The 287,595-nt window shown below is 45.8% G+C and overlaps 7 protein-coding genes across 9 annotated transcripts; 4 read left to right on the plus strand and 3 right to left on the minus strand.

The window, feature by feature from the left end:
* Positions 1–764: 764 nt before the first annotated feature.
* Positions 765–16,640, minus strand: TTC22 (tetratricopeptide repeat domain 22). 2 transcript variants are annotated; one of them, XM_019479187.2, is made up of 9 exons: positions 16,422–16,640; positions 15,128–15,228; positions 9,581–11,193; positions 7,350–7,405; positions 6,700–6,815; positions 5,839–5,957; positions 5,168–5,329; positions 2,068–2,220; positions 765–1,419 (listed from the first exon to the last, which is right to left on the minus strand). In XM_019479187.2, exons 3-9 carry the CDS (start codon positions 10,184–10,186, stop codon positions 889–891), a joined length of 1,743 nt encoding a protein of 580 aa, XP_019334732.2. In that variant the 5' UTR covers positions 10,187–11,193; positions 15,128–15,228; positions 16,422–16,640; the 3' UTR covers positions 765–888. The 2 variants fall into 2 exon arrangements, with proteins under 2 accessions (XP_019334732.2, XP_019334733.2); XM_019479188.2 differs by having other exon boundaries at positions 14,994–15,228.
* On the plus strand, positions 11,407–27,375 carry CIMAP2 (ciliary microtubule associated protein 2). Its single transcript, XM_006258602.4, has 10 exons — positions 11,407–11,532; positions 12,612–12,699; positions 13,302–13,406; positions 13,585–13,701; positions 14,439–14,576; positions 15,922–16,065; positions 16,594–16,758; positions 18,691–18,819; positions 20,966–21,093; positions 23,277–27,375. The coding sequence occupies exons 1-10, from the start codon at positions 11,483–11,485 to the stop codon at positions 23,425–23,427; spliced, it is 1,215 nt and encodes a 404-aa protein (XP_006258664.2). The 5' UTR covers positions 11,407–11,482; the 3' UTR covers positions 23,428–27,375.
* A 3-nt stretch (positions 27,376–27,378) lies between these two features.
* On the minus strand, positions 27,379–43,929 carry DHCR24 (24-dehydrocholesterol reductase). Of its 2 annotated transcripts, none has more exons than XM_006258589.4 (9): positions 43,643–43,929; positions 38,994–39,149; positions 36,835–36,940; positions 36,452–36,570; positions 36,098–36,361; positions 34,692–34,835; positions 34,029–34,226; positions 33,278–33,456; positions 27,379–29,734 (listed from the first exon to the last, which is right to left on the minus strand). In XM_006258589.4, the coding sequence occupies exons 1-9, from the start codon at positions 43,871–43,873 to the stop codon at positions 29,581–29,583; spliced, it is 1,551 nt and encodes a 516-aa protein (XP_006258651.1). In that variant the 5' UTR covers positions 43,874–43,929; the 3' UTR covers positions 27,379–29,580. The 2 variants fall into 2 exon arrangements, with proteins under 2 accessions (XP_006258651.1, XP_019334833.1); XM_019479288.2 differs by lacking the exon at positions 43,643–43,929 and adding an exon at positions 42,995–43,535.
* Positions 43,930–61,454: 17,525 nt separating this feature from the next.
* On the plus strand, positions 61,455–77,404 carry TMEM61 (transmembrane protein 61). The gene is made up of 3 exons (XM_006258601.4): positions 61,455–61,811; positions 67,605–67,972; positions 74,338–77,404. The coding sequence occupies exons 2-3, from the start codon at positions 67,620–67,622 to the stop codon at positions 74,621–74,623; spliced, it is 639 nt and encodes a 212-aa protein (XP_006258663.1). The 5' UTR covers positions 61,455–61,811; positions 67,605–67,619; the 3' UTR covers positions 74,624–77,404.
* Positions 77,405–91,018: 13,614 nt separating this feature from the next.
* On the plus strand, positions 91,019–101,346 carry BSND (barttin CLCNK type accessory subunit beta). Its single transcript, XM_006258600.4, has 4 exons — positions 91,019–91,345; positions 94,362–94,453; positions 95,671–95,937; positions 100,703–101,346. Exons 1-4 carry the CDS (start codon positions 91,169–91,171, stop codon positions 101,145–101,147), a joined length of 981 nt encoding a protein of 326 aa, XP_006258662.2. The 5' UTR covers positions 91,019–91,168; the 3' UTR covers positions 101,148–101,346.
* Positions 101,347–118,910: 17,564 nt separating this feature from the next.
* Positions 118,911–138,835, plus strand: PCSK9 (proprotein convertase subtilisin/kexin type 9). Its single transcript, XM_014598626.3, has 12 exons — positions 118,911–119,424; positions 121,519–121,710; positions 124,811–124,934; positions 125,750–125,883; positions 128,239–128,380; positions 130,862–131,058; positions 131,642–131,825; positions 133,121–133,291; positions 133,690–133,838; positions 134,410–134,590; positions 135,724–135,905; positions 136,411–138,835. The coding sequence occupies exons 1-12, from the start codon at positions 119,056–119,058 to the stop codon at positions 136,606–136,608; spliced, it is 2,223 nt and encodes a 740-aa protein (XP_014454112.3). The 5' UTR covers positions 118,911–119,055; the 3' UTR covers positions 136,609–138,835.
* A 3,789-nt stretch (positions 138,836–142,624) lies between these two features.
* Positions 142,625–235,466, minus strand: USP24 (ubiquitin specific peptidase 24). Its single transcript, XM_014598679.3, has 67 exons — positions 235,038–235,466; positions 218,607–218,772; positions 217,451–217,518; positions 214,343–214,486; positions 213,441–213,563; positions 212,527–212,562; positions 211,846–211,911; positions 209,914–209,979; positions 208,671–208,745; positions 207,749–207,907; positions 206,014–206,128; positions 205,362–205,465; positions 194,328–194,435; positions 193,761–193,856; positions 193,502–193,663; positions 191,469–191,576; positions 190,651–190,800; positions 189,963–190,094; positions 189,217–189,328; positions 188,993–189,069; positions 188,166–188,306; positions 187,978–188,031; positions 187,387–187,502; positions 185,338–185,404; positions 185,061–185,171; positions 184,323–184,421; positions 184,078–184,248; positions 182,931–183,016; positions 182,676–182,769; positions 182,234–182,389; positions 180,432–180,529; positions 179,707–179,802; positions 179,315–179,543; positions 177,976–178,135; positions 177,590–177,745; positions 176,144–176,214; positions 174,561–174,721; positions 173,382–173,443; positions 171,411–171,602; positions 170,780–170,897; positions 169,401–169,545; positions 168,819–168,938; positions 164,894–165,019; positions 164,582–164,680; positions 163,930–164,012; positions 163,002–163,143; positions 162,463–162,582; positions 161,876–162,096; positions 161,280–161,404; positions 160,271–160,412; positions 159,552–159,702; positions 158,443–158,538; positions 157,613–157,716; positions 156,692–156,805; positions 154,778–154,874; positions 153,263–153,379; positions 152,163–152,255; positions 151,703–151,805; positions 150,303–150,424; positions 149,887–150,000; positions 149,586–149,651; positions 149,039–149,105; positions 147,603–147,681; positions 146,829–146,904; positions 145,798–145,884; positions 145,410–145,520; positions 142,625–145,134 (listed from the first exon to the last, which is right to left on the minus strand). Exons 1-67 carry the CDS (start codon positions 235,365–235,367, stop codon positions 145,072–145,074), a joined length of 7,818 nt encoding a protein of 2,605 aa, XP_014454165.1. The 5' UTR covers positions 235,368–235,466; the 3' UTR covers positions 142,625–145,071.
* Positions 235,467–287,595: the final 52,129 nt, after the last annotated feature.

The raw sequence follows: 287,595 nt of genomic DNA on the forward strand, positions 1-287,595 counted from the left end.
GTTTATCTGGGTAGCCTGTTCCAATATCTGACCATTCGCAGAGTCAGAAAGTTGCTTCTAATTTCCAACCTAGGTTTCCTATACTTCCATTTGAAGCCATTACTCCTAGTCTGGTCCCTTATGACCACAGAGAATAGCCCATCTCCATCCTCTCTATCATCACTCTTTTGGTATTTTGAAGGCTGTTACCAAATGCCCCCTCCGCCCCAGACATCTCTTCTCTTTGCCAGAGCAAATAATGCAAGCTCTCTGAACTGTCTATCATAAATCATGCTTTCCAGGTCTCTAATCATTTTTGCCGCTCTCTGCTGGACTCCTTCTAATCTATCCCTTTCCTTCTTAAATTGCAGGGCCAAAACTGGACACAGAACTCCAAGTAAGGCCTCAAAAAAGGCTGAATAGAGCAAAAGAATCACTTCTTTTGATTGGCAAATGACACTCCTGTTAATATAACCCAGTACGCTGCTGGCCTTTTTTGCAATAAAAGCACACTGTTGGCTTATGTTCGGCTTCAGTTAGGTTGTATATCATGAAGACCTTTTGAAATATGAGGAGTGCCCAAGCTGAGGTATCTGGGACCAGATTTCTAGAGGTATTGAGGGCTCCCTACTCCAACTGCCCTCACTAAATGGAGGCAACCATGGCCAAAGGCCACTTCTCCATAGTTTTGCCTGGACCTCAGTTTCACTGTTTGTCAGACAGAGGTAGGAATGCTTGACCACCTCCGCATATTGCTTGGAGACCCATGAGTGAAGGACACTGCATCCAAGTTAAGTATTTAATGTTTGCCGACTCCTTCTTTTACAAGGCCCTGGGGAACGGAAAATGTCTGAATGGGCACTAAGAGGTGGCCGTTGTGCTGCAGGGTCCAATGTCAACAGCAGCCATTCAAAAGGAGTTTGACCGCTCATTCAATTTGGCCTTGTAAGAGTCCGTCTTTATTGTCTCTAACAGCAGCTTCACCAGTTCCGTTTTCCCCCTGGCGACCATCACTTTGGCGAGTTCAATCACCTCTGCCATGTGGTTTCGCCAGACCAGCCTCAGCTCCTGTTGGACACAGCGCTTCAGGTACTTCTCCTCAGCCTTCTTTACCCACAGCTCCACCTCCTGCATCAGCATCTCAGCATTCACCTGCTTTTGACCAAACAGCATGAGGAGCGTCTCTATCAGGCACCGGAAGCTCTCTGTGTTAGTTGAGCCCACATTGTCCAGTTCTATTGCTCGCTTGAAGCACTTAATGGCATTTGACTCTTCATTTTTAAGCCTCAAACACTTCCCTCGGAGCAGCTGTATTCCGGGTAACACATCCCCCAGGTCAAACTCCATGGCTTTAGCGAGGAATACCAGTGCATTGTTCAGTGCGTTTTCATCCACTGGGAACAGCTCCTGTATGGCATCCACACCCATGTAATAATAGACCTGAGGACAAAAGGCAAAATAGTAGTACTCTCACAACCACCATTACAAGGCAAACTCCAGAGACTTTTACAGTTACAGCCTGATCCCAAAAGATCAAAAGTCCAGCTGGGCCTAGCAGCCCACTGGGCTGGTGTGATTCAGGCAGGACAACTGCACAGCCGAGTTATATGGCCAGCATCACACCTGGCTGCCTTTGACTACAAGCCCAAATGACAATCTACAGCTGGAGGCAGCCTTCAATGTGTACCCAGTGGGTGGGTTGGTAGCAAGTTGGTGGGGCTGTAGCAAGACACCTTAAAAGTGCTCTGAAACCGCACCTTAGGCCACCTGGTATCATCAGTGATCACACTAAAATTTATGGCATCATTTGTGGGATCTGCCACATGGTCAGCCAGAGACTGAGTACAGCAGAGTCAGGGACCAGGGCCATTATATTGACACTACACCCGTTGACACAACAGTTTTAACTTCCTCCATTTCCAGCCCTTCCACTATTGACTCAAACAGTTGTAACAGAGCTGTCAGTGTTTGTACCTTCTCTGTTGCTCTTGTTTCTTTAAGTACCAAATGTAAATAAGAAGACAAAGGTGCTGAAAGCAGGAGGTGTTGCCCTCGTTGGAAGAGGAGAGCACATGGGCATTTACTCACCTGGCCAATGTCAAGGTATAGCTTCAGGCACGGGCACACCTGTACCACACTTTCCAGATCCTCTTTAGCACTGGTGAGATGTTTCCTGTCTGGCATTCCTCCCAAACCCAACTTTGCACGTTCCAGGTCTTGCAGATAGAGCTTAAGGTGGATCTAGCAACAGGAGGAAGCACAGTAGCTCAGTTTGGGACATCTGTGTTTTCAGCTTTCTGCCACCTGACACCATATTTGGAGTTCCTATAGTTTTGGTAGGCTGATTTAAATTGCAATTATGTTAGGACAAAGACTTTGCATGTGTCAGGCCAGACCTGCCATTAGGGCAAGGGTGGGCAAAATGTGGCCCGTGGGCCAGATGCAACCCACCAGGCCATTCTGTCTGGCCCGCAAGGCCCCTAAAAAATGTAGAAAATTAAAGGTTATCTGCCCCTGGCTGCCTGTCATGCGGCCCTCGATGGCTTGCCAGAACTCAGTAAGTGGCCCTCCGCCTGAAATAATTGCCCACCCCTGCATTAGGGTAAAGCAATGCAAATCCCCGTTACTTACACCAGCTGAGGAAATAGCTATTCTGCCACAAAGGTATCCAAGTGTCTAAAACAAGATACTCCTAAAACCTGCCAGAGACATGTTTGAAATTTTCCTTTGTAGTAATCAATGCCTATTAATCTGTGTATTTTAACTACTGAATAGGAACTGAAGGTGGCCTGCCCCTCAGTTATATGTTATCTGCCTTTATTTGTACTGCTTCATGTCTTTGACTATGCAAAGAGTTTTGCCTCAGTAAGAGCTGCAGAAATGATCACTTGAGAGATTTCAGATTGAAGTCTAAGATACAAACTGGCTTTCAGGAACCTTTCTAATGCTACATTTTTCAGTTTCACTCCCACTGCTGAAGTTTGAGAGAAGCTCTTTTGAAGGACAGGTTTAACCACATATTAAAGATAGCCAAGATAGGCTGAGAATTCGCTTCTGTTGCAATTGATTTCTTAAGGCATCTTTACGTAAAAATAATAAAGTGACATTTCACTTTATGTTTATTTAAGGTTATCTTTGCAACTGATATTATTGGAAATATGCAGTACACAACAGTTCTGTTTGCATGAGGCTAGAAAGTGTCATCAATGCCATTTTACAAATGGGAGAAACTGAGCCCTGGAGTGATGAAATGTGAAAGTTTTAAATGATCCTAAATGACTTAGGAGCCTAAAACTCGTTACAAGTCAGTAGGAGTTAGGTACCTAAGTAGTGAAGTCACTTCCATCAATGGGACGTCACCCCCATAAACCCCTTAGGACTCAAGTGGCTTGTCCATTGCTAAGTTGTTGGTGCCAAAGCTAGGATTTCAACCCACATCTCCCAACACCTTAACTCAGGTGAAGGCACTTAGTGCCTTGGCTATAGTTCCCACAAGTCAGTGGAACATTGGTTCCATAGCTCTCCCCCAGGGCAGCTTAAAATGCAAAGGAGCGTTTAATTCATTTCTCACATTACACCCCACACTGCTTAACTTTAAGCATACGTGTAATTAATTGCACCTGGTTCAACAAAGCACTTCAGCACATGCTTAACTTTAAGCATATGAATGACTCCATGATATGTACCTAGTGCAGCTGTGTCTGGGCAGAACAAGGGAGGCAAGGAAATGCACAACCCTTCCCCCACTGCTAAACCTCTTTAGCCAGTCAGCAGCCTTTGAGTCAGTGCTGTTTTGTGTCCGAGTCAAACAGGGAGCGCAACTTGGAAAAATCAGCTGCTTGCAAGCGTGCAGCAGCTTCCATGAGTGTGCCTTGGGCTGGCCTAGTGCTCCAGCATGCCTGGCCTTGGCCAAACCACACCTAAACTTGTAACGCTTGCTCTAGAGCAGCGGTTCTGAACCAGGGGTACATGTACCCCCAGGGGGTACACGAGATATATTTCATATATTGTCTAACACAGGTCGAAGGGCCTAAAAAAAGTCTTGACAATTTGAAACTACTGTAAAATGCGCATGTGTGTGGGATTACACGTAGTTTGACATAAAAATTAATTTCCCATTGAAAGAGGGTACGTGAAGTCTCACTCTGACACCAAGGGGTACATCAACTGAAAAAGGTTTAGAACCGCTGCTCTAGAGGCAGCATGGGAATGCAAAGCCGGGTAGCTGTTCATGCATCCTGGAGATGCCGTGGCTGTTCCTGATCGGCACAGAGGCTCTCTCCCGTTCTCTCTGCAGTTAGCTATTGATGCTCTCAGCTAGGTGGGGAGCATGCAGCACTGTTCAGATAGGGCTTCTACTGTATAGACAGCAGTGGGGCAGGTCCCCAGGGTTCTTCAACAGTGGCAAATGTGGCCTTTGCTTAACAGTCTTGTCTGAATAGCAGAGAGCAATTCCTGAAGCAGGCAGTGTTTGTGTGCTGGCCCCTCAAGTGCACCTCCCCGCTTTGTCTAGGAGGCAGCTCCAGCTCATTGCCTACTGCTCTGTGGTAGTGAGGCAATAGCTGTATGTGGTATTTCTGAAACAGCTCCACTTGAATCCTTGGGACAACTCACATGCTTAACCACATGCCCAAGTGCTTTGCTGTACTGGGGCCTTGCGTTCTAGTAGGAACTTTCTGACTCTGAGGGTGATCAGACATTGGGACAGGCTACCCAGAGACATGCTGGAGTCTCCATTTTTGGAAGTTTTCAAGAGCAGGTTGGACAGACACTTGGCTAGGATGGTTTAGTCAGGGGCAGTCCTGCCTTGACCAGGGGGCTAAACTCGATGACCTTGTGAGGTCCCTTCTAGGCCTACTTTTCTGTGACCCTAACCTGTAGGACAAGGTTGGATATTCCACTGGGCTTTCCAGGATCAGCTACGAAGTCTGAGCCAGATGCCAGAAGACAGAGGGCTGCATTGTTTTAGTGACTCCAGAAACCAAGTGGACATGGCCACCAAAGCCACAGTGACTGCAGTGCAAGTTCCTGAAACTCTGGAAAGTTTAGTGTCACCTCAAATTTTATGCAGATGATGCAGTGGCTAAAAACATTGCCCTGGCCCAGACCATGGCAGAGGGTGGAGCTGCTCTGTTCAAATTGCACCGTTTGCATTTGGACACATTGATTTCAGCGGTGAGTGACCTACCTTGGCCCGTGTGCAGTATGCCTGCCAGTTGAGCTCTGGATCCTGAACAACATTTAGTGCCATGTTGCAGATCCCCATGGCCATTTCTTGCTTGCCTCTGAAGTGGAAGATCTTTGCCAGGCGGTTTAGTGTGGCTGGATTGTCTTTTGCTATGTCTATCGCCTTCGAAAAGCAGAGAAACCAAAACACATTGCCATGAGTGACTTACCATCTTGTGCACTGAGCCACGAACACTTTTCATTGCACTGGACAATCTGTCTTATGCACCAGCACAGCTGCTTGTTGAAGCAGACAAAAGTATAAGGGGTCCAAGAAATGCCTGGGCTAAGCCTTTTCCCATCCCAGCAACTGTAGCCCTTGAACAAACCAACCTACGTCCATCTGAGGTTACTGGGCAGCACTAGGTAGCAGCTCCATTGCCTTCACTGACGCTAAGCTGGTCACACCAGCTGGAAGCTGTCCTGCATTTTGACAGCAATCCTGCTTGTATAGGTAGTACTGAGATCTTTAAGCTGTGCTGGCCTTCCCTGTATTGTGAGCTGCCTCTAAGTAGGGGGAATGGAGGGATGCAGGCATGGAAGGGGAGTGAAGGGAAAGGCAGGATAGAGGTGAGTGGGAAGGTCAGGGCAGCTGGGGCTTCCCACACTTGATGTTTGCATGGTGGCACTGACCTTGCCAAAGCAGTCGAGAGGATCGGCCCCAGAGTAGCCACAGTCATGGATCCCCATGGGAGTGGTTGAAAAGGTTTCTTTCTTCTCCAGCAGCATCCCCAGGTAGCACCAGGCCAGAGCTAGGGGAGCAGCATTCAGAGCAGGTTAGCGGTGGAGCCACTTCATGCTCAAACCTCCCCACCCTGAGCAGCCAAGCTGAAGAGGAGGTTCCAGTTTGGAAACAGGTCTTGGCTAAGGAGCCTTGGCAGAGAGACGCGTTTCCCTATGGAGCTATTTCCAGCGAGCTCAGCATTTATGGGACATGTTTGACTGGGAAGGTGGCAGCCCACAGTGCTGTGTTAATCCACACGTAGCGTGACTCTGGCTTCCCCCACTCTGCCCTACCCTTCAGCTCCCAGCCTGCCCTGGATCCTGACAGAGGAGGAGGGGAAGTGATTGCTCTCACAGCTGATCCACTTCTGGGATCCTTTGGAATTAGCAACTGATCCATTGGGTTTTTTTAAAAGAAAATATTTCCATGGCTCCTGCAGAGCAGGAAGCAGAGCAAGGCCATCAATTCAGTTCCCATGGGCTTTCCTGATATCCATGACATTGGCCCTAAATTGGTAAGGGACCAAGGATATGACTAAGTACATAACCGAGCCCTAATCCCTTCAGTGAGATTAGCCACATGCTTGACTGTAGCACCCTGCCGATCCAGGCCCCGAGCAGAGACCAGGGATGGGACTCAGAGAGGCTCAGCACTCCTGAAAAGAAGTCCCCATTGAGGTTGCTGGCAGGCAGGCTTGAAAGCCAGGAGGTCTGGGAGGCATTTCTCATGAGGAGCTCTGGAGTTTGCCTACAACAAGCAGGTTCCCCTACCTCGGTAGTGAGAACTGGGGGACTTGATGACTTGTCGAAGCAGGCCCACGGTCCTGTTGTAGGCAGGCAGCCTCTTCTGCTCGTCATTCTCCTGGTTCATCAGGATCCCATCTCGCCTGTCACAAGAGTGCCAGAGGTGGGCTCAGTTGCTCTTCTAGATGCCCAGCCCCCTGTACCCAACATGACTGCTTCCCTTACCAGCTAGTGGCTGGGTGGCTCAGTGTTGAGCTATGCTTTGGTGGCCTGTGCTTCAGCAGGCTGTTGCCTAGTAGCTTGCATGCATTAATTAGGCTTTGCAGTTACACTGGAAATAGTGGAGTGTAACTGCACTAAGGCTGGCAAAGATGGGTACTGTTGTCATAATTTTTCCTACGTTGCAGTTTCACGTCCCTCCTCCTAACTTGCCTGGATCACTGTATCCCCCTGAGCCAGACTTGGCTTTTTGAACACCCTTTCTACAGCTCCAGAAGAAGCAACCCCCCCCAAACACCACAAAAAAAAAATCACAAAACAAGCATCTGACCCCAGCAGTCTTTCCTGCCCAAGTGCAGGGGGGCTGAACCTGATGATCTTGTGAGGTCCCTTCCAACCCCTAACATCTATGTTCTGTGAGGTTATTGCAGCTCAGGGCCAGGTACTCTGTACCTTACCTGATGTACAGGGTGGCCATGCTGAAGTACCAGCTTCTTTTCTCCTCTAAAGGGATCTGAAATGGGGAAAGGTTGGGAGGAAATAGTGTTAACAGCTGAACATCATCTGAAGGAGTCAAGTGGCCTATGAGAAGAAAAGATGGCCATGGGGAAGAAGGACACGCACTCTGCCTGGGCAAGTAATTTTCCAAATACTTTGTATTCAGTACTGTGAGGCCCTGGGCCAGATCCTCAGCTTCTTGTAGCTCCACTGAAGCTCCCTGAGCTTTTTAACCAAGGCGAAACTTGACACAAAGGCTCCCTCCTAACCAGACATGACCCCTTGCACAGCCTTTTCTCTGATTGTGCTGTGCAAACATCTTCCCTTTCACACTGCTCTGCAGGTCCCCCAGTGCATGCTTTCGTCTACCAGTCCCATAGCGTGTCACAGACACGAATGGACTAACCCTGGGCACCCTTGGAGGTCTTGCCAGCAGGTGACTACTTCAGAGTCTAGTGGCTTGAGCTGTGACTCGAAGTCAGATTTGACTTCTGACCCAGCCAATGCCTTGCTGGCTGGGTTAGGGCACAGCTCTCTCTCACATTAATGCTGGTGCAGCTTTGAGCCCTATAAAACAGAGGGAAATTGCTGCATAAACCTAATGCACTAATCAGTCCTTTTTAAAGAAGGAGAAGCTGACAGTAGTTTTGTCACTCGTCCAAGCTAGTGGCAGACTTGGGAATAGAATCCAGGAGTTTCTGGTTGCATCCCATCCAGGCCTCTGTGCTACTCCCCCCGCAAGCAACTTTCCTCCTTGACACAAATTGGCTTCTCATTTTTCTTTATTCTGAGGCTAGGCTAAACCACTCCAGCCACAGGCTGCATGATTTGCTACCACTGACTTTTCCATGCAGGTAGGGTCCGTATCAAAATAAGTCTGTCCTATCTTGTTCTTGGGTTCACTACCACGTTTAAAACAAGGTAAGTAGCTTCCTCACGCTCTGGCAGCCACAGGGAGATCAGGTTTGGCAGGTGCTTTGCGGTGGATCCCTTTCACTCTCCCTAGAGCAATGTTTCTCAACCTGTGGGTCATGTCCCAAAAGTGGGTTGCAAGAATATATGAAAGGGTTGTGACCAAACTTTAAAATTGGATCAAACTTTAAAAATAGATTCTTTAAAGAAGAAAACCATGGGAAACCATAGCTTTTCCCTTGCAGGCTGGCTCAGTTCCAGCCTGCAAGAGGCTGCTTAGGGCCCCCCATACCTTATACACCCCCCATGCCCCACACACTGGGGAGCTGAGACCTGGGGGTGGGGGGCAACGGGTCAAGAGTGAGGGGCACCAGCAGGGCCAGGGAGCTAAACTATTTACTGGGTCAGGACTGGCCATTGGTGTGTACAAATGGGTCCTGGTACAAAAAAAGGTTGAGAACCACTGCCCTAGAGGATGCATTCAGTTGGGAGCTGCATAGGACAGAGCACTGGGTGAGTCTGGGGAAAGGGCCTCTCCCAAGAGATTGATTTCTTTTGGGTTTTCCCCCATGAGACACCTTCAGTGGGATGATTTGCCTGAAGCATGGGCTTGGCTAGCAGAACTCAGTCCTGTTAGTGTCCTGAAAGAAAATCAACAGACCTTTTTGCTGACCTGATGCTCCTGGTTCTGCTGCTGCCTTAGGAGACATCCGCCCTGCCTTTTACACTCTCACAATAAATAAAACTGCCTCTCAACCCAAATGCTTCACCTGAGCAAACTGACTTCCATACCAGTCACCTGCTTTTTATGAGCCCCTGTAGAGCCACCATGCTCAGAGTATGCAGGACACACCTTTGTTTGAACAGCTAGAAAAGGTATGGGTGGAATCATAAACCACCCTCAGTCCTGATTACCTGGAAAGGATGTTTCAGTTTTCCATGTGCTGCAGAATTGTGCTGCCTTTTCAGCAGAACCTGGTCACCTCTGCATTGTCTTACCGGCTTGCAGGGTTCATCTCACTGAGATTCCCCATTTGAAATGACCCAACACTGGGGAGAGTGGAAAGCCGATAGAGAAGTGATTCCCAGAGCTTCTCCCTGGTGTTAACACTCTCTGAGCATAATGTTTGCCTTCCTGATCATACAAGACATCAGTCAGGAGCTGGTCATTTGGTGCATGCAGCACCAAACACTTTACTGCTCTGCCCAAAGAACCTATGGCGATACCTGGCAAACACAACGAGTGACACTAAACAGCAGGCTGCATGCGATTACTGACCTGCTGCCCGTAAGTCAGAGCCTTGTCATACAGCAGGATGCCAGAGGTCAGCTTCTCTATCCTGTCTTCATCACTGACGAGCCCCACATCAAAGGCATATGCATAGCCCTGCTCTGCCAAGCAGCGGGCTGCTCTCAGCCTGGCATCCCCCTGGGACACGTCTTTGGAGGCCAGGCCCATGAGGTGGGAGAGTTTCTCAGTGCATTCTGCCTCTTCTTCCTCACTGCTTAGCCGGTCGTACACGTAGGCCAGGTTGGCCCAGGCGTTGAGATTGCCAGGGTCCTCCTGCGTGATGCCGAGGAAAATCTCCTTGGCTGACTCTGTCTCCTCCAGGTGGAAAGAGAAGACCCCAAGGAGGTTCCTGATGGCATACTGCAAGGCGCCAGCCTCAAACTCCAGCTCAGATATGAGGCTCTCTTTCTTGAGCTTCATTTCTCTTTCTCTCAAATTCACAGGGGAGCTGGGCTCAAAGTTCAGGTTCATCTCTAGGTGGAAGTGACCAGGAAGATACTCCAGGTCATTGAGGAGCATGTCTATATCCACCTCCGATTCCTCCGTGCTCTCCATGGCGAGTGCCGTTGGGTCTATCCCGAAGCGCGCTCCCATCCCTCCCAACCTTTTCTTCTTCTCAGAGCCAATTTGCCTGTCTGTTGACCTGCTCTTCTGGTTTAGCTGATTCACAGGCAGCTTGGGAGGAGTCCTGTCTGGGAGAGGCAGTGCAGGACGCTTGCTGTTCCCTGTGTGTCTGCTTGTTCAGGGCTGTCCTGGAGCCCAGCAAATCACAGGATGCCAAGACGGAAAAGTCTCGCTGGGTCTGTAGTAGCTCCCCCTGTGCACGGCGTGAGGATCAGACGGCCAAAGGTTGCCTTGTATTTCTCTCCCTGTCACAAAATGTCTTTGAAAATAAACAGGTTGAGGCCAAATTTCATTTCAAACACTGTCCGCGCTGATCACCACTAGCCAGGTGCAGTTGAGGGCTGCGAGTTCTGGATGCACGTGGTCTTCAGCAGCCACTGTGAAGAGGGAGTAGAGAAAGGGCTGGTCTGCACTCACATGGTTCCTCCCTGCAGCAGCCTAGAAGAGAGCTAGCCCCCACCTGCAACAGCAGCAGAGCAGCGGCCTAACTCAGCCGCTTGGTGTGGACGAGTGGACCGTGACTTACCACTCAGTGGGGTGCAAGTGGCATCAAGGCTGACTCCTCCATGGGAATGCAAGAGTGGAGGGGATCCTAATACTGTCCCACCCCGTGGTGAGGCCGACTGTAGTCGGAGAAAAAGTGGCACCTCTGTACCCTTGTAGCACGGCTAACGGGTGACCCTCCACACATCTGTTCAGATGGTACCTGAGCCTGCCAACGCAGCTGGACAATTCTTACAAAAAACACGGTCTAAAATGTGCTCAGGAATAAGGGTTTGGTCCCAATCCAGACTCTGGATTCTGGCTGTCGGCCTGGATCTCTGCTTTGGAGCAACGTGGATCAGAAGGGATTGGACAGGGACAATGTTGGGGTTCAATCTGAGGAACTCCTATTAATGATGCTGCTTTGGCTTTCCCATGTTCAGAGACGGTGTTGCCCAACAAGGTGTATCTTGGCTTTCAGATCCTGGGCACACCTGACAAAAATCAAGGCATCAAGGCAAAGTGAGGGACAGAAGGGGGGATCAAAGCCACCCCATCCCTCCCCTCCTCCCAAGGCAGGGCATGATGTGAGCTTTGACCGACAATACTGCCCTTTGACCCGAGAGCCCACCCCCTGCACCGGGTAAGGTGCTCTGAAGCTCCGCCCCCTTCAGACACAAGGGAACAAAAGGGCACGGAGCGTCTGTCTGTGGTTGTCATGGCAGCAGAGTTCCAGAGCAGCTGGGAGCCTCGGACACCGGTCTGTGGACCAGAGAACGGGGCATGGCATCAAAGGGCTTCACAGGTGCCCCCTTTGGGACTCAGGCAGCCAGGTAAGAGCCACCCATAGGAGGCTGCAAGGGGGAAAGTTTCGGTCCGGCCACCGGCTGGGATTTCTAGAGTCATGGGAGCGCTAGGGAAGGGTGCTGGGCTCAGCTCCGGCCTGATCAGCCACACACATGTTCTAACTTGTGTGGACGGCATGCATACACATTCTTGCATACAAAGGCAACAAGGACTTCTTGCATACTTGAGTCATGCACACAGCCAGCCCTCGGATTCGTGCATGCACTCATCATGCCTATGCTATTCGCATGCTCACATGTCTGTGCAGCTATGTACCAGCGGTGAAGCTGCGACAATCCAAATGGAGGAGAAAATACACCTGCCTAAAAAACACCTGGCAGAATTTGTCCAACGAGATGCTTTAAAAAATGCCTCCCTGGGAACACACAATGATGGTGTGTCCTCTAGAGGGAAGAGATGTTGGCTGGCTTGCACATTGTTGTGCCACCACAACAGTGTCTTGCAGGTACAGTATTGGGTGACTACACTCTGAATGCCTCTGCATCAGCTAGTCCAGGTCCCTCATGTGAGAAATCCCTTGCCTTCAGAACTCAGCCCTGAGTAATCCTGCTACATTTCACAGGGCTCACGACAAGTTTAAAATGAAGCACCTACGTTGTTGAACGATCAGGCCAGAAGTCCAATAACAAAGGCTTGCTATATAATAAACACTGACGTTGGTGAGACTCTTTCCACTGACTTGAATGGGCAATGCATCAAGCCCTATGCACTTGCAAGGGCAGGCTCAGGTTTGTGGTGTTAGTCCTGCTTTGCTTTGCATTGACTCAGAACACACAGGGTGCGTCTACATGTTCATCAATGCACTTTTGCTACTGCGCATTAAATTTAGTATATGAGGTACTACATAAAGGTGCATTAGACTGCCCTACTGCGCAGTAGCAAAAGTGAATGCTTTTTTTAGTGACACTTAACGCACAGTAAACTATTGTGCATAAGTGCATTAGTACAGTTTATGTGCTGCTTTAGTATGCAGTAGAATAATCTACTGCACATTAAAGCACATGTATAGACACACCAACAGTGTACTTACATCATCCTATCCTAGGTTTTGTGGGCCATTGACTTACTCAAAGGATAAGAGACCTAGCACCCATGCACAGAAGTCCAATGGCAAAACGGTGTCTTCAGATGTGGTGAGTCTTTTGCTGTATTATGTACAAAGGACCTTATTATTTAAGGCTGGGATAAAAGACTGTGCAGCAGATCCACTCTAGACAGGTACAGCTGTAGAAACTCTTCTTCCAGAGTTCAGCTGCCAAGAAAAGTCTGTGTGGCCCCATTCTGTTGATATAATAGTCTCCCTGAATCTAACTGACCCTCTCTCCCTGCGATGGGCCCAATCCTGTTTCCACTGAAGCCCCGCAGATCTCCGTGATTGGGCCCTATCTAATATATCAGCCTTTTTGCTTCCTTTTCCTCCAAGTGTATCATGTCAGCTAGATTTGATCTACTGGCAACTCCTTCCAAGCACAAGGAATCCTGAGAAAGACCCACAATTGAGGTAAACTGTCATTGCCCTGTTGACCTCAAGTACATGCTCTCTCTCCTGCCCTGCAAACCCTTCTTGAATGTGAATTTGTAAATGCTGTGATGAGACAATTAAGGGTCTGATCTCTCCATATAAAACTAACATCTGTCAATGGAAAAACACAAAAAGCATTTATTTCAGGGCAGAAACTTAGGAAGAGACTCCTCCAGGATCACCCAAACATGTTTTTTCTGCTCTGCATTTCAGGGGAAGACTTTGAGTTCAGGCTGGACGAAAGCGCAGGAAGCAGCACGGCTTTCCCAAATCCCCCATTTCCACTTTAAGGAGATATGGAAGAAAACCAAATACCTGGTGAGGCTTGGGTTTGACGCTTCCTCACTAGTACTGACCAGACATCTGACCGTATCTGGGGTTCAATCTGTGGATTGTTCACTGTGACAGTATTGATCAAAAAAAAGAGGAGCTGTGCCAGGCCTGGCTTTGGGCTCAAAAACCTGGCTTAATACTCTACAATCCCTTTCTCACTTAGAAAGACAGACTGGGACCAGGAACTTACAACATCAAGGATTTCCTGCAAGAGACCCGGCCTTCAAGTACTAGAGGTATATGCGACACCGGAGAAGAGAGGTTTAAAGACACCATTAGGGTACGGACTGGCTTCAAGCAATAGAGATACTATGGTAACTTAGTAAGACAGGGAGGTAATGTGATGCAGAGGAGACATAGTAGGGGAAGAGAATGGGACGTCCGTCTACTTCACAGTTGCAGCAGCAATGACTGAAAGTACAGTATGGATGTACCTGAGCCAGCTTTAAATGAACTACTTTGGGTACCAGTCTGGCCATGGCAGCATAGGTTAATTTATCCTGTTTGCTGGGTGGATTCTACAATATGTGCTGAGCTCTGTGCCGTTGCAACTATCCTGCCACCAGAGCTCAAGCTAGCTCAGATATGTCTGTATGAGCTGCAGTCCCTGTATGTCCGCAGGTGGAGCTCCCACCAGGCTGAAGCCAGCTCTGCCCTGGAGCAGGGTCTTCCGTGTTCCTTACTGGGAGTAGCTGTAGGTTAGTGGGCCCAGACTGCGCTGCCTTTGTGTAGATGAGCCCCACAAGGAACCTTACCTACCCACTAGGGAGCTATGCACCTCTGCAGTCCCCGGGCTCACAGCACAGCCAGTGTGTCTCCTATACAAGTGCTCATGGTAGCAGCAAGGCTGTACTTTTTATTGTGTGCTGGGCTGTTTGGGCCGTGCGTGATGAAGTCTGACAATGAATCAGTTCTTCTGCTATGCTCCGACGTCCGTCTGGCTCTAGGTCAGAAATGACATTGCTATTTGTTTAATCAAATTTCCTCTCTCTCTCTCTTTGTGTTTTCCCCCTGCAGGATTGCTACCCTGGCCCAGGAACTTACGGCAGGAATGGAAACCCTTATGCCCTGATAGAGGAGAAGGAAACATTTTCTGCAAAATCTCAAGGGATCATGGACAGCAGAACTGCAAAATGCATCTTCCCTTCCGCAGCAGTGAGTTTGGGTTATTCAGTTCCCATTCAGACCCTGGACAGGCTTGTGCGAAGGCTGTTGTCTTTGGTTTGACAACGGGAAACAAAGGGAAGGCGCCATATTCGAGGCAACCCCTCCTGTACTTAGCTGCCATGTTTCTATACAGAAGGCAGCTGTTGTTCATCCCGTGCATCTTTAAAGGGCCAGGATGGGGCCAGAGTTTCTTTCCCTAGAGGGGGTACCAAGTGCTGCATTTTCACTACTATGCTGCCTGAGGTTAGTGTGCTCCCTGCTGCCGGTGGCAGGGCAGCAGGCTTGCACCAGAGGAAGAAAAGTCAAAGGAAAGACAAGGGAAAGAGTTCACCTGACAGTTTCCTGAAGGCTCTGGGGCTTCCCTAGATTTGGGAAGGAGAAAGAGTGCCAGAACCTGGAGCTTACCTGTCAGGACAGCAGCTCCAGTGAGCCCCCTCGTGGCCTGGGTCCTTCAGGAGCTGTGCTGCCATCACTGTGGAGTTCCCTGCAGCTCCATACCCCTGAGGTTGTGAGTTTCAGTGTCACCTGAACTTACCTACCTTTATCCCACAGATCAGTGAAGTATCAGTGGACAAGGCCACAAAGAATGGCTGCTTCTCATCCACTTTCCTGCCCCCAGCTCCCTGCCTTCATGGAGTAGCTACAGGAGGACCAAAGGAAACAGTTCAGAGCCTATCCTGGGCTTTCCCAAGGGTGTTCTAGCTTTAGGACCAAAGCAAAGGCAGCTAAACTAGAGGGCTGGTGCAGGTCACTCCACTTCAAAGCTGCCATGCAAAAGGATTGACACGCCATTTCTTTTAATTTAGGGACTCCTTATTCACTCGACTACTCAAGAGGGAGCAGCAGTCACGATCCAAACCGATAGCTTTCTGCAGGAGGGACTGTTTTACTACACACAGGCTGTAGCTACATGAGACATTGACTGAACAGTTGTTACTGTGCGGCCATACACAAGTACTAAATGACTGTGCAATAACCAGAGTCACTTCACAGTAGTGTCCCTGAACGGTTTTTGGTGATGCTGACTGCACAGTAGCTCATTACTACTGCACAGTAGCATCGCATCATGCTTTGTGCCATGCAAACCTACCGTGCAGTAGTAACAAGTTACTGTGCAATCAGCATCTCATGTAGACGTGGCCACAATGTGTAGCATGGTAGAGGCCTGATTTCCGAGGGAGCTTCTGGGAGCTACAGTCACCTGAACACATAACGTTCTCCTGGTGCACGAGCCAACAAGTAACTCTTGAATTGGCTTCTGCAGATCACAGCCAAGTTCACCAACACCATGATAATATCACCGCTAAGGTCTATTTTTTCTCTACTATTTTAGGGAAGCGGTTTGGGACCAGGCACCTACAATCTCAAAAACAGCATAGATGAGCTGCTGAATCGTGTGGTCAGTAAACGAGGTCCATATGACACTTTCTCTGGAGACAGGTCAAAGCCAGTTATCTCTGGGCATTATGCTGTCGAGGTAAGCACCCCCAGCCCACTAATAGGCAATGGTGTTGTCTGCTCAGTGATACAGTGAAATATCCTCCCAGATTGTTATTAGAAAAAGGTTGCTGCTACGTTAAATACCTTTTTTATTTTAAGAAGTCCTTTCCATTGCACTGAGGGTCTCAGATCATTAACATTCAGTGCCTGACCCTCCATGGGGATACATTAGCTCAGCTCCATTTATGTCAATGCAGCTACATCAAGTTGCCCTAGAGTCTGGCTATGACGTACAACCCATTTAAAGGGTAAAGCTTTAAAGGCTTATGATATAGTTAAGGCTTTATCATATATCAGCTACTTTGTGGTAACTGCCCACATGCATGCTCTTACCCAGTGGTAAGTGGAAGCCAACCTGTCACAGTTTAGCTCCACTTTGGAGTTGGATCAGATCTCCTCACCAGCAGATGTTGTGGTTGACCCCAGGAGCCATGGGGTCTATTCAGACAGCCACATCACACCTTCTCCTCCAGCAATAGACACTTCTTTTCCTTCGTTCCTCTAGAAAAAACTCTATGAGCCGGGTGCCAGCAATCCCAAGAGCTTTGTGGAGGAGCTGGAGACAAAGAACAATAAGAAGAAAGGTGCTTTCAGCACTCTCGCACGAAACCCAGGCTGCCCCACGGAGCGAATCTTCTGGGCTACACTCAGCCAATGTCCACGGGACGCGGTGGGTGATGCCCTGTCCTTTTCCTCTCCTTTCCCTTGAGTAAATGATAGCACCTGGTGCAAATACACCACTGGGCACCAGGGCAACTAGGAAGCCAAAGGGAAAGGCCAGAAAACCATGTCTACCTGACTCTGAACTCTAGCAAGCTGTGCTGCTCAATACAGCTCCCTAGCTCTGTATGGTGCCACAGGTGGGCTCATTAGCCTGGGTCTACAAATAGATTGGTCACCTGGAGGCTGGGGTCAAGTTAGAAAACCATGGGGGGAAGGGGAACAAGCATCAGAGTAGCAGTGGGAAAGTGATTAGGCCTGTACCTGGTAATGTTCTCTTACTCCATTTAGTTGCATAACATGGTACCAGAGTAACCATTCCCTGGATATGTCCATACTGCAGAGGCTAGGAAGTGTAGACATGATGTGGCTATATGGCAGCATGGACCTCACTGGAGTTGTAAAACCCACCTAAGAAGCAGGGTAATGCTGTGATGCCTGTCCTAACTCCCTGCTACCCCATGTGCAGCACTAGCAGGGCTGGAGCTAGCTACTTTAAAAACAGTTGGATTTACCTACACCAGCTGCAGTCACAGCAGTGACTAAGCAGCCAGTGCCAATGCACCCTCTGAGTATAAGTCACTCCTGGGTGCATATTGGCTGGCTACAAATGATTGCAAACAGCTGAATGCATTTGGCAGAATATAACGCTCATACGTGCACCAGCAGGTAACCCTGTGTTGGCTCGCTTACCTGAAAAGCCTCTGGATTAAAATGATTGCCTCCATTTGCTCAGCCAAACATGGTGAACAAATTGCTTCTCACATGGTATCATCAATCACAAATTATTGGAGAATAAAGCCTGCTAATTGGGATTGACATTTTGAAGCCTCTGGATGCTGGTATCTAGCCCTGCTCTCTACTTATTGAAGCATTTGCTTGGAACTGTATGTGTTCAGTGATGTTAAGATGAATCTTGAGTGATCCCATCCCAGCCAGCAAAGCAATGAACAATGCACTGAGTTTCAAGCATAAGTGAAAACCCCCAGAGACTGAAACAAATTCTTAAAGTTACATACACAACATTAAATGCTTTGCAAAATAATTTTGATAATTCTAGTAATCATGGGTCTCACTTGATCTAGTCTCCCTGCGATTTTAGATCAAGTCTACTCAGGTATACTACCCTGTATGGGAAAGGGTAGTATATTTAATACCATCATGACAAACTTATCCTGGGCCCTGACGGTCAAGCAGTTCTTTCCTCTCAAACATCATCCAGGCTCTCTGTAACTGGAGTCTAGCTAATGATTTTGTTGATGCATGAAGAGTATAAACCTTGCCACTGTCTCGCAGCTGTGCAGCCCTGTCTGCAGGGCTAATGGGATTAAAGAAAAGCTAACAATTTACACCAGCCACTAACATCAGCAAATATGACTCTGAATTCATACAGGGAAAAGAATGGCTGAGTAAGGAGGTTTGTATTGGTTTTTTTCCTGTAGTCCCTTTTACAAACCCAACTGCACTGCAAAGCTCCCTTTGGATTTGGTGGGAGCAGGAGTGGGTTTGTACTACGTTGCATGTGACTAGAAGTGGGTATTCATGCTGCGGAGTGGTGGATCATTATGCTGAATTCTAACTGGAAACGTAGGGTCAGCGGCTTCTTGGATCTCCAGTGTTTCTGGGGAGCTTACACCCATGGTTGCAATGAGTTTACTTCCTGTCCTGTATCTCTAGCAAAGAACTGTTTCTCAGCTCTGTGGCTACCAGAAGAATTCAACGCAATCACTGATTCAGCAAGGTAATTAAGTAGATGCCTAAGGCTAAGGATTTGAGTGAGATACTTGCACATGAACCAAGCTGAAATAGAACCTAAATGAATCTCCCTGACTCTGTGCAGCTGTCACTACTTTGCATTGTAACTTGTCGCATTTTGTTGTAGTATGCTGCAGGGCCAGGCTCCTATGATCCAAAACCCATTGAGAGATCAGAGTACGACAATCAACCTCCATTTTTGTCATCTGCAAAAAGATTTGACAGGAGATCGTGCTGTCTCTTTTTTGCAAACTCCGTGAGTAGAAAATGACTGGTAAAAAGAGATGTTGAGGCATGAAAATTCCCAGGCTCTCAGTTCCTTCCATGATAATTTCATGCCTCTTACTGACATCTCAACTTGAGAAAGGGATACTTGGAAACCCAAATGTAATACTGTTCTGCTTGCTTATGGGGTAGCAGAAGCAGCAGTGGAACGCTGCCTCCCTCCGCCTGATCCAAAGACCATTGAGTTCAGTGGAAGGAGTCGCATTGGCATTGATCTCTTTCCCTTTCCCTTGAGTCACGTAGTGGCCATCTATGGTGCCCCTAATGCTACTTGTCTACAGTGGCAGGTTATGACCTACCTGAAAACCTTTCCCTGCAAAAGGGCAGTTTCAACTCTGCCTTATATTCATTAGTTCAAGAGTTATCTGAGTCCTGTTGATTTACTTCAAATGATCCACTCTCTGTTATCCACAATATGACTGGACACAGACCCAGGTGGAATTGTATATGTAGGAGAGCATGTACAAGCAGTTCCATATGCTGCGAGGACACAGGAGGTTCATATTTGGTGTCTTAATGGGATTGTGGGTACTCTGGGATTCTGGTAGGAGTGCTCTCTGCCAAAACATACTGCATTTCCTCTTAAATCTGATTACTCCATGGAGGAGTGAGGATGGGAAAAGACAGTCTTCAGCTGCAGTTACTGGTTCTGTTTTCTGTCAGTTCAAAATGTTGCATCCTGCTCTCCCTATGGGAACATTATGTGGGTGTGAGGTACAAGCTGCTGGCTTCAGAGGTGGGTGCATTTCAGACAGTGTTTAAGACTGGCTGTCTAAAGAGGAAGTTCAAAACTTTCAGTTCCATAGGCTCATTTGCTAGCAAGGATCCTTAACACATACCTTTTGTCAGTGGAGCCCCCACATCCTGCTAGATTTAGAGGCAAAATTTCTAAATTTTCAACACTGTAAAGTCCCAGGGTTAGTGGAAACTAAACAGCAGTAATTTTTTTTTGTTCCTTAGGGTAGTTTCTATTTATTCTGGGATAAAGCAGACACACAAAATAATTATTACAGATCAGCTAGTATCTGGTAGGTCCCCAGTCTTAATTCAGTATTACTGTTCTCTCTTAATTCAGTAATACTGTTCTCTCTGTCAGATCAGCATCCTCTTCTGCCATTGTTGGTGCAGGCATTATGCTACTTTATGTCAGACAAGGGATTTACCGCAGTCTCTTTTAGCAAAAAATCCTTTTCCCTCAGTTCTGCTTTGTAATAGCTGGTTACTGGCCTCCACCAAGTGGTTGCATTTCAGTGGTGGTTTAAATTAAATGATAGAATTGAATTCTTTGGGTGCAAAGCACTATTTCTCTATAATCAATAAAGTCACATTCTGGGCGCATCTACATGTGCCCCTGACTGTGCATTTGGTACCATGCAGTCCCAGCGGCACAGTTATTTTTTAGATGCTATGGCGACATAGTGTCTCATGTAGACACGCCCACTGTTACTGAAAAACCACTATTTCCTCTGGCTGCAGCATAGTGAAGGGGTGGTATAAGGTCTGGGGTCCTTTCCTTACTGCCCTTTCTTAGAGCATCTATATTAATCTTCTCAGATTTCCCATGGCGAGCTAGAACAAAATCTAAAGGGCTCAAAGATGCCACGAAAAGCTTTAATTTGAAATAGCCCACCTTGGGGAGTGACAAGGAACAGACTTCCATGCAGTTTCCCTCCTTTATGCAGCTGAGCAGGGAACAGACAACTTGAAAGAGGTCAAGGATGAAGACTGCTGTATAATTGATGGGAGAACTCTGCAGATTAAATTTCCGTGGCAAAGTTTCTGTAAAGCTGAACTCAACTACAGTTAGCTGTAGGCAGTAGGAAAATCACATTACAGCAAGGGGAATTAATCATCTCAGCTTCCTACAGGGTAACTATCCCTGTAAGATCTGATCGTGATGGTTAATTGTAAGGGCTCCTACCTGAATAGAGGGCCAGGTTCTTAACTTCCTCATTCTCAAGTGTAGTCCTTGTTTTTGTTAACAAAAAAATTGATTTTTTTTTTTAAATGTATGCCCTGATCCTGTTCCCCTGTAAGTCTTTAGCCGACCTCCCATTTGCTCCATCAGTGTATAACTGCCCCATAAGTAAAAGAGGAACACGTCTTTCTCGTTTCAGAATCCTGTCGGTGTTGGCCGCTATGACATCACAAAACAGGAAAAAAGTGCTCATAAGACATACCGTTCGCTTTACCTGTGTGATACGCAACGCTACCTGAATGACCTGGAGCGGGATGCGTGCTTTTTGTAAGTGAAATGTATCTTCACGGGCTGCTTGAAGTTAGTGATGTTTTAACACCGGCACATAGTAAAGCCTCTAATTCTTGCCAGCGGTCAGGAGACCTACTGCAGGTTACTGACTCTTCAAGTGATAGCCTACATTCTGGAAGGATACTCTTGAGTTAGAGCACAGGACTGGGATTCAGGAGATCTGAGTTAATGATTAAAAACATTAAAGATGGTTAGATGCTGAGACACAACAGCAACTGGATCTTTTAATGTGATCATTACAGTTTGTTCTGTTAATAAAATACACATGATTCTGATAAATTAGTGATGAGTTTAGAGAGAAATACAAGGTCAGTCTAGTGCAAACAAAGCAGCACTGGCCAGCAGACAGTTCACTGGAGTAGGAATCAGGACATGCAAGTTCTCTTCCTGGTTTTGTCACAGCATTGCTAGGTAACCCTGGACAAGTCATTTTACCTCCCAGTGCCTCAGTTCCCCATCTCTAAAATGGCCATAGTAGTAGTGTGTAGACGAAACAAGAGGTGTGTGCGCACGACACTTTAAAGCAGGCTAAATGCTTTTACACTGCTTTAATGGTGCCAGTGTTTGCGTGCCTCGGCGGCATATTGCGCATTAATTCCAGCCGCTGTAGGAAATTCGGCAGCTAAATGTGCCTTAAATGATTTGGGGTGCAGCAAACTAAAACTCCTTTGAGGAGTTTTAGTTTGCTGCCCTACAGCCACAGAGTGAAGTTTTTTTTTTGTTTTGTTTTTTTTTTAAAGAAACGTTTCGTGTTCCAAGCCAAGTCAGCAAAATTGAGTCCAAATCCATGAGTGAGTCCAGAATCATAACTGGCCCTACAACCGGCAAACATCCTCCATCCCCACCAGGGGCTTCAGATATTTCCAAAGTCTTTTGGTGGACATCCTATGTGCAGGCTCAAGCCCAGAGGCTTGGGGTTCAGATGGCCTCAAGTTTCACCTGCCCTCAGCCATATGGCCGCAGGAGCAAGCTAGGGAGGAGCCTCCTATTTCTATAAAGTGGGCTTTAACCCCCAACACCTCGGCAGGTACTAAACCATGCCAGGAGAACAGTTATCCCTGGGAGGCTTAAGGAAAACTGCCTTCCTGGACCTAGATACATGGTGTTTCCTCTGCCAGGACCCAGGAGTCTGGGCACCTGTTGCTGCCTGCTTCATGCCTGGCAGCAGCCAGGAAAAACAGTTTTTACCCAGGAAAAGCAGCCAGCCTGCTCTCCCCCTCCCATGCCTGCCTGCCTGCCTGAGCTGTGTGGGGGCCTGGTGCTTCCCTCCATGGCTGCAGTGCCCCCCAGGACCACCCAAGCCAGGTGCCTGTGGGCAGCTGCCACCTGGCAGAGGCCTTTGCTGCCACGGAGAGAAGCACTGGGCACCAGGCCCCCCCCCAGCCCAGGGACCACTCCGCCAGCTGGCAGCTTGACCTCCCCTCCCCGCCAGAGAGGCAGGTAAGTCAGCAGGGTGCGTGCATGACACGGGGGTTTAAATCAGCCCTAAATTGAAGCAGTGTTTGTGTTTTTTTAAACCCGCTGCTTCAAATTAGGGCCTCCGTTTCATCTACATATGCTGAGTGACACTTACTGCCTCTGTAAATCGCTCTGACATCACTGGAAGAAAGGCACTACATAACGTACTGGTATTTACTATAGCTTTCTGCTCATTCACCTTTCCTCAGGACTAAGGATTAGCAAAATTCTATTACAGGTCTGAATGAAGGTCTAGCATAGCTCTGTCAGAATTACTTCTACTTTTCTTTCTTAATCTCTGGATAATTATTAGGCCCTTGTCTTTGCCAGGGTTGCAGAGTCGTAACAGAGGGCAACATTTGGTGGCTGCAGGTGGAACTCAGCTAGGAAATCTTTTTGTTGATATAGTAGCCATAACAGAATGCAGTTTTCATATTATCGCAGCTTTGTGAGCTCTACCATACCAGTACTAATAAAAACAGGCATTTGTGACTGAATACAAATGCATTAGGCAGAACTTCACACTGAAATACTACTTACCCAGAACTCACTTTTCTGGACAGTGTTGCATTTTAAAGTTAACAATCAAGTATTACTGCAGTCAAGCTGGGGGTTGCTTTTTCTTAACACTAATTAGGACTGAACTAAGTAATATAGTCACTAATTTGTGTCATCTTATTTTGTCTTCTCCTCCTTTCCAGAGAGCGAATCAAGCCTGTTAGTAAAAGCTATTGGCACAATTTAGCTTCTGCTTCCAGTGAGCCAGATCGGTCTGCACAAGCTGCTGATTCTTCTGAAAATTATGTCCATGCTGGAAAGCAAATATCCGTGGATAAATTATTAGAGAGATGAGTTAAGACAACTGCATACAGATCAAGAGATTGTAAAATGACCTCCAGTTTTTCTCTGTCCTAAAATCTATTTTGAGCTGCCAGCTACCTTCCATTGCCAATCGGTACTGAGCGGTCTTCACCTTGGTTTGGGACAAAAATGGCACAATTTACAACAGGGGAATTTAGTAGAATGTTACTTAGGCATGCTTCTTTCAAAGGAAAGTTTGCCATGCAAAGCTCACGCAAAATTAATATTCCCTTTTTCATCAGTGATTCAAAGAAGTGCATGTGTGCCTTGTTTGCATCATAGATGGTCTATGTATTGCAGTTGACAGCTTTTGTTCTCCAACTAAACAACAGAAGGGATAAAAGCCAGTCCTACCAGGACCTAATGCTACAAAACTAGAGGTGCATGTTTGAAGACTGAAAATTTTGAACATTGCATTGATTGAAAACAGTGAGCCCTCTGGTGGCCAAAACCTCAGTATTTTGGTGATATTCACCAGAATCTGTTCACCTTTGACTGTCTGCATTGTAATCACAGCTGTGACTGCATCCCGCACTAAATAAGCTTTAGATGCACTGAATAAGCTTTAAATTTTAGCTAAGACAGGAGCTACTGGAATTGTATTTACTCAAGTGTTTTAGGCAGCTTTTTACTGCGTGCATTGAGCTATGTGCTACTTCAGCTCCACTGCTAGCAGTACCTGTGCTTGGGAAGGTCCACACAAGGTGCAGGGACAGCAGCAATTGCTGCAGAGACATACCTTTAAGTGGGTAAATACAGTCACACTGTAGTTCAAAAAGTAATGAGTGAAAATCCTTAATAATCTATTTTATCAGTAATGCAGATTTGCAGTGAGCCTACAGTAATATACAGCAGTACTTTATAGAACACAAGTGAATATACCATTCTTTCACTACGTTTGCTTTTTTCTAGCAATTAAAGTTTCTTATCACCCTTTTAAACACATACCTATTCTATACATGAAATTAGTGCCACAGAGAGACAAGGAGTTACCCCACAGTCACAGAGCATGGCAAGTTCAGGACTAGGAATAGAAACCAAGACAAACCTCACAACTTCTAGTATGTCTCTGCAGTTTTGCGATTGCTGCTCGTGCACCCATGCCAAAAGTGAGCCAGCATGGCTACTGCTGGCAACTCAGCAGGAGAGCTGTGTGGGTCTTCAAACCAGTCCTTAGGCGAGTTCTGCTGCTGTGGCTGAGCCACAGCTGTACCACTACAGTTATCTAAGATAGCTAGGTTAAAAAATCCCTAATTACCAGATCAGGACAGCCACGTTAGAAAAGCATCAACAACCAAATTGCTAGTGCTAGGGTGCAATTTCTCCAGTTCTAGACTTCTGGAGATGGCTTATCAATCACAGTTGTAGGGGAGAAACTAGCATCATCAATGGAAACATTATGAATGTGGTAGAAAGGTAAACCTATAACTGGTGAAATACGTGATATGGAAAGATGTGAAACCCATCCTGTTCTCATCCGCCCACCCCTGTAACCTGTCTAGGTTACAGGGGTGGGCGGATGAGAACAGGATGGGTTTCAACATTGACAAGTGCAAGGTGCTGCATCTGGAGATGAAGAACCAGCAGCAGACCTACAGGCTGGGAAACTCCCTTCTCATCAGCGCAGAGGCAGAAACGGATCTTGGAGTCATTATTGGTGCCAAAATGAACATGGGCCGACAGTGTGGGGACGTGGTCAGGAAGGCCTTTTCACGCATCCACAGATGCATTACGAGCAGGTCCAAGGAGGTGATCCTCCTCCTCTATGTGGCACTGGTCAGGCTGCAGTTGGAGTACTGTGTCCAGTTCTGGGTGTCACACTTCAGGAGGAATGTGGACAAGATGGAGAGGGTCCAGAGGAGGACCACTCGCATGATCAGGGGGCAGCAGGGCAGGCCCTATGAGAGGCTATGGGACCTGAACCTGTTCAGCCTCCACAAGAGAGGGCTGAGAGGGGATCTAGTGGCCTGTTACAAACTAGTCAGGGGGGACCAGCAGGCATTGGGAGAGTCCCTGTTCCCCCGAGCGCTCCCAGGAGTGACAAGAAATAACGGTCACAAGCTGGCAGAGGGTAGATTCAGACTAGACATCAGGAGGCGCTACTTCACTGTCAGGGTGGCTAGGATCTGGAACCAACTTCCAAGAGAAGTGGTGCTGGCTCCTACCCTGGGGGTCTTTAAGAGGAGGCTAGATGAACACTTTGCCAGAGTTGTTTGACCCCAGTGCTTTTTCCTGCCATGGCAGGGGGTCGGACTTGATGATCTGCTCAGGTCCCTTCCAACCCTACCTACTATGTAACGATGATATGGGAAGATACTGGAGAAATGTAGAAAGTATAAGAGACAGCAATAAATATAAATATTCTGGACTAGTTAATCTTTGCAGGCTCTATTAATAATGCTCTTACCTGACTGAGATAATTTTAGTTGTAATTAGATGTTAGATGAGCCTGATTAAATACGTGAATCAGTCTACAATTAGCCTTTGGTGGGATAAGCAACTGAATGCCACTAAAAATATGGTCAGTGAAAGAAATAGATTGTTGTAATACAATGAGTGGGTGGGAAAAAGGGAGGTCCCTGGTGGAGCAAAATGAAGATGTCTGGATTGTTTGGCGGGCATGCATAAGCTAGAGCAATACAGCAGGGGTAACAAAAGGAACCAGTCACATGGAAAAGGATTTGGATCGTTCGTAGGAATTTAGGACTGGAAGGGAATTTCTCAGTCACTGGGCCCAGTCCCCTGCTACTATAAGCAAATTGCGTTTATATAATTGCTTTCATAGACTAGTTAAATTTCAGGTTACTCAGCCAGCAGCTAGCAAATTCAGGTGAGTGTAGAAATATGTAAGACTTGTTCCTCTAGCAGCAAAAATCCTAATCTAGGGAATCAGTGTGACAGCTACATGCCAAAAAGATTTAGGTTAGCAGAAAAAAGCCACGGCAGCCCTCAGCTTAGTTTTAATGCTGAAATAAAATTGTATGGAAGATGTACGTTTAAAACATGACATGTGACAAGGCATCAATCATTTAGAGCAAACTCGCCTCACTATGGTGGCATAGATGAGAGACAAATGGAAAGCGCTATGATCTGACATTACCAGGTTCCACTCCTAGTTGCCATGTCTGCAATAAAACACACAGGTCTTGAACTGGCTTCTTCAGTCATCTCTTGACTCACAAATTACTTCCCTATTTATTTGATGCATGTCGCTCTTGTATTAAGGAACTGCTAATGGTGCACTTAAAATACAATAAAATAAAATACAAAATATAGCACTTGATGTACCCAATTTACAATGATAGTCATAGTAACACAGAAAATTGTTCTAGAATGGGGTGCCCAACCTCTGGTCTGTAGGCCAGATCCAGCCTGTAGCACCATGCCATCTACAGGGCTCCCCATGGGTCAAGAAATTTGGTGACAGGAGTGGTGGTAGAGCTTGAGCCCAGCATGCAGGGCTGGGCTGGGGTAGCACCAGGCTCCAGGGCCCAATATCAGAGTGGGGAGGTGGGAGGGGGTAGTGCTGGACCCCCCAGGACCCAATCCCAGTGGGATGTGACACCAGCCTACTAAGGCCCGATCTGGCCTCTAGACAGGCTCTGGGTCACTTATCTGACTCATGAGGCCAAAATGTTGAGCACCACTGTTCTAGGAGAAAGTGGTTAAAGGGAAAGGATAAGGACAAGGAGAAACAGCTTCACGGTTGAGATTACTAAGAAAAGCAGGAAGCTACTTGAATCAATACTTACCAAGGCAACAAAGAATGAATTAAGCCCTGATCCTACAAGCTGCTCTACATGGCTGGACTCTCTCACCAGGATGAAACCCAACTGACTTCATTGGAACTGAAAACAACTTCTTGCTGGGTGCTACTTTCCGGGCACGCTCTGTGATGCTCTCAGGTTTTAACCATACCAAAATAAAACAGGAAGCCAAAACTGATTCTCTTAGAACATTTTTATTTTATCATCCATAAAAACACCATTGTAACAGTACAACTGGTTATAGTTTCAACAGGTCATACAACCAAGAGTTTCAACACCATCAGCAGCCATGTGCGTGTGTTAAGAGTGCGTGTATGTGATTGAGAGGCTCATAGTAATAGCATTAATACCATGTACCAAAGTTTGCAGATCCATTATGAAGTGAATAATCAAATACAGTGTATAACTGAAGACTATGAATACATAAGTTAGAGAGAGACAGCTTTGATTTTTAAAATTCTTGCATAACATTGGACTTTTAAAAAGCTAGCTATCGATTCATGCCCTGTGCACATTATCTTCTGGGTAGTGATGGGCTAAACCATGGCTTTGCCACAGAAAAAAGGCAGCTCCTACTGTGTTGTCTCTGGAGCAGACTGTAAATCAGATTATGATCCTTCAAATCATGATTTATCTGCCATATCAGCTCCTCCTTGTTTTGAGGCACATACCTGGCACAGCATACCTTTCTCTCACCACTGACACAAGTGGGCTGACCACAACATTCAGGCTGTCACTTTTGCCCCATCCATTCCATATATGGATGTAAAAAGCTATAACTTACATCATTTTACTTCCTTGCTTGGCAGTACCAGCACTATGACAATTTGGCCCAATATTCATCACTTGCCATGAATAACCAAGCTTATTCAGGCAACTGCTTCATCATTGGTTTAATCTTAGTCATAAATGTCCATCTATCAATAAATAAAATCATTGGTTTAGCCTTAAACTAAAAGATACAAAAAACTCCCTCACTGGTAGTTGTTTAGAGGTGTTTTCGCTTTACTTGGAAGGCAAACCCCCCAAAACAAACATTTCTCCATGAGCTTAATAAAGTAAAAATTCAAAGTACTCTTTGGATCAGACGTGGAATCAGTTTAAAACATGGTGCCACATGCAACCTCGCTACTTTTCAATGCTCAGGCAAAATATTGAATGAAGCAGGTCACTGGTGCAAACTGACACAATTACATTTTGCTGTGGAAAGAGGGGTTGGACAGCAAAGTGTCCCAAAAGTTTTCCTTACGAAATTAGTCTCTACTTTGTTGAAAGGGACCTTCTACAAAGCCCATCAAACTAATCCAGCTAAAATGGAAAGCTAATATTCTCATTAGAACCACATCTGGCACATTTCATATTCCACTATAAAACTGAAGCTTAGGTTGTGTGTGACAGTCAGTCTTCAACAACTGTTCAAAAAAACCATGTATAAATAAAGGACATATTTCTTCTCAAGTCAAGAACAAAATGATGTGAAATTACCCATGTCTTCTCTAACCAAGTATTTATAAGGCACTCAAATTAACCTTAAAAAAAATAGACCCCATGACAAGTACAAACTGTTAATACCTGTCTATATGAAATAGCAGCAGTTTTTTCAGTAGTCTAGAAGCCAAAATGTTTTCCCTTCAAAACATATTAAACTTTATACTGATAAGCAATAACAATAACAAACAAATCCTTAAAGTCCATACCCACTTGATCAGAATCAGTACAAATCTGACAGGCACAAGTGAAGAGGATTTTCTCAAACTTTGATATTTAGGTTTCAAACTGAGACAAGTTGTTAGTTACCATTTGTCTGCTCTGTTAACTGCGAGTTTAATTTGAAAATGTATTAACCATATCTGAATTGTGTTAGCTCTTGACTTCCCTTAAATTTAAAGCCCTGCACCAGTTACTGATCTGAAACAAACATTTTTAAACCCATGATTAAATTTGAAGTAAATCCCTCCCCTTTGGCACCTAATTCTGAGACTTCCCTCATTGTCTAATTCAATGACTTTACTATCTGTCTCAGGTATAATACATGTAATCCAGTAAATAACTGATCTATTTAATTATCTTCTTCTTTCCAATTTTTCCTACTTATTGAAAAGCTATTAATTCACATATACATCACTATGTTCTAAGACATAAAGAGATGTCACAGGGTAGGATTGCAATTCCTTAAATAAAATTACTTTGAGTTGGGAAATTTGTTTTAAAACATACTAACAATTATTAAATACAAGTTTATAAAGTAGGAATCTGTACTTTTAAACATCAACAGTAATGAGCTTATTTTGGACAGTAATAAAGCTTTTGTGAGACTGTAATGACTAACTATTGGTAAATCCATTTTTCCCTGATTGCTTGCTTAAGTTATTCAGGCTCAGTGCCTTGCTGCTTTGCAGATTTTATCATATACCTCTGGGAAGGCATCCTTGCAATTCATTTGCTCCCTCAGCTTGTGGTAGAGGGAACCATCAAACATATCCCAGAATTCCTCACGGCTCATATAACAATCTGCATACAACATTTGAAAACTGAAATAAAAAAGGGATAAGTAAATGTTAATGTCATTGTAAAATTTCAAGTAAAACAATGCAGGAATTTAGAAGAAGCAATAAATTATGGCTACAATTCATGATATTTAAATTCCACTTTTTAAAAGAGCAAATAAAATATATTTATTACCATGCATTATGCTGAAATATTCAGCCAGACAGTTTAATGGCAGAATACTCACAACTGCATTTGGAAATAGAGGTCAGAATATAAAATGGACCATGCTACTGATTTTTTCCATGAACTTTTTTGGTGAAGGGGGACAAAAAAATGTTACACTTGAAATAGTGGTTTTAAAAATGAACACATGCTTCAGAGGATTTCTTTCCTAGACAGTGTCTTGCCATCTTATTAGTTTTTGTTATTCCACTAAAAGATACAATCTACACACAGTTTGATTTACTGTTGAATCATAAAGAACTTTTCCAAAAAAGACATTTCCACATCATCCCTGACAGCCGTTCGACCTGTTCTTAAAAATGTTCAACCTTATCTTCCTCACCATCTGGAACATTTGAGTCTTTAAAATGAAAAATTTCAGCTTGTGTGTATGCTTTAAACACTGAGCAGTATACTGAAGAATGTGGCTTTCTGTAATGCGGTTACACAATTTGTCCAAGAGAAAAGCACTGTTTCACATTATGCTGCTTTGAATCAGACATGAGATCGTGCTTGTGAAGATAAAACACTAACTCATGAAGAACCGGCAATACCAAAAATGCCTCTTACAATAAATACATATATAATTTTGAGTTGGGCCCTATGATGAAGGCCAAAATACCATCTAACATTACATCCCTCCTTTCAGGGGAGGTTGAGGGAAGCACCTGATGCAGCAGTGGGGGAAATGTCTATATAGGCATGCAGTGCAGCAGTGGATGGGGGGAAGCATGCGAGTGGCATGCATGATATGGTTTACAGTTTGCAGCCCCTGCTTGTGTAGCCCCTCGGGTATGTAGCCCTTGAAGTAGAAGTTGGACAGTCCTGTATTGGTCTACTGCATGGTTATGAATCTGTAGAATTTTACAAAGTATTTAAGGCTAAGTCTGTTTTCATATGAACAGTACATACAATAAATAAATACTGTGAAGAGTAAGTGCAGCCTGGTTGTTTAAAGGGAGATGACATATGGGAACAGAAAGCCCCAGAAAACAAGGGAGAATAGACAGAGAATATGGTAGGAAAAGAGTGTTTGCTTCATTGAAAGAAAGTGTGAGGATTTGTATGCCACCTGGTTGGCATGCTACAACTATCTAGCACAAGAGGACCATAAAAAAAGAGCATCACAGTTATACTGCAATGTGGAAACAAGCCAACAGAAGACGTATTCCCTGTTCAAAAATGAAAGCCAACAGAAGATGTATTCCTATCCTCCTTCTGAGCAAACCATAACAGGCAGTGACTCGAGGGAGTCATTTATGTAAATTAGCACAGCCTGTACTCCAAAATGCATTTTTGTAATATTGTTCTTTATATGTATGTCTGTCGTATGGTTATGTGGTTGTTAATAAAAAAAAATACAAAAAAAAAAAGGAGCTGACTTATTCTGACAGGTCAAATACTTTGGCTCTACATTGTGTATGTTCTCTGCATCATCTCAAAAACAGACTCAACAGTGTTACATAGTCATGTAGGACTCAAGTTCTTACCACCTGAAGTTATGTAAAAATAGAAATCTGAATACATCTAGATAAGTTTGACTGGCAAATTTAATATTATAATTTAATAGTAGTAGTTAATTTAAAAAATAATATAATTTAATAGTAGTTAATTTAAAAAAAAAGACAAACTTAAAAGACTATTCTACTGTGTCAGATTGTGGGCAAGGCCCTCACTCCTGCTGTTACAACTTTCTCACCAAGTTGCAAAGAGTTTCTAATATTCTCAGCTGCAGCTGAAAAAAAACTCTCCCAGCAAGAACTAAAAAACCCTACTGCAAGTCCTGGTAAAGGACAGGGCAGAGCCATCACAGACCATGTGATGCAGTCTATGATCAGTGCTGCAGTCTGGAGACAGAAGAGAATTTCAGCCACCACACATTATGCATTAAGTAAAGCAAATTTAAGACAGTCATAATGACTATGTACCAAGGGGCGGGCAATTATTTCAGGTGGAGTGTTGCTTAATAATTTGGTGAGATTTAGAAGGCCGCATGGGCAGCCGTGCCCCTTGACAGTTGCCCTGCCCCCCCTGGTTACCATCTTGGAACAAGAAGTCCCACCCCTAACCTTTGCCACCGGAAGTCCCTCCCCTTGCCCACCCCCAAAATACTCCTTTTGGGAGGGAGGGGTTGCCATCTTAGAACCAGAAAAAACCAAATCATACACTACAAGTTAGATACCTACTATAATGTATTTTAATTTTATTACAAAAAATGTTTTTGTTGTGATTTGTTTGTGTACTGTATATAGAGATGATTGCATAATAACTCAAAAATAAATTCTTAGTCTTATATATTGTGTGGGGGGTGTGTATGATGGGGCATGGGGGTGTGTGTGTATGGTGGGGAGGTGTATGGTGGAGTGTGTGGGAGATGTATGGTTGTGTGGGGGGGTTGTGAGGGGATATGGCTGTGTGTGTGGGGGCAATAGGGTAGGTTGGGGGGCTGTGGATATGTGGGGTGGGGGGTTTTGGGGGCAGGGTGTGTAGTGTTTGTGGGAGAGTGCAGGGGTGTGAGGACAGCAGGCAAGGGCACAGGAACCTGCATAGCAGGGGGCAGGGAAGGCAGTTGGCTCCAGTGCATGGGCCTTCCCTCCAGTGCTGCGCAAGTGTAGGAACTGCCTCTGCACAGAGGGAGCGCCAGCAATAGACTGCCCAGTGGGGGCTGTGCTCCACACCATGATGTGCAGTGCAGGCTGGAAGCATGCACTGCCAGGCACAAGTGCTCCAAGTGCCCCTGCCTGCTGCTGCTGCCTGCCAGGGCTACGTACCATGGGCGGAGTGGGCGGGGGGTGTGCCCACACCCCTTCCACCCTCCCTCACACCCACACCCCGCACATCCAAACTCCATGCTGCTGCCACCCACCCTGGGCATGGGCTCCATGCTGCCGCCAGCCCCAGCCCCACATTCCCACCCAGATGCAGCTCCACCCCCGCCACTTCCCTACCTGCTGCTTGGGGCAAGTGGGATGCCAGGAAAGCTAAGCAGGTCCCCGGTGGCTGTAGTGGCAGCAGAAGCCCCACCTGGAAGCTGCTGCTGGCCAGGCCAGGTCTTTCCGTCCACAAGGGTGGGAGCAAGGTGCAATAGGATATGTGGGCAGGGGTGTGTATACGTGGGCATTTCGATCCCACCCTCACGGGCAGAAAGGCTAGGTGGGGTACAATTCATTGGTGGGCACCACAGGCTGGATAAAGTGCCTGGTGGGCCAGATGTGGCCCGTGGACTATATTTTGCCTGCCCCTGCTATATACCGTCAGAATAATTAAAATTTAATATTGCAATAATATAAAGTTAAAAACATGCTGATTAAGCATCAAGATAGTAAGTCATGTGGTACTGTTCTGAAGACTAAGAATCTTACCCATGCACATTTCTTACAAACTTTTCCAGTTGTCTCATTGAGGCTCTAGCTTCAAATTGTTTTGTTTTGGGGCCTCCATAAGCTCCTATATCCACATAGAGTTCCATTTCATCGCCCTTTGGATGGACCATACCAGGGTTATTAGGTAATATGAAAGGACATAACCAGAGGGGATAAACCTGCAGAGATAAGGAAATAAATTTAAGAGCAAAACACCAAGTCCTTTGTTAATGAAGCTGACAAAATTACAACCAAATTACACATTCCAAAAAATTTCAGATAAACTTTTGAACGCAAGACCTGAAGAACTGTCTTTGCATTCAAAAGTTTATCTAACTCCATCCCAACTTATACAGCTGGTTGAATAAAAGATATCAGCCTAAGAAATCTGTGCCTTGCATACTTTCTGGACCATGACAGCTACAACACTCTTATGTTTTTATCAACCATTTCAGATAAAACAAAATCCGATCAAGTTTTACCCAGTATTGTTTCTTTTAAAATAACTGTTTGTTTAAAGATAAAAATTCTAGCTATTTGAATCTTAAGATTTACTCTCCTCCTTCTTTTTGCTAAGTATTTCATTTCATCTGTAGCATAACAGGGTATAATTAACTGTCATCATTTTCTTAAAATTAACATCCTGACATTTTGTGCCAAAGGCACAGCTATAAAACAAGATTAGTGATCACCATTCAAATGTTTACAAGCTTTGTATCATTTGTATCAGATTTTTAAGATGTGCTCTTACATTAAGGTCACTGTGGAAGGTTTTGATAGATTTTTCAAGGCTTTTCATTGGAACCAACATGTCTTGTACAACATGATGCTGCTCATATAGCTTACGAGTAGCTTCTCCTTGTGTCAATTTCAATAGAGAGATTTTTGGAGGAACCATCCAGCCAAAAATGTAACGAAAAATAGGATTATTGCCAAAAGGAATTATATCCTTAAAAGAGAAAAAAGAAAAGTTGGGAGTACATTAAGTGAAACAAAAGTCAGAATTTCAGATTTTTATTTTGATAGCTCCATTAAATCACAACTCTCAAACTAAACTAATGAAAGATACATACTACATTAATATGGCTATAGAGCAAGGGTTGTCAACCGGGTGTATGCGTACCCCCTGGGGGTACGCAGCAGCACAGAGAAGTGGGAGGTACTTGGGAAGTGCCGCTGCTGCGTGCTGCCACCGCGCCACCCCCCATGTCCAGAAGGGGGGACCCTCCAGGAGGGGGACCCACCAGGAGGGGTACCCTCCTTAAAAAAAGGTTGAAAAACCCTGATATAGAGTACGAGGACATTATTATGAATTTGATGCAATACTAAAAATTCTCTTATTTCTATGGTAGGCACATCCATTGGTTCCAATCTAGATCCATTTTAGAGTGCTTTTTGGCAATCAAAATCTTACTTGCAGTTCCCAGAAGATACTACGTGTGTGTCTGTGGTAGTAATGCCTTGCTGGAATGTACTCTGACCCAGTTTGGTTAGCCTTCAGATACTTTTCCGCATGCTTGAAAAACCATGGCTTGTAGTAGTTACCAATTCTATTTATCTAAAAAAATTTTTTGTAAAAATGAGTATGTGCATGTATCTATATGAAACAACAAATACCAATACAGTTATTATTCCTTACTTGAAAATTTGATAAATGTGGTATTAAGTGTACTTGGTAACATAAGACTTTCATTTTGCAGTTACTCTTAGAGGAAAGAACAGCATACATGTCAAGAAAACTTTTAAAATGTGATTTTCATATGTTGGTGTTTTACACCATAGTATAGATGCGTTTTGCTCTCCATGTTTTCCGATTTTTCCTCATTAACATTAACTTACAATAGGGTTTGGCTTCTATAAAGCAAATTAGATCTTTCAAGCAGGGGTGCCAAACTCATTTGGGCCAATGGGCCAGATGAAGGGCACAGGGCCAATCTGTGGGGCAGATTGTATCCACAGACCAGCCCCACGCACTGCAGCATGGAGGGCTAGTCTGGTGAGGTACTACATGCAGCACACACTACAGATCCAGCCCTGCATGTCACATCTAGCACACATCGACTCTAGTTCAGGGTTCACACTGCATGCAGTGCCTGCATCAGACAGACCCAGCACAATGGCTCCTGCACACAGCTCCATGCACCATACAGCACACAGGACTGGAGCCAGTATGTGTGGCTTGTGATATGTGGGGTAGGTCTAAGACCAACCCATGGGCTCCTAGGTTTCTATGGGCTGGATCTGGCCTGTGGGCTGTTTATTTGACAGCCTTGATTTAAAGCAGATGTAGATATTTTAGGAACATTACTCTCTCAAGTCATTATTGGGCAAAAGTCTCCACATGGCAAACAGTTCTATAGCATGTTTTGGCCAACATTTAATAGTAATTTTCTAGCCAAATGATATTATTTTATATTGACATTGTAGTAATTTATATATACAAATCTCCCCTTCCCCCCAGTTTTATTTTCCCATTTTAAATCATAGCATTTTTTCCCCATAAATAGGTAGAGATGCTTTTGTTTTTGTATTCTGAAACGTTGTGGCCATAGACTAAACTATGTACTAGAAAAATAAAACTTGGAGGTTTGAAAAAACCTACCAATATAGGAAATTCAGGTGTAAGCTCATGAATGTATTACTGCCTGCAGAACTGTACTGGTAAATACATTCAACCACTTCAGCCATCCCCAACTATTTTATAGTCCATTAAAAAGTATATGCTTGTATCAATTCTGAAATTTTGTTTTACATCCTCATATAGTGCATTTTTTTCATGAAAGAGAACTGAAATGCTGCTTATTGGTTTCCCTTAGTTACCTTGCCTTGTTCTGCTTCATCAGTCAAGATTCCTGTCATGATGACTGCTTCTTCCAGAGAGTACACCAGTCCTTCCACAAAATTGTTTTCTTTCTTTTTAGATTCTTCAGTAAACTTTTCACAGATCTTCTCCAAACCTCTTACAGGCTCATAATGTAATTTTACGTATTTCTTGACAGGAACCATTTTTATTTCTGCTGCAACCAGGAACCCCAGAGTACCGCAAGACCAAGGCACAGCATAAAACAGGTCTGAATTTTCAGTCTGCAAAAAGTATGTCATACTAAATCATATGTCCATACTTACAACCGTCAATGACATTGTAAATCATTGCAAAATAACATTTTCTCTTACTGGTGAACATCTCACAAGACTTCCATCAGCGAGAACAAGTTCATAAGCCAAGCAGGTATGTTGAAAAAGTCCATAGATATGGGATGAAGACTCAATGCCAGTTCCCATGATCAGACCACCTTATTAAGAGATCAGACAATACAATCATTTGAAACTTACTTCCCTTTAAGAAGAAAATAATTTACATAAGTTTTTTAAAGGGCTCTTACAGTCATTTTAGAACAGGTTTAAAGCTCAGAAAAATATCTATAATATAATGTCCCAGCAGAATATATAGATTAGTGAGAATTTCTTTTAAAATGTTTTTGAGAAGCTGAGACTATCTGTCATTATAGATACAGAAGCTATTTAATTAAAAAAAAAATAAGTCATGCACTTCTCACCTACTGTGAGGTCATCAAGTTCTGGGACCACTGGGAGAGTCCAACCCATAGGGTTCAAGTGAGCTGTCAACTGACCCATTGTGACCAATGGTTCCACACGGACCACCTAAAAATAAAAATATTATTCTACTATTAGTGCTGACAACACAAATCTGGATTGCACTTCTGTGTATTATCAGAATTAAGACACACTGCAAGTCAAGAGTTTAATTAAAAATATTTGTGAAGCTGTTTAGAGATTATACCCTCTATCCCAACATCTTGAAAAACTCTCCTGCTAAATCCCCTAAAGATAATTCAACAGGTGTTTTAGAGTTCAGTTCATTACACAGATTAGTTGCTTACAATTTCTTTCAGATAAAATGCTCCATGCATGGATTTAAAAAAATATTAAATATGGTGGGTTTACTGTTTGTGAAAGGGCACGTCTCCACAAGACACTGACAGTGCAGCAGCCTAATAATATTACGCAGCAGTGCGTCACAGCACGGACCATACTAATTTGCTACAGCACAGTATTATTATTAGGCTACTGTGCAGTAGTGTCACTTAAAAGACATAAGCCAGCTACTGTGCAGTAACTCAGTTACTGTGCATTTTAGTACCTGATTATATAAGTACTAAATAAATGCATACTGGCCACTACTTAGAGTCTCATACAGACAAACACTACCATTTTAAAATGGTGCATGCATAGGCGCATGTACTCTTTGCAAGCTCATTTTATCATATTCATGTCCTAATATTCTTGACGTTTGAAGTGTTCAGTTGTGTTCCTATGTTTGCAAAACTCCAGTTTATATACACACAAGATTTCCACAAATGAGGTCCTTGGCATTATTTAAATTAAGCTATTTTGATGCTCTTAACTGAGACACTGAATCAACTGATTTAAGATAACACTTCAAGAAAAGCAGAAGTGTTACCTTTAATGAGAGAACAGAACTCCAAAAAAGTTTCACAATTCTTATACTCAAAAGACGTATGTAAGGGCAGACAACTTTAACTGAACAGGCACAAGATTTTTTTCAGAAATAACTAGATTTTGTTTACGAAATGCATACATCTCTCAGAAAAAAATATATTTAAAAAGTTTGCCCCATAATATACCACATTCACAAAATTCTGCCAGGGCTTTCAGAGTAAGGCATAGTATTGAATAGTTTGGAAGTAGCCCTTAAGTCATTTTGACCGGCTCTTCAGAGTATGGCGGGGGCAGGGGAGTTGCACAAGAAAGTGGAAACAAAGCCTTTCATGTGTCTTTCAAAGCTGCATTTTCAGTAGACAGACTTGAAAAGACAGCAATGACATGATTCACTTTGGGTGCATTTACATGTGCCCCTGACTGCACAGGACCTGCTGGTACTGCATGGTCTCAGTGGCACACGGGTCGTTTTTTTACCCTACTGTGCAGTAGCATTGAGCTACTGCAGCAGCTGTTGCTACTGCACAGGAGTGGTGGCATCAGGGTTAGTGCTCGCCAGTGCTACATTGCCTCAGCTCATTGCTACAGTGACGTAGCATCTTGTGAAGGCATGCCTAGTAAGATGATTATCTTTGCATCTGTTAGGGCTACAGAATTTTTTAAATCAAAGAATAAATGATCTAGGCACAAATATGTCCTCAAAATAAGAACCCAAATAATGAGCTGGCTCATACCAGACCCTTGAATCTAAAAGCTTTGTTCAAGAGTGTCAGGTTCTACTATGAATCAGTATCTTATGTCCATTTTCTCTTCCAGGAAGAAAATAATTTGCTCTGCAGTTCAAATTTACAGACCGATTCACTCTTTGTTGTGCACAATATTGATGCTGTTCTGCTTTAATGCTAGAAGTGAATTACAACAAAAAAAACTTTTCAGTTTTTTTTACTAAAATATACATGAAGACATCACACTAGAATTTGTGTATTTTTTAAGCCAGATCTTAAATATTTCTAAGAAACCTGGGCACATCAGACCCACAAAATTATGAGAGCAGAACTGCATGCTCAAACGCATTACGCTACCTTCCAAACTAGCAGCCATGTAGTACGTTTGAAGGCACTACTGCCTAGCACAGTAGGTTAATAATGCAAACTTACCACTACTGTCCTTTAGCCAAGAACCATAATAAAATACTGGCAACATTATTGTTCCTAAACTTTTCTACATGTATTACCTGTCTTTCAGTATCTACTTCTAGAATATCCATTAAGTTGATCATTATGTTCTTATGAGTCTTCTTGTACTTCCCAACGCGAAGTGATACAGTTAGCCAACCGGGTCGGCCAGTACACATGTATGTTTTCCTGCCTTCCTTTTTCCATTCCCGCACCTGTAAGAGTTCATGATTAGACTTATACTTTGAAATATAGAAATGCAAGCATGAAAATGGTAAGTGAAAACTGTTTTCCCAATTTGAAAGCATGTGAATTATTTGTCAATAATGCAGCCTGGAAGTTTTAGCATGACTCAGACCTGTGAACTTTTCACAAAATAGCACCAGTAGTTCTAACTGTCTGAGGGTAATAATTATAAAAGATCCATACTTCTGAGCTTTTGGCATGTTATTCAGAAAAACTATTAGTAAATAATATTTAAAAAATCCACAGGAAAAATGAGTCACTCTGCAAATGTTCATTGGCATAAATAGGCTCAACGCCATGTAAGACAGTGAAACTGCACCTATCTGTGACCACAGAAAATTTGGCCCACAATGTGAAAAAAAAAAGGCAAAGATAAAGGTCACAGGGAAACTGCACAGATACATCATGCAGTCCCTATTAGGGCTGTGCAAAGCTTCGGTAGCTGATTCGATTTGGAGGAGATTCGGCCCAATTCGGTGGCCAAATCTCCGAATCTGAATCGGGAGACTCATTCATCTCGCCAAATCAAATCAGAAGCCTCCAAATCGATTCAGACAGATTTGGAGATTCGGCCATAGACTGTACAGGCAGGTACTAGGCAGTGGCGGTGGGAGCAGCTAGGGGTGCAGCTGGAAGGGTCTCAGCTTGAGTTGGCAGTCCCTGGAGAAGCTGCAGCTCATCCGGCTGCTCCCCCTGCTGGGGCAAGGCAGGCAGTGCTGGCAGCCCCAGAAGCAGCTGCTGAGGCTGTGGGGAATGATCAGGAAGCTGGGGGATCAAGCTGGGAACTGGGGAATTGAACCAGGAATTGGGGGGGAAATGATCGGGGGCTTGGGGAACAAACAGGGGCTTCCCCCCAGCTCCCGGTTTGATCCTGCAGCTCCCAGCTTCTCCGGGGGCTGCCAGCACTGCCTGCCTCACCCCAGCAGGGGATGCAGCTGGATGTGTCATGGCTTGAGCCAGCAGCCCTTGGAGAAGCCATGGGGGTTAATGACTGGGTAGCTGGGGGAATAATGGGGAGCTGAGGGATTGAACTGGGAGCTGGGGAGAAGCCCCTGTTCATTCTGCCAGCCTGATCATTCCCCCCAACTCCCAGTTCGATCCCTCAGCTCCCCAATCATTCCTCTCAGCCCCTGTGGCTTCCCTTGGGGCTGCCAGCACCGCCTGCCTCGCTTGCTGGAGGGGAGCAGCTGGGATAGCTGCATCTTCTCCCGGGGCTGCTGGCTCAAGCCAGGGCTTGTCTGGCTGCTCCCCCCGCTGCTCCTGCTGGCACTGCCTGCCTGTATAGTTTATGACCGAATAAGATTTGGCACCGAATATCTTCAGATTTGGATTAATCGAATCAGGACAGTGATTCAAATTACCGAATCGAATCACTGTCCCTCCGAATCACCGAATCCGAAGCGAATACTTTTCGCTTCACACAGGCCTAGGCGCTATGTATCTGCATATCTAGTATGACTAGATTTTAGAGAACTAGAATTTTAGACAGGTGATTTTATTTTACCCTAAATGCATGCATGTAGACAGCCTGCTTCTGACAATTACAAAGCTTAAAGGATAATTCCTTACACACTAATATTAAAGTGTACCTATAATATTCTAATATAATAAAGGGCTTGGTCTATCTGTCTGTCCATAATGCTCTTGGAGCACTCTGACTGGTTACTGAAACAACCTATCAGAGTGTTCCAAGAGCATTAAGAATGGGAGGCGGCGGTGCGGCACCATGACAGCAGGGATGAAGCAGGGGGGTAAGGCCAGCACCACTGGCCTTACCCCCTCCCTCTGGGCCCTGCTCCCTGGAGGCAGCAGCAGCACGGGGTGCTGGCAGAGGGGGACAGAAGGGCAAGCTTCCCCACCCCTGTTCTTGGGAAGTAGTGGCATGGGGAGGGGTGGTTAGGGTTAGCAAGCTTGCCCTCCACCTCTCCCCCATCATTCTTGATGGGCAATTGGTTAGTTTGTAAAGAATGTAAGAGAGGAAAAATGGGTGAGATAAGAATGAGGGATAGACTGTAAAATGTTAAGTAATGGAAAAAAATTCCATGTTTTCTAAAATGATAGTAAAAAAAAAAGTCTCAGCCTTACTCCAATATTCCATTAGCTATTTGAACAATAATAAAATACTGGTTGTCCAGCTATGGGAAAAATGAACATTGATACATAACATTAATTAAGTCATCCAACAGGCTGTAGCAGGTGTACAATGAAGAAAACTGCAGACAACAGTCCCAGTCCTGCCACTACATCAGTGTAGAAAGATGCACACAGGATCCACAAAAAAAGGAAGGGCAATTGTCAAATGTCCAAATCATCCATATTAATGGTGTTCAAACTTTTCCCTGGCTGGCTAGATGGGCAGTACCCTGTCCCTCTGCAGCCTGGATCCCGCTAGTGGTCCCGATCTGGCACAGGGGCCAGCATGGTGGGCACCATTCAGCCATGCAGAGTGGGGCACAGGGCAGCCCAGCCGCAACCTGATCCCACAGGAGAAAGGGGGCATGGCTTGGCCCCAAACTGATCCCACAGGGGAAAGGAGGCATGGCTTGACCCCAAGCTGATCCCACAGGGGAAAGGGAGCATGGCTTGGTCCTGCAGGGGAGGGAAAGGGGGGATAGCTTGGTTTTATTGGGGGGTGGGAGGAAGAGAGTGTGGCTTGGCCCCAACCCAGCCCTGCTGGGGAGGGGGAGAGGGGGCATGGCCCAGCCTCAATCTAGATGCAGGAGAGGGAGAAGTGGCTTACCTGCAACCAGCAGTGTGGGGTTTGGGAATTTGGCAGGGGGAGGGTGACCGCATTAAATGACCACTGCTCTCCTGCCATCAAATTTCCTACCTGTGAGGAGCCCCGCAGGCCAGATAGAATGGCTTCATAGGCTACATTTGGCTCATGAGCAGGAGGTTGAGCGCCCCTGATCTATACCAGTGATTCTCAACCTTTTGGCTCTGAGGGCCAGATGTGCGGGGCCAGCCTGTGGACTAGATCTGCAGTCAGTGCCCAGAACCACAGCCCAGATCTGGCCCTGCACCACCTGAATTTCCAGTGATTTTAAGGTTAAGTAATATATGAATGCTCCATAATATTGTCAAGGTAAGTTTCAGCAAAAGTATGCTTACCACTACTAATAATGCTATAAAGGTTGTTATTCATCCTTATTAGAACTATGGCAGTTATTTTAAACTCATGAAAAATATAACTGGGAAAAGACTCAATTTAACTGTAATACAAATCCAATAATATATTATTTTTATGTTTAATACAGGAGGCAAACAACCCTTTTTTCTCCATAAACTTAAAAAGGGCAAGGTGGTATATCACATGTGGCTTATCAAGATATTAGGACTTGTACTTTCTTAAGTAAGTGTTGCCACGCAAACTACAGAGTAAAATAGCAGAAATGAGATAGAAGAAAAAAAAAGCACAGATATGACTTCATTTTTCTCAATTGTTGCACATGGGCAACAGAGGCTGGATTCAGCTCTGGAAATGCCACCGAAGATTAGAGAGAGAGAGAGATCAGCAGAGAAATGTTACATCAGTGATGCTATGCAATGAGCTGGCAGAAACCTCATTATGGGATTCATAAAAAAGATGCCTATTTATACAGCGTAGGTGCCAATGATGCAACTCAAAACTACACTTGCCGGCAGCAGTACAATGTAAGGCAACCTGCTGCCAGGACGCCGGGCTGGTTACTAACCAACTCTGTCTTTATAACAGTCTCCCCAGCCGCCCCCACATTTCCAAATGCCAGCGAAGAAAGCAAGTTTTGCAACATGAAGGTACGGCTGCTCCGGACCAAGCAGACGAGCCAAGTACCAGGTATAGGAGCCGCACGGAGAGATTGGTTTACGCCAGCGGAGCTGCAGCCTGAGCGTCCTCGTTGACCTAAAGACGGGCAAAAACAGATGCGGCGCGAGAGATGTTCGGATGCATCCGAGTCAGAAACCCGGGAGCATCGTCGCAGCCCTCAGCACGCGCAGCTTGTCCCTGGAACGAACGTCCGTTCCCTCCGACCGGCCACGACCCAAGCAACACCCGGGGCTAAAAAAAACACAAAGCCAGTCTGATTCGCACCTTGTCCCGCACCAAGCGGCAGACCTCCCAGACAGACCCTTGTCCTACATGAAGCACCTAGCAAGCATCCCAGGGGCTCCACGTGATGCACGGACACAACTGAATAGGCCACAAAGTCGTTATCGCACCATCAAAACGACTGGGGAGCTACCCAAAAAGAGCCGACCCATGACAACGTTAACTGGAAACCGTGTCACATCTCTGCAGCTGGTTTCACCCGCACGTGCGGTGACTGATGAGGCGGCGCGGCGCTGTCCTGCCCGTTTTGAAGTGGGCAGGGCTGACCATCCCTGGATTAGAGCCCAGAAACGGGGACAAGGGGGTCCCCCCCCACCCCCACCCCGCCCTGCAGCCCCCAGGCCCAGGGGCTGCGCTGGCCCTGGGTGTCACCTGCGCCTGGATGTTGCGGACGCGCTGGCTGTGCTGCCTCGGGGCGCTGTGCAGCCGCCACACGGCCCAGGCGCGCAGCTGGTAGTAGACGTCGAAGAGGATGGAGAGGGGCAGCAGGAAGAGGCAGACGAAGACCCAGCGATGGTGCAGCAGCAGGTACTCCAGCCCCTTGTGCCGCACCCACAGCAGCAGCAGCAGCAGCCCCGCGCCCAGCGACAGCACCGGGTCCATCGCGCCCGCCCAGCCGTCCCCTCACGGAGCGACCGCTCAACTGCCGCCAACTGCCCCGCCGAGCTGCCAACGGCCGCCCGCCCGGCCCGCTGATTGGCCGAGCCCCCCTCGGCGCGGTGGGGCGAGGGGAGGCCACCGGCCAATGGCGAGTCGCGGAAGACATCGGACCAGGCGCTGCGCCGCGTGATTGGCTGGAGCCAAGAGACTCCCCCCTCCCCCCTCGCAGCGTTGGGGCAGTCCCCTCAGGGCTGGGGCTCGGGCGGGATGTTGCCGGGCCGCGCTCCTGCCCCTCACGCCGAGGCAGCCGGAGCATCAATAACCGTGGGCAGCGCTCCCATTGTGGCTGGCAGCTTGAGGTGCCCGCACTCAGGCCCGCAGTGACTCAGTTAGCACCCCCCGCTGTTTGCCAAATGCAATTCAGTAAAGACAGGTGCAAAGAAAAAAAAAAAATTCCTATTTGTACCAGGAAATAGGTCGGTGAGAAGGGGCTTCCCGAGTGGTACAGAGTCCGACCCGCTGCTCCAGGCAGGATTGCGTCTGTCCAAACCCTCCGCAACAAGTGTCGGCCCAAGCGGCTCTTAAAAACTTACAAAAGAAAAAAACCAACCAGACCTCTTGGTTTCAAAACGATACCTTTTATTAGACTGACTGGGAAACGGCAAGAAAAAATTGTCCTTTTCTGCAAGCTTTTGGGATCCAAGTCCCTTCGTCAGGCTCTGGGAACAGTAGAGATGGTACAAGACGATAACAAGTCCTCATAAGTAGGAAATATGCTTCATTTTTGCTCAGAGGGAGCGGAAGATGGAAGGCTGTCCCTCTGGATCCACGAGAGTGTCTTTGTGAGCTCGGGTAGGATTTGTTCCCCGGAGGTGTCAGATGGCAGGCAGGGAGGTAACAAATCTTTCTTATTCTGCAATGAAGTTTAAAATCTTGAAAAATTGTGAGGATGGAGGTTGCACAGCTGTCCTACCTAAATCTCCCTCCTGGCAATTTAAGACTCCTTGTCCTGTCCCCTGCAGCCACAGACAGTCTGTCCCCTGTCCTCTTTACAACCACCCTTCAGGTGTTTGAAGGCTGGTGTCCAATCCACCTCCACCCCAAGGTCATTGATTCTTCAGGCTATATAAGCCCAGTTCACCTCACAAATCACGTTTCCTACACTTCTAATTGCTTTCTGTTGCTCGCCACTGGACTTCTTTTAATTTGTCCGCATCTTTCTTGAAGCAGTGCCAAAAACTGGACACAGTCCTCCACGGAGCGGTCCTTCAAGTGAGGCTTCCCCAGTCCCCCGATGAGCAGAAGGATCAATTCCCTTAATTTGCAAGTGATGCTTCTATTAATACAATCCAGTACACTATTGGCTTTTTTGCAGCAAGAGCCCACTGTTGCTCATGTTCAGCTTCTAGCCTGCAATATTCCCCAGGTGCTTTACTGCAACATTGCAGCCTAGCCAGTCAATCCCCAGATGGGATGGAGCATTCACATGCAGAAATACCAAGTGTAGGACTTTGCCTGTGTCCTTACTTAATTTACTTGGATTAATTTTGGACCATTTCTCCAGTTTATCAAGGTCATTCTGAATCCTAAGCCTACCCTCCAGGGTGCTGCAAGTCTACTCTGCTCAATGTCTTCTGCAAATTTGCTAAGCGTACGCTCAATCCCATCCTCCAAGTCACAGTTTCTGTCGCAAATCGCCGGTCACAAACCAGGAAACTTTGCTGCTACGCTGAGTGGTGGCCTCTCAAAACGAATATTTTGGAAGGTGTGTTGCATGGCTGTCAGGCAAGTGATATCACATAGCCCTGTGAGGCAGTGACAGAATGCCTTCACAATATAATGGCGTCAGGTAGAAGGATGGATGCAATTAAGGCCTTACAAGAAGCTCCCAGCGAGATGAGGATTATTCTCACATTTTCAGATTCAGAAATTTGGAGCCATGTAGTGAAGTGATCTGGGAGTAGTCACCGACATGTTAAGTGCTGGAACTGGTTATGCTAGCCTGTGATTTAATGTACCAAAATAGCAGGGTGTAGATGTCAGATTCAGACATGGTGCAACAGTGTGAGACCAAACCATGTCAACCTGTTGTATCATGCTATGAGGAGTCACCTGTTGAAATGCCTCCCTATAATGATGCAATCACAGTAACATGTTAAAAAGGATCAGTTTTGAACTCACAACAAATGACACATTGTGGAATTTGATGCAAATATTTCAGCCGCATTTACTAACGACTTCTAAGTGCGATAGCAGATACTTAAGAGCATGGGGCTAGATGGGACCTCCTGGCTCACTGATGGGAACTCCTGGCCCCCTTCTATCACAGGCAGCCACGTCATATAAGCCCTTTCATAAATTGATCCAACTCCCATCTTAAAGCTAGTTATATTTTCCTATTGAAGATGGTTTCAGAACCTCACTCTTCTGTCCCATGTTATTCAGTCATCTATTAATTCATATGTGAAAGCAAAGTATTATGTAAGTGGTAGCAGTTTAGATTTGGACCATATTTTCAAATTAAGACCTGCCATTGTATTCCAACTTAGTAACATTGGGCTAGGTTCTACTCAAAACCTTTAGCTCTTTATGTGCACATACCTCTGACCTGGAAAACTGTGAACTGGTTTCCAATCAGTGACATTCTTGGAATGGTTTAATTGTTACATCTGCACCTTAATGCTATACTTTCATTTACCTCCCATTAAACCTACAGACCATTCTTGTCTGACTCACTCCTGCTGGCAGTCTCAAGGCTCTGGGATGCAATACAATCTACATGATATAACCTTGAAATAAGGATTATACGAAGTATACCACATTCATCTCCATTATTTGATCACACGTGGGGTTCAAGTAGAAGCGCAAAGAGAGAATATGGATATGTAAACACTTGGCACATCTGTGCATTCATTAATGTGCCATAGTTATGGCACATTAATTTTAGTACCTATATAACCAAGTACTAAATCAATGCACAGTAACTGGTGCTACTGCACAGTATCTCTACTGCATAGCTTTTTAGTGATGCTGACTCTGCAGTAGGCTAATATTAGCGTATTAGCATGGGTTTTGCCCTGCACGCTAATGCACAGTAGAATTAAGCTACTGCACAATTAGCGTCTCGTGTAGACATGCTCACTGTTACCAACTGCCAAGGAAGCAGGTGTAGGTCATGAAATAAAAATTTGAAGTTTAGCAAATCATAGAACTTGACAAAGACTTTGGTGGCTTTGCACAGTATGTCAGGAAACAAGGTCAGCTAGTCGTCAAGGTATTCACAGAGCCAAAATAAACCATGCTGCAGAACTTCTTAGAGGTTTTGTGTATTCGCTCTCAAATTTACTAAATCCATTTGTATAACTGCCAATGAAAAGATACACTCTCTGGATATGAGAAAAAAAGGAATAGCTTGTAACAAAAAGTTGGGCTGAAATGGAATTTGATCTTCAGTGCATCATCATTGTGAGGCAGTGACACCAGCAGAAAAGTAAAATGGCTGTAAAAAATTGCTACTTACCCTTTAAACATCTGGTAAGGACTGTGGTATTTCGGGTTAACATATTCTGCTTCTGGTTGGCTGTGCTACACGCTGGTGAGACTGTGGGCACGTGGAGGCAGGGAGTGCTCTGAGGGACAACAGTTGTTTCTGAGGGGAGCAGTGACCAAGAGTTGGTTTCATGGCCTGAGAGTGAGAACTAGCAGCACTCAGAAGGAGACTGACTTCCAAAATTATTCTTGCTTCTGCCAGGAGGTGCCCTGTGACACTTAAGATGAAGATGGGGTAGTGCAAGAAGCTAGCTGTAATAATAAGGTCTGGTTTTATTCATATTCTAAAATATTATGATAGAGGCTAAGAGAGGCTTCATTTCTGAAAGCAGTATTTAATTACTGCATGTCCCCTGTCCAGAAAGCAGCATTTCCCAATCTGTGGGTTGTGGTTTCTAAGTGTGTGTAGAGTTGTCTGGCTTGCAGGGAGAAGAGCTCATAAGGAGCTGGTCTCATTTCTTGCCTCTACTTTTCTTTTTAAAGAAAGCAGCTACTAGTACCAAATTCACGGATGCCAGAAAAAAGCCTCGGTTGTGCGTTTTTTCCATTGCAACAGCATGAAACAAACACAAAGCATTGTGGGGTCATCTGAGGATGGAAGTTTCTAAACATCTTAACGTGAAGCCACAGGAGAAATAACATTGGAAGTTATTATAATAAATGGATGATATGGGCCAAAGTCTTGTTAATCAAAGATGCTACATGTCTTTTATGCACCTTTGTCTTTATCCTAGTCAATACTATACATTAATGTATTAAACTTTCATGTATACTTAAGGATATTTTCCTGTATCTACATTAATTAGTGAATAGGACTCCTAGCATACTTTTAGGTTTGTTAAGGTAGCACCAAAACTATAGTACTATTTGGAAGTAAAAGCAGGCCAGAAAGATTGATGTTGATTTGAGCAAAATGCACTCTATACCAGGCTTTAGGCTTCCCAAGTTTCAGGAACACTGATGAAAGCAAGATAAGTAATTGGCAGAAACTCTTGTTTAAGATACTACTTGGCTCTGCCTGTTGTAATTAAGCAGGCTGCAGACACTAATAATTAGATAGGCGTTTCAGGCTGTAATAGGATAGTGCCCAAGGGCTGCTGTGATGCCCCCTAGTGGCCACCTTGATCCTGCCCAGCTTCTGCACCAGCATCTCTGGGTCTCACTCTCCAGTCCACCCCTATCAGCCATACCTAGTCCTCTGGTATTACTCTACCAGCTATAGGAGGTGGCTGGGGACCTGGGGATCTTCCCAGGTCCCCAGCCACCTCCTACCCTTTGGCAGCTGGGTTGCTAGCAGCTCCTTGGGTACCTGATTGGCTGGGGTCCCCTCTGTTCTCTTTCCAGCCAGCACGAGCTCTGTTCATGGTGGGAACCAGGGCCAGGCTGCCCCTTCTGGCTCAGGAATCAGGCTTTTAATGGGCTGGAGCTCCGTCTCCTTTAGTCAGCCTGCTTTCAGGTGTTACAGTTTGTCTTGAGGCACAGCTGCCATCTTTCCCCTGCAACCCTTTACCCCCTTGTGTCTTTCCCTGGCTGCACATAGCTCTGCAGCTGCCCACTGCCCAGCCACCTACTTAATGGCAGCCTTGCCATGCTGGCTCCCTACCTCAAGTAGTAGGGGTTAGGGGACCCTTCTATACAAGCATTCATCACCTGTTTGCATTTACCAAATGTACATTTGTTGCTACTATCAGTGCTAAATCATTATTTATTCCTTTTAACATATGATCTAGTCATCTTTCCCATTCCACTTATTTACAGTGCTTGAGACAATTATGGGCAAGGTTCCTAGATGATAAACTGGTGAAATCTGATGCCCTGTTCCAGAAAAGCTGGTGTATCTGTCTCAGCTGAAGATTTGTTCCTTCAACTTTATTTACCTATGCAGACAGGAAAGTAAGTAATGTTTAAAAATAGAAGACAATAAACAACCCATCAAAGTTGCTTGGCAACATTTATTTAATAGCTTATTATATCATCCACAAGGCAAGGGTTTAAAAACAGGTAAATGAATAGTTTAATGACTTCAGAAATCCTACAACGCCCAAATAATAAGTAAGCATGCTATTCATATCACATTTTTAAAAAAGCATATTTTCATTACAGCACAATGTTATCCCGAATACAAAATAAATTCCCTTCTTTGTCCAGAAAACTCTAAACATAAGGAAAACTAAAAAACTACTGGAAAAAGAAAAAAAAAGTCATATAGTCTCAGATTAACACTATATATTAACCAGCTTCAAAGGCTGTATGACAAGACCCCAATTTGTTATTTTTCTCTGCTTTACTCTGGAGCACCTGTACAACAGCTGCAGTTGCTGTTTACATTCTGTAGCAATGTCCAAATACAGTTGCTCTCCTGTCTATGAGTGGATGGATAGTTTAGCTAGTAAACACTACCCACCCTACAGATGCACACACTAAAGATCGAGGGGTGTGTATGTGCACTGTCTGATTTGTCCTGTCCTGTGCTACAGAACTGCAGTGGTTCTACTAAAGTGGGCACTATCTATACTAAGGGTAAGTATCCAGACTTGCAGCAATCTCTAATCTTCATGGATCCCTGGGCTACAATATGGAGCAAGTAACACCTTGAGAGCAGCATTTTATTTTGCTCTCCCTGACACCTTCAGCTTTACTTTTTTGTTTGTCTGTGGCTGTTAATTATGTTGAAGGGTCTCGCAGACATGTAGCCACAAAGCAAGGGTTGTGGACCACAGTTTTAAAGAAATACTTAATAAACAAAACATCAATCCCTATAAAGTATAAGGCTTAAACTTTAAACCATTTAAGTTGCCTGTGGGTGAGGCAGGCATCCAGTTAAATTATGCAAACAGCACCAGCTCTTTGCCAAATTCTGTTGATTTTAATATTATTAGTACTACTTGTGCTGGTTTGAGCACAGCACTAACTTATTGAGGTTCCCAAGACAGATTAGCCACCCACATTGCATGTTGGGCAGTTTTCTGATTGTCAAATTGCTCTACTTTACATATCTTTGGATCTACCTTTTCCTACAGTAAACAACAGAAGAACAAATCCTTAGCAGTTACATACATGCAAATACATAACACTATGCTGCCTTAGAGCACTGCCTTTTTCCATAAAGAAGTCTTGCTTCTCAAAGTGTGGAACTAAAGATGCATGACTTGTGATTTTTTCCTAGAAAACCTGCAGTCCATCTTGCCAGTTTATATTAAAACCTGGCACTTCCTCCTAAGAACTTTTTACTAATGTGGTTTCATTTAGGAATAAACCCAGTGAACATAATATTGAGATTGTGGCCCAAAGAAAGCCAAGAAAAATAGACCCTGTCAGTACCAAAGAGCTAAATTCACCATTGGTGTAAACAGTTTACCATTAGCTTAACTGGAGTTGTGCCTACTTACGTAAGCAGTCAAACTGGCCCTGTGATTTTCAACCTAGTTCTGTATACACAATAGTGGCACATTACATCTCAAACATACTTTATACTCCTAATATAGGGTTTTTCAAAATTGTTTCACACAGTCGGAAACCAGCTTAAAAAGAGATACATGGCTAAAAAGTTGAGGATAGGGTTTTGTATGGCTTTCTGTGTCAGAATCATTAAAATCTGGCTTCCTAGAGTCTCATAATCCATAGCATACACTAAACATGGAAATAAATGCTTGTCATATGCAATGCTTCTAACCAGTAGTATAGTGTATACAATGAAAGTTGAGAAATCCATATATCTACAGTATGTCTATGGACTGGAAACTGGCATATCATGGGACATGTAATGAGCCTAGGCCTGAGAGAGTGAGACATGTAAGAAGCCTGGGTACATCTCTTGACCTGTCTGGAAATGTGCCAACCTGTTTGTCTGCTTGCTTCTACCTATATCCCACCTGGCCCTTGCCTAATCTAATTTTCCCCTTGATTCTTGCCTAAATTCCTGCCCGCACCTTACCTACCCTGAACTTATACGCTGTACTCCTGCCTGGATTCTTGCCTAGTACTTGCCTGCCTCTGCTCCTGATACGCGTCTCCCTGTTCCAGTTTTAGATTGCTCTGTTCCTGCCCTGCCTGTCCCTAAGTGAGCTTGTCCCTGGCTTGGACCTCTCAATATGACCAACAGGTTGCCTTGACCATGATTTTGTTGCAACACCTGGCTTGATACGTTGGACTCATATTGATACTGGCTTCACCTCTGCACTGTCTACAGTAACCCCTGATCTAGGATGCTGTCTTTGGACTCACCACCTATGCCTGCATCCACCCTAACAGGACACAACAAAGCCTTAAGGGTTTCATACATTGCATCTTTGTCTCTTTTGGGTGCCAAAAACACAAGATGGAGGCTCTACAGCTGGCTGTTATAAAAATTGGAAATCAAAATTGCATTTAAACTTCTCTTTTGTCTCTCTGTCTGAAAAAATAATTACAGATATTTCCTTAGAGTTCACAGGGATCTGTGAGTACAGTGGAGAAGCTAAGGCTGAGGTTTAAAGGATTGTTCAAAATATCCCTGTCAAAGCAGTTAAAACACTTTTGGCCTATATTTATCCCTAGTGTAATTCTGATGGAGTTCCACCAGTGGCAAATTTGCCCCATTTTGTCTATTATTACCAAGTATTTGCAAATAATTCATTTTTCATGTTTGCATTTGAAACTTAGGATAGACAAAAGTTCTAACTACTTACTGCCATCTGATTCTTCTCAGGTTCTTAAGGACAACTTGACCTTGAAGTTTAGCGAGATGACTGCCATCTTGCAAAACACCTGAGAGGGAACCATGGATGGGCAAACGAGAAAAAAAATGTGCTGACCTAAACAGCATGCTATGGAAGTAGGAGCTGTAGAGACTACAGCCTTTGCGGATTGGTCTCAGAGACTGACCTGTTACACATGCTGACTAGTGACTGATACACAGTATAGCACAACTACTTTTTATGATACCTAGAACAGCAGTCCAAGCGTCTAAACATTGCAGCCTGCAATAACTCTCCCTTATGAATTAAACTAATGTGAAATTCCCCTTGAGCTCAGGGGAATTTTTGCCTGTCTAAAGACTGAGTAGGGACTTCAGACTATAATGCATTTTTTAAAATTAGCAAACTCCTGGATCCTCTGAAGACTGATAGCTTCTGTCATCCCATGCCCACACTGAGGTTCTTAAGGACAAGGACCTGACCCTGAAAAGTGGTGAACATCAATTCCTGCTTTTCAGGAGCCACCCATTTATAACATAGCTGCTTCATTGCAATGCAACCCTGTTGCATGGAGAACAACAGCTACAGGAGCACATCAGAACAATGTCTTCTCACCTGACACTGGAGAGAGTTCAAGGTCATGGGGTTTTTTTAGATCTCCACAGATGAGACTTGCCATTTGTGGCTCTCCCTGTGCAACCAGGGCCTTCCAGAACCACTGTCCACCACTGGATTGGTGCAGCTTTCCCAACCAAAGTGCTAACGCATCTTTAAGACCAGGAATATTTTGAATGGGAGAGTTCTAAAATGTTACCAGGTGGAAACAGCTAGTGCTGGAAGGGATCTTGGGATCTGAAGCCAAGAAAGCAGTAGAGCTGAAGGAAGTTTGGAAAGATGAGCATATTCCTGGTGCTAACCGGACATATTCCTGGTCCCATTTAATTTTTGTGTGATAATTCTAATGAGATTAAATTAAAGTCACTGTAGCTAAAAAAAAAAAAAAAAGCATATCTGGTAAAATGGATTTTGGAAGACACAGCATGCTGGAACTATAGAGCTGCCCTCAAAAACACGACATTTTGGGACAGTTAAAGACAGGGAGAGTTGTGACACTGCTTTCCCAGGGAGATCAGGATAGCCATCTCACTACCTTCAGATCCAAATATAAGACCTTCTCTAAATCCTAATTTTCCCTCTTAATTATACAATAACAACATAATACTAATATAAATATCCCTTCGGTAATATGGCAGGGAAGAGATGACAATGGGAATAAAACAGCTTTCTATGTTGATGCCCCTTCTTCCCATACCAATGTCTCATTTGGATACCAGTGCAAGCCCCTCAGTAGCAGATAGCTAAAGCCTGTCCCATCTGTTTCCTTGCTGGATACCATTGCCTCTGCACAGAATCTTGCAGAAATAAAAATTAATATTGCAGCATGACTTCCTAAGATGAAACATTTACTCATGTATTGAAATAAAGAACTTGGAAGACCATAATAACAACACTTGGTGGCCATAGCAATATCCTCTAAATGTTCTGATTCTGTTCTATGGTGCTGAGCATGATATGGATCTACTTCGTGTGGTGAACACTTGTAGGGCTCTGTGTGGGTACAGAGATTTCATCCACAAAAAAGCAGCATAAACGATTAAGATCTAAAGAACAGTAATGTAACTAGGGCAGGGGGATGAGTGGGGCACCTGTCCCAGGTGCCAACTTAAAGGTGGCTCCAAAATGCCCCCCTCTGGGAGTTTTTTCTACAGCAGGCACAGCCCGGGCATAGAAATTGGGCAGCTCTGTGTCCAGCAGCATATGTGGGGAAGACGGGGGGGGGTGGGGGTGGGGGGGGGGTGGGGTGGTGGTAAATGAAGAAGGCCTCAGGGACAGCACTTGGAGAACAGCGCTGCAGCAGGTGTATTGGGTTCAGCTGCAGCAGCCCTGAAATGTAAGCTCCCTGGGGGCTGCCCTGGTGCCTTGTTTACTCCTTCCTCCATCCTACATAGGCTACTGGGTGAGGAGCTATGCCTCCCTTGGCAAAAAATCCAGGATTAGGCACCATGCTGCTAGACCCCTTGCCTCTATGCATTACTGGGCAAAAGGCTGCCTGTCTTCTATGGCTGAGCTGTGACATAGGAAAGATACCTGGGATGGAGCTGGAGGGATGAGTGGGAGGGTATTCTGGCATTCCCTGATGCATCGGGTGTGTAGCAAGCTTGCTTCTTAGTTGCAACCCTACCACACCCCTCCAGTGATCAGCACTGCCCCAGGGCACTGCTGTGGCTTAGCATGTCTCTGCTAAAGATTAAGCTCAGTGGGCTCATATTGAAAATGGACTTCTCATGGCTTATCCACAGGATTCAGTAGGGGTGACTGAACCCAGAGGAAAAAGACTAATGAACCCAAATTCATTAAGCAATTAAAAATCCCATCCAGTTAAGGAAGAGAGAAATGAACATTCCTCACCAGAATTGTTCCTTGTTAAAGATTTCTATCTGACTATCTGGTGAGGACTTCATCTTCACAACAAAGTCATTTGAGCAAGATTAACTTCTATGAAATGCACTCTGTTGCAAATAATTTTGCTACTGTTATGTTTAGCTGTATTTCATAAATTGGGGAATAAGTAGTAGTATCTAAAAGCTGGGGGCATCTAAAACGCTGGTGCAGAAGTTTGATTGATTTGCCATGTATGGCTCTACGTTCAAAGAGAGGGAGTAATACTTCATTGTTTTAAACCACTTCACTTTTTACTTGACTGCATAAAAATACAATACTGTAAAAATGCATAGAGATCTGTGCACAGAAATTGCCTAAAGGTGATTTAGTAACTGCTGAACAGTGAAACTACAGATAAAAATAAACTTTGTCTACATAGAAGGAATATGTGATGAACAAAAGAACATGTGTCATTGTCCTTTAATGGATGGAAGCAGTGATTCATAAACCTATGATCCTAACAGTTGACAGACTCTGCTACCTTAAATGATCAGGGTCTGTGCTTTTGTAGAAGTATTCCATTTTTTTTACCCTTAACTTATGAATGTAAAATTCCCTGTGGCTGTGTCAAAGTGACAGTCACAATGGTCCTAGATTTGGTAGAATAACTTATCCCAGAGTTCAGGGCCACTCCACTGAGATCCCACAATCCCTCACATATCAGTGTAGGTATTCAGCCACTAGCATTCTGGTTTCCCTTAACTCTGGGGAGAGAGACGTTTCCTTAAATGCCTAGACCTCAGCTATTAAAGGGCTTACAAGAAAAAAACCCACCATTCTGATTTCACTTAAAAACACGTTCACTTTACTTGTATCCAGTGATCTACAGACAAGTATCTCATCCCATCAGCGCCGCATGTGTGAAGGTGGCAATGTACACATTATTTAGAAGCACCAACTTTTGAGCTGACTAAATTTAAACAGAAAAGGGCTTAAACATCTAGAGAAGTGATTCATGAAAGATTTGTGATGATCAGAACACCCTGATTTCAAAGCAATTGGGAATGTGTATAATAGATTTCATAGATTTCTAGGGTTGGAAGAGACCTATTAGATCATCGAGTCTGACCCCCTGCTCTGGGCTGAAAAGAGCGCTGGGTCAAGTAACCCCAGTTAGGTGCTTGTCTAATCTCCTTTTGAACACCTCCAAGGTAGGGGAAAGCACCACCTCCCTTGGAAGCCCATTCTATATTTTGGCAACCCTCAGCATAAAGAATTTCTTCCTGATGTCTAATCTAAATCTACTCTTCTTCAGTTTATAGCTGTTGTTTCTAGTCACCTCAAGGGGCACCCTGGTAAACAGAGTATCCCCTATCCCCTGCTGACTGATCCCCCCCCCCCCGGATGAGTTTGTAGACAGCCACAAGATCACCTCTCAGCCTTCTCTTGCAGAGGCTGCAGAGATTCAGATCCTTCAATCTGTCTTCATAGGATCTTACCTGCAGGCCCTCAACCGTATGCATAGTCCTCCTCTGAACCTTTTTCAGGTTATCCACTTCCCTCTTGAAGCGTGGCGCCCAAAACTGGGTGCAGTACTCCAGCTGCGGCTTCACCAATGCAGCACAGAGGGGAAGTATCACCTTCCTAGACTTGCTCGTGATACACCTACTAATGCAGGAAAGAGTGCGGTTAGCCTTACTTATACCTCATCACATTGGCGACTCACGTTCATTTTTGCATTGACTAAGACTCCGAGATCCCTTTCCAGTGCTGTGCTACTTAGAATGGTACTTCCCAGTCTATAGGTGTATTGGTGGTTCTTTCTCCCCAGATGCAGCACTTTGCACTTATCTTTGTTAAATTGCATCCTATACTGATCCCCTCACTTCCCCAGTCTATCTAAATCCACCTGAATTCGCTCCCTACCCTCTAGCATGCTTACTGTACCCCATAGTTTGGTGTCACCTGCGAATTTGGACAGAGTGCTTTCTACACCCTCATCCAGATCTCTGATGAAGATATTGAACAGCACTGGTCCAAGGACAGAGCCTTCAGAAACACCACTGCCCACATCTCTCCAGGTAGAAACCGACTCATCCACCACCAGTCTCTGGGTGTGTCCCATAAACCAGTTTTCCACCCACCTGACTGCAAAAAAAATCCATGTCAGTAAGTTTGGCTTACTTAGTTTATTTGTAAGAATTGGGTGCGACACTGTATTGAAAGCCTTTTTAAAATCCAGGTAAATAACCTTGAATTACCTCTACTCCTCCATCTAAACACTTGTGACCTGGTCATAAAAAGAGTCCAGGTTAGTCAGGCAGGATCTGCCTGCTATAAACCCATGCTGATTGCCCCTTAACATTGCTGGCCCCCCACAAATGTGATCCTTTATGATTTTTTCTAAGATCTTGCTAAGAATAGAGGTGAGACTAAATGGCCTATAATTACCCAGGTCCTCCTTCCTCCCCTTCTTGAAAATAGGGACCACACTGTCCCTTTTCCAGTCTTCTGGGACCTGTCCTGAGTGCCACAAGAGCTCAAACAGTTGCATCAGTGGTTTTGCTATGACACTGGCCAATTCCTTTAATACCCTTGGGTAAAAATCATTGGGGCCTGCTGACTTAAATACATCCAACCCCTCCAACTGCCCCTTCACTGGATCAGTGCTAACCGCTGGTGGATTGGTATCTCTCTCAGGCTAGACTAAAGTCTCACTGGGAGCTGTGTTTGTATCCGTGTCCAGGATCCCCCATGATCACCTCTTGGCGAAACTGGCCAGTTGTGGCCTTGGGTCCACCACGATCCACTGGCTGGGGAATTGGCTCCGTGGTCGGACCCAGAGGGTGGTAATAGACGTAAGTCAATTGTTGTGGTGCCCTGTGACCAGTGGGGTCCCCCAGGGCTCTGTCCTTGGACCCATATTGTTCAACATCTTCATTAATGATGTGGACATTGGAGTCAGAAGCGGACTGGCCAAGTTCACCGATGACACCAAACTTTGGGGCAAAGCATCCGCACCTGAAGACAGGAGGGTGATCCAGGCTGACCTGGACAGGCTCAGCAAATGGGCGGACGAGAACCTGTTGGTGTTTAACACTGAAAAATGCAAGGCTCTCCACCTTGGGAGGAAAAAGCTGCAGCATGCTTATAGGCTCGGCAGTGCTACACTGGCTAGCACTATGGAAGAAAGAGACTTGGGGGTCATCATTGACCACAAGATGAACATGAGCCTGCAGTGCGATGCTGCGGCTAGTAAAGCAAGCAAAACGCTGACTTGCATCCATAGATACTTCTCAAGCAAATCCCGGGACGTCATTCTCCCCTTGTACTCGGCCTTGGTGAGGCCGCAGCTGGAGTACTGTGTCCAGTTTTGGGCTCCACAATTCAAAAAGGATGTGGAGAAGCTTGAGAGAGTCCAGAGAAGAGCCACATGCATGATCAGAGGTCGGGAAAACAGACCTTACGACGACAGGCTGAGATCTATGGGGCTCTTTAGCCTGGAAACACGCAGGCTCAGGGGTGATCTGATGGCCACCTGTAAGTTTATCAGGAGTGACCATCAGTATCTGGGGGAACGTCTGTTCACCAGAGCGCCCCGAGGGATAATGAGGTTGAACGGTTATAAACTACTGCAAGACCGTTTCAGGCTGGATATAAGGAAGAATTTCTTTACTGTCCGAGCCCCCAAGGTCTGGAATAGCTTGCCACCGGAGGTGGTTCAAGCACCTACATTAAACACCTTCAAGAGTAAATTGGATGCTTATCTTGCTGGGATCCTATGACCCCTGCTGACTTCCTGCCCTTCGGGCCGGGGGCTGGACTCGATGATCTTCCGAGGTCCCTTCCAGCCCTAATGTCTACGAAATCTATGAAACACAGATGCAAAGAAATCGTTTAAGAGCTCAGCTTTGTCCATCCGATCTGTTACGAGTTGCCCTAGTCCATCCTGTAGTGGTCCTATGTTGCACTTTCTTTTTGCTCCCTATGCACTTGAAGAAGGACTTTTTATTACCCTTAGTCTTTGTTGCCAGCCTGAGTTGAGTTTCTGCTTTGGCCTTCCTCACTGCTTCCCTGCAAGCGCAAGCCAAGCCGGTATACTCCTCCTTGGTGGTTGTACCCTGCTTCCACAGCCTGTAGGCCTCTTTTCACCTGTAGGCTCTCCTGGGTTTCCCTGCTCAGCCAAGAGGGTTTCTTGGCTCTTTTGCCTCCCTTTATGTGTACTGGGATGGTACCTCTCTGTGCCTGCAGGATCAGTCCCTGGAGGAACTCCCACCCTTCCTGGACTCCCAGCTCACTGATGTTGTTACCCCTCAGTCCCACTCTTAACTAATCTCCTGAGTTCACTGAAGTTGGCCTTCCAAAAATCTAGCACGCCTGCCCTACTAGTTATCTTTCCCACCTTTCGCCGGATAGTGAATCCTATCAATAGGTGGTCACTGTCTCCTAGGTTACCTTGTACTTGCAGATCCCCCATAACTAGTTTCTGTTTAGGACAACACCTGACACTTAGAGAAACCAATAGATCCAGTTTTAGTAGTGGGCTATAGGGAGGATACTGGTGAGTTGTAGGCTCACTGCTCTCTATATAGTCACTGCTCATGTAGACATAATTGAGCTAACACTGAATGAGATTACTTGGATATAGTTAGTGTACAGCCATGGCAATGCAGAGCTTTGTATTACCCAGTCTCCTGGGTGGGTTTTATAGCCTGTTCTGAGCTCCAGACTGTGATGGCTACACAGATATCAGTGACTTTGGTGTAAACGTACCCAGCAGGAACCGCTTCATTCATCACATCAGCTATGTCTGGGGAGGAACCTGACAGCTCGTTAACAGTGCACAGCAGCTCTGTGCCATGCTGCATGACAAGTTCTAGCCATGTGTGTTAATTTTTACAGAATCTGCCGTTTCATCTGTATGAGACAAAAAAAGCCCATGAATCCAGATGTTAGATGTAAAAACAGAGTTGGACCTGACCCAAAACCTGGGACCAGAGCACAGCCAGACTTTGTGTTCATTTAACATCTATATTCACACTTTGTGGTTTGAGTCACTTCTGATTCAGAATATTCAATCTTGTGTCGGAATCAAGGAACATGATGGCTCTGTCTCAGGCTTAGGCTGAGGAAGGGCGCTTTGTCCAATAGCTCTCCCATCTAGCTGTACAACTGTTTCAGTAAAAGATGTCACAAAAACCCCTTGCTTTTCCTCTATTTCAGATACTTTTCACAGCACCTCTCACCCTTCACTCACAACATCCCCATGAGGTAGGGGAATCCCTCTGATCCCAGAGGGACCCAAAGCACACAGAAGATAACTGACTTGCTCAAGGTGACACGGAAAGCTTAGGGCAAAACACAAACTTAAAGCCCTGTCTCCCAAGTGCTAGGCTAGTGCCCTAAATACTGGACTATGCTTCCTATTTCATCATTTCCTCCTCCTCCTCCAAGTGATCTCACTTGTATTCATGACATTTGTTGCTTTACTGCCTTCATTCCCAGCCAGTGCCTTCATTGTCACTCCACTCCAAACTTTCAGAAATCATGTGAGTCTAAATCGGCTGACATCACAAGCTTGGCTTAAAACCTGGAACTCTTTTAAGACAACCAGTTTGCATTTCTCTTTATTTACCATCAGCCTTGGGAATCATTCGTGTTCATGTTTTCAAATGGCTTTTCCGTAGCAAGCCTAAGCTTGCTCATCATGAAATAAAAACTGAGCTTGTCATGTCATCACATCCCACCCTGAGCTGGCCCTTTATGAAAACCTCATTGTCAGAGCTGGCAATGCTGCTATTGACAGTCTGGAAGTCAGCCAACTTGTGCAATGGGAAAGAGAAGGTGAGCACATAAAACAATGGGAATGTCAGGTAGGATTATTGAATTCTTAGCAACAAGTCTCTGCAGTTGCTTTAAAATAGAAGCGGAGCAGGAATCATTTACAGACATGTCTGACAACAGCACAGCGCGGGTGGATTTCAACCCTCAGGGCCTTGCTTAGGTGGAGGTGGGGAGGAAACAAGTGTGGCTGGCGTGGGTGAATTGATGAGGATTTCTCTAGTCTTGGGCTCACAAGTGAATATGAATGCTCCATGCCCCTGGAGGCTGGCGGGGCACGGTGAGCCCCTGCAGGCAGTGGCAGTGCTGTCGGTGGCAGCGACAAGCGGGGACCTCTTGCAGGCAACTGCGGTGCTGTCGGCGGCACAGGGGGAGTGGTGAGCACCAACCAGTGGTTGGCGACCACCCACAGGCGCTGCCAACAGTGTCGGCCAGTGGCGATTGCAGATTGCCTGCAGATGTTGCCAGCGGTGTAGGTGGCACCTTTTCACAGGCGGTTGCACTGCCATGCTCAGGGGGTGCACGTGCATCCATGTGTACCCCTATGTGTCGCCAATGCAAGTGAATACTGTCAGGTACTCTGGTTGCAGCCGTATTGGTCCAGAGGCAAAAGGAGTCAGGACTTGTGGTAGAGGTGATATTTTTTTTTATTGGACCAACTGGATTTTTGCAACAACAACAAAAATGTGGGGGAGGAGGGGGATGAACTGTTCCAAACAGAAGATTTTACCACATTTTCAACTCTCCTATGAAACACGAACTTTCATTTTTACCCAGGAGAACTTTTACAATCTTTCCTCCTATGCCTGAAGAAGGGTGTTTGTGCTCAAAAGCTTGCAAAGAAAGACCCCCCCCCCAATCTAGTTGCTCTGATAAAAAAGATCACCTCCACCACGAGTCTGATTCCTTTTACCAGCGAAGAGTTGCACTCCTCTGCAAAGGGCAAAACCAGTAGGGGCCATCAAGCTGGATGGATGCTGCCTTGGGCCGGCGATGCGGTGCACAGGGCGGCAGGAGGAGCTCTTTAGCTACTCTCCTCCGAGAGGAAAGTTTCCAGGGAGCATTCATTTCGCAGCAGAGGCCTTCTGTCAATAAACCCTCTTTTGTCTCTCCCTTCCTCGGCTGAGCCATGGGAGGGGCTGGTTAGTTTGCAGGAAGGATGTTGCGCCGCAGGAGCATCAGGACCGCCTGGGACTGGGATGCGATGGGCTTGATCCCGAGCGGTTTCCCTCTTCCCCGCCGGAGGGCGCTGCCGCCGCCCCGGGTCTCCGTGCTGGCTGCGGGGCGGGGAGTGTCTGCCCGGGACCTGCGAGGGCAAGCCCAGCTTTAGCTCGAGGCAGATCGGGCTGGCCACCGGTGTGCTGGTCCCTGGTGCTGCAAGCACAGCAGCTCCCTATGTCCTCCGTCGGATGGGGGATCTCTGAGGCTGTAAGGTAGGCGAGTCCCTATCCCCTGGGACCTTAGGTGGGCAGTCAGGGGGGTGAGAAGTGCTTGGGGGTGATGCTAGCTTTGCACCATTAAAGAAACTCGGAGGGGAATAGATGCCTTCCTTTGTCACGCTCAGAAAGCAGGCAGCCCCAAATATCTTCTCTTTTAAGATCAGATGCTCCCGTGGATTGGGGTTACCTATGCAGCGCTCCCTGCACCGAACCACGTCTTCATAGGTTGCATCATTTTATTCCCAGTTAAATGCTCCACAAAACTATGCCCCACAAGTGGCTGCTGATTTTTTTGTTGCAGCCCTGGAATTTTGGGCAACCAAATCTTACCTCTCCTCTTCCTTCATAACTAGCAAGACCACGAAAATCAGCAGCAGCTTTTGAATATATGGCTGGGAGATTGAAGGTGTGGCTGTAGAGTCCTTTGCACAACGGTTTCTTTGTGGAAATCCACCTTCAGGGCTGCACTTTCTTTGGAGGGGTTAATAGCAGCAGAGTTTCTCAGATACAGTTTTAAAATCTTGACCGGTGTTATTTGCGCTGAAATGCCAGCCACCACCACCACTCAGATCAAGGTGAGATGGATCCTTTCAATTAGAGCTCAGACTTCAGACCCCACTTTGTTTTCTTAATTAATTCTTTTGTACTGTAATATATTTGTAAGCATTGAACATCTTAAGCGAGTGCTAAGGAGAGAGTGGGTGTGGAGGTGGATTTATGCTTTATCTCAGTGTGTGGGAGATTCAAAACTTGTTCTGTCTTTTCTGTTTCTGGAGAACACTGTTTTTCTGACTAACAGAGCTTATGAATCATCATCTGCATAACTTTATATGGGAGCTGCTATTCTAAGTATCTTGCTGGAAACATCTAATCGACAAACAGTTGCATATGTTTGTATGTGCAACATACGTTTCCCCTCTCCAAGGCTTGCTCAGAATCAGATCAAAAGTTTCTTTCTGTGCTTGGTTTCCCACAGGGAGGATTGGGCGAGACAAGCTGTCAGGGTCTTTCCATGAGTGGACAGGAGGATTTGAAGTTGGTAATTAGCAGTTTTGGGACATGTCTCATTCCCTTGGAGATATGGTTGCTAATACCTGACATGCCCCTCAGCTTGGTGGAGACTGATGAGCCGTTGTGACTTTTGGCTTTGGAAATATCTAAGCCAGAGATAAAGTGGTCTCTGGCAGAAATGATTTTAGTAGCATCTGTCAAGAGGGATCCCCTGTACATAAGATGGCTTTCCCCCTGTTCTTTTGTCCTCTCTCCCTATCAACTGGCCCACTGGGGAAAGTATTAGTTAAAATGGTTGGAAAGTTTATTCTGCTCATTGTGCTGGGCAAATAGAAATCAAGGGAGTGGGAGCTTGGAAGGAAGAATAGGTTTGGGATTTCAGGGCAGGGACCATGAGCTGTTGAGGGGCCAGAGGTTGAACTTTAGGAGCACTGGCTGCGTGGGCTGGAGAAGCTTGCAGCATTGCTGCCTGCACTGGGCCTGCTCTTTTGTGAGAGGGCTTTATTCCTAAGAGCTGTCATTCTATCACATTTCACCAACTCTTAAGCCGTACCTCAGCTGTCATCCTCCCCCTCATGCTAATTTTTGAAGGTTGAACTGAGAACTATTCTCTGGGTTTTGCAGAAATAATGATCAGGCACCCACAGACATTAAAACAGGAGCTCATCTGTTCAAGTTACCTTTGCACTTTTCAGATGGAAGCCCTGCCCCTTCGATCAGAATTGCAAGGACAACTGGGCATGGCCCAGGTGCCAGGGCTCACCCTGGACTGCCAGTGCCACAAACTGTACCCCAGAATCGTGAAGCCTTGAAAATCTTGAGCTTGGTAATAAACTTGGGACTGTTTTTAGCTGCTGCCTGGTTTCTGAGCCTTAGGGTGCACTGAGATCATGTTTCTCAAGCTTTTCCTTGTGCGAGAAACACAGAGAATGCTATTCTGGAGCCATTTTAAATTAAAATATTCATAAAGATTCAGAGAAGGGCATGACTGAAAAGACCCCACTCCTGTAAGTTGACACAAGGTGGACTCATACATGCAGGTAGACTTCCACATGCTGATTTAATGGTAGAATCAGGACTAATGTTTAAATCTGGATCGAAACATCATGAAATACGGGGGTCTTTAGATCCAGGACTTAGTTCAAGACCATCTCTCTATATTTAGACAGAAAAATAATTTGGGTTATGACTTCATGCATTGAAGTGCTTTCAGTAGACTTGAACGCTCATAAAAATGCTGGATTGACAACTCTGGGGACTGGAGTCCTCCATACATAAATCCAGTTAAGATGCCATGTTTCAAGGACAGCATGTGGACAAGCTTGTCTATACAGCCTGACGTTTTACTTACCTTGTTCACTTCCCATAATGATAACTCCCTGGCCAGGCAGTCTCCGACTACTGTCTTGCCTGCAGTGACTGGTAAAACTTGTGTCTTAATTTTGATGTGGGACCCTGTCTGCTTACAGAAACAAAGCATAAACTCCTTTTACAGGAGTCACCACATGGCTGTTAGATACTTAATTTGGCTTAATGCCCAACCAGGGTGGATTTGAACTCCTGACCCAGGGATGAATGATGGTTCACATTATCAAACCTCTGAGTCATTCTATCTCCCAGTGACTTGAATTAATCTTGCTTCTCATCATATCTCTTTATTAAATGTGGTTCACATCAGCTTGTATTTCTTTCACCAAAAAATAATTGAGTTTTCCATTGAGTTGGCCCATCTGATAAGTAGCTGCATGAAAGGAACGTCGTCTCACCAGTTATGGTCATACTGAGTTTACCTTGAACTTCTGGACACTTCTTGCTTAACCGCAGCTCTTCAAATACAAATTTGGGCATAAATGGGTGTATTAGGTTACTCAGCTTTAAAGGCCATCTTAAAGTTTAAATTTGAATATGAAAAAAGAGAGTCAGTAAATATTACTGAAGAAAAAATACCCTAAAGGGCAAACAAACACTTATGGGGAAGCTGCTAATTGATCAAGTTTGTATTCTCTGTATTTTTCCCCTTGCTCTGAACTCTGAAGGGATGCATTGCTATTTATTTTATATTACAGGGCTTAGTCTCCAGCTGAGATAATGGCCGTATGTTCTAGGCTTTGTCCACACACATAGTAAGAGGCAACCTCCACCCTAAAGAGATTACAGTCAAATTTTTTAAAAATAATCTCTATTTTCGAAATGAGGAGCTGAAGCAGACAGAGACCAAATCAGATATACTCTTCCAAGTGTTGTTCTCATAATTTCATTAGCCAAGGCTCTGAAAAAATCCCACCTCCTAGCTGACATACCAATGCTGGCAAAACCCCTGGTGCAGAGCCATCTGTACTAAGAGAAGAGGACTTCTGTCAGTTTGCCCAGGTTATTCAGAAAGGTGGTGAAGCTATGCGGGCGGAAACCCCCCTACGTATCTTCACTAAAGGTGGCTCTGCTGACATAGCTGTAAGGACAGAGGTTTCTGACAAGTCCAAAGCGAAGTGTCCAGGGTCACACAGTGTCTAAAGCAGATCCAGGAAGTGCAGATCAGTTCAGTGCCTTTGTCATGAATCCCTGCTCCTCTCTGATTAGCTTTCAACCTATCACCCTATTGCAGGATGACAATTCACGCGCCAGTAGGAAATGCTGAATAGATACTCTTTCTTTAGTAGCTCAGTGGCTAGGACCCTCAGGGTGTGTTCAGCGTGCTGGCTTTTGTAGATCCCATTCATAGGTGCCTTACTCTTGCCTCCTCTAAAGGAGTCTGGGTGCCTAACCTTGGGTCTATAGATCCCACTGAGTGATGAGGTGCTTGAAGGTTGCAGTGCCTTAGTGCTTCCTTGATCCCTGCAGGTAAGGAATATACAGCAGGAGCAGGCAAAACCTGCACAAAGCCAAATGTCTGATGTTGGTATTGGTCCCTGGTATAGTGGAGAAGGTAGCATGGAAGGAGAAGCCAGCTTTGAGCTGAAATACGCCCCATTTTCTCAAGTTTATTGAGGGGTGTTGTTCCTATCTCTTGACCCATCAATGAGGCATTCTACTTAGCAGATATGCAAGTCATCATTGGTCTGCCCTTTGCCTTACGTTTAATTGCACAGAAGAAAAAAAACCCCAAACGATTCTGAAAGAGACCTTTGAAGGCAGCTATAAAAATCCAGGAAGAGATTCATAGTGGAAGCTACACAACTGTGTAGTTAGAAGAGTCTGGTCTGCAAAATGTAACGTTTGAAAGGGTCCTTCAAGAACAGCAGTGATCCTTTAAGATGATTGCAAGTCAGCTGAGGGAACGTGGCTTAAGCCACCTGTTTTTATTCTAAGTTTCATCAACTGCATAGTTTTGTCACCTCCCTTTTTTGATCATTTCACTGGTAACATCACATTTTTCAGAGGCAAACATTCTGCATTTAACAGCTGGAAAGACTTGCTTAAAGCCACAAAACTCCAACTCACCTGGTAAGAGTGTCCTGTGCCCCACAGTGCCACAGCCATGGAAACTTTTCCATGTTAGGGCATGGGGCTTCAGAACCTATTTCTGACCATAATGGCTTTGAAGATTACATTGTTCATACTTTCAAATGAACTAATATGGTGGTGACTCCCTGAGGCTGTTGAAACCATAGACCTGCACAACTTGAACTTTCCTGTTGATCCCAGTGTGTGGTTAACTCTGAACGCTAATAACGACACAGATCTTAACACTGCTATTTACATCATTGCTGATTATTTCAGTAGTGACATCTGGCTCATTTGCTTACCCCATAATTTCAGGATGCTGGCTGCCCTAATGTATCTTCCCCAGCTGTACAGTGCCATAGCACCTCCTGGGTTGCAGTGATGTGCTGTTGGTGGAAAAAAACTACAACTTCAGGAGAGCATAAAGATAACATTTACTATCAAATAAATACCGTGTCTTGTTTAAATGAAACTGCTGCAGAATTTCCAGAATGCTGCAGGGTCTATGAACATTACTGCATAACGAAGGTCAAACCGCTGCGGAGGGCATGGGGTCTTGTGAATAGTTCAGCTGCAGCCAGAATACGTGCATAAATCTTAGCCTGCGTAATTTTTAGAGATTGGGTTAGGCCCTTTTCTTTCAGAGAGCAAGAGGGCCACACTGCCTGCTCTATTTGCAGCTATATTTTAGCAGTCAGCTGTGTCAGGATACATGCCGTCGCTCTGGCCTATTATCTGCATTCACTTTTTAGATGAGACTACATAGACATGAGCCATTTTAACTGATCTGGAAGTGATGACATGATACATTTATGTCCTTTCCCCTAGCCTTTTTCAAAGAGCTTTGCTTTGATCATAAAACAATCTGGCAGTTTTCCAAGAGGGAGGAAGTGGGGAATGAAATCCAAAGACAAGATTTGTGCAAGTCCCTGGAGCTGACTGCTGGGATCCACAATTCTAGGCCTTCATTTAGCCTAGCTGTGAACATCAGGATTTCTTTTAAGCTATAAAGATATTTATAAGGCTACAGGAAAGTTCACATACCCACAGCCGGAGCTATATTTGTTCCTGCCTTTCTTTCCTCAGACATGTGCGTAGTTTCCATTTGTCATGGTAAGAATTCCATTTACGAGGGCAGAGTTTGGCCCCTAGTAAGCAAATTCAGAAAACACGGTGGTGTCAAAGCTACAGAGTGGTCCAAGCTTGACAACTGTCCCATCTGGGAGACTTTCCCTTCTGGAAATCAGGACAGTGTCCCTATTGACCCCCATCCCTTTCCTTTACTCCATGGTATAGGCCCTGTCACTTTTTCCTTTTGAACTGTTTGATACCTAGGCCTCCATCTGTAGAATGGCTGCTGCTTCTTTCCGCTATGGAGTGACCATCCTTGGGGCTGTCCTGCTGGTGACAGGAACACTTTGTTTTGCCTGGTGGAGCGATGGAGAGGTGGAGCCCACATCTAGTAATGACCCTCAGGTTGTGCCTCACGGAGAAGCCGAAGTGGTCCCCAGCTCCAGCTCCTCTAATGCGTTGCTCAGGTCCGTCAGCTTCTTCTGCTGTGGCATCGGCGGGATCCTCCTCCTCTTTGGGCTCCTGTGGTCTGTGAAAGCAAATGCTAGGGTGGTGTCTCAGCGCTATCAATACCACTTTCCTAGAGACCTTCACTACTTCACGGTGGAGCCTCTTGAAAAATGGACGTGCAGGTCAGTGCCATGTCTGCTACTGGGTCATTTAATGGGTTGGTTGAACCTGGCCGGGAATAAATTGTGGTTGGGACTTAGAGCAAGGTTTCAAGCCAGCAGAGCAACGAGGTTCAGAGAGGGCCTTCTAATAGAGGAGTGGTGGCAAAAAAACTAATTACGTTTTTAAAAAAGAACAGTACCAGGTCATGGAAAAGCTTGTATGCTGTCATTGCCTATGCAAATAAGGTCCTCAGTTTGATAAGCTGGGAGGTTCCTTCCAGACTCGTGTTCTTTAAATTATTCTCATTAAGGACCTCTCCATCAAACACATTCGTTTTGAGTTCTAGTCATTGTGGCTGTGCACAGCCTAAAAATAGATATGCAGATTTAAATGATCATAGACTTAGCTTTTATGTGGGATTTAATACTGTCCAGGCCTTGAACAAACACAGCCTTCCTCACCAAGGGGATAGGGTTAGTGAAGTGTGGCCCCACTGTTGCCAATGCTCATAACTGTTCTCATTTCATGTTGCCATATTTGCTAGGTTTTTTTAAGCTCCGGCTCCTAAAATTGAAAAATTTGTATGATTAATGTGAATTTCTAGCTCTTGTGATCAAAGAGAAAAGGTGGAAAACCTGATTCAAGCGAACCTGAAGTTGCAAACCCCCCGCATAAAGCAGTGTCCAGCTGTGGGCTGGAACATCCTTCTTGGGTCTGATGCAGGCTGGTGTTTTGACCTGGCTGCTGCCACCACAACTGCTTCTTCCTGCTTTTGGCTGTGGCACAGGTGCAGCTCCTCACTGCCTAGCCATAGACCCAGCGTGACGATATGCACGGACAAAATCCCTGCCATCAACATGCTGTCAAAGCCTCCTGGCCAGATCTAGTGACTCTGTGGGCTGGATCTGGCCTGTGGGCCGTATGTTGCCGACCCATGCCATAAAGATGCAGTCCTCTTTCTTTAAGCCAAGGTTTTGGCTTTTTCGGACCCTTGTGAGGTTTGAACGGAGGGGGTGTGGGTTGGGATAGTCCCACTAACGTGTGCCACCATGAGATAACTACCTAAGGATGCTGCCTTTCTCTCCCAGTCCCAATCCTTCCCTTGTGGCTGCTGTAGTGTTTGATCATTTTAGAACAGACAAGTATTGCATCAAACACAGAATAAGTTAATCATGAGCAAAACATTTCTACTCTAAGGATAGTTTAGCACCGGAATAGATGAATGAAGGAGGTTCTATCACTGGAAGTTTTCAAGACCTGGTAGATAAATATTGGTCAGGGAGGGCTGAAGTATTGTTGATCCTGCCAAATCCTTTCCAGGTCTCTTCCAGCCCTATTTCCTGTGATTCTGAGATAGGCACTGCTGCCGTGGAAGCTCCTGTTTGGATGTGTTTCCCATTGCCCAGTCTGCAGCAGACTTCCTCTCCGTGCTCGTTGCATCAAGTCCCTGTGGTTCCTTGTAGTGTTTGCTCACTTTGCAGTTTGGCTCTCTCCATATGCATATTTGCTGGAGCAGCATCGTTTGTGGTTGTTTTTAGCCCAAGGGAACAATCATCAGACTGAGTCTCTCTGACAGATTTCAGCAAGCAGAACACCGTGGTGTGACTAGTGGGATTGCTGGGAGAAGGGGGAGCTCCTTTCTATTGAAACGGTCTGGCAGGGCAATCCATCCTTCGTATTTGGCCTGTCTGTTTTACCAAGATGATGGGAACAGCTCTGCAAAATACTGGGAAGTGTCAGGCAGGTCAGCACGGATGTGCAATGGAACAACAATCCTCCTCTCCATTAGGGCTGGGAAAATGAATTAGTGTCTCTCAGCCTCATCCCTCTGCATTGGATGGAAATCTTATTTTAGGAACTTTGCTGTGCATTAGCCTGCAGTGAGGCTGCTCCATCTACGCCCTGTGGAAATCTCTGCCATTTGCCCAATTGCTTATTTGGGGGCTATTTTTCCTGTTGCTCAGATTAAACTCTCCATTCTGTAGGTTCAGGGTGGGCTGGGCACATTGTAACAGAGATTGATTTCCTGGCACATGCCACCACCTGAATATCCATGTTCTTTCAGTAGACCAGGAATTGGCAACACTTTAACTCAGGGGTGTCAAACATATGGATCACGGGCCAGATCCAGCCCATGAAGCCACATGATCTGGCCTGTGGGTCTTTGCATGTGGCACCGTGACTGACCCCCTGTGCTGCCTCTGCAGTGTCGGGTCCAGCCTGCGTGCCACGGGCAGCGCGCCCCCCTGCATGCCACGTGCACAGCCAGGCCCAGGGCTTTGCTGCATGTGGTGCCTGGGCTGGATCCAGTGCTTTGGGTGCTGAGCAGGGGGTCGGTCCTGGTCTGGCTTGCAGACTGGCCCAGTGATCCTTATCCAGCCTGTGGGGCTAGCTGAGTTTGACACCCCTGGTTTAACCAAAGCTTCCAGCCACGTGGCTGTGCTCAACTACACCCAAGCCTCAGACACTATCCTTGTGCCACAGGTGGGGAAGGATACTGTGAAATGTCTGTCTTTGACAGAAGACCTAACTCCCTCAGCAGGCTCCTGCTTCCCCTACTCTTCAAGTCAGACTCTAGTTTTCTTCTCCCTGGAGTATGCACTCCTCAAAGCTCCCCGTTTGTACAATTGACTCCACCTGAAATACAAGCAGAGGGTAATAAATATGAATACTGCACAGCTAGGGGGACATGGGACTGATTTTGAATGGTGGCAGCAGCTGTGACTACAACTCACGGTGCAGAAACTGCTTGTTATGCCCCTGCCTAAAGAGCAAAATCAACACAAACCAAATGCTAAGTGATACAGAAATACAGCTGGACTAAGGATCTGACCCAGTGCCTGTGAAGGCTATGGAAGGACTCGCACTAAACCTCTAAACATGGTCGTCTACACCCATAGCCAGGCGTGAAGCATCCTACAAAGCCTCAGAGACTTATTCCTAGTTCTTACTCAAAGCCATTTTTTCTCATTTGTGCTCATGCTTGATCTCCCTCCTTGAGAAGTTTTAGGTGCGTTTTTTGAAAACAAAATTAACTGCCAAGAGGGAAAGTGCTGTCTTGCTGTACCATGAAAAGGTTTTCTTCATTAAAGCGGGCTGTAGGAAACAAAGGCCTAAAAGGAACAGAGGCACTTACCGCAAATGTCTCTCTTGGGAACACAAACTCCAGCTTCCACTTGCTCCAGTTGCTTTTTGGCAAGCATTTGAAAGTTGGAAGGCCAGATTCTCAGCTGGCTTGAATCAGTTCAGTTCAGGAGAGCTGCATTGATCCACACCAGCTTGAACCTGCTGAAGTGCAAACAGTTATGTCTGCTAGGCTCAGGCTCACTCCAGGTTAGTCTTACCTCTGCTCTTCCCTAAAATCCCAGAGGTTATCTACCCAGCACCACATACACCCAGGGCAGGAAAGAGAGCAGAACTGCTTAGAAAGAGCTCACCGAACACCAGCTGTGCTGGCACTCACATGAGAAAACTTCAGATGAGCTGTGCAAAGACCAGCTATTCCATTTTGCAGACAACTTCAGTATTATGTTTTTCCCTGCTCTAATTCAGGACAACTCCCTTGCCCCCAAATTTGTAAGATCTCTGCAAAAGGGAATGGATCCGTGGGTCTAAGCCTGCCAACGGGTTGCTTCAAAGCTGCAGACCCTGTGGGCCTCGGGATCGTTATAAATACTTTGTCTTTATGATGAATCCCACCTGAAATAGAAGCAAAGTGTACTAAATATGGGTAAAATTAAAGAGAAAAATCATCACCAATCAAATGTTATAGCTGTGAGAAGGGCCACTAAGCTACCATCACAAACCCAACAGCTATGGGGTTGGGCCATGATGGGGAATCAGGTAGTTGAGCTGTTCAGAAACCTGCCTGGGCTCCACTTGGTTAAAATCAGACGATCTCCACAAAACCTCTTGCTTTTGCTGCACCTGCACAGTCTGAAGGGGTAAGATGTTCTGTCTGGATTGTTTTGACCAGCTCTGTTTTTGCCTCACCCAAAATGAAACCTGCTGAGAGCTAGACAGCCTTGTCCTCTTGGGTATTGAAATTAAAAGCTCCAGGCCATTAGCCATGTGCTGTGCACAGCAACAAAAATCAGGCTGTTTCTACGAATCCCAGGAGCAATGTGGAGTGTTATATGAAAGTGCATGACTGTAAGAGGTAGGTACCCTAGGTTTGGATTCCTTTTGCTGGGCATTGGCCAAGTACAGAATGCTTGAATGCCATCTACTGGCACTTTACCCACTATTATTTGTATACAGGACTTTCCATTTTAGAGAGTTCTCCAGTACCGCATGGCTACCCTCAAGAGGCTCAATCCTTCTAGGTCAGGACTGATGCACACTAGGGTGATGTACTGCAAACTCCTCAGTCCCTGCAGTGAACTCCATCCTCACGATAGTCCACTTCTCAACTGTTTTCAAACTGGACGGGGTCACTGTGCCTCAAACCTGTAGCAATTGGGCCCTCGCTACGATGACAAATGCCCTTGTGGACAAGTTCAAACCATGTCCCACGTCGTTGACTCGTGTGCTTTTGCTACCTGTGGCCTTCAGGCTCTTCCCACTGGTGATGATATTGCCTAAGATGATGGAAACAATATGCTGAAACTGCATGTGCTAAATAAAATAAAAGATAGTCTCTTGACATATGCCCTCCCACGACAGTCCATTCCCAGGCCTTGCCTCCCTGTTATTGCATACAGAAGTTTTCACGTTCTGAGTTTCCAAGGCCCTATGAATCGGGGCCCCCTGGTTTGTAAGGGGCCCCTTGGGGTTTCTTTTGTGTGTCTGCCAACTGCAAAGCAGTGTCACAAGGTCTTATTGCTGCCATACAATCATCACATCTCAGCCCATGTCCTTTTATGAGAGGTTTGTGGTTGTGGCCTGACTTGCTTCCCCCCCATTTATAACCATCTTCCCTTCAGGAAAGGGGAAATGAGAAGGTGAAGAGCTGTGTGAATGTTTTACCTGTACACAAGCTGTGTTTACTCAGCAAAAGGAGGTTGAAAGTAACAGCAGTGCGAGACCGGTAGCACAAATATTGTATTTTTCCCAGGTCCTCCCCACTGACGGTTGGTTAAGGATTAACCTGGGCAAACGAACAATAATGTTCAGAATAATGTGGCTGTTATGCATGTGCAGCATGGGAGCACCCCGGGGATCTGAGGCCACAAAGTAAAGGCACTGGAAAGCCCCAGCTCTACTGCAGCGACCTGCATATCCTGACTGCTCTTAGGGCCTTTGCTCCTCTACCCTCCAGCCTTCCATTTTCTCTCCCTTCGTTAGCTATGCCTACCTGTTGCCCCTTGTTATAGGCTGGTTTGGTACCTTGCCTGGCAGCCTGGGTCCTGGCTCTTAGTATAGTTTAGACTCAAAGAACCAGAAATTCAGCTCAGCCCAGCAGAACATGGGCATCACGGGCCTCCAGGCCTCCCAGCTGTGGTGGCTGAAGAGGGATTTGAGGCAAAGGTATTGCTCAAGACTTAAGACTTAGCTTGAATAGCACATTTCATGAGTTAGGAAGACATTTGTGGGAGATGCAAATGGGGCACTGAATTCGGGCACAATCGGTGTAGGATGGCACCGTAAGAAACAAAGGCGAATAAGGGGAGAGAGGGATTTGAAAAGGCACTGGAGGGAGTGTGGTTCATTTGTAGGCATCCAGGTCTCCTAAAGACAAACCCGTATGATTTAAGGCAGATCAACAGCAGCTTGCACATTGCTCTGACCAAATCATGCAGCCCTCTTCCCCTCTCAGGCATTCAGGCTCTCACTTTTCAGCATGCTGCTACATGCGCTACCACAAGATACCTTGTGGCATTGTACCAAGGTATTGTGTACATCAGCCACTTAAGCCAGGGTTCCTCAGAACCTCTTTCAGGACATGGGTAATCCTTTAAGACATCAGCACTCTCTTGAATTGCCTCTCCTTCTGTCTGCAGTGGCCTGCATGGGAAAGCAGTATGAACGAGTGTATCTGCCCTTTCACGTGGCTTCTGGAACCTGCAAAGAAAATGCCACCAGTGCCGGGGTCCAGAGTGTCAGCAGTGCTCAGTGGAAGCTGTTAGGTGCTGAGTGCTTTTTGGAGATCTGGCCATATGCCCAGCACCACCACCACCATGTGCTTTGCACACTTGGCTGGAGGGACCAGCATCTGGCAGAAGAGTTACTATTGTTGTGCAGTGGGTCGTGGTGGGTTTCTCCTCCCCTGCCCTCTTCTACATTTAAGCAGAGTAACATGACAAAAACCTGACCTCTCTGCTGGGAAGCCAGGTGTTTTGGAACCTCTGCAGGTTACTGCCTGTGTTTCATTATAAACTCTCTTTGACAAACTAACAACCCTTGGGTTTCCTCTAATGCAGTTTTGCTTTGCTTTTCCTTTCAGCACCTGGGACGCCAACGCTATCCCCACCTATGAAGAAGCCCTGAACTGCCGGCCGGCTGCGAGCACCCTTGGTTACATACAGCCTCCTGGCAGGAAGGAGGAGGATACACCGCCGATTCACCAAGACGTTGATGAGGATGAGATGTGGCAAGGGAGCTGGAGACGCAGCTCCTCAGACAGCGAGCTGCTCAGGAGCTTACCTGTGCGGCTGGAGATGGAGTTGCAGGATGACCCAAGGGCTACCCCACCGCCCAGCTATGAGAACATCAGCATACGTGGTGTATGATCTGCAGAGCGTGCCAGGTGCTTAGGACTCTGTAGATTTCTACCTAGTCTGTTCGCTTTAGAGCCTGCCCTTCCCATCTGTAATATATTGATGAACTGAACAGGGAGAGGTAAATCCACTGTTACAATCAGAATCTCTTTTCAGGGAATAAATCCAGAATAATCAGAGTAGGGTGACTGATCTCAAGGCTCTTGATTTCTGAATTCTGTGGATAATCCATGTATTTTAAAGTCTTCACATTTTTAATGAAATGGCTGATGATTGCAAATACGTTACATTTTACAGGCAGTAGGACAGAGAACAGTTATTTATTTGGACTGCAAAGGATGACCATTGAAATACATGGGGAACCAGAGAGGTACAGCTAAGGTTTGCATTTCTGTACATATATAAGTGATTTAGGTTTTAAAACCTGTTTTCAGAAGTGATATAGGCACTGAGAAGGTATGTCCTGTTGCCTTTCAGTGACACAGCTATTATTTTCAAAAGTGATTTTAAGAGCCCTTAGGGACTTGATTTTCAAAAAGGATATCTCAGAATTGACACCTGCTGATTTTTAAAATCTTGGCCTTAGCTCCTAGGTACCTGGGAATATGTCTACAATGTAGTTGTAGCAGCGATTGCACAATTGCAGTGTTATATAGACATATGCAACCTGTCTTTAAACTGGCTAGTTTGGGTACCAGTAGCAGGCATCCTGGATCTCCATATAGACTAATTTACCCTGGTTTATAGGCTGGTTTAGCAGCCCAGCCTGACTTCTATGCTAAACTGCCACTGGCATTTGAGTCAGTTAGTCTAAGGCTGCCTTGGATATGCCTAAACCACACCAGACTCACTGCAGTGACAGACCCTGCATTACTCACGACAATGAGCCTTTCACTTTTCACCCCTCAAGGTACTTCTGGAAAGTTTTTATCCTAAGTCCATAGGTATTAACATAAAAACAGAGGCTCTCAAGCTATGGTCACCTACTGGCATCTTGCCATGAGCTGGAGAGCTCAGCGAAGCCAGACTTTGTGAGCTGTATTGAAAGCAAAAACACATTGACTTCTGCTGATTGTTTCCCTGCACGGAAAATCAGACTTTGTAAAGGTATCCCAAGCAACACAAAGCACGTGGCAAAGGGGTATCGGGGAATCCTGGATACTAATCAGCTGATGAGCTGATAGCAGTGCTCCACAATTGAAGTAGTTTGTATTCAGCTTGTTTTTCCATTAAATCTGTTGCTTTGCTGCTGTCTCTTGGGAAGCTTGCATGCTGTAGCCCTTCAGTCTTGCCATAAAGGGTTGGATGTTGCATGCTTGCTGGCTGCGGGAGCCCAGGGGCCAGATAGCACTCAGTGTACTTGTTATGGATGGCAGTGCCAAGGAGCCATTGGACTGTGCAACTGGCAGCCTGCACAATAACGTGGATATAGGAAGTGCTGTGTTCTCCCTGTCATGGGAAATCACATCTTGGGACAGCGGGAGATAGATATTCTGTAAAACGGCTAATACAAATCAAAACACTGTCAGGAGAGGAGCAATCTGCAGGTTCAGGATTTATGATGGAGAAATGAACTGCGGCCAGTGTAGGGAGGGGCAAGGTCCCCGGCTGTGAGAAATGGGCAACAGGCCATGACTGCAATGGAACAACCCACTGAGAACCTGCTCTAGAGTTGGTGGGGCAGGCAAAAGGACCAAGCTTAAGCCTTTGCAGTCCACTGTAACTGGGTAAAAGGCTCTACAGGTGCCCAGTAACAATCCAACAGTAGTCCAAGCTACTCTGATTATGAAGCATGGGCTAAATGTGATGGTGAAGAGTCAGGGATTCCCCTTTGGTAGGAGACAGGAGCTACAGAATCTCGCTTTGGACCAACACAGCCTCAGGGGAAGCACTGAGCGTGCGTGCGTATGTAACTCTAAGGACGTGGGGACGTGAAGAAGGTAGCCTGTCACCTTCAGTACTGTGTGTGGTGAGGATATCACGTAGTTCCTTATCTCTTCCTTCTTTATGGGAGTGGAGGGTGGCCTTTTTTTAAAAGGATCTCTGTCTGTTTCCTTTTTGCTTTGCATTTGCAGGCAAACATCCTTGTACGGTCATCCAGCTACAAACAGGTTCAAGCCAAACAAAAGCAGCGTTTGTACGCACGTTTTACCCAACTTCCAAAAATGTCACTAACTACATTGCACTTCCAATGGACCAGTCATTGATAGCTCAGTTGCTTCCTATTTGTTCGCCCTGCAAGTATATATAAATATTAATTCCACAGCCCTGGCTGCCTTTTGTTTTAAAGTGTGTAGTGGGGATATTTTTTTGGTTTAGATTTCATTTTTGAGCTAGTGCTCTGCAAAAATACACCCTCAGCTACTCAAGTACTGTATACGGATGCTTGATACAGGGCTGGTTTGGTCAGGGATCAGCCTGCCTTGCGCAGGGGTTTGGAGTGAATAGGACTTCCTGAGGTCTCTGTCTGTCCTGATAGTCTGTGATTCAATGCTACAGTTTTGGTAAACAAAACGTGCATCTCAGACAGTGGTATAGGTGGCTGCTGCTAGGTCTGAGGATTATGGGGGTGCAGACACATGATGTAATTACTAGGGAATAACTTCTGTGGGAGCTTACACACGACCAGTTGTCCTACGCTAGCTGCCTGCAGGAGGTGGCAGTGCAGAGTCTGGTCAGTAGATGATGGGGTTGACGTTGAGCCAGCTGCTACCTCAGATGAAGCTGACCTGGAGAACAGACATTCCCTGTGATACTTTTCCGATGTAATAAAGTTACTACGTGTTTATCAAGGGACAAGTGCATCTTGTATGGACTCCACATTTCCTAGATAGGCAGTGTGTTGTGTGTCCAAACCCATGTAACAGAGTCTGCAAGAATGCTAATATTTTCCTATCTGAGCTAGTGAACAACTTTTAAGATCAACCTTTTCCCCTGTATTCAACAGAGTCAAGACTGATCTGATTCCCCTCCTAGCCAGGCTGCAGCATCGACATTGGTACACATATATCAAAGGCTGGGCTCAGCATCGGGTTGGTGGAAGAGTGTGGAGGGATCTTCCAATCTTTTATGCTCCCTCTGCTGGTGGAGCCCAGTCTGCCCTCCCCTAGCTTCATTCCTCCCTGGTCTTCCACATTCAGGCACTGATTCGTTATTGCAATTTTGCGAGCATCATTTATTTAAAGTATATTTATTTACCAGAAGCCCGGAAGCAGTTGTTTTGGAAACAGAGGCAAGGAGAAGTCTGTTGACTTCACAAACAGATAGGAGATAAACACAAGGTCAGAGGAATTTTTGGGCAGTTACCAGCCTTAACCATGTCCCCAAAGAAACCGGACCCAGCAACACAGAAGTGAAGAGGGAAGACGGTGCTGGATTTATGGGATCTGCTGATTCCTAAGCAGTGCCTGGGTCACTCTCTGTCTTTGTGTCAAGGCCTGGACAGAGATGATGAAATAAATCCAGCATGGGCACATCGGTGGTGAACATTTTGCACATCTATGGCACTTTCTCCATGGCCTTTATGCGCATCGCAGGCTGTGCTCCTGCCAGACAGGGCAGTTTCCACCTCCCCTGTCAGAGGTGGGGGACTGAAGTGCAGAGGTATTGCCAAGAGCCCCTGGGAGTCAGGTGCCACATCAGGGACTGCCTGGGAAGCAGATTGTTTTGGCTGGCTTCTGGGTAGACATACCCCGCTGTGGCTGTGTCCCTGGTGCGAACCCAGCTGTGTTGGCACAGTGCACAGAGCCAAAGCCAGGCTGCCTGGGAGGGGACCAGAGGCTGCTACTTGCCCTCAGACTGCCACACACACTGCAGGAAGGTGTCTTGGGCCCTCTGTAATGCTCTGCTGGGATGCAGAGGTTGTGTCATGATCTGGCCCAAGTAGTTGACTTGCCCCAAACTGCATGCTCCATTGCAGTCACCTGCTGATTCAGTATCAGGAGGTGATACTACTGGGAGGCTCCAGTGCAGTGGAGCTGCTTGTCCATCCCAGCTCCCACAGCAGATCACAGTGCACCAGTCTTCAAGGGCTCCAGCAGTGAGAGCGTTTATGTAGATCACAGTGAGCATTCCCGTGTGAGTGCTCAGAAACTTTTCTTACTCATAATGATGCTCACTGCGACTTAAATAAAGCACATCCTAAGTGTAACGTGTGACAAGGCCCAGGAACATGAGAAGGAGCCCCCACTTCTTCCTCAAAAGGGACATGGCCACTGGTGGAAGGGATATTGGCCTTTCTTTCCCTTTTACTCTTCCATCTTCTTGCAAATTCAGTGCCAGCTTTCACAGTCTCTCTCCAACACTGGGGACTCTCTCCTTAAAGACTAACCAGTGGCAAAGCCAGTTGTTCTGCACTCAGGACAGCCAACAAACACAACCCAGGATGTGTACACCATGCTGTTGAGCAGGGATTTGAACACATGACCCATGGACTCCTAGATGGGCTAGGAATTCAGGGGTGCAGTGAGCAGGGGCAGCGTCTACCACCAACACCAGGGTACAGAGCCCTGTTGGGGATGTGTGTCCGTGTCAGGGAGTGTGTTAACCACCGTGGCTTCTTTTTGCCAGGTTCCCTGTTGCCCCCACTCACCCCATGGCCAGAAGTGGGTCCAGATCTGGGCTGTGGGAGTCACACCAGTTTGACACCCCTGCTTTAGGGTAAAGTGGGGAAGCAGACAGGCCACACACCCCTAACCAGGTTATTAGAAACAGCAGTGAGAAAAGCATGCCATTGCCATTCAAAACCTTCAAACCGGGCATTCCTGTCTGGCTCTCCTCAATGCTGATGCATCATTACCATCCACTTAAATAAATACACGGCTGAGGCCATGTCTTACCGAAAGGAATTCATATAATTGTTCAATTACCCGCCCGTCCGGTGACAAAAACCTGCTGCACTTTCACAGACAGGCGCTCAGGATCTGGCAGGGAAGTGATCTGCACCAGGCCTAAGGTCTAAACGAGGGGCTTGGGCTGGTGCTGCCCGCTCCTAACACCATGGATTTCCTTAAGACGGCACCCAAGGGGCTGAGGGTTGCAGTGCTGCCCTGCCACCAAGGTTGTACTTATGAGTATTTCTCCTTGCCAGCTCTGAGGAGTCCTTTCACAAGAGGGTAATTCTCCAAATACATGGGAAGGGGCTGGGATAAAGCTAAGCTGAGTCATCCTGCTTCCACGGCCATGATTCTGGGGGTGGCAAATGCAGCTAAGGCCCCTCCATGATGCGAATTCTTCTTGGTGCTGGATGACGGGGTAGCAGGAAGAGTGGATGACCTTGGTGGCAGGGCCCCTTTGCAATCCTGCTGCCAAGAATCAAGGATTGTAAGTGCTGTGAAGGTAGCTGTGATTTCCGGGGCACCTCAGACATCCTGATGGGTCCTGAGAGATCTGCAGGCTCAAAGAGCCTGTGCCCTGGCTAACATAGGGCTTGTGGTGCCAGCCAGTCTGGGTCCCACACCAGAACTAGGGAAAGAATCAGCTGGGACCCAAGTCTGCCCACCCCCAGTCCAGAGCTTCGAGTCCGCCCTGTCATTTCAGACATCCCCCTTCCCCAGTGAGGAATAAACCATAAAAAAAATAAAGCTCTTCCTCCCAGCCCGCAGGGCTGTTCCTGCGCAAAGCAGCCCAAGGGCCGGTGCTTTTACAAGCTACCAGCTGCCAGAGCCCATGTCATCCCCACTCATCCCATACAAAAAACTAGAACTCTCGCTTTCAAAATGATACCTTTTATTAGACCAACTGGTAAATCTCGAGAAAACTCCTTTTCTTGCAATTTCCCAGTTAGTCTAATAAAAGGTATCATTTTGGAACCAAGAGGTCTAGTTTTTTTGTATGTCTTCTTGTCTCAGACCAACACGGCTACCGAGTGCACCCCCCACTCATCCCCAGCCACATGCTGCTGCAGTTGGGTGTCGACTCCACATGAGGGCACCCCGACCCCAAGGCTTGCGTTTCCGCTCTTCCTGAAGCTGTTTCTCCAAGGGAGAGTAAGAAATCAAAATGGGGAGCAGCCAGCTTTGCTGGAGGAGGCTCCTTTTGCCTAAGGACTCCCCAGGGTCTGGTAGAAACAACAGCATGTTGGGAGAACCTGGGATATGCCTGCAGTACCGTGTAAAATACTTTCAATTAAAAAAACACCTGCCACCAAAAGCAGAGTTTAGAAGTCACCTGTTCACTGAGCTCCCTGGTCCAGCTGCCCCTCAAATGACGGGCTCAGTGGAAGGGTTGGGGAAGGGGGTGAATAGCTGTGATAGTCTCCACCCAGGCAGGACAGGCTACAAAACTGCCTGCAGTCCTCTTGGGGTGACCTGTCAAGGTGGGCACCCCCCCCTCAGGTGCATCGGTACTGTAATGATTTAGGTCCCACAGTGATTAACAACAACAATGAATGAGGAGGAGAACAGCTTTTTAATGATAGCACAGCACGGGGTTCCTCCAGCACAGACCACGTGGCTGCCTCCATCTGGATTCCTCCTTACTCTCCAGGGATCGTGCTCAAATTCTTCACGTGATAAGACATTCCCATGTATGGGACTGTCTCCAAAGTTAGTCCTTATCACAACATTGTCCATTAAAAAACAAAAAATAATAACCATCACAATATAGCAACAAAAACTCCACAACAACAATGCAAGACAAAACCACCACCGCACCAAACACTCCACAACCTACAGAGGAGCGGTTACCAGCACTTCACTCTGGAGTGACTCTTTACCACTCACTTTCCTATTCTTCAAGTCCTTCTAATTTATTCCCAGACCTCTACGAGCCTTGCTGGCCATTTCACCTGTCTCCTGGATCTCTGGAGTATTGACTCCTCATTCGAGGTTTGGGGGTTCTCTGTTGGATCATTAGTATCTTCACCTGAGGAGGAGGAGGAAGAGAAACTAGGAACCATTAACAGAGGTTGATCCAAGTCCGTATCTCCTGCTGACGTCCGAGAGCTAAGTGGAAGCACAAGTAGGTCTCAGTGATTACCTTGAAGCATGCCTCCTTGATCTGTCTGAACTAGATAGGACCGTGGGTGCACCAGCTGTTTCACCGGACCCCGCCGGTCCCGTGTTCTTGACAAGTAATTCCTCAGACAAACTCTCTCACCTGGCTTTAGCAGTGAAAGCTCACGAGCTTTTGTATCAAAGTAGTATCTCTGTTTTTTCTTCTGATCTTTCATTCCCTTTACGGCTACCGTGTTAGGACTTTCCAATCAGGTGTTAGTAATGGGCAGATTCGACTGTATCCGCTGGCCCATTAACAACTGTGCCTGAGACCAGCCATTGTCTGGAGGTGTGCTACGATAAGCGAGTAGTGCTTTATATAAATCCCCTCCACTGTTCAATGCTTTTTTCATTAGGTTTTTCACCGTCTGAAGGGATCTCTCTGCAAGGCCATTCGATTGGGGATAATTGGGACTTGACGTGGTATGATGAAAATCCCAGCCCATGGCAAATGGCCTAAACTCTGCACTGAAGAACTGTGGCCCATTATCACTGAATACTTCATCCGATATTCCATGCCTTGCAAATATGGCCTTCAAGCAAGCTAGCCGTGAGCGACTGCTGGTACACTGCAGTGTCCAGATTTCCGCATACAAAGAGTAATAATCAGTAACTATTAAATACCCCCTGGAGTTGCACTTGAAGAGATCGGTGCTCCCTGTCTCATAGGCCCTGTGTGGAACAGGCTGAGGCTTTAGTGGTGCTGCCTGCTGGCAGGGTCTGAATTTCAAGCAGGTGGAACAGTTTTCATCTGCATGAGCAATATCTTGATTGATCCTTGGCTAATACTTTACCTCTCTTGCTCGCTTTTTGCTTGTCTCAATGCCTAAGTGTCCCTCATGGATCTTCTGTAGCAGTCCTCTTTGGAGGGTCTGTGGCATTATGACTTTACTGCCCTTGAAAATAACTCCTTCAATGACTGAAAGTTCATGTCGGCAATCCCAGTAGTCCCGCACGTGCAAGTCACAGGTATTCCTGTCCTCTGGCCAACCCGAAATGATCATTTCTTTCAGGATCCCTAATGAGCGGTCCTTCTCCGTTTCTTTTATTTGTTGTAGCCTCCTGTCGGCGATCAGAAGGGAACTAACAATCAAGTCGCCGTAGGCTTGCATCTCTGTCTCAGAGGGCTTTTCTGCTTGTCCGGTAGAGGCTGTTGCCCTGGACAGCACATCTGCTGTAAATAGAAACTCGCCGGGTGTGTAGTTCACAACTACGTCATACTTCTGCAGCTCAATCATCATTCTTTGAATCTTCAAGGCGCAATCGTTCAGAGGCTTGCGAAACAGTGCTATCAAGGGCTTGTGGTCTGTTTCTACATTTGCTTTCTGCCCATAAATATATCAATTGAATCTCTGGCATGCAAACAAAATTCCTAACAACTCTTTCTCAATCTGTGCATACCCGCTTTCTGCCTCCGTTAGTGATTTAGATGCATACGCAGCGGGTTGCCGTCGGCTCTCAAAATTCTGCAGCAGCACAGCACCTAATCCCAACTGCAAAGCATCTGTTGATATCTGCATTGGTTTCCCAGGGGTATTGAATTTTAATACCGGCGCTTGTATTAATTGTTGCTTCAACGCCTTCCATGCTTCCTCCTGTTCTGGATCCCAGCACCGTTCATTTTTACTCTCAAGAAGCAGTCTGAGAGGTGCTGCTGTTGTAGACAGGTTTGGTATGAACCTTCGAAGATAATTTACCATTCCCAAAAAAGCGTCGCAAGTCTCTTTTTGACTGGGGGCATGGCATCATTTCAATAGCCTGAATTTTTTTCTTGTCCGGTTTCACTCCTTTTTTAGAAATAACGTCTCCCACAAATGTCAATTCTGTAGCTCCAAAAACACATTTCTGTCTACTGAGATTCAAATTTGCAGCCCTAGTTGCCTCCAACACCTCTCGGAGCCTAGGATCATGCTCTTCTTTGGTGGAGCCCCAGATGATGATATCATCTGTCTCGACTCCGGTGTCATTCCTGTCCTGGCTCTGGTGTGAGACGTGCGGGTGTAAGCCCGCTGCGCTCCCATGAGCCCAGGGACTCCCAGCGAGACCCCAGGACCCCCGACGAGCCCCAGCCTGCCCCAGGTAAGCAGGGGCCCATGGAGGGAGGGACCTAGACAGCTGGGAGTGGGCTAAGTGGGCCAAGGAGGGTCATGTCCCCCCCGGGCTCCTACTTCGCCCAGCCCCCCAGGGAGCCGCGCGACCAGAGCCTCGCGAACAGGCACGCTCCTAGGTCGGGTGCACAAGTTAGCGCGGGAGTTTGCACAGGAGGGTGCGTGGGAGGGCCCGAGGCCCTGCTTGTGAGCCCCCCAGGGTAGACAGTCCCAGCCGCAGTCAGCCCATCAGCGGCATGACGTGGATGGGCACACACCGCACCCTGAGGGTCCCCTTGGGGTCTGCGGCTCCCCCCGGCACCTCGGAGACAGCCACCCAGACAGAGCCCCTGGTCCCGGGCTCCAAGCAGACGGAGCCCCTGGCCCTTGGCTGCGGGGGCTGCCTGTCACTTTTTCAGGCTCTGGGGTCCGAGAGCATGGCCACCTCCCCTTGTGGGGTCTGCTCCCTACTGGGGTCTCTGGTGTGCCGGCTGGAGGAGCTCCAGGTCACAGTCCAGAGACTGTGTGCTGTCAGGGAGTGCGAGCAGGAGATAGACTCCTACTGCCAGGCCCTTCTTCCCCCGGGAGGCGGAGGGTAGACCACGGTCTCCCTCCAGGACAAGGGAGGACTCGAGGACCTCCCATTCTGTCCAGCCCAGGGTTGGACCAAGGTCAAGGGCCCCAAAGCCTGCCGCACCAATGCCTCTGCCCCGCTGGAGCTTTGCAACAGGTACTCACTTCTTGCAGCCCCAGCAGAGCCTGCTGAGTTGCCAGCTCCTGCAGGCAACACGGGCACTACTGCAGCTACCGCCCCCGCTCTCCCCAGGACAAAACGCAAAGTGTTTGTCGTGGGAGACTTCATCCTGAGGGGGACTGAGGGGGCAATCTGCCGCCCCGACCCCTTAGCCCAGGAAGTTTGCTGCTTCCCGGGAGCCCGCACCCGAGACATTGTGAAATCCTGAACTCCTCCAGCTCACTGACTGCTATCCCATGCTCCTTATTCATGTGGGCACCAAGGACACGGCTCGGAGCGCTCCCAGCCGGGTCACGAGGCACTACAGGGATTTGGGAGCGGGGCTTAAGGGTCTGGGGGTGCAGGTAGTGTTTTCTTGGATCCTCCCAGTCTCGGGCTATGGGCTGAGGAAGGAGAGGAGGATCCAGGTAGTCAACCAAAGACTGCAGCGCTGGTGTCATCAGGAAGGCTTTGGCTTCCATGACCACAGCCTGCTCTTTGGTGAGAGAGGCAGCGAGCTGCTGGGAAGAGATGGCCTCCACCTCTCTCCGCTGGGGAGGAGGCTCTTCTCAGCCAGACTGGCTGACGTGCTCCACTGGGCTTTAAACTAAGCCCGCTGGGGGATAGGGGGACTACTGCCACTGCTGAGCCAGCAGGCCAAGGCACTTAAAGGAGCCCACCCCTGCCCCAGCCCTGGAATGAACTGTAGGCAAGGCTAGGGCCCCCAAGGGGACACTTGCCTGCCTGTACACGAATGCCGGGAGCTTGGGGAATAAACAGGAGGAACGCGTCCTTCTGCTAAACATAACTATGATGTCATAGGGATCACGGAGACCTGGTGGGACTCCACCCATGACTGGACCACGGGTATAGACGGCTATACCCTGTACAGGAGGGTTCGAGTGGACAAAAAGGGCAGAGGTGTAGCTCTCTATGTCAAGGAAAGCTATGCGTCCCTGCAAGCCAACATTGGAACCCACGGTGGATGACTTGAGACCCTCTGGGTTAAAATCCGTGGGGAACACAGCCCAGGGGATACTATGGTGGGAGTCTACTACAGACCCCCTATCCAGGGTCAAGACCTTGACCAGGAGTTTGCCAGGGAGTTGGCTGAGGCCGCACACTCCCCGTGCATGATTGTCATGGGAGTCTTTAACTACCCAGACATCTTGTGGGAGGAGCGTTCAGCCAAATCCGAACGGTCGCAAAGCTTTCTCTCGAGCGTGGATGAGCTCTGTCTGACGCAGAAAGTCTATGGGCTGACGAGAGGTAAAGTGCAGCTCGATCTCATACTGGCAACTGGGGATGACCTAATCAGTGACCTAACAATCGAAGGGAAGCTGGGTGACAGCGATCATGCGCTGATCACCTTCACCATCTGCCGTAAAGCTGGCAAGTCAGTCAGTAATACAGAAGTCCTCGACTTCAGGAAACCTGACTTTGACAAGCTAAGGAGCCTTGTCAGTGAGGCCCTAAAGGGCCACAACCCAAAGGGGAGGGGAGTTCAGGACAAGTGGTTGCTCCTCAAGGGAGCAATTCTGGATGCGCAAGCAAAGTCCATCCCGTCTCAGAGGAAAGGCATCAAAAGGGCACAGCAGCCCCCTTGGCTGTCCGGGGACCTGGCAGACCTCCTGCATCTTAAAAGGAAGACCTACAAAGGATGGAGGACTGGATCCATCTCCAAGGAGGAATACTCTGCACAGGTCCGGACATGCAGAGAGCAAACCAGGAAAGCCAAGGCTGCGACAGAACTCCAGCTAGCTACAAATATCAAGGACAATAAAAAGTCCTTTTTTAGATATGTGGGGAGCCGGAGGAAAAGCAAGGGCAACACTAGACGCCTGATAAACCAGATGGGACAACTGACAACCGATGCCCAGGAAAATGCAAACTTGCTAAATGGGTCCTTTGCATCAGGTTTTCACCCGTCCCATAGGACGCCCCTGCCCGCTGTGGGTCAGGGAGGCCAGGGTGAGGGAGATTCCTTACCCTCCATCGAAGCTGACCTAATGAAGGAACACTTTGAGAGGCTGGATACCTTCAAGTCAGCCGGCCCTGACGGTTTATACCCAAGGGTACTCAAGGAGCTGGCGAACATCAGAGCTCAGCCCCTGGCACGGATCTTCGAGAGCTCCTAGTGCTCTGGTGTAGTGCCTGAAGACTGGAAGAAGGCCAACGTGGTGCCAATCTTCAAGAAAGGGAGGAAAGTAGATCTGGCAAACTATAGGCCCATCAGCCTGACCTCTATCCTGGGGAAGGTCTTGGAAAAGATTATCAAAGAGGCCATTCTTAATAGACTGGCCGATGGCAACATCCTGAGGGATAGCCAGCACGGGTTTGTTGCGGGTAGGTCATGCTTGACCAATCTCATTTCCTTTTATGACCAGGTGACCTATCACCTGGACAAGGGGGAAGAGATTGACTTGTCAGATAGCTTGATTTTAAAAAAGCCTTCAATCTGGTATCCCATGATCACCTCTTGGCAAAACCGGCTAACTGCAGCCTTGACCTCACCACGATCAGAGGGTGGTGGTTGACAGAAGTCACCGTGCACGGTGGTGGTGCATGGTGACCAGTGGGGTCCCTCAAGGCTCTGTCCTATGGCCTATACTATTTAACATCTTTGTCAATAATGTGGACATTGGAGTCAGAAGCGGACTGGCCAAGTTTGCTGACAACACCAGACTCTGGGGTAAAGCATCCACACCTGAGGACAGGAGGGCCATCCAGGCAGATCTTGACAGGCTCATGAAATGGGCGGATGAGAACCTGATGGCATTTAACACCAAAAAATGCAAGGTTCTCCACCTTGGGAGGAAAAACCCACAGCATCCCTATAGGCTCGGCAGCGCTACGCTGGTTAGCATTACAGATGAAAGGGACTTGGGGGTCATCATTGACCACAAGATGAACGTGAGCCTGCAATGTGATGCTGCGGCTAGTAAAGCGAGCAAAACGCTGGCTTGCATCCATAGATGCTTCTCAAACAAATCCCGGGACGTCATTCTCCCCTTTTACTCGGCCTTGGTGAGGCCGCAGCTGGAGTACTGCGTCCAGTTTTGGGCTCCACAATTCAAAAAGGATGTGGAGAAGCTTGAGAGAGTGCAGAGGAGAGCCACGCGCATGATCAGATGTCAGGAAAACAGACCTTATGATGAGAGGCTGAGAGCCATGGGACTCTTCAGCCTAGAAAAGTGCAGGCTCAGGGGTGATCTGGTGGCCACCTATAAGTTTATCAAGGGTGTTCATCAGGGTCTGGGGGAACGTCTCTTCACTAGGGCACCCCAAGGGATGACAAGATCAAAAGGTCACCTACTCCACCGCGACTGATTCAGGCTGGACATAAGGAAGAACTTTACTGTCCGAGCCCCCAGGGTTTGGAATAGCTTGCCACCGGAGGTGGTTCAAGCACCCACTTTGGATGCCTTCAAGACACATTTGGATGCTTATCTTGCTGGGATCCTATGATCCCTGCTGACTTACTGTCCATGGGGCAGGGGCTGGATTCGATGATCCTCCGGGGTCCCTTCCAGCCCAAATGTCTATGAAATCCATAGAGGTGTCTACACGTGGGATATGCTTATAAATCATATGTATAGTTTTTGAGATCCAAGCATATCCGCAACTGTCAATTATTCTTCTCCACTTCTCAGCTATATTGCATGGCAATGAAAGGCAAGAAGGGGCTTGTAACACATCCATGTTTAACTGCGTCTCTGAGCTGGTTACACTTCTGCCTTGCAGAGAGGGGACTGTACTTGCAGAGGCCTTTGTTCCTTGCTGCGTGCAGCTTCCAGGCCCTGAATTACCAGCTTTCTGCTAGGGATAACACTGCAGATCCATCTAATCTTCCCCATTCACCACTGCTGACACCATGTAATGATTTAGGTCCCTCAGTGAATAAGGCAACTATGAATGAGTAAGAGAACAGACTTTTAATGATACAACAGCGCGGGGCTCCTCTAGCATGGACCATGTGGCTGCCTCCATCTGGATTTCTCTGTACTCTCCAAGGATCATGTTCAAATTCCTCACGTGATAAGACATTCCCTTGTAAGGGACTGTCTCCAAAGTGTAACCGTTATCACTACAAGTAGCTCCCCTCTCCACAGGATCTGAGTACCCTAGTGAACTAGCTGGGTTGGGAGGGTTCGCCTACCCCTATGCAGCTGTGTGCACAGCTGTCTGCTTTATCACATAAGCCATTTGCCCCTGGGCCCAAGGAGGACTCCATTTTCAAAACCAGCAAACTTGACCTGATCTCCTTGCTAAAGAGGAGCATGGGCTTTGACAACAGTCACTGTCCACCCAGCCCCTAGCAAAACCTCCTTAGCGGGCAGGAGCTAGGGGTAGGAGCTAGCTAGCTAGTGTCGCTCAGCTCCCACCCCCACTCTGCTCCTTGCTTCCCAGTCCCTGGATTGCATCCCCCTCCACCTCCACTTTGCTCCACTTCTCAGTCTCTTCTAAGGAGGGGGCAAGTCTACCTCGCGTCAAGTCAGGTGTTTGAATCCTCAACCCTGGCGAGCGGGCTGTTCTGCACTCTGAGAACAGCAGCTGCAGCTGCAGGGCAAGCCTTCCTTCCCCGGCCCCACAGCCTAATGCCTAGGCCTTAAAGAAGTGCGGAGAGGCAGCAGCAATTCTGCCTCTTGAAGAGCAGGGAGATGATGTTCACTGGCCACTGGGTTCATGAGCAGCGAGCACCCAGAGCACAGGGAGCAAGAGATAAGCAGCTAGAAAGAGAGAGCAGACTGAGTCCCTTCCCCCCAGGGCTGCATGACCGCTCCCTGCGGGACTGTGAGCATCTCGACAGGACACGTCACCGGAGCGGACTGCAACATATTCCACTGAAAAATAACTTCAGCGAAAAATGGCATTCCCTCCCAACCCCCACGCTGCAGGGAGACTTCATTTTCACTACACCGTCTTGTTTATTCTAAAAAAAATCTGGGAATCTGAATTTTTTTCCAGTGTAATTGCCCAATATAAAACCTCAGTGAACTTTGAAAGCTTTGACCAAAAAGTGACTTTTAAAACCTAAAGGGTTGTTTGAAAAACCACCGTTCTTTCACATTTTTCTTTGCATAGAAAACCCAAACCTTTTTTTTTCAAGGGAGATTTTAACAAGAAGTGAGAAAACAAAATCTTTCTGTGTTTCCCTAAATGGTCTGCAAGGAATCAGGGCAACACGAAACCCCATGAATGCCCCAGGGAGATGCTCCTGGTGACCCCCCCATAGACAGCAGTATAAGTTCCTTTGCTCTGCTCTGCGCTGTGTGTAACCTTTCCGCTTTGTGACAAGGGAACGGGGTTTGCAATTGCCTGTCGCATCCTGCCTGATTGTGAGCTCTCCTTCAGACAAGGACCCGGTTCTTCATTCTTGATCTGTACAGCACCGAGCACAGTGGGGCCTGATCCTTAGAATGGGACCTCTGGGTCTTGCTGTGACACAAAAAATAAATCATCAGCACTTTGTTCTTGGGACAAGACATTTTGCAGAGCTGGTGCTACCAGACATTTCTGGACACAGCAAGCTCTTCTTTTCTACTGGTCCGATGACTGTTACCACAGCGCCCGGTGTCACGTTGATACCTGCAGAGCTCAGTGAAGTGGGACACGGGTCATTCATCTAATGACCCCCTTTCTACATTAGGAAAATCAGTACCTGGTTTTCGGCACGGCTGTCATGACTACTGGTAGTTAGCGTAGACCAGTGGTGCTCCATCTCCAGCCTGCACGCCACATCTGGCTCACAGAGCCATGTCATCCAGCCTGCGGGGCTCTCCACAGCTGCCACACCCCTGCTGCCAAATTTCCTGATCCACGGGGAGCCTTTTAGGCTGGAAAATAAGTCACGCCATGGCCAGATCTAGGTGTGCGGGTTCAGGCCATGTGTGGCCACAGCTGGCGTGTGGGGCTGGGCCAGCACATGGCTACATCTGGTGCATGAGGTTGGGCCACCATGCGGTCACATCTGGTGTGTAGGGTCAGGCTGGCACATGGGATGGCAACTGTGCATTGATCCCATGTGCTGACCATGCAGCCTGTGGGCTGACCTCGCACCACTCCTCTGGGCTATTGGGCTGGAAGGTCGCTGGTGTAGACAGTCCTAGTGTAGACGGGGCTCCCGCAACTCTAGCTTCCTGTTAGGCAGAAGGGCACTCATTTCCCTCAGGTAGACGCATCCTGAGAGACTTGTGCAGAGCAGTGAAAAATGAGATGCATGGTGCCCACCCTGTCTGCCTGGGATTGCCCACTCCTGCCAATACATCCCCTGGCCAAGCGGATATTCGAGCCAGGCACAGGTTAGGCACTGCACATGCTCAAAGTGTCTCCTCACCTCCAGGCTCTGGTGCTCTCCCCTGTGCCCGTGATCTCTCCCTCCCCTGTTCATATTTCCCCAGATAGGTGTTCCCACAGCCAGGGCTGCATGTGCCTCGAGGGAAGGTTATAGTGAGCTGTGCTGGGCAGCTTCACTGGAGTGTGAATTTAGGGATCATATTTGCATTCATTACACTTGCATTAAAAACTGGCTGGCTCAGCCCTGGGCAGGACGGGGCTGAACGTGCAGCTGCTTTGCAGCCTCTGGCAAGCTCTAGAAAAGCCACTCCTTCCTTCACCTGTGGAGTGCTCGCTAGCTCTGAGCCAGGCAAAGGGCTGCCTCGCATCTCTCCTTCCAGCCTCCCTGCTCACGGGTCCCCGCTCATGCTTTGTGCCTGACCCCTGTTGCTCCGTGGCATTTGCAATGGCCGAGGACAAAACTTTCCGCTATGGACTCATAATGCTGGGCTTCTTCCTGGTGATGATTGGGATGTTTATCATGAGCACAGACAAGCCCCAGGTCTACATCACCTTCTGCACCCTGGGGGTCCTGATCATAGCCGTGGGGATCACCTGGAGCATGTGTCAGTGCTACCCCAAGGTAGGGCTGATTTCCTTTTCTTGCCCTCTCCTTATCTGTGTCTGCATCCTATGGTCATATGGACTGGGCTCCAGACATCTCTGGACACCCAGATGCTTCCTTGTCAGCTGAGCAAAAGCAACCTGATTATTTTAATGCATTTTTAAGCAGAAGGGCAAGGGGATGCAATGACTAAGGAACAAGACCAGTAGCTCAGCTACTGTCGCACTGGGCACGTCATTTCGTGGCTCCGTGCCTCATTTTCCCCAAGGGTAAAAAGCACATGTTGCTACTTCCAAAGTGCTTTGAGATCTTTGGGCGAACATCCTAGCCACATGAATTCACTGACGGCTTGTTCTCCTCCTGCGGCACATCACTGTCCTGCGGTGGGGCTCAGGAGGGCACCATAGCAAAGCAGGCCCCCCGGTTCCCTCTGCCAGTCAGGCTGACTTCCAGCTTCACATTGCAGCTGGTTTCCAGCAATACCTGAAGCATTCAGAGTCAAGCAGGAAGGAGAAGACAGTCATTTCTTTCTACATTGCCTTCTCCAAAGGCACCACCCAGGGCAGGGAGACCTAACACATCCTCATTTTCCCTTGAAGGGTATTTACAGGAATTAAAGGATTAAAAGCTTTTAGACCCGGTGTCCATGACTGCTTTGCTAAGAGCACAGCACCTTTGTTTTCTCCTCCCTCTGATTCCTCCCAGATTTGACTTGAATGCTTTAGGATGCCAAGACAGCTCAAGAGAGTGTCTACCTGCCTGCAGTCTCCCCAGAACTAAAGGTGAAGTGAGGGAAGCCAGGAAATAGGTCTTTCTCTTAACTAGTCCATCAGCGAAGCATCCTTAGCCATCAGTAGGAGCAGAAGCAGCTTTACTAGGGAAGTATGATGACACCCTGCTACTAATGAAAGAATCATGTAAAAGAGTCAATCTCCTTATGGCCCAAACCCTTCTCTTCACCGCCCCATGGTAAGCCCAGCTGTTTGTGGAGCTGCTGCTAAACAATCAGCAGAGAGAAAAACAAGACCAAAAGTTTGATTCGGTGTTCAAGGTGACTCTTTGAAAGCTCCCACCCCGAAGATCCCCCTGCCTATTCGAAGGTGTGAGATAGAGAAAGCATCTTTTTTGTTAGCATGCATCTTTATTTCTGGCTTCCCAAAGTGTTCCTCCAGCCTTAAGAGGCAATGTCAAATAGCTTTTTGCGGAGTGGAAACGATTCACCAACATAAGGGGCAGGCTGGCACAGCAGCAGTAACTGTACAACAGCACCTTCTTGAATCGATTCCCGAAGGACATTCACAGATGGGAAGATACGGTCTTTTATTCAAAGAAACGCACAGCTGGGTAAATGAGAGGCCCAGGCGATGGCTGGGAGGAGTAGAGACAAGCACCTAGGGCTTTGTTTGCTCGTTGTTTCTCCACAGCTGATATTATTGATGCTTAGAGTTTATATAAAATGGTGTTAAACTCAGTTTGGACTACAGCAAAAAAATGATGCCCTCCCCCCAGATCCTTTTGAATCCACAGCCAACCCTCAAGCCTCTTTGACTGAGGTGGATCATTAAAAAACCCTTGAGAAAATTTCCTTGTTAAGGAATGTTGGCAGTGCAGTAAAACAATTAAACTCCTGTTCCCTGTAGAAACAAGGCTATCCATAAAATTACATTTTTCCAATGGAAACTCAAGACATTCGTTATAGCATTAGACCCAGTGATGCAGAAAGGCTTGTTAATAGATCTGGAGTCAATGAGAGTACGTGTTGAGACGCAGGGCTGAAGGTTATAGAGCCATAATCTGAATAGGTGACCTATAATAGGGAACCTTCTTCAGAAATTTGCCACTGATTAGGCTGTTCTTACTGGAATGGAGTAAGAGTTTTTAGCTATAAAGTGAGGATCTGGATAAAAAATGCTGGGAGCTTTGCAGATAAAAGCCTATCCTGGAGAGGAAGGCTGGGCATGGCATTCAGATCTGGATTCAGCTTCAGGTCATAGCTGTTTAAAGCTGATGTCTGGACACGGACCCATCCTTTCTGGGATGATATCTCTATTTTGGAACTGTGGGCTCCATGCTTCCGTAAAACATAGACATAGACATGACATTAATTAAATTAATTGAAACATCCCTCCCCAGCTGGAACGAAGGACCCCTCACGTTCCCTGTGGCTCTGGGTGCCAAACATAGCTCCAGGAGGACGAGGCAAAGCCCTGGAGGTCATCTGCACGTTGAAGTCCATGGCAAAACTCTGTCTGATTTGAATGGAACCCATGGGGCTGCCTCTAAGGATCTGCATAGCCCCTCACAAAGCAGAGTCTGTCCAAACTGGCAGCCCTTGCTTGGCTTTTTGTTTCAGATACTGCAAGGCCAGGAATTGGCTTGGGACAGGCATAATCTCAGCTTCCTTTTGAATGAGCTAAAGACCTTTGTCTTTTGGGTCCCAGGACCCCACAGGCCCTGAGAGGCAAGACTCCCATTGTCATGTGTGAGACAGCGGGATTGAGAGTTGTACTGAGGACGTACCTGAGCTCCCATCCTGCTAGGGCAGGGGCGGGCAATTATTTTGGGCAGAGGGCCGCTTACTGAGTTTTGGCAAGCCATCGAGGGCCACATTATGGGCAGCAAGGGGCAGATATATATTAATTTTCTAAATTTTTAGGGGCCACGCGGGCCGGATAGAATGGCCTGGCAGGCCGCATCCGGCCCCCGGGCCGCATTTTGCCCAGCCCTGCACTAGGGGCTTCCAAGCGTGAGGGCAGGGCGCTCACATTTCAGTCTCTGGGTTTTTTACATTTGCACTGAACAAGCGATTTGGCAGCATCTCTCCTAAGAGCGAAATGCAGGTTGGTGCAACCTGAATGATTAGATAAATCCGGACAACTAGCGGTGAAGATGCAAAAACAGCTCAGTTAAAGGGCTGTGTTTACTGGTAGGAAGGACTTAAGGATAGTCGTATGAAAGGGAAATCAGCTCCAATGCCTTAGATTCATTCTATCTATTCAGAAGGGCCATTTCCTCCTCTTTTCTTTTCCCCCAGGTAACCTTTGCTCCCATAGATGCTGAGGCTGAGAAGTTCGTGTCCCACAAGCCTGCTGTTTTGATAGAAAATGAAATTCCAGAGAAGAACTGGTATGTCTGCAAGAGGCAAGGACGCAGCCTGCACTCAACAGTTTGCAATCTGGTTTTTAATTAGTGTGCTGGTTTGTACACAAGATTATCTGCCCGTCCCGGGGGACAGGGTCAGTGTCTGAGAACACTGGCACAAAGCAATGCTACAAAATGTTCATCTGAAAGAAAAGTAGGAAACTGTGGGAAAAAAAATACCCAGTAGCTCATGATCAAAAATGAAGGGCCTGATCCTGGGAAATGCAAAACACCCAGAGATCTTCCAGGCTCCTGGTCCTTACACTTGGACATTTTTTTTAAAGATTGAATAAGGATGTTTGTGGAAGGTGGGCTGACCCTGTAGGACCCTGGCAAGGGGAGTGCTAGGAGGGACTCAGATCAAGGTTCATTTCCTAGCTCTGCCATCCATGGGTTTTCTGTGTGACCCTGGGCAAGTCTAGCGATCCCTGGGTGTCTCACTTCCCCATCTGCCAACTAGGGATAATAGCACTTCCTCTCTTGGATGCTTGAGGGTAAGGGCTGCCTCTATGTTTGTACAGCACTTAGCACAACGGAGCCCAGTACTGCTGAAATATGAACAAAGACCAATAATGAGGGCCTAGGGTTAACCACAGACCAGTGCTGGCAGCAGCTGAACCTCCCTTGAGTTCTCCCTTGGCAAGAGCACCTCTCAGGCTGGGACAGTACCTTGGGCTCCATGTCCAGGCAGCTCTTGATCCCATGGTCTCTTTTTGCTGGCACTGCCAATGGTGGCACCAGCTGTGAGAGCAGTGTCCACCCTGGTCCTCCAGCTGGACGACCCATTGAGTGCAAAATCCACACCTTGAAGTGCCATTTTGATGTCCCTGTGATGGGCCTAGATTAGGGATTGCTGAGCAACGGCTAAACCTGCCATCCTTCCCCAGCCAAGCTCCCCATTGCCTGCCCTACTGATGTCCATCATAGTTTAACTGAAGAAGTTCGTGTCCGGCAGGATTTGGTGGCATGTCATAAGGAGCTCAATTAATATGACCTACAAATGACTCAGTGCCTCTTGGGTGGGGTGAGTCTTGGACACTCTGGGCTGGAGCTGCTCTTCCCCAGAGCTTTGGGGGTTCAGATTAGGAGTTTCTTGCTCGGCAAATGGCACGTTTCCTATTTCACGCTCCAGAGAAAAATAAGAATTAAAAGAAACAGCAGGATTTAATAATACACCTTCCCTTCTGTCTCCCCCACCTCAGCTCCCAAACTCCCTACACCAGCCAGGAGGAAGCCAAAGTCTATGAGAAGAGCCTGCCATCTTATGACCAGATCCAAATGAAAATAGAAGGGTCTGCAGAAGACCAGGAGGTTCAATGTGCCCCAGCCCCGTCTGGGTCCAAGCTCAGGACAGGAGCACGTACCCAGCCCACGGTACAAGCCAAAGCAGAAGTCCACAGAGACTCAGGGAGCGATGGAAAAACCTACAAAGACCCAGCAGCTCAGATGGAAACAGCAATGGCCAGCCGGTAGGTGACCTTGAGGAGTCCAAAGAGTACCGCTTACAGTGATTGACTCAGGACAGACTTAGGACATGAGTGTCAATGCTGCCAGGCCAGAGGGTGGGGATTCATCACACATCAGCTGCTCTGGGGTCACTGTCTGACTCTACAGTAGATCAAAGCTAAACTGGAATAACTCAACCCCAGGTCATTGAGGGCTAAACTATCATACTTTAGCTTTCATTTGCTGCAGGGTAAGAGTATGCACACAGCTACCTCAGAGATGCTGATGTGTAGTCAAGCTCACCCCCCAGGGTAACTAGTGGACATGCTCTCCAATATACATTAGCAACAGGCAGCAGGTACGGTGCTCAGCTCTTTTCAAATGGATTGAAATGGTAGTGTAAGAGGGATGCAGCCATGGTGGTCCAGAAATTATGCAAGAGGCAAGGATTTCTTAGGGTGATATCTTTTATTGGACCAACTCTGTAGTTGGGATGAAGTTAGATGAGCTTTCGAATGTAAGACATTCTTCCTCAGGTCTCTAAATATAGGAAGCCAGACACAGCGAGTTCAGCACAGCACAGGAGAGCGGCTGAGAGAAGTTCTTAGGTGTAGCAGACACAATTAGGTGAAAGAAAAGAAACAGTCCTGGGAGGGCAAGGCCTATCAAAAGGGGAAATGGGAAGGTCAGTCTCTCCTTCCTTGTGTGGAAAGTATTCAGGAATTGGATAAATTATAATAGGCCATAAATCCAGTATCAGGGTTTAGTCCTTGGTTCTTAGGCCTGTGCTACACATGACATATATTACACAATTAATCAGTCAATCATACAATAAACTTAGACCGGTCATATGTGCTAAGTTTTCGTCAGCAAGCTAAGGAAGTCTGGGTTGGATGAATGGACTACAAGGTGGACAGAAAACTGGCTGGATCATTGGGCTCGGAGGGTAGCAGTCAATTACTTGATGTCTAGTTGGCAGCTGGTATCAAGTGGAGTGCCCCAGGGGTTTGTCCTGAGACTGGGTTTGTTCAATGTCTTCATCAATGATCTGGAAAATGGCATAGAGTGCACTCTCAGCAAGTTTGCAGATGACACCAAGCTGGGGGAGCAGTAGATGCACTGGGGGGCAGGGCTAGGATTCAGAGAGACCTCGACAAATTGGAGGATTGGATCAAAAGACATCTCATGAGGTTCAATAAGGACAAGTGCAAATCTTGCACTTAGGACGGAGCAATCCCATGCACCAGGACAGGCTGGAGACCAACTGGCTAAGCAAAAGCTCTGCAAAAAAGGCCCTGGGGGTTATAGTGGACAATAAACTGAATATGAGCCAGCAGCGTGTCCTTGTTGCAAAGAAGGTTAATAGCATCCTGGGCTGCATTGGTAGGAGCGTTGTCAGCAGAATGAAGGAAGTGATTCTTCCCCTCTGCTTGGCACTGGTGAGGCCACATCTGGGCCCTCCTTCCCCCCCACTAGAGAACGGATTTGGACAAATTGGAGAGAGTCCAGTGGAGGGCAATGAAAATGGTTTGAGGGCTGGGGCACATGACTTCTGGGGAGAAACAGAGGGAACTGGGCTTATTTAGTCTGGAGAAGAGAAGACTGAGAGGGGATTTAAGAGCAGCCTTCACCTCCCTGCAGGGAGGTGCAAAGAGGATGGAGCTGAACTGTTCTCAGTGGGGGCAGATACAGAACAAGGAGCAATGGGCTCAAGTTGCAGTGAGGGAAGTTTAGGTTAGATATTAGGAAGTAGTTTCTCACTAGGAGGGTAGTAAAACACTGGAACAGGTTACCCAGAGAGGTTGTGAAATCTCCATCCTTGGAAGTTTTTAAGAGCCGGCTCGACAAAGCCTTGGCTGGGATGATCTAGTTGGGACTGGTCCTGCTTGGAGCAGGCGGTTGGACTAGATGTGACCTCCTGAGGTCCCTTCCAACCCTCGTTTTCTATGAGTCTATGAAAGTAATTATCACCTGTCAAAAATGACTCTCCAGCTTTAAAAAGAGCCAACCAGCTATAAACTCACGTGCTTGAACGTGTGTAACAACTCTATAGCTGATTTCTATCCAGCTTTAATTTGAACACGTAGCAGGGCCCTCAGGGTCCAGCCAGCTTCTGAATTTTGGTTCCCAGGTTTTATTTTTAAAGGTGTTAGGTAGATTCCCCTTGAGCATGAGGATAGTGAGGTCAGAGACGGAGTAGTTGTTTTGTGAGAAATGTGCTCCTAATGGTGAGTGTGTCTCCGTCCTTGATATTTTTTTTGGTGACAGTTCATTCTCTTGTGTAGTTGCTGTTTAGTTTCACCCACATAGCTGCCACGAGGGCACTTGGTGCATTGGATCGGGCATATCACATTTTGGGAAAGGCATATGTAGCAACCATGGATTCTGGTGGTTTCCTTATGGGGGTATTGATAATAGTGGCAGCGGAGATGTGCTGACAGGTTACACATTTCTTGTTCCACTTGATATCTGTCGGGCAGCGAAGAGTTTGCTTCTCATGATGAGCTGGGCAAGGTTGGTGAGCTGTTTGAAAGCCAGGCGTGGAGGGGCTGGGGATATTTGGCTCAAGGCCGGCCTTTGTATGGGCTGGAGTTGTTTGGTGATTCTCTTAATTGGTTCAAGTGTGGAGTGGTAGGTGACCATCAAGGGGGTTTTCTTTTTGAATGGTAGCAGGTTACTTCAGGATATTTGGGTAGCTCTTTCACATGCATGGTATAGTTCTCCACTGGAGTGTCCTTGTAGTACAAAGGCAGATTTCAGGCTGGCCAGGTGGGTGATGCAGGTGTTCTTCTCTGAGCAGATATGATGGTATCTGAAGGCCTGGCTGTAGATAACAGTTTCTTGATGTACTTAGGATAATTGCTGGTCCTGTGGACATGGGGGGGGCTGTGGGTTTTCTATATATAGTAGTTTTAGGGTGCTGTCCTGGATGTGGACCACGGTGTCTAGAGTTGGTGTTAGTATAGGAGCATTGCAAACAAAGTTCAATCGAGAGATGATGGTTGCTAAATCTGTAGTGGAAAGGATTGATGCAGTTGGAGCACACCTGAAGTGCTGTTGGATGCCCCAGGCACATATAAACTGCTTGGGGTGGGAACTCTCTTCTGTCTGTGCCTTCAGGGAGTGACTGCAACTACATAACCACCAGGAAGCACTTGCTGTGATTCAGGGTATTCCCCGTCCATGCTGATTTCCACCTGTGATTTCAAAGGAACATTAACTCTTAAGAGCAGCACATTATGTGAGGCCGACGCTCAGCAGGGAAGGGCTTATGGTGACTGGCTTCATGCTTAGCCTCTATGATTGGGAAACCCAGAAGCCTCGGGGAGGGGGAGGGGGCTACTTGCCACCCAAAGAGCTGTTGAGGTGAACAGAGAGAGTGATCTCATGAACTTGCACGTCAGGTGCTTTTTGTGGAGGTACTCCAAGCCGGAAAAGTACATTCAGGCCATCGAGTCCCTTGTGTTCACAGGCAACCAGAACTAATCTTAGAAATCTTCCCCTCCACCTCTGACACACCAAAATGATTCGCGCTACACAGCAGCCTCTTCCGTCTACCCAGTGTTGGGGCCTTGGACAACAATTGAATAGTATTGCCATGAAGGCATTCACTGAAAGCATTATCATTGTTAATCCCTGTGGAACGGAGTGGATCCCATAATAAAATGGCAGCAGATTTTTAGCTAACATTGAACAACTAAAGTTAATGTTATATTTGGGGTACCTTTGAAGTCTAATAGATGGGCTTTATTGGAGTGGAACCAGACAAATGATTTCAAAGAAGTCTCATTAGGAAAGGGCACCTTTCTTACCTTACGTTCTGCAGATCTTATTTGGCAAGGATTGTTACCTGGGTAAATCCACAGTTTAAGTTCAGGTTTCTGAGAAAGTATAATCCCGACTCTTTTTTTGTTGTTGAAACACACTGCCTTGGGGTAAGATGCCCTGGTGTTGGGCATAGCATAAAAATCTGAATAAAATAGTGTAGGACTGTGATTCATTTAGATCCCAAACATCATTGGGCAGATTTTAATAGCTGACGGCACAAACTATACATATATTACGCAGTAAACAGCATTCGACTGAAATGCAGCCCCCTCTGGGATAGAAGCTGTCTGCTTTCTCAATAGTGCAGCTGCAGCCCTATGCAATCACTGGGGTGAAGACTATGCCAGGCAACTGAAGTTACAGGGAGATGAGACAGGTCATTGCATTGTGCATAAAGCACACTTGATGGGGTTATGCTATGCCAATGTCTGGATGGTCAGGGAGTGGCTCAAAGCAGATGTATATCTCCTGCTTGATAAAAGGGGCTTTGACATCTCCATTTAGCCAGGAGCTTTGGCAGGGATCCACCAGGCTCTGGTTGTGTCTGTGTTAGGGTTTACAGCAAGGAGCCTGTCAGAGGACGTGGCGAATTGTGCACGGCCTCGGTGGGCTACGCAGCAGCGAAGGAGATGGGATAGGACAGGCAGGCACCTTTGAAGGCACTGTCATGAAGATGCTGAATTCCCCATTCATCCAGTGTCAGAGCTGCTCCCAGCTGATGGCAGCTGAGATCCAAACTGGGGAGGGAAGACAAATATCTTTGCACTATTTTAGACACCAAACACGGCAGCTGCTTAAAGGGACAATGCCTACCCTTCAGAGGCTGGTGAAAGCAGAGCATCTGCTCAGCTTGATTTACTGTAAACCTCATAGCCAAGGACAAAACAGGGAAATAAAAGCAGAGGGACCAGGTGCCAAAGGAATCACTGACCTTCACTTTACCTCTCTGCCCTTTTTCAGCCAGCTGGAGAAGCCCCGCGGTGAGGCACCATTGGCTTCCTTCCAGGAAGACACCGAGCTTTCCTCTTCCGAGGGCTCCCCCTCCAGCCACCTGTCTCTGCAGGGACGCGGTAGCTCACAGAGGGATCAGCCCCCATTGAAGTGTCCGACCAAGAAACCCAGTGCTGAGCTGCCTTCCTATGAAGATTTTGCCTCGATTGATTCATCTGTGGGAGAAGGGCAGGAGCCAGGCCAGGAACACCCAGTGGCCCCAGCACAGAGCCACCCATCTTCTATTCCCCCACCAAGAGGTTGTGCAGCGGGTGCAGGTCCTGTCTCAAAGCTGTCAGGGCCAAGAGCGATCCAGAGCAGGGAAGAGGAGGATGATCTGTATTACGGGGTAAAAGAGGGGCTGGACGGTTTACTTATGGCTGATGATGATTCCATCTTTGAGCCTGAGACCTAACCGTGAGGGACCATCAGAGATGGACCCATGTTGCAAAACTCAAGGGCTGGTCCGTATCCCAGTCCAGCTCCATTCACGTCTAGGAATCTGGTTCGGGGAGCTGGGCGGTGAAGGCCAGCTGCAAAGTCTGGAGTGTGTGACTGGGGGGGAAGAGGGCCTGGGTCAGGCTTGACTCCATTAAAATGTTTTCAGTAACCTTCTGGTGTGTTAAGGGAAATCTGTTGTGTTTTGACATTAAAAAAGACCGGGTATGACTCATGCCTGAAAGCAGCCCGCTGTGCCACCATCCGTACCATGGAGCAGCTTGGAGAGAGCTGCAGGCCACAGGTCCTGGTCTCTGCATCCCTGAGCATACTTAGCTCCTCACCCAAAGGCTGCCCTCCTCTGTAAATGCACCGGGTGACTGGGAGCCTCCAGATACCAATGGGAAGTGTGGGGTGAATGGGCCTCCCCCTTGCACTGAAAGTGTCACCTTTCCTAGGACATAGGAAGGGACCCCAGGAGATGATCTACTCCAGCCCCCTGCTCAAGGCAGGATCATCCCTGACCAGACCACTCCAGTCAAGTGTCTGCCCAACCTGCGCTTGACCGTTTTGAGGGATTTCACAACGTCTCTAGGTAGCCTGTTCCAATGCTTGACCACCCTCGTATTTAGAAAGCTCTTCCTAATCTCCAACCTACGTTTCTTCTGCTGCATTTTGAAGCCATTGCTCCTAGTCCCATCACAACCACAGAGGAAAGTCCATTTCCATCCTCTTTATAATTTCTCTGGGCGTATTTGAAGACTATTACCAGATCCCACCTCAACTTTCTCTTCTCCAGACTAAATAACCCCAGTTCTTTCCACCTTTCCTCTTAAGTCTTGCCTCCCAGGCCCCTACTCATTCTTGTTGCTTTGCACTGGACTCTTTCCAAACTGTACACAACTTTTCTGAAATGTGGGGGACCCAAAGCTGGACACAGGACTCCAGGGGAGGCCTCACCAGTGTCTTTGCAGAAGGGCAATGGTAACGTGGGCCACTGGCACTGCACTGATCAGGTCCAGACCCTAATTGGCGCAGGCCCACTGCCCACAACCCGACACAAAGACAGCGACTGACCCTTCCGCTATGTGACTGCAGCCTGGGTGAAAATGTAGGCCCTAAAATCTTAGAAACAAAATGATTTATCTTCTTTATTTGCCTTCCCTCACCCCCCCAAAAATGGATGAACACAGCACTCAGCATAGTGAAGCCAAACAGCCTCTATTATAGGCAAGAAATCCAAATCTCCAAATGCCAAACACTGGGGGTTTGAAAGATGGACTATGGAGCGCTTGTCTCTATGTATCCCCAGGGTTGCTGCAGACGGATGTGGCTGCGGACCCCAAGCCCCAATTCTCTCCCAAAGGAAACAGGCAGCAGCCCTTTTACCTGCATATGTTACCTGTAACATATGCCATTGTATATGTTCACGTGGCAAAGGTAAGCACACACATGAGTCTTTGCAGGAACGGGGCTATATAATGTGCTTGGGAAGGGAAGAGGAGCTTCACTTCTGTGCTGGAGGCAGGATCTGTGCTGAGGCAGGCAAGGGCATAGTCCCCTGGGATGGACTTCACAAGGCGCAGATTTGGCAAAACCTTTTCCGCACAAGGAAAGCCTCGCAGACGGCAGCCTCCCAGGCTAGTGACCGCAAGAGTCGCCGGGTGAAGATGAGACCGTCCATCTTGTTAACCCTGCAGGCACCACAGCAGCGATGCACGAGGCGGGTTGCTCTGGGCAAGCAGCAGCTGGGAAAAATGGATCTGATAGTGTCAGCCCCTTCCTGCCGAGGCCTGGCTTTCTGCTCTGACATTCGCCTGGCGGTTGTTGGGGTCGGTTGAGCTGAAGGCCTGGAGTGACTCACGTCAGCTTCAGACTCGGGCCGGCCGCTGGGCTCCTTTGCTTGTCGGTTCGCCTCTGTTGCAGCGTGGTGAAGCCAAGCAGATGGGGAGCCACAGAGAAAGCAGCAGCTGCGTGAGATCAGCAGCGAGCAGCAAAACAATTGCTGGCGGCATCACGCTGAACCAGGCCATGTGGAAATCAGGCCACTTATTCCAGTGCCTGAGTAGGAGCAGAAAAGGCAAGTGAAGGCCCTGGCAGCTGTAAAGAGCCCCAGGCTTTTGTGGGTGGAGGTGGGATGATGACTCGTGAGAGTGATGCCGTGCGTTTTACCTCGCCAACGTTCGCTTTCATTTGATCATGCCGATACGTTGCGGCGTGGGCTACGAGAAATTTCTACCGGAGCTCAGTGCCTGCGGCACACGGATGAGCCCAGGGCCCTGACACACATTCACCTTCAACGATGGAGATGTATGCTGGAGGACACAGAGGATGCTGGAGAAGGTTACTCATGCTGTAGGCTAATGGCACTCGAGATCTGCACTGGGTTTGACTTGGGGGGATCTGGAAATGGCTTTCAGTCTTGGTACTTGCATTTATGTTTTTCACAGGGTTTTCAATGCCTCAGGGAGCCCTTTGTGAAGTCAAAACAGTGCCGTATTTGTTTTTCTCATGCTCCAGCAGTCCCAGGATGGTGGAAATACCATGAGCAGACCAAATCTCTCTGCTTGTCAGCCCCAGAAATGACTCCCTAGGGTATTCAGTAGATAAATAGACTTTTTCTGTTTTCAAGAGCCTGCTGTTTTCGGCTGCGTGAGGTCTTTGGTAGCGGGCTGCAGCAGACTGGCGCTGAGACCTGGATGCACAGACCCAAGGCCTCCAGGCTTGATTCCCCCTGCCTCACACTTCATCTGTCTGCACAGAAAGAGCAAAAAGTGCTTGTGAACCTGAATTCTCCTCTCCCTCTGGTCATAGCCACCAGCATAAGTGTCAGAGACCACACCAGGTACAACAGGGGGAGAGACCCTGCCCTGGGAATGCATTGAGAGCAGCTCCAGAACAGAGCCATAAATCCAGACTGCCCCTCCCCACCCCAGGAATGCTCCTGATCCTTGGCCGGCTAAACGCAGGCAGAGAACAAGTGGGGAGAAGAGGGTGGAAGCACCAGCATCATTCACAAGGGCTTCCACAGGGACTGATCTGCAGCCACCGCGAGGGAAACGAATGGCTGCCTGGCCCTGCTGGCAGCCCAGCACTGGGGCGCTCAGCACTGGTTCTGATCTGGCCCATGCTGGGAGAAAGTTGTTAACTTATGAGGCTGCTTGTTTGAAATGAATCCATGGACTCAACCCAGTCTGTACTTTACTCCCTGGCATATTTACCGTTGTGGGGAATTGGTGCTGGCCATCTCAGAGCTCTGGTTTACAAGGCTCCCTCGGTCTGCCCTGAATCCCGGGAGCTTGTCTGCTAACCCATATGTGCGGGACTCTCCAGGCTGCTCCTGCAGAGTTGGGGACAGGTCAGAGAATCCTCTTGAGTCAAAGGCATCATGTGGGCCCCCTGGGTATCAGCAGTGTCTAATGTCATGGATCAGAAAGCCTTAAAGCCCTGGGATTCATAGATTCATAGATTCATAGATGTTAGGGTCGGAAGGGACCTCAATAGATCATCGAGTCCGACCCCCTGCATAAGCAGGAAAGAGTGCTGGGTCTAGATGACCCCAGCTAGATACTCGTCTAACCTCCTCTTGAAGACCCCCAGGGTAGGGGAGAGCACCACCTCCCTTGGGAGCCCGTTCCAGACCTTGGCCACTCGAACTGTGAAGAAGTTCTTCCTAATGTCCAGTCTAAATCTGCTCTCTGCTAGCTTGTGGCCATTGTTTCTTGTAACCCCCGGGGGCACCTTGGTGAATAAATCCTCACCAATTCCCTTCTGTGCCCCCGTGATGAACTTAAAGGCAGCCACAAGGTCGCCTCTCAACCTTCTCTTGCGGAGGCTGAAAAGGTCCAGTTTCTCTAGTCTCTCCTCGTAGGGCTTGGTCTGCAGGCCCTTGACCATACAAGTTGCCCTTTGCTGTACCCTCTCCAGGTTATCCGCATCCTTCTTGAAGTGTGGCGCCCAGAATTGAACGCAGTACTCCAACTGCGGTCTGACCAACGCCCTATAGAGGGGAAGTATCACCTCCTTGGACCTATTCCTTGGACCTATGGGAGTCATAGTCTGCCTCGAGGCAGAGCTTTCCGAGCTTCCAGCCTTTCACCTGTGGAGCCTGGAGAGGAGACCCAAGAGCTGGGGCTCCCCGGGTCATCCTCTAGCCTCCACAGCAAGTTTCGGATGGCCCCCCGCCAACGCTGGAGCATAAGCTCATCAAAACCTGCACATTTCCGTGAAACGTTTTGCTTACAACAACTGGTGCTTTCTGATGGAAAATGTGTCCTCAGAAAATGCCCACCCAGTACTGCTCATTACTCCGAGTCAAACCTTTGACCATCTCTGCTCACTTCCCTCCTTGGACCTCCTTTCCTCCACCAGACCATGGTTTGGGCTGAGCTGAACAGGTCGGGTTCCCTCCATCTCCCCCGTGACTCGGCAGCTGCACGTGTGATTTTTCATCCAACAGTTGTGAAAATTCAGGTGCGTTTAGAGTAGTGGTTCTCAACCATTTTCAACTCAAGGCACCTCTTGTTAGACTCAAGGAACGCCCCCCCATAACTTCTGTGACCTGAGCAGCACTCCATTTCAAAACCCAATTATTGCAGTGCTTTCCCCTTGCAGAGGAACTGGGCAGTGAGGGCAGGGGAATGGCCAGGCAGGGAAAGCCTGACCCTGCCCTTATCACCTTATCTCCTTACCCCTCCGGTGGCACTCTCCAAAGGAGCTCAGGGCACCCCAGGGTGCTGTGGCACCCTCGCTGAGAATCACTGGTTTGGAGTGCTTTCAACAGCAGGGTCTCTGCACCCTGCTTTCTATTGCAGCTCCTTCCTGCCACTGTTTTTATGTGCTCTCTGAATAATAAATACTTTTCTCAAGTCATGTTGATGGAGAAAATTGTGGTTTGTCACCAGAGGAGATGCAAACATAATCACCTTTAAAGCCCTGTTTACAATAAATAAGAAAGTCAACCCAATAGGAGCTGTGACCCCTGCCTGTCCTTCACTGCCTGCCAGTCTAAATGGGTCACAGAGGCTTGTGTTATCAGGAACTCTTTGCCTTCTGTTCTGCTCTTGTTTCTCAGTTTGCAATTAAATACTTCCATGCAAGGGAATGGGTGATTTGGGGGTTAGTTGGGTCCTCAAGTTGAGATACCCTACAGGACCCTAACTTCCAGAGGATGGTACTGGGCACTGAGACTTATGCTGCTTGTAGCTGATTCTAGCTGGTCACCCAAAAACAACTGAGACACCCCAAATCATTGGCAAGCTCTGGACAGCTGTTTTTTGAGCAGTTATGCCATGTGTTCAGCCTCTTTGGTGTACATTTAAGTGCGTCTGAGCCTGGAAAATGGTGATCTACAGGAATCCTTTACAGTACAATCCTCTTGATCTGGCTTCTTATGCTGTGAATGAGAAAATGGATTTCCCTTCCAGTCTTGGGCCTTTCCTACACTGGCAAGTTTTGCTAGTATAATGAAACCTGTGCTGTTTTCCACTCCCACTGGACCAACAATTACCAGTAAAGGGAGAGTCTTTTGCTAGCACAGCTTATACCAGTTGCAGTCCCCAAGCAGAATAAAGGATACTTGTAAAAGATCTTTCTTGCTGGTATAACCATGCGTACACTGGGGTTTTGGCTGGTATCACTGTACTGGTGAAAGCGTGTGATTTTTTCATGCTTGTAACCAGCACGGCTCTGCCGGCAAAACTCTGTGGTGTAGAAGAAACCGTATTTAACAGGACACAAGGCCTCTTCATTAGTGCTATTGTGCTACTGCATTGGGATGGCCCTTCCTTTGGGATCCTGCACAGCCTAATCTATGCTCACTTTCCAGGGACTGAGGTAGCGGCAGGACATGGCTGTTTGTGGAGCAATCACATAGCACCCTTGACAGTTAACTGGCACTTCTTTAGTTTAGATACTAGCAGAAACGTCTTGATGATAAGAGTGCTTAACCATAGGAGTAGGTTGCTGGGAGTGACTTTGGTGTCTCCATCACAGGGCCACCCCAACTGCTTTGCTCCTTCTCAAGCTGAGTTGGGGTGAAGCTGTGGGGAACAAATCCTTTTAGACCCCCAGGCAGGATCACCTCCCCAAATTAGTCCATGATGCTACTAGCTTGTCCTTCAGATCTGTCAAGATTCACTCACATCACGACGACTGACTATAACAATTTGATATGGGCCAGCTGGCTAGGCAGTTAAGATCACTGAATATCTCCTGTTTAATTGTGCAGATGGCTCCTTTTCTCCATATCACACCCTTCCTCAATCCTCCATCTGCCATTTGCTTTACACTGTCTCTTACTTCGTAACTGGAATGATTAGCTCTGTGAGTGAGGGGCCATCCCTTCCTAAAGGTCTCAAGAGCATCTAAGATGCTGGTGCTTTGCTAACATTTTGCTCCTTGCTCACATTCCCCATTCCCAGAACACAGATAAAAACGAGGCAGTACACCTGTGTGACCGGGCACGCCTGTCGTTTTTATATTTACAGCTGACACTGCTGTGACGAGGTGGGAGGAAAGAAGGAAATGTTTCCTAAATACACCAGGCAGGGACATATGCTGCTGTCATAGAGGAAACAAATACTCACCTGTTCATACTTGGTTGGCTAGTTCTTGCCAAACTGCCATTTACCTTGCAGGGGAACTGCTGCCCATTGGCCTTCACACTCCTTTTCTCTGCCCCGTCTCCTCCATCGTCCTCTCTCAGAGGTCACTTGTTCAGTTGTGTCACCCCAGTGGTGATATCTCTTGGCATCTCTTCAAACCTTCAAATCTTGTGATCCGTCTCTGAGAGGCATTTCAGGTATATTGTGTCTGATATAACATGTCAGTGAAATGCTAAGAACCCTTGGTTTCAGGGGCCTCTCACCAAGCAGGAATTTCCTCCATACTAGAGAGGGTTGTGGACTAAGTTTATGATATCCCTGAAGGTGTTATCTGCAAGCCATACCCCACCTACACCAGTACAAAAGTCTGGCCTGCATTACGTGTTGATTTTAGCAGGGTTTCAAAAGGTATAGCAGTGGGTAGGATGTGAACTAGTCCAAACTCAGCCTAGGCCAGTAGGCTAGCTCTTCTGTGGCTGTGTCTACATGAGACACGGGCTGCACAGTTGTTACTGTGCAGTCATTTAGTATGTGCGGCACCAAGTACGAAATGACTGTGCAATAGCCGGTGTTACTGCGCAGTAGCACCTCCATCTAACTTCATGGTGATGCTGACTGCGCTGTAGCTTGTTACTACTGTGCAGTAGCATTGTGTCACAGTTCGTGCCCCGTGATGCTACTGTGCAGTAGTAACGAGCTACTGTGCAATAAGTATCTCATGTAGATGTGGCCTGTCTTATGTAAGGTTCTTACACGGGGCTATCACCAGAGTATCTGAGCCAGTCTCTTTCTCTTTATCTTCTAGCAAGTGTCACCATCAGAAAAGAGCACTACCAGCAGCCAGGCCAGGGAACAGAGGCTTGGCTGTCCTTTCCTTCCAAGGAACTTGGGGAAAGCAGCTTTGTAGGAGCATTCAGTTCAAACTTATGCCTCCATTGCATAATGGAGCATAATGGTTGAGCTAGTCCTGAATCGGAGGGAGTATACCTAATTAATGACTGTTGCCATAGTGCTTGCCATATGGGTGCCAGCATATGCAGACATAACTTGGTTACCTTAACACCGCGCGGCCTCCTGCTGGGTATGCAGGCCCCAAGTCCAGCTGTGCAGCATCTTTTGGATATGTGAGACATTATCGAACTGTCCCTAGTGAAGTGATACCCAGGGGACTGCAGCTGCCTTGAGCGGAGTGGGTCAAACCCAGAATATCGGTGGAGGTTAAATATTCATAGATTATAGAGTCAGAAGAGACCCACTGGATCATCGTGTCCGGCCCCCCTGCCCCTGGGGAGAGACATTCCTACATGAAATTAAAAACACTACAAAGCCAAAAGCCCAAACTCCAGCTGGGAAAACTCATGGAAAGGTCTATTAAATAACCTTGACACGGGCTTGGCAGCAGGCAGAGAAGCCAACAAACCCACAAACATTATTTAGTTTTTGTCTCTAAAGAGCAACTCCTATTTCTAATGAGCAACTCATGTGCTCTCCTGGCACTGTAAACGTGCCCTCCAGAGAGGTGATATGCCCTCCGTGGGGTGGGTACTAGACTGACACTGGAGCTATGCTGTCTACCCCTGGCTCTGGCACTGACTGGCCACACGGCCTTGGATAAAAACCCTGTCACCTCCCTGTGCCTCTGTTTTCCCTCTCACCCGTTGTCATTTTGGGTGCTAAGCTCTTTGGCACAGGGACTTCCCGTGAACTGCAGGGGTCTGCAGCTGAAAGGCCCAGTGCGGAGGCATATTCTTGTCCTGAGAAGGGCGATGACTGGAGACGTGGCACCTAAGCTGGGTGCTGCGGAGGAGACCAAGAAGGGGGCAGAGGTGCAGTTACCGCCGGAGCCGTGATGAGTGCTGTGTATGCAGAGTCAGTGCAGAGCTCCCCCAAGCAGGGCCTGTTCTCTGACTGTGCCCCAGGGCCTCTGAGCAATTGGCTCCGTCCGCCAGCTGACAGGCACCCTCCGGCTCTGCCAGAGCGCTGCTGGAGGTGGGCACACGTGTGCGCTGGACAGAGGCCGGCTGCCGCCCCAGCTCAGGGGCTGAGATCATGGTGCAGGGCAGGGAAAGCAGGGAAGTGAGGCTGGTGCTTTCGACACGAGGCTTTGACATCTGTTTTTTTTAGCAGTGGGGAGCATTCACCTAGGTCCCCTTGATTCCCACCCTGGGGTCAGGGCTGGAGCTGCACCCAGAGCGACTTAGATGCCCACATTTGAGAATACTGCCCTTCCTCTTCAATCCCTCCTGAGCTTGAGCCCCTGCCTCAGAGAAGGGCAAGGCTGACCCGCAGTGGCCGATTTGGATATTTCTGGGCATTGTGAGCCTGGATCCCACAGCCTGAGCTAGGCCCTCCCTTCCCTTTGGAGAGCTCAGTCTCTTCCTGTGCTCCTAAACCAGTCTCTCTGTGGTTGGGGAATGCAGGAGTGGGAGGGAAGGCCCTGATAACACGTAAGCCCGGCGGCCACAGGTAGAAGTTGAACGCGGATCAGAGGTGGTCAGTCCAACCCATGGCCATCCCATTGGTCAAGTTCAGAAATTGCAGAGCTCCCTCAGGCTCCCAAGGGCTGTGCAGAGGTTGAGAACAACTTTGCATGCCTCTGCGTGCCAGAGCAACAAGTTCCTACAATGCAAACAGGCCTTCTTGAACCCAAACTGGGTTAGCCATGCCTAGTACCAGAGGTAGAACAAAATAAGAGTAAGGGACTCTTCAATGCAGGCCCTGGACTTACCCCCTTTCATGGGCAGATCTTCACTTGAATTCAGTGTGTAGTATCTTGAGGTGGTAGAGAGATGGAGTTAGCCGTGTGAATTTGAAGTCAGGTAAAAGGTGTCTCTAATTCAGCTAGTCTATAAGGTGCACCTCTGTCCTGCCCTTTGGGATGGCAGGGATGCTAATACACGTCTCACGCCCTCACGTGCTCCGGAATCAGATATCTACAGTGCCCAATCGTCTATGGCGTGCATGCCGACAGGTACTATAGCAATGGTCCTCATAATTGTTAAGTTTGTTATGCTGCAGTGCCCCTGTGTGTCTGTGCTATGGATAATAAAAAAAAAAGCATTTTATGCCACTACAACCACACTGTAATCTCTCCAGCAACTGAGAGATGCTGCAGAGTTCTGGGTTTTTCCCCGCTTTCCTCCACTTATGTTTCCTTTTTCCTTTCCCCTGCTTCCTCATTCCTTCCCCACACAGAGCCTCTAAAAGTTTGTTGTATACTCTTGGGTCATACCACTATACCCCCCCAGGCTGAGAATGCTGTAGGAAAAGGAGGAGCAACCTGTGGCACGGGTACCACAAGTGGCATGCACAGCCTTTCTGTGCGCTGATAGGGCAGGAAACAGAAAGTAGAACAGCAGGTTGGGCAGAGAGTGTACAAACCAAGGAGCAGAAAGCAGAGCAGCAATTCATGAAGGGGAAGGGGATCAGTGTGGCGCTCAGGGAGGGTCCTGGGGTTTAATTGTAGCATGTCTATCAAAAAGACTGGCCCCCACTGCTTTAGATCATGGTTGGGCAAAATGCGGCCCGGGGGCCAGATGCGGCCCGCCAGGCTATTCTATCCAGCCCGCGAGGCCCCTAAAAAATTTAGAAAATTAATATTAATCTGCCCTGGGCTGCCTGTTATGTGGCCCTGGATGGCTTTCCAAAACTCAGTAAGCGGCCCTCTGTCCAAAATAATTGCCCACCCCTGCTCTAGATGAATCTACAAAGGACATAAGCAGAAATGAATACATATACCCATTGTGTTTTGACCTTGTGATGTATTATTATTATTATTATATTATTACTATTATTATTACTACTACTGTTACTGTTACTACTTCTGTAATCTGAGCACGGGACAGGGTTGTGAACTCCCTCATGGAAAAGGAAAGTGTGTCATAGTCACATCAGAAGATGGGCATTTCACTGTTCTAGTCCCTGCGCTTTGACACCGATTCCCTTCGTAGACAAGGACACATCACTTAACCTCTTGCCTGAGCTACAAAGACACAATGACGGGAAACCAATGTATTATATCCTTCATACGATAGAACATGTGGCACTTAATATTTAGAAAGGATCTGGGAACAGCTAAGTATCGTTGACTACCTCACCTGTTTAAATGCACCATTTTTCTGTTATCGAACTTAACATGATAAGAAATAACACAGAGGCATAAGCAGTTTTTGTAACTTGGCGATAAATCTCTCCAGAGAAATACAAAGAGGAAAATTTCTTCTGCCTTTGGTGGTACGTGGCTTTATTACACAACTCGGTTATAGTTATGATCAACATTTCGGGATTTTTAAGTTCCACTTGAAAGCAAGCACTCGGGGCTCCCAAACGTTGGGGTCCAGGGGTCTTGTATTATAGTTTTCTCTCATTGGAAAATAATTACTGACAGGGGCCCAGTCCTCCGGTGGGGCAGTGCTGAGATGAAGACATGGCTGTGATGAGCGGATGCAGGCACACTCCAGCTGGCTTTAAACTGCCCGGTTTGTGTACTGCTAGCTGCAGGGCTGCAAGAGCCTCCTGAAAGGCTGAGTGCTTGCCTTGAGCTGTACTGCCAGCTGTACCCAGAATAAAGCCAGCTCCACGACACACCGCCACAGGCACTGCAGACGTACCCTTAATGCCACTCACCCCTCCTGCTGTCAGGCTAGCCAGGGAGAGGGTTGTGACCAGGCCTGGCTGCAATGCCCTAGTGCAATGCCGTGCTGCCCCTCTCCTGCTGGGCTTCCAGCTGTTACAGGTTGAGATGCCCTTCTCTAGCAAAAGACAGCCTCAGGGCCGGACTGAAGCATTGGAAGGAGTCCTCCCCAGCCAGTACACGGCATCCCTGAGCTCTGGCTCAGCCCAGAGCCAGGAGTTTGCAGCTGGAGCAATAATAACCTCGGTGTGTCCTGCCCTCTGCCGGCAGAGCGTGTGTTGGCATTTCCAGTCCTGTGTAGATAATGCCAGAGGGACATTTTTACCAGCCTTTGACAAATGCTTTGAGCAATCAGGTTTTTTGGAAAGCCACCCAGCCATCTTCACAGCAGCCAAATCTGGTGCACTCCCAAGGGCTGGAGAGCAAGGTATCTTGTGCAATTATCATCGTCCCACCTTTACTGAATAGGAGGCAGGCTCACCCGGCCCAGCTGCTCCAGCATCTTTCCCTGGTTTCCTTCCTTCTGTCACTCTCTCCCTTCTTTCTTGCCCCCCTGCCTTTGTGTGCAGGCCAGAAGGGTCCATTTTCAGAGACACTCGGGCCCCGCATTACCAGGTGAAGTTGGTGGGTGTCAGTCGGCCCAGGTATGGAGTTGGACATCCCCAGGTCAGCAGCCCCTTTCCATCTTTTTGGCTGTAATCCGTTTGTCCCTCAGCTTGGGGCAGGTCTCAGGAGCCCAAGGGGTGAGTTCTGGCTCTGCTACTGTTTTGCTGGGCGACCCTAGCCCAGTCCCTTCCACTTTCTCTGCCTCTGCTTGAAACAGGAACACAGGACTGGACAGATCCTTTGAGACCCTCATGTCCAGCCCCCAGTTTGCGTAAAGGTGACCACAAGAATATCCACTCCGACCCTTCTCGTGTCCCACAGCCACACAGCACCCCGCAGGAAAGTCCTCCAGGTTACCACTGGCAAGGAGCAGGGAAACAAGGGTGCTGTCAACAGAAGTGGCAGGAAATTAAGTTAACGGAGCACTTTGGGAAATACTGATGAAGGGTGCCTTATACACGTGAGCCGTAGCATCCATTTCCTCCTGTCCTGAGATGGGAAAGACGAGCCCCACTCTTGAGAGTGCTGAATGAACCAGTGTTTGCCCCGCAGGGACTAAGTCCGGACGTAAGCACGCCACTTTGGTCCGTGAGCGCACGCTTCGGTCTGTGAGCATGCTGCTTCAGTCTGTGAGCGCGGCACTTTGGAAACAGCACGCTCCCTCATCTCCAGCACATGTGCTCTGGGCTTCATGCCAACCCTTCCTGTTGCTCCCAATCTTCTTTGATCAAATCCAGAATTCCCCAGGGGTGCTGGCCATACAATAGCTGGAAGGTGAGTGTGTGTCTGTTGCAGCACGACTTGACCTCCTCCTCCCCAAACTGGGCTGGGTTTGGTCTTGACACTTGTACACCCTTGCACAAACACTGCGGTCAGGGATTCACAAGGGCTGCCTTGACTTATCGGCTTTGATACGTACGTACGGCACAGGACGATGTTGCCTCTCCGGCATTCGCAGGAGCTGGCTTCAGTCCACCTCTGCTCTGGTGACCCTGGCACCTTGTTTGTTCACTGGAATCACTCCTCAGCGGCGGTGCTGGAAGCTACCAGAAGTTGGCAGCCAGGAGTCAGTCTCAGACCGGCTGTGAGATGACTCAGTCTCACCTGGCACAGGTAGCTGTCCTGCTTCACGACCCTCAAGCACCAGAGGACCGTCTTATGGGCAGCCTCAGCGTCACTAGCCAAGGATGGAGGGAAATGGTGGGCATCTTAGCTGAGTGCAGCCCAGCTTCATTCCCACTGACAGCTACCCTGGGGGCAGAGGGGTGGGGAGACACAACAGCTAGGCTTGGCAAGCGTGGGGGAGCAAAGTCAAGAGAGAACTCTCCACTTGTTCTTGAGATCACGAGTAACTTAAAAAAAACAGTGCAAAGATTATATTGGGAGGCTGGTGAGGATGCTGCCAGCGGTGGGAGCTCTGGCCTGAGAGCGGAGGCGGCACCTGAGCAGTCCTGGGAGCACAGCACTGGCAGGGACCCTCTGGCCCATCGAGTCCAGTTTCTGCCACAAAATGGATGGCTGATCCAAAAGGTCCACGTGGACACCCTTTCTGGCCCCTCCTGCATGATACAGCCTAGCAGCCCCTAATAATCAGGATCTCCAGTCCAAAGAACCTCAGGGCTTCAAAACCTGGGATAAATATGGTCTCATAGGAAAACAGGGCTGGCTGGGAGCTCAGGAGGTCATATCTAAATCAACCCTTGATCAAGGCAGGGTCATCCCTATCTAAATCACCCCTGCCTATCCAAACTGCTCTTAAAAACTTCCAGGGATGGAGGTCCCACAAGCTTTCTGGGCTGTGCCACAAAGCTTCACATGTATGACAGGATCCAGTCCCTCTCTCCACGCAGCTGCCCCCAGGGCCCATGGCTGCTGGTGGTTTAGAAATGCTCACTGGAGCACAGCAGCTTCTGGATTCAGGCTGGGTGCTTAAAGCTAGGCTCTGAAATCCAGACGTAGGCACTTCTACAGAGGAGCGTCATCTGAGCATCCACTCATCAGCCCAGTGTTGCTGGGAGCTGCAGGTTCTCAGTACCTGCCTTTGAAATCAGGGTTGCTTCTATAGTAGGCACCAACCTATGGATTTAGGAGCCAAGCCATGGGCCCTCCTGGCTGCAAATTTTAGCCTTAGTGCTCCTTTTGAAGGGAGGCTCATTCATTTTGTGTCTCACTCTGGTCCGCTCTGGTGAGATGCATCTGCCCTGCTTACTAACTCTCCACGCTCACCCTGGGGGTGGCAGATCTGAGAGGAGGACACTTGTGTGCAGGCAGCAGTGGAGCAGAAGGAGGATTGGGCGCTGTCGGCTCCATCCTTCTGGGGACCTGCTTTCTGCTCCAATGTATGCCCCGCAGCTGCAAGGGTCGGCTGAGCTGCAAATCTGGAGCAACTCATGCCATTTCCAAGATCCTGCCAATTTGCTGGGCTCCTCTGCATGTCAGTTCACTTCTGCTGTGGGAAGATGAAGCCAAGCTGACAGAGAGCCATGAAGCAAAGGCAGCTGTGGGTGACTGACAGCAAGTGGCAGAAAACTGGCACAAACGCGCTCACGACTTCCTTCCATCCCCTCCTCCCCTATAAGAAGTACCGAGCCTGATTTCTGATGCCACATGGACTCAGCCAAGTGTCCCCTTTTGCTTTCCCCTCATTACACTAATGAAGTTATCTCAATAAGGCGTTTGTGCTCAAGCTCAGGCTCAATCAGATGAGCACGAGCAGGACCATTTTTTATGCTGTCTGCTCTTGCCCTTTGCATTGCACTGCAGATTCCTATTAGCTAAAGGTCCAGTTCATTTCGCTGCTGTTTTACCAACATGTGCAAATCCGGGACCTGATGCTGCACCCATTAACAAGCTTTGATTCTCAAAGGATCTGCAGGGGGCTGAAACCCACTGAATTTCAGCAAGATCTGGGTCTGAATTCTCCAACCCCTTTGGAAAATCCCAGCTTCAATTACTATTGATCCCACTGATTTCCAAGAGAGCAGGAATAGGCCCCTAGTGACAGGGGCCTTTTTACTAAAGGAAGGTTGACATCCTTCTCTCCAGCATCAGAGCCAAAATCAGGGCCCTGTTGTGCTAAGCACTGTATAAACCCATTGAAGGGGAGAAGTCCTGCCTCACAAAAGCTTGGGATTCAAATGGACAAAATGCAGAGGGGACACTGATGAACGCAGAGGTCAAGTGATTTGCCTAAGGTCATACAGCAGGTCAGTAGCAGAGCTAAGACTTGACTGCAGGTGTCCTGTGCCCCAGTCAGTTCCCCTGTCCACTGAACATATCTGTGCCCCTGAATGTGCTGTATAGTTTGAATTAAGCAGGGAACATTTTCTAGGCTGTGCAATGTTTTGCCGGGTTTCCTCTGTCAACGAGGCTCTGGTCGAATGCATGTCCCCATGCAGGAATTTTAAACGGTGGGGTCATTTCCTAGCGGTCAGCAGAAAGGACTTGCAAAGGAATCCCAATAGCTGTCTGCAAGCGCAGACCAACGCTGGGGGAAAAGCATTGCAACGTGTGACAATTCTGTAAAAAATGCTTAAACAGGATTAGAGTAGCTTCATGAAAATTCATCTCCCGAGTAAGCCAGGGAAGAGATTTATAAACCTCATCCACCTCTGAAAATAGGTCTTTAGCGCTGGCATTTTTACTTGCCAGCTCTCACATGGATATACAGAAATCCTTGGGTAGATGTTTCCTTATAAAAAGGAAAAGATTTCCTCAGCAGAATACATTAGGTTTAGGTGGGCGGCGGGGAAGGGTTGTCTCTTTCTGCAGTATCCTTACCGCGGAGCCTGGCTAATTCCTGGCATCTCTGTCACCCTACGGGTGACAACACGGCTTTGTGACTGCGATTCCCCCAAGGTGACCCCTGATGCATGCCACAAAAAACAAATTGGTCTGGACTTATGTCTCAGTAAAGACTGAACAGTGCAGAGCTTTACAGGGCAGGGCATAGTAGTAGGACTCCACTAAAAAGAGTAGCATCTAGGGCTACCGGCAGTGTGATTTGTCTCATATAGAGAGGGTCCATTTCAAGGTGTTCGATGGGTTACCAAATGGCCTTCTTTTTCCTTGATCTAAAGCCCTGTAGTATCATGTGGCTCCTAAAAGGTCACCAATCCTGCTCGCCTCCTATGGGCGGTCCCCTGTTAGAGTTTGTCACCGTCACTTCTTGGTCCTACCCTTTCACTGGCAGATGCTTTGCTTGCAGGTTGCCACTGGGAAATCTGCTTGCCGCTCACTTAATAGAAGCGGTTGCCAGCAAAGTGAGGGCTGGGAGTGCCCCTGCAGGGCACATGAGGGTGGATTGGGCGCATCTTGGCTTTTTCTTCGTTTTGCCAGGAAGTTGTTAATATTTCCCTGGGACAGTTTTGCATCCCTCCAAGTACCCTCGAGCAGGGCTTTTTCTTCCAGGTAATTCCCAAGCCTCTGCATCAAATGGGAAGATGCCGGCACAAATGCAGTATCCTTGCTGAAGCCAACGTTATCAACCTCCAGTCGAGGATCCTCAAGCACCAGCTTTGCTGGACCAGACACCATGTGTGGAGACTTGGCTCCTGACTCCCAAAACAAGTGCTCTATTCCCAGTTTAGTATGGGCCTGAGCTCTCAGGGCAGCCAGAGGGAGCGCTACAAAGACGTATCCAAGGCAGACCTCAAGAAAATGCATGCTGATGCCAAGAGCTGGAGGAGCTGCTGGCTGCCAACTCAGCTCCAATGGTGCCGCAACCTCACCCAAGCGCCAACCCATTTTGAAGGAAAGCAGAGAAGAGAGAACGGAGGAAAGACAAGGAGAAAAATCCCGGCCTCTGCCTACTCTCCCTCGCAGAAAAGCCTGCAACTTGTGTGGATGGGTCTGTGGCTCAAGGGCTGGATTATGAAGTCACCTGGAGGCCCCTCAATGAGTGTGGTAGCGCTCACCTCCAACCCAGGGGCTGTGGCTGGCCCTTCCTCTGCTCTGCCTGGCTCTCTGAGGGCCTTGTCTGTGCTCATAGAAAATTCAGGTTGGAAGGGCCTTAGGAGGTCATCCAGCCCAACCCACTGCTCAAAGCAGGTGCATCCCCAATTAGATCATTCCAGCCAGGGCTTTGTAGAGCTGGGCCTTAAAAACCTCCAAGGACAGAGAGTCTGGGGCTGGTTTTGTTTAATATCTTCATTACCAGGCTGGAAGATGGAAAGGGTGCACCCTCAGCAAGTCTGCAGATGGCACCAAGCTGGGGGGAGTAGTAGATACGCTGGAGGGCTGGACTAGGATTCGGAGTGACCCTGACAAATTGGAGGATTGGGCCAAAAGAAGTCTCATGCGGTTCAACAAGGACAAGTGCAAAGTCCTGCACTTAGGATGGAGCAATCCCATGCACCGGGACAGGCTGGGGGTGACGGGCTGGGCAGCAGCTCTGGGGGTGACAGTGGGCAGTAAGATGGCTACGAGCCAGCGGTGTGCCCTTGTTGCCAAGACGGCTAACGGCATCCTGGGCTGCATGGGTAGGAGCTTGCCAGCTGATCAAGGGAAATAATTCTTCCCCTCTCTCTCTCCAGCACTGGTGAGGCCACATCTGGCATCCTGTGTTCAGTTTTGGGCCCCCGCTACAGAAAGGACGTGGACAAGCTGGAGACAAGCCCAGCCGAGAGCAAGGAAAATGGTTCAGGGGCTGCAGCACGACTTAGGCGGAGAGGCTGCGGGAACTGGGCTTACTTAGTAGGCAGAAGAGAAGCCCGAGGTGGGATTTAGCAGCAGCCTTCACCTCCCTGCGGGGGCTGCAAAGAGGATGGAGCTGGGCTGCTCGCAGCGGGGCAGACAGAACAAGGAGCAACGGGCTCGAGTTGCAGCCAGGGAGGTTGCAGTTGCACAGGAGGAAAAACTTCCTCGCTGGGAGGGAGATGAAGTGCGGGACTCAGCCAAGGAGGGGACCCCGTCCCCCCCCAGCCCCCAGCCCCGCCGGGCGCTCCTGCCTGTAACCTGACTCCGGGGAAGCGCAGGGGCGGCGGCCGCCTGGCGCGGGGCAGCGCCCCTCCAGTGAATGTTTAACCAGGCGGCGTGGTCCGATGGCACAACCAGCGTGGCGTGATCCGGCGCTTCCACGCCCCAAGGGGCGCGGGCGGCACGAGGCGGCGCGGGGACGGGGCAGAGCGCGCCCGGGACCTGCCGAGAGCCGCCCGCCACGTGCGAGCTCCGGGCCCCGCACCGGCTCCGCGCGGCTGCCCCGGGCTCCGCGCACCATGAGGTCCGAGCCGAGCGCGGGCTGGCGCGGCTCCGTGCTGCTGCTGCTGCTGGCGCTGGGCAGCGCGCGGGTCCTGGCACAGGAGGCGGAGGATGAGCTGGGCGAGCTGGCGCGGTCCTTCCCTGCCGAGGAGGAAAACCACACGGAGTCGCGGAGGCAGAGCCCCGCCGCCGCCTTCCACCGCGGCAACAAGGTGATGCTGCGGCGCGGGGATCCGCCGCTCCAGGTTGCCAACCCCTGGTGGGCTCTTTGCAAGAGGGGGGCAGTCTGCTGGGCATGGCTGTGGCTTTGGGCAGCCCAGGGACCACTGAGCCCTGGGTCAGGGGACCCGGGTCCTAGCAGTGCACAGTGCATGGAGCACGGGGGTGGGTGGGTGAGCCTGGGCAGGTCCCCGTAGGCTAGTGGAGATGACACTCGTGCTGCTTTCCTTTGCGGGTCTGTAGGAGACAGGCTAGGACGTGGTTTTACACGCTGGGCACCCCTCGGAAAATGCCAGCTCTGACCTTTCCCACCTTTTTTGACCCTGGAAAAATACCAGAGCAATTCTTCTGTTGCAGAGAGCTCAGAAAGTAGAACAGGTTTAACACTGGACCCCTCGCTGACGTCTCTGCGGGTATCTGGTGTTATGCTGGCGCACCCAGCAGTGCTAATGTTGCCTTGGCACCCTGCGGCACCCTTGAGGGGGTTTCGAGGCACCCCGGTTGAGGACCACTCGCTGGTCTAGGTGAACGTGTAGGACGGGGTGGTGGATCCTGACTTGAAAGCCCCCCTGTGAGCTGCTGATGGCACTGAGACGCCTATGGGGGTTTTGGGCAGCCACAGCTGGAAGCTGAGATGGATGCCTGCATGCATCTGCTGTGGTTGCTCTGGGTGTCCCCTCCCAAGTGTCTTGTGATGGCCCCGAGGGAGTCTGCAAGTCCCCAGTTAGGTGCCCCGGGTGTGATCCCACAGCCAGAGAGCTGCCACGAAGCTGGGCATGGGAGGGTGCGCCGGTGAGGTGGGGTGGGGTGGGGCACAGCCGGGCCCGGCCTGGCCTGTGGCCCTGACTGGCTGCAGCTCTGGTAGGGGAGTGCAGACTTTGACTTGTTCCCCACTCAAGCTACATTCCTGGAAGCAGGATTTGCATCCTGGCTGTCCGGCCATCCAGAACCTCAGTGCATGGTAGGAGGTGGCAAGAGTTTTTGGAAGGGGGGTGAGACTCCTTTCTCTGACAGCTCGGGAGGATTCAGCATCTGGCAGGTGGGTCTTGGAGCTGGTGGTCATGAGGACTGCTGGCTTTCCCCGTGATGGGGAGGTTTCTCTGCTTGGCCAGCCGGGACTAGGTGGGTCCCCCCCACTCAAGCCCTCCTCTGCTCAAGCCTCCTGCCTGCGGCCGTCTTGACTCTTCCACTGTGCCTCCCCCAGCAGATCTACCGCTCCCAGTGCCTTCGGGGGGGACTGCCGTAGGTCTGTGCTCCCACATGGGTGTAGCAGGTGCAGGGCAGTCACACCGTTACCAGCTCCGGTGATTCAGCACTGGAAGGGTCTTGAAATCCTGGCTTCTGGAGCCACGTGATCGTGTGAGACTCCCTAGTGTTTTCCAAGTCAACTTCTAGTCCTCGTGCCTGCGATGGAGGGGGAGAGGAGGCACACATAAAAGAGACCCCCCACCGCGCAGGGAAAGCAAATGAAAAGTATTCCAAAGGTTGTTTGAAAAGCTTTTACAATGTTTAAGCTGGTTTCATGACTTCAGTGGCTTGAACTATGCTGTGCGAAGCCTTGAGTGGGCCAGTCAGCTCCTTTCCGATTATGTTCAGTTCGTGCCACAAAGCAAACGCTGCTGAGCTGATTAAAGCAGCAGCTCTGGTCTACAGCTAGCTTCCAGTGGAGGGTTGCAGCTGCACGCCTACGTTATGGAAATGGGGGGCTCCTCCCTAGTTTGCTCCTGCGGCCGTTGGCTGAGGGCAAGGGAGACTCGGGGGTGTGCGAACCCCAAGCCTCCGGGTTTGGGTCTGCTCGTAGGATGCCTGCCAATGGATTTGGAAGTATCTGAAGCCCCAGGCTAAAAGTCTGGGGTGGAGGATACTTGCCGGTTGCAGTGCCACATAGGGTGTTTGAAAGATTGAGCCTTGCTCAGTCACAAGGATTCAGAACTGATCTGGCTAATTTGACCTGGAACATGAAACAGTTTCCAAAATTAAAAAAAAAAAAAGCAGCTGTTGTCCACAGCGCTGCAGCCTGGATTAGAAAGGGAAGCTTTGCTTTTACTTGCCTTTGCACACAACTACTTCTGCTTGTTTAAACCCAGGATGCCTGGAGAATGCCGGGGCACTACATTGTGGTACTGAAGGAGGAAACCCATAAGTCCCAGACAGAGAGAACCGTCCAGAGGCTGCAGGCCAGAGCAGCGAAGCATGGCTATCTCACCAAAATCCTGCACATCTTTCAGGAGCTCTTCCAGGGCTTTGTTGTTAAGATGAGCAGCGACATGCTGGATATGGTAAGGCAATGTTGCACATCCGGCTTTTCCACCTGTGGTGGTTTTGTTTCCTGCTGTTGCTTTCAGAGGCATTGGGTGCAGGGCAGGCAGCATGGAGAAGAGGGCCTTTTTTTCCAGCAGGTACAGGTTGAGGCAGGAAATCCTCAGGCTTCAAGGCGGGCAATTAGGAAGACAGTAACAGGACACAGCCCGGAGAATCCCAGTCTGCTTCTACAGAGACTGAACATGTCTGGAGTTGGGAGAGGAAGGATTAAAATAACAATCTCCCCATCCACTTGTTTGCAAGGTTTATCAACCCTCATGCTTCAGGGCACTAATTAATCCCTGCCAGATGGAGATTAGGCAGAAACTTTCCCCGTGGGTGGGTTATTTCATAACTGGCCACACAAGGGTTTTTGTATCTTCTGCCGAAGCATCTGGTCCTAGCCACCATCAGAAAGAGGCAATGACCTAGGGTGTGATCCAGGCAGCAAATCCTGCCTCCTTTGATTAATTTGCCGGCATTGGTTTTGTGTGCTGGGCTCCGATGCTTTGTGCAGCATCCTGCTGATGTCTGAAGCATGGAGGAGAGGCTGGACCTGTAGAAGGAATAAAGAATTCAGATCAGGACTCCAAAGTGATGCAGATCTCCAGGGAAGGAGTGTGTTTTCTTTGATATCTTTCCACCCACCCACAAGGCTGGATGCAAACTTGTCGCTGCTGGTTGTATGTCTTAAGAGCATGTGGGAGTGACTTGCACTTAAGCTGATGCAATGCACTGCCACTTTCCAAAGGAAGAACTTTGAGAAGAACATACTCTTGCCATGGGAGATACAGGATAGTTGCTGTTCAGCTTTGTGGTTTCCCTTGACTGGCCTGTTTTAGACTCACTGGGCCATGTGAAAGTCCTGTGTCTTTGCAGGATTGGGACAGGCATTTTATGGTTGCAGGCATAGACATCGGCAGGTACTCAGCCTGTTGGCCACTCTCCGTCTCCCCAAAGCCATATGCAGATGCACGGTCAGGGATGTGTCCATAGCACACAGGGAGCCTGCAGCGGGCAGCATGCACCTGCCCCACACACAGATCTGGGGGGCGTGGGTTCCCCCTGCTCCCCGGGAGTGCACGCAGTGGTGGGGAGCCAGTGTGAGCACGGAGCTGGCTGGGGAACAGGTTGGGGAGCTTGTTCCCTGCTCAGCTTGGCAAGCATGGAGCTGGGTGCTGAACAGGCTGGGGAACAAGGTGGGGAGCTTTTTTCCCAATCAGCCCCATGAGCGCAGAGCTGGGTGGGGAACAGGATGGGGAACAAGTTCCCCAGCCTCCACCAGCAGGGAGCTGCCAGCACCAGCTCTGCACCGGGGGCCGGCACTGGGCATCCCTTATCTCCCAGCCTGAGCTCTGCGGTCACAGGGCTTGGACTAGGAGACCCTTATCTCCTAGTGGTAGTCTGTGGCTGTGGGGCCAGTGCTGGGAGATCCTGGCTCTGGGAAATAAGGCGCTCTCAGCCCCCTACTCCCCAATCGTGATGGCAGAACGGGGGGCTTGGAGCTCCTTGCTGCCAAGGCAGGGGGACATAGTCCCCTCCCTAGCTCCAGTGGCAGAGGCTGCCCTGGCAGCTGGCAGGGAGCAGTCTTCCACCCACTAGTGGACGACTGACCGGGAGCAGATTTGCTCCCGATGTCTATAGGAGTGCTACGGCTCCACTACTAATCAAACATAAATTTGCTACTTGCATTTTCAGGTAGCAAACTTACTTGCGATTAGCGAGGTTTGCCGCGTAGTAAGCATATGCACATGTAGACACACAGGCTTACTTTGCAGTCAGCTGCGCTACTGTGCAGTTAAGTGTCTCGTGTAGACATGCCCCCTGTGTCTTAACCACGAGTCTGTCCTCCAAGGAACCCTCTTGCCCTTCAAGAGCAGGTGGCACAGATGAGCCCTGCATGGAGATGCATCCTGCACTGCTTATAGGAAGGGAATCCTGGTTGGTACCTGTTTACTATTCCTGGTCATCATCCTGGTTGGTACCTGTTCTAGGGATGGCTAGAAGAGGGGGGAGCGGGGGAAAGTACAGGATCAATCCCTGGCTTATCCATGTCCACCACAAAGCAGCAGAAGACCCTGATCCCTTCTCACAGATGTTTAAACTGTAGGTGCACACGTGCTTGGAGCTCCTCAGTGGCTGTGGGAAGTATGTCCTGGTGTTGGGGAGGATCAACCAGTCAGGAATGGGCAGACTGTTATGAGCACTGCCAAGCTTTTCCTGGATTATCATTAGGGATATAAAGTAAATAAAAAGGTCTGAGCGAGAGACCACAGGCAGCTTTGTGGCCACTGTGGGGGCCAGGATCAGGTTTTTGCCCCTCTAGCAAGGTTTCTGTAGCTCAGATATAGGATGGATTAAAACAGCCCTGGGATTTGTGGTTAACCAGCACCTCCTCTTGGACTGAGCGCCTTCAGGGATCAGGCTGTGGTCTTCCCTGGCGCAGCTCCTGTGACAGCCATGGACCCACACCAGCTCACACCTACGGAGAACTGGGTCCCTACCAGGCAGCTGTGTCTGGGACTGATTTCACGTTTCACCCCTCCTTGGGCATAACATCTCATCGTTCGGGGCCTCCTTCTCACTGAGCACTCCCAGCTGCATTCATTTTCTCTGGCACAGGATTAGGCCCTAAGGCGCACATCCTGAAAGGCTTTTTAGTAATTCTTGCGGTGGCCAGACACTGACAGCCCTCGTCCCCCTGCATTAACCTGTGGCAGGTTAGACGCTCTGCCTTGTAGTTGTGTGACCATGTCGATAGGGTTAGACAAGAACTTGTGTGGGATGGTCTGCACAGAGATGATCCTGCCTCCAGCATGGGGTTGGACTAGATGTGATCTCTGGAGGTCACTTCCAGCCCTACTTTTCTGTGATTTCAAGTGCTCAACTCCCACCGATCAAAGAGCAGTGGCATCAATGTGCATTAGGTACCTAGCTACCTTTGAGCATCTGGGAATAAATCACCCCTCCGGCAGGCGTGGGCTCTGCTTACCCACAGGGTACACAAAGTGACTGCCATTCTCCCCCCGTCTGGCTCAGACAATGCGCGTGTCTCTCCGTGACGCTTCTTTTGTGCAGGCGCTGAGACTGCCGCACATCGATTACATTGAGGAGGACTCCTACGTCTTTGCTCAGAGCGTCCCCTGGAACCTGGACAGGATCATCCTGGCACAGCACAAGGCTGATGAATACGACCCTCCCAGTAAGGGCTGCTTACATCCCCAGTGTGACTTGGCTATAAAGGGGTGGTATATTCATGGGGTGCCCACTGATTTCTGGGGCAGGGTTGAGTCATCCAAGCGCTCCTGGGGAAGATAGAAAACCTGCCCAGAGGTCGAAGTGCAGAAGGAGGGAGGGAGACTACGGCCCCCACCCTGCCCTGGAGGGACTCACTCTCCCACCTGAGTTTTGCAGGTTTGGCAGGTCTTGAGGGAACGTAGCTGGCCAGGGACAGGCCGGGCAGCTCTCCGTGGCAGCCTCCCTGCTCCTAGGATTAAATTGGCCCTGGGCAGGTCTGGTTGGCATGATCTGGAGTGCAGCTTACGGTCCACCGTGTTTTCTCCAGCAGCTCAGAGGTTTCTTCCTCGCTGCACTGGGAAGGGGGAGCTAAGGAAAGAAGATGTCACAGGCCTGCTTCTCCAAGACCCCTTGCTTAAAGAACTCCTTTGGGAATCACTGGAAACTCAGTGCATAGGGAGTTGGCAGCTTCAGGCCCTGTCTAGACACCAGATGAGTTGAGTGTGCAGCACTGTTTTGTCTGAAAAACTTGAATTTGCCTGAAAGAAATAGTAAACGTTTTTATTGATTTAAATTTAAGCACTTAAGAATTTAAATGAAAAAAAAAAAGGGTCACCGGCCCAAAAGACTGATTTCAGGCAGGTTGATCTGGCCGTCAGCGTTGGTGTAGAAGAGACCAGTGCCTGGAGTATCTGTGACAGCGCTGGGCTGACGCGAGGTCTCCATGCTGTGGTCCTGCTCCCCGGGCACTGGCAGCACCGTGTTACGTGTCTCTGGCAGATAAAGGAGAGCTGGTCGAGGTTTACCTGCTGGATACCGGTATCCAGAGCAATCATCGGGAGATCGAGGGCAGAGCATTCGTGACCGACTTCGAGAACGTCCCGGAGGAGGATGGCACACGCTTTCACAGGCAGGTGAGCGAGATGGCAGCCTGCGCCTGGAGCATCGAGTCCGGACGGCTGCTCGAAAATGCTCCGTCCAACCTGTTTTGGAGTGGATTTTGGTGTGTTTGACCGGGCAGCATTTTTCACAAGGACGATCTGCATTGGGGGGAAGAGCTGCAGCTCAGTTGCTTCATGCCTTTGTCCTCTTCCGAGGGCCACGTTCTCACACTGGCCTTCATCCCCTCCCCACCACCATCATAAGACACCAGCTGCCCTGTCCAAGATGGTGCATCATGAGAGATGTAGTCTAAACGGGGAGCCTACCTGGTGAGGAGAAAGAGAGGGGAGCACCTGCACTAGAGTTTCCATGAAGCGTTGCGGCAGGATTTCCCTATCAAAGCCTTTGGGCTTTCAGGCATATTTTGAATTATGGCTGAATACCTGTTTTCGGCAGTGGACAGGGGTGACCCATTTTCTGCCAGGCCCTAGTCATAGTACCAGGGAGGCTCATGGCGTGACTCTCTCTGTCAGTGTTTCTCAACCTTTTAAGTAGCAAGTACCCCCTCACTTCTGAAAATTTTAATAAACACCCCAACATGCAATTTTCCAGGGGATTTTATATTTACAGACTAATGTGTGCCATACATTGGGAGAACGGCTGTGTAGATAAGGCCGTGATATGACAGATGTCTGATCTGGTGTGGGCAGGGTTGCCACCTTTTGTACCAGGGGTGCACAACTCAAGTGTGTACCTGGGCTAGAGGTGATGTTGGCCAAAGCTAGGAGGGCTGAACACCAAATTATTATTAGGGAATTTAATTTTTTTAATCGCACCAAATTTTTTGCCATAGTTTTGAGAGGAAAAGAGGGCGAGAGAGAGAGTGTTGGGGTACCCGCGTACCCCCTGCCCCCAGGGGTACACGTACCACAGGTTGAGAAGCTATGCTCTACATCCCTGTCTGCACCAGGTCATCCTGCTGTGTTCAGTCCAGGCCCCCGCACGGCTCAGCTCTCCAAGCCTCACCTCCAAGTAGCGCTGGCATGGAGAGAACCTGTCACATTCAACACCTGTGACAGAGCTTGTACAACCCACCTTGATTTACCCTCACACCGGGGCCGTTCAGTTCACTCGGAGCCTGCTGCAGCCCTTGACAAGCTGGGGAGCTGTCCATTATAACCCTCAGTGAGAAGTCTTGTGTGGAAGCAGCTTCCTGGCCTTTGTGATATGCCCCGAAAACTTCTGGAGCATGCTGCGTTGGGCTGCTGGATCACTTGAGTGTTACCATTGACCTCTGCCACTGACTTGCTGTATAGTCTTGGGCAAGTCCTTTAACGTCTCTGTGCCTCAGTTTGCATCTCTGTTACACAGAAATCACGCTTGCTTTACAAGGTGCCTCAAGGCATGCGATGAGTGAGGGAACTAGGGTTTGTCTAGAGATTTGATCCATCACTGCATTACTTCAGTATTATGGCACGAACCCAGTGGTGAATCAAACCAATCAGATGAACAACAGCTGTTCAGCTGCGCTTATCACCCTGGTGCTTGGGATCCTCCCCTTAGAGGGGATCCTTGGGCGGCCTTTTTGAAGGGACAAGATCCCTCGTAGGGAATAAAACAAACCTGCGGTGAGAAGAAGGGCCCGACCGCAGGAGTCCATTCACACCTTGCCCTGTTACCGCCTCTCTTCGGTATGACTGCCCGCGGCCAGGCGTAGCACATCCTTGGGTAACCACGGTGGAGAAGACCTGCATCTCGGCTTCACCAGAGGTGGGGAGAGGGCCGCCCGGCTGGCTGGCTGTTCGGATAACAGGGGCATCCAGAGTTTTAATCGCTAAAGCAGACAAAGAGCTTTGGATGGGATAAAGCCTCATGCTTCGTGGTTTAAGCCTCTAAGACGGATTAGGCTCAGACCCTTGTGGGGCAGCAGCTTATCTTAGCTCTGCTTAGTGGGGTTTTCTTGCACTTCCCGAGAAGCAGCTGGCACTGGCCACTGTTGGAGGCCTGGGCTGTGCGGCTGCTCCAGCGGGCAGCTCATCTGTTAGGTAGCTGATGATTTCCCCCCCTGTGGCAGCTGAGTCGACTTTAGGTCTTCACCGAATTCAGACCCGAGTGGTATATCGCTGCTGCCCCACTGAAACATCACAGCCGAGATGGGGCGTGCTGGAATAAAAATAGCATTTGAATAAACGGAGCCTGAAAATAAGGCTGGATCCTGCTCATGGGATTGCCCCCAAGTAACTGGCTATTGCACTCAGGGGAAGCGTTGCACCAGGGGTGATACCTGTCGGTGAGGGTGTTGCAGGAATGGGCCCCGTGTGTGTCCGAGCATGTGATGGCTTGGGAAGGCCTCTGCTTCCCCGACTGACTTCCTCTCTCTCTGGCAGGCCAATAAGTGCGACAGCCACGGGACGCACATGGCCGGCGTGGTGAGCGGGAGGGACGCCGGCGTGGCCAAGGGGGCCAGTGTTCGCAGCCTGCGGGTGCTGAACTGCCAAGGCAAGGGCACAGTCAGTGGGACCCTCATAGGTGAGTGATGACCCTCACCCCGATTAGTGGGTTGCTGGGCCTGGTTGTGATCTCAGTCAGCACCCCCGAAATTGGTCCCTTTGCACTTAGATGCGATCTGCTCAGTGCCAGGAGCTGGGGCACTGCCTGCTCCCCAGAGAGCACGGGTCTAACCCCAGCTCCTCACAGTGGTGAAGGCTCCCCATGCTGGCAGGGAGAAGCTGGGTTGGGGATACATAGGGTGACCATATGGGGCAAAGCAAAATCCGGGACACTTCCCCCTGCCTCTTAAGTCAGCAGTGCTGCTGCAATCGGGGGGGGTGGGTGGCCTGGTGCAGCTCCAGTATTACTGTTCAGGCAGCTAAGGGAGTCAATGGCCTGTTAATGACTCATTCTTTACTTCTCAGATATTCACAATCATTTCCTCTTTTTAATGGTCATTCCATTAATTCAGCTAACCTACTTTAGGGCAGTTTTGCTGTCTGCCAGGACTTCCTGTTTCACAGCTCGTGCTGCTCTGCCTCCCTGCCCCGTGCCTCGTGTCTAGGATGCTAATTTTAATTTTCACCAGCCAGCTGGGACTGGCCTCCACAATCTGGGACTATCCCAGCCAAAGTGGGTATGGTCAGCTAGGTGGGGATACATAGATGTTAGGGCTGGAAGGGACCTCAGTAGATCATCGAGTCCAACTCCTTGCCCTGGGCAGGAAAGAGCGCTGGGGTCAGACAACCCCCGCTAGGTGCTTGTCCAGTCTCCTCTTGAAGACCCCCAGGGTAGGAAGAGCACCACCTCCCTTGGAAGCCCGTTCCAGATTCTGGCAACCGTTACTATGAAGAAGTTGTTTCTAATGTCCGACCTAAACCTGCTCTCCGTCCATTTGTGGCCATTGTTCCTGGTTACTCCAGGGGGTACCCTAGTAAATAGAGCATCTCCCCTTCCCTGCTGCCCTCCCCTGATGAATTCATAGGTAGCCACAAGATCTCCTCTCAGCCTTCTCTTGTGAAGGCTGAAGAGATCCAGGTCCCTCAGTCTCTCCTCGTAGGGCCTTGCCTGCAAGCCTCTGACCATACGAGTGGCCTCCTCTGAACCCTCTCGAGGTTCTCCGCATCCCTCTTGAAGTGCGGCACCCAAAACTGGATGCAGTACTGCAACCGCAGCCTGACCAGTGCCACACAGAGGGGAAGCATCACCTCCCCGGACCTGTTCGTCATGCATCTGCTAATACATGACAAAGTGCGGGTAGGCTTGTTGCTTACTTCATCACATTGATGACTGTGATCATCTGTGACTCTGAGATCCCTTTCTGCTGCTGTGCTGCTGAGCAGGTCATCCCCCAGCCTGTAAGTGTGTGGGTGGTTCTTTTTGCCCAGGTGCAGCACTTTGCACTCGTCTTTATTGAACTGCATCCTACTTTGTATGGCCCATTTTTCCAACTTGTCCAGATCTGCCTGGTGTGTTAGCTTTGCCCCATAATTTGGTATCGTCTGCGAACTTGGACAGGGTGCTCTCCACGCCCTCATCCAAGTCACTGATGAAGACATTGAATAGCACCGGTCCAAGGACCGAGCCTTGCGGGACTCCACTGCCCACATCTTTCCAGCTCGATATCGACCTGTCTACCACCATGCTCTGGGTGTGACCCCTAAGCCAATTTGCCACCCACCTGACTAATCATCTACATCACAGCCTGTCATTTTATTTAGGAGAACAGAATGAGATACCGTATCAAAGGCCTTCTTAAAGTCTAGGTAGATGACATCTACCTCGATTCCTGCGTCTAAGCATTTTGTGACCTGGTCAAAAAAAGAAACAACGTTAGTCAGGCAGGATCTGCCTGCAGTCAATACCTGCTGATTTCCTTTCAGCATTATTTCCCCTGCTGGGCTCCCACAAATGTGATCCTTAATGATTTTTTCCAGTGTTTTCCCAAGGATAGAGGTACGACTAACTGGCCTATAGTTTCCCGGTTCCTCCCTTCTCCCCTTCTTGAAAATAGGGGCCACACTGGCTCTTTTCCAGTCCTCTGGGACCTGACCAGAGCACCGTGAGTGCTCGAACAGCCGTGCCAGTGGCTCTGCTATGACACCGGGCAATTCCTTCAGCACCCGTGGGTGGAGCTCATCCGGGCCCTCCAAGTGCCCCCTCACTAAGTCTGCGCTAACAGTTGGTGGGCTGGTGTCCCTCCTGTGTCTATCTACGGTCCAGTTGGGAGATTTGTCTTGAACGGTGTCTAGGAATACAGACGCAAAGAACTCATTGAAGAGCTCAGCTTTGTCCCCCCTCTCCATCACCAATTCCCTAGTCCTACGCTACCCTGCACCTTCCTTTTACTCCCTATATACCCGAAGAAGGACTTCATCATTACAGATGTTTGCATGAAAAGGATCCTTGTTGCCCCTCTCCGAAGCGAGGGCAGAGGAGTTGAATCTGGTCCCCAAGAAGCGAGTGAGTCACTGGCGTGATGGTTTTCTGCTCTCACTGTAATTCCTGTTCAATCGCCAGGCCTGGAGTTTATCAAGACCACCCTGGAGGCCCAGCCCTACACGCCGTTGGTTGTGCTGCTCCCCTTCGCCGGAGGCTACAGCCGCGTTTTGAATGCAGCCTGCCGGCTGATGGTGCGCACGGGGGTGGTGATCATTGCTGCGGCCGGTAACTACAAGGAGGATGCCTGCCTGTACTCGCCAGCGTCAGAACCGGAGGTAGGGAGCAGGGGACTGCCTCTCTCGGGCTGAGCGGGATGCCGCGAGTTGGGGCAGAATCCTCATCTCTCGACACCGTTTCGCTGCCTGACCTTGCCCGGTGACATCGCCGCTCTGTGCCTCGGGTCTCCGCGGCTCCAGCTTTTGGGGTGAAAAGTGCCGGGTTGGGGGGGGATTGCAGGCATGCCCTTTTGGCCCTCCTGCCTCAGCCCAGGTCACCGTCAGGCAGACCCACGGTCCTGCTCCGTGTTCATACTGCTCTTTGGCACCTGAATGGGGTGGCAGGAGGTGGGGAAAGAGGGGAGCATTTCTCTCTTTATAGGAGCACCGTATTATTAATCCCAGAGGTATCGTGAATGGGCAGGAGCGGGGAGTCGAAATGAAATCTCATCACTTTCAGAGGTCTCTTCCCAAACCAGGAGGCCCCGCTATGCTGTTGAACTCGAAAGGGTCTCCCCTACACCCACTGCCTCTCGCGCATCCATCATCGCTCATGAGATTACCTGTTCGCACCATTTACCACCTGCCCGCTGCTGACGGTCCAGGTCACAACTGGCTCGCGCCTCTCTGTTGTAACGTACAGGTTATCACCGTTGGAGCGACAGACTACCAGGACCAGCCTGTTTCCATGGGCACCATGGGCACAAACTTTGGCCGCTGCGTGGATGTGTTTGCCCCGGGAGACGATATCATCGGGGCCTCCAGCGACTGCAGCACCTGCTTCACCTCGCAGAGTGGGACGTCCCAGGCAGCTGCGCATGTTGCAGGTGAACGGTTTTAAAGGCTTAAATGCCAAAGGGATAGGTGTAGGACACGATCACAAGGGACTAAGCTGCCAGATGTTACACTATCTGTTGCATATTAGTGAGCAGTGGCTTCAGGGTAGTTTTGGCCCAGAGCCTCCCTCTCCGATGGCAGCGTAGCCCAGATGCTGCAACCGGCACACGGAGAAGTTGTCTCCTAACATCACAACATCACGTTTTTTGTCAGGGATTAACAAGGAGCTTCTTGCAAATACACGATTGCCCTGATTCAGCCACGAGGCATGATGGGGTGTATGTCACGGTCTAATAATGACATGCCTTGTGGGTTCCTGGGCCAGCATGGCTCACTGTAAGCATGTTTCCTCCCTAGATCATACATAATGCACCCTTGGGGGTCCTTGTGTGAGGCCAGGATCCCCAGGGTACGAATGTGCAGGGAAAGAGAAGATGCTGACGGTGACAAAAGTATGCTTTCAGCCAGGCAGCAGGTTACCTTGGAGGAAAATCATCACAGAGGGCAAAACTTTTCAGGCTGTGTCATTAGTATTGTTGATAGGAACCTGTAGGGGAGGGAATCACTTTTAAAACCAAAGCTGAGGAGAGGTGCTTTGGAAAAGCAGCCTCTTCTTTCTGTCTTAATTGGTGTGTGTAATGGAAAGACTGCATTCACCGGCCTGCGTGGCTGGAACGGTGGAGTGATACCTGCCGTGGGATGGGGTCCGGTTCATCACACTTACCCGTGAGCCATGTGATTTCCTGGGATTGTGACCGGCTAAGCAGTGTGAGTAGGTCTCTGATAAGGAGAATGCAAAGTATAACTCATATTGCAGCTGCGTGGGTTGGCACACTCTTGTAGAGGGAAAGGCAATTGGGACTTGTAGTAGGGATGATATCGTTTATTAGACCAACAAGATTTTTGCAAAAAAATCTCTTTAATTGCAAGCTTTCGGGCACAAAAACTTGCAATTCTTCTAGAGGAAGCATCTACAAAACACTGTCTTTTGCTCTCCTGTGCTACCCAGTGGTCTAATGGGACTGAAGCACCTAACCAGCTAGCTACTCTGAGGCTCTGGGCTGTCGTCTTTGGACGAATTATGAAATTTTGAGCTGATCCAAACGCAGTGCAAACAGTGCTGCAGCGAAGACGTGGAAGGTGTGAATGCTGCAGCGGTGGCACACAAATGCAGTTTGCATCGGGGACTTTCACCCTGATCAAAAGCAAGCGGGGTATTACTTCCTTATGTCTGGCTCTGTGGCTTACTATTCTGTTTGTAGCTGAGCATGCATCTCCTTCCTAGGCATCGCAGCCATGATCCTGAACACCGACTCGGCGCTGACGATCTCGGAGCTGAGGCAAAGGTTAATACACTTCTCCACCAAGAAGGCTATCAATGAGGCCTGGTTCCCTGAAGACCAGAGACTGATCACACCCAACAGAGTGGCAGCCCTGCCGGCCAGACTGGGAGCAGGTAAGTCACTTGTGCACTCGAGTGCAGCTACGCATCAAAAGATGTTCCAGGTGGTAATGCTGCCTTCATAATAACACAGAGATGTGCATGATTGAAGTGGCACCCAGCTGGGCAGGGTGTGTGCAACTCTCCTTCCAGTTAGCGACTTGGAAGCTGCGGTGTTGCTGTCTCTATATGGGATTTTGTAGAGAGAGCAGAGGATTTTACTCTCCTTTGCAACTCCTTGGCCAACGTCCATGAGCACTGTTTGGAGAGGAAATCGATAGTCACATTGCCAGGTTACTTTGGCTCAAGAACAAATGTGGCACCTGCAGCGTTAGTCTTGCTTGGGATCGTACAGCCTGGACTCAAGCGCGGGCTTGCTGTGCTGCACTGACGCCCAAAACATCCCTTTTCAGATGAGCTGTTGTACTGCCGCTCCGTGTGGTCTGCCAGGTCGGGGTCAACTCGCTCCGCGACAGCAGTCGCCCGCTGCACTGGGAACGAGGAGATGCTCAGCTGCTCCAGCTTCTCGCAGAACGGCAGGAGGCGAGGAGAGCACGTAGAGGTGATTTGCTGGCAGCCTGTTGTACTGCCTCATTCGTGGAGTTATATCCATTTATGCAGCCAGACTTTCCCTTGGCTCAGCAGACATTTTAGCTCAGCCAGGCCTGTGGGATCCAACCCTTAGAAAAGAGCCTTTGTTGGGAGCAACCCTTGAAAGGCCCTTGAAGCTCCACTGGATGATAGCTAGAATTGATAGCCTGCGCTCCGATTGTCCGCTGCTTCATGTCTCCCACCTCCCAACAGCTGTGGAGGCGATGACATGAGACAGGCTGGGGAAATCCTGTGCGGTGACAGCCCGTGCTATTAAATGGGTAAAGAAGAAGGACTTCTCTTGACAAACCCAATGACTCGAGGCTTTGCCTCAGGCAAGTCGTTGCCTCCCCTACCTGGGCTGGATTGACCATCGGCCTCCTAGTCAATTCACTTTTAAAAGAAAGGTGGTCTCACGAGCCACGTCAGGTCTTAAAGGTCCCTTCAGAGGTTTTTATCCATCTCACACCTGACTCTCGTGTACAGCGTGGTGCATTTCTTGGCTCTGAGTTGTCTTTACACCTGTGTTTTCTGAATCGCAGGACCACGGAGGCAGGCGAGAATGTGTGGCTCACAACGCATTTGGAGGCAGCGGTGTCTACGCCATCGCTCGGTGTTGCATTTGGCCTAAAGCACACTGCCAGACTCATGCCAGCTCCCAAGCCATGGAGGGGGCATTGACCTCAGCTGTGGGCTGCTCCAAGGAGAACCACATTTTGACAGGTACTGTAGAGAGTATCTTGTTGATACTTGAAGGGGCAGGTATTTGATCTCACCTCGTTCCCTGCTGGATGAGGCTGCCCAGGGACACGCCGGGTTTCATGGAGCTCTAGGCAGTCGGAGAATTAAACTCTGAAGGATTAAAGCTAATTTGATACGATTCACCAAATGCCCATTCTGCCTACTGCTTATCTGCCTCTACTATAAGAGTAAGCCTGTCACACTTGGGAGGCTCAATTTGATATTCATTGGGCGCATCTACATGTGCTGATTTAAGGCACTTTAGCCTGATTTAAGGTGCATTATGGGTGTGTGTCTACATGTGCATGCCTTTAATGCACCTTAATAATGACAATTTTAGGTTGTTCGTGCCTAAATTTGATACTTGCCAAATTTAGGCACGAATAGCTAAAGTGCATTAACACGTGCAGACGCATTAATGCTGTGTATGGACTGACTTGGGACTGACTTTACTCCCACATCAGTCTGCGCACATGGCATGAATGCACTTTAACGCGTGCATGTGTAGACATGAGCTTAAACTGCCTTAATGTGCATTAAGCTAATGCGCATTAAATTTAGGCATGCCTAATGCATGTGTAGACATGCCCATTAAGTCCTTGAGGATCCTTAGGTCTTATTTGTACACAGAGCTGGCTGGTTTGATCACTCGTGACCTAAGCGGCCAACTGATGTGTTCCTAATGCTTTCAGCTGTCCAGTCAGGCTGCTAATCTTGCACACAGGCTCCCCACTAGCATGCTAACAGGTTTGGTGACTCAAAAAAGTTATCACTGCAGGTTTGCAAAACGCAGAATCGGTTAGCACCAAATCATCAGCTATCCCATGTGTAGGTGGTGTGTAAAAACAATGGGTGGCTTTTTACACGCCTGAGACATTTGCCTATTCAGCACCACTCCCGCACCGGTTCAACTGACAACTTCTGCTTTGGTGGGACCCCTCTTGGGTCTACATCAGGATTAAGGTGCACTGGCGAAGCTCTTTTGGAGATGCCTCCTCAGCCTCACTTGTGCCCTTCTCCTAGTGTTTTCAAGGACAGCTGATGGCCCTGGCACTTAATTACTCTTGAGAGCAGGCTCTTCTTGTTCATTTAGGAGCATTCTGTATTATTGGCAGGTTGTAGCTCCCATTCTCCATCTGGAGAGTTTCGTGACAATGTCAGACCTATTCTACGGACAGAAAACGGGCACGACCACTGCGTAGGTAGAAGTGACCTGGTCTCGCACGCGTCCTGCTGCCATGCCCCTGGCCTCGAATGCAAGGTGAAGGAATATTCTCCCACGGGCTTCACAGAACAGGTGAGGAGGAGCCAGTCACTGCAGGTATCGGCAGCATCCTTTCTGCTGAGCTTGTATGTTGAAATGGTTATCTAAAGTCTGTGGATCTTCCAGAACAGAGGGTCTTCCAGTGCAGCTGCTTTACACTTCCTCACTCCAGCTGTTTGCCATCAATGGAGTTGCACCTGTTTGCATTTGTGTTGAACTTGGCTTCAGCTCAGTTCCCCATGCAGGTGGGATGTTTTGGCAGGGTGGTTTAAGGCATCTCCCTAAGGTTCAGGTAGGAGAGTCAAAGCCTTGATCTGGGCTCATGTCAAGGGCTCTCTCTAGCTGTAAATAGGTGCATTCTTGGTAATTCGGGGAATGCAGAGAGGCTAGATGTGATGTCAGCCCCATGGCTTGCCTCTTTTACATGCTGTTGGTTGCAGAGACTGGCTTGCTTTTACCCACGTGCCACCTGGGCTCAGGATATCCCTTGGATTTTTGTCGTGCCTTTGAAGAGTGATCTGATCCCTCTCTGTCTCAGGTGATGGTGTCCTGTGATGATGACTGGACTCTGACAGGATGCAACGCTTACTCCCGGGGTCCTGGCACCCTGGGTGCCTATGCTGTCGATGACACTTGCGTAGTGAGGAATGCCCAGGGTGGCAAAGGGGCATCAGCCATCGCTATCTGCTGCAGAAAGAGAGAGCTGGAGGACAAGCACACCGCCAGTAACCAGTGATGACGCCGCGCAGGGGCACGGGGCACCTCCGCTGAGCGGAAACTCACATTACTCTAAAAAAAAAAATGCATTCCAAAAGGGTTGGAGCTGATCTGCCTCTACTCTTATTGTCGAGGCAGCTCTGTTCCCCCACCCCCCAAGTCTGGTCGCTGTTGCGTGACACAGTAATTCGTGCGGGTGGGAGTCCTAACGCATCTACACTCCAAGTGCAGCTGTGCTAGGACATCCCCAGTTCCCAGGGGCTAACTTTCCTTCTACAGGATCTTCTGCTCCACTGCATGTAAAATAAGTGCTAGCTGGGCATCATTTTGGTGTGGGGAGAACTCCTACCATGCAACAGTTGCAAGGTTTATTGTTCCTTTTTCCCCCCTTAAAAATGCCAAGAAATGAGATTATGAAAGAGGTCAGTCAGACGGTTGAAGGGTGACTTGTGTGCATCTGGAAGATGGTGCACTGACTGCACGCATTCTGGGTTAAGGAAGCCAAGAAACTTCTTGCTCATTTTGGAGCCAGTCTCCAAAATTCCCAGCATCCTGCATATTTGTGTCACCATCTCCCACCCCATCATACTCTTCCCTCCCGCTACCACCCTGTACGTGGCTGAGGCACAGAATAAAGGCTTTAAAAGTTTCAGGGCTGGCCAGTTCCTGGTATAGGAACAGATTTGTCTTAGAAGGCTGCCTCTACCTGCCTTTGTTCATAGGACGTGGGGGGTATAGACGCTGCCGCTGAGGCAGGTCTGGCTGGCAGGAGCACCGATGGGCAGCTTGGCAGAGCTATGCTGGCATTAGCTCTGGTATTGCGGTGCCCAGACACAAATTCAAACCACTTCGGCCCACTGCCCCCTTGGACTGCAAGTTCTGTGTGATCCTCCAGGAGGTGCCGCACAAGTGTGCAAATGGCCAAAATACAAGCAGGGGTTTAATTTCTTGTTGGCTCTACTCCAGCTCCTTTCATTCTCAAGTGCCTTATAAATCCAGCATTGCTTTAGGTACTGGAGTGCTAGCCCAGCAGGGCAGAGCCAGGCGTGCCCTCCCCCTCTAAGACTGCTTTTAAGGATGAGAGAGCGGTGCAACCTGTGCACGGTCTGTCAAGGGGGCATTTTTCCTTCTAGTGGACAGTTGCCTGGAGAGTTGCCTTTGCTCTTCCAGGGGGCTCACTTGAGTTTTTGCCATGGCAGGAGTGGTCTGCAGTCTCCTGCTTTCCCATTTCAGTTCCTTACCTCCACAATGGCATCAGGTGCTCTCCAACAGACCAGGCCATTGCCATGTACAGATCACCTGTTGAACGTGGTTCATCTAAGCAGTTCCAGGGATTTGCTTTTGGAGGGGAGGGGTTGGGTTTTTCTTACTGAAATGGCCAAGCTTCATCCCCCCTCTCCCAGCCCCTACTCTGAGGCATTGGCACCCTCCCCACACTGAGACTCACTCCTGGGGGAAAAGGAGAGAGATCCTCCGTGCGTCCTGCCTGACGGACCGAAACCAGGCATTTGCTTTCTGCAGGCCACGTAGGGGGATCAATGCCACAGCAATAAGCGTAGTAGTTCATTCATAGACAGAGCAGTCTCGTGGAGTTAATCCACACTCTGCAGTTCAAACAGCCTACGAGAGAAAAGAGCTGTCCTGATCTGAGCCCCAGAAGAGCCTACCGTCCTCTCTCACAATGCATTGAGATTCCTTACTAAAATTTTACAACTGCTGAGCATTGTGGGGTGCGTTCACGCTGTCACAATGTCCAGGAAGAACATGAATCTTTTCAAGCCGATGCACTGTTGTTGTGGCTTTTCTGTTTACTCATTCGATTCCTGCTGGACCGTTCAGCTAAACCACTAGCCAACTCCAAATTACGATTTTTGCAGCTTTTTTTTTTTTATATTAATCTCTTAGCGTGGCAGGTAGATCCCAGCTTATGCTTTATCAAGCTTGCAAGCTTTAGTTTAATGGCATGCTTACCGTTAGATTCACATATCTGCTGCTATTGGATTAGCATTTATTTTAGAGAAAAGTTGATAGCTTGTTTTGCTTTAGCTGCTTTTTCAGGTGTTTCAGAGGTGCATAGATGTTTGAACTCGCATGATGTGCTGCATTCACTTTTTTTTTAAGGTACAGGAAAAGCTTTGCTAGCACTGTCACATTTTTAGCATTTGTATCTTGAAACTATTTATTTGGAGTTTTATAAACAGCACATTTTCTAATGGTGTCTTTTTAAAAATAAAGTCATACATCAATGTGTGTTGTTTGTATGTAAAGCAGCAGAGTAAAACACTGTCATGTGTACCTGTGAGAAGACCACGACCTAAAGGACTCGCATGGCAGTGGCACCACTGAGGCTGATGGGATCTAAAAATTTGTTAGTCTCTACCAATCCGTCTGCTTGTTCACACGCATGCATCGCATACCGGACGACGAGCCGAACAGTGGCCGAATGCTCGAACAACAGATCTACCTGGTTCTTTGCTCTTTTAAATCATCTTAAAGGTGTTGAATGCAGAAGCTACCTGGTCTTTAAACTATTGCTACAGCTGCTTGTAATGATATTCAAGGGCCAACACTCAACCTATTCTATACACGTGGCAATGAGAAGCAGGAGTGAGAAGTTCTGTTCAATCCAGGAACAAAGTGGGTGGTTCCCCTTCCTCCCCCACCCTCCCAACACAACTAACTGGTAGCTTTTAATCAAAGCAACCCCTTATTAAAGTACTTACAGGCTTTTTGAGTTCTGATACTCTACTTCTGAAATGCATTCATTTCCCTTTGATAATACCCATGAGCCTTGTTTATGCCTTCCTGCAGCTGCATTTATATTTCAGGCACTGCCAGATAAGGACACAGCTACAGTTACTGATTCTGTAGGCTGGTGCTGAGGGCACTCAAAGCAGGCGCGCCTGCAATCCACCTTCAGGTTTCCTAGCTCCTTGGCTGTAGGTCAGTCTTGGTCTGGTTCAGTACTTATATCAAGTGGGGCTCTCCAAGAGAAGGGACTAAGGGAGAGCCTCTTCCAAATAGTCAGTGTGCGGAGGGTAAGATACTTGCATGCCAACATAAGGAATTACTTGAACATGGGTCTCTTCTCTCCCAGTAAAGCTACTGGCTATTCTGGGGCTGCTGCCTTTCTCTTCATCACCCCCCCCCCCTCCTCCCCAAGTGATCATGGTGGTTTTGGTGTCACCCAGTTTCAGTAGCGGTGCATGGACAGGGTAATGAGTGCGCTGCTCAAACTTTTCAAAGGCTATTTGTTAAAATTACTTCTAACCACACTAGGCTGATGACTGGAGGGGGCTGGACAGGGCCCTCTCGTCGTACATCGCTACTAACAAAGGAAAGGGAAAGGAAGTGACAACTGTAATTCAAATTGGTCTGCTGTAGAACCATCATCTGAATTTGGTACAACGAAAACACAGTTGAAGAGCGGACATAACTTACTAACTGGATCCCCATGGTACAGATAATCACGCTGGGCTGTAGTTGCAACTGTTAATAACCCTCAATGGCCCAAGCATTAATCTGGGTGGAAGGTGGTTACGAAGGAAGGCGTCACAGGTTGTGCTTATGCAGCGGCAGTGCACGGGTTTCAGCTTGGGGGTGGAGGTAACTAGCAGCTGTATGAGCTGGGCTCCCATTAGGCACCGGCATTTCTATTTTTGTTTTCTTTTTTTGGTCAAGACTATTTCTGGTCTCCGACTGTGAAAAGAAAAGATTTGATTGCCCACTGACTGCAGGGGTGCAGACAGAAGTGACAATTTTCGCCTGATCTGGCCACAGAAAGCAGTTTATAGCCACGACCAAATAAGTTCATGGCTGCAAACAGCTTCAAAAGTGGCTGATCAGATGAAAATCATTACCCTTCGTTGTATGAGGGGTTAGATGAAGACGGTTCAAAATAGCGTCTTCCGTAACTTCTGTCTGCGCTGATGCCAGCCTTGAGGTGTTTTCAGAATGAGAGGAGGGGAAAGGGAATGGAGGGAGTTCAGTTTGGGGGTTTTCAGCCCCTGCTGAAGGTTGGGGTGAGTGTACTCCAATACACCCGCCCCACCATCCAGACCTGGGTGGGGAACCCTTAGAACAAGTTCCCTCTGTTCCTTTCCCCTCCCTCCCATTTTGAAACAGGGACAGACTGGGAGAGAGGAGGGGCTTTTGCTGGGGAAAACCAGATGCAGGCTGTGGCCAGCAGCTAGACTCCCCTCCCCCTGGAACCAACGTGAACGTCTGTCTGGTCTAAGGGGATTGTCACAACTCAGATCGCTTCCTGCAAAGTGGGAGCTGCACTTCTGTCTGCGCCCCAGAAGCGCTTGGGACCAGGCTGATGTTATTGTGCTTCTTAGCTGAATGGTTTTGCATACAGTTTAGTTTGCTAATACTGAAGTATCTTGAATAACAATTGATCAGCAGGCCAGCACTGAAAGAACACTTAAGTCATACTCTCTACAGGAAGACTTTCTTCTTCCACAGCAAACACTGCACTTGGAAGAGACTTGCAATGAAGACTGTAAAAGGAAGGACCGTTGTGCAGCTAGGCAATGCCATTTGTTCAATTAAACTGAAAAGGATGCCTCTGATGGCTGTTCAAGTCAAGCACATACTCCACTTTCACAACCAGAGGTTTTTCAAGCATTTGTGTTCTCAGGAAAAGTAAACTGATCAATCTAAATTCAAGATTAGCTCCTGCTCACCTTAACATCTCAGATGCCCAGGGTATTAAGAGCAGTAAAAGCTGTTCTTAGACTTCAAGTTATTTTTTAAGCAAGCAGAGCAAGTCTGAGGGATTCTGAACTCAGGACATCGAAGTTTGAGGAATGTTTCCACTTCACCTTAGAAATGACTTAAGAAGGCTGAAGGATATAAAATGTTGCTGGGTCAAATAGGAAAGCAAAATACAGGCTCCTTAGGGTTGGCCACAAACTGATGTAATAAAAGCTCATGAAAGGGTACTAGAAACTGTGTCATTCATCAGTGTTCCTGGTTTAGCAGGAAGGTCAAAACTGGCTTTTCCCAAAACGAGGGAGAGCAACGAACAACTGCTGGTTGGTGAAAATGAGTGGGAATGGGACAATTCTCACTTCGGAGGCATAACTGAAGACAGCAGCATTATCTAGAGAAAGTTAGCATTTTTATAGTACCTTCAGTGCCCTCACATAAATCCTCCCAAATCAGGTGCGTCATGGTTTTTGCCTGGGACATGAGCAAAGCCCATCGATCCACTCGAGGATGGAGTGAGATCCACGACCACAGAGTGTATAAGCCCCTGAAAAAAAATGTACTCCAACGCTCTCAACTGTTAAGCACGGCACTGTATTGACTGCAGGCCTTGGTTTCCTATCAAGGGATTAACACAATAGGTGGTGGCAGCCTTGATCTTGCTTGAAAACAGTTTCTTTGAGAGCATGCTGCTCTGTGGGTCTTTGCCAATTAAGAAGTCTTTATCCACAGGATGAAGTGAGTGGTAACAAGCATCTGCCAGGAAGAGCTTAGTTCTTTTAAGGAAGGTAGGGCTGTAACCAGATCCCTGCTTGATCACAACAGGAGTCAAGAATAATAAAAGGACAAGTAGATTAAGCACCATGTATGCATCCTGCTCCTGGCAGAAGGTTGTTCTTCTTTGAACCAGCACCAGTGGGAGTATTGAAAAAATCCAACTGCCTTCCAAATCACCTGCAAAAATAAATCAGCAATGCTTTGCAACCTGACAGGGACCATTCAGACTTTAACCAGCCTAATCAGCAACTTGAAAAGCAGAAACAACCCAACACACCCCATTCAACTGCAAGAAGCTGGCAGGAATGAGTGCAAAGCTGTTACACTCACTCACTACTGTGCTTGCACACTAGAGACAGCTGGGTCAACAGTAGTACTAGAAAGGACCCACTGATGCTGAAGGAGAAGGCAGCAGCATGGAGGGGGCATCTATGGCAGGGCAACTTTCAGAGCTTGCGACCTGAAGGATTGGCCAGGAAGGGTTTAAGGATCAGATGTTCAACAAAACAGCAGCATAACTGCGCACAATCTAAAGATTACACTAGTTTCTTTGAAAGGAATAACTTTATTCCATTGACCAGGAATCCCAAGGCCATTCACCAGGACTACCTAGGGCTTTTTTTTTTTTCTCCTAGTGGCAAGGTTTATGCATAAATCAGACAAGTCTCTCCGCGAGGGCGCGCACACACGCTATGGCTGCTCCCTTACCGAACATTTTCGAAGAGGTATAAAAACATTTTCATCCAAAAGATCAGCAGTAAAAATTACAACAGAGAAACGTGGCACAATTCACACACAGATTAGATTTTCAACTGCTTCCAAAAAATAAAATAAATCTTGCAATGCCGGCAGCTTGGAAACCAACTCATTTGGCCAGGTATTGTCTTACTGAAAGTGTTAACCATGGACATTGTACAAGCGTGAGCAGAACCAAAGGAGTTTGCAGTGGTTTGGAACGTACAGTGGTGACAAGCAAATGTTGGTGCCAAGACTTGTTGCTTTGAGTTGGAAGAGGGCATCATTTCCATTGGAAATAATGGGAACTTGAAGCGACAAACGGATTGATGGTGGCCCATAAGAACAAATACTGACCATCATCTGCTACATCACCACTGTATGCTGACTGAGAAGATTTATGACCCGTTACAAAGCAATAGGAATGGGGAATGTAGGGGTGTCAGTAAGAAATGATTTATTCAAAATTAATTTAAAACATCACATTTAAAATTTCCCAGCACGGTATCAGAAACATTTATAAAACACGCTCGCTCGGCCACGTTTCAGTGAAGACACTGTTTTGAAAAAAAGTGATATCCACTACAATGCCATCCTTACTCTGCACATGCAATTTATGACAATGGTTCTCTAACCTGCAATAAGTTATAGAGCTGTACAACTGAAATCATATTGGATATTTACTTCAACAGTGAAATGACTGGTTAATTTTAAGATTAGTGCACAACAGTGAAAAGCTGTCTGCCGGCTCTTGTTTCGGCAACAGTACATAAAAGTAAAAAGAAAAAAAAGGCACTTTTTGGCTGGTTGTGCCTTTGACTTGGCAAATTTATCTGTTTTGGAGGTACCCAGGCACTCCATAAGATTTCCCCCTTTTCTGTGCATGTTTTGTGGTTTTTTTTTTTGTTTTTTTTTGTTTTTTTTTTTTTAAAGTAAGGCAGAATCCATAAATAAAGGCAAAAGCAGTGCAGAAAATGCGACAAACTCAAGATGCAAAATGTACAAAATATGAAAAGTCAATTGGCACAGAAGAAACTAGTATCCAGAGCTACTAGAGATCACAGAACTGTGTTCGACATGGAAAAGCAAAATGGTGCTCACGTAGTCCAACTGGTTTCCAGTTATTTATGAGCAAATAAACCCTAACCGCTGTAGTTGAAATGTTGCCTGGTCAAGTGAAAATACAAACGATGCCTGATCATTCTCTCCCCGTGTTAAAATTTTTATAAAATCCACACAATGTCCTCAACTCACTCAAGGAACTATTCATCATACACAACCAATACCAGCTTTCTCAGTAATTTCAAAGCATAAGCCAATGATTGCAGATCACATGATTAAGACTACAGTTTATTCAATATGTCTCCAATTGTTAAAAAAGATGACTGAATGGAGTCAAACTGCAAGAAAGTTCCACTGGTAAAGTGCTTTTTTTCCCCTTGTGAAACTATTCATCAACATTTTTTTCAAATCCCGCAATGTCATTTAATCAACACTTGTGTTTCTGAAGACAACCAAGCTTTTTTTTTTTTATTGCTCTTCCCAATTTTCTTTTTGACATAAGAAGGTCACCAGGAAAAGATCAATTGCAGAGTTCCTTGTACCAAAGCCGTTCCATAAGGAATCACAGTTTTTACTGAGCTCTCACTGAACCCTCTGTAAAGCGCTATACAAATTAGCAGGGAGACATATTAAATACAAAGGTCCTTCTGTAAACTGATTCTTTAACTAATATTTTACAAAGCAAATGTAAGTCATCACACATCTTTACATAATTTTGAATAATCCTATTCAATATTAGCAGAAAGATTAAAAATTTGCCCTCCATACCTAAAGGCAGTCTGATTTTGTTTTCCTGTATAAAAACCAAGAGATTTTTTTTTTTTTGCAGCATCACAGAAAAAGCAACAGTTTTACATTCACTCATTTAAATGTTCACATAAAATTTTCAACCACTAGCTTTTGTGTATTTGATAAAATCCGCTCGACAAACTGCTTCTCTGCATCTGGACTGCCACACTAAATACTGCAGGGGAAGATGTACTTCTTTGTGACATTTACCGTTCACAAGCCTTCGCAGCTGAAAAAGCTTTTAACTCCAAAGAAAAATACATCCTTGAAGGTTACCATCCATTCAAATAAAGCAGTCTCTTCTCCAGACTCCTCCAAAAGGTGTAAAGTGATGGGACTCCAGTTTCAAAAAGGTACCAGGCATTAAACTATTCCGAGTTGAAATCTTGAGTTTTGCAGATATCCTTTAAGGGTCAACATCATCAAGGTCACTTTTAGGCTCACCAATCATCATGGGAGACTCTGAGCCCTTTCAACAACAACAACAAAAAAAAAATTAAGGAAATTATTTTACACTGCTCTTCAAAAACATACACTATGAAATGTCACCTTAAGGTTAACCGCCCTGACTGCATTCAGTGTTTTATTCCTGCTGCCTGAACCATCAGCCATGTTTCACTCAAGAGGCAAAAACAAAAGTATGGAGTATTAGGATTTTTTTTTTTTAATATGAAGCTAACCGCTGCAATCATGCACCATGAATTGTTAACTTGAGACAACGCTTGATGCATTTCTATTGCTTACCTGCTGTAGAGCTCTCTCTCCGTTCTCATTGGCTGGACTGCTTTCTGATCCATTACTGCTTCCTGACTGATCCTTTTCATTCAGCAAGGCTGTGGCATATGCCAGTGTGTCCTGTGGTGGAACAGGAGGTCAGGAGGTTAGGGGTCTGGGGCAGGGGGTACCCCCTTCTACACTATGCAATGATAGTAGACCTATCGCCACTTCCTTGTTTTCAGAACAGAAAAGGGCTCATGCAGAATCTAATAGATTAATTTAAGGGCTGTCTTCAGGAACAAGCTTCAAGAGGATGCACTCAAGTGTGTGAGTACATGGCAAGGCCAAAAGGAGAGCCACTAAGTGAAGAGCAGGAAAGAGGACTGCAAAGCACAAGCTCTCGTGACTGACAGACCTGTGCAGAAATCGTGCGTTGGAAGGTTTTTGCAGTTGAGGTTTCATTGGACACGTTACTCTGTGGAGCCCAGTAGTGTTCAGACATCTAGATAAAAGCCAAAATAAAAACAGTGCATTAACTGCAGTAGAAACTTAACAACACCCAAGGCTTCAGACGCACCTCAGCAAGAGGGGCCAAAACTCTTGAGGATGAGGCTTTTGAAACACTCTTGGCAGCTGACTGGAGACTTGGTGTCAGCCTCACTTAAACGACCATTTTCAAGTCATGAAAAGGCTCCACCCGAGAGGAATAATTCATTAGCACAACAACTGTGGTGCTGTTTTTACAGCAAATTAAGTGGAGAGGCAGCCTGAGATCATGGATCACACAGCAGTGCCGAAGGTCCAAGCCTGACTCAGGTCTGACTGCAACAGCAGGACATGGACCAACTGCTCAGCTTCAAAAAGAGTACTGGGAAGACATTAGATAGTCTACATCAACTCTGAGGGAGCTGGTTCTAGAGATCCCAGCCACAGCAGTGGGAACGGAAGGGGAAAGGACAGGTGTTGCTGTTGAACTGTAATGGGCTGTAGCCACAGCTTCTTGTGGAAGGTGGTTCCCTGCACCGGCACAGAGGCAGGGCAAGACAGTGACACCAGGTTTTCTATGCTAAAAATCCCAACGTCGGTTCTCTGGCACTGAAAAAGTCCATACATGGCTCCCATGAGACAGAGACAACGACTGGTGATTATCACAAATTTAGCACATCCATCATTTGTACTACTACATAAGTGTGTATGTGCAAACACACGTTAGAGAGATGAAAAAGCCAAGCAAAACTTTCAAACGTAACCATGTAGCTATATTACAATAGGTATTACTTAACACACAAAAGGAAAAATTGTATGCAGTCCTAAGAACGATCACAAAAAACAGATGGAAAAAATAAATTGGTTCCTAAAATAAGCCAAGCAAAATCAGATCTTACAGAAGTCTGGCTGCAAACACAACTAGGGAAAAAAAGACAGACTGCTTCTCTATAACATTACCTTCTTCTGCAGCCACTGTACAGCCCAGCTCCAGTGATGTGAATTCTCCTTGAAATAGTCTTTTGCAGTTGGGCACCTTGGAAATTAGAGTGCGTTTATTATCCACAATTAAAGCAATTCAGGCAAATGTGAAATGCAAGGGCAGAAAAGAGAGCCCTTCATACATACTAAAGAAGTCACAGCCTTCTCTGCTGTCCTCGCAAATGTGCAGTCTTAATATATGATAGCCAATTCTTCAAAAAGTAACTGATGCTAATAGTATTTATGCATACATAAAATAAGTGAGAATAAAACTTTATACAAGGCAGTTCGTTACCTGAATTCAACCCATTCAAATGTAAAAATGAACCAGCGGCATCATAAATTAACAAGACAGGATAGGACTTATATACTGTAGGATCTAATATGACTTTCTCTAATTCATTTGCCAGGATCTGTTTGTCCTTTTCCTGCAAGATTTGGCATTTCCTACAGAATACAGTTGGGTTGCTTTGACTTGAAACGCTGGTGTTAAACAGCTGTTTCAGGAGAAAATTGCCCCAGGTAGGTAAAAACTTCACTCCCTCACTAGAGCACCGTGCACCTCATTTTCAAGATATCAAGAAAGCTTCCAGGATGACTTCAGAGGCAGGCCTCTGAACTACAACTGCACCACAGTGACCCAGCCTAAAGAGGACACTGCGAGACATGACAGCAGCCAAGGCAGCAGGGAGGCTTCAGACTGGTTGAAAATGGTGACACTTATTATGGAAATTTTACATTACAGCGACTTACTTCTGAGCAAGAGTAACCAGAAACTTGACACACTGATAGCAGCGACTGCTATCCACGTGATTACTATGGTGCATCAAAGCTGTAGAAGAAATAAGAGTATTGAAAAGATGATTGTTTTGTGCCAACAGGAGCTACAAACTCATTTGAGAGTCACGTTCAAGCAAAAAAAAAAATACAAACAAAAAAACAAAGGCCATGCCATAATTTCATTTTAGATGCAGCTTCCAGAAATGAATTCTGCAGCTGTTAACATGATTATGTACATTTTAAATGTACCACTGTACTCCTTCTGTTCAGGATTTTCTAAATGTTACTACACTTTCTTATCGATTAAAAGACATCAAAAGGAAAAAATACATAATTTATCTGAAATCCATGTACAGTGTATTAAAATGTTGTTGTGCTGTTCTATTCCTCTCATCTATCTTACAAGGGAACCTTTACATGGTTCCATCCTACTAGGGAGCAAACTATGTTCCCAGTTAAAACCAGATATCAGAACCAGATGACAAAACTTTTACTTAGATCAAAACTTACAAAGCAAGAAAGCTATTTCTAACTCCTCAAAATGTAAATGAAAGCAAAATTTATCTCCTTGTAAGCCCCCCTCAGGAGGATGAGGAAAAGTACAAGCTATTACCAACCATCTAAGAAACTCACCATACAAAAATGAAATTACTGCCCCTGAATTTTATGAGAAACCTTATGCTGGACAGATGCAGGGAGAAACAGCTGTTAGATCTGCCTGAAGTAGGGTTGGGACTAAACAAGTATGAACAAATGTACCTTTTAATAGCCTGAAAAAGGGGAGAGGGAGCTCTCTTTGCAAGTGGACATCAACGCCTATAATCTAACTTTCCCTAGTCGTACAAACTACTAAGCAGCCCCAACGCTGACCCTGAATAAAATGGGATTAAAATCGAACCATTTTTGCTACACTTGAATTGCTACACGATCATGCAGATGTAACAGTTACAGCCAAACGCTTACATCGATATCCTCTGATATGGATATAATTGTTGCATCTGTCTATATCCAAAGGCTGTTTTGTTTAGATCACAAAGCAATGAAAACTGGCAAGCCAGCTAAACTTTTCCCAGAGAGCTGTGAACAGCTAGCTCCTGCATTCTTGAAGTTTGAGGGATGTTTAAAGTTACCATACTGACATAGGTGTACATTATGTCCAAGTGCCTTCTGTGGGGCTAATGGGAAGACTCTCGTTCTTTAATTTCCTTTCTTGGAATAAGACCTTCACTAGTGCAAGAGATGTGCCAGGTCTTAGCTGCAGAAATACGGGAGGTAATTTCAGTGCTATTGCAAGGGCTTTTTAGGCAAGATTACAACATTTTATGTTCAATACAAAGAGCTCTCCCAAAGTTGCAAAAAATGTCCAATTTAGTAACGTGTTATAATAGGCTTACAGTTGGCCTACTTGCCTAGCAAACCTTTATCAGTTTCAAATGCAAATTTGATCCGGTCTACTTGTAAGGGGTCTTCAATAACCTGTGAAAGAAAGGAAAAATGGGTAGATTTTAGAGTTCTAAAGCAAATGTAAGGCAGTTTTACAATCTACAGCCATAGTCTCAGATGCTTCAGATTTCTATATAAAATGCACTTACTTAGTTCCAAAATGAGAAACAAAACAAGTGTTTCGCTGATTACTGTTGTAAAAATGAGGCAACTTAAACAGAGTAAAAGCCTTCGCTGAGAGAAGGCAACATTATAACATTAGTGAGCGTAAGAACCACGATAATAATGCCTTCCTTCAGTGAGACAAGGTTCCTTGGGTGAATTTGATATCTTTTATTAGACCAACCCAAATAGTTGGAGAATAGTATTAAGCAAGCTTTCAGGTTCAAAAACCTTTTGTCAGGCTAAGGAAGTCTCAGCAGTTGGTGTGAGCTCTTCCTGGATGGACAAACTTGTATCCAATCCAGCCTACTCACACAACGTTTCATAAAAAAGTTTTTCCTTTCCACCTACCAATATCTCATGAAGTAACTGGAATGTGTTCTTCAGTTCATGAGGTGGAGCAGTTTCCAGCTGGTTCTGTACAGCAGAAAAAGTGCATCAGATGATGAATAAATACACCAATGTTCAAAAATACACTGGATGTTTAGCTTGAAGAAACTTGGAAGAACATTTTATCTTTTTTTAAGAGATAAAAAACTCTTAAGGAATTGTACCCATGCCAAAAAAGTTACAGCATCCATCAGGACACAAGCTTAAGTCCAAAGATAGGACAGATCATCACACTGAAAGCCTACTTTGACTAGCTTCATACCTTGATGAAATGTAGCATGGTGAAGGAAAAGTGCTCATTACAAAAGCAGCAGTATACCGCCATCTCAATGAGAGCTGACAGCGATCCAGTTAGCTCCCGTAAAGCGTGCATCACCTATGAAGAGATACATATAATTGCAGATATAATTATAATCGTTGAGTCTTCGGTAATATTCTGTGTCACTGTTGATCCCTATCTTTGCAAAGCTTGCCTTCAGTGAGAATTTGGCTTGCAAGTACACTACTGAACTGCTGCAGCACCAAAAAAAAAAGACAGATGAGAAGTTTTTAGGATTTGCGTGCTTTTCAGCTGGTTGCTTTTCAACGTTTCCTTTATACCACAAATGTAACAGTATTTCAAACAAATCATCAGGTTTTAAGTACAAAAACCTCTGTGGAATTCAGAGCAACAGCTACCTCCATTAGATAAGGCTTCCCTTCAGGCAAGAATAACAAGGCTTCCACTTCTTCATGGAGGGCCAGAAGCGGACCTGAGGCAGTGATGCTGAGAGGTGGACGTTGTTTAAAGAGACCAGGAGCTAAGACAGAAACAAAAAACACATCCCGGAGATATACACACCATACAGTTCTAAACGAAACTTCAAAAGCTAGCAGTTCATGACAACCTTTTGCTATGGTTGCCTCTGCTGGTAGCAAACAGTTAAGGGCATACATGGCAAATATTGTACCCCATATCACATACCATTGCTTGAGCATAAAAATGAGTCTATTAGTATTAGTATGTTATCAGGCTATAAATTGCTGAAGTACCAAATCAAAGTACTTGTACGCGCTAATTTTTAGGACCTTCTATCCATGTTTTAATTATACTGTTTATCTCAGGCTCAGGGGTTTCAACAGTGCTTGCCACCATCCAAGTGCTTTACAGAGCGCAACCCATCTCAGTTTGGGAAGTTTACAGCACAATACAAAACAGTAGTTATTCTTTAGGATGGAGGCTGGAATGCCTTTCAACTTCCTCCTCAACCCTGAGGATCAAAGCTTCTATTTTAGCTCCTTCCACAACCCATTATTTGGATAGCTATGTCCTTCCAGCTGAAGCATTCAGGCTAGTTATTCTATCATGCCTAATTGCTAAATGTTCTTTAGGGTTTAAAAACTATATGGAAAATACAAGAAGAGTATAATATCCAAGACTGCTCTCAGCAGGCTGCAAGCATAGAGTCTGGTATAGTCGTAACCTGGCCACACGTTTAGGTGATTAATGGCATGATAAAACTGGAAGTCAGCCACAAAGATACTACAGAAAACACATGTAATAACTTTGCAGATGGCTTCCATCACACTTTGAATTTGCAGCGGTGGGGGGTTCCCACTGGCCAACAATCACCTGATCATCTGCAAGATCAGGACTACCGTCCCAATCAGCTGAAGACTGGCGGATCCAGAGCATTCTGGGGTTCAAGATGTGGAGTGCTTCCGATATGTCGATCATCAAGTGTCTGTCAGCTGGCTCTGGGGACCGCACAGGGCTTCAAACTGGCCCTGTGGGTCCCCAGAGCCAGCTGATAATCAGCTGATTGTTGGGCACCTTGTCAGGGCAGGGGCACCAGCTATTATGGCATGATTGGGATATGATCCTCAATCTCAAAACGGTGCCTTCTGCCATTTGTGTGTGGCATGGCAGGAGGTGTGACTGTTGGGATCACAGATCAGATCCCACTGTGCCTTCAAACGAACATCTGTCAGAGGCCACAGTACTGCGTTACATGCCTATTTTTTCCTCACCAATGACAAAATTAGTTCCAACTTTGCAACAGTAACATGCTAGACAGAGGATGAAAGGCAGTTCTTACCCACGCTCCTCTGCAAGGAGACATCAGAGTGCAAAACAAGCAGCGCCACAGTATTGTGAAGGTATCCAAACTCACGAGCTTGTGGTGAGCTCCACCTGCGGTTCTGGGCAGCAAAGAAAGAAGGCCACACTTTATCCACTGATACCTGTCAGTGACATGTCTGAAGAACCCCCCCATCTGAAACATTTTCAACTTTGCAAGCCAGTAAAAACTTCCTTTTATTAAAGGTAGTAATGATGCACTCAAACCAACAAACCTACTATGCACCAATTCCTACAGACACCAGGGGGAGTTTAAGCACAGTTTTAACTAAAGAGAGCAAAGTATCAAAAGGGAATTATTTTTTATTTTTAAACTAACAACAACTACAAAAAATTCTCATACTTAAGTCAGAGGACAAATATGGGAAAAGACAAAATCAACAAACCCAAGCGTGCAATATGTGAAACACAGGCTTTACCTGGTTATTCTGCCGGTTGGGGCCAAGGAGGAAGTTGATCATATGCCTTAAGGCAGAATGTCTGAGAAGAAGATCGCTAGCCCTTATGCCCTGCTGTTAAAAGACAAAACCAAGTTACATCCTTGCATGTGTTGAGAAATACGGGCCAAGAGGGAGGAAATAATCTGCCCAGACTATATGCTAAATTCCCAAGTTCCCAAGTGTTACCTCATCATTACCTCATTTGTATAGCTGTGGCCTTCCAGCTGAAGCATCCAGGCTAGTTATTCTATCATGCCTAATTGCTAAATGTTCTTTAGGATTTAAAAACTATATGGAAAATGCAAGCAGAGTATAGAATCTAAGACTGCTCAGTAGGCTGCAAGCCTGTAGGGTCTGGTAGAGTCTCAGAATGGGTCTGACTTAATTTGACATCAATAGTCTATGACACACAAAGAGCACTTTAAACCACACATTAGATTTAATTCAACATTAGTTGCTCGTAAACTGTGTGTGATATAGACAAATGGGAATTGTAGAAATAGCACTAACCTGTCAGCTATTTAACTTTCAACTAAAACTTTGTCCTCATTTGTTTTTTAATGAATTAAAATGATTACATTGAGACTTTGGCAGAGCTGGACTCCTTGTAAACAGAAGTATACAAATGCAGGATGATTATTTTTCTGTCCTAATGGCTTAAAAACTATTACAGAACTAGGAGCTTCACTCAAGGATTCTGGAAAATCCTCTTTACCATTGTTATCTAAAGCAGTGGCGATCCACCTCTGGCTCATGGGGCTCCCCACAGGCCTGGGCATTTGGCAGCTCTGGCAGCATCTAGAGCTGTAGCAATTACCACAGCCATAGCTCCTCCACCACCAGATTTCTGAACCTGTGGAGGAGCCTCATGGGGTGGATGATATATATGGTCCCGCATGCTGGATTGTGGCAGTACCCAGGGGTGGGCCAGTACACAGGCTAGCACTTGCGGACCAGCCCTGTGCCACTCATCTGGCCCATGGGGCTGGACAGGTTGAGCACCATTGACCTAAAGCATGTTACACAATACTTTTTTTTACCCTTTCAAAACTAACAAATATACCAAGCTATTAGTTTACCTTTTGTACAAAGTTGTTGAACAGTAAGAAGTATTGTGCACAGTTTTTACAGTTCTCGGGAACATCTTTATCCAACAAAGCAAGTAGCACCTCCAGTAACTGATGTAGACTTTTTAGCTGTGAAAAACACAAATTTAGGTTAAACTAGCAAGTCTACAGTAAAAAAAAATTCAAAAGACTCCCAATATCAAATATAAATTGAAACCATAACTGTGGCTTCAAGTAAGATGCACTTATGACGATTATAAAGAATAAAAACAGGATATGTCTATATGAGACACTTTACCCCACAGCAGACTAATCTGCTGCACAGTAAACTGTCATTGTCTATACATGTGCAGCAATTAGTGTGCAGTAGACTAATTTACTGCACTGCTGGATAGTCCTGTCAGATACAAGTGGCATCTGGCAGCACAGTAAATTACTGCACTTAAATGCGCATGTAGATAGCAATGTCAGGATTAGTTTACTCTAGCTCAAACTGCGCTAGAGTATATTCAGTCACATTAGCTGCACGTGTAGATGCACCCAGTTAGACTTTGCTTTACACCCTTCCAATGGAGTAATGTTGGAAGGCTTAAATTGCAAGCAATGAAAATGGGGTGTCACCACCCAGCACAGCATGCTCAAAGTAAGAGGACTTTGTTCCATTTTACTGCAGGCTTTAATTAGATTACTTTTCACACAGTGGCCTAGAGGATAGGTCTGTTTTCTCCTTCCCACTAGACCAAATTTATTCCATTATAAAGAAGCATTTATTGACAAAGTCAATGAGCAAAAGTAGAGAGTTAATTCAGAGGGTAAACAATAATTTAACAGTAAAGATTGATTTTAAAAGCTTGCTAGTAACTCATAAAAATATGCTACTGATGCAGCACGGTGATCACATTTACTCAAATGCTTTTACAAGGGACATTTGCAAGACCAAGAAAACCATGGAAAGGGTAAAAACTTGGAGAAACACACTTACGAAACAAGGAGTTTCTAACTTTTTGGGGCTTTTCCTTGTGGTAAACTGCCTATAAAGAAAAACTGTGCTAAAGCTACCTGCTGAGATTCTCTTAGTCAAAACACCCTCTGGCACGTACCATCACATCGACATTCACTTTAGGTGGTTCAAGTGCTCCTGGCAGAAGCTGTCAGTTTCAAATGGAGAAGATGCAGCCATATTTTCAGCTTTTTAAAAAATAGAAAGCATCTTGTGCTTTTACTGAATCCGATCACTTTAAGTTAAGGTGGTATGTCATTCATCAGCATATTTCACTGTTATTTATACAGCTACAGTGGTGGCTAAGATCTCGTGACTGTGTACTGGACAAGTCACACTAGGACACTTGTACTGTGCTGATGTAGCTAGGAGTGAGCAAGTATGAACAGATACAAGACAAAGAACATGATTTGAAGCTTCTTGCTCTGGTCATTGACAGAAGTGCGTGGTACTTGCTGGAAATAGTGACAATCGTATCATTAAAAAAAAAAAATCAACGTTCTGAATGAACATGAAGCATCACTAACCTTATCCTGATGGAGCAAGGCACTGTCTAGAGTCTTTTCAAGAATGGTAGCTACAGCAACTCTCACCTCTCTCACACTGCACTCCAGCAGGAAAGTCCTAGAAAATACAGAAAGACGCTGAAGGAGGCTTGGGACCAGTTTTTTGTTTACCTAGCTATACCCTTACTTCACCTGTATGTTCAGCATTTATTATTTAGAAGGATAACAGCTGAGTCTTGTGCATCACAACTGATATTTCTAACATTTTCACCTAAGCATCAATCCTGTTCCTCCCCCCACAGCTGAAAACAAAGACCCTTAAATGTGATGTTTTGTTTGAAACACAAAAGGTTACAGAGGGAATGTCAACTTTTAATTTCTAAGCATCTGCCAGTGAATATTATTGCTACTTAACAAGAACTGTACTAAACTGGATAGGTGAATAGAAACAGAATAGCAGATGAAAAGCTAACTCTGGACTATGGGAGAAAGTTTCCCTGGTACAGAAACCACTGAATATACTGCTTAAGGCTATACTCTGGCTCGTCTACAGCTGGAACATATATTACTTTGGCTGTTACTGACAAAAACAGCAGAAAAAGCTTCATCGTACATTTAATATGCTGCTTTGTACTGCTGCATACTTCACCGCAATGCAGTTGCACTTTCTTCCAAGTCACAAGCGCTGTTAGTACAAGAGGCACAATACCAGAAGGTGTGCCTGAATAATAAAGGCTAGACACAAGTCTCTAGATTTAGTGCACAAATTGTAGCACATACTCAGACGGCAAGTCAGAGCTTCATTTATAACCTCTCCAAAACAGAGTCATTTCTCAGGTGAGAGAGTCCTAGGGAGGAGAAAGCCTCTCTAAATAGGCTTTGGTCTTTTCCCCTTACATCTAACAGGCAATCAGCTGTATGTATTCTTGCTGAAAGGAAAGAGGCCTATTAAGTAAAACTACAAACCTAGGAGAAAAATGACTCTTTAAGGAGAAAACCTCATGACTCTCTCAGAGTTTAAATTAAAGCACTTCAAGTGAAAACGTCTTGGATGCAAGATGATGCTGTTTTCTTACCACCTTAAAACAGAAAGTCATTATTAAATGAAAACTTGGAGCTGTCTACTAATTTGTTATAGCTAGCAGCAATGACCTGGATTTTCTATGCCCCAAAGGGCTGCTCTGCAGGTCTCTACTGAGACCTCAGAACAGCGCAAGATAAATCCAATAATCTGCAAGGAGGATTTAATATATACGTTGCTAAGAAATAACCTAGGTTGGGTAAGCTTTTGTAAACAACAGCTTCCTGAAAAGCTGAAAGATGGAAAATAACTTGAATGCTCAATGAGTGTAGTTCTGAAATGAGAACCGCTTGGCATGTTTTGATGGTTTTGTTTCTGGAACATGAATGGCTAACCCCTCTATTAAATGTAATAAATGTGGTTTGTTACCACCCCCCAAAAAAACAAATGTCATGGCTCATGCTATTTAGGAACTTTGCTGCAGAGGAAACCAGCAAGTGCTCAAAACGATCAGGCAATATACTTCAGCTTCCCACTTTCTTCATAAGGAAAGCACTACATTGAGGTTACTTACAGAAGACCTGTGCAGTATTTAAACACTGTTTTCTTCTCCCTTTCTCTTGCAGCACCAACTACTCACCCCCCTCCCGCCCCCCCGTGTTGCACATCAGAGAAACTGTACAAAAGCTGGATTAAAAATTCTGTCAACTCATGTGACTATCACTATTTCATTAAATGTACTGGTTTCTGTCAGAAAAATCAAGCCTATAATACCACAAGCAAAAATTAAAAGTGATGAGATGACTGATGTATGATTAAGAGATATGAACATAATGAAAGGTGATTTTGCTTCTAACAGAAGGTGACAGACTATGTAATCAACCATTAACTGTGTCGACAAGACTGATACTTACTTTACAAGTTCTCGTCCCTCTGACCCAACCAAATACTCAACAAGCCACTGACAAGCATCAAAACTTTTAGAAAGCAAAGCATCAATGGTAGCAATCCATTCTTCTGTATCAGACCTTTAACAAAACAAAGACAGCAGGATCAGTATAGCCTCATCCCAAATATTCAAATCAATGTTTTTTTTTCTTCTCTGGTAAATTCTGATCTGGTCTCTCAAAGTAGTCTCTTTTCTGATCAGTGCCACACATACCAAATAAAGGGGACAGGTCTGGCTTTTTCTTGGGAAACTATCTTTTGAACCTGCTTCCACAAATAAACCTTAGCATTAACTACCTAGAGTAAATGAGATGCTCACTATTTCACCTGTCTACAGAGCCCAAAGAACTCACAGAAATGGAATTTTCCAGGGCAAAATAGCCAGTGAAATTTGGGCATCAAGTTCTACCCTTGGTTGAGGCTAAGCATTTATATACCAAAACACCCATAAGACGGGTTCCTGACAGTTACAGAGGGTGCAATAACCAGAATATAAAGCTCACTGAACAATATAATGTCCTTCTACACATAAAATATCAGAATTTAGCACTCTTCATTCAGAACGTTGAAGCTCTGATCAGCATACTTGTATTTAAATCTCTAGGTTCCTTCCACTTCAAAATGATTTTATACAGATGATAATCCTAGAAAGACAACTGAAGTAAAAAGTTAGCTGGCAGCCTACACACAGCCCTTTTATCAATAACTGATTTGGTGTTATGGAAATTTAACTTGTATTTAGAGCAATAATTTTGGGAACTGTTGCTGTGCTAACGAGTATCCATGGGAGCTGGGGTATCAGGAGTTTTAAATGAAGTACTTCAAAGGGTTACACAATTTACAAATCATATGAGGTCTGGGCATAATGCTCTGAAATAATTTCTTACCTGAGTTTTTTCTTGGTTCGTAGATAGGTTTGGAACAGGAACTGGACGGCTAGCTGTAAGCTCACCTTTGCCATACATGCGTAATATGGGTGTTTTACTTTGGTCTACAACAAGTAACAAAATTATTCCAGGCTGCAATACCATTTTGCAGTTCAGGTTTATATAGCAGATGGCTTCAACACAGAATAATAATGAACTTTAAAAATCTGTGACATTTTGAAGGACACTGGCAGGTTGCAAATTATCATCTCCCGGTCCACTCCTGTCCAGGACATGTTAAACTACCTGGAACTAGGGTCATATCTTTGGTAAAAATTTAAACTAAATTTCTGGAAGAACCACCAAGTCCACTGTCATAATCCATTTATTGCTCTATTACTCTGAGTAGATAGGACTGTACAGACTGGCTACCCCTGACAATGGACCTAAACATTCGTCTCTCAACTTGGACAATGTCCCTTTAGCAAGCACAGATATTTTACAGAAAGTTCCAACTCCTTCAAAAAGAATTATGGAGGTGACTATTTCATCCTTCCACAGAGAGAAGGAAGGAATTCTACCCAGGTAGAGTTCAGAGGCCTGCATCCAATTAAAAAGAGTGCAAGTCATAATTCTGCAAGTTTTACTTCAGGGAAATGCCAATTATTTCCATGGTCAGGAGCAGGAAGATGGCACCAGCTTTTGATGGAATGCTGTCACTTGGAAATGACTATTGACGGCTTATAGTTTGTGGAACCGACCCCCCCAACATGTCACACCCCCTCCCAAACCCCACAGCTGGAACCCAAATATGTTCATAGTACCATAGGATTAATAATCCAGCTACTTACGGCATTCAGCGAGGCTAACGACAGAACAAAACTGAAGTAGTCACTACTGTACACATCTCTATTCTTCATGAATTTCAGATTCTCATCTCTCACCATCTATGGGCAAAATGCTGTTTAGTAATAGAAGGCAAAAGACTTGCACTTGCATATTAATTAGACAATCCTAAATTCTACTCCTAAAATGCTTAACTAATTTGGCTGTGCTCTGAACTCATTGTCCAGATTTTCAGGAAAAATACTACTGAGAAGTTTCCAAAGAAAAACAAAACCAAACCACCAAATTGATAATTTACTGACCTGGCCATTAAAAAAACCCTCTAGTTCTGTTTATATTGAAGAATGTCAAGAAACAACAGGCTAAGAAACTGACAGTTAAGGATTAAAAATATATGCTGAACAATCTGCCGAGATGCAGTTATCACCTTCAACAAATCACCATGATACTGTGCCTGCAGAGTTTGGCCCCATCTAAGTGGGGTTCACAAAACGTGTTGCAGTAAGGCTGAAACGAGTTCTGGTTTCTGTGACTAACTGCTCATGCTTTGTGACAATACCTCTGTCTTTCAAGCTTAACAAGTCTACTTCATTCTTCTTTTCAAAGCCCTACATTTTCTTCTGCTTATAGGCTTCATCTCGTCTCCTACCGGTCCTTCCCACTGCCCTCATTGTGCTGCCCTCTCATAAGGATGCTCTAAAGCAGAACAGCCGAAGGCAACCTCCAGTTATCATCAAACACTCTCTCTGCTTTTCTCCAAACCTGCGCCAAGGAATTCAACATCTCTATTTTCAATAGTCATCTATCCCTCAACTGCATGCGAATTGTTCTTGTGCGTTATGTTTGTCTTTTGCCATAAATTCTTCAGAGCAAAGAACAGATAACTGTTTCTGAGGTACTAAGGTAGAGGGTATAGTGTACAGTTTATAAAAATATATTTATTGGCACTGGATTAACAACTGCATAGGATCTGAAACATTTTCCAGCTTTGTCCTGATTTTGTATTTAAAACAACAAAACTACAATAGGATCATTTTCAAATTAACATATTTCTTCAATTATACTTAAGGATCAACTGACCTGAGCAGCATTCAACTATTTTTTGGTTCTTTACCTGATATATCCGCACAGGCATTTTCTCTACAAAGAGCCCTTTCTTCTCCCCTTTTCTAACTAATTTAGTCAAGATGGAGAGACGGTCACTGCTGGGTCTGTGGGGTCGAGGTGATGACTGAGGTGAAATTTCTGGTGAAGATGGAGCAGATCTAAGGAAAAGAAGTTTAATGCCAATAATTAAATTCCACAGTAATCTTGCAATGCAACTTCCAATACATCAATAGGACAAATGTACACCTGAAGGGCATTGTTCCTTATATTTAAATATATTTGTATAGGCTGTTAAGGTCTGAACTGGCTGCAATAGGGATGAAACACAGAAGTACTTACTCATGGAAACAATAAAATACCCATAAGTAGCTTAAAAAGATAGGGCAGATAATATAATCTTTTGGAGATGGGAGTTATTTTGTTCTTAATTTTATATGTAATGGCGGCCTCTACACGAGCGGCTGACTGTGCAGTAACCAGCATTACTGTGCAGCCCTGTTGCTGCATGATTTATTTTTAGACAAATACTGCACAGTAGCTCGTTACTACTGTGCAGTAGCATCGCCATCACGGTTTGTGCCCAACAAAGCTATGGCACTGTAGCAATGAGCTACAGCGCAGTAGCTCGTTGCTACTGTGCTGTAGTGTCTCATATAGATGAGCTTAGTGTGCAAGTATGACAGCACTGGAAATGACCAACCCAAGGAGACAGGAGGATAAACTTACAGAGAGAGATCCTCAGCTTCTTGACGTACAACACTAACTCGGCTTTTCTTTGGTAAAACAGGAGAGTTTTGATCAGAGACTCTCTGGTAGAAGAGCATGTAGGCATTCCAGTAACGCCGACGCACATCAGGGTAAGGGTTAGCTTTAAGGAAAAATAATACTCTTGTCAGTCTTTGTAGGTTTGATTATCCTTTTTAAATTCCTGCAGTGGATGCAACTCAATGTGCACCAAATGGAAAAGGCGCACATTCTGCATGCCTCAATTTTACATGAGGCATCACATGTAAAGTACTACTCAATTTTAATGAGCTCCACACAGTCAGTCAATATGTGGGGAAAAAAATCATATTTTAATTTTGTTTTACGTAAGACCTTTCACAAAGTTATTTAGATTCACCATACCTTGGTGTAGATTCACCAATTACTTCCCACAATGAGTTGAGTGAATAATTAGAAAGACATGTTAGAAATTATGGTTTAAAATGGTGCAAAGTTCATCAGGCCACATTCTGCCATGTCCTGCTCCTTGGGCAGTTATTTACATCAACGCAAGGTAAGTAGGAGCTTTTGCTTTTCTGACTTGGCAAGCATTCTGTTAACAAATCGGACCTGGTATAAACAAGCAAACAAGGTGCTGGACCACAGTGCATTTGGTTCAATCATTATTATTTGACCACTCCTACAAACAGTCGAGTAGTAAAAGGCAAGACTATTAAGCTTGCTTGGGTGGGTCACTTTGGACTAGAAGCTTTTTCTTGGGCCATTAAGTCCAGTCCCTTTGCATCTGCAAGCAAACATTCACCTAACAAGTCCTAAAAACTGCCCACTCTGTCGTGTCACACACCATGACTGAAGTATCATTGAAAACATTTTAAATCTAATCAGTCACAAAATATCAGTGTTAGGCCAATAATACAACAGAATGCATCTGGATGCAACTGTGCTAATTCTAAGTGAGTTAGTATGGAATATACAAACTGCTGTTAAACTATCCCCTATTTATACTTACATTGATCATAGACTTTAGGTCTATACTCTCCGCCAAAACATTCATATTCTAAGGTTTCATCAGTTAACTCAAATTCTTCAACAACGGTGTCATTAAATTTGTACCATTTTCCTTTTCCACATCCCCTGCGACAGAACAGACAGATGCAAAATGGCAAGCTGAGTCTGATTCCCTTAAAAATAATAATACCCCACCCTCACCCCCTGAAATGGGAATCCTGGATTTCTGTCTGCTTTAATGGTGAATAAGAATAGCTTAGCATTATGGTATTTCTTAAAACTAGTGTAATAAGATTTAAAGAACAAAGACACAAACTATAGCTAATATTCAAATCTCATACAGAAGCTGAACCTGCAAGATGACACTGCATGAAGCCTCTATGATATCAGCTGGACTCACTTTGGTTCAGATGTTTCAGCTTTTTTCCACAACCATGTATTTTTTACTCCTATAACACACAGCGCCTGTGGGTAGCTTTAAAGGGATTGCTACACTTGAAAAAATGTATTGCTCCTTTTAAAGCCAATACCCTTCCTCAGATCCAAATGTTTTGTTTGTCTCGACCCATTGAAAGATGAAGTCTTCCACTTCATTACCTCCTGTCCTTAATAAAGGAATAGTAGTGCCCTGCGTGTGCCTGGCCGCTGTGCACAATCACACCAACGAGCTCGTAGTTTTCTGTAGGGGCAACTTTTTTCCGTGGGGATCCTCCACCTCCCTGATCCGTGTTTCTCCCATTGTCACCAACTTCTAAGGAGGAATCTTGGCGAGCCATTCCTGACACTGTGTAAGGCTCCATGTTCAGCATCCATGGGAACTGTGTGACATCAAGAACATTTCAGATAAAGACAGCAACACCCCATACAGAATCTTAATTTAATGTAATTGTATTAAAAAGACTGAATATGTAAAAATTGTGCTGGAGCTGTGTGCCCTTGTAAGGTAAAAAGTATCCAGCATGTCTGTAAGGAAGTTTTTCTTCTGCCCTCCAGTCCAACAAGGACTGAGGAACTCCCTGGAGATCAGCTCTACAGGGAGCTCGCATTCAGACATTAGCACTGTACAGCAGGTAAATTAACCATTCTTTATGATAAACTGACAAATCTTTTGGGTGCACGGAGTACAGGATGAGAAGGGTTATTTCACCGTCTGGCCAATGGGGCAAACAGAGCAATGTTCTTACCCTTATCTGTTCATCATATTTGATGGATCGTCCACTTTCCCAATCAAATCCAAACCTCATCAGGTGGATCACCAAGACACTGGGGAGAACTTTAATGCAGGTGCGTTTCACTGTTGTTCTCTTAAAGAGAGAAGAAAGTCACCTGCTTAGATGCTTATTATAAAATGATCTATAAACTCCTCTCTAGTGTAATTTCCAAATATCTAAATTGAGTACACTTTGCTTGGTAGAAGTAGGAACACGAGTGAAAACCATTTGTAAAATCTAATGCGTTAGCTAGCTTTGTACTCAGAATCCTTTTCTCCTCTCGAAGTCAAGAGTGTGCAACATTAGAGTTACAAGGGATGGAGGGTGATGCTTGTTTAGGGCTATAGAATGATTAATTACAATGCAAGAAAGATATTGCTCTCATTCTAAATTAATTGTTGCTTCCTACATGCATGCAACACACAAGTGGCATTTGTTAAGACAACTGTTGCTTGTTATGACTACATAACATGTAAATTTAATCATGTTTCAAACAAAAGTAAAAACAGTACCTTTTCTTTACACTTCTCACAGTAGTAAGCATTACTTCCCTCCAGAACTTCTCCTCTAACAAACTGGTCCAATGATATTTCCAGACTCTGGCATGAAGTAACTCCTAGATTGAGAGCCATGAAGGGCTCCTCACGCTCATACCTAGATTCAAGGAGAAAAAAAATAAGATAGTGAAGAATTAATAAAACCTATTTGATTTAGGCTTCATGTCCTACCTCACTTTTAGGCTGTTAGAAGAAAGAGCTGGGAATAAAGTAGACGTGGAATTTATTCCTCATTCTACTACTGCTGTGTTAAGTCACCATGGACTGTATCCCCCTACACATTAGTTTTTATAAAGCTGAACAGCCATCTTTGAAAAGCAAAATCTTTACAATAGAAACAACTCAATTATTTGCTATTTGACTTGTTATAAGTGACCACCTACTAGTGAGTGGTCTCTCTGTCATTTTGCTCTTGTGGTTTAACAGAATCTGGTAATTAGAACAGATGACTAGCAAGGTATTCCATGATTTTAGATAACATGATAGTAGAATTTTTAGTCAAAGATTGTTTGCAAAGCAGCTTTCTGGCTTACTATTAAAAAAACTGGAAACACCAGATAGTATTGTACAAGTAGGAGAGATGCATATAAATCCTGCTTATGGATGCTAAACATATGAGCTATTTTAACCAGATTTATATTCATGTATTGTAAATTCAGGCTGAAGGAAAGTGGTTTTGAATTTTAAGCTATCAGGAGGCAGGTTTAGGAAATTGTGTTGTACAGGGCAAATGATCAATGAATATTAATAAAGGGGTTTGCCATGTTTAGAGTCTAATGAAGCCGAGAGTCAAACACCTCTCTGTTTATGCAACAAACCTGGTAAATGTCTTGACAGCAAAGAACTCTAGCAGACTGACTTACCCACCATATTACTTGCTCACCTGTGAGGACAGTCCTTACAGATCTTCTGGTCAGAGAAGACGCCCTGAAATGTGTTCTTAAATACTTGGTCTCGACCTATTTTCTGTTGAGGTAGAAAGGATTAGTAGTGGTATACAGAGAAAACTATTCTAACGTACTTCAAAAGCAAATACAAAAATGTGAAGTTGTAAAACAAAACCCCCAAGTACACGAGTTCCACTTGCTACGATGTCAATTTATTGACACTGCAAATAGAATTAAAGTGGGGTTGCCAGTTTTCATGCTAAGGATTCAGCATGGCAAGAATTACATTGGCTTAAATGTCTATAAAAACAAAACGTATCCATGCCTGAATTCTGAAAACCATGAGCAAGCTATAGAAATAAACTAGCTTAGATGATTTAAAGAGTTACCCCTAGAAGTTGTAAGCATCTCAGTCTCTCAAAAGATTCATACCATGGGAGACCATCCAAAATATAAGATGTGTTGAATGAAAGATCGATAGAACAAAAATTAGGGTTCATCTTAAGCTTCCAAAGTATCTTATGATCGAGGATGGGATAAAAGCTTTGTTAATTTTAATGAGGTGAGACAAATACCAATTTTTACTGCTTTACTTCCCCCAAAGAGTTAGAGACAAAAAAACCAAACCCACAAAGCTTATGTTTTTACCTTGAGGTATTCATCCATCTGATCTATAAGGCTTGTAAAGAATTCATAGGCATCCTGTTGCTCTCGAACATAAAGTTCTTTATTCCACATCTTGAAAATCTATAAAACACATAGATTACTATTTCATACATTCACCAACGGCAGAAGTGAAGTTTACCTCTAGACACTGTAAGCAAAACCTCCTGTTTTATATGTAAAGCCCAGAGAGACTACAAAGGAGTAAAAATTGTACATTTCAACTGGCATGAATCAGAATCTCTCATGTTAATTAACTAGGAAAATTATATATGATGAATTAAACAGAACTGATACCTTCCAAAAGTTCTCAGGTACGTAATACTGCAACTTGCTTTCCATCAAATGACCGAAGAGAGACTGAACTTGATAGAATACATTGTCATCTGGATTGTCTGTATCATCATCAATGGAAAGCAACGCCTTGGGAGGGAGGGAGGGAGGGGGAAGGGGAAATGAAAAAAACAAAATGCAACATGACTTACTTCCAGAAGTACTGCTTAATGTAAATGAAAGTTTTGTCTAGACTCTAAACATGCTTGAACTGGTCATTAGAAGAAAACAGCGAGTTTGAGAATAAAGACTTCAAAATTTTATAGAATTATATTTTCAATTCCCTTTAAAAAAAATGGAGCTTGAGACTACAGTCTATCGCTTTGTACACAAAAACTACACATCTTGAGCTCTCCATCATATTTTACATACCCCACGCTAGAGGACCCAACCCTTTGTTTTGAACCTTAAATGAATTTACAGTAGAGGTGATTAAATAATATTTGACCAGTTTTTAGGATACTCAGTAGCTGACTGAGAAATATCATTTCTTACATGCAATGCACCCTGGAATATAATATGCATCTTGTTTTTGAAAGGCAGAATGAAGGAAAAATGATTGTTCCTTGCAGTACGTAAAAGAGCAGTACCACTACGAAGGGAACGAAGCCTCCCTGTGGCTTTCTACAGATTTTACTTTTGCTTTTGAACAGAAACTGCCCTTACCACAGGGGTGGGAAAAATAAGGCCCATTGCCCAAGATCGCCAGCGCAGCAGGAGCCAGCTGGGCCCGGCTGGCACCATGTGGTTCCCAGCTGCATGGCTGGGACCGAAGGACGCAGCAGGAGCAAGCCCAAGGCAGCCCAGCCTGGCCTGGCCTCTGCAGTTCCTGGCTGGCTCCTGTTGTGCTGTGCCCTGCAGTCTCAGCCATGCAGCCAAGAACTGTATGGTGCTGCCTGGGCTGGCTCTGGGAAATGAAGCAGCATGGAGCCAGCTGGGAACCACGGGGGCCAGGCCAGGCTGGCTCCTGCTGCATTCTGCAGTCCTGGCCATGCAATTGGGAACTGTGCACTGCTGGAGTGGTGGGTGGGCAGGAAGGGAGCAGTAGCAGCACCGGCAGGAAGGTAGGGAAGCAGCAGAGGAAGGGTGGCAGGCAGGGGAAGTGGTGGTAGCAGTGGCAGCAGGCAGGTGGGGGGAAGTGGCAGCGAGCGGGTGGGCAGGCATGCAGGGCCGGGGCTGGCAGCAGGAGCGCAGAGCCCAGGCTGACAAGGGCTCTATGGAGCTAGGCCAGCTCTGCCTCTTTCCCTACCAGCAGCCCGGCCATGTGCAGTCCTGGGGCCTACTGGGACCATGCACTATCGGGGGTCTCCGCCTGTGGTGGGCCGCGAGTGCCCCGAGGCCTTGCCACCTGCTGTGCTGGTGGCAGGAGCTGTGCACAATGAGGGTGGGGGTGTTCATGGGAGGGACATGTTTGTATGGGGGGGGTCTCACACATACATGTACCCACACCTCCCACTCACACTGCCATAGACACGTACCTATGCCCCCCCACCCCACACGCCTGCACACACTGCAGCCAGCTTCCCCCCTCTACACATGCCACAACCTCCACCAGCTATCCTCCCCTCCACGCACTCAGCTCTCCACAAACCCCATACTCGCCCAAACCCATACATCCCCCAAAACCCACATATCCACACACACCCACACTCCACATACACACCCATAGACCCTACAAACCCCGTGCCCACCCATCCATACCCCCCACACTCCTTCATACGCCCCCAACAATATACAAAAGAGACTTCATTGTAAATTTGTATGCAATAACTTCTATGTACATTATGCAAACACACACAAATCAAGACATAAATCATAGAATCAGGGCTGGAAGGGACCCCGAAGGATCAGCAGGTCCAGCCCCTGCATGAGCAGGAAAGACATCTGGGGTCAGACGACCCCAGCCAGGTGACCGTCCAGTCTTCTCTTGAAGACCTCTAGGGTAGATGACTGCACCACTTCTGGGGGGAGCTTGTTCCGTAGTCTGGACACCCTAGTCATGAAGAAGTTTTTCCTAACGTTCAGCCTGAAACCATCTTCCAGGAGTTTATGGCTGTTGTTTCTAGTTTTCCCCCAGGGTGCCCTGGTGAAGAGTTGTTCACCGAACCCCTGATGTACCCTTCTGATATGGCTGTAAGCCACAATCAGGTCCCTTCTCAGCCTTATTTTCTCTAGGCTGAAGAGTCCAAGATCTCTCAGCCTCTCCTCATATGGCTTGCCATGCAAGTCCCTGGTCATGTGGGTGGCCCTTCTCTGGACCCTCTCGAGCTTTAGCACATCCTTGTTGAAGTGCAGCACCCAGAACTGGATGCAATACTCCAGCTGCGGTTGCACCAACGTTGAGTAAAGTGGGAGAAACACTTCCTCGGTTTTACTGCAGATGCATTGATTGATCCATGCCAGAGTTTTATTGGCCCCAGCGGCCACTGAGTTGCACTGCTGGCTCATATTCAAGCTGGGGTCTATCGTTACCCCGAGATCCCTTTCATTTGTAGAGCTAGCCAGGTTAGCGGTGCCCAGCCTTTAGGTGTGCTGGGGGCACTTCCTTCCCAGATGCGGCACTTTGCATTTCTCTACATTGAACCTCATCTGGTTCCGTTCTGCCCCACATGCCAGCCTGACTAGGTCTGCTTGTATCTGCAGCCTATCTGTGGGTGTGTCCGCACAACCCCATATCTGGCTGTTGTTCACGAACTTGGCCAATGGGCTTTTCATCCCCTCATCCAGGTCGTTGATGAAGATGTTGAACAGCATTGGGCCAAGTACCGACCCCTGGGGTACACCACTGCCCACATCTCACTAGGACAACACCAATCCATTCATTTGGACTCTGTGTCCTACCCCACAACCAGTTTCGTACCCACTTGACAGTCTTGCAGTTGAGCCCGATATTTTTCAGTTTTCTGATCAGTACCTCATGGGATACCAGGTCAAAGGCTTTCTGGAAGTTGAGGTATTGGATGTCAACTGCTTTTCTCTTGTCCAGGTGACAAGTCACCTGATCATAGTAAGAAATGAGGTTGGTCAGACAAGACCTGCCCACTACGAAGCCATGCTGGCTGTCATTCAGGCACCATGCCTTCTGCAAGTTAGTCGCATATAGCCTCTTCGATGAATGTTTCTAGGATCTTCCCTGGAATAGAAGTTAAGCTAATTGTCCTATAGTTTCCTGGGTCTTCACGCTTCCCCTTCTTCAAATTGGGCACAACATTGGCTTTCAGATTTCTCCAGAGGTCCATGATTTTTGAAAGACCTTTGCCAGGGGCTCTGCGATTACTTCGGCCAATTCTTGCAGCATGCCTGGGTGGAGTTCATCCGGTCCTGCTGATTTATAAATGTCTAATTTCTTCAATTGGTCGTACGCCAGTTCTATGGCAATGGTGGGAATGATGTCAATCCCAACCTGCTTGCTCTGTGCCCTACCTGGTGTCTTGTTCCCCTTGGTCTTGTGAAAGACCGAAAATATTTCAAAAAAATATTTTTGAAATCAAATTAATGTATGTTGTAATAGATGTTTGATTTTTAGAATATAATTTGCTTTTTTTTTCCCCAGTTCCAAGATGGCAAATCCCCTTGCCAAAAGGAATATATCTGGTTCCAAGATGGAGACCAGGGGGCAGAGCATGTGTCAAGGGGCAGGGCTTCCCTTGCGGCCCTCAATGGCTCACCAAAACTTGTTAAGTGGCCCTCCACTCAAAATGATTGCCCGCCCCTCCTTATCGTTATTCTTGTATGTAATGTGCACTCTACTTTCCAGCAGCTGGTTTTTGGGGAAAAAGGTGGAGGTGTACGCAACCAAATACAGTACACTCTCTCATCCAGCTCTAATTTACAACAAAGCTAAAATGTGTGCTGGCAGAAAATATTTCTTGGAAATTAAGTTGGTTACCTCAGGGAGACCTGGCTGCATGTAGAGCTGCTGGAAGACTGCATTCATATAACAAGTAGCGCCACCATTCTTCAGTCCTACAAATCCTGAAATGGATCGACTATCCACTGGTGGAAGATACTAGGGGAAAGGTGGAGAAATTTCTCTTTACTAGTAAATTACATAAAAGATAGGATTCCAATAAACTCAGATGATTATAGAGGCTATTATAAATGCTATGTTGTTTTCACATAAATCTGAGTATGTGTGTTAAACTTATGAGAAATATGCATTCAAACACTGTATTTGGCTATATAATTGATATTGAAGCTAAATATCTAAAAAGAACGTGTATGTGCTTTTTAAATAAAGAAGCAAAACAACACAGAAACAGGGATCTTGAGGTTCAAGATTTTCTTGTCAATAAGAGTAAGATTCTATAGGCTGACTTCTCTTGGGAAAGATCAAATAGACCTGTATTAATTCAGGTCTGATTATTGCCAGGTTAAGATGATTGAAAGTCTGTGGCTGGAGAAAATAACTAGCTAAAAGCAGTGTTTCAAACCACACTGACCAATTTAAATGTCAAAGCATCTTGCTTACATCAAACTCCTTCGTAAGAGCAGGGTCAGACTGATGGTGCATAGAAAGCAGCTCTTTTGTGATCAGCTGAAGATTGGTAGGTGAGCTATCAGCCAACATTACTAGGACTTCATAAGCTGCTAATCGACTATCCACTGTACTGCACCTAGGAAAAAAACCATAAGTGGGATGAATTTAGTAGATGACTTGTACTTTCATCATTTTCAATTCTGGCAAGTCATGTTAGTCATAATGAGCAATCAACTCCTAACTGTCAAAGAAAAACAACACCTGGAGAAACTGATTCAAACTTGCTGTAGGTCAGCAAATGCTATTTTTGGAAAAGTTAGGAGTATGTTTACAGCAATAACTGCATGTAGATAGATGGTCCTAGTTCAGGAGGTGCTTTTTGTAGCTACAGGGCAGTTGGGGAAAAAAACCCTGGTTCACTTCTGAGGTTCAGTGTCTACTATAGTAAGCAGGAAGAGTATGTTAAAAAGCTGAGACAAAAATAATCTAAACTACAACAAGGCAAAAAATATTTTGCAAATTAAAGAATTGGTTGTAATCACTATCAACAAGTAGTTTAAAAAAAATGACACCATTACTACTTTAGATACTGAAAAACTAAAATCTGTAACGCTGGAGACACAAATTTCAAGCGCTGGGACTAGATTCTAACCCAACCTACTACACAAAAGATAATGATTACAAACCTAACTGCATAAAATGAAGTGCAAAACTATTTGCCTCTTTCAGTGGGATCACCAAAATACAGTAAAAAAAAAAAATAAAAATCGAACTATTTCTTCCACAGGCCAGGAAAAGAAGGTGAGGGACTGCTCTTATTTCTAAACAGATGTGGGATACGGACATTTATGCCTCTGAATGAGTTGGTCTCTGTGGTGCCACCCCCCTTCCCTGCCTTCATCTGCTACAGTGATGAGAACCAAATAAGTACTAGACAGACAATGAGTATTATCCACAGCACGAACTGAAGGACAGTGTAAAAATACTTCATCAGCTAGCTTTGAACAAGCTAGCTCGTGTATCAGAAGTAGTCTAGAGCATAGCAGCCTGGAGCTGTGTGCTCCTTGACACCACCAATGCTATGCAAAGATATAGCAGCTGTCTGCTGTATGTGAAGTTTTTTGTGGACCTGCTGGCTAAACTGGAATCTTGGGGATCACAGATTAGTGGGTGTTTAAATACACACAAGAACTGAGCAGATGCAGCTCTGATACTCCTAGTTATCAACTGCACCAGTATCTGGCTATTAACTGTTTGAGCGCTCAAGAAAAATAATAACCCACTGTACCACTGCTCCTCCCCAAGGAGCCATCTGGCTAGGCAAGAACTTTATTGTGGTTTTATTGTACAAGATTCAAAATACTACTTACTTTGGGTGAAAGTCCTGCTGAGTGATGGCAGCACTGCCAGCCGCAGAATGGCTATTCAGGATAATCCTGGATGCTCGGAAGAGGAAATCATCCAACAAGGGTTTAATCAAAGATGAACCTGTAACAGAGCAAAGCCACAGCTAGTGTTAGACATCTGAAGTGTTACTTCAAAGAGCCCCAAAACCATCTATTGCCATGAGGGTCAGCTATTTAGAAGGGTGTCATATTAACCTTCCAGCAAACTGCCTTATTTAATTCATTACTGATATTGCAATAAGACATTAGCGACTGTCAAAGAAAAGCATGCTCGGATCTGCTTTTGCTGTAGCCATGAAGGACAAGAGAACAACATGCAGGCACAACAGTGACATCTTCCTGTAAATTTCTCTGTACCCGCAAAAGCAGGAAAAGATTATGCAGTCTATTAAAAGAATTTCAAATTTGCAACAAGGATTGTGGTTACTGACTTAAGCAAGTTCTCTTGTAGCACTATACCCTATCACTTTTCCCTAATGTAAAAAAACAGCCTTGCTCATAGTACCTATCTTCCCAATCGGAACTAGGCATCCTCGAGTTACAGATATCAAATTCAAGTGGATTTCGGTACACTGCCACCCACAGAGATACTCACCAAGCATTTCCTTCTCTGCCCCACACAGTGAAAGGAGAGTCTTAATGAGCCTCAAGTGTCCTGCTAACAAAATGTTGTCAGCTTCACTGGTCTCGCACTCAGCTGTGCGGTTGGGTTCAAAGTTATCCAGCCACGTGATCTCATCTTCTAGCATGGCAGCTGGGCTGATCTTTAACTGCTCCATTTCTGAAGCTACAGGTGGAAAAAAGGAAACCAGGTGTAGGGAAGGGTGTGGGGGGTGCTGGAAATCAATTCTATGGACATGTACAATTTAAAAGGCCAACAAACAATCCTATAAATGTCATGGCTTTCATCATCAACACTGGCTATGGTATATAAACAGCAGATGGTTTAGTTAAGCAGCTCATTAAAGGGCTTGTGAAACTGTAGCTCACTGTGAGCCTACTGATACTCACTGTAAAATGGTTTAAAGGAAAATCTTGGCACGTGGAAAACAAATGAAAGATGCATATAGCTGTCTGACTGGACTGTTTACACAGCCATGCACAGAAGAAAGGTAAGACACGACACTGAAATTGTTACGTTTGATATTTTCGAACAGTGGTGTGAACATCAGACATGTAAATTAACACACAGCATTTAAACAGAAGGCACTGAGACCCACATGTACTAAGTACATCTGAAAAACAGGCTAGAGAAAGAGGGGGCCGAGTCAAGAAACCGAAGCTGTAAAGATGTCTCAGTTGAAGTGGTTCCCAACTGATCCGAGTCAGAACCCAGGACAAAAGAGGAGTGGCAGAGTCCTTAACACACGTACCCTGCACAAGCTGCACTGCTGCTGCTCTGCCAACAGGTTGCCAGGGAGAGCACACAGCAAGACAAGCTTATCCTTGGAATGACTGGCACTTAACTTGAATGAGATGCAATTAACTTAGAGACCTACACAGCACTGTCCCAAGGGAAAAACTACTAGCACATTTCCTTTCACTTACTTCACAGCTACTGAAAAGGGGGCCAATGGACTCCTACTATGATCTCAGAAAAAAAAGCTTTCTTCTGAGAGAAATGTCATGTTAGTTGACGCCCTAAGAGTCACTGAATGACAAAATGGGGCAATAGTGAGGTACAATGCAGCACTAGATAAGGAGAATTTTGCAAGAAAGGGAAAAAATGTCATTTAAATCTATATAAACAATGAACTTGGAACAAAGCTACAGGCACTATAGATTAAAAAAGGAAGAATATAAAAGCTTAAGTTGCCCCCTTTTTCTCTCTCTTGAAAACCTCAATCTGGGCTTATCTACACAGGGAAGTTAGAGCACAGTAGCTAAAGTGTGAATACAAAGCACAATGGTCAACTGCCCTCATATGCCACACAGACAATCTTGGTGCACATTGACAACGTCTGTCTGACGCAGCTTGCTCTTCTTTGAAAACAGAGCAAGTACCTCTCACTTATTTTGCAGTAAGCGCATGTCTGTACCATGTCAGACCGTCCTAGGGAACACTGCTGAGAAAACACCACCTGAGAATCATAAACACTCCCTTGAGTGCTTGCTCCTGCCTCTGTTCACATCATGTGCTGAAAAAAGCATCATGTAGCTTGGGTATGGACCTGCCCAGTGCCACCCTCTACAGCACAGCAAAGACAGAGTGGTACCGGGCACGCATCAGAAACTAGCTATGTGCTATTTCATCGGCAATCAGCATGTGCAGAACAAGAAGGGCAGGCTTTCAGGGAGGCACCATCTCCAGCTCAGCAGGACACAGCTTAGACGCATCCTATGAGCACCTAGATGGAGGGCTAGTGTGAAGTACCTTATGAACTATAAACTGATATCCTACCTTATTATATCTAGTTTCCTGTGTAGAAAAGCCTTATGCCTGCTCTACCCAGGCTGCAGGCTCTCCAGAGCAGGGTCTTGGCTTGTATTTGTGTGTCTAGTATACTTATGGTTGCTACACACAAAACATATAACAATATGCAACTCCAACCTGAAACATACTTACACGTGAGATCGTCCAGCAACTGGCACCGCAGATCAAAATATTCTGTGCACTGAGACAAGAGTCTAAAACAAATATGAATCATTACAAATGGCAACAATTTTTTTACATAACTGTTTTTATTTACCTTTTCAGACCTTAAAGCATTTGCACAGAGATGCACTGTCCACTCACAATTACACACGTACACTATATAGCTATAAATGTGTGTGTAATTATACAGCCTAGATAGATAGATATCATTACACATACACACACACTTATGGCTACACATACAAATACTGTTGCTTCAAAAGAGATTTCTTCCTAGATGCCAATTTTTTAATTTAAAGTGACATCTCTTTTTTGCCCTCTGCTGACAATGGTATATTAAAGACTAAAGTAATATCAACAAAAATAGGATATAAAAATTGCAGTTCAATATTCATAACAAATTTAACTCATTAACTAAACAGCATGCTTTACCCAGTGATTCTCAATCATTTTGGACTCAAGGCACCCCTCCTTAACTCCTGTGAATTGAGTGGCACTCCATTAAAAAAACACCTAACTTATTACAGTATTTCTCTCTCTGCAGAGGGGCTGGGAACTGGGGGTGGGGAAAACAGCCAGTTAGGGCCTCAGCCTGAGCTTGCGCTTATCTTATTCTCCTCAAACTTCATGACACCCTTCAAAGGATCTTAAGACACCCCCCTTGGGTGCCCTGGCACCCTGGTTAAGAATCACAGCTTTATCCATTCAGAAAGGTGAATGAAATAGTCTAATTAAAACATAATGGGAAGGATGTAGGCAGTCAGTCTTGCAGCCAAAAGGGCTAAGCAATGTTCAAACTGGAACCAAACATGGTTTGCTGTCTGCTATGACCATATGCAACAAGACTTGAGGATTACTGATTTAAACCTTTGGCAGCTGTGAGCAGAAATTAGCATCTATATTCTTCATATAGGACTGCTGAAGAGTTGCAGCTACCAAGACAGACAGATCTGAATGGGATTTTGAAGTATTTACTGCCTACTACAAGAGTGGGAGAATAGACTGATGTGCATGTGTAAGGAAATGGGGTGTCCACCCCATGCAGAATTTGGTTCTGTTTCCTGCCAGCTTACGTTTTTTTCAGACTTGCCTGAAAACCATTGAAAACATGAAAATTTACCATCTTGAACAAACATGCATTTAACTTGCCTCTGGTTGATTCCTCTCATGATGCTGGTTGGTGACCATAGAGGCAACTGGGCAGTGAGAATGACGCTCAGAAGAAACTGGTTTGGTTTCTGTACATCTGGATGAGTTGATGTGTCTGTCTGACTAAGGGTGTATAGCTGGTCACAGGCAACCCGACGAATCTGAAATAACAGCATAATCACCACATATACTGTACAGTGCATGTTACTCAAGGACATTTGGTTAATTTGCTTAGAAGTCTGCAATATAAATCAGACACTGGAAAGCTTTAATAGACTTTGGGACCTACAGAACATGGCTTTTTGTCTCCCTCCGTATTCACCTATCCATCTGCAGAGGTTAACGGCCCCCTGAGTTGGCCATTTAGCTTAAGCAGCAGAGTTCTGTCTTAGATTCTCAGGTTTAGTCACCCTGGCTGATCCAGCTAGAGAAGTCGCTACAAAATACACCATGCCACATATACTCCTGTCACATTTCTAGCTAAGCAGCATTGTCTCCAAGTCACTACAGAACTAGGGCTACAGAAGCAAACGCTGGAAATTTGATAGATGGCATTCTTCCCTCCAAGGTCTGGGTGAGCCAGTTCTCCTTCTAAATTCCCACAAGACTGTGTTAGATGCCTTCTTTTGTTGGGAAACAGACAAAAACAAAAGTCCAACCACTTGCAGTCTTGATGTCTTTCATAAGTAGGGTGCTGGCCAAATCCCAACTAGAGTAACTGCTTACTTAAACTCCCCCTCAGAGATAGCTGTTTGTGGTAGGTGACACAATTATATATCAGTGTCCCCCTCCCCCAAGATTAACCTAGGAGATTTAATACTAATAAAGAGAGTTAATACAATATTAAGATTGTAAGATCAGGCATACAAATGACAAGAATTCCCAAAAGCTTAAGGATGACTCTTGAAACATTTACTTGGGCTAGATAATTCTATATTTTTTGGTATGTTAACAAAAAGTAATGTGAATTGCAATCTTAGACATGGAAAAAAGGAAAGCAAGACCCACAAACAACATACACAGCACATGCAACATAAATGAGTATGGCCAGGGCAACCTTGACTTCTGGACTATCCAGACTCGAGTGCTTGATCTCAGAAGAACAAATTAATTTTATGAGATTATTTGCATTTTGTTATGTTTCAGAGGCCTGGATTAGCACCTAAGAGTTTGTGCTTATCCAAGCCCTTCGGAGCTGCAAATTGCAGAAGAACAGCCACTTGTGACATTTGCAGTCCTGACTGGAACAATGAGTGTTAGCTTTCCTACCTTGCATAAGTGGTTTACTTTATTCAAACTTGTCAGCACAGTCCTACTTTCAATTAACATTTGGCATGCAAATGAAGCAAACAAATCAAGATTACTTTTAGTAGTATAATACTTTAACAAAATAATTAAATGGCACGGGCTTAATACAGAAATCAGTGATGTCTAATTGAGTAATATACATAACATGAATTCAGACACAAAAATGGTTAAAAATGTTGATAGCGAATATTTTTGTCCCGAGTCCAGTTACTTAACCAAGATGTATTGCACTGGGACCCCTAACAAGTGAATGCATTTTAATAATAGCCACTTACCTCAGCACTTGGTGATCCAAGGAGAATGTCAATGATGAAATCAGCAACACAAGGCAAGTTGTAGAAAGATCCTGAGATGAAACAATTCTAGTTAGGGTTTTGTTTGTTTCTTTGCCAGGGCTTATTAAAAGGAGTCAATTAATTGTACAATTTATATTTAAGTTCTAATAGGAAAAAAATACCCCACTCTACCAACAACAGAAATGAGAGGTAGACAGGAACCGGCATAGGCCCTGACTTTTCTCCTTCTGGCAAAGACCATGCATTGTAAACATCAAAAGACCAGTTTCCTCATTCTCCCTAAGGTTTCAAATATTTTGCTATGTGAAAACCAAGGTCTTGAGAAATCATTTACTAAACTAAGCTCTATCTAGTTTTTGCTAAACAACTAGTAAAACCAGAAGAATATGTTTCAAAGTGAAGTTGTAATCATTTAAATACTGAGCTCATTAAAGCTCTATCCATCACAACCTTAACATGCCTGCCAGTGCTGCCCCCAGACATACTGCATGCTGTGTCTCAGTATATCCTTTCCCCCACAACTAGAAGCATTTTAGGTGTACCCGTCTCATGGGTTAAATGTGATAGTGATGTCATATCTGTGATGGTCCAGGAATTATTTGAGGGGTAAAGATTTCAGACCTGTAGAATGTCTTGCATTTGAAAGCTTGTCTAACTCTATCCCAACTCTGCAGCTGGCCTAACAAAAGCATTCTAAGAAAGCCTTGCCACTCAATGGGTTAAATGGCACTCAGGAGTGTTAGTTAATCTAGCTGTACCAAACAGAGGCAGTACATTCTTTCAGGATGAAGGTTAGCATAGCCCGAGAAAGCCACTGCCCAGCCTGGTAAGTCCGTGGTCAAGCTGTGGCGTAAAACCTTGGTATCTGTTGAATGAAAGCCTAAGCACATAGGCAGTCCTATAAAATCAATCAGCTTGCTGAATCAGTTAATTTTTTGGACAAGGTTGAGGAAGTGGCAAAAAACCATTCATCTGCCATATATAGTTGCTATGATAGTTTGTGCACTTAACAAGAGCAGCATATCTACACCAGCAGCTGATTCATGGCAGTTTACCAGGAGGGTAGAATTAAATCTCAAATGTTTAGGAGTCATCTGCTGTCATCAAAAGTAACTCTCAGCTATATGCAAGCATGTGATTTATCATCCCAAACACATCAGACCTCAAGTGAAATCACAATTTAAGACTTCTGTTGTATCCTGATTATTCTGATAAATGTATAACATCACCATGCCATCCAATGTTTCATCTTGCACGATAAAGCTCGTGCCTTCCTTTCTAGTTGGTTTATTAAATTATGGCTGCAAATTGAGACGGTTCAACTAGAAGAAAATTCAGTAAGAAGTGAAGTAAAGTGCATGGATTCATACTAAAAAAAAAAAAAAAATCTAATTAAGTACTGCTTAATCAGAGTCTACTCCATACCTAACTGCTGGCTGCGTAGCTGTAAGCACGTAACTAACAGAGACAAGGCCTCTCCAGCAATCAGAGCATCTTTGGTGGATACAGACTGCTGTCTCACACAGATTCCAGCATGAAGGGCTGTTGGCTCTCCTTCGCTTCCTGAACTGCAATTGCTTCCTGCAACAGGTGAGAAACAAATGCTAAAAATCAATTATTTTCAGACTCTGACCAACATTTTGCCTCTTAAAAAAATATTTCAGTATTTAAGTGCATTTTAAACACAGCACAAGATTTAAGTATCAATTTTAAGTTAGCTCAACTTTGAATAACTTAAGTGTCACACTAATGAAGGGGATTGCTTTCTGTTTGCATTGGATGATTCAGTTTGGTAAGGATGATTCCCTTACCTGAGCTGCTGAGCCTGTTTCGAATCCCAGCAGGAAATAAAGTGTTGCTTTCTTTTATTGGTTGACTGCTCCCCACTAGGTCAAGCCGTCCTGCAGCAGCAGCCCAAGAAAGTCTCATGAAACAAGCCACCGTAGATGTGAAATCATTAACCTCCATAGTCTGAAGAAACAGGAAGGAGTGGTTACCTTTGCCTCATAAATAGCATCCATTAATTAGGAGGAAGGGCAATCTTCAGAGCCACAATGAATTCCCAATCATTTCCGTGTCTCTCCCATTAACTGGTCCAATGATGCAATGACTTTTTTTAAGGGGAATTTAGCATGGCTCCCATGAAAGTCATCAGCTTTGTCTCCCTTTCTCGCATCTGGAGCTAAGCAGACTAACCTCAAATCATACCAGCTGGGTAAGGAAGCACCAACGTAAGATCTCTACATTAAACATATGGTACTACTACTAAAACAGTTTATAGTTTCTTTAGATTAGACAGTAGAAAAAGGGGTCAAATTATTTCTTTATACCAGTGTGCTATACCACAGAGCCACTCCCAGACTAGGCCTTAAGAAATGCTGATTCTTAGTGTTTAGGAACACAGGTATGTCAACAGGTATGCCATTAGTTGTTCTCAGGCTGTCTTAAGAGCAGATATGGAGGCTGCCCCTAGACCAGCTTCATCATCACATTTTGGGTTTGATGCAGTACTGGCTGCAGACTGGCAGAACCAGATGGGGTGCACTTGTGAACATCCTTCTCCAGGCACGCTGGATAAATGATGAACCCCCTTCTCTCTACTGGAGTTAGGCACACATTTGTCCCCTTGCCCCCACAACATGCCCACCCAGGCTAATGATGAAGTTTTATTCCTATAAAGTTACAGTTAAAAGCAATATCGGTAATTAGAAACTCTGGGGAGATTTTAATCAAGTTAGCACAGTTTTTAGCTACACTGACAAACAGGAACCTGGTCACCTTCTAAATTCTGGTTTCTGGGTGTATAATTCAATCCAATACTTCACTGTTTCCCCTCTGATTTTACAGACTGTACAGTGTGACAGAAAACAGATCATATGTAAAAGAGAATTAACAGAAACACTATATTATGTCTGGGTGTCTTCCAACAACCCTGACAAAGCAGTGATTAGTCACGCCATTGGTTTACTATTTCAATATATTATGGATCTTTTAGAGAGACTAATTAAAAAAAAGTAGGGTGAGCTTTGGGGTAAAGACCTGGATTTTCTCCAAGACTTTTAAATGCTAATTTCTGCAGTTCTCCATCAAACAAGTTTAACCTTCACCTTTTATTGGAGAGTATTGTACTTTAGCAAAACTTGTGCTTACTTGGATTGCAACTCGGGCAGCAGGTATGATCTCTTCCACCCGAATGGAGGATCTGTCAGATACTGACAGCTGTCGGTAGGATGACTTCTCGGGCGTTCCACAAATGGACATCTGTCTGCTAGCCTGCCGGCTCACGTTACGGAAGGGACGTGAGGACAGAGCTTCTACTCCATCCTTAAGGAAATCATCATCTAGTAAGGTAGGCATTGTTTGGCCAACAAGCAAGAACCTGAACACAAAAGAAGTCAGGCCTATTTTTGAACAACAATTGGTGATCAGCTTCATTGCAGTACTCAAAGGACTGGTTATATTTGGTGACATTAGGCTAATGACTACAAATGTAAATAAAAAGAATAAGTACAATTATAACACAATGAAAAGCAATCCCGTACCTGGCAAGTTGTAGACAGATGGAATAGACTCCCTGTCTTGTTTCATAGTCCACTTCTGAGGGTATGGAGTCTCTCTGCATCACATTTACAACCAAGCTTGAAAAATAAAAACAAAAGGCTTTGTTTAATACAGTATTTTAGCAAGTATTTTTTCTTCTCCCTCTCTCAGTCACCAGATCATCAGTTACTGCCAGACTGTACAGATCCTCAGTTACCAGACTCACACCTCCAGAAATGATAATCCTATGCTGTTTCCAACTGTGCCTCAGCTCCCCACTTCCAGGGGGTAAAATTTAGTTTCAGTGCCTGATTCCAGCCTCTGCTAAAACCGGTAAAAAGGCCAGCTCCTGAGGTAGTTGTGAAATGTCAACATCATTCTAAACTGAAATGAGGCCAATTATTTAGCACCCAAGCACTGGCTACAGCATTAGGAGCCCTGAAAACAGAAAACTAATTCTGCTAAGAATGCATCACTGAATCAGAGTGCAAAGCCATGCACATTGCACTGTAAATAGAAAAGCTGTTCAGTTATTACTGGTGAAAGTAAATCTGCACATAGCTCTTATATAGAAAGACAAAAATGGATTGGATATAGTTGAATAAAATGCTTTGTAAGCATCTTACACTGCATATAATATAATAAAGTCTACTTCAAAATTATACATTAGCACAGACCAGAAAAGGTGTCACAGGGGAAAAAAAGTTAGGTGTTTACAAGGTCTAACCTTAATCCTCCTGCCCTGAGGAAGTTTTCACAGAAAGATTTGGCACAGTTTCTTGCCATTTCATCATCTGCAGTTGGCATCAGCTTGGAGCTCAGAACCTGAAAAATGCAAAAAGTATAAATATTCTATAACCCATGTAGACAAAAATTATGTACCTGGCACTTTAGACACACTAGAGACTCACCTCACAGTCAGTACTGCCTGTTTCCTCTGAGAGAGGAGACTGTGCAGCTATTCAAGTTACATTCTTTCAAAGCTTTTACTAGTAAGAGAGGCATGAAATATTTTAAAATAGTAAAGGAAGCAGAAAAGATATTCTCTGAAAAAGCTTCCCACCCACAGCAAATGGCTGCTATATAGTACAGGGCAAATTCTTCTTATTGTTCATATATATGTTTGTTCTTCTTATTGTTCATATATATGGATCAATTAGATGTTCATCGCACTGTAAAATGGAATCTGAGCATCCAACAGGATGACCTCCTACACTGCACCTTCTGAATTTGGGAATCATGAACAAGTTCCTGGATGGGTCACAATCACCCAACCATTCATCACTGCTAGAAGAGGGTGAAAATGCGACCTGGTTGTAGCATACAGGAATAATACAGGAAAAAAATGGAGAACTACCAAAGGAGGAATATAATAATTAGAAGATTCCTAGAGAAGTTTTCCCAGACACCAGCAATAAGAGCATCAGTCTTTGTTCAAAAAGGGGGAAGGGTGGAGAGGGAGGTGTGTGACAGACGATACTTGTGCCCCTAACTGTACTAAGAATTTCACTTATCATTGACAACGGACCTCCCAACTTGTAATTACTGATCTAGACATCTGTAATGGTGTAAAGAAATGCCCTAACCATACCAGTATGACTCATTGCTGACAACTGTTATCCCATAAAAGCACCTAAAATTACTTAGTTTCCCAGTGCAGGCAGAGAGAGGGAAGACATAGGTCCCTTAGCAATGACCTATTGGCTGAATTCTTTGGCATTCTCTTTTTATTTAATGCACACACATGAAACTCTGGAAAAAAGTGCGCTTGTGGGGTTTGAATCTGTTTAAATCTTTTGGAGTTCTGGGATGTACATGGCTCTCAGGAATACATTTAGAAATCAATAATCTACCACAGGCTTTTAGTCATTGCAAAGTGAATGGAATATTTACAACTAGTTTCCTGCAACTGAGCCTGTGTCCATTATGGCACTAACCCTGGGTGTCTTTAGAACTGCAGTAAAACCCACTGTCTGTCTGTCTCAAAAAAAAAGGTTTCTCTTGGTCCTCCTAGTTGGGTTTGTCAGAATTCTTCTCACAGGGACATTGCCACAATTTTTGCTAGCATTTTTCCTAGCTTCCAAACTGTCAAGGTTCCTCATTTTGGTAAAAATAATCCAATTAAAGTATCAAACTGAACACAGCCTGACTTTCAAAGATGTTAAGAACTATTCACTTTTAAAAAGAGCTGCAAGTATCCAGTACCTCTGAAGATCCAGTGAAAGATTCAAAATAAATGGCTAAAGAACTTCCATTACATGGGCGGAAAAATACTAACAAAAAAGCATGCATTTGTTTTACAACTGCAGTGATAGAGGCCTAGATTTATAAGGAAATCTTACAGCAACTTTAAAGCAAACTTCAAGCTCTACACTTATGGACCTTTTGTCACCATATAGTCTTGCTAGGTTCTTGATTTATATAATGAACTCAGTGTAGGGTAGTTGGTTCTTAGTAACTGAACATATCTTTTTAGGATTCAAATGGTTTAAGTGCTAGAAAACTGAGGCACACCAAGTATTTTCTTACCTCCAAGTTGTAGAGCACTCTAAAGGTGGACATGCCTGGAGCGAAAGATCTGAAGAGACTTTCCAATATTGAGCTAGCACTGGGCTGGTGTTGGTGTTTTGAAGACAAAGAGGGAGATTTTGAAGATTGAGAACTTGATTCTGACAGCAGTGTTTTCTAAAAGAGGAAAGGCACAGAAAAAGCAGCACTTTTAGAACAGTGTATTTCACCAAAAGTAGGCCTTTGAACATCATCTTCTGAAAACCCAGGAACAGCCCCATTTGGAAAACAGCTAGAAATAAATAATTCAATCCTTGAGAACCTTTTACTGCTATCATTGAAGTTTTACATAGCCTGAACCTTTGCATAAGAGTATCCTGACAGAGTATTACAATTTGGATATTTTAAAAAAAATATTCTTTACCCTATATGAACAAGAACTCTGGATGATTTTAATCCATACCTTTCTTCCCAGAGAATCTAGTTGATCAAGTGCTTCCTGAATAGCTGGGTCAGTAGGAATTAACAGCAGAAGCTTTCGTACTCGCAACGTTATCCTGCAAGTTAAGAGCAGTTTATTCCACATAAGATAGGATTCACTGAGCCACAGAGTGGACTGGAGTCTGCATATTTTTGGAATTATTTTTAAAGAGGCAGCTATTTGGACTCTGCAGTAACAGCATTTCTCTAATGTTTAATAATCATTTAGCTTGTTTACCTTGGCTCCTCTAGGTTGGCAAGCTGATATAGCATGTCAAATACATTACACACGAGAGCCATTACTACTCCAGGAAGGGATTTCTCCTGAGGATTAAGCAGAAACACAATTATAAAGATATTCCCCCTACCTCTCTAAGCTAGTTTATGGACTTCCCCATTGAAGCAACTGACCCAAATACAAAATTTGACCCAGGGAAATCTCATCAACTTTCTAGCCCAAGGCATTATTTGAATTCCAATATTTAATCATTTACTGTTCCATACACCTATTTCTGTAGATTTTTACATCTACCTCAGACAAGAGACTTCTCTGGGCCAGCTGCTAACTCTGAGTTGGAGCACAATGAGAGAGGTGTTCTAATCTTCCCCCATTCTCAGATGTTTTCTTTCACATACTTGAGTTTTATTGGCATAGAATTCCAGAAAAACTGCTGAGGTTTTATACTTAATTGCCTGCATGTCATCAAATAATGAAACAAGACTGAGCCTTGCATTTGCTTGAGTCTGAGACTTTGCATTTGCCATAAATACCTAATAAGTAGGTATTTATACACTCAAGTACACAAGTAATGCACTCAATACATGCACATATTTTAAATCTAGTTTGGATTGGATTTAAGTATCTTGTTTTAATTTCAATTTGTAATAAAAGAAACCTTCCTTTAAAAGCATTTACTCAATCCCAGAGGTTTTTGTTTTGTTTTTTTAAATCTTCCCTTCCCTCCCTACTCCTCCTCCCTCCCCCCAGTCCCATTTAAGCAAAGGATCATGTACCCACAAAGCACATGGGCATTGCATAAGATTTTCTTTACAAATCAAGTGGATTACAACACTGACTGACAATGCCTCAGTCATTTTCATCTATGCTTCTGTCAAAATACAGAACATCCTAATCTTTAGCACCCATGCTATTCAAATCCAGGTTGTCTGGACTGGAATCAGTCTGGTAACTCTGGACTGATTTTGTAATATATACAAATGGAAGCCAGAAACACTCCCCTTTTTAATTCTCATACATAGCAGAATTTGAAATCAGTCTTTGGAAGTGAAGGGGGTAAAGCATGAGCTACAACTTCACCACATTTGCAAAGACTAGCTCATGGAAAGTGTCCTGTCACAGCAGGTTTCATCTTATTGTACTGTACCTGTTCCATTACATATGATGAACTGAAGACACCACTGCTATTACTGGAGCTGGCTGAGGAATCTGCAGAGCTCCCTGATGGGGTTCCGCTTCCTGATGTTTTTACTGTTAGCATGTGCTCATCTGAGAAGCCCAGCTGGTGGAGCAGCTTCTGATCTTTATTTACTGTGAGCTGCAACAAAGCGTTTACCACTTAGTTTTGGTAGCAAGAATCAAGTTCATTAGATTACTTGTTAATTAACATACCAGACTATCGTTTGCAAATATCTGGATATTATCCACAGGAGAATTCAGCAGCTTTGCTATCTTCCATCTGACACTTGCCACAGTTTCATTGCTGTGAGCCTGTAAAATACAATGTTAGTGTGGTGGATGCTGATTAAACAGCAGGGCCTGACTTTCTTTAATGTTCTATTAAAAGTTTATTAATTTTTTTTCCTGCTCCCCTACTATGTATAAGAATATTTTCCACAAGGAGGACTGCCTATATAGGGAAACACTGAAAATGAGATAAGATGCTGCTAAGTGAACACAACCTGGAAAATTAATATTCTTTACATGAGTTTCTCTATCATCATCCTCTTTCTAGGTCTAAGTACATTTTTAGAAACAGTGGGCATGTTTACATGATATGTTTACTGCAGAGTAGACCAATTAGCTCTGAAGTAAATGTCTCAGCGTCTATACGTGCAGGGCTATTAGGCTGAAGTAAACTAATAAACTGCAGCACCGCATGTGTAGACGCTGATGTGGCTGGCTGGTGCACAAGGGTGTTTCAGTGCAGAGGCTGCCTCGTGGCCTAGCCAGCGCATCATTAATATGCATGTGTAGACATACCCAGTAAATCCAAGCTAACTGCACTACGTAAAATGTTTATCCAGATCGCAATTCATTCATCCTCAGGATGGGGCACAGATAGAGTACTGACCTTTCACAAATAAAATGATCAATATGATAGGATATAGGTAACCAGTACAGACATACCTCTACAGTGAAGGTATCTTTGGTAGATTCGTATGTAACATTAAGCGTTAAGAGATGTCCATGGAAAGAGGCACCATGAGGTAGAATAGTTCGAGGAACATAGTAAAGATCCTACAGAGACAGACAATTCTTGAAGTAAAAGTATTTTTACAACAGAGAGCTGTAACAAGGATTCTACTGAACTATAGCATAGATCTGAATAATTTACAGCGCTATTAAAATACTGAAAGGTTTCTTATCAAGCCATGAGACAGACATAAATATTCAAGCACCTTACCTCTATGGTTATCACATAGCGTTCCGCCAAAAGTAGCAGCCTCTCAATTATTACAAGTTTAGTTGACCTAGAGGTTGGGTCCAAAATAAAAGCAGGGAGTAAGTGGCTTAGGCAAAGGTCACCATCACAGATTAGTACTCAGCAAAACCAAGGACTAAATTTGGTGGAGACTAAGAAGTCTAGGTCTACTAAACCGAGATGCTTTGGTAGAGCAGGGTGAAAAACTTGCACTGTACGCACTCCGTGTATCATGGCTGAGACACTGCACAGTATGCCTAGAGAGACCATTTTTATACCTGGACACTAAAATTGACAGGTTTAGAAACCATTAGATCCCTGAAGGATGAGAAGCCACCTTCCACCATCTTCTATGCCAGGACTGGCAATCTTTTACAAGCAGTGGGCTGGAACAACCTGGCTCTGGTCTAATGCAGGCCAAGTAGTTTTGGCAGCACATCAGCAGTGGGAGGCTTTCCCCATGCTCAGCTAGGCAGCTGTGACTGTGCCACCATTTTTTTTCCCAGCCTCCCACTCTCCAGCTGCAGCATGGGCACAGATACTAGCTAGTGGGGAGGTACACTGGGACCAGGTGCAAACTGTGTCCATGCTGCTGCTCTTCTCCTTACTCCCTCTCCCTGCTCCTTGCCTCCAGCTACAGCATGGGCAGAGCTGGACACTGCCCAGCCCCAGTGAAACTCCTGACTGGCTGGAAGCCGTATCCACACTGCAGGTGGCAGGTGTGGTGTTCAGGAGGTGGCAGCAGTACAGAAACAGCTTGCAGTGATCCCGGTGCAGCTCCCCATGGGTTGGAAGAAGCACCTGCACCACAGCCAGGGAACAGGGGTTGGGACAAGCATTGGCAGCTCAGGCACAGCTCCCACTTGCCTAGCCCTGGCATAGGTATAGACAAATCCCCCAGTCACTAAAACCACCAGGCCCACGTCAGAACAGAGCAGAGAGAACAGGGAGAAGCAGCAGTCATTTGTAGCTGGAAGCTGCCTGGCCTTAGCACTGCCATGGGCACAGGCACAGCCAAAGTCCTCCAGCTCTGAGGGATGGAGCCAATGGTTTCATGGGCTGGCCATATGCTGCTGACTCCTGTTCTATGCCACGTATGGAATGCATGAAAAGCAGCAATGATCCTAGAGAACTTCAGTGCTTACACTTCCAACCCAATTCCCTATACAGGCTTTTAAAACAAAGCCTTTTCTGAAATCAATTAAATATTAACTGAACTATGTAGCTGAAAAACTACCATTGTAAACAGCCACACACCTGCCCCTAGATAGAAGCATTATGAAAGCAGCTTATCCTGCTAAGAGGAATAGGCAAAGTTGGGTTACTGCTTGCAAATGTTAGTTTATGATATACACTCATTTGTGCTACTTCAAAAAAACCTTTGCTTTAAAGGATGATTGGAGCAAATCCCAATCTCTCATACTAAGAGCAGAGACTTAAAAGGCCCATATCAACAGAAGCACTTAAGTATATTTTAGCTCCTTTGCCAAAGATTGCATACAGAAAACAGCCTTAAAACCACTTCAGAGCCTAAGCTTTTACCAGTGAAGTCCCCTAGGTGCTCAGAATGCTGTTACTTGTCCATGCCCATATCTGCTGTCATCGTGGTTGAGCAAAGCATTTATCTCCTACTTAAGCCTGATGGGATTCACACATGAGGTACTTCTATGCCTCATCTTTTAGAGGGTCCAATTCGGTAATGTGTCCAGAGCACATTTAACATGTTTTATTCAATTAGGAATAGAAGAACTACAGCTTAACCACCTTTCTTGGACGAAGAGATGTAAAGTGCTATAGAGAAAAGCTGAGCAGTTCTGTTTGTTGCAATGACCTGCTTGGTAACCTTGAATCACCCTGAGAATCTGCAAAGAAATCCAATCTTACAGGGTAGACAATAAGGAATACAAAACCTGAGGCTATACTGAGCTGATATATTCGTCACACTAAAATGTATCGCACTTTAAATTTAAACTTGTGTAGGAAGAAGCTCAGACATCTGTTGTATGTTTATCCTCTTAAGTGAAGACATACCTGTAGGGAGACTGTACTGACGTTGCTACAGTAGGCATAGCCGTTGCTGTAAGCATTTTTGTAGCCCTCGTAACAGCATGTGTTAATGTTGGACCACCAAGTGCTGAACTGGCTGCCTAGAAGATAAAAGCAGACATGTGTAGAGCTATACATACCTTGCACTGTGTTTCAGTGATGAAAAGCAAGAACTAAATGAGATTGAAGCCTTTATTGTGTTACCTTAAAGCTTCAACTACATTATGTTACTTTTGTACCATCACTAAGGGGTGGTGGCTCATGAAAGGAAAATCCCCGTTCATTAAAAAAAAAAACTTTAGCATTTTTACCACAATTCATTATTCTAGTGCTCATTTAAGGTACATGTTTGCACTACACACTGAAGTACAAGCAGCTTATTTTAAAATGTAAAGGCCAGTAAATTCTTTATGTATTTTTCAATGAAAGACTTGCAATATTCTGGGAGAAAGGATAGGGTTACACTGTTTAGATCATGAATGACTTTTTGTTACGCAAATAAAGTGCTAAATAAAATGGTGAGTTGTTTAAGTAAAATTACATCAAGGTAAAATGGGATTTCAGTTTGTCACTTACCTCTAATCTCGTATAACAATCAGCAATAAATTTCTTGTGTAGTGACACTGAATCCTTAAGAGATGAAGGACAAGTAAATTAGATTTTTATTTTTAAAAAACTGTGAAATGGCCAAATTAAATGACCAGTTATAGTACGCAGAGTACTAAACCTGTGTCTCAAAACTGATATAAAAAAAATATAGCTACCTTTTTCAGTCTTGGATTTAAATTAATATAGCTATAATTTATGATCAACTGAATGGCTTCATTTGCAATTTCTTCATCAGGAGATTCCATTGCAATTTTCCAAATAAAATCCATTCCTATTAATTCCAGTTTTTCTACACTCTGTTCAAGAAAAAAGAAAACAATGCTAAAATTCAAATTTTGCTAGTTATATATCATAACAATGTATATAATTATAAAAGTTTTATGCCTGTTGGAAAAAGCAATTTTTGGCACACATTAAAAGCTGTTTTGGTGTGTCACTCAGTATGCTATGAAATAAACTTCAAATCTACGTCATTTAAGAAGTCTAAACCACTGCATACATGACATTTAAACAGTGATGCCTGACCCCCCCATCATCTCAGCCAAACCAAATCAAGACTGAAAAACTAGCAACATTTAAGACTTCCATTCTGCTAAGTAATGGAATTTATTCAAAATATCCGATCATATGCTAACATGGCTCATCAAATGGCATGTACTGATCAAATACTTAAGTCAGACTTGAGGACCTGTCAACAAATATGACAAATTAAGAGTCTGTGATGGGTACAGCAAGCTACTTTTGCTAGTAAAAATAAGAGCAGACAAGGTTAATAACGGTAAAAATTTTAAGGATTTCAATATATTGAACTTACTTGTTCAATATATTTGTAACTTACTTGTTCAATATATTTGTAAAAAATTAACTACTAAAAACAACAGGGTTTTTTTGGCTATATGTGAGCAAAAAAGGGTAGAACTTTTCTTTGTTCAGAATACAGTTAAAACAAGGCTTGAGATATAAAATTTTACAAATGACTTACCAATTGAGTTCCCTGCCTCTTTAGTCGATGATCACACAGATTCACATTCTCAAAGAACGTCTTAAATAAACTGAAACCTGCATGTAAAAACGATGCAACTTTTTATTTGGGTTTAGGTCCTATGCTCGTCTTCTACACAAACAACAAGACTGAGAACAAGTAGAGACTGACACAATGAGGTTCATTTTAAAGCTGATCCAGTGCCCAAAACAGATTTTTCGTACCATTCATCGTGATTTCATACGACTCCAGCTTAAGAATTTTCTCTTTGAAGAGCTGCTGTTGCACGTCACTCTCCAGATCGTGCTGACCTTTTGTAAACCACTCAAAGCACATCTGTGAATGGAGTAGAAAAGCATAAGCACGGGTTCCCCACTTAACATCAGAAGTTCAGCACATCTGATATTGCCGGTACTATAATGATTTAAATCTTAGTGATTCTAATAAGAAATACTTAAACAATGACAAGGAAAGTTATGCATCTGGAACTACCTGAAATGAATACTACTGCATATAGCATTATTTTACTAGGTATCCGTATAAATGCAGAGAATATTAGACTTCATCTTGGAGCAAAAAGTTCAAATTCCACACCTCAAATTCCACTTTCTACACTACCCAAGCAAAGCAGCATTAGGGATTCCTGGCACTGAGATTACAGCAATCTTTTCCAGGAAATGTTAAGTGACATTTTGTTGTATATGACTCTATGGGTTGAACATTAATCAAGAAATGAAGAGAACTCTCATACAGAGACAGCCGACCAAAATTCCCTTTCAACCGAATACATTTATGTCCAGTGAAACATGCTAGTTATTGTTAAAATATAAAACCAGTATCATTCTACACGACTTTGGAAAGTATTTAAAGACAAACAGAAAGCGAGAAAAAAAATTAACTGGAAAGCCACTAACGAATGAGCTGTTAACTCCATTCCTCAATCACAGGGAAATCATTTGAAGTTTCTTACCTCACGATCTAACTCACAAACATCCTGACCAGTCACAAGGCATTCCCAGATTTCCCTGGCACGATTCCAACCCAAGTAGAGGGTGGCTTCTTGCAGAAAAAATGCTAAAAATTTTAGATGTGCCTCTAGGTACTGAAGAGGAGAAAACAGAATCAAGTATAAAGTCTTGTCCTTCTGAGAGAGAACTTTTAAATTGAAAATATAGTTTTGGCCTCAGTTGTTAACGTATGATTGTCTGGAGAACTAGAAACTGCATCTGCAATCAAATCCATGTGAACAGGCCTGCCCAGAGATTGCTGCAGGGCCTGCTATTATTTCTATTTTAAGCTAAAGATATAATTTGGGGCATCTTTTCAGAATAAAAATGAGCAAAGTAACCAAAAGCATAAGAACACCAGGTTGGCAAGTTCTCTGCTTCTACTGAACCCACATACTAATATGCAAATGTTTTTCTGGTCTGAAGTAGATGCAACCAATTCAAACTACCAGTCTATTAACACAGAACTGCACCAACATTTAATAGTTAAATAATGAATCAAGCTCAATTTATTTAAATTACAACTGATAAAATGGATTTTTGGAAGGAAGAAGCATAGCATACACAAGCATATATAGCATCATCCAAGTGTTGAACACACATTCTCATACTGTGTGCGTTTTAAACAGCAAAAAGTATGCTGTCTAGTACCTCCCGGTAGGTGTATCGGCCATCCACTAACGTTGTTCCAACAAGTCCTCCAGGACCTGCTACAGATGCAGCCAATCGATGACATGATATTAGGCTTCCTGTCACCAGCTTCACTATCTCAAAATTTTTCTTCAAATCTTGAATGATGCTCTTCACAAAAAAACAGTAAGGAAAAAATATTTGTAAAACACTCAGCACTAGGCAGTTTTGCATTTCTGTAGAAGTACTAAGGACTTTTTCCTGAGAACGGTGGCATTTTTCAGCAAGCACTGCAGCCCTGCAAAACTCCTCACCCGTACCCCTGCCAACCCCATCTTAAAGCCTTCCTTGAAGGCTGCTATCTTTTAGCATTTGGCAATGAAGCACTGCTCTGAAATTCAGGAAAAGCCAACACCTCAACGCAAAACTGGTATAACACAAAATGTGACATGCTGGCAGACTGGGGTGCCGTTTTAATTTTACTCTCCAAGAATCAAATTTGATTTTTTTGGCTCAAAAGGCAATTTACAAGATCATCCTGTTTGATCTAGTCTAAATGACAGCCATCTTAAGCTCTCCAATCAGGTTTGCATGGCAATGGCATGGAAAACTAAGATAAAAGGACCAGTTCTCCTATAAAAGAGATGACTTGCGCATAAACAAACAGCTCGGATCACTAGGGAATTACAATATTAAAAACATGCTATGAAGTTATCACCACTTTATTAGACACTAAAATCAAGCAGAACATAAGTAAGTAATATGTATTCTGTTGGTACAAAGGCAGAAGTCTGATGGGTATGCTGTGCCTTCAAAGATATTTCAGCACGTGCTCTTACCTTGTCTTGCTTTTGGTATGTTTGCTTGATAAACGAGCGTGTGATTTCATGGAGCTGACGTAAAGCTGGCACCACCCACACAAACTGGGGATTGTTGTGTTGGGATGACTAGTAATGAGAGAAGTCGAACAATTACACAAGTGCACATGATGAACAACTGACTTATTTACTGTAAAAGCATGTGGAAGCCTGTTTATTCTCAGATACTCCCACCACTGCAGATAACAGCTATTTTCTTTCATAAAAGTGTGCGCTGTCACTTCTTCCTAATTCCTCTTCATATGTAATGAAAGTATCTTTTAGTTTTCCAAACACACAAGGACTAGTTAGCCATTCCTGTTCTTTAGCCTACGGTCTCCCCTCACCAATAAGAGATTGTGTAGCCAAGGAATTAACAAAATTAGAGAGAGATGAGAAAGCAGGATGAAAAAACAAGCTCTCTGTAGTCAGGAGGGAAAGACAACAGGACAAGCAACCAGGGCACAGATGGCAACAGTAGCCAGGAACAGCTAGAGTGAAAGAGCAAGTTTAAGAAGCAGGAAGGAATCAGGGAAGAAATAATTTAAATGATTCAGCCTGCTGATTTAGGATTAAGCAGCAGTAGGGAGGTAATCAGTGGCTGTCTCAACGTGATGTTGTAGAGCTGCAATGGGTCTATAGATGAAACACCAAATTTATTTTTGAAAAATAATGCTACATAAGATCAAACCACAAGCTAAAAATCCTCATTTGAAAAACTGCTCAGAGCTCTGCTGGGTGAGGCCTTCAGGAACCTCCCCTTTCCATTAAGTTTGACCACAGAAGTTAGCTCACTAAGCTTTTGTCAGTGAAGGTAGTATCTTGTTTCTGGTTTAGACACTAACTACCAATGTCACATCCCCATTTAGAATTCCAAATCGATGGAAAAGCTACCCTGACTTCACACCTTTGGAAGTACTGCTAGGCTTATTTTGTAATTACTCAGATATTATTAAATTTCCTCTCACTCATGAGTAATTGCACATGTGTTTATGATCCACGCTAGCAGAGGCCTGGATTCAGATACTGCAGAAAGCTGTAATATGGTTTAAGGATACATTTAAGAGAAATTGCTAGTGAGAACAGGAAAGGAAGGATTTCAACAAATATTCTCCAGGACAGAGCCTGAGATTTGCACTCAGTGCTAGGGAAAAAAGTCTCTTGCTAGCAAGGAAGTAAGCTGTCTTGGCACCTAGGAATAATGGTGGTGCTAAAAATCTTCTTGGGCTGCTGCTGGGAAAAGAGAAAAGGCAGTTCCAAATTGTTGTAGTTCAGCATACAGGGAAAAAAGGGCCCAAACTAATGAAAAGCCATTTCCCTTTACAATGGCACATTTTAGACAAACCAAGAAGACAGAAGCATTCTTGCAGGCTGAAAGAAAGACCATGTGATACAAAGATAGCATGGTTAAGTGTGGAGGAACAGTTTAAGACCACATGCCATGAGTTCACATGGGCAAAACCCTCCTTTCTCACTCTTTAGAAGCATACTTTTGTGCTGCCCAGGAAACATCTTGGCACATTCAGCTGCAAGAATGGATGGTTTTTGTTAGGCATAGAAAGTGTTTCCTTAAGCCCAGACCATTACTGAAATTTAAAAGCCAATTTGTGTTTTGAAATTTGTCTGATAGATACACTAGAAAACATACTTCACTTTCAAACAAACAAAAAAAGAGGATAGTTTACATTTAAGGAACATACTAAAATACTGACATACCTTAATAGCAGTTCCATCTGCAAATTCTAACCTTGAGTCCATCCTTGCAGTTTTCCCAAAAACTGATCACTCCTTCGGCTAGAAATTTGTTTAAAACAAAGGCAAGAGACTTACTATGAGTCTCATAATAAAACTGGATCAAACAAAGTGTACCCCTCTTGTGGACTCCCCAAGGTAAGAACTTACAGATGGGACAAGGGTCAAATTGTGCCATTTGATAGAAGAGGGGATAGGGCAATATTAAGACTTTATAGAACATGCCACTTTGGGGAAAAAGATAATCCTAAGGACAGACCAACCCTTTTAATATCTTCAATGCACTTGATGATGTAGCTTCTTTTGATTGCCTCTTTCACTGCATAAGCATCACTAAGGATTGTGAGATGTTCCTCCAAGGCCTGCTGAATTAGATTACAGGGTAATGTTGGAAGATGGGCCAGTTCCCAAAGCACCTCCAAGACCTACAAAGACAATATACAAGGTTAGGCTGTGACCAGCAATTACAAGGATATCCAACCGTATCCTTTATCTAGCAATGGAAGAAGGTATTTCTCATGCCTTTCCGGTGGTTGTCTCAACGCGCGCTTCCCGACCAATGCGTCCAATAAGGCTCAGTAGTTTCTGTCGCACTCTATCGCTCTCAATCTCCCAACTCTGCAGGGCAAAGAAATATTATTTTTATGACAGCAGCAAATATGTAACCAACATGCAAAGTTCCAAAGCTCTTAATTGCTTTCATCTGCTCTTTAACAGTGTCATCACCAAAATATTGAAAGGCACACGTTTTAAATGTGCCAACTCCCATTTTCGTTATTGGGAATTACATAACTCATTCACTAAACGCGTTAAAAACACAGTACAAGCAGATGCGATAATGAAATCTTTTCTTGAAAGTACTTTTAGCACGGACAGAGAGAGGTTTTAATTATTTGAGACTTAAGCAAGTTAATTGACAATATAATAGGAATGGACAGCAATTTTAAGAACATATTTTCATCTTTTCTTAAGGTCAGATTCAATGTTTTGATATAAACTGCTATTCAAAAATGGTATTTGTAGACGGGAGACTCAAACATATCGAAATACCTGTTTTAATAAGAAATTTAAATTCAGATGAAAACTTACATTCTGAATAAGAACAAACAGATGATTAAGTTGATCAGAGCTGAACTTCACAGCAGCTGCAGCAATAATAGTATGAATGTTTTCAATCACAGTGGATGATTGTCCTGACTGAGAGGAGGGAGAAAAGGAGACAAAAGCTACTTTTTGCAATAATCAAACGAATAAAATTTTAAGACGGGACTTCTACTATACAAACTTCAGTGTAAATACTTTCCAATATCTAAGGAAAGACAGATGAATGAATGATTCCTCATTTAATTACCAGGCAAATATTGAGAAAAACCTTTGTACAGTAACAGGGGGCAAGTTTTTCAGTCTGACAAGACCGAAAAACAGCCATAACAGTGACCAGCCACAAATGGCTATTTGGTGAAAAGCACTATGTTATCTGCAAATGTTCTGGGGTGGCACTAGATCCTTTGAAGGGTGACCTGAGGTGCAAGGAGATAAGTGTAGCCTTAGGCTTGTCTGTGCTGGGTGATTTCCCCACACCCAGTGCCTGGCCCCTCTACAAGGATATAGCTTTAGAAACTGGGTGCCATTCAATTCACAGAAGATATGGAAGAGCATCTTGAGTTCAGTGAGGAGTGCCTCGAGTCCAAAAAGATTGAGAACCACTGGTGTAAATGCTATAGGCAGGGAGTGACTTTATATTAAACGACTGCTTCACAAAATATTTTGTATTCCCTGTTTAACTTTATTAACCTGTTTAACCTTATTTTTTAAGGGGAGACCAACTATGGACAACAAGAAAGATTTCTATACCTCCCTACCTTTCTGCCACCTGACACCACCAGGCAGGGACTCCTGCCTGATCTGCACATCAATGAGCAACTCAAAGATACTCTCATGGACCCAGAAGGACAGACTTCCACTTCCTCTGTGCAAAAATGAAGTTTAATCCTACCTATGCAGATTTTATACCATCTTTAATTTTCTCTGAGCCTGAGGAAAGAAAGGTGTGTGCCAGAAAGCTTGCAGAAAAAGATATAGATTTCATAGACATTAGGGCTGGAAGTGACCTCGGAAGATCAGAGTCCAGCCCCCTGCCCAAAGGGCAGGAAGTCAGCTGGGTTCATAGGATCCCAGCAAGATGAGCATCCAGTTTGCTCTTGAAGGTGTTCAACGTAGGCGCTTGAACCACCTCCGATGGCAGGCTGTTCCAGACCTTGGGGGCTCAGACAGTAAAGAAATTCTTCCTTATGTCCACCCTGAAACTGTCTTGTAGTAGTTTGTGACCATTCAACCTAGTCATCATCCCTTGGGGCGCTCTGGTGAACAAACGTTACCCCAGATACTGGTGGTCACCCCTGATAAACTTATAGGTGGCCATCAGATCACCCCTGAGCCTGCGCTTTTCTAGGCTGAAGAGTCCCAGGGCTCTCAGCCTGTCATCGTAGGGTCTGCTTCCCTGACCTCTGATCATGCGCGTGGCTCTTCTCTGGACTTTCTCAAGCTTCTCCACATCCTTTTTGAATTGTGGAGCCCAAAACTGGACGCAGTACTCCAGGTGCGGCCTCACTAAGGCCGAGTACAAGGGGAGAACGACGTCCCAGGATTTGCTTGAGAAGCATCTATGGATGCAAGCCAGTGTTTTGGTCGCTTTACTAGCCGCAGCATCGCATTGCAGGCTCACGTTCATCTTGTGGTCAATGATGACCCCCAAGTCTCTTTCTTGCATAGTGCTAGCCAACATAGCACTGCTGAGCCTATAAGGATGCTGAGGGTTTTTCTTCCCAAGGTGGAGAACCTTGCATTTATCGGCGTTGAACACCATCAGATTCTCGTCCGCCCACTTGCTGAGCCTGTCCAGGTCAACCTGGATCACCCGCCTGTCTTCCGGTATGGATGCTTTTCCCCAAAGTTTGGTGTCATCAGAGAACTTGGCCAGTCCGCTTCTGACTCCAGAAGTCAGAAGCTATATTTTTTTAAAATGTCTTAGTTGGTTTAATAAAAGGTATCATCTCTGAAAACAAGAGTCCTGAAGTTCTCCATTTCTTTTTCTCAAACCAATACGACTACTAAATATATCCCCGAAGCATGAAAACATGGGCATTCAAACAGGAAGTTACTGAAGCTCTGTAACTGGCTCAATAACCCTCTCCCCAATCTATTTTCTGATCCATAATAATAATTTTCTGAAGCCATTCACAAAGGCTGTGCACAAAAATGATCCCATCTACTTCCAGTTATAAGCAGGGATACTGGTTTTCTCTGTTTAAAAATCACAGATTCTCTGATAAAAATGGCAAATTCTCCAATTCAAATCCCCAAAGTTTGCATTTTTCTGTGATTAAAATGAAATGCCATTATATATACAAGTATCAGTTGATCACAGTATTTTATTGATATATTTACAATTTTAAAGTAACTTGGAAGCCTACTAGTGCCTCAACCGTTGTAATAAAATAAATTATAAATACCTATAAATGTTGGCATTTGATTTTGGGTTTTTTTAAATCACAGAAAAATGAGTTACCCCTGCCCTCTTTGCTCACCAGGATGTGGGTCCAGGCAACCCCCCTCCTCCCCGCCCCCCCCCCCCCCAACTTTGCGGTGCCAAGCTGTCCTGATATGCCAGTGCCATGCCACTGCCCCTCACTCCTGACCCACAGCCCCCCCTCACTCCCCAAACAGCTTGCTGCCTCCCCAGCCCTGCTAGAGGGGGTACCCAGCTGCCAGGGCTACAGGGTCAAGGACCCAGGTCCTCAGCCCCCTGCCCCCCAGCAGCTGCCCACAGGAGGCAGCAGCTGTTGCAGTGGAGCGAAACCCAGCTGCCCCTTCCCCCATGGGCAGCACAGCTGGAGCAGAGCCGATATGGGGGGGGAAAGGGGCATTAAGTGAGGACTGCCTGCTGCAGGCTCAGGGCTCCCTGCCCTGCTGCCCTCTCCCCAAGGCCTCCACAGCCCAAAAATATTTTTGCGGCAGGGCAGAACTGAGTGGGGAAGCTTGCTGCCGCTGCTGGGAGCCCCACACTGCCATAGCAAGGCACCCACTGCCCACCCGGCAGCAGCAAGGGGCACAACTCCACACTGCTGCCTGGGAGGCAGGGGGCACTTCACCAGGGCAGCGCGGAGTTCCCAGTGGTGGCACTGAGCTTCCCTGCCTTGCTCCACTTGGCCTTGCCATGCTGGGCTGTGGAGGCCCCAAAGGGGAGGGTGGCAGGGTGGGGAGCCCCGAGCCCACACCCACCCTGTGCACAAAATCGGGGGGGGGAGGGATGTGCCCCCTACACTCTCCCCAGGAGCATGTGCAGGGGTGGGGAGCCAGCCCCTTATCTGCCCCCCTGGACGAGCTACCTATGGCCCCGTCCTGCTCCCCGCCCAGGCCCTGCGGTCGCGCATTCCAACTATAGGTCCCAAGTCAGATGTACCGCCTGGCTGGGCAGCAGCCCCAGCCCTAGCTAATTCCCTCCCCCCTTGCTATGGAGGCCTCAATCCCCCAACCAGATTTACCTGTGGGGAGCTGCTCTCCAGGCTGCCTGGCAGCCATGTGTATGTGCACGTGTGCACATGCATACGGCACCCTCTGCTTGCCTGTCCTCCTCTCGCTTCCCCCAGTCCCTTGCAGGCTGGAACTCTGTCCGCCTGCAGGGGAAACAAACCATTTCCCACACTTTTTTCCTTCAAAAGGAGAAAATCTGGGTTTTACTGCATTTTCTGTGGCAAACTGAAAACCTGGATCCCTAGTTATAAGCATTAAGCCCCTGATCCATGCACTTACAAAACACTCACCTGAAATCACTGGGATTCCTCACAATACTATTGATTTTTTTAATTCTTACAGAGCTTTTGAACACTCACCAACAACAGAAAAGTAGCAGCTTCCTTAAAAATATCACTGCTCATCATGGGCAGATGCACAATTTTGTAAAGGGGGGGGGGGGGCATGTAGAAGCAGTGACAAGCATGGCAGGGGTGGCTGCAACCCACTCCCAGCTTCTCCTCCACCTGCTGGAGTGGGCAGACCATGACATGGGAGCGGCAGCTAGCAACTTTTTAAGTCCCTGAATCAGATAAGAAACTGGCAGGTTCCCCCTACCCAAGCCAGTTCCCAAGCTGGCAGGAACACCTGTGGGGTGTTAGAAATTCAGCAGGGAGGAGGGACCTGTTTGATGCTGCTATCCTGGACTGAGCTCAGCTCCCCACACAGTCCAGCAAGAATAAGGAGTGGCGCTGGAGCTCTCCCAGCCCCTGGGGAAGCCAGAGACAGCAAGGACAGCAGCAGCAGCAGGCACGGGAAGGGGGGAGATGCAGAAGTTCTACGGTGCATGGAGGAAAAGGGAGTTCTTACCCAATTTGGGAACTTAGAGGTCCCCAGTTGCTGCTCTCACGGCATGATCTGAAAGGGTGCCATTGCACCCTCTCTGGATTTGCCCTGGCCCCTCACTTCTGTTGTCAACCTACACACACCTGTCCTGCCAGAGCTTGGGAATCTGAAGAGGCTTTGAACAGGAACAAGAACATTAGCAGTCCTGGGAAAGCCTAATTCAATGTGGTGACAGCATAGACCAGTCACGGCTCTTCCCATGTAGGTAGGTGTGGGTGTGTGTGGAAGGGGTGTTCAGCTCCAGCTCTTCCACTCACTGCAGAAGTGGCAGTATCCAGAGCTTTCGTGCTGGAATTCTGCATCACATTACATGGGATAATAGCATTACAAAATGAGCACATGAAGTTTTCTTAAGCTGGGGGAAGGAAAATAAAGTTTGAACTCAAGTGATCTAGGGGCTTCTGCTCCTAGGACAAAAATACTGTTAATATAAAACTTAGTTTGGGATGCCAACTCCATAAATGCAAGTCTGCTGACCCTATACTGCACCTCCTCATCCTGATTTGGGGAAGTCAAGAGTCACGAGAAAAACTACAACTAACACTATGCCTGCTGCTGAAAGTCAGAGTAGTTACTTGACTATCAAATCATCTGGCTGTCTCATGATATGTAAATCCCTTCTCTCTGCAGTTCCCTATACTTGGAAGCCATTCTTTGGCCCCATTCTTAATATAGTTTCCTGGGAGCTCTGACAACCTTATTCACCCTCCAAAAAAAGGTCAAACACATTACAAATAAGTCATGAATTATAGGACCTTGTGATGTAGCTGCTAAGACAGCAGGCAGAAGTCCCTCCCAGTGCTATGCTCATAAAAGGTCTGTGGCAAGTCATGCATGTGCCTCTTAGTGCATCCCACCAATGAGCCTGCTTCCATGTGTTCTCCATTTAGAAAGGTACAGACCCAGGGCAACTTCTGAAAACATCTTAGCCCACGCTTGGACTAATGTGAGCCAAATAACACTTCCTGCCATCAAAAGGAATAGAGTCAGACCCCGAATTATGCAGGATACGTTCCTGAAAAACACTGTATAAGCTGAAACCGTGTAACTTGAGGCATTAAGTCACTGGAAACCAGGGGGGGATAGGGATCTGGGACCAAGATTTGATAACATTATTTCATAATAAAAGGATATTTAAACACAAAATAATGGAATTAATAGCCTTATTAAAACCTTTATTCCTGGCTATGTGCTCATACAGAGACAAAGCTTTAGCCCTAATTGCCACACTGTCAACAGTTGTTCCTTTTGTATTGGTCATTTCATTGATCCAAAGATTAAGGAGTTTCTCAACCTTATCTAAATAAGGAATTCTAGTCACCAACGACACTCTTGAACTCATAGGGATTGTCATTTTCACACAGTCTCTACTTTTTTGCTCACTTTTTCTAATGGTACGCACATTCGATTCACTTAAACTGCATTGGCGAGCAATTGACGCAGCACTATTGTCTTCTCTTAATTTATCAAGGATTTCGATTTTCTGGGCCAGGGTGATAGACTAATGTGCTCTGTTGGGCACAACATAGAAGGCTTTCTTTGACGCCATTTTCACAAATATTCAGGGGTTAACGTATCCAAAAACGATGGACAATCTTGGAGGAGATGACAAGTGATGCTAACACCGTGTAAGCAGACTCCAATCTAACAACCGCTCTACCGCAAACAGTGTAAACATGAAGCAGGGTATTACGTAAGTTGACACATGGTCACGTTATATAAAACGTGCATATGTGAATCAGTGTAACTGGCGGTCTGACTGTATGCTTGCGTGACAGACCATCTCATTGGGAGAGAACTCAGAAGTAAGCAGTGGGTTTGAGGCTGACAATTTATAGAGTCTGAGAAGGATTTGCAATGTGAAATTCTGGCCTTGCATCATTCGTCTTAGGGATATTACAGTGCCTTTATAGTCACCCTTGGGAAATCAAAGCAGAACATACGGGTAGATCAGACAGTGGCAGAGCTGGTAAAACCCAAAACTCCTAACAGGCCATATACTATGTTCTAACCACCGAGTAATGCTCCTTCCCTAAAAATCAGAAATAAAACTAGGAGAAGCAAGATTCAGACTAGACTACAGATGCAACCCTGACAGCACTACCAAGACAACTGTGGTACCCAGTAAAGCCTGCAGCTGAACTTCAAATTGCCTCTGTATTCTAGTGATCAATTTAATCCCAAAAGAATGAAATGGCAAATTGGATAATGCGAAAAATATCCAAACACAATGCCCTACCCAACTGAAACCAAGCAGGAAAAGTTAGCAAGAGTCATAAAACAAAAATCTTCATATGTAAAGGTTTTATGAATTAAAAGACCCATACCATAGCATCTGACAATATACAGATTATTTGACCTGAAGCTGGAAGGAGGGAAAGCCCACATTTAAGTCTCTCATTAAAACCACAGTGAAGAGAACTAGTGGAGTGCCCCCTATGCAGGCCTTAGACTGGGTCCATGAGTGGACTGAACTGTTACTCTTCTAGCTCCTGCCTCTAGGGCAGCAGTTCCCAAACTTTTCCTCAGCATGACCCCTTTTGCTCAGCATGGCCCCTTGCTCCCAACCCAGATCCTTGTTTATCATCACCCCATCTGCTGATGTTGTGACCCCATTTGGGGTTGCAACCCACAGTTGGGGAACCGCTGCTCTAGGGACTGGGGAGACGGTTGGGTGGGGCAGGAAGGAAAGAAAAAAAAATATAATAAAAAAAAGCTGCATCACTCATTGCAGCATCCTTAAAATGCTTCAATGCTACATCCTAGCCAGAGATAAGGTGCTGTGTCAGCAGCAACTAGGTCATTAAGGAACTAGGAAACTTTATACAAATGCCATATATGTAACCTTTATTGCAGGTGGCTTGGGAGAGATGCACCTTACAGACACTGCAGCGCACCTGCACGGGAAGTTACATAAGCTTTCTATACCATATGTTAGGAAATGAATGAACAAGATTTTTGAACTGTTTAGTAAACTGATAATTTCCAACCTCTTGTTCATCTACTTTGTAGTCAGCAGTTATTTCAATATCTTAACAGTAAACTGCCAAGCTCTCCATTCAGAAATTAACAGTCATTCTGAAATCTGAACACATCAAAATCTTTTTAAAAGAAGGCATCAGGAAACAAAATAGTTCTGTTTGGGACACAGAAGGGCAATGGATAGGGAACAGAATATGTTGAGTGTGAAGCCCCCAGGTATAAAGGTGGACTTTTCTCCTTATGCATTCCTATTACCAAACCAAAGCCTAATCAAAAATTGAATTCCTTTGATTTTTATCTACATTAGGGAGGCACAGATAGAGATTTTTTGAGCCTATACTGATGGCCGATTTTTAAGGAGCCATATCAGCTGACACTGATCTGATTCTGATATGCAGCTGGGCAGCATGGAGACCAGCATCAGGGTGGTAAGTCTCGGGGGGGGGGGGGGGGGGGGCAGATCAAGGCCCCCGTGCTGCCCTGCCAGGATGGAGCCACGAGCAGTTTGTTCAGGGGACGCTTGCGAGGGTGGTGGTGGGGTGGCAGCGGCAGCTCCTGCTGATGCATACACCCCGGGAGGGAATGGGGGCGTGTGTCCCCAAATCTCCATGCAGGGAGGGCTGGGCTGCTGCAGCTGCAGGCTGGGGCCAGGTCTGTGCCGGGCTCTTCGCAGAGGGGGCTGGGATGTGCTTGGGGCGTGTGCGTGGTGTGGCTGTGCACATGCATGGGACATTTATTGACACATTATCAGCCACATCAGGCAAAAAAAGCTGATTTCCGATACCGTCAATTTTCCTTACATCCATATCGATCCGATATGGGACTGATGTATCGGTACGCACCTCTAACCCATGTATAAAGTTTTCCTTTGGGAGCATCCCATTCTCATTGTCAATATAAAAAGATTCCATTCAGGACAAGATCTAACACTGCTCTCAGTGTTCAGGTGGACACCACTACCCCACAGGCCAGGGTTAAGACAAAGTATGACAGCTGAGGACATGTTAATGGCAGTTCTAAAAAGCCATCATATTCACACATCATGGGGATTGATGTAGCTCTCTCAAGGCATCCAAAAACTCCAAATAATTAAAAACTAAACACAATATAGGGGACCGAATTGTTTGTACCAACTAAAACACCACCACCACCGAAACCAAACAAACCTTCTCGCACTGGCACGTTACATTTCAGTTCAAACTGTTCCAACTAAAAAGAGACAAGCTTTCAAAGTGCATTTTGCATTAAGCATTTGAATCATCTTTTCTAAGGAGTGATTAATATGAGTGCTCTTAAGCTGAATTTCTTAATATGACAGAATGACTGATCAGTCAGTAATGCACATGCAAGAATAAGTTGAGAGAACATTAATAGAATATGAGCACCTTTTCTTTAAAGGCCAACGATGAGTTGGATTCAGAAAAAATAACATTATAAAGCATGGTCATTAGAACAGCCTCCTTTTCAGGTTGATAGCTTTTTATTCTAAGTGTTTTTGCAAGCCCTTCCCATTTACTCTTAAGAGTAAAACATTTATCAATTAGGCTACAATAATGAACACTCATGTTTCAAGATATAAACTGAATACTTGACTCTGGATGGTGATAAAGGGGTTGAAGAATAAAGTTCTCTTTGCTTTAGATTCTGAGCATATTTTCAAAGTCTCATAATCTCTCCCTTCCCACAAGGTTCACACGCTACCAGCTGAGAAATACTAGGATAGAAAAAAGGAACAGATCCTTGAAGATACAGATGTTAATTAGGAAGCAAGAATAAAACTTGTACAAAATAAGCACCAAGCTAAATCTGTTGGCCCACGGGTGGCAGTTACAATAGTATGTGCCTTTGAAAAAGCATTAAATGGATATTACATGAAAACCTCTACCATCCCCCACTCTGCTGACACATTTGGGTACATACTGGGGGGAGAGCAGCCATGGAGGGGTGATATTTTTGTTTTGTATTGAAAACAGGTCAGGCAGATTAAAGTAACCTGAAACATATAATGGTACTGCCCATCAGCCCCCCCCCCCCCCGCCCAAATGTTCATTTGAAGATGCGATGTGGCCTGATCTGCAATCCCAACAATTGTGCCTCCAGCTGTGCCACATGTGCATGGCAGGAGGCACAACTGCAAGATTAGGGATCAGATCCCAATTGTGCCATGTTGCCGGTCAACTGAACGTTGACTGCCCTTGGGGACCAATGGGGCCAGTTTGAGCTCCCATGTGGTCCCTAGAGCCAGTTGATCAGCTGTTTGTTAGCAAAACTGGTACTACCCCTGGACCTAAGCCCCAGAATGGTCCTGATCAGTTGATTAGGACTACCCCAGGGCTTGCATCCTGGCGCTGTCCTGATTAGGCCAACGATCAGCTGATTGGGACTTTGTTCTGGGGCTGCAGCTTACCATACATTCAATTTAAAGTGTGATGGTAAATAGCCACTAGGGGTGCATCTACATGTGCACTTTACTGCGGAGTTGACCAATTAGCCCCGCAGTAAAGCATCACTGTCTGCACATGCACTGGCATTACGGTGCATTATATTAACGCTGCTAGAGTAAGTTAACTGTTGGGGACAGTACTATCCTACAATGCAGTTATTTACTCTGTCAAAACACACGTGTAGACGGGAACAGGGGTTGACCGGGGCATGAGGGTGCTAGAGTGCGGGGGGCTGCCAGCCATACAGCTCCACACTTTAGCACTCTTGTGTCCCAGTCAGCCCCTCCACCACCTGACACCACTACCTAGGAGCCCAGGGCTGACCCCCCTAAGCCTGCTGTCACCCTGGGTTTGCTCTGCCCCAGCTCAAACTGCTGTGGTCCCAGATGCATCTGCAGATGCTGTTCCCAGAAGCAGTTGACTCCAGCCCAAACTGTGCTTGAGTTTATTTCTTTGCCTTAATTGCTCATGTAGATGCAATAACTTCACAACAGGTTTTCTATGTAATAACTTAATAGCTGGTTTCCTGTTTTACTGAGCCATTAATCCAATGAACACATGGCCAGTTTATACTTTAAGACGTAATTAACTGGTTAATCCTGTTGTGAGTGTAATGTCTGCCTGGGGCCTCAGGGAGAACAGGATGACAAAACTCTGGAGCTGGAGGGTAGACACTGCATTTCAGTATTATCAAGTAAAGGAATCCTTCAGGAATAAGATGTTTCCTCCTACATCCCCAATACATAAAATAGCCTGCAACCTACACAGACATGGGCCAAGTTTAAAGCTAGATGCGTTATGGTTACCGTTTTCCCTTAATATTTTTCTCTCTCTATAGTCAATTTTGTTTTACTGTAAGTATATATGAAATCACTTGGCAGTTTCATGCACAATCTCCCTAGCGGTAAAGCTACCTTAAGATTGTAAGAACTGGCGATAAGATGTCTGCAGCATTTCCCTGCATGTGATTAGTGCTTAACAGAGTACAAGTGAAGAAGCTCTCTTTCTAAAGGTGTTTCAGCATTATCATGTGGGCAAAATGTTAATGGCCATGGCTGAAAATGAAATTGCATTTGTATTTAAATTAATAATTCATACCATGATTCTGTGAGGAAATTAACCAAGTAATATGATGGTCCAGCACATAAATGGACAGCTATAAAAATCTTAGAAGTAGCCTGACTTTGTATTTTCACACTAAAATTCTAAACAGTCACCTTAAGACACTGGCTAATTTTTTAAATGATATATAAAAAATAAAAAGCACCCATAAACGTACCTGTATTCTCCAAATCTTAGTGAGCTCATCTAAAGATAATTTACTGCCTAGCAGTTCAATAATTCCCTTTATGCGGTCACAGTATTGCGCTTGGTCTATATTACCTAAAAGAATAAAAGGAGACGAATTAATTGCATTTTTATAAAGTTATCACAGAACACGAGTCTTTTCTTAAGTCAGCCACAAGAGGCTTTTTATTTCAAGGAAGTGTCAACTAAATCTTATTTCCATCGGAAAATTCTGTATCTGCTATTTATTACAGGCTATTCCTAAGATTACGAAGAAAGAAAAGTCAGAGAATAGAACTGAAGAGCAATGATGGATTATTTTCTGTTCATCTGACAGTACTTTATCAGAGAAATGAAACTGCCTGGAGGCAAAACTGTCATCTCTCTCTGCCAGTGGGTATTAACTAGCAATACCAGATGCTAAGCTGGAAGTGAAACTGAGAAAGCAGTGGCAGGCAGCTACATACATGAAAAGAAGAAGGGGGTTTACTAGTGATATTCTCAGAAACCTTCTTAGCATCAAAATAAATGGTAGTAGGCTAGCAGATTCTTTGCAAAAGAGTTTCCTATTCAGAAAATGGAATAGGATTCCAACTGATTGTCCCATTAATACAAGGCAAGGTACAAACTGCAAGTGTGCTTACCTTCTAGCGCAATTGATAAAACAGAATTTTCTACTAGCCAGTTTAATAATCGGTCAGTATCTATTGCATTCTTCACCGATTTGGATACAGTGCTGTCTTCTATTAATTTGGTTACCTATAAATCACAGAATGTGAAACTTGCATCTATGTCTAATTCTCACACATAGTAAAATCCATTCAAAAAGTTCAGTGGGGTATCACATGCACTATAATTAAAAACAGACAAAAAACAAAACAAAACAAAAACCAGTCTGCTGTCAAAGGCCAGGAGCAAAAAAGAAACAGCTTTGATGTTTGTCTACCTCTAAATTCCCCAGCTTCCTACTCCCATTCCTACTGTCACTGCATACAGAGAACTCCTGTCCTGTAAAAGTAGGTGTGCTAGAAAGTTCTCTCAAAGTACGTGCCTTCCTACACCACTCAAGTTAGTTCTGCATTTTCACTAGAGACAGAATTCTCACATCTCAGTTTCTTCTAGTAACGAGTGACCAAAAAACTTTAAAAATCCCCTAAACATGTGAAATTAAATTAGTTTACTAGGAAAACAACATGCTCATGACCAAGGACCCAAAATTAAAGTAAATACATTAGTAAACTTTGTTTGATTACAAATGTATCAGTTCCCCTTAGAAACAAGAACCAAATTTGAGAGAAGCCCTAAAACACATTTAAGGTGCAGCTACACGAGACATTTACTATGCAATAGATTAATTTGTGCAGTAAATGAATAGGTGTCTACACATGTGCCCCTATTAGGCTGGAGTAAACTAATTTACTCAGCAACAGTGCATGTATAGTACGCTGCCGTGGCTGGCCAGGGCACAAGGATTCTTCAGTGCAGGAACTGCCCGCTGCATGAGGGTGCTCCAGTGCAGCCCCAGCCAGCCCCTCCACAGCATGTTGAGCCGAGGGGGAGCAGCCCTGGGCTGCTCTGCCTCAGCAAAATGTATGTCATCCTGGGCAAAATGTATGCAATCCTGGGCATACATACAAACTGCAATAAACTCTGGGCGTATGTTCAGACGGTGCGCCTGGGAGCAAGAAACTCCAAAGCATTAAACTCCGGAGTTTTACTGCTTCGCATTAACTGCATGTGTAGACATGCTCTTAATGTAGCAAGCTTTCTAAAGAGAAGTTTCTGGGAGAAGCATGTTTTCCTGAGAACTGAAGGAATCAACCTTTCATTTCGTTGTATGCATTCTGCGGGGTAAAGATGCCTCCTAGTTCCACTTGTATGGTGCCTAGCACGAAGAGGGTATTTGCCCATGATGGGCTCCCAGGCACAATGGTAGTCCAAACGCACCCAAATGGTGTGACAGTCTGGTAAGATTCAATTTAGAGTATGTCATGCTTTCATGGAGCTCCATATTTCAAATAAGATATTTGTTTGAAATATCCTAAGCAATGCACAGAGTTGGCAGAACGATCTCTCACTGTAACATCCAAAGAAGAGCAAAGACTGTTGTTTATGAATGTAGCTGAAACTAGTTGTAAGAGAAGGGTGAAAGTACCTGAACTATTTCCAGCTAGGAAACTAGTCCTTGAACCCACTAAGCTTGCAAAAGCTTCTCTTTCTTTCTGTGGTTTTTTTTTGTTAGATTGACTTGCTCTGCCAGCTACTAGGAGTTGAGATTTTCCAAAGGCAACAATGTTTAGAAACACTGAGCCCCTCTGCCTTTTGGGCGTTGCTTGGGTACAGCATGAGTGGCCCAAATACTGACATATTCAAACTTACTTCTTTGAGGGAATTCATTTTTGCACTGAAGTGAGGAGACTTCAACATGCGCAACAGGATGTCCAGTCGTAGGTCATCTACTACAGTTACCAGGTCAGGCTGGAAGCGCATGCATAGGAGCTTGATGCCAGACAAGAGCTCAGGGATACTAACTAGCCTCTGTTGAAGACAAATTATCATTAATGCCTGTATGGCTTCTTCAATGTTTTACTTTAAGCATGTTTCAGACTTTGAAGATGATGAAACAAAGGGTACCACCCATGATTTGGGGCAGGCTGCTTTCTCTCTAATCTGTAGTAGCGTCTTTCTGAGAAGAGCTACAAGAGTGTTACTTTCACTACTGGAATCAGCGGTAAAGAGGTCATTTCCGCTGAAAATTCAATGGGCTAAAGCATGTGTCTAGCGCACATAGTCTAACTAAAAAAAAGAAAGAGACACGTTGATCTCATCAGATGACACATTTAGTAAAACGTAGGGAAACATCACAAGTCATAAAAATTAAAATCAACCATGTGTTGTAAATAACGAATGTGATATTGTCTCTGAAAATAAATTCAACAGCATATTTGATGCAACCAATACAAAGCAAATCAACTAAACTGAGTCCAATGCTGTTGGGTATCAAATATCTCAAAGCCAAGTTAGGACAGAAGGCATTTAGTACTTTGTAAGACTGCGTTTATAATAGTGTGTTTTACAACTATCACGGGAAAAGATTTTAGGAAGGGAGATTTTCTGAAGATTACGTAGGCCTTGGTAAGTGCACACAACACATTACATAGGATTTTATTACATATATTCCCAGTCTAAATTCAGGTCAGGATATACTGGTCAAGAGAAATTAATTCAAAGTGACTACTGTTCAGCATTTCCAACATATACAAACAAGTTCACATTGCATACTTGATGAGCAGAAAGTTACCTTGTCTTTCAGGTCCTTTTCTTCCACATTTTGTACATATTTAATCATTTTATGAATGACTGGATCCAGCATGGGCTAAAGAATTTGAGAAAAATAAGAATCATTTTGTATTTCGTAGAGCCAGTTAAGTTACTTGGAAGATCTGGTTACAGTGAAACTAAATACAGAAGTTTCTTTCTGAAAAGACTTAATGACTAAAGTTCACAATTAATTACTTTGAATACATAAAACAAAACAAATATCACATAAACCATCCAGTGAGTATGAGCGGAGAATGAAGCTAAAGAGTCCAAGATAAAATGGTCGGTTCTGAATGATGTCCTGCCTTGGGTCAGGACAGTATCTGACAGATCTAGGCTTTTCAACATACACCAGTTATCACATGTGCAACAAAGCCACCTTCCCATCTATTTCTTCCTACTTGCTTTCTCTATGAATGAAGAGTTACAAATATATCAGCCATAAATGGGACCAAAAGTGTGTATGAGGTTAGCACTGATAAAGAGTTCTCTCTCCAGCAAAATTTGTCCACCTCCAGCTCAAATACATCAACTGGAGATATCAGTTGCAAAGAACTAGGAGTCCAAAGCAAAAGGTACCCACTGGGTCAGATTATCTTCTCATCTTTGGTTTACATTGGTTTAATCAACTTGATGTTTTCAACCTGCATTGAAAAGCTCATTCTTACCATGTCTAGCTTGAATTAAGAAGTAGCATTTATACTGTGTCTTGCTTATGAAATGATATATCCAATCTCTATGTCCCAGGTGTTTCTCCACCTGCTTCTCTCTCATACAGCTTTGTTCATGGATAAACTCAAAACTTTCTTCACTTTCAATAACTGACATCTGAATTGGTTGGTTGTTAGCAATATCTTCTGAAAGGCACTACTTATAATAGATGCAGAAAGTGAATCTAGAGATTGCTTTTAAGACAACACGTGGCATTCAGCCAACTAACATTTTGCATCTTAATGCCAGACATGTCTCAGTGTTTAAAAAAAAGAAAAAGACAAAACCAAGCAGTCAGCCATTTGATACATCTCAGAAAAACTAAATTCAGCCTTCCGCATGACTTTTCAGATTCCTACGCCAAACTTAACAGGTACCGGCTGTGATGCCTTTCGGATACCATACTTTAGAAATCCACTTAAAACATAAAAAAAAAAAAAAATCAATACAGAACCCAAGAGAACAATATTGCCGAGAGTTTCTGAGAAGAACTCACAACAGCAGCATTTTACCTGCACTACAGAGGAGTTGAGATACTCTGCACACACTCCGAGTGGCTGAACTAATGCAGAGACTGCCTGGAAGAAAGATAGGAGACACTTAGAGACAGATAAAAAAAAGACTCTTTCGGAGGAATACAGTAAAAGCTCTGTTATCCGGCATCCCCCGGGAATGGGGCATGCCAGTTAATCAAATATTCCGGTTAATCAAATGTGCACCGTCTGGTGCACTCCCTGGCGTCAGTGTGCCGGGCAGGGAGGGGGGCCCTGCGCAGGCTGCTTTGCCCTGGGCCGAAGAAGTGGCAAGAACTCTGCTGGCAGTGGTGGCAAAACCTGGAAGTGGTACTTCCAGTTTCACTTTTGCTGCGTCCCTCGGATGCCGGTTAATGGAGTTTTCCGGCTAATAAAGTGCTGGTTAACACAGCTTTTGCTGTAATAACATTCTTTAAAACATAGGTGCAGGCTTACTAGTGTCTGTCTATCCTGTATGCCCAATTTTACTCTCTTGCTTACATCAATGGGAGAAGGATTCTTTAACTACTCATGACAACAGCATCCAGTCCAAACTTAAACCACTATGTTTTAGGACGGCATTGCATCTCTTCCTTGCTGACCAAAAATGCAATGATGGTGGTTTTCATTATCACATGGATCTGTTAGTCGGCCTGCGAGCTCATGGCAACAGCCAATACATGCTTTGAGAGCTTGCTTTACAGCACCGAGAACAAGAAGTAAAAGTTCTGTGGAAAGCCACAAGGCAAAAATTCTTAGGCTTGTTTACTTTTCATTCCATCCAGGAAGAGCACGCAGCAACTGCTGCAGCGTCCTTAGCCTGACGAAGGGTTTTTGAACCCGAAAGCTTGCTTAATAACTATTCTCCAACCATTTGGGTTGGTCTAATAAAAGATATCAAATTCACCCAAAGAACCTTGTCTTCCTTAGGTTCTGAACTTATGTTCTTTATGGAGTTCTGTGACAAATCCTCCTACCTGCAATAGAAAGTAGTTTTCTGCACAGAACTCAAGGAAGAATCTTCCTCATACAGATCAGCCATACAAGGATTTTGGGGGCAAGTTTTTTAATCCACAGATTTTAGAGAAACAGTTACTGGCATAAGAATTTCAACCATTGACACATCAAGATCTATTTCGTCCTCAAACAAGGCAATCTGTCTGCAGCAAGAAATGGGTTGCTATCACCAAGAGACTGTAAATTAAGTGAATACTAAAGTTTCTTAAGCAACAGGTTACTAGTCATTTTAGAAAAGAAAAAAAATCCATAGCAATACATAGCCAGCTCCCTTTTCCTCCCGTCATATTTGATTATGAACTACTTTGCTCTCCTTAAGGGGCAAAATTAGCACACTGACAAAGGAAACAACATTCCCTCCAAACTGCTTTAAAATGAGCTCTCTCCTCCTAATCACCCTTAGTTCTTGGTTCTTAGGCATGGCAATTTAAATTTTAAAGCTGGTATATATTTTAATTTCCTAACTTACATTCAGTACAAAAACAGTTCAGTTGTATGAAGCTAAGATACCACAAGGTTTATATGGTAATTCATTAATCAGGTCTAATTTTTATGCTGTAATTTAAACATTTGGGTTATTTAGAAGGATGGACACTTTAGAGATCTTAAAATTTACATACAGAATAATTTCACTTGCAATTAAAATGTAGCTACTTGTGAGGTAAATAAAGGAACATCTTGAGAACACACAGGACATAAAACTGCAACCTAGTTATACCTCAATAGTGATAAATCCTCTCTGGGAAAGTTTCATACCTCCTCAGATCCTCAAAACACGTTTCAACAGCATAACTATTTTCTGCCATGCTTTTTGGAGTACTGCCTCAGTTCTAGTGGGTTTTATTGAACAGGATAGTAGCAATTTGATACATAGAACACTAACTTAAAAAGGAAAATAGCAAAAGATTAACTTACCCCAAGTTCAATATCTTCGGAGTTCAGTTTAGACTGAATTGCTGAAAATCCACCCAGCTCTGCAAACTAAAAAACAGTAGAATGGCAGTAAATTAGCATACACCATCCTTCCAAAGTTCAATAAAGCAAGTATTCCAAGTTTTTACTTGAAGTATAAAAAGCTTTGTTTTCCAGTGATCAGTGCAATAAGAATTCAAGATGGCAGGCAAAGTATATGCGAACAAGGATCTCTTACCAGGACATTTAACCGAATACTCCTGTTTACTGGAGTTCTCATTATAAAATTATGTTCAAATCCTGAGTTTAATAGTAAGCTTTGGAGTCTCATGCCTGAAGCAAGAGGTGGGCAAGAGAAAGAGGACTGAAAGATGCACCCAGGACGATGGTCTGAGATACAGGCAGCGCCCCCCCACCCATTCCCTTATTCTCCAGCAGCAGCTTTTTGAATGGCATTGCAGCCTCAGAGATGCCCTCTCAATGCCCTCAGCTAAGCGGAACAAGCCATGAGGCCACAGGTAGGTAGGGAGGCAACTCAACCAGGAAAGCACTTTATCTGACAGGTAGAGCAGGGTTAAAATTTTAAAACTTGCTGCCCATCCTACAGGCAAAGGAGCATAAAGAATCAAGGAATGGATGCCAGAATTGGTACTTTGGCTCCCACTTACTGTTGGGTTTACTTACTCTGTTTACCAGATCCACGAGCCACCCGTGTGGTTCCTAGACGATTAAAAAAAAGTTAACAAATTAGTGAGATATTTGCAACAATGCCAAAATTTAAACCAGTATTGTGGCAACTGCATTATATTTAGGGCTCTAGGTTAATTTGCTTCCCATACATGCTATTACCTGGAGCTTTTGGGCATCTTCGTTGGCATAATCCTTTTTTGAATGATACCTGACATCAATAACCATGTGTTATCACAACAGTATGTTCTGTGGCAGGTGCCTCACAAACAGCTTACCAGCAGTGTGGACCACTACTAAAGAAGCTCTCTCAACTTTAAGCTCTGTTTTCACAAGACCCGACTTGCTTTTAGGAAAAGAATGGAATCCTGTTCATCTCCCCATTGTACATGCTACTGTCAAAGTGTAAGCATCAAAATGCTTCCCTGCCCATATACCTCCATTCAGACTTGAAAGAATGCCCCTTTCAGAGAGACGCTTCTTCTGAGACTGCTAACAAGATGGTCAATTAAGATGGTATTTTGTAATGTGGATACTCATATAATTTGGCCTTGTCCTGAACTAGGTCATTTCACACTGTACAAGTAAGGATGGTCTTTTAATTGCAACTGATCTACTAGGTATGGTTGTAGCAATAGTTGGGGGGGGGGGGGGGGAAGGGAGGGAGGGAAATAGGTGAAGGACACCAACTCCAGAGTCAGGTCCCACTGAGGAAAACTTAGCACTGGTAAAACATTTAATGATTTTCTAAACAACAAGCCAGTTTTTCTATTTAAAACCCACCCACTGAGGTTTCTTGAAGATTAACTTCATCTTACTTTGGATTAATATTTATAGTAGAACCTTTGTAATGTTCAGCTTTGAAGGAAGTTTGTTCTGTAAGAGGGATTTAAAAAAGTAAATGCACTCACCTTCTGGAAAGTAGATATGGGTGAGACAGCATGCATATTTCCTTCCCCAAAGACTTCTGCCCAATTCCTCTGGCACACCTTCATTCGATTCTTGAAATGATACTCGTTGTCAGGATTAAATGCCTGGGGGAAAAAAACCAAGCACAATGAATGGTTCTTAAGAATAAACCATTTTAGTAATATTTAACTTAAAGAACTGACCATAGTTCCAGTTGACAGTTAAGTATTTCAAGTGAAAAGGTAAACATTTAGCTAGATCATCCATAACATTGTTAATTAGACTGGACTGGACACAAAGGTATCTCAGAGTGCAATACGGACAATATTAAATATCCTGGTGAGGCAGTTATATTTGTCTCTATTTTAATGGTTGAGGACAGACTCACAGTAATTTGAAAATAGCTGTAATAGTGTCAGAGCTAGGATCACCAGACAGGAAACCCCGCTCCCCAGACCCCTGCTCATTTTTTAACAATGTTGTCTTTTTAGAGCCAATAATACAATGTAAGATTTCAAAAATTAGCTAGTGAGTTAACTGTTGAACTTTAGATTGCGCTCACCATGTAAAATGCAGGTGTCTCAGTTATCTCAAATTAGACACCCACAAACCAAGGCACGCAAAACATCTTACCGCAGTTTATAGATTATTAAACTACAAGTTATATGGTGACAAGTAGCAGTAGTATTAGAAGTCACACATTCCTAAGGACTATATATGTATGTGAGTACACAATGGATTTCTAGAGATTTCCACATTTTAAGGATGCTTGTTTATGAACTAGGGATACATCTAATGAATATTATTTAGTCCTGTATCGCCCATTATTTTTCCAGGCAAGTCAAAAGGTACCATGAATTTATAATACTGTCATTATAAGAAACTAAATCATATAGATAAATACCATCGTAAGCACACCCAGAAGCCCAACAGGAACTGGGTCCTGTTTTACTCTTTCTGCAACCAAATCAACTAGCAGCATCAGCATATTATAGATTCCCTCGTGGATTTCAGTACCCCATTTATGAACAGCACTGGATGTCAGGAGCTACCAAAAAAAAAAAACCAGAAAATTAATTTGTAACTTGACCTCACCATACAAAATAAGAGTAACAAGCAATTCAAACTGTCAGATTATAAATTTTCAGGATAATACTTACTTTTAGATACTATTTAGGAGTAGTTGACCCTTGCACAAATATTAGCTTAGAGTTCATTTTGGCAGAAAAAGCAACATGTTTTTACAACTACCAACTAGAGGTGCACCAATACATTGGTCTGATATCGGATCAGTACTGATATAAAGAAAACAGGCTGTATTGGATATCGGCCCGATGGGGCCAGTAATTTGGCCGACAAATGCCTGTGCTGCGCACAGCCACAACACAGCACTCAGGCAGTGAGGAACAGAGCTGGCAGCGTGGAGAGCTGCCTCCAGCTGGTAAGGCCAGTGTGATGGAAGGGGAGAGGGGAGCAGATCAACACCCCTGCGGTGAAGGAGGGGGTAGGGGCAGGTGCTGGGAGCGCACAGGGGAGAGGGGTGTGTGCCCCCTGGATTTGCATAGGGTGGGGCAGGCCGTAGCTAGGGCTGTGCGGGGCTCTTCTCGGCAGGGGTTGGGCTCGGAGTGGGTGGTGGCGGTGCTGGGAGGATGCTGCATCCACCCCATATTTCACCACTGCTCCACTCCCAGTGCTGCCACCAGCCATCTGGCACAGCCCCAGCTCAACGCCCTGCCTCCACCTATGCACTGGGAAGAGCTGGGGCTGCGCCAGGCAGTTGGCAATGGCAGTGCTGGGAATGGACTGGCAGCGAAATTTGGGGTGGATGCGGCATCCTCCCAGCACTGCCAGCACCCGCTTCGAGCCCAGCCCCCGCTGCAACCCATCCCTCGTAGATCCAGGGGTCACACGCCCCTGCCCCCTCCCCCACTGCAGAGGGGGACACTGCTGATCTCCGCCCCCCACACACACTTACCAGCTGGAGGCAGGTGTATTGGAAATCGGATCAGTCAATATGCCTCCTTAAAAATCGGCTATCAGTATCGGGTCTAAAAATCTCTATTGCTGCATCTCTACTACCAACAGGTTTTAGCAGAGACTAACTTAGATTTCAATACACATACTTTTTCTTTCCTAGTTCACTCATGGTAGGGTTTAAGTGGAAGACGAGCATTCCCCCAGTGATTTTATTCCCAAATGCTTGGCTAACATTAAGACATTGGATGTACCATTCTTCACTTACTCTTGGAATAAGCTAGTCACAAAGTTACATTAATTTGATGGCTATAATCATAAAATCAAATAAAATTAGGGTTAGAAGGAACCTTAAGAGGTCATTCTAGTCCAGTGTTACCCAATCTTTTCCAGCCCATGGCACACTTACATTAGTAAAAATTTTCTGTGGCACATCTGTTAAGGCATTTCCTATCTCCATGCCTGAGCTCCTTTTAGCTCATTGCCATGTCAAAATTCCAGCACACACCTGTTTATTTCTGATGGCACATCATCGTGCCACAGCACACCAACTGGGAAACAGTGATCTAGTCCAGGGGTTGTCAACTGGGGGTACATGTACCCCAGGGGTACTTGGAAAAGTGATGGCAGGTACATGGGGGCAGGCAGGGATGAAGAAGGGCAGGGGGGGAAGGCAGCAGCACCCCTCTGTGGACAGACATGGGGCACAGGGGCTCACAAGTGGCGGCTGCCATTGCCATCCATCACCCTGCACCGCTGCCTCCTAGGAGGAAAGCGGGTGCAATGGCATGGGGTGGTAGGCGGTGGCATGGGGCGGTGGGTGGTGGCAGCCACGTGTGAGGCCCTCTCTCCCCACCGCGTGTGACCTCCCCCGCATCCGCTACCACCAGAAGGTGTACACTTGTTAAGAAAAAGGTTGAAAATCCCAGATTTTAGTCCAACTCCATGCTCAAAGCAGGATAATCCCCAACCAAATCACCCCAGCCAAGGTTTAATACATCACCTCTCTACACAGCTTTCTTTAGCAAGTAAAGAATGTACAGTATTGAGGAGGCAGACCCCCATGTTCAATATGAAGGAACCACTTCCTTTTTTGTGTCCTTGTGACAAGGTATTGAGCAGGATTCAGATTTAGTGGAATCTGACAGGCTGCGGTGTGAGCGCTTCTGCTACGGCCTCAAACTTGTAACCACTGGGCTGTCAATCATGTGGTTTAGTGCCCGCCCCACTCAAGCCCCTGAAGAACCACTGATGTCAGTGAAACGATGCACAGAAAAAAGAAAGTGCGTGCAAGCATAAAATTGTGACAAAGGACTAGATTTATATTTAAATACAGGCAACCCCTGCTTAACGCGGTTTCACTTAACGCTATTTCGCTATAGTGCTCGTTTAAAATTAATACTCGATTTTGCTTAGCGCTGAGCCAGTTTCGTTATAGCGCTCAGCAAAGCAGCAGTGGAGGTGAGAAGCGGCAAGTGGCAGCGAGTGGGCGGGCAGGAATGAGTGCAGGGCCTGCATGGGTGCCGCACGGCCAGGGCTGGCAGGGACCCAGGACGGGTCAGCAGGAGTGGGGGCCCGGGCTGGCACAGTGCTGGAGTGGCTGGTGGACAGAGGGGATGGGGAGAAGCGGCGGCAGTGAGAAGCAGCGAGTGGGGGGGAGGCATGAGTGCGGGGCGTCTGCCAGGGCCGGCGGGGGTCCAGGGTGGAGCTGCAGAAGTGTGGGGCCGGCTCGTGGGGCTGGAGCAGCTGGTGGGAGGCAGAGGGGTGGGAAAAGGCAGCAGTGCTGAGAAGCTGCAGCAAGAAGTGGTGGTAAGTAATTATCTCTATTTACATTAATTCCTATGGGGAAATGGGTTTTGCTTAGCATGGTTCTGCTTAACGCTTGAATTTTCCGGAACTAATTAAGAGCGTTAAGCAAGGGCTGCCTGTATTTGTATGTTCCCTAGTTACAATAACATTGAACAGAATGGAACACCACATATGCTTCACAAATGGACTCCTGACCATGGAAACTGGATTTGTGCACTTTCTCCCTTACCTTTTTAAATGCTTCAGGCATACACCTGTCCATAAATCTCTTGCAATTCTCATCGGAATCAGAAAGGCCTTTTCAAAAAGGAAAAAAAGGTATAAATCTCATGATAACCTCCAGCTGGTTTGGTCTGAGCTGTTTAGAACATTAGCAACAAACTACTGGGCTTTATATATAATCTGTGCTATAATTTTCAAGGAACAGGGGTAAAAACCTGATCTCAGGCCTTTTCCAAAACAGAGGTGTTTTAGTTTCCAACCATTCTGACTTGTACAACTTTATTTTGAATGCAACATCAACAATATGTTGGCACTAAGTTTTCCTGTCAACAGAAACTATGATTTATACAAATAACAGAATATTTTTCTGCCTTCCAGATTCAGCCAAGAACAAACCTGCATACAGACCCATGGTTTTTAATTTTTTTTTGCCTGCTATAACACTTTATATCTCTGCAACCAGCATAACTTCCTTTTAAATCTGATAGAGACTATAATGGAAGACAAGCTTAAGCTTTTTTAACCCAGGAATCAGGCATGTTGCCTCCACAGCACACATTGCCCTGGACACTTGACTGAATAGGGAAGAATCAAGTCCGAGTATATGACAAGCAATAATGTATTTCCATTAGGATACCCAGACAAAATAACCGGTTATACAAGCTGAGTAGTGCATGATCAATAAAGAGCAAGATCAATTTAATGTATTTAAAACAAACAAAAGCAAAAACAAAAAACAGTCAATTCTGGTTGCATTAAGTAATATAAGGATACAAGAGTAATTCCAGAGAAGTTATTTCAGTTTATGAATGCGGTGCCTTACTCGCGGATTTTGCCATTCATGGGGGATACGAGAACGTATCACCCGCGAATGGCGAGGGTCTCCTGTTTATATTCCATTCTTTGACCGACACCCAAGCAAATGAAACTTAAAACCCTCTTTGCAGCACTAATATGATCAGAACACAGAAGAAGTTAGCTACTTTATCAGAAATATACGTGTATGACTCCAGGCAAATAAGTGCTAAATTAACATGAAAACTGAAAATGCCTAAAGTATATTCTCTTCATACGTATCTACTGAGCTTCCTAACAAACATCAGGGCCACATTTTTGGGGGGACGGGGTCGAGGAAGGGGAGAAGAGAGAGAAACCGAACTTACCAAGCCTTGCTAAGCAGGTAGATGCAATTAGGCACTTGCCTAATGATTCTTCACGCTTGTAAGGTATGGACCAGTGATCTGTTAAAACTCTGCTCTCCAGTTCATACAAATTGGTTGTAGGAAACTCAATACCCTCTTCAGGGCAATTCCCATTTTCATCATTTTTCTGTGAATGAAAAGAGGTTCAAATACAGAATCATTTCTAGATGCTCCTAGTGATTAGTCAACTCCTTTAAAGAAGACAGTAGTTTTCTCCTATCATATTAATCATGTACGACACCAATTTTAACTGAGGCTGTCTCTTTTTGAGAGAAGAATTTGAAACTTCTATCAAACACCCAGATACAGGGATTGCACTTTGCTGGATACCTTCTTGCAGTTCACATATTTAAAAAATATATATATTTTTACAAGATTTTTTTTCTAGGATTGCCAGCTATCAATTTTCTCATTGATCCTATGATATCCATTCATTTCCTTAACTGACCAGTTCCTGAAAACTCACCTAAATTGGCAAACCTCTGTACTTGCATTTGCAAAGAGCCTGAAAACAGAAACCCTAGGACTTTGAAAACATCAGAAGGCAAATGAAAACGTTTTTAAACCAGTCTCATGATTCTTGAACTCCAAAGTTAGTTCATCCTGATTTAAATAATATGCAACAATGTGAGCTTCCACAGGTACACCCCAAGACCATCCTTCACACATACAAAATATTTACATTTAGCCTCACAATCTGTGCAAACAGTCCTAACAAAGTGTGAAAACTAACACTGTCATACAAAACATACTGTACCCTTTAACAACAGATTAGGGAACAAAATCACAACAGATTATGTATAAAGGTAACATCATTTTGACATGAAGTACCCTGGATCTATCAAGAATTTTCAAATTTCTTTTCAGTAATTCTCTACTAAATATTCCCTGCAAAACATCTGACTGGGCAAGAAACTATTATTTTGATGCAATTCAGAAGCATGATTTTCTCATCCAACCATTTCATGAAATAAAATCAGTCTTAAGTACAAGCTAATCAATTATTTAATGCACTGATTTATTCAAAGAAAGTTAAGTTTCAAATGGCTGCCCAACAAGAAATAAAGGGGTGCTTTGCAGTCTAAATGAATCAGAAGAAAGTATTGTATTTCCCTATCTCCCTCCTGCCCAGGACAAGAAGCAGCCCGAAGCTTAGCTTTAGCCATGTCCTTGTAAATGCCACTGAATGGCAATTATTCCTCCTGTACAGAGAACACAAAATTAGCCTGACACTCTTTGTTAAATGCCATATGAGGTAACTGTGTAAATGGTGCCAGATGAAATACGAGGCTGGAGAGACAAGTTATCCATTTCTTCTCTTTCATTTCATTTCCAACCTCACACGGGTGCTTGGTCACCCAATGAGTAACAGGGTTTACATGGAGGAAGTCTTTCCCCCTGACATTAAAAGAGCACACAAAACTTCTTTTAAAAGGACAGAATGTTTGGATCACATTTGGCAGCAATTGGTAATAACTGTCAGAGAGAGAGATGAAAACAGAAGTGCAGTGATAGCAACAAGACCTCAGTACGGACAGAAGCCAAGAACACGTAGGGAAGAAGGACAAGCAGGAAGTATATTCAAGTGTAAGAAACACAGTGTCAGGGAAGTGAAAGGAGTAAAAAGAAAAGAATAAATCAAAAGAAAGCAACTGAACCCAGGAGGAAGTGCTAAGCAAAGAATAAAATCCATTAAAGTAAATCAATGAGCTCCCAGTCTTCCCACTGCATTCACTATTTGAAGGGTCTGACCCACTACATTAAAAATAATCATTCTGCATCAATTATAACAGCAATTCAAAAGCAGTTAGTTTAGAAACAGACTCAACTTGTACACAGCTGACCTACAGCGTGCACTGAGCCCCAGTGGTCAAAGCCAAACAGAACAGGATTGATATTAATATTTGGAGTTACAGACTCCAGAGTAAACAACCTCTGTGATTCAGGGAATAAGCCTGTCAACGGTCTGGAAGTAATGCCGCCTCCCCCACTACATCCAACTTTGCTCTGCAGAGCTAACAAAAAATACTGAGGCAATGTTGTGCTTTCTTTGAAGCTTTGGATACTGATAGCTGCTGTACTGTAGCCCGATCTAGCACGGTGAACGTATCCTTATGTAATCTTTGTCTAGCAACTAAAACACACATTTACAATCTCTAGTTCTTGGGTAAGAGGTGTTAGAAAGTCTAAATAAATTTAGTCCTGATGAAAGGCATAAACTGATGACATGCATCCTCCAACATGCACAGCAACATTCAAATTACCAAATCAATTTAATATTTGGCCTCTTCTAAAGCTGCCAATAGGATGCAAAACTGGTGTCAAGTTTAACCAAGGATTTACTTGTTTAGCATGAACACGTATCCACTAGGAAACAGATTAAGAGATTTCATTCCACGTAGACTGGAAAAGCTAATAAAATTAGACTCTCCCCTGTACTATTAAGGGGATGATTATTAGTTCAATAAGAAGCAAAGACTCTGGTCACAGGATGCACACATTTGACGCCAAAGTAACAACTGTATTGAACTGGAGCTGTAATGAATTAAAATGACATTTTAGTAGATGGTTTATGTGGCATGAGCTGGGGTCTCTTCATTTTCTACTGGATAGAGGGCCATTTTACATGCATTAATTCACAACTGGCACCAGTTTGCAGTGTGTTGGCTTGGCTGCACTGCTTTACTACATTTCAGATGTACTGTCTTTTATGCTTCCTTCCCTTAAGAGCAGCAACCTTTTATGGTCACTCCCCATGCCATGTTGCCACTGATCCCCTCCTACCGCTTAGCTGTGTTGAGTGTTACTATTATATATCCCCTCCCATGCAACTTCTGCTTTCTTACTGCATGCCACTGATAAAGTGTGACCCAGCAGAACTGATGGATTCAGCAGCAAGGGAAAAATAAGTAAGCAGCCCTCAGCACAGAGCAGAGGGCTGGATAAGTAGCAGGTATCCTGGGAACACAGAATGAGGCCCCTTTAAAATTGGTCTCCAGGGCTGGTGCACTCATCCCTGTGTCATTGATCCCTCACCTCCCCCATGCTTCAGGCCAAATCCAAGCCTTATGGACAAGGTGATAGGGAGGGTAGGTGGGGTATTAGAAAAGCTGCTTTTATAACCTATTCCATTCTTTTATAAAGAGGGAGTGTATCCTCAGTATATTTCCAATTCAAAAAGGCAAACCATCCTTGAATACATGACTTTTTTCTGCTGCTAAAACCATGCCTTAGAAGATATCATCTTAATTATAACTGTGGATTACAAGGCACAAAAGCATCCTACAATTGATATTAAACTTACTGCAGTCTTCTGTAAGTGCAGACCGCTTAGAAGTCTAACTCCATTTCCATTCCATAATACTGAAACATTTCAGATGCTGCGTTCATGAGAGATTCAAGTGATTGACCTTACAATAGATTTAACCTTGTGTCTTACAACACACCTAAAATGAGTAATTATTTTCTCCTGAAAAGTATTGCTGCTATTCCCATGAGATTTCTACACCAATTTAAGCTGTTCATTGTTCAACTTCTAATAAAATGAATGATAAAAAAATGTTCTAGAAAAGCAAAGGCTTAAAAACAGCAGATGAGAGAGCTAGGTAACCTGTAGAAAGGCACTAGGCAAGCTTTCACATCATTTCAAATGGAATCAGCAACAAATGTGCATTTAGGAGCTCACCCTTGTCATTTGTGCCTGTTAAAACAGTCACAGCTGGGAAGAGTTCACCACAATTTGCAGCATGTAGTGGAGAGGCTCAGAACTGATACTGCCAATTCTAGGGCAGCAGGTCAAGGTTGAGGTGAATAGACTTGTACAGAAACACAGTAATTCACAAGGCAAAATAAACTACACTCCAAAAACACCATGCAGCCGCTCTGAGAGACAGGAACATAACACTGATCCCTTTGCTTCAAACAATGGTCTAATTCTGTTACAATAGGATTAAGAAAATCTTCAACACGCTTTTGGAGACGTGCACAGATCAGGACAAGAACGGTCAGTCACTCTGTTTCCAGTACTGATATTTTGAAATGCTGAGTAAAGCAAAGTGATGAGGCCTCTGTACTTTTGAAGGAATCCCTAATGATCATTGCACTAAGATAACAGCAGTAGGGATTCAAGATTAACTCCCCAATCACACAGGTTATGCAGGCAGTCTTATACTTTCATCTTAGAGACCTTTATAGTAACTTCTGTTTCAAGATTTAGGATTTCAGATCTAAAACAAACCAGAGTTCGATTGTAATACAAGAAAGTTACTGCAACTGTTTTTAACAAGAACATTTTCCTGTTTTAAGGACTGAGACAGTGGAGATAATGAAACACTTAAAGCTGAATTTATTTTAAATACTGGAGCTATGGGTATTGTTACACTAAGCTTTTTCTTAGCAGGTATTTTTATAGGGATTTCCAGTGTAATTTCCATAAAATAGCAACATAATGTGTCTAAGGGTATTCTACAGTCTAGTATGAAAGGTAGCGTAGAGATGCCTGTTCCAGTAGATATCAGAAGCATGGCAGAACCTGCTGTGGGTGAGTTGGCCTGCACTGACCTCTGTGCTTCTGCAGACAGACAGCAACCAGTACCTTTTGGGTACCTCTCCACTGTACTGCAATCTGTAGTATTGATCTCATGAGTCAGGAAGTTTGATACGGATGATTCTCCAATAAAACATTTTATTCACTGGTAAAGGAAGCAAAACTTTTCTAGAGTGATGAGCAAATTCAAACCTGAGCCATACAGCAATGATAAAGTCCTTGCACTTGACATGCTGAAGACCTTGGAGAGAGAAACTCCTAAGCCATGCAAACAAAATTCATACACCTTATGAACTGAGAGTAAGCTAAAGCCACCTCAGCCGTTGAGTTTACAGGTTATTTCAGAATCATCCAGCCATTGACCATTTCTACTCATGCGGCCAAGTGTCCATTAGCAAGGGCTCTGTTCCCAGGATCTCTCCACCCTCTGGCTCTTTGCCTGCCTACACTCTCAGCTCTTACTTACTCTAAGTGCTCACAACACTGTGGGGGCTGACTCACTCATGAATTCAGGCCATGCTAGTATCTTATTTTTCCTTTTTAGCCATTTTATTAACCTTATTTTTGAAGTGTGGAAGTAGATTTGTGTGCACACGCATACATGTGTGCGCGCGCACAGGCATTCAAAATACCACTACTTCCATTAGAAAAGAAATAGTTCTCCAGGTTTAAACAGCTTTTAATGAATCTTTAAGGCACTATGTAAGCATGCTGTGTTTTTGACAATGCTCAGACCTGGAGAAAGTCATTGCTGACTTCTGAAAGCAAGATTTGTTATGCTTCTGCTTTTCAAGAATGTGCTTTTGAAGTCTGTATTATAAAACCTGTTGAGGGAGACAGAAGTGGAGGAAAGGTTAGCCATTACATAAGAATCGAAGCCTAAAAAGGAAGCCCTAATTGGCTCTGAGGTCATGGTTCAGACCTTTGAAAAAGTTGTTTTCAGTACTCGACTCAAAATTACAAGTTACATCAGATTCTGGCATACTATTTTCTAGTTGATTTATTGCAAATCTATAGTTACCTTCTTTAAATTCCTTCATACTTCTAGTATATGCTTCTTTGTTTCATTTCACTGTAAGATTTTTAATAACATTTATAAAAAAGAAACTATACTAACTCACATTTCTTTGAATGAGCAAGGTGAAACGAGAATATTTGAGGGCCTGGGGAGGATACCATGAACTCAACCTACCATGTAGGTTGGGTGTGAGTTTTGCTAAATAAAGGGAATGTTAGGGCAAATAAGCAGACCTTAATTTTGCCATTTCAGAGGACACGGGCACACAAATTGCCACAAGGTAAGAAACGGTGGGTAGTTACAGCCCAACATGCACTGTTCCAGGGAATGAATGCCAGCTCAAGATCATTTCTCCACAAGGAAAGGAGAAGCAGCTACCGTAAACGAGTTTTCCTTTTGCATATGGCAAGAGCAAACACAGGAAAGTTGCCGTAGAGGGGCTAATTTACTATGGACCCCCCCACCCCACCACCTTGGCATGCCCTTAATAAGAAACTATTCCGCTGATGCAAACTGGTGCCAGCACATTCCACACCACAGGGCATGGAGCGACCCAGTTCAAGAACAATGGCTGGACTACATGAAGTACACAGGGATGAACCAAGAACCCAAGCCCTACTTCCAGCTCTTCACAGACATGCTGTGTGACAGTAAGCAAGTCACAGTTTCTTAAATCTTTGGTTTCCTCACATGTAAAATGGCAACAAGATACTTCCCTATTGCAGAATATAGAGTGGAATTCATCAGTGTTTGCAGGATGCCAAGATCTTCACATCAAAGGCCATCTACAAGCAATACATTTAATACCTTTAAAAACTGAGGGAGCATTTCTCTACTGTCTGAGACATTATATTGAATGTGTCACAATGAATCCTGAAATCAAGACCTGACATTTGTTTCCCCCTAGTTACTTGTCAAGAGGAATTCTGATTAAGGCAGAATCTACTGTCTCGCATGCAGGTTTATTCTGCCTTCTGCTTGAAACCTCATTTTAAAAATCCATTTTTAAAAGAAATATCTTCTGTTGGTCCAAATCCATTACTTGTGGTGCTAGGCACTGAACAGCTTTTTATCCATTAAATCTGCAACTCTGCACATACATTGTGCCTTCAAGCAACTCTCTCAAAAATGCTTTGCCTACCAGATAGGGTAAGCTGTAACATTTGTATTTATTTAATTTATAGAAACTGATGAGTATCAGCCTAATCAGATGAAGCCATTTCCTTGAAGTCATGCAAGTGGCAGATCTGGGAATATAACCAAAAGGTGCGTTCAGATCCATGTGTGGTGCCACAAACTACACACGCTGCACATGCAAGTGTTTGCCATGATGCTAATTTGCAGCATGCTGGGTTTATTTTGACACTGGGATACCCCAGTGTTAAAAAAAAAAACCTCTCCCAGAAAAAAGTGGAATGAAGCATGTGGCAAAAGTGCGTGCTGCCCCAAACTGGAGCCTGGCCAGCCAGAGCCATGCTCAGGCTGCTGGCTACGCTCTATGTATCTGGATTGCCGCCACTGAAGCCCCAGGAGAGCTCCAGGACCCAGGTAAGACTGTTGGGGACAGCCCAGGTGCTGGCCCCAGCCTCCCCTACCCCACCCAGGCAACTTGCTGTGCGCCAGAGTACGTGCAGGGGCATTCCCTGGGGACAACTAGCAGCAGCACATTTGCTCAAGTTTCTGCTCTTGGGGATGTGCCCAAAGAGTCTATTCCCCTGACTGCTCCCAGCACTAGACCAAATCATCTTATCCAGGCTTCTCATGTCAAGCTTGACATCTATTTTTAAACTTAACTCCAAAAATTATATCATATGCAATTTACTCTTCATTACAGACCGGATATTCACAGAATATTACACTTTCAGTACCTAATCTACATCATAGGAGAACTTCCTCAGTGCAACTTTGTAACTGGGAGATCCGCTGCAAGCACAAACACATCTCTACAACAAGCGCTGCTTATTTATTTGTCTGAGTACAGGTTAGTTTGTACAGTTGATAACGTTTCATAATATACAAGGTAAGTGTTCAATAGTTTATTTTTAAAATCTTAAGCCTTAGCAAGGCAAGATGACACTAGAGCACACTGATCTTAAATCTCTGGAAAAGGCTGCTTGCAGGCAAAAATTATGGAGTTTACTTGTTAGCAAGGAAAGCTCTATTTTATTGACGTTTTGCTACCAAAATGTCATCAAAAAAGCCCAGATTACATCAGTCTTTGGATGACTGATTTAATTTTCACAGAACATCTATAGTTTGAATTTGTGCTATACACCAATTTACACAAACACAACGTTCAGTATGGATATGAGAAGCAATTAGTCATAGCAGGTTGAGGAAGCAAGGTTGCTATTCAGAGTGTGTGAAAATAAGCCAGCCATGGCTAGCTCCTCCTAGCTGAGGCTAATTTGGATTCTTTATACAGACTAATTTGCCCCCACAAAACTTCTAACTCCCTCTGTGCAAGTGTTTAAAGCAAGGTGTTGGCTATGAGTTTACATTAGACTAACAAGAACAGGTTACCAATAGCATCTCTCTTACGTGTTAAAATACCTTATAATTCTTATCCCCAGGATAGAAAAATAAGAACTATGAGCCTACGTCCATCACTCAAAACTGAAAGCTAAACAAATAAGAACACCAATAACTTGCAAGAGAAAATCCTTTCAGCTTCAAGCTAGTCTATAAATTAACCTTAATTAGGATTTTATTTAAAAAAAAAAATGCTGCTGGAACCAGAATTCCCGGTTTCCAGGGTGATGCCGTGGTGTTACCATTCAGCATTTCCCCCAGCTCACTTGACTAGATGTTCAGAGCCCAGAACAATACTTAGATATTAAATGGGCTATAGCAGCCAACAGGCAGTGGGAACTCAAACCTATCATTTGCCCACGCTTGATTTCATAGGACAAGCTGTGCACCTGGCTTAAGGAAGGGCAATTTTGAATTTTTCATCATTACCTTCACACTCAGTGGCAACTGTAACCTAACAGGAGCTGCAATGATATCAGTTGCCAACAGTTTGGAGCTTTTGTAAAGCTAGGTAGCATGAGGCTGGCATAGGGTGCTGGAAAGCCACTTGTGAGCCATGGGAGAAAAAAGAAAGAATCACAGAATGTACCAGATGAAAATGGTTTAAAAAAAAAAAAAAAAAAGCCTCTGGATATATTTAACAGACAGATTTGTATACTTTTACAAAGCCACAACCCTGCATCCTAATCATCAAGCTGATGCTGAGAACATGTTGGTGTGATCACACACAAAAAACAGTCCCCCTTGCCAGAAAACCAACTATAATTCTATGGTAGCAATTCAACACTGTGCCATACAAAGGACAAACAATGAATGACATGAATGACTGGGCTTCCAGAGTTCAAAGAAAAATCAGTACAAACTAAATACTTTCTTCCAGCCAGGTCACTAGGTATTGACATAAAAGTGCTGCAATGAAACAAGTTTGCCTGAGGACAACAGATCAATAGGGACAGATTTTCAGGATTCTAAATGAGATATTAAATTAGATCGACTACAATAAATTAGCAAAGTAAAACAAAGCTGCCACTGACCTTTTAAAAAGAAATACATCTCAGCATGTATTATGGCATCCATTAGACTATCTCATTTGTGAAAAAAATCAAGTGCTTAGTCCTGATCTTTCTGAAAAAAACAGAAGTAAATCTCCTTACAAGGAGCCTAATTCAAAGTCAGGTCTACTGTTCCTTACTATCACTGTGAAAACAAGTGTAAAGATGTTCAAGGACAAACATTTTCTCCACTTTAAAAGGGGAGGGACAAGTCTCTCGCAGCAGCTCTGTCAGCTGTTACAATCTGTTAAGTCTGCACGATTCTGGAGTCATAAAAGCAAGCTAATCACCCTAATTTTGAGAATCATGAACAGGTAATAGCTGTATTGTATCAAACAATACCGATACAAGCTGTTATTGATGCAATAGGTATGCCTGTCTATATATTGACAGGCCTATATTATACAACAGCGAGTTATGATAGAATATAAATTTAAGCAGGAATCAGTCATTCTTATTTGTCTTAGACCATCATCTTAGCCAATTTTTTCTATCAATGCTCCTTCCCTCTGCCCCAACAGCTTGTTAATTATGGCAGCTAGACTTCTTCAACCTCCAAGGATCAAATTCAGATGCTGGGAAGTATAACCTGCACTTCAATGAAGTGGGTGTAAGGAAGAAGGGAATCTAATTTGGTCTAAATTGAGACCTCTAGAAAGTTATATGCAGACTGCTGAGACATCTCTGAATTTGACTCATGGAGAATGGCAGAAATTTACTTTCTGAAAACTATTGCCAGGGCAGCCTCAATGCACATAAATGTTTTTCAAGATAAAGGTTTACAGAACAAATAACTCCCCTTCCCTCCTTGCCTTCTCTGTACAAAGGGCCACTGTTTCTTACCCAAAAGCATTCCAAGTGATCTGCTGGAATTAACTTCCTAACACTAGTTAATTTGTTTTTATCCCCATTTTCCTTTAGCACTTCACTTCCTTATTAAACAGCTGCCATGAAATAGCACTCTGGGCTGGGAAGATGACCAGAAAATGTCTCTAGAGAATGTTATATCAAAGACACTTCCTGCCCAGCTGAGAAGCTGCCCATCTATGAACAAGTTACCTCCCATTTTTGCTCACTACAAATATCATCCTAATGCAAGTCCTCAGGCAGTCTAATTATTTAAAAACATTTGTCTTCATTTGAAAACTACTTCAATGAACCAATTACATGACAAGTCCTCTGAAATACAGAGCTAGCATTTAGTATTAACACCTGAGTCTCACCAATACTCCAATCTTGCAATTGCCTTCCAGTTACTAGCATCTTTATTCTAGATCCATCAAGCACCACACAAGTACTGACATTTGTCAAGTTCTTTTCTTAATAGTCAAAATCAATTGCTCAAAATGCTTGAAATAGGCAGACTCTCAAAAGAGATCCTGTACCTGAGTCAGTGATATTTGAAAATGCCAGTGCAGGAAACTAGGAGAAGACTAAAACACTGGCACCTGATATTCAGGTGGCACTGAGCCAGGGCCTCAATGACAACATCCACCACAAAGCTTTACTCAACTGCTTGAAATTGTTTTACAAGGCCAATTCTTAGATAAACCACACTGTAAAGTTTCTAGAGAAGCACGCCAGATATACTCAACTTGTGCCTAGCTCAGGCCACTATTTACAAGGCGTGTGATCTACATTAAATTCACAGATTGCTGCAGTAAGTTTACCACATTTATTTAGTCAAGGAGAATGATCTTTCACACATCATAAAGAAAGAAATAGATCAGCTAATATTAGCTGCTTCCAGTCAAGAATCACAAATCACTTCAGTAACTTTAATTAATGCTCTCTGCACTCTAATGTAGTGGGCAAATTTTGTTACCTGCAGGCTGAAGACTGAAGTAAAGACAGATTAAGTAATATGCCCACAAACCACACAGTATATCTGAGATGTTCCAACTCCCAGTACTGAATTTGAAACACTCGCTTTCTTCACATCATTGCATGTAGGAGAGCAAGTGGAAAACTGCTTCCAGCACTATTATTGACCACAGCCACTGGTCTCTCTCTTTTACAAAACCCTTTTCTAGGGAGTAGAAGAGTGGTTCCAAACCGTTTCACACTTGAGATCCCCCCTGATCGAGTTGAGACACCCCTGGAAAAATGACATTTTCACTTTTCTTTTTTCCTAAGAAAAATACTAGAGTAATTCTTCTGTTGCAATGAACTCAGAAAGACCACAAAAAGGGCAGAATGGTTTTAACACTGTAAATTGCTATCTGAAATATCTGGGATAATCCTGTGAATCATGTTTGGACACCTAACAGTGCTAACTTTAGGTGGCACCCTTGAAAGGATCTCAAGGCAACCCAGGGTGCAGTAGGACCCTAGCTGAGAATCACCCGAGTAGAATGAGAATAATGCCGGCAGGATGAGTTCCACTTTGGACCTACCACCACCTCTGAAAGGAACTGTGGAAAAGTCTGCAGTATAACCCTCTCCTTGCAAAATCTGCCAGAAAGTGGATCAGAAACTCATACCTTGCAAATTCAAGAGAGCACATGTTTCAAGCAAGTCAGGGATAGCTTGAAGGCATGCAATCTTAGTCACACCTTAGTAAGGTCATAGCAACTGTGCGGGCCGGGGGCGAGCCGGGCCCGTCTTTGCGCACGTGGGCTGTGGCCAGCAGCCCGGGCACGCGGGGCCGGAGGAGACCGGGGGCGAGCTAGAATTAGTCATGGAGGCGTAATGGTTGATTTAAAGATTATTTACTTACACCCAAGGTGGTCGCGGTGTAGGCTGGACAGTTTCCAGGTGCAGCTCCGCTTAAATCCTCATTGGAGGACTACGACAAATTCGGTTCTCTTGCCCCGGAGTTGTTGAAGCTCCGCGGGTTCGGTTCGGTTCTCTTGCCCCGGAGTTGTTGAAGCTCCGCGGGTTCATATCTTTAATATGCAGGAAGGGATACGTCTAGGAATTTATCGGTGACGGGGAGAGGCCAGAGGCTGTTCAGGCCTCTGTTGCCTTTTTAAGAAATGCGTTGGGTCCGTAAGGATCCGCAGCGCTTAGAGATCTTCACGCTCTCCCTCTCGAACTCCAATTGCTCTCTCTCCAACTCATTTCTCTCCAACTTGGGCGGAAACCACCCAAGCTCTTTATACGGCTAGCAAGCCAATTGCTAGCCGCCACGTGTGCATGTATTAGAATCGGCCAATAATGTGGCACGAATCTTCATACAAATGGCGGGAACTCCTTTGCACCGTGCATTTCCTAGATGCAAAAGAAATGCACCATGCAAAGAAAGCTTAAAATTGGCGGGAAATTCTCCGTTGCACTGGGGTTCTCTTCTGCAGCAGAAAACTCCACTGTGCAAGGAAGCTGCAATTTAGCGGGAAAAATAATTTGGCAGTGCCAAAGCGCACACAAACAAAAAAAATCACAACTTTGGGTTGTGACAGCAACAACTGTCAAAGCCATGAAAAAAAAATTAAGGCTCTTAAGAACTCTACAAGTCATTGTGACCTGCATGCTTGTTACTACATCAGTATCCATCATGCTTTATCCCCACATACAGTATTTGTGGGTTCACTGGTTAGTTTCAGCATTCTCCAGCCTGCCTGAAAAACCCTCCATGTTTTTATCTAGACTCTAAGCAAATCCACCTCTCCAGGCTCTTGACTGCATATTTTGAGCCTTGTCTCCTCTGGGCGAATACCATTATGAAGTCATATTTCAAATTTTAATTTCTGCACAATCATTTCAGTTTGCTATATCAGTAGGAAGTAAATGATGCTGCATGATGTGCTGGTTTAGAAACATTTCCATCACACTCCTTATGCTCAACAAAAGCCAATCATGTTGGAAGAAATACTTTATAGTTGGCTCCTTTAATTGTTATGGGATCTTTCACTGAAATGTTCTCTCGAATTATATCACATTATGCTCAATGCTGTGACATAATGAGAGTAATTCTTCCTACGCAGCTTGGTAAAATTGATCCTTGTGCTCAAATTTAGGAAATATAATCTTTAATAAGCAGATTTCTTCAGCCTTCTTGCTACGTCCTTTGTTTCTTTTCTGCCTTTCCAAGAGAAGCACGTGTCAATTGTATGCTAGAGGCACATACTTTTTTCCTTTCTAATATCAATCTCATCTTCCTAATGCATGTAGACTTAGTGCTAAGTTGACATACATTCTCATCATATTCAACACCCTCTTTCAACATTTAAGGATTTAGTAAAAACTTGTACAGTAACTTAGATTCTACATGCCAGGCTGGATTACTTTGTGAGTCTAGGAATGCCAAGTTAACTTTTCACACCAGAACTTGAGATAATCTCCAAGATTGATAAAATGCCATGCTCCTGAGGGCAGAGATGAGGTTTACTTTGGAATCAATGCCATCTTTTAAACTCACATTTTGCCAGTGTTTGATCCCTGCAGAGGTGTTGTATTGTTTTCAAAACAGAGGAAAAAGGTAACCTGCTTTTGGCCAATGTTTCCCATGAATTAATGAGCAAGGGCTAATCATACTTGTTTACAAGATAACCATTACCTAAAGCATGTGATATGCTATAAATACCTTTTAAACCTTGACGTCTGAATTGCACATAGCCAAAAGAACTCTTGAAAATGTGAAACACTAACCTGGTCTGTATTCTGTACTAGGACTGATACTTCCAACCATGGTTTGCATTACAAAGATTAAACTTAAACAGACAAATCAAAACTGTATCATTCACTAGACTACCCATTTTTTATGGAGAAGAGCCACTTAGATTGCAAGGGCTACTTATTTTCTGAGCTGGAAAATTCCATTTTGCAATATTTTATTTAACTTCTATTACTAATGCTAGCATACTTAATCTGAGTTTCAGGAACATTGTAAATATATTTCTAAGTTGCCTAGACCCTGGGATATAAATTAAAAAAAAATGAATTAAAAAAACCCACTCCCCTAACCCAAGGTATTTCCTGAGCTGTTCTGCTTCAGACTGTGTCCACTAAAGTCACTTAATGCAAGTATATGTAGAAGTGTGCAAGACTACAATAAAAAATAGGACTAGTCCCAAAGGATTTCAATGTGTTCTTTTTAAAGGGTGTAAAAAAACTGACAAATATAAAACAACAACAAGCTAAATACAGGTGACATCTAAGCTCGTTTCCTAAATGTTTCTTGTGTCACTTTTACACTGAAAAAAATAAGGCTTTGATTGTAATATGTGGATAGAGGGACCCCTAAATCTATGTGGATTTTATTACTGAGTTGGAGTCAATTTTGTAACAGGTCTTGCTTACAAATACTCCTAATGCCTCTGCCATTTCTAAGATGATAGCCATATTTTCCTATTTGCAGAAGTGCTTTTGTTTCCTTAGCTTTATTTTGTAAGACCAGGAAAAATGTCTGACTGAGCAAAGGATGCAGTGCGGATGACTACATATAAAGTGTGAAACACACCAACTGAAAAAATAGAAAGAATAGTCTCAGAGTAAGCTTGAGTAATTTTAACTGAGTTGGCTAAGAAATGCAGACGTGAGCAATTTTTCAACTGGCAGTATCTCTTCAAATGTCACACTGAGAGAGCACTGTATCACACACGTAACTCTTTAAACTGTATCTGAACTTTAAGACTAAAAATGCATCTTCCAGAGGTCTTAATTAGCCCACTGAAAGTAGATGGTATTGATACTAGGGTTATAATATTCATTCATAATCTCCAAACCAACAAAGGGAAAGACCAGAAATAAAGATATGGTTTACCCATGTTAACTTTGCTAGTTCAGGCAATCAGAGCCCCTCATCCTGTAGATATTCTGACATAAGTTATAGTGTGCACATCCTCCATTAGTGTAAATTATTACAGTACACCAGCTAAGGATCTAGCCTGTGAACAAGAGGACTAATTCTGTACATACATTTTGAAGGATAAGACCTCAAGACAAGCAATGCAGCCAGACTGTATTGTATGAATGATGCAGGCTGCATTTACCATACAGTCTGTATTGACAAAATGCACATATCCCCATATCTTAAAAACAGGTAGGTATGTGTATAACTGGCTTTGAGCCCTACCTATTCCACAATGCAGACACTATCAGCTGGCTCATTTCTTACAGACATCATGACAGAGGTGCATTTGGAGAAGAGATTTGAGAGGGGAGGGTAGCAACTTTATAGATAAGTTCAAAGAGGACATTGCAAGCAGGAGCAGCAGCAGGGAGGGAAACATGAAAAGGTCTGCACGCCAAGCTAATGAAGGCCTGATGAGGCTGGCAGAGCAAAGAGGCAATGAGAGAAAAAGCTAAAGCAACAACTTGGGAGCAGCACGGTCACGAGGGGTCAAACTCCTTCACTCCCTCTCACAAAGACACCGTTTTGAAAGAGCAGACAAAGTTACGATGTTTGAAGAGAACAACACTAAAGCTTTTATTATTGACAAAACAACAGAAGTCTGTCGTATTTTGTGTTTTCATTTACTCCTTACTTAAAGCGTTTCATCGATTCATACATCGTAAGGCCGGGAGGGGCCTCGGGAGAGCATCGGGTCCAGCCCCCGGTGCCAAGCAGGAAAGATAACCGGGGGTCAAGACCGCGTTAAGACTCATCCCATAATAAAGGCGACTCCAGCTTTGCTTTGCGCAACTTCCCTGGCAGCAATTGGTGCTTATGCGTGTCAGGGGAAATAATAACGATCGTTAAAAAAAACAGAACAAAACAAGAAAACCCACGAGAAGCGATACTGGCTGAGACACGGGGGTGGAAGGCAGGGTCGATCCACCCGGGCTCAGGACCACCCGATCCTTTGAAGGGTGCAGTGTGGGGAGGAAAGCCAGACTCTCAACCAGGGGGTTGCCGCACCCCGGGGTGCCACCCGGTCCTTCGAAGGGCGAGGAGAAAAGCAGACCGGCCCCGGTCTCAACCAGGGAAGAGCACCGACTCGCAGCCGACGGCTCCTGCAGCCTGACTGCAGGCGTCTGCACCCGAAGGCTCGGGGATATCGGATCCACCCAAAGATCCTCGTCAGGCTCGCGTCCGGCGGCGGCGCCCGATCCTTCGAAGGCTGAGGCGCGAGGAGAAGAGCGGGCACGTCAAGCTCAAGGCTCACCCCCACCTCGGGACGCAGCGAGCCAGTCGCCGCGTGTGTCCAAGCACTAATTTCCTAGCGGGTGCTCTTTGGGGGCGAGAGTATTTCAGTAATGGGGGGAAAAGGGGGGGAGGTGGATTTATTGCCCGGGTCACCCGTGTGCTACACACGACTCCACCCGCCTCGTCCGGGATGGGACTAGGGGCCGGCGCTCACCTCGGGCTCCACCACCTCGTGGTAGGCGGGCGGGGGGTCGAAACCACCGCCGCCGCCGCCGCCTCCTCCTCCGCCGCCGCCATCGCCGTCTCCGCGGGAGCCCTGTCCGCCCGCCGGCGATCCGCGGCCGCCCGGCTGCCCCGGCGGGCCCTGGCCGCTGTCCATGGGCTCGTAGCCGCCGTAGTGCAGGCCGGGCCGCTCGTTGGTGAGCAGCGCCACCGCCTCGTTGATGTCGTTCTTGGCCAGGCGCAGCGCGCGGCGGATGGCGGCCGCGTCCGAGAAACCCATGCACAGCAGCGTGGTGGTGTGCTGCTCCTCCTCGCTCTCCATGGCCGCGCCTCCGCCTCGGGCTCGGGGCCGGCACCGGGCTCCCTTAGGCGCTGCCCGCCCTGCGCGCCGCCATGTTGCCGGCCGCTTCCCCTGGGCCGCCGCCGCGGCGCCCGCGCCCACCCGGAAGCGGCCGCTGAAGCCGGGCTGCGAGCGCCGGGGCCGCGTCACGTGACGGGGGAGGTGCCGCGGCGCCAATGGCAACGCCTGGGGGGCGAGGGGCGGGCCGCGCTCGGGGTTGTCGTGGGAACAGGGAGAGGGAGGGAGAGGGGTGGAACGTGAGGGGGCTCCTGGGGGGCGGGGCTTGTGTGTGTGGGGCGTTGGGGGCTCCCGGGGGGCGGGGCTTGGAACGTGGGGGCGGAGGCTGGGGAGGGATCCGGGGGGCGGGGCGTGTGTGTGTGTGTGTGTGTGTGTTTGGGGGGGTGAGGGGGGCTTGTGTGTGTGTGTGTGTGTGTGTGTGTGTAGGCGGGGTCAGGCAGCTGTGTGTGTGTGTGTGTGTGTGTGTGTGTGTGTGTGTGTGTGTGTGTGTGTGGGCGGGGTCAGGCAGCTGTGTGTGTGTGTGTGTGTGTGTGTGTGGGTGGGGGGTGTGCGCATGCATGTGTGCGCGTGGTGGGGGGTGAGGGGGTGTGTGTCTGTAGTGGGGGTGAGGGGGTGTGTGCATCTGTGGTGGGGTGAGAGGGCATGTATGTGTGTGTGTGCGTGCGTGTGGTGGGTGAGGGAGTGTGCATCTGCGTGGTGGGGGATGAGGGGGCGTGTGTATGTGTGCATGTGCGTGGTGGGGGTGAGGGGGCTTGTGTGTGGTGGGGAGTGGGGGGGTGTGTGTCTGTGGTGGGGGTGAAAGGGCATGTGTGTGCATGGTGGGGGGTGAGGGGGTGTGCATCTGCGTGGTGGGGGTGTGTGTGTGTGTGTGTGTGTGTGTGTGTGTGTGTGTGTGTGGAGGGGGGGCAAGCAGGAGGCGATGTCACCCTAAGACAGGGGTGGGCAAAATGTGGGCCAGTTTTGGCCCGCCGGGCCATTCTGTCCGGTCTGCGGTCTAAAAATGTAGAAAATGAGTATACATCTGCCCCCGGCTGCCTGTCATGCGGCCCTTGATGCCTTGCCAAAACTCAGTAAGCTCCAGGGCTGTGCTTTTCACACCTCCACCCTGCACTGGGCTGTTTTTTCACCCCCCTGCCCCCCCCCCCAGCCTCTTGATCCTTCTGGACCAGCCATCCCCTCAACTCCCATCTCGCATACTGCTCCAGGTGCTGCCGCTGCCAGAGCCGAGCAAATAAATCCTGGTGGAGTGAGGGGTGGGAGGAATGGGGCTGTAGGTACTCAGGGGAGGTCAACAGGGCTAAAAATAGTCCTTGGTCCCTTCAAACTCCCCCATGAGCCCCTTGATCCTGCCAGATCCTCCTGGACCCCAGCAACACCCTGAGGGTTGCAACTGCCCCCTATTCCCCATTTGCGGGCAGCCCATTCCACCTCATGCACAGATCTAGGGATACATGGCCTCTTCCCCCCACAGAGTGCATGCACCTGTGAGTTGTGCCTGCCCCCCCCAACCCCACCCACGGGTCACATCTCCTTGCCAACCTCGCTTGCGAGTCACACTTGCCCCCCGCTCACCCGTAGTAGACCCCTGATCCCCCCTGCCCCCCAACCTGCCTGCCCTCCCAACCCTTCTGCTAGCCCCTGCATCCTGATTTACCTGATATTGGGCTGCCACTGAGGAGGTAAATGGCCTTATAACAAGGGCATCGGTGTCTGCTGGCTTGCAGATTTTTCTTTTTATAACTTCTGATATTTATTGATTTATTTATATCTCCCCAAAAGCCTCAGGATGGCTCACAATAGAAGGTGCAATAACTTAGAAAAACAGAATAAAATACAAAATTAAGAAGATATAATGAAAGCAAAAAGTAAATGTGTCATGGGGAAATCTACAATGTAGATTTAGAGGAGAAGAAGCAGAGTAGAGTTTTCTGGAAAAAAAATGTAAAGCAGAAAGAGAAAAAAAGATAAAATTTGTAAACATCCTCAGTCTATGAATCTAATGCCGATGACAACTCTTATAGTCAGTGGATGTGCATGGAGAAATTGCCTTCAGTTTGTCTCTCCATGTTAATAATGACCAGAGATTCTGGTTTTCTCTGATAAAAAAATTGCAAATTCTCTGATTAAAACCCCCAAATCCATGATTAAAATTAAACACCACTATATATATATATATATATATATATATATATATATATATAGGTATCAATTGAACACAGTGTTTTATTGATATATTTACAATTTTAAAACAATTTGAAAGCCTACCAGTGCCTCAATCACTATAATAAAATAAATGATAAATACCTATAAATTATGGTATTTGATTTTGGGTTTATTATCATGGAAAATCAGAGCTCCCCCTACCCCTTGAGCTCACCAGGATGCAGGTCCAGGCCCCTCACTGCCCACCCACAGCCCGTGGGCCCTGCTGATGCCCCTCACTCACCACCCACAGCCCCACACCTTTCCAGGCTTGCCAGAGGGGGGCCCCCAGCTGCCAGGTCTATGGGGCCAGGGACTCAGGCTGCAGCCCCCTGCCCCTCTGCAGGAGTGCCTGAGCCCCAGCTGCCACTCATGGGAGGTGGTGGCTGCTGCGGCCCCAGTTGCGGGCTCCCCACCCTGCTGCCCTCTCTTTGGGGCCTCCGCGGTGCAGCAGCTGGGCCCCGGCATGGTGGGGCAGAGCAGGGCTGGGAAGGGAAACGTTGCTGCCGCTGCAAGCTCTGCGGTACCCTGATGAGGTGCCCACTGCCCACCCAGGGGCAGCAAGAGGCAAAACTCTGTGCTGCCACCCCCGCTGCTGCTGGGCAGGTAGGGGGTGCTTCATTGGGGCGGTGTTGGGCTCGAAGCAGAAATGACCTTCCCCACCCAGCCCTATTCTGTCCTGCTGCACGCCTGGTCCTGTCTGCTGGGCCCTGGAGAAGGACATCAGGGCGGGGAGCCTGAGCCCACAGTGGGCAGCCTGTCCCGCCTCATGCACAGATCTAGGGATACATGCCCTCTTCCCCCCACAGAGTGCATGCAGCAATGGGAAGCCAGGCCCTCTTGCACCCAAGACAAGCTGCCTGCAGCCTCATCCTGCTCCCTGCCTGGGCCTTGCGGCTGCTCATTGCAGCCCCAGACCCCAATTCCCATGCACTGCCCAGCTGGGCAGCATTCTCAGCCCCAGCCCTATGGTGATCTCAATCCCCGCTCTCCCCATGCCAGACTTACCTGTGGGAGCTGCTCTTCAGGCTGCCTGGCAGTTATGTGCTTGTGTGAGCCTGTAAATGCACATGGCACCCTGTGCCTGACTGCCCACCTCCCACGCCCCCCAGCCCCTTGCAGGCTGGAACTTTGCTGGCCCACAGAGACCTTTTTACAAAAGTGGAAAATCCACATTTCTCTGTTAAAATGAAAAATCCACATTTTTCTCAGGTAAAAGGGAAAATCTGAGGGTTTTTTCTGTTTTTCCGTAGGAAACTAGAAACCTGGATCCCTGGTGATGACCTCGCTTATGCTCAGAATAGAGAAACTGGATGGAGCAGAAAGCACAACCATGTAAAGCTCCACAAGGATTATCCCAACTGTATGTAAGCGTGTCTATATTCCACTATGAAAATGGAGATTTTGAGGCAAAAAGTTTGTAGATAAAACAGCTGATACCTTGTCACAGGAAACGTATTGGGGGAGGGAAGCAAGAAGTATGTTTTCAGCCTTTCACAGGTGACGTTTTTGAGAGAACTTTTTTAATGACACAGGCTCAATCCCCGTTGACTTTCACTGGTGGAGCGGGACTTAAAAAAAATCTCCCCGGAGCTGCTTTCTTCTTCTGTGTGGTTCTAGAAAGAGAAGGTTTGACAGAGGAATCTGTTTGGCTGGCACACTTTCCAACTGATTTTATATTAATTTTATGTTATGTTTTATATATTAGTGGCCTCACCACAAGCTGTATGGCATTTGGGTGCTGTGCTGCAATACGAAGGCACTTTCCTTTGTTTGCACTGACCTCCAGTGACGAGAGGAACTAGCGTCCATTGACCAGCTCATGCTCAGACTTGGCAGCTCCAGCAAAATTCCAGCATTTCATGTGGGTCCATTTAATATGTTGTTTGTCGACTTGGCAATTCACTGTTGTGCCAACAGCAGAGCTTATATTTCACTTGCTCATTTTCAAAGTGCTATGCAAACAATTAATTCATCCTTACAATACCCTGTGAGGTAGGTCAATATTATTCTCTCCATTTTGTTAATGAAGAAATGGAAGCACAGAAGGTTAAATTATTTGAGGAAAGCTCTGCAGATAAGTCCCAGGGTTTAGCTCAGACCATACCTGAAATTTTGCACCCAGGTATACTAATGAACGTGTAACCCAGGTACACCCAATGGTGTGCCCTATTCTCAATCGGATGGGACGGGTAGGCAGGAGGGGGTGCTGCGAGAGGGATGCCAGCATTTCGAGCGGATCCCTCTTTCCTCTATAGAGTTAGCCCAAGCCCAAAGTTCTTAACTATATGCGATTTATTGAGTTAACAACATATATATATAAAACTCTTCAAGATAGATATAATTACAGATATAGATACAAATATACATATACAGGTCTGTTAGCTGGAGGAAGTTGGCCCTAGGGAGGGCATTCGGGTAAGTACCCATGCCTGAGGCCCAGAAGAAGGGTGGATCCCAGGACAGTCAATCCAGCAAGTTTATACCACAAGTGGGTTAGCTAATAAAGACATCCTTACAGAGCCCATTATACAGAATTAATACACCCAACTATTTATAACACCAACAATAACAATAGATACCAAATAGGAAACATAACTATACCAGATATTAGATGCACCCTATCTGGGTTCCAACCACTTGGTCCCTCAAATGGGATAGGGTCTTCTCCCCCTAGGCCCACTGCCCCCCGGGTCTCTTGCCTGGGGGCACCTCCCTTGCGGGACCTGGGTTCCCAGTAACTCACGGTCCTTCCTCTGGGGGCTGTCAATCTTGCCCCTGGGTCCCTACACCGTCTCAGGTCTCCTGGAGCCATTGGCCTCAAGTTGAGGGTTCTTCCCTCTGGGCCCTGTGCCCTGTGTTGGGCACCCAGGGAGCTCCTATGGGAGCCGAGCCCTCACTGGCTCTGGTTCCCCAGCCTCACGCCAGGGGTCTTTCCCCTTTCTGGGCCCTACTCTGGACACCGGCGCTCTTTTAGTTTAATGCTGAGCCACACTGTGGGGCTCTGGTTATTTGGCCTAGAGCCGGGGCTAACTTGAGCAGCCTGAAGCTGCTCCCAGGGCCAACTCTCCATGCACCGACCTGCGCACTGTGTGGGGCCTGAGCAGCTTCGAGCTGCTCCCAGGACCGGCTCTCCATGTGCCAATCCATGTACCGCCAAGGCTCAGGCAGGGTCCAGATGATGGTTTTCTCTGGAGCTCCTCTCTCCTCACCGTCCCTCGCTGCATCTGCCCAGTGTGCTAAGCATGCTGGGCTTTTACTTACACCGGAGGCTCCGCCTCTGAAGTCTGCCAGACCTGCAAAGTGCAGTCTTCAATCAGGTCCAGGAGCTCCTCGCATCCCCATCTCCGAGCAGGAATGGGGCAAGCCCCTCCCAGCTGTTGCCTGATTGGTGGAAATGTTCCACCAATTCAAAGTGTCCTTCTCCAAGCCGGGCTTGCCAGGCAAAAGCAGCGAGCCTGCCACAAAAGCTAGCTCCAGAACGAATGGAGTTTGTCTTATTAGCTTCTAGGCAGGAGCAATAAGAGAGAAGAATGCCATAGATTAAATTATAATGATGCATGCTCTAACTGCTTGTAGTCAAGCAGTGCTGAAAGGAGTTAGCTTTGCTTTTATAGAGAGATTGATGGACTTTTAGCTAAGTGTGGAGGCAGCCCAGAGACATAACCGTGCAGTGTCACCTTAGAAACTATACTAGTCCTAACAGCACCGTATACAAGCTTTCCAGATGGGGTTCATTTGGAGACTGCCCTTAGGCAGAGATATTGCATTTCAACTCAGTGGAGAAGCTGGCAGGACATCTAGTAAACTCTAGGAAAGTACGTTAAGGCCTAAGCTGTGTGTTTTTTTATGCAATATCACTGGAAGAAATGCAGCCTCCATGTGGAAGAGGTCAGCTGCTCAAATGGAGATTAGAGGAGAGGTATGGTGGGATGTGGTTCTTATAGAAGCCAAGAGGGTCATAGAGGGTGCAAGGAAGCAGAAGGGAGGTGGGTGATGATGGACAGGGAAATGAGAGTATCAAAATGGGTGCTTTGAAAGTGAGGTATGTGTTCACGTGTTCACTGCTTGATTTAATTTTGTTGCTATTCAATAGAACGTGCATTTACCAGTTATTTAGTTGGATTATTTTACTGTAGTTATCCAAGTCCTACAAAATGCACAGTATGCACATTTTAAAGCATCCCCAGTGATCATACATCCTTGCAAAAGAGCAACATTTGGCAACAGAAACTAATGTTTTGCTAAATGCCAAAAGTAAAGGACATTGTAGCTGGCTTTGGGATGGCAGTGGGAGCTGGCCTGTGTTTGTTAGTGAGTCAGCCTAAAAATAGCATGTGATTGAATCACGTATAATGACTTTTACAGAGATGCTAGGGTAGCATTCTGTATTTTTAACAAGTTGCTTCTTCCTTTCTTCATGGATCCATTTTTAGACAATCCTATGTTTTAGAGGCCCCCTGGTATTGAAACGCCGAATACAGTATTTCACAGGGAGAACAAACAGCTGTATTTTTCTGGTGGACCAGACATGAACAGCAGAGGAAAAAATGAAATCCTGGCCCATTTAGATCACTGGTGAGTTTTCCATTGAATTTGGTGATTTAAGAGTTCCACCCAAAATCTGTGAGCTCACTGGAAATATCCTTTGCGGCCCCGCTTTTATTTTCCTTTTTCTTTGCCCTTATTTAGATAAATGCTCAGTTACAAGGAGCTGAAAGGGACAATATTCAATGTTTGGAGATTTTGGTAGAATGGAAATTCACTTGATTACACATTCGCCAAGCTTTTCATCTATCTAATATATATTCAGGGCAAAGGTTGTACTCCCTGCTCTTTTTATTAGAAGTAGCAGAGTAGGACTGTCAAGAGGAGCTTGCTATGAAATGAAACCTTCCTGTTTATAAATCTTTTATAGCAAAGAATACACACACAAAAAAAAAGGAAATGGAAATAGACATGTATGACCGCACTTAGCAATTAAAACTACAGCATAAGCAAGCACAGCAGGAGTTGTATGAAAACAGGAATTTTATTCTGCATGGTAAGGAAAAAATATGTTTCTATAAGGAATTTTTCTTTTTGGTTGTTGCATGAAAGGAATAAGAAGAGTATGCAGATCTGTACCTTACAAAATGCAGCTGTGTTCCATTTGGGAAGGAAAAACACTCTTCTCACTTATTTCAATGGCTCAGGATAAGCTACTTAATGTAGGCAGATCATATGATGATAAAAAGGCTTCTGTCCCTATGGGCAGTTCAATGCAGAGAATCTCTCTCTATGGGCAGAAGCCTGAGAAATTGGCTAACAGAATTATCAGCAAAGTTGGTGCTATTCGCTTGCAATGGTATAGCCAGGTTCATAAAGGGATACAATAAATTTGTGAAGGACAGATCCATCAGCGGCTGTTAAACATAAGAGTCAGCAATGGTAATGTGTTCACTCTACCTAAGCATTATACTCATGATGATTCAGAAGGCGGGATGGTCGATGGTTATTCTGCCCTCCTTTATACTCTCCTAAAGCTCCCATGACTTGCCAGGGTCAGAGACAGGTCTATTTGTGATGTAGGGAGCAGTGGGCCTAGACCAGGGGCAGGCAATTATTTTGGGTGAAGGGCCACTTACCGAGTTTTGGCAAACTGTTGAGGGCCGCATTCCCCCCTCCGGTGCAGGGAAGCAGGAACAGCCCCATGGTCCCAGGCAGGAAGCCTCTGCTAGGCAGGGGTTTCTGGTTGGGGAGCCAGGGCTGGGCAGACCTTGCTGTTGCGTCCTGCCACTAGCTTCCTCTGGGTCCTACTGCCCCTGGCTCCTGTCATCTTTGACAGGCAACTAGGAGCAAATAAATATTACTTTTCTAAATTTTTTAGGGGCCCTGCGGGCCGGTTAGAATGGCCTGGTGGGCCGGATCTGGCCCCCGGGCCATATTTTGCCCACCCCTGGCCTAGACCCATCCTCTCAGTTAAGGAGGCCACTAGATACACAACAAGTGATCCCTTGAGACAACAAAAATGAAAACAGGGATGGAAGTTAAGTCATAGATTCATAATAAGGGTTCAGAGGGGGGACACAAAGCAGAGCACACTAGCCAGCGTCCACTGCCCCTTAAATGTGTCCAAGGAGCCTGTGGATGCTACTCAGTGACATTCTGCCAGGACATGTGAATGAAGGACTGAAAGGAAGATGACCCCACAGTCACTCAGGTTTTCTCCAATCAGGGCCTCCTTCTTGGCCTGATAAAAGGTGAGTTTGGTCACAGCTAGGAGGAGGTTGACCAGAAGGCCCTAGGACTTGGTGGGGCCACAGATGGGAAGTGCATAAAATATAAGGTGAGGGAAAAAGTGCAGCCAGAATCTCAGGAGTAGCTGCAACCTGGGGCACTCTAAGTAGGGTCTCCCTCTGCTTATAGAAAGGGCAGGTGTCGGGGGAATTGAAGAAGAGAACCAGATACATGCCTACGGAAACAGCTTTGTGCAGGAGCTGCCACCCTAGGCTCCTGATGGCTCATGAGACCAGTGTGGTCCACTAGAGACCCTTGCCTTTGCCGAGGGTGTCCCACCACTTGGTGTCTGGGTGGGATGTGAGAGTAGGATGTACAGATGGAGAGTACAGAGCATGAGTGTGTAGAGCTGGTAATGATAGGGTATACAGAAGTGGACTGGCTTGATATCTCCCATCCTGCTGAGGTGGTATGGTACAGAGGGCTATGGGGTCTGCCAACATGGGGCCTCACAAGAAGCCCTGGAGGACTGGTGGATATGGGTGGGCAGTGTCTGCCTTTGGACTGAACCTCTTCCTTACATGCAAATGCAGCAGGGTGGCCTTGACTTCCTGAGTAAGCGGTAGGATGCATACAGTGTGGGTAGCTCCATGTACCAGGCCAGCACATAAGGATCTGCCCACCCCTGCCTGACTTAGTCCAGAAGGTCCCTGATATGGGAGGCGTTGATCTGGATCATCCTCCAATGCATCCAGGCCATGTCTGTTGCTGGCACCATCACCTGTGTGTTTTTCAGCAAGGGCTCAGCCATGAAGTCTGCAGCCTGGGGTGTCCAAGCCTGGAGGAGGAGACCCAATATCTGGGCCCCGAGGCGGTACTGGTAGCAGCTTGCTAAAGCCTTGCATGGGAAGGCCTATCAGCTAGAAGACCCATTGCTCATATCAGAACCCCCAGTGGCAGTGGAGGAAGGCATGTCTGATGGGGCACCCTGCTTCCTGGCTACTGGCACTGTAAAGGAGCCTCCAGAAGGCCTGAAGGCAGAAAGTATGTACCTGGCTGTGAATGCATGCCAGGCCCAGCCCCCCTCTTGCTGAAAGGGCGGTTCAGGGCATCTGAAGACACCCAGTATTGTCCTGGCCAGGAGAACCCCATATCCTGTCTCGGGAGGCTGGCCAGGAGGTTTGGGCACATGGGCAGGGTGTTGAACCAGTACCAAAGCATGGATAGGGCAAGCTTGTTGATTACCACAGTGCTCTGTTGCAGACAGAGAGGCACTGGAGGAGTCCCATCCATGCTCACAGCTGCTCAGACATCCTAACTTTGAGTTGGTTCCAGTTCTCTGGCAGGGAGGGCTGGCAGGGGGAGAGGTAGGCCCCCCAGAGAGAACAGTGAACCCATGCTGCAGTGGATGTCCTGGAGCATGGCTGGGAGTAAGCCCACCTGCCATGCATCACCCATCATCAGGCCAGAGCTTGGGCAGAACAGGCTGTTGAATAGATAGATTGGCAGACCTCCATCTCTGCCAGGTTGCTTGGAGCACGTCATCAGCATACACTGAGGGGATTGCTCTCATGGCCTGATGTGTGAGCACCAGCCACATCATCTGCTGGCACAGGAGGCAGAAAAAGGGCTCAAGGCTGAAGGTATAGAGATGGCCTAACAGCAGGCAGTCTTGATGAACTCCCCACCTGAAAGGGATGGGCTTTGACAGTGTCCATTTGAGTTTGATCATGCAAAGGTGAACAGCACATGGAAAAACTACACAAAGCAGGAACAAAAGCCAAATGCCTACAGAGTGCCTCTGAGGTACCTGTTATCTATCTTGTCAAACACCTTCTCCTAGTTGATAGACAGGGGGGCAAATGACAGACCATCCCTGAGAGTGAACTCAAGGAGGTCCCAGACCAGGTATAGGTTGTTGAAGATGGTACGCCTTGGCACCACATACATCTGTTCCACCAGCACAGGCTTTAGCCACCGTGATATGGCCTTTGCTACAAGCTCATAGCCTGTGCAGATGAGTGAGAATGGACACCGGTTCCTCATGGCACATGTTCTTCATGCCCTTCCTTTTTTGGTAGCATGAGGGGAAGAGCTTCCAATCCCCTTTGGATTTGGTCCTGACCGTGGCAAAATCTGGGCTGAGGAGACCCCAGAAAGCATGGTAGACCTCCATGGTTAGCCCACTGATGCCCAGAGACTTGTTGGTGGGCACCAGGAAGATGGCTTTTGAGAAGTCAGCCAGAGTGAAAAGACCTTTCAGCTGGTCCCAGTCACCCACACTGACCTGTTGCAGTCCCTTCCACAGGACCTAGCAGCCATTAGTGTTGGCTGGATCTGACAAAAATCCTTATCCTTAAAGCTTGCTGGGATCCATGAGTCGGGGTGCCATCCTTTGCCAAGAGGCAGGTGATCTACTTTTTGGCACGTCTCCTCTTCTCAAGTTCACTGATGACACCAAACTCTGTGGTAAAGCATCCACACCTGAGGACAGGAGGGTGATCCAGGCAGATCTTGACAGGCTCATGAAGTGGGCGGATGAGAACCTGATGGTGTTCAACACTGAAAAATGCAAGGTTCTCCACCTTGGGAGGAAAAACCTGCAGCGTGCTTATAGGCTCAGTAGTACTATGCTGGTTAGCATTACAGATGAAAGGGACTTGGGGGTCATGATTGACCACAAAATGAGCATGAGCCTTCAATGTGATGCTGCGGCTAGTAAAGCGAGCAAAACACTGGCTTGCATGCATAGATGCTTCTCAAGCAAATCCTGGGATGTCATTCTTCCATTGTACTTGGCCTTGGTGAGGCCGCAGCTGGAGTACTGCGTCCAGTTTTGGGCCCCACAATTCAAAAAGAATGTGGAGAAGCTTGAGAGAGTGCAGTGAAGAGCCATGCGCATGATCAGAGGTCAGGAAAACAGACCTTATGATGAGAGACTGAGAGCCATGGGACTCTTCAGCCTGGAAAAGTGCAGGCTCAGGGGTGATCTGGTGGCCACCTATAAGTTTATCAGGGGTGTTCATCAGGATCTGGGGGAACATCTGTTCACCAGAGCATCCCAAGGGATAACAAGATCGAATGGTCACAAACTCCACTGCGACCAATACAGGCTGGACATAAGGAAGAACTTCTTTACTGTCCAAGCCCCCAAGGTTTGGAATAGACTGCTGCCGGAGGTGGTTCAAGCACCTACTTTGAATGCTTTCAAGAGCACATTTAGATGCTTATCTTGCTGGGATCCTATGATCTCTGCTGACTTCCTGCTCCTGGGGCAGGGGGCTGGACTCGATGATCCTCCGGGGTCCCTTCCAGCCCGAATGTCTATGAATCTATGAATCTCTAAGGCATAGAAGAAGTGGGAGCCATGGTCCATCTCCCGGAGGAGCTGGATCTGTGATCAGACAAACATGCCACAGGTGTGGAGGTCATCTACAGTTTGAAGCTCTTTGTTCTTCTCCCTACACTCTCCACAGGGACACAAGTGGTCTGGGTTCATGGCAAGGCACCTCTCCAGGTCCAACACCTCCTTCATGAGCTGCTCTTTAGCTGCCTCCCTCTGCCAGGCATGTCTCTGAGTGTAGCTGAAGCAAAAGAGCTGTACATGTTCCTTCCCCTGTTCCAGGAAAGCAGCTCAGAAGTTCTTATGTAGAATCATAGAAATTTAGGGTTGGAAGGTGTCACAACCAAATTAAGTAGTGCCCATGTCACAAACAATTCAAAACAGTTTTTTTCTGCACTAGGTTAACTAAGGGTTAATAATAATGATAGTAACCGCTTTTTTTTTGCTGCGCATGTCAAAAAAAAATTTATAACTGCGACACTAACAGAGATAGAACTTAGCCTTCTGTGCTGTACATAAATCATTATAACTGGTCAGAAAAAACAGGGAGTAACCCTGTGAGATAACACCCTAGCAAAGACCGCTAAATAATTGGCGATTCTAATTAAATTTATAACGTGGCGAAAAGCAATTGGCTATTACACAAATAAAACCCATCTTCACTTCTGTGAAGAACGGGAGACCTCCGCCCACACACCTGAAAAAACCTCTGAACGTATGCGTGAGAATAACTAACAAATTGATCGCTTGTCAGTCTCCCCCGTCTTGACCTTATCAGACGTAAATCAACGACCTGCCTGCCCAATTTTTTCTCCGTTTATCTGCCCGACCAAAGAACTCTTATGCAGACCGACCTATGACCTACGAACCTTAAGCTGTAACTAACCAAGTATCTCTGACCTCCACTATTCACCACCTTGACGGCGTGAGTAAATAATCTTGCTTTGCAACCGATAAGCATCCGCCTAATTAATTCCACTCCAAGCGTCACAAGTACCTGCCTGACGGCCTTCTAAGGCAACAGACCCTTAACTGCCCGGGTGGGAGTCAGGGACAGCTGCTGGCCGGCTGCCCTGGGTCCCGACAGAAGGGACCTCGGGAAGTCACATCTAGTCCAACCCCCCCATGCTCAAAGCAGGACCATCCTCAGCTAGATCATCCCAGCCAAGGCTTTGCCTAGCTGGGTCTTGAAAACCTTCAAGGATGGAGATTCCACCACCTCTCTGGGGAACCTGTTCTAGTGTTTTACCCTCCTAGTGAGATATTTTTTTCCTAATATCTAACCTAAACTTCACTTGCTGCAACTGGAGACCATTGCTCCTTGTTCTGTCATCTGCCACCATTAAGAACAGTCCAGCTCCATCCCCTTTCGAACCTCCCTTCAGATAGTTGAAGGCTGCTGTTAAATCCCTTCTCATTCTCCTCTTCTCCAAGAATCAAGAATTGTCGCACCAGATTGATTGAGAACAGATGGTAGTTTATATTATTTCAGTTAGGCATATGCCTTGCTAATCCTTATCTTTTCTCCAAATTTAACAAAACCTGACTAAAAGAGTAGGTAAAATAGATGGCCTAATGCAGTGAGGCCAACCTTTTTGGCAGTGCCATAAATTAGCCCCACACCCTCCCAGAGTGCCACTCTGATCCTCTTCTCCTTCCCAATCCATTGCTCTGCTTTCTTCTTCCTGCCCCATCTGCCACCGGTCTGCCTGTCCCTTCTCCAGGCTGCCCATGCCACTTATGGCACACGTGATGTAGGTTGGCCATCCCTGGTGTAATGCATATGCTTTGTTGTGGTAGGTGATTCTTGCTCTTTAATATAGTTTCTTCTCTTTATTACCTGAGGAAAGGAACCCCAAGTTCGGTATCTCAGAACACAGGTTCTGTGGTAATATAGCAAGGAAACCATTTGGCTTCTCCTTGTTTTCTTTATTCATTGGCATCCATTTTCTTCCAGGCTTCCTCCTGATATATTTATAGATTGGTATATAGGCATTACAAGTCAAATGTTCAAAAGCGCTGAAGCAATTTAAGAGCATAAATCCCATTGGATCACTTTGGCACTTTCGATAATCTCACTCTGGATGGATGAATGGATATGGATGAATTATTTTAGTCTTCCTTAGCAGAAGGATAGTACCTATGGGTTTGACTGGGCAAGTGTTAAAGTGAGGAGTCAGAAGAGTCCAGTTAAAAATTATGAATGGTGTCCTAAAATGTAGGATGGTAAGCGAGATTAATAAATGTAGGTCAGATATTATTCTTTGGGTGAATTTGATATTTTTTGTTAGACTAACTTAAATAGCTGGAAAAAATCGGGCTAAATTTTTCCCCCCCCCAACTATTTAAGTTTGTCTAATAAAAGAGATCAGATTCACCCAAAGAACCTTGTCTGCCCATGTCCTTCGACCAACATGGCTACAACCTACACCCCAGTCAGGTATTATGGCATCTCTGCAAATGCAGGGAGACTAGAAAGGAAGATGTTGACAGAAGCAAGAATCGTACATATATTAGTTGACATCATTTGACATGTATAAATATATAAAAAAACCCTCTGAACCTAATGTGAGACTTTTAGGCTTTGTCTACAGGGTGGATTTACCTGCAGTTACAGCTGTTAGTATCCAGCTAGTGTTATAACTGTATTAGGATATGCCACTAGGCAAAGCTGTTATAAGCTGTGATTTGCACCGATGCTGCTGCCATTGGTCTCAAGTAGGGGATTACTCATGTGTGCGAGTGCTTTTAATTACAATATTCAGTTCTTTTATATTTTTTACCCCACATGTCTTACTTTTCAGAGGGAGAGGAGTATCCTTAGTTCTATTTTATTTATTTATTTTACAGCAACTTCTTGGATTGCAAATTGTGGTGGGACCATTGGAGATAAATGAAAGTTTTACAGTAACAGAAATCAGCTCTAGCTGGTGACACTGTGCATCGTCCTGCCAAGGCAGCAGGCCAGTCCTCTTTCCATCCTGCTGGTCAGAGAACAGAGGAATTTAACTCTGGCACTTTTATTTCAGCAGGAGGTAAGGTCCAACTGGTCACTTAAATCCAAAAAACAAAGTTTCATACTATTCCCTTGGAAAGAGAACAGCATGGTGCAGCTGTGGGAAGCATGAAACAGTAGGTTAAGGGAGAAGCAATTAAAAGGAAAGAGCAATTTATGGGGCTGAGCATATCTGCTCTGCAGTGCTAATTCCTGCCTTACCATAAAGTTGTGTTCTCTTCAGCTCAGACCTCCTTGATAGCATTTCCTCACCTCCACAATTTAGGGACATAATGATCAGAAGGATGATGTAATTCAGGGCTGTCCAATTTCTAAGCAGCCAGGGGCTGCACCAATGGGGGTTACAAGCCCCCAGGGCCACATGCTGCATGGGCATCTCCCCTACCCCAATGCAGCAATGACTCTGGGGGGGTTGTCCTCCCACTCCTGCAGCAAGAGCCCACCCACACACTGTGTGGTCCTGGTCCCATCCTGAGCTCCCTATGCCATTACATGCCACGCCATGGCACACCACCCCTAGGGCGGGCACAGAACATGGAAGCCAGAGGAGGTTGGGGGAAATGGCAGTGTGGTAGCAGCACAGGGACTGCAATTTAACCCTCTGTGGGCTGCACGTGGTCTACAGACCACCACTTGGGTAGCCCTGATATAATTCTTCCCCAAGTAAGCCTTGTAAACCCAGGGAATTCAGAGTCAAAATGGAATTGAGGGGGAAAAAAAATTCAGAATGGCAATGCACAGTGAAGGCATCCAGACTCCATTCACTACGCAATTATGATGGAGGCATTTGTGGTTCTAAATTTGATAAAACGAGTTTTTCGAAGACATTTTTCTCAAGGGCGGAGTTAAGATTATCCACTATTGATTTATGACCAGTAGAACCGCAGGGTCCAACTTCGCTGTCTGTAAAGGAAGGGTGATGGTCAGGTTCTTTGACAGCAGTTAAGCATGCCTCAAGCTGCTGACCCACCCTGTTAAAAAAAAAATCAAAGGTTGCTAAGGAAGAATATGGAAGGGCTCAGAATAACACAGACAGGAAACACAGCTGTCACGGAGCCATCGGCTGAGCTGCTCGAGAGGATTTTCCTGGAGGTGGGTGGGAGGGAGGCTGAGTGGCACATCCTGGAGGGAGTGACAAGAGAGGGTGATGGAGGTTCCCAGTGGAGGGAGCCAGAGGTGACCAAAGCGGATTTTCATAGACATTTTCGGAGGGCTGGGTAGTAGCCTGAGCACAGGGGAAGGATTTTGTCAATTTTGTTTTGACCATATTCTTTTGTCAAAGCATTTGATCCCTTTTTCTGTGTAATAAACCCTGTCATTTCCCCCCCCCCTGTTATTTGACTGAAGTTCATTTGGTCAGTTGTGATTTCTGGGCAAATTAATAACCTAGGCATACCCATTCGGGTGAAAGTGGGGGACCAGCAAGCTTACATGAACCCAGGGTGTATTTCTGAGAGGCAGGGTTTGGTCACAAGCATAGTTCACCTGTCTCCTGCAGGTCCCCTCGCAGATGCTCAAACACGCGTTGCTCGCTCCCTTAACAATTTAGTGGAGAAATAAAGAGGTTGCAACATTCAGCTCAGCTTTATCTATGGAGCTATGACAAAAGAAAATACAGTGAAACATAAATATTCACTGCCATTTTAGAAACCAGGCAGTGAAGTAAGCAACTGTTGATCGTTTGGATCCCGGTGTACATATAAGAGGTCTGTTCAGATGCCAGATGAATCGATTTGCAGCTGACAAGCCCAATTCGAGAATGACACAGCTTGTTGCAGTTTTCACAGTTCCATATGATGTCTGAGTTGGAGTCCAAGTTTACAGCACTTTTCTTCCATCCTCTGGATCAAAGCCACTTCGTGCTGAGCTGTGCCCAGTGCCAGATATTCTGTCCAGATTGGATGGGATTTTGTGCACTCCTCCCAGCTTTCTACATGGATGTGGAACGACTTTATATAATTTTTACATACATCATGCTGCCACCATAGAGGGCAACCCCACTTTCTAGAGCTGTCTTCAATCTCGCTCCACAAAATATTCTTGGGGATACAGTCTCCTCCCATTCTCCTGACATGGCCGCTCCATTGCAACCTCTTCTTCTTGACAGTGGTTTCTAAGTCTGTCAGTCCTGCGTACTCTAGTATTTTTGTGTCTGGTATTCTGGTTTCCCCACTTTATTTCCAGGATCTTATGCAGATATCTCATGTGGAAACTGGTTAGTCTCCTGATGTGCCTAGCATATGTAGCCCACATTTCTGAACCATAAAGCAGGGATGCCAGCTCATAATTGTTATAGATTCGCATCTTCACCTTATATGCTAGTTTGTAGTTGTTCTGTGCACCTTTCTGGAATAGCCCGACGATCTTAGCTGCTTTTCTGATTCTGTTAGTTCAGTCTGAAGGTCCAGATTCCTGCTGGTCGTAGAAACCAAGTAGCAAAAATTGTCAACAACACTAAGAGATTTATCCTCCAGAGTGATGTCAGGCATTGGTTCTCCCACCCCTTGGTTTATGATCACAGTCTTCTTGAGACTAATTGCCATCCTGAAGCTCTTCCATGACTCAGAAAATCTGCCCAAGAGATTTTGCAGGGAAGATTCAACGTGGGCTACCAAGGCTGCATCATCCTCAAACAGGAAATCTCTCTGAACCAGTTCTTTCACCTTGGTTTTTGCTCTAAACCTTTGATGTTGAGCAAGCCTCCATCCAGTCTGTTTTGAAGATAAATGCTATCATTGCCATCCTGGAGTGCATGAAGAAGCAGGAACAAGCAACAGATACGAAAAAAAAGCATGGGGGCTAAGACACACCCCTGTTTCACCCTGTTGCTGTCAAAAACATTAGCTTCTTTGTTTTCATGCACAATAGTTGCCTTCATACCTTGATGTAATGAGTGAATGGTGTTTAACAGTTTGGGGGGACAAGCCAGTTTCTTCAGAACAGCAAACAGAAACCAGGCACTAGGTAGAAAACAAACATAAAGGCTGTTTGCAGACGTTAAAAAAACCCCCAAATCCTGGCGCTGTACTTTAAACGTGGAGCGCTCCCACACTGAGCCCAGGACATGCCCAGAAGAGGCAGTGCATTAGTTGGACTTGGCTCACCTGGCATGATGTTATACTCTTAAGCTGATGGGCTGGTGAGGCACAGATGTATTACAGAAGAAAACTTTGGCTGCTTGCAGATGTTAAAAAAAAAAAAAAGCTTTACCAGAAGAAGCAGCGCATTATTTCAACCCGGCTCCACAGCCTCTGTATAGATCGGGCACTTTGGTGGGGCTTTTTTGGTGCTTTTGTTTAATGGCTGATTGACTCAGCTTTAGATAAAAGCGCCAAAAAGCCCCACTGAAGTTCCCGATCTATACGGAAATTGAGGAGCTGGGTCAAAGTAACAAGCTGCTTTGCCTGGTAAAGCACGTTTTTGGGGGTTTTATTAATGTCTGCAAGCAGCCACAGTTTTCTTCCATAACACATCTGTCCCTCTCCAGTCTATCAGCTTAAGATTGTAACATCACAGTAGCTATTCTGAATTCTTCTGTGGCTTGGAGAGTGTGAAAATGGGGTGATTTTATTTCATCATTACATTGTCCCACTGTATTGCTGTGCTACGTCTTCTGTGCCCAGTCTCGTAGGGCATTTTTATATATGCAAGCACTGTAGCACAGGGTGCTTTGAAGAGCGCCCGGCACTGTGATGCTTACAATTGTATAAGCAGTGAAATGCGCGTCAGCGCTGAGAAAATGGCGGTGGTGCATTTTTGAACTAAAACACATGGAAGTTGCTTTAGTTCAAAAGCTCACCACCACCATTTTCTGCGTGCTGATGTGTATTTTGTCGCTTGTACAACTGCACGTGGTGCAGTGCAGTTTGCATCAGCTCGCGTGTGAAGCAGGCTTGATTAATAGAGTCTGCTCCGAAGCGGTGAATCTCCAACAAAAAAGTATGTGTATAAATGCCCTCAGAATAGGCCTTGTTCACAGTGATCCTCTGTCCTGTGATGCAGATGCACAAAAGTTGATGAATGAGTAATGCCAGCCACTCTGATAAAGACAGCTGTACATATAAAGAGTACCGTCTATATCTAAATGTCTGGGCTTATGTCATTTCAATCATTAATTTGCTCTTATGCAATCATAGGTCCTTGAAATGAGAGCATGTGGAAGAAAAATCTATGAAAGTTAGACACTTTGGAGAGAGAGAGACAGAGAGCCAGGTCACTGGCAGGTTTTTAGGCAGCGAGGAACAAGGTTAGATTGTGTTTGACATTGATGGGGTAGGAACTGGTAATGGTGAAATACAATTGTCTTGCCGCATTGCAGCACAATGTACTAAGGAGGAGTCCATTGGTGTGCAGTGCCATAAGGGTTAATGCAGCTTTTTGGTGCGTGTGTGTGTACAATATGCAGGGAACAAAACCCACTGGAGGTTTTCCTGATGTCAGCTGTATTGATTTGCTGCAGTACAGTGCTGCATGCCAAAGCAGCGGGGAACTCCTTACTGGTCTTTTACCCGCTATAGATTTTTTCTCAACTGTGTTTGTGACCTTTAAAAACAGGACCAGTCTCTTCAGTTCCTCATTGTCTAAATTCAGTACTAAAGCCCAGGACACAAGTCTACAGAGTTAAATTTTTTAAAAGAGCATATTAGCAAAGCCTGCAAGCAGCCATAAAAGATCCTGTAGAGGGTTAAGCCTGGCTGAGGGATATTAACTATTGCTTTGAGAAAGAGGAAGGCCAGAAAACAAAAATTAAACTAACTGGGGAAAATGAAATGGGTTTTCAGATCCTAGATTTTTAAAAATTTTTGATTTTAACAAAAAGTTGCTGTTCCCCATTTGCCATGGATTTACCTAGAGCCAGATCCTCCACTGGGTGAAACCCACGTAATAATGCTGGCTTCATTAACTCAGTAGCTGCCCCCTAATTTTCTCCATACATACGAGAAGCTTTGTGAGCATGGGCGACTGGTGCCACCTTAGTCAGGAGGGGCACATGCCCCCCTTGTGACCAGTCTCGCTGGTCACAAGGGGGCATGTGAGGTGAGGTGGGGTGAGGTGGGGGTCCCACGCGGCACATCTGGATGCCTGGAGGGAGTTCCCCCGTGGCCAATCGCTGCAGCTGATCACTGCAGCTGGTTCCAGGAGTGGCTGCAGCCGGTTCTGGGAGCAGCCGCAGCGATCGGCTGGTGCTTGCAGGGGGTGCACCAGAGTGAGCACAGCCAGATAGGGGATGCAGTGGCACTCTCAGCGGGTGCACATCTCCTACGTGTCCCTGTACATCTCCTACGTGTCACCACTGTTTGTGAGGAATTCTGCCCAATTTTTCTTTAGTGGCATGGAAAGACTCTGGTGTTTACTCTGCCCCGGTAGGAGGGCTTTGCTTTGACTAATGTCCAGCAGCTGCTTTGCACCACAGACTCCATGCAGCAAGCTCGCTTGCTATTTTTTTTACTGCTGGTGGGGAGGGGAGGATGGACTGAAACAATTTTCCTCATTGAAACCATACCGATAGTTTAAGCAGAGAGGTTACACACTGATTTACCTGTGGTATGAGAGAGACTGCTTCCCTTTTGGACGTTTTTTTAGGGTTCCATACGGCACCGTCATTCAGACAGATCCCAAAGCACGTTATGAAAGGCAGATACCAGGATTACTCCTGGCTTCCCATCACTGAAACACAGATCCCACTGGGGTGGAAAGCAGCAGCCGTTTCATGCTAGAGTAACCCTCGGACACAGCATTTTGGAAAGGAAGCCAGGAATAATATCTGGAGGTTGAACTCAAGGAGAATTTTAAGCAGGTCATTCATTCCAGTGCGAACACCAAAATTTAACGTTCAAGAAATGGAAAGCCATCTCAAAGGGCCAGTGTAACAATATGTATGGATCTCAGAGGCAAAACCAGCAGCAGCAGAAAGGAGGAGTGTGAAGGAGGAACAGAAAGTGAGGGGGAGGAGAGAGGAAGAGGAAGAGACTTAGAGAGTTACAGTAGGCCCTGTAACAGCTCTGTAAGAAACTGCTATAATAAAGACACTGCTTATATGAAGTAGGGAGCTGTTCCTTGATTACCCATACAGGGTCACATGAAACAGCCAGGAGTGCGCAGGGGCTGGGCTTCCTTTTGCCTTCTGTGAATGAAGTCCCCTCCTGTGGCACAGTATTTCTAAGGGTGCTTGTACATGTGATGATGTGGTCGTGTACACATGATGAAAAGTGACAAAAAAAAATCACCATTTGTCTAGCATAATTACATCACTCATGTACATGTGCACAGTGTTTTTTCATGTCAAAATTTCTTTGAGTGGGGCAACTTAGACCACCTCCTATGTATTTTAGTTTTATCGTGGCAAATTGTTCTATGAAACTTAGTTTTATAATGTCAAATCCATCATGTGTTCATGTTGCAAATCCATCACATGTACATGTTGCATACGTGTACATGTTGTCACTACCACTCAGGAAAAAATGGAACTCCTAAATGACTACTTTGCCTCGGTCTTTCACAAGACCAAGGGGAATAACATGCTAGGTAGGGCACAGAACAAGCAGGGTGGGATTGATATCATTCCCACCATTGCCATAGAACTGGTGTACAACCAATTAAAGAAATTAGACATATATAAATCAGCAGGACCAGATGTACTTCACCCAAGAGTGCTGCAAGAGTTGGCTGAAGTAATTGCAGAGCCGCTGGCACAAGTCTTTCAAAAATCATGGGCCTCTGGAGAAATCCCAGAGGACTGGAAGAGGGCCAATGTTGTACCCATCTTGAAGAAGGGGAAGCGTGAAGACCTGGAAAACTACAGGCCAATTAGCTTAACTTCTACTCCAGGGAGAATCCTAGAAACATTCATCGAAGAGGCTATATGTGACTGTGGCAGGGCACTGTTTGTGCCTGCCACTTTAAGGACCTGAAGCCAGCAGCTGGCAGCTGCCTGATGAGGGCTGGCATTTTGAATTCAGGGCTGCCCATATAAACAGGGCATTTCGCTGCTGGAAGGCCAGGCAACAACATTGCCTGGCTGCAGGGCCGCTGGTATCATCTGGAGGTAAGGGAGGAGCTGTAGGGGATGGTCAGGAGGCTCCTGGTCCTGGGCATGACCTAAAAATGCATCCTGCCGGGAGTGGGTGGCCTGGTGGGGCTCCCAGTGGTGCAGGAGCCCCCAGGAAATGCCAGGCCAGTTACCACCCCGGTGAAAGGCAGGTCGGGGCATCTTAACCACAGCTCCCACAAGCGGGTGGGTTACCCCCTTGTAGGGTCTGGAAGGTGGACCCCAGTGAGAGAGTGGGGTCATAGACTCAAACCTGTCTTGATATCCCCCGACTGGTCCATGTTGGGACCAGGACTGGAAGGGTTGAAGGGACAGGGGCTCACCACAAGGGATGCCCAGAGCTGAGGGCCTGGGGTCCCGACTGGCCTAGAGGTGGGGCCAGAGCCAGTAGAGCGAAAGGTCCTGGGGGGACCACACCCATAAGAAGGAAGCAGCTCAGGGAGCTATGTAGCCTGTAATGAAGGCAGAATATGCCACTTGAATGGAAGGATCCAGATGGGGTTCAAAGAGCAGGATTCTGGGGTCCAGTGTGGGGTCGGTGATATATTGACAACAGCTGGATGCCATCTGCTTGGCTTGGGCTGCGGTGTAGGGGAGGAACAGAGCTGCAGATAGTACCCCCTGGCATCAGGACAAGAAATGAGCAGCCTCCTGCTTAATTAACATCAATTAATTAATTAACAACAAGGCATGGCAGGCAAGAAGGTGGGCGGTTAGCCCAGAAACAGGCAGGTGGGCCACAAGAAAATCGGGCCCAAGAAGGCCCCCTGTTACAGTGACAAACTTGCAGAAGGCATGGTGCCTGAATGACAGCCAGTATGGCTTCGTCATGGGCAGATGTTGTCTGACCACCCTCATTTCTTTCTATGATCAGGTGACTTGTCACCTGGACGAGGGAAAAACATTTGACATCATATACCTCGACTTCCAGAAAGCCTTTAACCTGGTATCCCACGAGGTACTGATCAGAAAACTGGAAAATATCGGGCTCAACTGCAGGACTGTCAAGTGGGTGCGAAACTGGTTGTGGGGTAGGACACAGAGTCCAAATGAATGGATTGGTGTTGTCCTAGTGAGATGTGGGCAGTGGTGTACCCTAGGGGTCGGTACTTGGCCCAATGCTGTTCAATATCTTCATCAACGACCTGGATGAGGGGGTGAAAAGCCCATTTGCCAAGTTCGTGAACGACACCAAGATATGGGGTTGTGCAGACACACCCGCAGATAGGCTGCAGATACAAGCAGACCTAGACAGGCTGGCATGTGGGGCAGAATGGAACCAGATGAGGTTCAATGTAGAGAAATGCAAAGTGCTGCATCTGGGAAGGAAGAGCACCCAGCACACCTACAGGCTGGGCATTGCTAACCTGGCCAGCACTACAAATGAAAGGGGTCTGGGGGTAACAACAGACCCCAGCATAAATATGAGCCATCAACGTGACACAGTAGTCGCTAGGGCCAATAAAACTCTGGCATGGATCAATCAATGCATCTCCAGTAAATCCAAAGAGGTGATTCTCTCACTTTACTCAACGTTGGTGCAACTGCAGCTGGAGTATTGCATCCAGTTCTGGGTGCTGCACTTCAACCCAGGATGTGCTAAAGCTCGAGAGGGTCCAGAGAAGGGCCACCCGCATGATAAGGGACTTGCATGGCAAGCCATATAAAGAGGGGCTGAGAGATCTCGGACTCTTCAGCCTAAAGAAAAGAAAGCTGAGAGGCAACCTAATTGCGGCTTACCACTGTATCAGAGGCGTACATCAGGGGCTCGGTGAACAACAGTTCACCAGGGCACCCTGGGGGAAAACTAGAAACAACGGCCACAAACTCCTGGAAGATGGTTTCAGGCTGAACATTAGGAAAAACTTCTTCACAACTAGGGTGTCTAGACTATGGAACAAACTCCCCCCAGAGGGGGTGCAGTCATCCACCCTAGAGGTCTTCAAGAGAAGACTGGACGGTCACCTGGCTGGGGTCATCTGACCCCAGATGTCTTTCCTGCTCATGCAAGGGGCTGGACCTGATGATCCTTCAGGGTCCCTTCCATCCCTATGATTCTATGATTATATTAGGTCTAATAATGACCCACTGGGAGGCACTCTTATTCTCATCATTAAATTGCTTTAGGACTGAGCTCTGATATACTTATCCCTTCATCACATGGTCAAGTGCTACCTTTACTCCACAGAGCTCCCAGTCTTCATGGCCTGCAGTCCACTTCTCCCACAAGCACATCAATATTTTTGCTTGTGCTGCCTCTTATATTTGGCATTAAAAGTGTTTAATCCTCTTTAATCCTCTTTAAGAGTCATTTCCATCATATTGTTTCTAAAACACTGGTACCCATTCATTGCAAACTGCATTACACGCACAGCTAGGCTATCCAGAAATATGCTGGTATGATGGATACCTTATCATCCCTTTCCTGAACAACTTTGCCTGTCTCATCAACATATTGTCTCTTGCTGTTAACCAATCTATAAACTCTTCAGGTTGGGGACTGTCTGCCTACTATGTCTATATGGCACTTAACACAATGAGCCCTTTACTGGAGCCCAAGGGTGGTGTTATTATTTATACAACAAGTGTGTGCTAATAAGAATGAATTACCAAAAATTGCTTCCTGCAGCTGGGCTTTCTTTAGAAGCCTCCCATCCTTTCACTGGGCAGGTGGGACTTTGTATAATTTGAGAGCTCTAGAAACCTTCACGAAAAAAAAGCCTCAGCCACTGTCAGTAGCTATCTGGGTGATTTAACACAAGGTACTGGTCCTTGGGACATTACTGAGCCATGATTATAGGAGGGATGGTGCAGCTGGAGATGTTGCCCTTCAGACGAGATAAGAAGTCCTATCAATTGTTAGTTTTTAAAGAGCTCATCAAAAGTGATGCAAGAACCACAGGTGAGGGCACTGCCCACAGTTCTGTAGTGTTACAACCCTTGAACATCGAGTTGGCTGAAATTTGGCATTGGGTCCCTGACAGATATTTTGTCATGACATTGGAATTCTTTTTGATTTTAACAGTCTGTTTTAATATTAGGGCCATGGAAAAATTAAGAATGTGACAAATAGAGAATGTGGTGGTATTCCTCTGACTACAACCAAAGATCTTTACTGTCATATGCAGTCTTGTGGAGAGTGCGTGTGGATTATGTATAAGATTACCAATAGATCCCATCTTTGTATCTTAGGGTCAACTTTAAGTGAAGTTCTGAGTGGGCAGGGAGAGTTTGCACAAGGTCACACAGAAGAGCCAGGAATGGCTCCACCTCTTTTGAGCCCCTGCATCCTGTGACCATTCTGAATATCAGCCAAATAGGGCATGTCTTTACTGTTTCTGGACTGAGGTAGGGAGGGATGCAGTAGAGCATGGTCAGGATTGCCAGCTGTCCTTAAATTTATGGACAGACTGCAAAAAATGGGCTAAACTGCCTGTGCTTAAAGTCCATAACTTATTTAGCTTCACATAAAAAACTAAGGCATGGGACTTGATTGAAAATCCCTAATCAATGGCAAGTGTTGAAGAACAGACAGAGCAGAGCAATACCATGTGGTGTCTGAGTAGGGGTGCAACAGAGCTTTGTAGTCTACATGAGTCTCCATAGGTCCCTCCTCTCCAATTCCAGCTTGTAATGCTGCTGCTGCTGCATCCTGTCCCATCCCATCATCTGCCCATAACACTGCTAGGTTGTTGGTAGGCAGACAGCAGTCCTTCTTTGAATGGGGGAGGTATAGGCTGGGGGGCAGCATGGAGTAGGGGACTCCTGAGGAGGGAGCAGTATGGTGTAAAACCCTTGCTGAAGTAAAGTGAGGTTGCAAACTGAAGACAACTTTTTTACTGATGATCTGCAGACTTCTTACTGGCAACCAAACTCTTTTTTTTACTATGGTTAGTGTCAACCTTCTAAATTTGAAACCAGGCCTTGTCCAGGGCCTGGCAGAAGGGTTACAGTTACATTATGTAAAGTATGTCAGTTAAAAAAAAATGTTTGTCAGTAAAAAAAATTGCAGATTGTCAGTAAATAATAATAATAATAATTATTTTTTTTGGTTAGCAACCCTAAGCATGGTGTACATATTCTGGGTACATTATCCTCCCCAAGCAGACATAACATAGCTGCCTTTGGATGATGGTGGGTGGGTATCAAGAGACTGTCTCTGACATGTAGGTTGGAGTGCACCCTGTTACATTAAGGAGGCTGCATTACATCCATTTCAAGATATAGCATGAGTGCTATGCTTCACTGTGATATCTAGTGCAGCCCAGGTTGCTATAAACTTGTCCTTAATTGCTGCTGCTCTTTACAGACATGGTCTGACTTCAGCCTGTTGAACAAAGAGTGTTCCTAAATACTTGCATGATCTAGTTCTAGAGAGTTAGAGAGTACATCTGGGTTGCCAACTACACTCCAAAAGTTGAGTTTAAAAAGCAGGGTACTTGTGATGAATTTTTCCCCATTATTTTTTCTTGTTTTGTTCAAACTAGCCTACTTTGCATATAATAAGGAGGCACAGTGGAGAAAATAATCCTGGTTCTTTTGCAATATCAGCAATAGCTAGCTTGTGTATTCCTTTTGAACTGCGTGCACCACTGCCCTCTATTGGACCATGACAGACCAGTGAAATGAATTTCCAGGCAAGCAGTTTGAGTCCTTTGGAAAAAACACAGTTCATGCTGGGATGTACAACCAGGGGAAAAGCAGAATCTGGGTTGCGAGACATGGTAGGAGAGTCAAGAAATCATTAAACCCCTCCAGGGCCTATGTCTGGAATTTAAACACTACGGGAAACCAATTACAACAAAGTAACTTGCTAGCAGTTTCATTATATGCAGGAAAAGGATGTGAGAGACTGCAGAAACCTGCTAGCTGGAATAATGAAAACACAGTGGAAGATTTTAAATACACGATCGACATCCTTGACTGGAGTTTTATATCAGTACTAATAAAATTCATAATTATGATATACCAATTTGAGAGTATTTGTGCTTCTAAACATAACAGGATGGAGCTGTATGAGCAATCTGGGGCCAAGTGCTAGAAACTGGCCTGGCTCCATTGATTTCAGTGGAACTATGTTAATTTAACCCACTGGAAATATGTCCTCAAGCACTCAGTGAATCACTTACGGGAAAATTAAACAAGACCACTGCATTTCAGGCATTTTTATGAAAGAATGTAAGTTTTAAATATGTGCAGTTATGCGGACATTCTTTCTTGTTTTGATTATTTTGTGTGTGTGTGTCCTTTAGGTTGGGTGGATGATTAAGTGTTGTAGGAGGCTGGATGAAAAAGCGATTGAAGTCAGTAGGTGTTTTCTATTGATTTTACCCAGAATGGTCCAGATCCATTCCTGCTGTCATGCACTGAAACCAGTCAAGGTGCGAGAGCTGAATTGGAGGACCTTTGGACCTATATTCTATGGTTTCTGTGACAGCACTTAAGAAGAAAGTATTAGAGATTGCCAAGAGAGCTCCACTGAAGTCAATATAACCACCCTAAGTGTGGCAGGGCACTTTTGGTGCCTGCCACTTTAAGGGCTGAGACAAGCAGCCAGCAGGTGCTTGATTGTGGTGGCCATTTTAGATCTCTGACCACCTATATAAACAGAGCAGTTTGCTGCTGGCAGGTGAGGCAGAAACATTGCCTGGGTGCAAGGCTGTATGCAACATCCTGGAGGTAAGGGCAGGAGCTTAAGGGGATGTTTTGGAGGCTCCTGGTCCTGGGCATGACCTAAAACTGCACCCTGCCAGTGTGTGGGAGCCCCCAGGAAATACCAGGTCAGTTACCACCCTGGTGAAAGGTGGGCTGGGGTGCCTTAACCCCTAATCCCCACAATACTGTGGGTTCAAGAGGGCCAGGCATGGCTACAGCCACCTGAGCCCAAGGAGGGTGTAAGACCCAGATGGCGCCAGGTACAGCTACAGCCACCTGAGCCCCCACCGGGGAGAGAAGACCCATGGCCCCAGTGAGGGGGCAGGTGTGGAACCCCAGTAAGGGGGAAACCAGAGGGCTGGGAGCCCAGTATATGGGTGTAAGTGTATAGAGTTGCCTGGTGAGGGGTGGGGGGTGGAATTAGCTCAGGGTTCGGCACAAGGCCGGACCACACAGAGTTGGGGAACTCACGGAAACTGAAAGTGCTGCATGGCGAGGCCAGTATGTGAGTAATGAAGCCTGATGGCCGAGAGAGGTTGCTCAAGGAGGAGCAGGGCAGTGGAGTGTGGCCTGGTACTGGGCAGTATGCCAGAGGCCCCAGTGAGAGAGGGGCAGAGTTGGTATGAATGTGTGTGTGCGTGGAACCCAACTTTGGACTCGGTTTGCTCCGGTCTCAGGCCGGGAGCAATAGTAACCTGGATGCCATCTGCAAGACTTGGGCTGCAGTGTAGGGGAGGAATGGAGCTGCAGATAGTGCCCCCTTGCATCAGGGCAAGCATGGGCAGCCTCCTGCCTAATTAACACCACAATCATATATCATCAAGGCATGGCAGACGAGGAGGTGGGCGGTTGGCTCAGAAACAGGTGGCCAGGCCAATGACAGACCAGACCTGAGAGAGCCCCCCTATTACACTAAGATTGCTAAGAAAACTCTATGCCCTGTGATGCTGGGAGGTAAAAATGCTTTTAAATTAGTTTAGCATAGCAGTAAATCAGAACCAATCATAGAGAAAATGGCACCCTGGGTGAGCTTGTATTTTGGCACCCTTGCCGGTGCTTCCTCCCCACCCCAGTGCCACCTCCCAAATCACTGGTGCTGCTTCCCTGCTGCAGAGGGGCTCCATCTGATGGACTGGGGAGCTGGGCAGGGAATCTGCCTATGGCAGGGGTCTCTGGCTGTAGCCCCATGGAGCCAAAGCAAAAGGAGCAGGAGTCTGCAATGAGTGGCTGGTAGTGCTGGCATAGGGGCTTCAGTTTCCTGTAGATGCCACAGGGCTCCTCTAGGGTCTGACACACAACTGGCCACATGCAGGTAAGATTCAGCCGGAGCCCTCCTCTGCTCCCCTCTGCAGATCGCTGGCCCCAGCCCATGGCTCCCTGCATGCAGGATCAGGTGGGATCAGGTGCTGCTGGTCCTGCTGCCCCCACAGGCAGAATCCAGGGCAGCCCGACCTGCCACCTAGAACCTCTTCCTCTCCTGCCCTGGCATCATGTGGGGGCATCCACACCCCAGGCTGGAACTGCTACCTGCTGCTTGCGGCCCCAGTTCGTGTGTGTGTGTGTGTGTGTGTGTGTGTGTGTGTGTGTGTGTGTGTGTGTATGGTGCCCCCCTTACCATGGTGATCTGGGTGGTTGCCCATGTCACCCACCCCTAAAGCCTGCTCTTCTTGTAATTACAGATTTTGTCAACATTCCTCATCAAGGAGCTGGATCCTGCACTCAGTTTTCTGCAGTGGCTGCAGCCCCTGTCGTGGTTTCCCAGAGCACGAGCCCCTTCCCGGCGGGGAGTCGTGCTGCAGAGCAGGGGAAGCTGCTGTGGACTGCAGCACTGGGGGAGGGGGAGCGGCTTGGAGGGCTCTCGGCCCTGGTGCTGCTTTGCGCAGTCCACCACAGCCTGGCCCACCCCACAGCAGGGTCCCCCGCCAGGAAGGGCCTCATACTCCCTGACACTGGCAGGAGCTGCTGCCCCCATCAAGGGCTCTGCCTGCTTGCCGCTGGTTGGGGGCACACCCAAACGCCAGCCAGCAGAGCCCCTTGGGGGGTGGGCAGGGACAGGGGTTATTCCCCCTCCCTCCAGCATTCAGTGGAGGGGGCTTATTCTGCCACTTGCTGCAAGCAAGGAACAAGTGGCAGCAGTGGCGGTCAGGGTGGGCAGACCTGACTGCAGTCCCCTGGGGGAAGTGGGGGTAGAGGGGAGAATAACCCCCCCTCCCTGCCCCCTCTGCCTCGGGGGCCATGGCAGCCCCCTGCTGCAGCAGCAAGGGGGGAGTGCCTGGCAGACCTGGCTCAGGTCCCTGCTGGTGGGACAGGGAACAGGGAATGAAACCCCCCTCTGGCCAGACCCCTGTCCCTGGATGTCCCTGCCTGCCCCTGCTCTGGCTGGGGAGCAGAGGGGTGGGACCAGCCCTGATCTGCTGGAGCAGAGCCCAGCCCAGAGAGCATGCTGGGATGCTGGGGGACTTGGTTTAAGTTAAACCAGGAAGGGGTCTGGGACAGATATTGCATAAACTGGTTTGAGCCAAATCAGTTAAGTCTGATATCACCCCAGTTTTTCTCAAAGTGATGTTGGACATTTTGAAACTGGTTTATATGCACTGATTGTCTGTTCTGTTACAGGTTTAAACCAGTTTCTGATTACTTAAACTGGTTTATGTGTAATGTCTGTCCCTAGCTATTGGGGTTTGATAGTGGACAGCCCCCATCAGCCACCTCAGGATATGGGCTGCTCTGTGACAAGTCATGGTGGCAGGTGAGGGCATGCAAACATCCGGGCTAGGGACAGACATTACACACAAACTGGTTTAAGTGATCAGAAACTGGTTTAAACCTGTAACAGAACAGACATTCAGTGCACATAAACCAGTTTCAAAATGGACAAAACCGGTTTCAGAAAAACCTGGTTGAATGTAGTATCAGACTATCAGACTTAACTGATTTGACTCAAACCAATTTATGCAATGTCTGTCCCAGACCCCTTCCTGGTTTAACTTAAACCAGAGCCCCCAGCATCCCGGCATGCTCTCTGGGCTGGGCTCTGCTCCAGCGGAGCAGGGCTGGTCCTGTCCCTCTGCTCCCCAGCTGGAGCTTTTGTCCCAGACCCCTTCCTGGTTTAAGTTAAACCAGAGTCACCCAGCATGCTCTGCAGCCCTAGGCAGGGATGTGCTCTCTGTTCCACTGGAGCAAAGGTGGGCAGGGGCCAGATGCCAGCCCCTCTAAGGGGGGCAAAGGGGGCAGGGAAGAGGTTTATTCTCCCTCCCCTGTCCCACCAGCTGGGATCTGGCAGGCAGGGGTGCAGCAACCCATACCAGGCATTTCTCTGCTGACTGCTCCAGGAGTGGGGGCATAGCCAGACACTGTCCACATGGCCCCCTTAGGCGAGGGTTATTTTTCCTCTCCCTCTGGTGTCTGGTAGCGGGGGCAGGGAAGGAGCTTATTCCACCACTTGCCTTGTGCAGGGAATAATTGGTGGCAGTGGTCCAGATGGGCAGACCCTGGCTGCAGTCCCTTGGGGAAAGAGGGGGGAATAAACCCTCTCCCTGACTGCTCTGCTTCAGGAGGCCATGCCAGCCTCTGGCCATGGCCCAATGGCTGCGGCAACAAGTGGGGAATGCCAAGCAGACTCCAGCTCGAGGCTGGGCCAGTGGGACAGGGAGCGGGGAATTAAACCTCCACCCCAGCCAGTTCACACCAGGCTACTGCTGAGGCTGGCCACATCCCCCCCTCCCCAGCTTCCCTGCAGTCGAGAGCTGCTTTAGTGCCCCCCGGCATCTGGCCTGAGCCACTGCTGGCATGTGCCTGCATTTCCTGAATGTCTGTTCACTTGCAAATTGGTTCAATCTAGGCAGGTTAGACTAACCTGCAAAAATTGAATCAATTCAGGCTCTGGCTTTTTGAATGTCTGTCCCTAGTCCCAAAGTCTGGCTGGTGGAAGGAGGGGAGGGATACGAATGCAAGGAAGACTTACTGCTGTTTCCATTACAAGTACATTCACTGTCAGTTTCCAAGCAAGACGCAGCTTAAAGCAGAAGGGAAGTCTTGTGTGAGGAATAATTTTTCTCCACTCTTACCTGTATCTCCTTCTGGTTCTCCATCCGTCACCCCAGAGTTGAGAAACATTTGGGCACCTCCATAGTTTATGGCCAGGAGATGGCTGAGAGTGAAGCTACTGTTTTTTCTGCCTACTCTGATGCACGTTTCAGCATGGCCAAATCTTGCGATTTTTTCATGGATTTTGTGATCTTTGGCAGTCTTAAATCTCTCAGTTCCTGGAACCAAATTATTCTATTAGAGTCTCAGTTTTAATTAAAACACATTTTTTTTTGCTTCCTTGTGACTGAGTAGTACAGGCTGAAAACATAAACTCAAAAGAGGAGGATTTTGTATGTATCACTTAAAAAAATGTCATGTTTTTAGCCAATATCTTGATTTTTTTTTTTGCAATCTGACTCATGATTTGTGAATGGTTGGAACTGGAAGTACCGATATCTTCCCTTTCTATTGTATAGCAGATGGGAACATTTAGTCCTATATGTAATGAAGGCTTACTGTAAGGCAGCCAATTCTTACAGCACTACACAGTGCAACTTGACAAAAATACTTAAGAATAGGAGACTCCATATAAGCCACTGACAGCCAAAGGGACACAGTGTTTTATAAAGACTCAAGGGCCAACACTTATGCACTTGATTAAAAAACACCTTCAGATTTTTAATAGGTACAAGGAGTTAAGGTCTGTTTTATGTCTCATCTGAAATACAGTCTCTCCCCTGTCGTGCTAGCACACTGGGTTAGTACTGATTCAAAGGCAAGAATGCCAAATGCTGATTCACCACTGTCAGCTTTTGTAGCACCCTGTAGTTTCTTTGGAAGTAGCTAATGATGAGATTATCATCTGAGGTGCTGTGGCTCCTTACTTGCTGTCTGTATGTGCTCTACAACTAGCAGTGCGTTTTTGGTATTTTGGGTAGATTTTACTGCAGCCTAGGTTGAGCCTATCACATTATTAGTCTCACTTTGGCTCTAAGCCAGATTAGAAGTTTTTTTTTGTCTGAAAGGGAAAGTCTAATAATTTCAACTCAATGCACAGCCTTCCTGCTCCTGCCTTGTATATTCATGTGCTTTCTCATCTGGACTTCACATGGGCTAAATTCTGCCACTTTACTTGTAATAAGTAGTAAATTAGTCTGCGGCTGGTTCATTGGGGTAACTCAAGGGGAAGTGACTCTCTGCTTTGTATTTTTACAGTTATAATTTGCACCTATACTCTGCAGTGCCTTTGAACCAGAGTTTTCCTTGGAACTAAAATGAACAGGGCAAGCTGGAAAAACAGCCAAAGGAACTTTTCCATAGGAACTGGCCAACATTTCCAACCAGGATTGCAATGCTGCTGTTCGGCTGCATGCGTTCATACAGAACACTTGCAGCTCGCTGAAAGCCCAGGCTGAGCCTGCACCCACCATCAGCTTGCAGGTGCAACTCTGAATAAGTGCACCTCTCATCCTTTTGTTGCAGATGGTCCAGAAGGTGTCAAAAGCAGAAGCAAACAGGTTGAAGTACAGTACACAAGTGATTTTTACACCTGTCAGGCTTTGGCGTGGCTGAAAACAAAGCCATCAGATCTCCATACTGTTCATCATAGGACCAGTTAAAAAAAAGCTTAGCAAGTAATTCACCTGCTCACATGAGTCAGTTCACTATCTTTCCTCCTGGAGTCTGTGAAATCTGTGTGATGCTTTGTACGTAGTGGTCGTTTTAGTTCTTATCACCAGGTGGCAGTCTTGGATAGCAGAACAAGCCGCTGGAAAAGGCTGATGTGTTTATCTGTTTTATGTCAGATTGGATGTCCTGCTCCTCCTCTGGTGCCCCAGACCTTTCTGTGCTCATTGTCCTTGGCGTTCTTCACTCTGGCACCAGTTGCTTTAGAGCTGTTCCCATTCATTTCCCTAGGCCAGTTTTATTGCTCAAGGTTGCTGCAATATTTTACTTTTCAGTCTATTTTTCCTCCCCAGAGGCATGTAGCCAATACACCCCATTAGCCTTTAGTTTGTCAAGGATCTCCATGGAACGTAACTGCTTGGCACTTTGAGAAATAGACACAAGCCAGAGCCAAACTTCACTGAAGTTTGGAAGTGATCAGAGCGGGGTTGGTCTGGGCTCATTAGAGATGCTGCAGAGTTCAATCTGTATTCAACTCCAAAATTTGCTGATGTGGCTTTGGTGTGAGTCCACCCCTGCTAAAACCCCAAATGCAACAACCTGTGGTTGCACCTTTTGGCTAGCCCAAATGCATCCTGATTACTGCCTTACTATTACTGACATAAGAACGATATCACCCTTGTTGGCCTTCTGCCTTATTAGAAAGAAAATGACTTCAGCAATCGGGTCGGTATGTCTCTCACTTCATGTGTAACATGAAGCAGCAACCTGAAAAGCTCCTGTTTACGTAGGCATGTGGGTGAAGCTGGCTGCTCCCAGACACGCTTATGAGAGGCAGATCTCTTTGACTTATTTCCGTTATTGAAAGGGGCCGATTGCATGGCAGACAGCTGAATTTTCCACCGAGCCAGAGGCAAAGGAGAGAGGCTGGCAGCACCCGCCACTTCCTGTGTTCTTGGAATTTCCCGGCTAAGAGCAGCTTTGCTCCGCTGGTTTTCACCTAGGCAGCCTGGTCCCACCCACAGCAGCTCAGGGAGATAGAGAATGGGGTCATCGACTGCTGGCAGCTTCCCGTGGCAAGTCTACCAGGTTGGCAACCTGCTGTTAGCAGCTTGTAACCCTTATTCCCTTGGAGGCTTGGAGCAGTTGGCAAAGCCTAGCTTTGGGCAGAACTTGGCCCCATGGGAAGACTTGGTATATTCCCCTGGCAAGAGCTGCCAGCGGCGCTTTGGTGCAATGCTGGCCCCTTTGACAGCTGTGCACTGAGCGAGAATGGCAGTAGTACCAGTCCCTGCTTGCTTTGAGATGACTCTCCTCTTTGGCATGGCTTCTTGCAGATACATGATGTTGTAATTTCCTCCCCTGCAACGTGGAGAAGGTGTTTTTGCTCTGAGAGCAGTCCCACAACATGCACTCAATAGAAAGCTGGTTCCTTGCCAGATTTAGGATTTCCATGGCCTCTGAACACTGGAAGCTGTCTGGGAAGAGGGGCAGGGGACAGGTCAGTAAGAACAGGCCCTATATAAATACTCTCTCCCCCTTAGCATCTGCTCTCTGCCACTGAGAAACAACAGTGATGTGACCCAGTATGGCATCTCTCGTGTGCTTGTCTTTATATGCAGTCTTCAAGGTCTATGTGGAGCAGGGTGGCAGAGCTGAAAGGTCCTCTTGCTTTGCCTTCAGCAACATAAGCTTGAAGCCTACTTTGGGCACATGTCAAATGTTAGCCTCAGTTGATCCATCAGTAAATGGACACCTGCTCATTCAGACTGGAACGTCCATGGTAGCTGGGTGTGATAGTAGCCACATCACTTCCTTGGGAGTCATTGGCTGCAGAACCTGTTGTCCCTTCACCATATCAGCTCAATAGGCCACATGGCAAGATGGATCATTGACTGGCACTTTTTTGAATGTGTATACAGTGTAGTCAGAGATATGAAATCAGGCCCTCCATTGTCTTCTATGGATTTACGCTAGCAAAGAATCTGGCCCATTCTAGCACTACATAGCTTTTTATTGCATGTAACATATTTCATGCTAGCAGTCTCCAGATGCTTCACTGAGTGTTAACACCATGAGAGAGAAACCATATGCTGGCAGTGATACAGTGCCTTGTATTTTGAAGAACTGGAAGTGCTAGGAAATGAAGCTTCAGAGTCCATATAAGGTGAGGGATTTTTAGGGAATGACCTGGCACAATTTATGCAGCCTAAGTGCCCTGTATCGCTATTGCTCAGGGATCCAGCTGTTCACCTTAGAAACACAGCCGCTTCTGAAGGAGGTTTGAAAGGCTGGGCCATTTTGAAATGGCTGCCAAAATGGATTGCAAGCAAAATGTAACCAGTGCTTCCCCATTAATTCAAACAGGAAGGAAGCACTATTTGGTCCTCCTTGGATTTATTTTTAGCAGCAAATATTTGAATTACAATAGGGCCCAGAAACACTGAAAAGGATTGAGTAGGATTTCAAACTTAACAGTGTGTCTCCTCAAAGAGATATAGGAGTATAACAGAAAAAAAATTAAAGCTGGAGCAACTTTTAAGTTCCCCATGGGACATGGTTACAGAATGACAGTAACACAAACTGATGGTTCACAGTGGATCATAATTGTGGCATTTTCCACATGAGAATCAGTTATTTCATTGACTGATCTAAAACTATGGGATTTTTACTTTTTTTAATGAAGAAATCAGTTATTTCCAAGCATGCAAAACAGCGGTCTCTGAATATATGGAAAAGTCAGCGGTGCTGAAGCATGTCAGAAAGAATTGCCCATTTCTCTAATTGACAAACTGGCCGACAGTGCTCTGCAGCAGCTAAAACGTTAGGAGGACTTTGCATGGCAGCCTTTTCTTGTAGGTATAGTAAGCCTGATTCAATTCACATTCTTCTGCAGGGTAAATCCAGACCAACTCTAAAAAAGTCCCTGGACCTACACCAGTGTAAGTGATACAAACAGCATCAAGATCAGTGCTTTAGTATCAAAGTCTGATGTAAAACACCCTTGCTTCCAGTGGAGTTGCCCTGTGGATGGATCTGGCCTCTAGTCTGGTAAGAAAACATCTGTGCAGAATAGTTGGATCATATACCTACTGTAACTAATAGATCTGCCCTGATAATAAGCTTCCCCAGAGGTCTGCTTAGGGTTAGAGCCCATGCTGTGGAGGAGAAGCAAAACCCATTTTTTTCTTTTCCATAATACTTTCCTCTGACTTTACTTCTCAGAAACATCTGTGTAAATATATACAATGCAAACAGAGGGACAGAGCTGGGCCTCATGGCTAGACTGCAGGACTTGGGGTCAGGAGGACAGCAAGCTTCTATTCCTCCCTCTGCCACTGATTGATAGTGACCCTTGGCTCGGTCCCTAGCTCTGGGTGTCTCAGTTTATCCCTCTGGATTATGGGTGTAATAATAATATATGTCTCAAAAGGTGCTGCCTGCTGAAATTGGATACTGCCATACAACAAATCCAGCAATGAGTGCCTTGAATTCTTTAGATACAAGCTGCTGTCTAAAATGCAAATTACTATTCACTATGAGTCACTAGCTGGATTTTAAGCAAAAAGTTGCCTTATGTTCTGGAACTGTTTTTTTTAAAATGAATGGGACATCACTAGCTTAGCTGTAAAGTGCAATATTTTTTTGTTGTGGTTGTCAGTGAAGTGGCCAGCAGCAGTAAAATATTAGGAGTCTAACACTAGGCATCCAGTTTTGAGCTTGCTGGCTTCATGGCACAGCCTGTGTCAGCACACTGGGTATTGCAGACCCTGCCAGAATGGGCCTGAAACTGTTGTGTATTTGATCTCACTTCTCAAACAGATTTATGAGGTGTCTGATTCAGCGTGTTTTTCCTGGTAAGGAAAGGTGCCTAGAGTATATCCAACCCTATGTACAGACTGCTTCTCTCTCAGGACTATGCACCATTGGTTATACACAGTTCAGGAAGCTATCACTGGCCTCTGGCCAAGACGTGATGTCATTCCCCTCCAGTTGTATACAACGTATAGGATCTGCAGTAGCAGAAGCAATTAGGACCTGCTGTCATTCCAAGGGTGCAATTCCCCATTGCCCCGTCATCTTTCAAGTCAAATTTACTGGCAGAGTTTCTCCCTGAACTATACCACCAGGAGAGGTCAGCAAGTTCAGCAGCCCAATGTGGTTAGAGGAAGGCTTATCTGGATTGCAGTTCCAACTTCAGCTGCATGTTAAGTTATTACATGGCTAGCAGATCAACTTAGTGTCAGGGCCATGACATGGGATAAGGATATTGGTCATCAGAGATCTGAGTCTATAAAATAAATATCGGCTGCTGTGGGAACAGATGACACGATGCGCTGACACCGAATGAAAGCTTCCTCCGTGAGCCATCGGGTGGTATTGCAAGGAACTCAGCAGATCGATGACTACAGAAGCAAAATAATTCATAGTAGATTTTGAGGCTCTCTGCAAGAGACCTCCATGGGGATGAAAGGACAGTGGGGTCTGCGCTTCCATCAGAGCGCAGGGAGGAGATGAATCTTCTATTAAACTAGCATGGATTCAACAGCCTGTATGGATTGCCAAGGGCATAGGTAGATCAAAACCTCTCTGTGAGCGCAAGGGAAATACCTATATTCTGTTGCAAAAAGGTACTTCTCCACAGGTACAGCAAGTTGGCTCAACAGCTCACGGCCGTTTACAGAGTCTAGAGGCTGTTCTGCTTTGCTGAAGACTGACGTAGAACTGCCAGCACTTAGATCACATCAAGCTGGGCTGGGCATGTGGTTGCACACCATGCTTCAGAAGCCAGTCCTCCAGTGGCAAGGGGGTAATTGAGAAAATCCATAGGCTTTTCCTGTGGTGAATCCCAATTTTAAACATAGATGAGTTTGGTTTCTTTGTCTACAAGGGGAGCGACACTTACACTATCAAGGAGAGAATTTAGTCCTATTTTTTCCTTTTTCTTTCTTTTTTCTTTTTCCAGGATGATCCTGGAAACCTAACCCACAGCCAAGAGCTGAGCTGCCCGCTCCCTAGCTAGGCTCGCTCTGCCATTTTCACCGGCAGTGAGTCCTTTGTCATCGGGTAGCTTTGTGCATTGTATGATACCATGTGCAGAGATTTCATGACGTGACCCCTGGAGATCACATGAGGTCTAGAACATTTGGATCCTTCACGAGGTAACAGAGAGATGATGGAAATGTGTAATGTGGTGGTGTTTTTGGCCAAAACAGGAGTTTGGTTCCATTTTGTTTCAAGGACCACTCTCATGGGGGGATGGGGGTGTATCTGCTGATGGGAGGTAGCTAGAAAGACTCACAGTAAAGACAGGATTGGAATAAATGTAGGAATTTGGAGCCAGCACATCCAAGTAGCATTTCTGTAGCCATCTAACTGCAATTTTGAGTACTTGCTCACAGTTTGGATTCTGTTTGCACCTAAAGGAGAATCGTCTTACACAGCATGGTACCTACTAGAGGCAAAATGAAGGATGGGGGCAACCATCCCACCTCTTATCCCTGTGGCCTAGGCTGCCTATGGATGTGCTCATTCGCATTCTAATTTGAGCACGTTGGATCAGACTCAATTCATCGAGTCCAGGAACCGCTCTAATTAAAATGCCCCTCTCTCCTCCACCCCGAGCCTGTGGAAAGGGCATTTTCTCAAAGAGCAGGAGACACAGGTTCTTGCTCCTTCCCCACTTAGAGGTCTTCCCTTTTCCAATATAATTGCTCTAATCCCCAGGCTGTGGGTCTAGGTGCTGCCCAGAGAACTCCTGAAGTCGGCTTGTTGCTTTTTGCATTTCTCTATTCATTGGGCAAACAGCAGTGGGATATTTTCACCCCGCTTAGGAGGCAGGGGGAGGGACCTCTCCCTCTGGCTTCTTCCAGCCAGCTTTATGTGGAAGGGTAGAGAGGGCTATGGATAAATAGAAGTGGGATAGATCCTGCTTTTGGGTGGAGGGACCTCTGGTCCCTGTGGAGCAGAAACTATGTCACTGAGCCACCTTGCTAGCCTTCTTTTTTCCCCTTGCCCCCACATATCTTCCCTTCCTGACTGTCCAATGGGCTGTTTTCAAGAGCAGGGATGGAGAGTCCTATAGGCCCAGTGAGGGTCAACCTTTTTGGCAGGCATGCCACAGATAAACCTTGCACTTCCCTGAGTGCCACTCCAATGCCCAGTCGGCTGCTCCACTTCCTGCTCCCTGCCCTGTGCCCCTGTCCAGTCTGCTGTTCCTTGTCTGATCTGCTGCTCAGCTTTCTGGTTTCCTGCCCTACCTGCTGCTGTGCTGCCTGTCCCCTCCCTAGTCTGCCATATGCCACTTGTGGCACCCATGCTGCAGGTTGGCTATGCCTGCTCTAGGCAATGCCTGGCCTATCACTTGGTGATCAAAGCACTAGGCTGGAAAGCAGGACTTACAGATTCAAGCCTCTTCTAGATGGGGATAGTGGTGTGCTGTATAGAATACAGCTCTTCTGCCCCTAACCATTGGACTAAATAGTTTGAGCCCTTCTCTTCCTCCTCTAGCATCAAACACCCACCAGTTACAGTTCTGGTGTGACAAAAGTTTTGGACTTGCTGTTATGTACAGGCCCTGACAAGTCCATTTTGCCTACAAGCTGACATAACCATAGTGCAAACTCCTGAGTAGGTAAGCACATGCCAAGTATAGCCACGTGGAATCTAAAATGTATGTAAGTGCCAAAACATGTGCATCGGTGTAAGTGCCACTTAGGCCCAAACAGTGGAAATAGGATTTAACCCTTAATTCCCATTGATTTTCTTGTGAATTGGGACCTTCCCTCCCATTTGTGCCTTTGATGTTAGAAACAGAAAATGAGAAGACCTGCTGGATTCTGGTGAAATGGCAGATAAAGATGCAAAGGATGAAAAATAAAGGAGAAAGATTAGGCATAGGCCACCATGAATGGAGAAAAGCGAGACAAATTCCTAGACTAACTCTTGGAGTCCTCAAACCCACAGGCTATGGTACTCAGGCAGGGGATTTAAACAGTTATGCAATTTCATCCTCAATTATGCAAAAGAAAAAATTAGTGGACAGAGGGAATGCAATAGATTTGTTGCCTTTGGACTCTACTAAAACATTTGATACAGTGTCTTACACAATCTCACCAAAACAGTCATTCAGATTGGCTTGGTTTGAACACTGGTACATGAATTAAGTCACTGACAGCCCCTAGAGAAAGGACAGTTGATACACAGCGGTAGACATGGAGATTCCAAGCGAGGTGGCTAGTGCAGCTGGTATTGCACCCCTTTTAGTTAGCATTTATTAATTATTCTAATGAGAGAGTAAATAGGATGCTAATAAAATTTACAGATGCCGAGGGACTGCAAACATCATTACAGACATAGACATAATATAGAGGGAAGCAGAAAGGTTAGAAATATGGGCTGAAAGTACTAAATGCTAATGAGGCTGGGGGAAAAAAAAAGTAAGCTTGTACATCTGGGAAAAACCATCTGAAACAAAATTCTCTGGAAGGGAGAAACCCTGAAGGCTTTAAGGCTGAAAGAGATGTAGAAGCTGATAGCAAATTAGACAGAAGTTTGCAATTTGGGGTTGCACGCTCAGAGGCCCTCACTCATGGACAAGCCCTGGTGTAATGGCATTTGGCATATGGGGCCAGGTTGTCAAATGGGGTAAATTGTCCTAGCTCTGTTGTAATCTCTGGAAACATGCTGAGTGACACAGGTGAGGATCTGGCCAACTGTAGGCATGTATTTACCAGGAAAACAGTAATAAGGTGAAATGGAGTTCAGGAGCAGAAAAGGAGGAGAGGAAGCTACTTAACATCGCTTTGTCTGAAAGTTTAAAGATGCAATTGTACAGAAGCTCGGTTAGGGATAAAAAGGGAGGTCTTCATAGCAGCCAGCAAGTGCCTGAAGTGTATGGAAGAATTCTTTAGAAAAGCATGAATGGGGTAACTGGAAGTAATGTGAGAGAAGCAAAAGTTCAGTTTGAAAAACAGGAAAGGCCTTCTAAAAAAAGAGAGATGTCTTAGCCTTATGAATAAGCTTCCAGGGAAAATGATGCAAATCTCATTGTTGTTAGGTTGAAAAATACTGAACAGGGCACTAATACGTGTACCTTGGGAACAATAGCACGTTGGCTGGATGATAGTATAAATGACCAAATAAGTGTTTCCTATCTCTTTATGGATAAAGAGGTAACTAACTATAGACATACATCTGCATGGAGACCCATGACAGGTTTCAATGGACGATGGCAGGCCACAGAGGTTCATCTAGTTGTCCACAGAGTGGAAGGAATTACTCTTCCACATGACAGAAATGAACATTGTCAAACTGAGTAAATTGTGTGTGAATGGTAGTTTATTTTTCAGCAAGACTTCCAGCTGCAAACTAAGGAGCTCAAATGGTGATGAATTAACCATTAATGGATGGTCCAGAGCTTCTGTAGTAGCTCTGGGTCCTTTGAGAGATACAAACACAGTAGTTCAGTTACTTAGTGCTGATTGCATTGGAAAAAAATCCTGAGCTTCCAGTAACTCTATATTCCTCTAGGCTGACCACTTTGCATCAAAGTATTCCCTCCACATGGTGGAAGAACAGGGATGTTTTACTCTTAAATGATCCCCTAGAGGTAGGTTTCCATGCGGGGCTGCCAGATTCCAGAATACATCCAGTGGGATGAAGAAAGAGGAACAAAGGTTTTAAAAAGGATTGATTAGGAACCTGAACTGAATTATAGGACTGAGCTTGCTTAGTTTCCTGCAAATAAAGGGAAGGGGATTTTACATATCTAATTCACATAGGATTTGAATCAGATCCTGGCTGCGCCATTCTTAGTGGACATCAGTGGCAAAATGGCAATGAACTAAAGGGATTCTATTTTGCATGAAGTCTGAGTTTCTCTTTCATTTCTTTACTTGGGAAGTTGATATTGCTAGGGTGATAAGTGCTGTTTGGACCCCTTTGTATACGGCAGTTACTTTGGAATCAGAGAGTTTAAAATGATAGACCAAGGGCGCAGACAGAAGTTACATTTGTTGCACGATCGCCCCCCTGAAAGCACTCTACAGCAGTGTCATGACACACGTGCACAGCTGCAGAGTGCTTTAAAAGTGGCCAATGCATGACAAATCAACCCTTATCGAAGGAGAGATCAGATGAAGGAGCTCCACTCTGGAGCACCTTAGGGAACTTCCGTTCCCTAGGATCAATCTATCACCTGATTGGGGCTATCTGCAGGAAGGGAGCGGGGAGAAGAGAGGGAGAGTGAACTGCAAGCTGGGTTTTGCCCAGCCTGAGTTGGGGGGTGGTGTGGATTGGTTCCCCCTTTCCCCAGCCTCCTCTACTGCCAGCTCAGGCTAGGCAAACCCCAGCCCACTCCCCCTCCTATCCAGCACCAGAGCTGGCAGGGAGCAGGGCTGGAGGAGAGAGGCTGCAGGCAGGCTCCTCGGCTGGATCAGCTCCAAAGGGGGGCTTGATCCCCAACCCCTGATCCGACAGGTGGACGTCTGTTGGATCACCAGGGCTGCTGTAACTCATGGTGCTTTTTGTAAAGCATGATGAGTTAGAGTGGGGGCCTGCGCATCTGTCAGCACCCACGGTGTTTTCTCAGTGAAGGGATCCTAAGACTTACTAAACTAGATCAGACCTTTGCTACCGTGTCTCTAATGGTATTTGTACCTGATGCTTCAGTGGGCAGCAAGAATGGTTCTCTAAAGCCACCAGCCCATGTTATAATCCCATCCATAGACTGGAATCTCCTAGTGGTGTAACTGGGGGAGGGGAAGAAGGCATAGTGTTATGCAAATAGCATAAGTACCAGCTTGATGTTAGGTAAATAACATGGAAATAGACTTTTGCCTACTGCTTCTATTCTTATGTATTTTCTTGAGTTTTGCATTGCCTTAAAAAACTCCATTTTGTATTGCTCTGTAGCTTGACATAAGTGCTCGACCTTTTGCTCTTTTGTATGCTGTATGGGTGAGAGTGTGTTTGTGGAAAAGGAAGACATCAGCTGGCGACTGGCTGAAGAATGCAGACAGATAAATCAGGATTAGGTTCACTGTCCAGGTTGAAGAGGAGTGAGTAACCGCAGCCTATTCTCCGAGTCCGGTGGTGTCAAACATCTGGTTGAATAAAGGTACCAGCTCTAATTTCTTGTTTCATTCCTTTGTTGTACTCTGACTCTTTCTTTTATTCCTTCCTCTGAAAAAGTAGCAGTGTGGGTGGTAAGGATGGGGCACTGTTTTTTGAAATGACGGTGTAAAATGTTTCAGGTAACCTACCTTAACTGAAAACTAGGCAACCAAGTTTCAAGTTCATCTCCGGTTTCACGCTTCCGGTCAATCGTGAAAAGCTTTAACTTGCCACTGAGGGACAAAATAGAGAATAGAATGAAAGAGAAAGGGGAAGTGTGAGTATATTGTCAACCTCTGAATATGGAAGAGGTGCACAAAAGTTGAAGGTGGTCCTTTCAAAGCAAACACTGTAGAAAATGGCAGCAATTACTGGCAAAATGTAAGTCAAAGACTCAAGACTCAACATAAAAATGGTTACTTCCAATGGTATAAAACTTGAAGCACCAAGCAGAAAGGTATAAAATGGTGCTAACCTTGTGGCTCATTGGTTGGATCCAGCCTACTAGGCTACCAATGGGCTACCGGAGGTTGGTGTGCGGCCAGAGGGCATGGTTCAGATTTCAGGGCCTCTGGGCCTCACTAGACTTGGCCATCATTGGCAGGAGAGTCAACGAGGACTATGTGACATGGTCCTGTATGATATGGCCCTGGTCACCCCGCTACAACATGTAAGAGGTTGGCCCCATCAGACCCCTGCCACCACTACCACTGGCCCCAAAACTTTGCAGTCAACACTGGACCTCTGACTGCTGCTGGATCTCCTGCTGCCACCAAAGGACCTGTGACAGCTGCTGCTGAACCTGCTTCTGTTACAGCTGCTGGCCCTGTGAATCCAGTCTGCAAAGAGCCCTGTGCTCCAGGTCTGGCCCAGGGTGTGTTTGACACCCCTGACTTGGAAGGGTCTTCCACTTTAATGCATTCAAGGACTAGGCCTCATTATAAAAGGATTTGGAGTGACAAAGCTGAATGTACATAATGCTTCTGCTCCAATATATTTTTAATTATTCATGCACAGATTCTTTTGGAGAGGTAACAAGGCATTTGCCAAAACCCAGCCCGCAAAGCTTGACTTGTGTTTTTCTAGCAGACAGTCTGAAAAACACTGTCACAAGCAATCAACATCCTTGGGGAGTTGGCCTATTAGGAGGGTTTTTTACTAATTGGGATCATTCTGTGGCATGTAATTGTTTGTGACACCAAAGCTGATTGGCCTGTCGGTATCTTTACATCCTGCAAATCACCCGTGACAGTTCTGATGAATTTGAAGTTTTTGATCCAAATAAACCTATGCAAAAAATGCTTCCACAATATATGTGTTTGTATAGAAGAAACGTGCGTGTGTGTATATCTATATCTATCTATATCCATCTCACTCTCTCTCTCTCTATATATATATAGAGAGAGCGAGCAAGAGCAAGAGAGTGCGAGATGGATATAGATATAGACACACACACACACACACACACACACACATATATATATATAGAGAGAGAGAGAGAGAGAGATGTATAGCTATGTATAAATATATAGATATCTAATCTATCTCTATATCTATAGACATATATAGATTTAGAAGAAAGGATCTTCATCCTGGGTCAGATCCTGCAAATGGAAGCAGATGAGCATGCCAACATGTTTGTCAATTGGCGTAAGGAACTTGCAAGACTCCCTATTTTCCCTTTTAGATTTAATTAAAAAACTGGAGGAGGTCTGGCCATGTTAAATTAAAAATGGAGGAGGAGGTTGCTTTAAACAAGACAAAGCTGACACTCTCAATGGAAGGTTTCTGGATATACTGGGAAGTTCAGAATTTAATAAATACCAGTGTAATGAGCTCACAGACAGGTCAAACCACCTGAGAGGTAAATGCTAACCAATGCAAGAATGCAGCATGCATGCATTTCTTCCATAGTTCAGTTTTGCTGAAGGAAAGTACAAAAGTTGAAAACACACTTTTATAGAGCAGTTTGAGAGAATTTGTTTCTATCCCTACAGGCTTCTACAGAAAATACTCCAAGCGTTTATAGAATGCATTATATCCATGCGATGCTATTCTAGAAATCAGATTGAACATTCTGTAGGAAGTTACCTTATTAATTACAGCCTGTAGGATTTATTCCACAGGGCTATTAATTTTCTCTAGGATTTCATAGGCAGCGAATATAGTTTCAGAGTTGTTTTGGGATTTAGGAATTATTTTTACTCTGTGCTGGATTTCTTTCCTCCTAAAACCCACGGAACCAATACTTTTCCAATATGTATTTTCAATAGAAGTCAGCAAAATCAATATAAAAAATGTGTCATGTCCAGGAACTGCTCTTGTACTTCTTATATCTACCATCTGGAAATGTTCACTGTCTCTCTCTTCCCTTTACCAGCCCTGTCAAATCAGGCAACTCTTTGCTGCTGGTGGCATCTGCCCCTTCTTACGTGTTTCCTGAAATCGTAAGGTTGGCAACAGTGCAGTCATGGGATACAGGGGCTGAAGGCTGTTCAAATATAGCAGTGTTCCATTTTCCTATTCATCATATAGTCCAATCTGCTTCCTGAGCTAGACACTATTTATTCAGCTACTGCCTCTCTTCCCTTTACCAGCCCTGCTCCATCCCACAAGTGGGTGAAGTCCCAGATGCAAATCCTTATGGAATCCCCAAGACTTGAGCTTTAGAAAAAGGTAACCATTTACATTAACTCCTTTATTCTGCCAAGACCTTTCCATACAGCCAGCAAATGGTATTCCCTGATGGGCCATCTCAAATGGAAGTCTTGGCCAATGTTTCTGGGTTAAACCAATGTACAGCGAAACACTTGCAATTCCGGCTTTGGTACAAGATTTAGACCAGACGGGATCTATTTATCCTTCTCTATAAGCTACTGCAAAGCTGGCTCTGGCCTTGCCAACTGTGCACTGGGTTTTGTGATCCGAAGAGCTAGGATGCAAATCTTTCCCCGCCTTTGAGTTTAACTTTGCTTTAAAGATCAGAGGTGACACTGAACAGATAACTTCTTTCAATAAACACATGACTTTTATTTGTGGATTGTAAATCCTACCTGGGCCTGAAATAATGCCTGTGGTAACAGATAAAGGGAGATGGAAGACAGTTTACCCTGAAGATTCATTAATAATATATCCCCCTGCCTTTGCAAGACAGCTGGAGACCTGCACTACAGGACCTAACGCTGTGTTAAAAGTAGAGCAGATATTTGATGCACAGCATCACACTAGTGGAAGTCATTCCACTACAGTGAAGGTGTCCCTTTGCAAGTGAGGAATAATGATATGCAAGTGTAAGTTGTGCAGTGTACAGATCCTTTGTTCCCTTATTTCCATCTCCCAGGGTAGACCTTTATTCAATGCGGTCACCTTGTGGTCAGGTGCTGTAGTATCACCTACTGCAGGGAGGTAGTTTGGGAGTCATGTGTCTGCTCTTTACTGCAGAATATTTGAGATAAATGACTCCATAGCAGGGGTATCAAACCCACCGGTGCTCCTGGCTAGATCTGGACTGTGGGTCTTCTTATAGGAGGATTGGGAGGAGCCTCGGGGAGCAGATTAGACTCAGTGGTAGGGCAACCGGTGGTGGTGGGCTGGGTGGCGATGCAGGAATGAACATTGCTTGCCTCCTTCTCCTCTGTCGAGGAACTTACCCCCCTAGGAGCCTCAGGGGCCAGGTGAAATAGCGCCGTGGGTTGTATTTTTAACGTCCCTGCTCTATAGTAATTGTATCATGAATCCGCATTCACAGCATGGAACATAACTATCATAAACTAAAGCTTTAGGACGTGAGTATGCAACCCTTGCTCTTAATCAAGAAGCCCCATTCTCATCTATAAGGCTCTGTCCACTAATTCAAACACCTTTGACTAAATAGTAATTCAAGCTCTTGGAAATTCACAAGCAGAAAGGTAAATTTAATCAAATACATTTTTTCTAGGGATTATTTCCTCATGCCCAGACACTATTTTAATACAAACTCTGTCGTGTGGCACCACAGGCTGACCATTCTTTCCTCCCCAAATAAATCCCCAGGCTTGCAGAGGTAGCTCCAGCATAAAAAGCGATCAGAGATTTAGCAGTTGGCCAGAAACTGTTACGGCACATCAGGTATTTACCGTCTGACACTTTAACTGCAAAGTACTTTTCAAAGAATTTGACACCCGTTAATTAAATTTCACAAGGTTCCTTCGCTGCCCCCAGACACTAATTTCAGACTGTTACAGGCGCAAGAAGGTCAAGCCACTTCCCCAAGGTCATAGATTGCAAATGGAAGAGCCCATGTTTGAAATGCTTCTTTCTCATCCTCATTTTTCAAAACTTTCCAATTGCTTTTTTTTTAAAGTTGCCTCTATTATTAAATGAATTGGACTAACTGAGGTGAGTGTATTTAAAATGATCATATATCTTTCCCCAGTACCAAGAGCCAGAGTCCCCTTTTGTCTCAGCAGCTTCCAGTGAGCTCATACATATGTGAGAAGGTCTAGCTTTGTAGATCCTCTTGCAGGTTCAGGACTCAAGTTAGTTCAAGGATGTGCTGTTTGAATCAGCGCTTTGGTTGCTGAGAAATAATAATCCTGATGTGTGCTTGCGGGGACTGTGTGGAAAAGTACTGTACATGTTAGTTTAACGCTAATGATCCACTGGAGGGGGCGAGGGGGGAGCAGATACACAGGAAAGGAGAGCTCTCTAGGCATTCTTGGCAGTTGTGAAGTATTCAACAGCTCTTCTGCAAGGGAAGTCAGTGCATCTTCACTGGCTCTGTTCAAAGCTGGGACTTGATTTGGTTGAACATAGCATAACTCCCAGCACACCCTCTGTCCTTCAGGCACTGCATTCTGAAAATACATATGGAAATACTTTTGCTTAGTGCTTTCCTTTCTCCACCCCTCCCAGTTAAAGTTCACATTTGTATTGCACTTTAAAAGAAAAGCCTCCATGCCCTGAGCAGTGTATACAGTTCAATAATACATGACATTCAAAGCCACACATTAATCACATTCATGTTTAAAGCTGTAGGTTTGAAACCCTGCAGATAGGTTGGCCTCCCCCTCCAGTGTTAAGTAGAAGGGGACATTCCAACCTCTGGAAACTAGAGTTCAGAAGTGGCCTCGGGTAACAAGTGAGATTGAGTTTATGGGCCTTCTCCTATTCCCCCCCTTCGGCACAGCACAAAACCACCTCTCTGCCTGGCCCCTTATCAGTCTTTTTGAAGGGGGTGCCAGATCAGGACAGGACAGGTCTTATAGATCAGTGCCAAGAATGCAGGGAGATGTTGCAGGTCAGAGCTGAGATGGATCAGTAGAGCTGTGGAGGAAGACGTCTTACCCTCGCAACACCCGCCATAGGTGTAATTTTCTTTGCCAGCTCCTTGTTTTCATTACCTCTAGCTTATTTGTACATGTTTTAGAGAGGGCTTTTTAATAGCAGCCTTTCAGGGTGGACAGCTCATATGCTACAGGTCCCTGAGGACCAGAGCATTAACTGCAATCAACTGTGATCTTTGTCTAGGGTCCATCACTCACCTTGAGGGCTCAGCTTCCTCCCTTTTGGGGAGCCAGACCCTCACTTCCACCTCTCCCTTCCAGCGGTTCAAAATGCTTCCGGGAAAAGCATGCGTATCCTGCCCACTGCTTCATCTCTCTCTCTCTCTTCCACTCCAGTTTCCACGCAGTTGTGAAATGCTCTCAGACATTACCCCAACTTTGCATGAAAAACCTTCTATAGAGGATTAGCGCCTCCCAGTAATCAACACTGAAATGTTGGCTCAAAGTGGTCAAAAATATTTCAGTGGTCAGTATGTTCATTCACCAGAAAAATCCTGCTAACAGCCCCATTGGCATTCACCGAGAATGAAGCCACTTTTCATACGGAGACTTCAGATACAGCTAAAAGGTCCAACTAGGTTACAACTAAGCTACACTACAGGGTTTCAACTAGCTGGCTCAGGTACAGGTAGCAGGGCAGCATGACAGCATGGGGCCCTATGTAGACTGCAAAACCTGCCCTAGCAGCATGGAAATAAATACTTGGGTGTTTAGGCTAAGCTACTGGTACTAGACTACTACTGGTAGTCCAGCTAGCTAGTTTAAAGTTAGTTCCAGAAGGTCTACACTGCATTGTAGTTGCTGCTATTAGAGTAGTATATGAACCCCTAGGCTTCCCTAGGCAGTGCTGGATTTAGGCTTAAGCTACTTAAACTACAGTTTAGGGTCTCACAATATGAGGGACCTCTAAATAAGAAAAAAACCAAATGGACATTTTCATTCTAATATGACCAAAATATACCTATATATGGCTCCCCAGTTATTATTCATATTGAGTTCATAAATTTGTGCAGAAATAACAATAATTCAGATTAAAATTTCATGAAAATCCATTTTCGTGGATTGTATAGATTATTTTTATCCTCTTAAACTGGACAGAGTTGAGGGCCTCAGCATGTCATCATCCAACACTGTCCCCGGGTATGGCCACACCGCCTCTGTAGCCCACCCAGGAGTGGTGCTGAGAAGCACCCTCCCCCCCCAGCATCTATTTGCCCTTGCCTTGCTGGCAATGAGTTCTGCTTTCAGGCACGCCTTGTTAGACCTGCCAATTGTCATGTGCTCAGGTCACTTTGTTGCCCCATTTCTGGGATGCGATGCAGCTGGTCTAGACACATCCTAAATCACTTAAGCATTTTTTGAAATATCCCCTCTGCCAAAGTGTGGGTGTGGTTGTGATATTTCATCCGCATCTGAGAAGTACCGTGAGCAGCAGCATTAAAAAAGAATGTATAAACATTCAAGAAAGCAGGCCCCTGGAGCAGACTCTGTTAGGACTAACCTCTTAATAGAGACCATCCATCACCAACAAATGAGTTTGCAAGCTTGAAACTGAAAAACACGTATTCCAGAAAGTCCAAAATGGGTTTGCTAATGGCTCAGCTAACTGCCAAATTCTGAAGGTATCACGGCACATTGCTGACCTCAGGACAGTATACCTAGCTATATGACCTGTGGCCAATAGGTCAGCCAAGAGCACTTTCTGTGCTAAACTCAGCCTAAAATAGCCCAATTATTTAACAGCAAAGTGGAAAAGGATTTTGGCCACTCCAACACTTTAGGTTAAGCATAAAGGGCTCTTTTAAAAGTTAGAGGAACACTGAGATGCCAGCCAAGATAAGAAATGACATTCCTCATTCTTAGGTTGAAAAACCTAAGTTGAAAAACGAAGAACAAAAGCTGATAAAACAATATCGTGTTTGAAATGGTTTAAAATATATATGCAATAAAAACGTATGAGACAGTAACTCCTTCATTCAGAGAGATAGCATGTTATATCACTATACTAAGAAAACACTTACTTAATTTTCAGTGATGAAGTACGTATTGTTCTTTTAGGGTCACAGGGTGGTTCTGTTGAAGTAAAAAGCAAAATTCTCACTGACTTCAACAGGATTAGATTTGGCCCTTAGGGGCTATAGGTCAGGAAAGTATTATATATAATATGTAATATATATAGGAAGGTTTCCAACCAACTAAGCTTTGATGCAAATAACTCTTCATATTTATGTCAGAAGAATTAAGTGCATCAAATATGCAATATGTAATTGGGGCATAAACATTTCCAGTGCTAAAAAGTCTGGATCATCAAATGAAGCAAAAACTAAACAAGCTGTAAGTAGTGTCTTAAAGTATGGCTATAGGATTATGGATCAGCTCAGACCACACAACTCCCCAAAACCCTCACCATGCTGCTGGCTCTGGCAAAATCCATTTGGAAATGGATGCTCAGGTTTTCAAAGGAGACTTAGCCATTAGACACCCAACTCTGGTTTAAGGTTTCAGCATCACTGTAAACTGTGTTCCCAACTTCTGCAGGCCCCCTGGACAATCTCAGCCTTAATAATTACAGTCAGGGTTTCAACAGGAACAGTCAAGACTCAATGAGACCTAACAAAACTCCTGTTGACTTGAACAAAAGCAGAGTTTTTCCAGCACAGAGTGCTTTAGAAAGTCCCACCCTGCTGTTCAAAGTGTGCCGCCGGCTGAGAACAAATCTATGTGATGAAAAGTGGTTGCAAACTGTATGCATAATATTCCCTTCCCCACAATTTCCTTTCCTGGAGGAAAAGGCGGGGTGGGGTGGGGGGGGGGTGGGGTGCAGGGTTCTGGATCAACACTGATTTGGAACTAAGTAGTTAGAGCAACTTCTCATTCTCATCTTCCTCTTCTGTTACTCTTCCCGCCTCTGCCCCATTTACTTTAAATTGTGATTTTTCCAACAAAACATGGGACAAAATTTCAGCCAAGGCCAAGAAGGACAAGTCACATGAAGATCCTGGACCTGGAAAGGAAGACCAACATCCTGTGAAACTTTTCTGCATATTTCTTTCCCAGGTGACAGCAGAATAAGATATATGCAGTAGTAACCTAAAGGTCTAGGATACTTATCTTTCGTTTCTTGGAACTTATAGTTGTATGACTTAACTTCCAGATTTTGCTTACAATAAGAAGTTACTCTAGGACAATCATTCATAATGCACCCAAACACTTGGGATGCGTAGTACAGCAAAGCGTTTAGTCACTTATTCATCTGAAAGGTTCTTAATCCCCTGAAGAAAGCTACTCACTTTGAGGACTATAGGAACTAGATAGAAAGCTTCAGTAACCAGAGATGTTGGGAAACTTTCCAAAAATATTCACTAGAATTTCTAAATGAATTTACTTTGCTTACACGCATTGACCACAAACATTCATGGGATTGGCTTTTGCTAGCACAAATGTGTGTAGAAAGGAAATGATAGTTTTGTATACCTCAGTACTCACTGGGCGCATCTACACGAGACACTGACTGCATAGCAGCCGAATAATACTGCGTGGTAGCACCGTAATAATACAGTGCAGTATCACAGCATCGACAGTGCTAATACGCTACTGCGCAGTATTAGGCTACT

The sequence above is a fragment of the Alligator mississippiensis genome, chromosome 5, assembly GCF_030867095.1.
Source record: "Alligator mississippiensis isolate rAllMis1 chromosome 5, rAllMis1, whole genome shotgun sequence".
Lineage (NCBI taxonomy): Eukaryota > Metazoa > Chordata > Crocodylia > Alligatoridae > Alligator > Alligator mississippiensis.

Coding starts and splice junctions, on each gene's coding strand:
- PCSK9 (XM_014598626.3), top strand. CDS start 119,056: ATGGCACAACCAGCGTGGCGTGATCCGGCGCTTCCACGCCCCAAGGGG. Junction 125,884..128,238: donor GCACACGCTTTCACAGGCAG/GTGAGCGAGATG, acceptor TCTCTCTGGCAG/GCCAATAAGTGCGACAGCCA. Junction 128,381..130,861: donor AGTCAGTGGGACCCTCATAG/GTGAGTGATGAC, acceptor TTCAATCGCCAG/GCCTGGAGTTTATCAAGACC.
- USP24 (XM_014598679.3), bottom strand. CDS start 235,367: ATGGAGAGCGAGGAGGAGCAGCACACCACCACGCTGCTGTGCATGGGT. Junction 213,564..214,342: donor TTCTGGGTGTGCTTACGATG/GTATTTATCTAT, acceptor TTTTTCCCCCAG/GCATTTAATCCTGACAACGA. Junction 183,017..184,077: donor CATCATATGTAATGGAACAG/GTACAGTACAAT, acceptor CTTAATCCTCAG/GAGAAATCCCTTCCTGGAGT.
- TTC22 (XM_019479187.2), bottom strand. CDS start 10,186: ATGGGAGCGCGCTTCGGGATAGACCCAACGGCACTCGCCATGGAGAGC. Junction 5,958..6,699: donor CCCCAGTTCTCACTACCGAG/GTAGGGGAACCT, acceptor CTGCTCCCCTAG/CTCTGGCCTGGTGCTACCTG. Junction 2,221..5,167: donor CATACTGCACACGGGCCAAG/GTAGGTCACTCA, acceptor TCCTGTTGCTAG/ATCCACCTTAAGCTCTATCT.
- TMEM61 (XM_006258601.4), top strand. CDS start 67,620: ATGGCTGCTGCTTCTTTCCGCTATGGAGTGACCATCCTTGGGGCTGTC. Junction 67,973..74,337: donor CTTGAAAAATGGACGTGCAG/GTCAGTGCCATG, acceptor TTTTCCTTTCAG/CACCTGGGACGCCAACGCTA.
- CIMAP2 (XM_006258602.4), top strand. CDS start 11,483: ATGGCATCAAAGGGCTTCACAGGTGCCCCCTTTGGGACTCAGGCAGCC. Junction 12,700..13,301: donor AAACGGTGTCTTCAGATGTG/GTGAGTCTTTTG, acceptor TCTGCATTTCAG/GGGAAGACTTTGAGTTCAGG. Junction 14,577..15,921: donor GCATCTTCCCTTCCGCAGCA/GTGAGTTTGGGT, acceptor CTACTATTTTAG/GGAAGCGGTTTGGGACCAGG.
- BSND (XM_006258600.4), top strand. CDS start 91,169: ATGGCCGAGGACAAAACTTTCCGCTATGGACTCATAATGCTGGGCTTC. Junction 91,346..94,361: donor TGTGTCAGTGCTACCCCAAG/GTAGGGCTGATT, acceptor CTTTTCCCCCAG/GTAACCTTTGCTCCCATAGA. Junction 95,938..100,702: donor GAAACAGCAATGGCCAGCCG/GTAGGTGACCTT, acceptor GCCCTTTTTCAG/CCAGCTGGAGAAGCCCCGCG.
- DHCR24 (XM_006258589.4), bottom strand. CDS start 43,873: ATGGACCCGGTGCTGTCGCTGGGCGCGGGGCTGCTGCTGCTGCTGCTG. Junction 34,227..34,691: donor GTATCTTCTGGGAACTGCAA/GTAAGATTTTGA, acceptor TTCTCTTTTAAG/GATATAATTCCTTTTGGCAA. Junction 29,735..33,277: donor TTTGTAAGAAATGTGCATGG/GTAAGATTCTTA, acceptor TTTTTATTTCAG/TTTTCAAATGTTGTATGCAG.